Below are 243,793 nucleotides of genomic sequence, written 5' to 3'. Positions count from 1 at the left end.
CTGTATCTTTTGATTGCGTTGGCTTAGAAGTTTGATTTTTTCACAGCTTCAAGGGACAGTAGACCTGAGTAATTGATATAAATTTCAGCTTCATACCTCCACGCGTTCCTGAGAAAAAGGGTCTTGACAGACGGACGGACGGACAGACGGACAACAAAGTGATCCTATAAGGGTTCCGTTTTTTCCTTTTGAGGTACGGAACCCTAAAAAGCAGGAAAAGGATTATTAAGCTGCGCGTCCACTGCATCGGAATCGGAGCGTACGGAGCGTCGTCATTTACGAAATGCCGATGGGGTGCGTCCACTGCATTCGGATTCCGCATCGGCGATTTTGTTATTAATGTATATGTTACGCTCAAAGACCGAAATCGCTCAATGAGCGAAACCAGCGAAACCAGAAACCAGAAAAACAAGTCGGCTGCGACATAATATATTTAGTGCAGAGTCAAAGCGCATCGAAACAAAGTATCAAAACTGAACATAGCAAATCCAACCTTAACTCCAATGCGTTAACGCACACATTTCATATATATGTTACACTCAAAGACCGAAATCGCTCAATGAGCGAAAAAATGGCTCACAACGCGTTGTGGTCACAGTGAAACAGCCACGACGCGTTCTGGCAATCGCAAAAAAACCATAACGCGATTTTTGTGTCGTGGCTGAAATGCTATTCCTTTTTCTTGATTTGTTCTTGATTGATTAATTGTCCATAGGTATGGAAGATTATATTTGAATTACCACGCATACACACGCGTACACACGCGATTTAGTAAAAGAAAAAATATTTTGTAGTACGCGTGGTAATTTAAACATAATCTTCCATACCTATGGACGATTAATCAATCAAGAACAAATCAAGAAGAAAAACGAATAGCATATCAGCCACGACACGAATTTCGCGTGTTGGTCTTTTTTTGATTGCCAGAACGCGTCGTGGCCGTTTTCATTAGAGCCACGACGCGAATTTCGCGTCGTATTAAATTCACTGTGACCACAACGCGTTGTGAGCCTTTTTTTCGCTCATTGAGTGATTTCGGTCTTTGAGTGTAACATATATATGAAATGCGTGCGTTAACGCTTTGGAGTTAAGGTTGGATTTGCTATGTTCAGTTTTGATACTTTGTTTCGATGCGCTTTGACTCTGCACTAAATATATTATGTCGCAGCTGACTGGTTTAAATAGCCGTTCAACAAACAGCTAGCCCTTTGACTGAACAACGCCATTCAATCACACGTCTAGCTTTTATATTGAATATTTTAGTCGCTCAAAACGTTCAACACTACAGCTGATTAAAAAGCCGCCATCTAATTGAAGTAGTTCAGCGCGCACCGCTGCGGTGCTAGGTGCATTTTATTTACAATATGGCGTCAACTAGCAGGTGTTTGTCGGTGTTTGTGGTTGTTTTTCGGAAAAAAGTAGTTAATAAAAGTTACAAGTGTTATTAAAGAGACAAAAATTGTAGAGGCACATACGAGTGAATCAAAATTTCAACAAATATTCGAGGAGAAATTACGAGATTATGAAATGAATGGACGCAGCCCACCGGAAAGGGGGGTTCAGGGGGCACAGCCCCCCGTCAAAACAAAAACAAACACAATCCAGAAAATCCAAAAGTTGGTTAGGTTAGGTTAGAACTTAGACCACAACACAGAGAGAGCCGAGCGAGCGCAGCGAGCGTGCTGCGGCAGCAGCCAGCGACCATCATCAAACAAAAGGGGGGCTCGGGGGGCGCAGCCTCCCGCCAAAACAAAAACAAACACAATACATAAAGTCCAAAAGTAGGTTAGGTTAGGTTAGGTTACAAAACACGCCTCAGATTTTTTTATTTTTACTTATTGCATTAAACTTTTGGTCACCCCTTAAACTTAATCCGAGAATAATCTATCAATAAAATACAAAAAAAAATCCTATTCTCCCAAATTACAATATATTAAGCTAATTGTCGCCCTAGTTAATTTGCCATTAAACCAGTTGGCTAAGCGTCATCTAGCTGTAGTGTTGAACGTTGTAGTCAACAAGTCGGCTAAACGACGTATAGCCGTGTGATTGAATGGCGTTGTTCAGTCAAAGGACTAACGGCTATTTAAACCAGTCGGCTGCGACATATATAAATTGACCCATAGACGCGGCTGCGGATGACGTCATCGGCATAAATTCCGGTCTCAGGCGCAGAAATGCCGATCCATGCACGCAGTACCATACAATTTACAAATCAATACAAAGCAACAAATCCGTACGCTCCGATTCCGATCCAGTGCACGCGCAGCTTTAGGATTATTTTCATACGGGCCACAAACATGTCTTGGTCTTGGTGTCACGGGCCGCAACAAAAATGTTTTAAGCCCTTGTGGCGGTAGTCGGTACCCACAATTCGCTTATTCCACTTGTCCTATTTAGAAGTCCTAGCTAGAATCCTACATAGGAGACTAATTAGTTCGCTTCTTATTCCACTTGTGCTAATTTAGTGACTAAATCAGTTGTCATTTTGCTCAGACGTCTTCATAATGGCTCCAGTTCTATCAAAGCAACAAAAAATTAGTCTTCTCATAGGCTTAGCTGTTGGCTCAATGAAAATAAAAATAAATAAAAGGCGAAAAAGATGGTTGAAAGAATTTTTGCTCCACGTAAAATTATGAATTATGAACTTTCTGAACTACTTGGAACCAGCCGTGTACTTGGAATAAATATATAATATACTAACAATTTTCAATGAAAATTTTTAAGTTTTACCTTGCTACACTTTTAGGTCTTCATTTTAACTTTTAAGTAATTCATACTTAGTTACTTAGATTTAGCATAGGGCTAGCATATTATAATCATAATCTATAATATTCGCTCCAAGGATAGGATGTGGAACCTATATATTCATATATGTTTAAATATATGTTTTTTAATAATATTATACTTACTAAAACAGGAATAAATTAGAAATTGAGTACTTAATAAAAAAAAAACATCAGCAATATCTTTTAAATTTATTGACCTTAAGGGCCGCGCCACACTGTACGTCATAATTACGATTTTAAACTTTATTTTCATTATTGTAATACATAGTATCGCTTGAGAAATCGCGGCAGCGAGTGGCCACGAGCAGCCACGGGCGGCCGTAGACTTCTCAAGCAATACTATGTATTTCAATAATGAAGATAAAGTTTAAAATCATATGATACTGAAAGTGCTCGCCTCGCCGCTGCCATTCAGGTGTAGCGCGGCCCTAACAGTTACAAGTACAAATCTTTTAATTCAAATTAGTTATCATTAGATGCCATATGCCTTAATAAGTTGGTAATAAATTTATCCACTTTTCGCACGTCTTGTTGAACTTCTGTCTTGTACTGAAGACACTGAAAAACAGAATTTTAAAACATTTGAAGTGAGATTCTTACATGTATGCTGATTTGTGTGAAAATGTGTTGATTTATAATCAATAACAATAATCATTAATAAAATAATATTTAGATTGACGATAATAATTAATAATAATAATCAGGATGAGCAAAGCTCAAGCTCAAAAATCAGAGTCATGTATTTTAATTTTATCACTCTTTAACTTTTATTTTATTTATTTCTTTTATTTTTAACTTAAATTATGTTATTTTATGGGTCTATTACCTGAATTAAACATCTACTTATTTATTGTTATTTATTTAAAGCGAGCGCTAGTATATCCCACAACCTGTACATTTTGTGGTCCTCTCTATGGAAAAACTATCACACCTATTAATATAATTGATTTGTGATTTAACATAGTAATTTTTATTTTTATGTAGATGACGTGTTATCATCAGTCAATGAAGGTGTGACGACGTGAGTCCTCACAAAGATTGGCTTTTAGCTAGTAATAATAAATTCTTTGTCATTGACAATAATAAATATTAGGTAAATAAAAATAAGACTCTGATAGGAATTGTGTTAACATTCTGTCATAACAATCACTCAAGAATAATTTTATCAATTAAAATATATCTCTGAGTATGTACATACAGTAGACCTGCGCAGGACCCGATCTAGCCATTTAGCTGCTCCAGGCAATGATCATTTTTGCCGCCCTTTACATATACAATAAACATATTTGTTGGGGAAAAATGGGAGGAACATTTAAGTAAAATACTCAAATATTTCCACTAGCAAATTTAAGGTAGGTTAGCTGGTAAAATTCTCAAACTTTAGTGGTGGATGGCTAGATTGGAAGATAGGAATAAGTCAATTTCGCTGCCCCTCATTTTTGCCGCTCTGGGCAAATGCCCGGCTCGCCCCCCCTTAGATCGGGCCCTGGACCTGCGTTAATTCGACAAATGTTTTGCAAGGCCATGTCAGATTAATGAATTTGTCAGATTATAGAATACTTCATACAATTTTACACATAACAATACATTAAAATCATAATGTTAAGGTTTTATCTGAATTACTACAAATAATTTTCTAAAGCTAGGTATGTACTTAACAGCAAGCTGGAATCATAACCATTGCATGCATTGTAACAAAAAATGTACGCACCTAATTAAAGAATGGGCAAAATAATGTTTATGTACCTAAATTAACCAGTGAGAGGCATATCGGATTACAAGGGGCCCCGAATTAGCCGGCGGCCGGATTAGCGAGGGTCTACCGTACCATTACTTCTATGATTGGATAACAAAGTTATAGAATTAGAGACAAAGTAAAAGAAATATTTTTTCATAAATTAACAAACAAACAGATATAAAAGGAGGATTTAGTAACTGGTCTGAGGCTAAAAACCCGTTTTATGAACTTCCACTGGTGTACTAAAGTGTTGTTTTGTCTTAGATGAATACTCGGGATTGATACCTTTTTATTATCCGTAATTTTGACCAAAAATAATCCTTTGGAATGAGAGTACTTCACACTGTATCGAGTATTTATAGGATCTCTAAGATACAACATTTCTGCTGACTTTTCGAACTCTTCCCAATTAGGTATGAAAGTCATTATTAATATATTATTTCCTATGTGTGTCACCGAAATATCTTTTACGATTTGTAAAAAAGATATCTTTTCCGTTAGCAGTTTCAACAATAGGTACTTTTTGTAAATTTTGTAAATTCGTGTTTTCTAAAATTCTAACCTATTGTCAAACGTCAAACTTCTATGACATTTATGACAACTCAGCACTCAGCAGTTTTTTTTCTTTCTTATGGCACTTCGACTATATAACCATGGCCAGTGTCGAGTATAATAATAATAATTCTTTATTTGCACATTAAAAACAAATATGATAAAAATAAAGGATTTGCGCAAATTGGCGGTCTTACCGCTACTTAACTAGCGGTTTCTTCCAGAAGTAATAATAATAATAATAATATTATAATACTCCCCACACCGGTTTCGGTGACGGTGGCCGGTTTCATTGAAACCAGACCAGGTACGCAGGAGTAATTTTATAGTGCCCAAGTGTGTGCGCAGTACACAAGAGCACTCTCTATTCCTTTACTCTCATAACCCATAGTGGCATTTTAATTGAATTTTTCGGAACGAAAAAAGTTCGGAACGGCACCTTAGATTTATTTCCACAGTTTGTCCATACTTTCGCATTTCCGCTAGTCGCCGTGCTACCGCTACAGAAGTATAAAATATATGGCGGGAAAATAATATTCTCAGCATCGTTTTTCTATATTATTGTCAGGACTCAGGTCTAAAGTCTAGTCAAAGTCTAAGTAAAAGTCGAAACATACAGTCAAGAAGTCAAGTCAGTCGATTCAATAAAGTGGTAGACGCACTAGGTACAGTCTACAGTTCGACAAGGCCATAGATAAAGTATTATACGTGGGAGAGCCAGGCTTCGGCACGAATGGGCCGGCTCGACCTGAGAAATACCACATTCTCCGAGTGTTTCGCCGAATGAGTGAGTTTACCGGAGGCCCAATCCCCTACCCTATTCCCTTCCCTACCCTCCCCTATTCCCTTCCCTTCCCATCCCTACCCTCCCCTATTACCTTATTCCCTCTTAAAAGGCCGGCAACGCACCTGCAGCTCTTCTGATGCTGCGAGTGTCCATGGGCGACGGAGTTGCTTTCCATTAGGTGACCCGTTTGCTCGTTTGCCCCATTTCATAAAAATATATATCATAGTATAGATGTAGTCTTAGCCCGTCATCGCGTGGCCATTTTGTGCTTATTTTCATACAAGTAGTGTGCGTTTATTTTCTTGAATATTTCTATTTGTCGATTATTTCGAAGCACTTTATGATACAGGAAAGAAAGTCAATTAGTTCATGATATCGAATAACTATAGTTCAAGTTATGAGAATCCGTAAGGCGTAAACACACGTAAAAAGCTATGCAATTTTTATAGCCAAATTATTAATTGATGTGACACTTTTAGCACTATTGCCTTATATAGCACGAATAAGGGATTAATAAACTTATAAATTATCTTTTTAGCTTACAAAAATACCGATTGAAAAGCCCAAAAAACGTTGTTCAAAACTTACGTATTTAATGTTAAATCCACGTGTTTGAGGCATTATTTAACCATTGTTATGGTTTATTATTTAGCGGAACCACAAAACTTAACAACATCTAGCATTAAATGTTCACTAAAAACCTTTATTAACACTTTTATTACTTGAAATATGCAGACTGACTCCTTTGTTATGTCCTAGTAAGTAGGACATAACATTACACGCTTTTGACGCTTATACACCGATATAAGGCTCTCTCCAGACGTGGGTAACATTGACGGGAGCGCTGCTGGTAAAGGAGAAGTGTCAAACGCATGTCAAAAATGACGTTTTTGTATGATAGGAGCGTTTAGTTCCTTTTCTCGCCACGTTCAAATAAAAGCCGTGTTCGTTTCATTTTTTCGCAGCTTGGCAGCTGACTGTCAACTTCATAATTGAATAAAATACTAACAATTTCTGACAGATTTTAGAACATGACACTCACACTGACACTAATTTTTTACTTTGCGCATGCGCAATGTGCATTGAAAAACGAAACGAACACGACTAATGCCATAGATAAAGTATTATAGTATACTTAGATGTAGTCTTAGCCCGTCATCGCGTGGCCATTTTGTGCTTATTTTCATACAAGTAGTGTGCGTTTATTTTCTTGAATATTTATATTTGTCGATTATTTCGAAGCACATTAAGATACAGGAAAGAAAGTCAATTAGTTCATGATATCGATTACCTAACTATAGTTCAAGTGATGAGAATCCGTAAACACACGTAAAAAGCTATGCAATTTTTATAGCCAAATTATTAATTGATGTGACATTTTTGCTACTAATGCCTTATATAGCACGAATAAGAGATTAATAAACTTATAAATTATCTTTTTAGCTTACAAAAATACCGATTAAAAACGCCCAAAAAACGTTGTTCAAAACTTACGTATATAATGTTAAATCCACGTGTTTGAGGCATTCTTTGACCGTTCTTAGGGGGGTATTACATTATCATTTATATTGGATCATTTCTATGATCATATATAGGATCCAATATATATGATCATTTGATCATATCTGCGTATTACATTATCATATTTCATTGATCCTATTTTACGTCATATGTGGTTTCAATAGCCAATGGAGAGCGCTAACGCTGACAGGTATTGATGTCAGGGTTACTAGATCTCAGAGAATTCGATTTGTCAAAAGACATCGTCATTTTTAATATGGCTTGTTTTTTGTTATTTCAGCAAGATTATCCAAGTATATAATTAGAAAAATAATTACATTACATTATATGAAACGTATTAACGAACAAGAAATTAAAAACTCTTTTTTATATTAAATAACTGGCAACACCTATTTCTATGACGGTATTGGATCCAATCTCTCAGCAAATGTCAAAAATCTATGATCAAGGAAGAAATGAATCATAAGTCTATATTACATTATCCAATATCATTGACTCAATGATCTCGGATCCAATATATATGATAATCTAATATCCCCCTTATGGTTTATTATTTAGCGGAACCACAAAACTCAACAATATCATTAAATGTTCACTAAAAACCTTTATTAACACTTTTATTAAAAGGAATATGCAGACCGACTCCTTTGTTATGTCCTAGTAAGTAGGACATAACATTACACGCTTTTGACGCTTATACACCGATATAAGGCTCTCTCCAGTCTATAGTTCCTCAATGACTTGCCTTGTCGAGCTGTACGTAACAAGAGCGTAGCTAGCACGGGGTTTCCCAGTCGATTCTTCGGAAGAAAGTAATGGCAGTTTCTTTCCCATGTCTACATATCTTATTCCCGAGCATGACACCACCATAGACTTAATATATATTATAGGTTTGTGGGCACCACCCATCGACTTGAGTTTCAGTGGACAAAGACAAGAAACTCTTTCCATAGCAACCATTAAAGCAACGGCAATTATTTTTTTTTGACATTTAGTTTCTAGGTTCTTTTTTTTTAATTACGGCTATAAAACCATGGCTAGTGTCGAGTAAATGGCGGCAAATTCAAAAAATCGACGTGTAGTAACCTTGTCTATAGCCGGAATTATAGTTTTGATCTACGAAATAGGAATAATAAAAACTAAGGAACTTTATTATTCGTAGTTTGTAGATCAAAACTATGATTCCGGCTATAGACAGGGTTGCTATACATCGATTTTTTGAATTCGCCGCCATTTATTCGACACTGGCCATGGTTTTATAGCCAAGTGCCATAATAAAAATAAAAACAGAATCAAGAAACTAAATGTCAAAAGCGGATCGTCATGCTTGACATATAGATTTTCAAAAGCGAAAGATATCGAGATACGAAAGAAACTTTTACTCCAATGTTTTTCCGGTAAAACTGTCAAAATTTAGTTTCTTTCGTTTGTCTACGTGCTTGTGCTAGCTATGCTAGTCGGACTTAAAAGTAAAAAATTATCATTTTTTTTTTCATTGAAGCTTAAGTTAAAAAATTTAAGTGCAAAACCTTTCACTCTAAACATACCACAAATTTAAAAAATAAAAAAGAAATGAGCTCAAACAAATGTTTTATTTCAATAAAAATTATTGTACATAGCTAAATAAACACAAAACAATAAAACATATTTAATCCACAAGCTTTTGTTGATTTCTTTAATATTCAATATTATAATATTACAGTACAGTTTTATGTATTTTATTTATAAATATAATAGAATAGCTGTCTATGCTACACTACTTTATTGGCTTATACAGTAAACTTTATAAGCCAATCAAGTAGAGTAGCATAGACAGCTATTCTATTACACACAGTATTATTACTTTGTTTTGTTACACTCTGTATACGACAGCTGAAATCTATCGCGCGGGCTCAGGCCAGCTTCATACCACCTCACTTGATCAGAGGATTTTCCCTTGGTGGCCGTACCACTCATAAATCATAATCCCATACCCTGTTAAGGAGATTTTAGGAGGAGAAGCTCCTAAAATCTCCTTAACAGCTATTTGCCTGCAGACTAAAATGTTGCAAACTAGTGTAATATAGGGACCTAAAAATCTGAAATGAATGAAACATTTTTTATTTACTACATTTCCATACATAAATTATTAAGTATACTGTACTTATAAGTTATAGTTAATAACCTTATGTAGGTATAATATTATTAGGCATCCATTATACGAAATCCATCTACAGGGTGTAACAAAAACAAGTGATAATACTTTAGGGTGTGTACGTGTTCCTTATAGAGAATTCACTGGGAAAGTAGCAACGCTGAAAGACCAAATTTTTTTTTCACTTTTGTATGGGGAAACTCGTGACGCTCGGGCCCTTGCCCATACAAAAGTGAAAAATTTTTTTCGTCTTTCAGAGCTGCCACTTTCACAGTAAACTCTCTACAAGGAACACGTACACACCCTAAAATATTATCACTTATTATTGGTACACACTGTATACTAATATTATAATTTATACGAAACGCTGTGCTTTCGTATAAATTATAATATTAGTATACTATATAATAATATAGTAGTTAAAGTATCTCTGTCTGTCTGTCTTGCTTTCACGCCAAAACTACTAAACCGATTGTAATGAAATTTTGTACACAGATAGTCTAAAGCCTGAGAAAGGACATAGGCTACTTTTTAACTGGAACAAAGGGTTTTAAGGGTGTGAAAATGCGTAAATTTGTTCAAATTAAGTAAGTTCCAAAAACTCACAACAGATGGTGCCAAGAGTCACCTAGATCGCGCTATCGCTTGCACACAGATAGTCTAAAGCCTGAGAAAGGACATAGGCTACTTTTTACTGAAAAAAGGGGTTGTTAGGGCGTTTGTGCACTACACGGAATTTTACCGTCCGGCGTTCTAACTTTCACGTTTGCCATATATAAATAAGGTAGGAAATCGGGATGCCGCGCCGCGCCGGATGGTAAAATTCCGTGTAGTGCACAAACGCCCTAAGGGGGTGTTTCTGCGTAAAGTTCAAATTAAGTTAGTTCCAAAAACTCATAACAGATGGCGCCAAGAGTCGCCTAGATCGCGCTATCACTTGCTCATAATATGTATTTCTATAAGAGGTGGTACCATGTTGAGTTAAGATTTTTTATTCTTTCGATTGTTATACACGTTATTAAATAACTCACCTACCACAGTGTGTGTAACACTGGCAAAATTAGAGGAACATAGGTAAAAAGGGCCACAACTTGAACTCAAGTGGGTCGGGCTGCGTGAAATTCTTTTTTATAGTTACTAAGCTCATTTAAGAAATAAAATATTGAACATAACTGGCAAGTTGACAGGTTTTTATAGCAATTATTATGCCCTAATAAGTACAAATACAATTTTTTGTTTTTTTTGTATTTGTAATAAGTCTTTTTCGATGATTGACGTTGTAAGAGTTCCTGATAAGAATGGCGTTTTAGCGGGGTGCAAGGTATGCTTAGCTCATTTCATTGTTTGGTTTTTGGAAGAACACATTGCTTACATACAAAATTAGTGATTTCCCAGCATTTGCGACAGCTAGAGCTGTAACCACGATAGAAAAAGACCTCAGGCCTAGTCAGGCCTGAGGTCTTTTTCTATCGTGGTTACAGCTCTAGCTGTCGCAAATGTTACAGTGACCGAACGGTAGGTGTGACTACCGTTCGATCAGTCAGGCCTTAGGTGTATCGGCTTCCGTGGTCCATCGTAACTTTCAACACTACAGAGAGACTGGATCTTACGTTCGGAGACGAGAACAAGGCAGATATCGGGTGACAATGGTTCAGGATGACCATTTTGTAAGGAAACAAACCTTAAGAAATCGACCTCAAACTGCTATGCAGACACGAAACCTGTCGGAACAGGTCCGAGATGCACGTGTAAGTGATCGTACAGTACAGACTTAAAGAAGTTAAATTAAACTCAAAAGTACCTGTAAGGGCACCAAAACTTGCACCGAAGAGCCAGGCTAAGATTTGCGCGTGAACATCAAAATTATCTAAGTGAGTGAAATCTTGTGCTGTACAGTGATGGGACCAAATTCTGTGTACATTTGGTTGACAAGCGATAAAGAATGTGGATAAATCGTAAGGAATGCCATAGGCCATCAAACTTAACGGAAACAGTGGCCTATGATGCAGGCTTTGTAATGGTTTGGAGTGGCATATGATTTGGAACCTGAGCTGATGATTATTGATGATGGTACTTTGACAAAGCAGGGCTATAGCACAGATATCCTGGAACTGCATGGTGTGCCTTTTACACAGTTTTAGGTAGCAACTTCAATTTTATGCGTGTCCATAGAGTAAAAAAATCGGACATTATTACCTAAACAATGCTGGCGTAGCCCAGGTGGAGAGGCCAGCGCGGTCTACGGATGTGGACCCGATTGAAGACGTGTGGCACATCAATGGGTGAACGGTACGAGTTAAAACTCCGGTCCAAAATGTGTCCAGGAGCTCGAGTTGGCGCTACTGGAGGAGTAGGAGAATGTCCCACAGGAAATGATTGACAATCAAAATGCAAGCATGTAATGGCGTATCCAGGCCCTTTTGAGATCCATAGAAGGCATTACACACTTTTAACATGGCATTTCTTTAATAAAAATTGAGAATTTAACTTAAAAACTTACTACTGAAATTTCAAAGATTTTCTTAATTTTTAATTTTTGTCGATTTTTTTCTATTTTTCACGTTTTTATGCCCTAAATTTATATAAAATTTATTTTTTAATAATCAATTAGTAAGTAAATGAATAAATATATAAAAAACAGTGAACAATTTAAAAAAAAAATGAACATTTTGTTATGTTCCTCTAATTTTGCCGGTGTGTTTAGATATCAGAAACAACAGCTTACTGCCTACTAATAATAAATACTAAATAGTTTATGGGTAAAGCTTAAGTTATGTAATGCAGCTAAGTTGTGTAAAGCTAAATAATCTTAAAAATTTGGTATAAAAAAGTTTAATTTAAAAAAAAAAAAATTAATATTATATTATGTGCACACTACACGGCTGTTTTGGGTATTTTGAATTTTGTTGACACCACGCGCTATAAACTGAAGTCCACGCAGACGAAGTCGCGGGCAACAGCTAGTTATACCATCCTACTTCCTACTAATACTATAAAGGCGAAAGTTTGTTTGGATGTATGGATGTATGGATGTGTGGATGTATGGATGTTTGTTACTCTTTCACGCAAAAACTACTGAACGGATTTTAATGAAACTTTGCAATAATATAGCTTATACATCAGAATAACACATAGGCTACAATTTTAACCGACTTTCAAAATGAGGGAGGTGTTATGTTCGTTTTCTTATGTTCAACGATTACTCCGCCGTTTGTTAACCGATTTTCAAAATTTTTCTTTTGGTATATAGGGTATCATCCCAATTTGGTATTATATTCACAAAAGATTTCATGATCGTGTATATTTAAGTAAATAAGTATAGCTTTCGATACAGATTTTTCGCGGAAAAAGTCTGTGGAAATATTCTGAAATCCAAACTTAATAGTAATTTAGCTCATTACTTTTTATTGTGCTAAAAATATAAACAATTACCAAAAAAGTGCAGTGACTTATATGAGAATCATATGAGAAAAGCGGTCACGAGTTTCCGCCGTCAACCGACCCGCGGCGTTGCCGTAGCTTAGCAACGATATCCAAGAGGCCTATACATTATAATATTTTCTATGAAATAATAATCTATCTTTTTCATATTAATATAGTTTAAGTTGTAAATTATTGAACAAATATGCAAATAATACTACGACATACTTTGTATTAGAACATGGTATGACATAGTAATGTTTTGCTTCAATTTATCAATTTACGGTTATATTTACATATTTTCACAATGGCTTACCTTTTAGACTAGGACGAGTCGGCGCATGAGTACCGAAAACTATTCCACCTCAATTTTTTATGCGATCCTCTTCAAATTGCCCTCCTGATGATATAAATGCATGTTGCCAGGGCGCAACCCGGTGTCATATTGTTTAAACAAACATTGTTTAAACAATTGCAAGGAATTGTTATTTTTCAACCGAACAATTTTTTTTTATATTCTTTATTGAAATACCAATAAAAAAGGTTCTATGTTTTTTTACGATAAAGTTAATATTTTTATAGATATTAATTTTTAAAGGTTCGAAAAACCTCAAATTTGCGTACTTTCGACCTCTGTCTTCGAAATCTGTAAAAATGTCAAAAGTCTAGCTATAGCGGTTCTTGAGATACAGCCTGGAGACATAAAGACAAACAGGCAGACAGACAACGAAATCTTAGTAAACCCTATTATTAAGACTTCTGAAATTTTCATAGATTATGTATCTTTTGCCGCTATAATAACAAATACTAAAAATAAAATAAAGTATATTATTTAAGGGGGGCTCCCATACAAGAAACGTATTTTTTTTTGGCCTTTTTTGCTCGTAATCAATAAGGGTATGCGCGCACGGGCAACTTAGTTGCTCGGCGATTTATTTGTCTCTTGATGAAGTCTAGGAGCTTGTATGAAAGTGCGCGCACGTAGCGACGCAACTCTGAGCAACTTTTTCGATGTCCAGAGCCCGCGACGCAACTGTCTCCTTCCCTATTGGTTTCTATGCAAGTGCGCGCACGGGCAACAAAAAAGTTGCCGACCGGCCAGTTGTCACTCGACCGCCGCGCCGCTGCGTTAGTTTGTGTGTACTTGCAGCAATGAGTTTCTAAAATACTAGAGTAGCAATAGCAACGTCTTACAAAATATTCTCAGAAATGCGTAACCACTTGATAGCTCAAAAGACAATGTCAATTCATAATGTTATTGTGTCATTATGTAGGTCAGATATGTCTGCAGACATCTTCGAAGTGGCAACGCGTTGCTGCCGTAAACTGCCAATCTAGTAAGATTCTGCACAGTTCATCGAAACTTTCGACACTCATTCTAAAGTAACTAAAATTTTTTCTTGGGTATGCTCTCAATTTCATAAAACTAGTATAAAATTTCCCGAGAATCAGCCGATCGCTCCATAGTGGATGCACCCAATATTCTATTTTTCGACGCTTTCTTCGGTTTTTATAGCGAGTGCCACGACCACAGCCTTCTCGACCAAATCCATGTTGATCAATACTGTCAAGAAAAAAACTGAAAAAAGTCGGGTTGCTGTCGCTCTCGTGCGCGCACCCCGGCGACATGGCAATTATTTTTTCGAAAGAGACAAATAAATCGCCGAGCAACTAAGTTGCCCGTGCGCGCATGGTCTTATAGTAACAGTTAGGCACTTGAAATTTTCACAAAATCCTTAATTATATTTGTACTTTAATAATTAATAACAAAATTAAAATAAAGTAATTGTTTAAGGGGGGCTCCCATACAAAAACACAATTTTTTGTCTACTTTTGCTAAGATAAAAAAAAGATATAAACAATGAATTTTTTTGAAATCTCTATTAACAATATTATTAACTATTGTATATAGAATTTAAAAATATATATTACTTTGACATTATTATTTTTTTAAATATATTTTTCATTGGTTGAAAGTACCCAAATTTGAGGTTTTTCGAACCTTTAAAAATTCATATCTTTAAAAATAATAACTTTATCGTAAAAAGTCATAAAACCTTTTTTATTGGTATTTCAATAAAGAATATAAAAAAAATTTGTTCGGTTGAAAAATAACAATTCCTTGCAATTGTTTAAACAATGTTTGTTTAAACAATATGGCACCGGGTTGCGCCCTGGCAACATGCATTTATATCATCAGGAGGGCAATTTGAAGAGGATCGCATAAAAAAATTGAGGTGGAATAGTTTTCGGTACTCATGCGCCGACTCGTGCTAGTCTATTACGTTTTCCAATAATTAATCCACTTAATTTAGAATTTTTGTAGGAGTTGCTACAAAATAATGAGGCATTTTCATTTATATTTTTTAATTTTAACAATTTAAACTAGATGGCGTAAGGATAGACACTTCTAGATTTTCTAACCTGCACAAATTTAGCACCCCATCGAAGGATTTTTGAAATCAAAATGACCTTAATCGATAGGTCTACGTTAGGTCCGTATAGGTCTGTAGTGGGAACTGCTAAATCTGTATTAAAGTCAATTTATATTATTTTAATAAATATTTAAAAAAATATTTATTAAAAAACTATATAATAGGTGACCTAACAAAAATTATTGTGGACCTATACAGACCTAACGATATAGAATGCAATAATATAAAAAATAATAAGGGTTTAGATGAGATGCTAAGATGCAATTTTTTTTTACAAAATTTAAAAAATTATTCATTAAAAAACTATAGGCGACCTAACAAAAATTATTGTGGACCTATACAGACCTAACGATAAAGAATGCAAAAATATAAAAATTAATCAGTTTCGGCTGAGATGAGGTGCTAAGATACCATTTTTTTTTTGCAAAATTTAAAAAAAATATTTATTAAAAAACTATAGGGGACCTAACGAAAATTATGGTGGACCTATATGGACCTAAAGTAGACCTATCGATTAAGGTCATTTTGATTTCAAAAATCCTTTGTTGGGGTGCTAAATTTGTGCAGGTGATTTTCTACTGGTTCCTCACCGATCTGAAATTATCTCCAGGTTGGCATCACAGACTACATATGGGTCGTGTTTCCAAAAAATATCAGTGTACTGTCAAGTGTGACATAAATCAAAATATCTTAAACCTAGTTTTCGTTAGCATAATATTTAATATAAAACTGTATGTATTTATGCATTCCCATATATTACTATGTTTTTTTGCTTCGTCCCTCTAGTTTAAATTTCACGAAGAGCATACTCCTAAGCGTTCATTGGCCTAAGCGATTAGGCCAGTAAACCGGTAACGCTTTAGGAACACGCTAACATAATAATATAATACTTGTCAAACTGAAAACTGACAACCAAAGAGTTTTGGCGGGCATGTCACTTTCAAGCTTCTTCTACTTTTTATTGTTGGTGTGGTTTTTATTATTTTTTCCCAAATTGTGTTAATTGGGTTTTTGATGTTCATTATTGCCTATTGGTAAAATATTGGCCATTACAGTCTGTCAAGAAAATTAAGAAATTAAAAAGTGGCAACATCGTAGTTTCATCCCTTTTTCTTAGATTAATTTGAAAGGGATGACACGACGATGTTGCCACTTTTTAATTTCTTCAGTTTCTCGACAGACAATAAATATCCGTTATCTTGCACAAATGCAGGTAAGATGTATAATTCCTGTGACATTTGGTATGCATATCGGTAAATAGGGCTATTTCTTCCGTAAGATTTAGCTAAAACATCGTTATAAATAATAACTTTATTATCCTATTCATTGGAATATTATTGCGTCTTTTTCAAATTGAATTGTATCAAGTTTTACATTCTTTTGCCCAGTTTTGTAGTAATTATTGGCGCAGATTACACGCGTCAGTATTATTGATGATACGAGAATCACGCGATCCACGCGAATCACAAGTACTGAAGCGCCCTATTATACGGTCAATATTATCACCGTCAGTACACAGGTGAAATCGCTAGAGGAAGGTCGTCTCGTACGTTTTTTTTTTTATAAGAGAAAAGCAGTAAAAGCAATAATTACTCACATGCGCATTAGAAACTAAACGCATGCAAAACAAGACCGATTATTGTTTATTATTATTATCTATCTTATATTGTATTTAAACATGTTTCGGATTCCATGAAAATGGGTATGTTAATCTATAATAATAAAATATAATTACTCATGGGAGGACGGAGGTACATAGAAGCACAGATTAATATAGAAAAAGCAACACTGATCTCAATTTATACTAGTTATAATACAGGTAGAGAAGCAAGCATAGAACTTAGAAGTTAGAACGTGGTTAGAACTGACTACGGAGCTGAGCACCTCTTGCATTTCAAAATGTACATACCATAGATCATAGATCCATAGATAGTGATTATATTCTCTTTGGTATATACCATAATCTGTGGTGGAAGTCACGCCCCCCAGTATCGCGTGGACTTCAAGAATTTTTAAAATCTCTGTGATAATATTGATGATTCTGCGATTCGGCAGCTTACACCATCAATATTATCACGGAATCGTGATAATATTGATGCGTGGAATACCTGCCATTGATGGTATTCCCTGGTATTACCGATAATTGTCTACCCATACGCCATCTAGTTCCTAAAATGGAAACTGTTTGACAATCAAATTAAAAAATAGGAAAATGCCTCCATGGCATCTCCATGGGTTGTTTTCTTTTTTTTAATCTCCACTAGACGGCACGACGCACAGTGTTTTAGAAATTCCCAAAATCGGACATGACTAAGTTAATGCAATCAAAGTGTTAAAAAAATATCATGTGTTAACATATTGTGGACCATAAACCTATAATGATATATTTAGTCTATGATGTGGACAGCATTTTTGACGACCAAGGTGATGAAGAATAAAATATTTTATTATTTGACCGATTTATTATTTGACTGATAAATAATTGACTGATTATTTAAATTGTAAATGGTTTTATTTTTTGATTGATTATAAAAAAAAAAATGATGAAACTTTGCCCTTAAAATTTTTAAGGCGCGAATAAAAATTAGAAATTCGTAAATCTCTGGTATGAAACGCGATTCACAAAAAATAAAAATATTGTAGTGTAAAGACTATACCAAAGTATTTTTCAGTTTGGACAGAATGTGCGGAAATAATATAGGAAATCAGAAAAAAAATAAAGTCTAAATATTTTAAAACATTAAAATCTCAGGAACTACTTGAATTGTAGGAATGAAATAAAGTACAAAATTTGTGTCTCTAAATGATCAATCTAATCAACTGGGTAGCAAGTTTACAAACCCTCGTAATTAATTTAAATAAAATAATTTCGTTTTCAGGGAGTCAAAAAATTACTAATTTAAAAATTGATTTTCTCAAAAACGAAGTAAAATGCGCACATGGGAGTTCTACTCTTGCATTTGAAATATAAGACGCCATCGACTCATTGCATTAACTTAGTCATGTCCGATTTTGGGGATTTCTAAAACACTGTGCGACGATAGACACTTCTAGATTTTCTATTGGTTCCCCACCGATCTGAAATTATCTGCAGGTTGGCATTACTCACTACATAGGGGTTGTGTTTCTAAAAAATATCAGTGTACTGTCAAGTGTGATATTTAAAATCAAAATATCTTTAAGTACAGTTCGACAAGGCTTTATTCGAACGTGGCGAGAAAAGGAACTAAACGCTTTTATCATAGAAAAATGTCATTTTTGACATGTGTTTGACAGTTCTCCCTTATGGCGGCTCTCGACATAGGCGAACGCGTTGGCCAACGCGTCTGCAGACGCGTTGGCCCAATGTGTAGAACGGGCGTTCGCGCGTTGGCCAACGTCTAAATACCTACGGCCAACGCGCGAACGCCCGTTCTACACATTGGGCCAACGCGTCTGCAGACGCGTTGGCCAACGCGTTCGCCTATGTCGAGAGCCGCCATTACCAGTAGCCAGAGTAGACAGAATGATAGAGTATGCCGACTTAGAACTGATGTTGAAATTTTTAAATTTGACGTATTATGACGAAAATCGTCGCAAGGGTTGTTAACTTGTTACCTACGAATTTAAAAATATGACATATTCGATGGATGTGTTCCTCTTTGGTCGTATTGTTGTTTGTGTTTTGGCACATGTGATTAAAATTGTCAGAATCCAATTTTGAAATCTTTATTTTAAATATTTAAAAATAAATTATATCAGCCAGCGCGAGGCACATTCCGTTCATAAATCCTAGTGAAACCCGACGAATTTGACAGATATTGAAACCTGTCCGTTTCTTTGCAGTCGAACTACTGGTAGTTATGTCTATTGTGCTAGGGTTGTTAACTTGTCACTACGAATTTAAAAGTATGACATATTCGCTGGACGTGTTCCTCTTTGGTCGTATTGTTGTTTGTGTTTTGACTTTTGGCACATGCGATTAAAATTGTCAGAATCCAATTTTGAAATCTTTATTTTAAATATTTAAAAATAAATTATATAAGCCAGCGCGAGGCACATTCCATTCATAATCCTAGTGAAACCCGACGAATTTGACAGATATTGAAACCTGTCCGTTTCTTTGCAGTCGAACTACTGGTAGTTATGTCTATTGTGCAGCAGCGCTCCCGTCAATGTTACCCACGTTCAAATAAAGCGTCTCACAGACAGACGCGGCCCGCGGTGGCGCGGGCGGTGGCGCGGGCGGTCAGTTGGATGACTGAGTGTTCTAGGAACGACACAGACACACGCGGCCACGCGGCCAAGCCATCCGACTGACCGCCACCGCAGGCCGCGTCTGTCTGGGAGACACTTAAAGCCTTGTCGAACAGTACGGCCTATGCCATGGTCCCACTGATCTCCATTATACTTGTATAATGGAGGTCAGTGCATGGTCCATACAAAAAGGTTCGAACTCTTTTGACCGTGTAACCTACGTCTAAAACATTAATAACTAGGGTTGCTATAATTAAAAATAGAATACGGTATTTGAAAATACAAGCGAGCGCAAATCGCAAATCGCAATCCAATCGAGATCGAGTAGTCGAGTGTACGCAAAAAATCAATACACTGAAACACTGATGTTTCCATTCGTCTTTTTAAAATGAGAACGTGACAAAACATTTCGTTTAATTCATCGAAGAAACCATTTTATTTAAAAATAATTTGAAGCTTGATGCTCTTTTTTTATTTATTTACATAGTGATGCAAATTTTCATAGTTACGGCGTGGTAGAATATTCTGCGTTTGATTGAACATCTTAGCTGAAAATTATACAAAAGGTTAGTAAATTTCATTAATCACTTCGATTTATATGAAACGAACGTTTAAACTTACCTTTGAAAATTCAAAAAATAGACTATCGACCCTCGCCATTGTCTGCATCGAGCATGGTGCATTGCGTTTTTGTTAAACACGATTACCTACCTATAAGTACTTACCTCACTGTAGTTATGTAGGTATCTTCGGGACTTAAATATTGTATCACACTTTTTACAGCCTATAAAATGGTTTGTGCGCGATAAATACCTATAATTTTGCATCTGTCAATACTGTCTATGAGGTAGGTAATGCACAATTTGATTTCGAATAATTTTTACTCTTGATCATGCCTCCTTCTGTATATAACCCATATTGGGTTCAAGCTTTAAAAGTTACCAAAATCTTGAACCATTATCTATTTATTCTCTCCTACTGTTATGTAATGGGATGTTTATGAGTGCATACTAAGTGAAATGATAAAATGTTAAGAGCAGTCTTATGTTAATTACTTATGTACTTACTTGATTGAGCTTCTTTGAGAATAATTGGCAGATAATAATATCTAAACTAGCAATTAGAGGCATAGATTACAGGCATAGAATTGAAATGCAGCAGAAAGTTTAATTTGATCTTATCAGTAATTGCATGTTACAGCTTATGCCTAAGTATAGCTTAAACCTATGCTCTTTTTCAATCATATAACTTCCTTCCTAAAATCCAAAGTTTTATTTGTCCAAAAGTTCAATGACTATAATAAAACATGGGATCAAATATGATATTTTAAGGTTTCAACTTTATTGATCCCATTTTAATAATCGCTACGTTTTGGCTGCTCATGTGCTGCTCATATCATGAGTGATACTTGCGTAAACTTAAGAGGCCGGGTGTCATCGAAGTTCTCATACATACGTAATACCAAAATCATTTTCTCATACAAAAATATTTAACATATTTGAGTTATTTGCCAGCTTAAAATAGTAATTACCTAGGTTCCTGCGTAAAAATTTACTACAAAATATTTAAACACTAAAAAATATTTTTTAATACTTATTTAAATATTTTGTAGTAAATTTTTGTGCAGGAACCTAGGTAATTACTATTTTAAGCTGAAAAATAACTTAAACATGATAAATATTTTCATATGAGAAAATGATTTTGATAATAAGTATGTATGAGAATTTCGATGGCACCCGGCCACTTAAGAAATCATTATGGGATCACATAGTTGGGTATATTGTACTATAGTTAGTCTATATTTATAAGGTATATAATATAATAATATGGGACGAGATGCCTGATTTAAATAAATAAATAAATATCAGGTAGGTATGTGAGTACTCAAGATTTCCAAATAGATTTCCAAGTTATTAGAAAAAACTTGAAAATATATTTTGTTCTCATTACCTGCACATCTAGAAATAAAAATATCTTTATACCTAAAATATGTACATTATGATAACTCCATAGAAGAGGAAGTAGAATTCATTTAAATTTTTATATGAATTCAGTATTTACCCACAATCGTGGAAAAACGAGACAATAGAATTTCTATTGTGTCTCGGTCACCGGTGACCGTATGGGGCTCGATGAATTAAGGACTTAAAAGGCCCCAAGAAATCAGTTTGGACTTTGGAAATATTTTAATGTACAATAAATATGTATGGATTTTTGTTTGTTGTGGTGTTTCTAGTAACAAATGATGTTTCTAGGTAGTCAATGTAATGCCATACAAAACTTACACTTAGCATAATGATCTTTGATCTTATATTTAACTTTTTCTACTCATAATGGTTCAAATGTTTATCAATAAATAGTTCATCTGTTTTGCTTCATAAATAAATAGTTCATTGTTTTCCTATGTACAAAGATCTAAAGATGTTCTCGAGAGTTAACTGTAAATTATTGTATTGTTTCTTTATTTTGTTTTGGGGACCATTCATTAATCACGCAAGATGGTTTATGAAAATGCCAAAAAAAAAAACAAGGCAGAGGGGAAGGGACTTAGTTCAAAACGATAATGAGATATCAATTTTGCAATGAGTGTGAACTTTTTAAATATACCTACATAGTAGGGTGGTCCTTAATTTTCGACTTTCGATTCGATTATATAATACTTACCTCTAAATATGAAATATTTTTTTTGTTTTTTTTTTTGTAAGATTTAGAGGTCGCGACCAGCTATCAAAATTTTTAAAAAGCTGAAGGACAGCTTCAATTATGGTTTCATTCATGTTTAATTTGGTGTTTATTCACATCAGAGGTGCAAGTACAGCTTGTACAGACAATCGCTCCAAAGAAAACCTCCACAATCACAACCAATGATAACCAAAAGCAATATTTGCTTTTATTGGTAAAAGAGTGTAGGTGAAAGTACCCTAATACTAACAAGTCAACCCTTGGATCTTAAAAATAAATGACTCAATATCTGCATAATATCTTAATTCATATCAACAGCATTAATTTTGTAATATTTCTTATGTCCTTTCTATAAAAATAAAAAATCTAACAAATACAGATTTTGAGATTTCAAAACTTGGTCGCGACCCCTATACATAAAAATATAAAAATAATACTGAAATAGTTTCTTATGGTAAATATTCAAATTACGTAGTGCCCCGCGAAACTAAAGAAAAAAAAATCTTAGGAATAGGACCTTGAATACATAGTTACTTACTCAGTATTTGAAGACATGAGTGGATGAAGGGGGTAAATACTAAATAACAATTTGAAAATTGTCGTTTTGTGGCATAAAGGTACGCGCACAGTTTGTCGGCGCGTGCCGGGGCGTGTCGGGTCGGATCGGGGCTCAGCGCAGCGCAAAATGCGCTATAGCACACTATTGCGGGGTCGGGTCGCATCGCATTGACGGATTTTGAGTACTTTGGATAACTCCAGTGTGACCACTCTTAAATCACTCGTGACTCGATATATCAAAAACGTTGCTATATTCTACTAAAATCAACTAGACCGTGTTTTAGCTTCTACCGAAAATCTACCTCTATTAATCAATGTATTTCTACGTTGTTGAAAATAAAATAAAACTGAAATGTTTATATGGACTGTCTTCATTATCTATTTTAAATTTTTATATTATTTATTAGGTATATAATATCGATCTTCTATTAAAATTTACTAAAAATTTTGGACTACTAAATCGTCATTCATTTGACCGCAAATCTACTAAAAAGTGGAAATCTATGTGAAGTGTGGTCACACTGTTGCCGGGGCGCAGCGGGTTTGTCGGGCCTTGCCGGGCCTTGTCGCATTGACGGAAATCCGCTGCGCCCCGACACAGTGAGCGATACGCGCATCCGCTTCCATACAAATTGTATGGAGGCGGATTTTTGAGCCCCGGCACGGCCCGTCTCAATGTGCTCGCTCCTTAAATGGTATAGGACCAAGAAAATTATTTGAAATAAAAGAAATTGGATTTATACAAGATGTTAGTGTAAACACCGTTATGCTTGAAAACATGAAATGAGCCCGTTAAAATGAACAACTTTTTCTATCAGAACAATGCTGGGAACTCAAAAAGATCCGTCTTCATACTCATACAAATTGCCGATCCGGGCATCCGTATGGGTATGAAGACGGCATTTTTTTTTGAGTCCCCAGCATTGTTATCATAGAAAAAGTTGTTCATATTAACGGACTCATTTCATGGTTTCAAGTATAACGGTGTTTACAATATAGCCACTTGGCCAGATATAAATTAGCTTGATGATGAAGTAGGTAAGTTACAAGGTTTGTTCAAAGATTAAGGGGAAAAATAAAATTGTCCACCAAATGGCGGACCGCGGTACTCAACCGGACCGCCGACCCATTGTGTGCGGACCAAGCATGTTGTTCATGAACTTGTAGCAACAAAAATTTTCACTTTTCTCATTGATACAAATAAACACCTTTGTAATTTCCGTAATTACATTTGTTTAATAAATATTTTTTTTAATGTGTGGACCGCGAAGATCATTTTAATTCCGAGCGAAACTAATTGGTGACCCCGGTTATAAAATGTTACTTACCCAATTATTCATCTACTCATGTGTTCATTTATAAAAATACACAAACTTAGGAGGAAATGTGAAAAGACAAATAAAAAGTTGTTAAAAATGCTACATGATTAACCCGTCGATAGGGGAAAAACAAGACACAATAGAATTTCTATTGTGTCTCGGTCACCGGTGACTGTATAGGGCTTGATGAATTAATGGACCCTTTACTATTTTTCACATAGCATTTATTGTTTTTTATAATCTTTATATTAAGCAATTTCTTAAAATCTACACATTAAATTAAAACAAAAATAATTTTTTTTGCAGATATTCTATAGGAGTTTAAAAAGTACGAATATATTGCTGTAATTGTAAGGTAAAATGGAAGATTTAAATGGGGAACTTTATGGTGATGGCCTTCTCACTTTGGGAGATGAAGGTTCTTTAGAGTCTTCTGAAAATGGAAATCAGGATCAGAATTGTAAAATTTGCGAGTAAGTCTTAATTGATTGGTACAGCTAAGTAATATGTATTGCAAATTTCCTACAATTTAGTCATTTTTCCTATACGTTTTTGTGTTTTTAGCAATAAATTATGCAGTCCTCGAGTATTGTCATGCCTTCATGTTTTCTGTGAAGCGTGCATCGACAAATTAATGGTTAATGAGGCTGGTGATTCTCTTAAATATGATTTGGCTGTGGAATGTCCATTGTGCAAACAAGAAACTAAGGTATGTGAATGGTTATTTTACATTTAATAGTTAAAATCGACTGTTTTATTTATCTAACTATTAATTTACTATATTTTTTACTTTTAATACAGATACCTAATGGTGGAGCCTCTTCTCTGCCATCCGATTACGTCGTCACCAACATCTTGGACGTCTCATCTATGGATCAGTCTGTTGTTTGCACCTGCTGCAAAAGCAAGGAACCTGCCGTTGCTAGATGCACTGATTGTTCTCATTTCCTTTGCGCCAATTGTAACTCAGCCCATGAGTTCATGCGCTGCTTCGAAAACCATCGCGTTGTCCCTTTCGACGCTTTGAGGTCCTCTAAGGATAAGGCCGCCGTGCATAAACCGATATTTTGCGCTCGCCACGTGGGCGAAAGCCTCAAGTTTTATTGCTGCGAGTGCGAGGTTGGCGCGTGCACGGAATGTCTGACGGTCGACCACAAAGTCGGCGAACATCGCTGCGAGCGTATCGTGGACGCCGAACCGAATCTGCGAGCCGAGCTTCGTAATTTTATCAAGGAAGCAAACGCGAGGGCGGTCGCGGCCGGGAGCGCATCGGCCAAGCTCGACGATGCCCTCGGAGAGCTTCAGCGTCAACGCGACGACGCCGAAAACCTAATCAATGAAGCTTACCATTCTTACGTGGCCGCTCTCGGCCGACGCCGCGATAAGGCGCTCGAGGAGCTCGAACGTCTGCATAAAGAGAGGGAGCTCAAAGTGATGGACCTATTCGATCGCGTCGACAAAACTGTTCAGCGTATAGATTGCGCCTGTAATTTTGCTGCGAGACTTCTGCGCCGCGGCGACGGAACCGAGATCGTTATGCTGAAGAAAACGGTCGCATCCCAGTTCGCTCGAGTCATGGAGGGTGCACCCGAATTCGACGTAGACTACTCGGTGGAGTTCGTCACGAACGTGGACAAATTCGACGCCATCACCGAGGAGACGTTCGGAACGTTTCGCACCGAAACGACAAAAGCGGAGGAAAGAAAACGCGCAAGTGAAGCGTCTGCTATCGTATCTTTGGCTTCCAACTGTCATTCGCCGGCCGTATCCGTCACCAATGCTCCGGTTTTCGACGATTTTCCTCTAGGGATGAGGCGGGTGACCGGGGGAGTGGGAAACTTGGTCGGTGTTCCGAATGTCGGTAGTGTGCCACCGATGGGAGTGGGTAGCGTACCCGGAGTGGCCACCAACAACAGCGTTATATCGGGAGTCGTAAACAACGTCTCCGGAGTGGGCGCGGGGGTCGGTGGCGTGCCGGCTTTGCCGTCGATGGTCGAGTACAATCTACAACAGCTGGCCAGTATTGCCGAGAAGGAGGTGCCGCCTCCGCCCCACGCGTCCCCCGCTCCTACGTTCACCCTCGCCGAACTGCTCGCGGGAGACCTGAACTCACCACAAGCGTACAATAATTTGCAGGCCTTGGCCAAATTGGGATTGAACGCGGGTAAGTTTTGCAATAAGTATACTTATGTTGTGGTGGTACAGTGTACAGACACAAAGTTTCGTGAAACATAATCTATTAAGAGGGCGACTAAGCCAAATAATCAAACATCGTCCTCACTTCACAGTTCACACTCACGCTCGTCTTTCATATGCCAGATGGAAAAGGACGACGCGGAATCATAAGACAAAATTTTAAGATATCGTGTTTTCGCTTGGTCGGTCCCTTGGAAATATAATGTATCTGTTTAAAAAATTATACATTTCGGGGCTTACTTTCAATTTTAAAAATGAATTATAAAATCGTCAATTTTGCTTTAGTCGCCTTCATAATCTGACAAAAATAAATGTTTCGGTAAATCACAAACGCTAACAAACTTATGGTGTCGGTAATTTTCAGATGTGAATGGATTCGGTAGTGTTGGTAGTGTAGGCGGTATGGGGGGAGTGGGGCCTCGAGGGGTTTCCCCCGGGAGACCTCTGCTGACGGCTGTAGAGGAGGCAGCCCTGGTAGCCCCTCCGGCGCCGCTGGTTCGAGCGACGAAGGCCACGCCGATGCACATTAGATTCAAGTTCGGGCAACTTGGTGGTGGCAAGGGGCAATTCAACTCCCCCCATGGATTCTGTCTTGGCAACGATGAGGACATCATCGTAGCTGATACCAACAACCATCGTATTACGGTATGTTTGTAAAGTAGTGTTCATATATTTTTTTGTTGTGTATCCCACATAATTGTTAGTTGTACTACTTGTATGATTAACTGTTGTGTATCCCACATAATTGTTAGTTGTACTAGGTACTTGTATGATTAACCCTCTTGCTAATAAAATGTCTACTTTTTTATTCTGACATTGTTGTAAAATGTTTTGTTCTTGTCTAACATGTAACAAATGTGACCTTACAGACAATTACTTGTGTAAGTATATACAGTGCTTCTTTATAAGTATTAGAGGATAGAATTTAAATAACGGTGACTATTCCCAGAAGTTTTTTGACACAATTTTTGTTTTTGTAGGTATTCGATAAGTCTGGAAACCATAAGTTTAACTTTGGTGTCGCGGGAAAGGAGGAGGGTCAGCTGTGGTATCCACGCAAGGTGGCGGTGGTGCGCGCCACGGGCAAGTTCGTGGTTTGCGACAGGGGCAACGAGAGGTCCCGCATGCAAATATTCACCAAAAATGGACACTTCCTGAAGAAAATTGCTGTAAGTTAAATACAAATCTCTTATTATTTTTAGAAACAATACCGCTCTCATCTCGGTTTCGCTCCGAGCGAACACTTATCCAAAAACCTTGATAAAGAGTGTTTTAACCTGGTTAAAAAAATACCGTATCCGAGCCCTGATTATACTCACAATATATACACATAATACAATATCATACAGTAGTATTAAGCGGGTTATACGTCACGTCATCTAAAAACCCAGGCAACCCGCCACCCAGGGAAGCGAAGTGACCACTCTTCAAATACTGTGGTGCCTGGGACAAGATGTAAAATGCACGTTTGGTTGCTCAAGCACATACGGCATTCTCGCAATAAAGACACAATGGTACACGCCTTCGCTCGGGATCGAACTCGCAACCTCTCGAGTGCGTACCAAAGGTCTACACTAATCCCATACTATTAGCTTCGTATTTCTGTAAATAATATTCGTATCATGTATAATTTATGTTAATACTGGTGAAGTGGTGACAGAATTTAGGTGATCAACTGTTATCATTTTCCTACATAATATAACATACAGACCATTATTTACCTTCAGATATAAGGAAGGTAAATAATGGTCTGTATGTTAATTATATCTAACTAATTTATTTTATTTTATTCTTCTCATATTTTCACTATCGTTATGGCACGAGGGTCAGGTTCAAAATTATTTTAAATTTATATGAACTCATTTAATTTGTGGCTATGTTTTTAAAAATAATTAAGGGTTTTAATACTGAAGCGAGCAAGGTGGCAAAAGTGCGAGGCTAAAGGCTTGCCCGACTTTTGATTTGGAAGGTGCAGAGAAATAAATTATAAAATATGTCCACATTAATTTTAATTTATTATATCCTTTGTATTGTAGTGTATATAGCTGGACTTCTTTTTTTTAATTAAAATTTAATGTAATTTAATTTAAAGGTCAAGTCGAATTAATTTAATATGATGAGTGATGACACAATCTATCAAAAAGTAAACAAGTCAAAAACTCATAAACTAAGAGTAATTGTACATAATAATATAAAAAAATGGTTTTAAAACGAAGTCCAGCTATGTACACTACAATACAAAGGATATACTAAATTAAAAATAATAATATTAAAAAATAAATTAACAAATAATGTATATTAAAACATGAGCCAAAAACTTTGTATCCCTTTTGACGAAAAATGAGGAAACATAGGTGAATGAAATTTTGCACAGTTATAGTTTATATGGTGAAGGAGTGCATCGAGCTAATATTATTTTGAAATTATGCTTTTATGATACATTTTTTAACAAATAAAACATTACACACACTACAACACACACTTTTGAGTGACAAGCCTATAAATACGAATTATACTCTTTTATTTATGGTTGAAGTCTGTTGACAACAAGGTGACAAATTGAAAATGGATTAAGTGTAGTTTTTTTTTATTGAATCTTAGATACTATTAGACAATGCTTACACGGCCAGTCTTAGATCAGCTGAGTCTGTGAGACAAGAGTTAAAAAAAATATTATGATATTTTAGTTAATATTTTTTTACAAAATATAGGTAGTAGTCCTAATGTCGTTGAAACTAAGGTCGAATTTCGACCATTGGGCGATCTCTAGTTTATATGTATAATTCAATCTTCGTCGTGATCTGTCAGCAGGGTTTAACGTCGACACCACCTAATTACGTCCGCCATCTTGAATCAACTTCTCTGATAGCACTTTATTATTGTAGGTGCGCTTCATAGACATCGTAGCTGGCCTCGCTGTAACGGCGGAGGGGTTAATCGTCGCCGTGGACAGCGTGACTCCGACCGTGTTCATCCTGTCCGAAGACGGCGACCTGCTGAGCTGGTTCGACTGCAGCGAGTGCATGCGGGAACCCTCCGACATTGCTATCAGCGGTGAGACGAGTTTCTAACAAAAAGCCTGTCGAGTCCTCATGTGTATACAGGTATATTATGTAAAATATAATACGTGGGAGAGCCATGCTTCGGCACAAATAGGCAGGCTCGACCGGAGAAATACCACGTTCTCACAGAAAACCGGCGTGAAACAGCGCTTGCGCTGTGTTTCGCCGAGTGAGTGAGTTTACCGGAGGCCCAATTCCCTTCCCTTCCCTTCCCTATTACCCTATTTCCTCTTAAAAGGCCGGCAACGCACCTGCAGCTCTTCTGATGCTGCGAGTGTCCATGGGCGACGGAAGTTACTTTCCATCAGGTGACCCGTTTGCTCGTTTGCCCCCTTATTTCACTAAAAAATAATATATCTTTTACACGAGTGTTGGTGGCCCGTGTCACTGAAACCATGCCAGCTATAATGTAGCAGCTATTTTAATATTTTTATGGTGCTGAAGTGTCTCAGTTACTCTTATAACATTAAAACAGATAGGCCATGTAGACATGTATCCAGAGGATATGCAATAATTGTAAGCTATCTGAAACAGTTTGCGTATATAAACCGATGGATTCAGGCAGGTAACAGATTTGAAAGTCAACTAATTTTTGAAATTGAAATGTTAATGACTTCACCACCAGCAATGAATGGACCTACACTACACATTACACCAAATAGTATAAAACGAAAACACAATTACTACTGCTATTATTATTATACCGCTAGATGTCCCGCGCGGCTTCCCCCGCGTAACTTAGGGATTTCACAGAAACCGTACATTTTCGAATAAAAATGGCTATAAATACTCCTTTCACGTGGTCTACTCTATATAAGTGCCAAATATTGCTATAAAAATTGCTCCAGTAGTTCTTGGCCCATTATTATTATTGATGCATGTACAATCGCGCGTTCCAGGCAAGGAGTTCTACGTTTGCGACTTCAAGGGTCACTGCGTCGTTGTTTTCGACGAGGAGGGGCATTTCCTGCGGCGCATCGGATGCGAGAACGTCACGAACTTCCCCAACGGCATCGACGTGTCGGACGCCGGCGACGTGCTGATCGGCGACTCGCACGGCAACAAGTTCCACGTCGCCGTCTTTTCGCGAGACGGCGTGCTCGTCACTGAATTCGAATGCCCCTACGTGAAGGTACATACCACCGGAGAAACGGGGACGATGTATATTAAAATATATTCCAAAATGTTGTGACTACAACGTTAAAAGAACGTAAATAATGGTGTAATATTGATTGTACCGAAATGTACTTCAATCAATATTGATTTTGTTTTGCATAATTTCCTCTCATTTTCGTTTCAAATTGCCATGAATAATCTGTTTTAAATTATTATGTATTATTTACTTTAAATATTACATAATAATTTAGCAAGATTTTGTAATTGTACTTTTAATATAATATATTTTCAGGTGTCTCGCTGCTGCGGCTTGAAGATCACCTCCGAGGGCTACATCGTCACTCTGGCTAAGAATAACCACCACGTTCTAGTCCTCAACACCCTGTATATCGTCTGAGGAATGACTCGATGGCTGTAAGTCTGCATACTACAAGATCTCACATTTATTCCCTATATATTATATTTAATTGCTGTTTTTACAAAGCTAACCTTTTTTGCTAAACCAGTATTTGACTACTTATTGTTGTTTCGTGTTTAATTTCATGTAAGTCATTATATCCAATAGCAGTGGCTTCCATCCTAATTCGCTTGCTACTCTCTATCCTAGTTGAAATTTGGAATTTATCAAATTTATATGTAACATTTACTACTATACTGATTTCACTGCTTTTGGATATGAATATATTTTTCCCAAAGTACTAAAAACTTGCGTTTTTGGTTTGTTTCGTTTCTCATTTTTGTGGTTGCATTTAGTTGTAAACAGAAAATCCAAAGTTTAGGCTATAAATATACAATATTTTGTTTAATTAAGTTTAAAATCCAGTCGTTGAAGTGGTATATTATAAGACTCCTATAGATATTTCAAACTCTCACAGAACTTATCAAAAATGTTGTGTCCACCAAACTTTTTTGTCAAGTATTATTTATTTCGGCTAACGCGGTCTCAGTCGCTTAAGAGTGAATCAGTGGTATTGAAACATCGGTTTTGTGACGATTTACCGCGACCAGTGTGAAGTAAACTATATTGCGGAGTGGAGCACAGTTCTCTGCGACATAACACGGTCAGCGTCAATCGGCACACGGCCGCTGCTCCAACGACTGGGGTTATCGTTCATTTTCTAAATTGAGCAGCTGGTATGGTTCCTAGTTCGAGTGAAGTTAATAATACATGTCAATTAGGGGTTTGCGTGGAAGTGTCGCCTCAGTAGACGATGTTCGTTGCTCGACAATATAACTATCTTCTAGGGATGTGCTCGAGTCGAGTCGAATTCATATTTTATAAGTTTTTTAGCATTTTGAGTAGACGCGGTTTTGCGTTTGCGGCTTTTTATCGTAACCCATAGGTTCGCTTGTAACGAATTTGGCAGACGGATTCCTAGAGCTGAGAACGTAGTGTATGAACGCACAATTCTGTTATATGATACTTACCCAGTTTCCTATTGACCAAAGGGGCGACACTAAATTACGTGCCATCTAGTTTAGGTTAATCGCGTATACAATATTATATATTGTCCGTTGAATATATTTACCATTTACAGAATTCTTGTGTCTATACAAAATGTTTTTTCCATGTACTCTTGTTTTGAGAGCCTATTTAAAGTTTTTTCATGAGTAGGCTACTATGATAATGATATAATATTATAGTACGGTTTGGTTAATTTTAGAAAATTCTGATACAGAATTATATTGGGATGCCATTGTTATTTAACTAAAAGTAATGTTTACTCGTAATTAGAAGGGGTGGAAAATGTAACTGTTTCAAATGGCACCTTTATGTGGGAAAAATATTAAACGTTAGTTATTGTATAGATTGACAAAATTAATAATTACCCGATTTATATATTATATTATTATACTCTCATTCGATGTAGCGTAAAAGTGCCATTGCAAACATTTTATTTCTACAAAACTATTTGTTCGAAGTTCATATTATACACAGTGCGCCAAATTATATATTTATATGGTTATATTTATCCACACTATTCCAAATTGAAGTTCATGTTAGGTAGTCGGACGTTGAATGTTTAGAGTTTCTTATTGAGAATCCCTCGGCTTAATAACGCTGGCTGTAGAGTTATATCGAAATTAGCACGTGATAATAATATGGTTTATGTTCGAGACAATAATATTATGTTCAAGATTCTGCTTGCGTATTAAATTATCATCGACACTGTCGTCTTCCATACCAAAAGACCCTAATTTGCTAAATCAAAATTTTACTCTGTGACAGCGACTAGATTGTATATTATGACGGTAGGTGTTTTATATAGAATTTTCTCGAATTTAATACGCAAATATGTACTTAACCGAACCATCTGTCTTGTGATATTCAGTTCGCAACGTGAGTTTTGTCAGTGCTCTCTAGATGTTTCAAAAGCTGATCGCATTCGAAAATATATTGGAATATACCACCGCGTTCGACCGTTGGAGTTCCTTTCCTAGCTTAGAGATAAACTATTTTATGAAAATGTTTCATCAGTCGTTGTTTACTTTCGGAGCCATATTATTATCATCCAACGGTAAACAGTAATGTAGGTACTCATTAGCGATTGTATCTGAGGTATGTACTTAATTAGTAGTATTTTATTTGTTGTCGTCTCGGCCCGTACGGATGTGATACGAGCAGGAACGGAAATTAGAAGTCTCGGAACTGAGTGCGGCACGTCGCACGTCGCAGGCGCGCGGCGCGACACAGTAGCCAGTTTGAACCAGTAATTAGTCTTTTGACATTTTACTTCGTGAATCCTCTATTTATTAGTGATTAATATTTTGGGTTGATATTTCTTGTTTTTAAGTTATTTTGTTTCAGGATTTTTGTCCCGATAGGATTAGGGAATTTTATTTTAATTTTTTAATTATTAATTAGAATAAATTTCGTCTACACATTGTAGTTGTAGGTTCGAATAATACTCGGATTTTTAAATTGTTTTTTTTTTCTCTTTTGTTTTATTATTATATATTATGGCCTACGTCTAAATAGTATTTTGGCCGGCGGGGTGGGCCACTAGTGTTACGAATTTTACTGCCAAAATTATTTTCTTACGATGTTTGTGCATGCGCATAGTAATTATTATTTCATTGTAATTTGTATTATATTGTGTTACTAATTGTTGTCAATTTTATGTTTATTAATAATATTCAGGGTTTTATATCATTAACTGTTCATTTTTTTAATTTGTTATCTGATATCCAATTTTCGTGTGTTAGTGACGTAACGTACCGAAATAGAAGTTAATATGAGCCCCAAAGGGAGCGTTTGACGCTACTAATTAATATCGCTTTAGGGTTGCATAAAATTATTAAAAAAGTGGTGTGATAAGTTTTGGATAATTTTACAAATTATACTATTTTATGTGTGAATTCAATAACAATTCGAGGTTATTATAATATAATATTAATTATTGTAATGATTCAATTCGCGTCGGCTCCCTATTCGGCCGAACGCGTAAAGTATTATGATTCGTATGTTAATTTTATGTTAATTTAAATATTTAGTGATTCGTGTACGATGTTTCCTTTGCTCTTGCCATGTATCTAGTAGGGAAGTAGCAGTTTTGTAGGGACTAGTATTTTTCAATCGATTTACAAGCGACAGTATCAGGTTTCGCTCCGGTCACGTGGCGTCGCGGGGCGGTACGCTAGTGTGCGGGCGTCGCGACGCAGCGGTGGCGCGGGGCGGGGCTGTAGTGTGCGGGCGGCGGGTTTTCGCCGCGCCGCTCGGCTGTATATTCTTGCTGTAGCAAGTAAGCACTTAGTGAGGTTTTTGGCAGGTCGAATGGTATTTATTGTCCATTGACGTTACTCGATAATAATTGTATCATTAGAGTACATTACTGTAGCCTTTCTCGGGAATCTTAAAAGTTACCTATATACACTTTAAAGCAATTTTTGGTAAATATTATTATATTTCTCTCGAATCTATATTCCCTTATGTATGCAGCAATAAAAATTAATTCAGTAGACGTAGTTATCGCATTGCGTGGTGTTAAAACGAATCTGTGTCGTCACATTAATATTTTAGTGGTAAGGGTTTTCGGGGGGGGTCTGTACTGGGTAGCGGGTTTGCGTGTTTAATGCCAAGTGATGCGGTAAGGTAGGGGTTCGCAGCGCACAAGGTGAGCTCTAGTGTTACCCTCCCTATTGGAGGTGGGCGTATTGCCTATGTTACGGCACCGAGCACGGCTCGATGGTTCCACGTGGAGTCGACTGAGATGTGGCATTGCACCGCGGCCCGGCGACATCTCGACCGATTGCGGCGATGGCGACGAGTACACTCGACTTGTTCATTCATAACCAGACCACAGTTCTGTGGAGCACGGCGTATTTTATACGCGCGTATGAGCGCTTCAATCAGTATTGGAAAATGTTCAGTCGAAAAAACATACGGCGAACCACTTTCCCTGCACATTTAAAATACGGCGTGTGCTCTGCCCTTTTATTTACTCGCCCGCCGCCGTCTAGGGCACAAGTGGTCGAGAAGTTGCCGAGCTGCAACTATTATATCGAGAGTTTGGTCTTGCGGGATTCTTTTGCTGAGCGACCCGAAGCCGAGTTGCGTCTGAACTCTACGTTAAGTCATAAGAAGTTTCTCTTTGGTCAAAACTTTAGAGTTCAGGAGTGCGTGGCGCCGGAGCGAGCTGCACTTTTTTTGCAGCTCGCGAAGTTGGTAATTCGTAAGTCGTTCCGTGGGGGCGGATTCTCGGGGAGTCTGGAGGTGGGGTTCAGCCAATTTAATTTAGTCATGTGCGGCCTTCGTCCGTTAGGGCACAGTCAGCTGATCACCGGCTTGCCTGACGAGTAGTGATCGATTTGTTTCGTCGACCGACGCCACCCGAGCGTCGGCTGCTACTTTACTTTTGGACTGATCGACGTGTTATGTATCCTAGTATTCTCTAACTTCACCCACCTAACCACCGACGTCATTATTTCTCCACCGTTCGAAACCAACAAACGAGGTTGTGAGCTCTATTCCGGTCGGAATCTTAAGCCACAAGTGTGCTTGTGCAATAAATATCACAGTTTGGATCTAGGCTTTTAAATTATTATAGATTATATACATTGTTGAGCTGATTATAAAAATTTAATATATTATTATACCTTTTAATATTGTTAAAGAATTCTAATTGCATTCCACATCTAGAGTGAACGAATTTGAGATGACCATTTTCAATCTACATTATACAAGTTATTTTTTTTACAATCGTAGGATTATTAGCAGTTGCCAATGTTTTTCCTTTAGTCAGTAAAAGTACAAATATTTTAATATTATACAACTCTTGGTATTTACGTATCGTAGTCTATTATTTTTTAATTCGTTTGATTATATAACTTTTAAGCATAATTTTTTCCAAACAAGCGGCCATTTATTTACTCGAGAGTAGCAAATCGTTCAGTAAATTGCGAGACATATCATACTGAATCTTGTCGTCTCACACTACGCCATATTGTGTAGACTCTGTAGACTGTAGATTGCAACCGTTCCCGAATATGTATAACAAGAGAATAGAGATAATGATGCAGGAGGTCACAACGTCTCGTTCCGCGTACGGCCCGGTGCAGCGCAGCGGGCTAGTCTGGTGTCTCGCATCTGACGTAATGTGAGAATGGTTAGTGTTTATGCTACAGCTTTTTCCTCTCGGCTTAGTTTTACGTTAAAATGGCTTTCGTTTTTTCAAAATAGATTTAAGTATATTACACTAGTTTTACATTTTTTTAAGTTCTCGTCATTTTACGTTGATTGAACAAATTACTGTACGCGTTCGAGTGAAAGATGCATGCGAAGTGCAAATTTTAATTTTTAATCCAAAGATTTCTTTTGTTCTTATTAATTTTAAATAATAATTTTAATTGATTTACAATTTCAAAATGACATTTGTGGAGTGTGCATTGGTATTTGATATTAGGATTACGAGATTTTGTCGTAGAGGTTGCAGCCGAGCAAATGTCTATTATATTCTCATAAGAATATATTGCTCAATGATTTTATTCTGTTAAAGTATTTTTAACTTAGATGTAGTCCACGTGGGTTACGTAATTAGTGGACTCCGGACACGAAATTATATCTTACAGACAATACCCTCCGTGAAGATTTGAACATTGTAACGTTGATGTTTTATTAGATGTAGAGTTGTTTGCCTTGAGGGCGGCTTGCGACGAGGCAAGCTGTGCGGGGCGCCGCCCCCCGCCCGCCCGACCCGTCAGATTTTATTATATCTATTGACTGTTATCTGTATACAATTTTTATTATTTTTTATATTCAGTGATCGATCGTAGTGTTTCTTATGGTAGATATCCTAAATTTATATCTTAGTGACCTATTTTACATTCCAAAATTGCTAAGTCATATTATATCTATACAAAGATCGTACCAAAAATGAAAATGTATCCCACCAATATCTCAAGGTTACTACACGAATCTAGTCGCGCCTAACACGAGGAACGCTTAGTATTATTTTATAGTTAGTCCGTCGGACGGGATCGGTCGGGCGGAGTCGGCCGAGTGAGTTATGTTGCCCCACAGTCAACGAAATTATTGTTATCCATACAGGAGTCTCTGCTGCATTGTGCCTAGATCTTAGAAGTTAACGGTATCGAGGTAGATTTAATCTCAAATATTTTGGCTCTTTGAATATTCCATGATATTATTTTGTTTTCATGAAAGTGTATTTACATTATTATACATTCATACACGTAGCTATTATTATTGTATACATGAATAATATACATTGCATAGTTTGTAAATTGATTTTATTGTAAAAGAAGATATCAACTGGCTACTCGCCGCCGCGGCGTGCGCAGTGCGGGCAGCGGGCACGAGGCGGGCGCGCGCGCGACCTAGCCCCTAGCCAGTTGACATCTTCCTTGACCAAATTTATTCGCCGCAAATGTTACCTGAGAGTTTGGACAGTGTTAATCTCGTTATTTACGACGAGAACAAATTTTCACGTGACGTTGCGGCATTTTAATTATTAAGTTTTTGTCGTGAACTGTGGCCAGGATAACAACAGCACAGAGCAGTGTAATTCAGAGCCTGCCTAAAATATATTTTTGTCATGATTTTATTTAGGTATATACATGTTATTATTCACATATTACAGTTTTCTCAATATTAGCTTGTATTTTAATTAAGAAATAATCATATTTAACATTGCCAGGTGATCAGCAACCTGCACTTTAATATTTTTGGAAACTATTGAACTTAAATTGTACTGACTTTATAAATATATTTACTTCAATAAAGATTTTCCATGCCACTAGAAAATTCTTTTTTTTCAAGATCCCTTTATCCCTTATATTAAATGTTTTTAACCGATTCATTGCGGCACACATTTTTGGAAACTTTTAGTAGTACAATTTTATTGTGACATGTTAGCTGTGTCAAACGCCATAGAAGTTGTAAATATGTCTCGTTATAGATGTTGCAAACCTTTTGTAGGTTTCAAAGTTGGAAAAATGAGAGCCCCTATTTTTTTTATTCACAGAACATTCAGAAACGATTAACGAATCCTATAGGCTTGTTTTACGTTGAAAATTATGATGATTTTGTTTCAAATAATTTGCAGACAATAAAAGATAATATAATTGGTAAGTCACGCATTTATGCGTATAATAATATAGTTGCTTCAAGCATACAAAATTAGAAATATAAAAAAAAATCATATCACATTCTTATCACAATCATTCTTTTTTGTACACGCACTCTCCAGATATCCAGGTGGATAAAACTTGCAATGTCTCCGGATGGAGAATAACAAAATCAGCGTCGCAACCAAAGTTGAGGTTTCCTTTCCTGTTCTCGATACCCAGTGCTTTAGCAGGGTGCAAGGATGCAGTCTCAAGAGCATATTCCAGGGAACAGTCTGAAATTAATATTGTCACCAGCGTTAGTTCTCATAAAAGAATATCATCAAAGAATATCATTAAAAATATGTTTCTCAACTCAGAGCAGAAAACGTTTGGCGTTTACTAACGCCAAACGCGTTCACGATCGAACGTGAAACAAAAAACTCACACTCGGCACACAGATCACCTGTGATCTGTGAGACATTTATTTTCTTATTTTCCTGCCCTAGGTGCGTAATGTACTATTCACAATAATAAAAAAAAACAGAATAATCACCTGTAGATTCCTTGAAAACTTTCACACACTGGTCTAACCCTGAGGTGCTGCCGCAGAGTACTTTAGTACCAGAGACATATGCGCGGCCACCCTCTACAGTGACAGTTTGTGGGCCGATGTGGTAGCTGCCGTCAGCGAGTCCCTGGGCGGCTACGGCGTCACTAACGAGGACTAAACCTGGAAAAGCATTAAAAATAATGCTTACTTGTGTTTTGGATGGAGAGACCCGAGTTCAGGTAATGGCTACGTCAGTGGTTGGTAAAGTAAAGCAAAAAATCAAACATCATCATCATCAGGTGAAAAAGGACGACGCGGAATTATCGCCAAATTTGTTTTTTCTTAATAACTCGATAAATACAACATTTTAAAAATCCACCAGGTCAGGCCCTCGGTGATAGAATTTTATACAATGTCTTAGTTTACATAATGCACGGTTTTGGCAATAGGTACATAATATTATATGAAAAATCTTTGTGATTTTTTTCTATCGAGAAAATTTTAAGATATTGTTGTTTTAGTTAGGCCAGACCCTCGGAAATATAATGTAGTAATGTATCTATCTATGTTTTAAAATTAAACAATTAGGGGCTTATTTTCAAGTGTAAAAATGAATATAAATTTCCTTTCATAACCGGTAGAACTGGGTTTGCTTAACAAGATATTATGATAACTAAAATAAATATTATATGAAAAATCTTTGTGACTTTTTTCTATCGAGAAAATTTTAAGATATTGTTGTTTTAGTTAGGCCAGACCCTCGGAAATATAATGTAGTAATGTATCTATGTTTTAAAATTAAACAATTAGGGGCTTATTTTCAAGTGTAAAAATGAATATAAATTTCCTTTCATAACCGGTAGAACTGGGTTTGCTTAACAAGATATTATGATAACCAATAATTATGAGGACTAATGCAGCATAAAATAAATATATAACACTTTAGTGCAAAGCACTGATCTAAGTTCGCATTGCGTATAAGTTGGAAATATATTTTTATTTTTAATTACGTTGCATGTAAAAGTTTGGCGTCAAAATATGTCAATAACCTTTAACACCCCGAGCTAGAGGTCAGTGCCAAATATAAATACTCTTACAAATAAAAATATTAGTACTCTAACCATCTTATTCTGATACACTGTGAATTATATCAACAGTTGCTCAACTCACACTGGCGTAGAGTCAGTGTCACGTATTCACCTCTATTGTTCTATTATTTAAGTACAAACTGATCTGGAAATATGCGTGCGCGCGTCGGCAGAGATGTCGGATGTTCGTGAATATGAACCTTAGCGTAAGGATAATGTTGGACTGACCTTCCTTGTTAGTTCTGCACGCTATTCGCAGCGCCGCAGGGTGCGTGTGTATGCCGTCCGCTATGATGCCGTAGTACACTTGCTTATCAGTGGTAGACGCCAGTAGACCGACCAAACCTGGGTCTCGGTGGTGGAACTAAAATTAAGTAGATTAAGAATTTAGGTTCGATTTAGCAAAGTCAACACTCAGGACTCTATGGCCATCAAACTAGCCATTTTGTTTTAGCTCTATTAGTTTCAGATTACACTTATACAGGGTGCAATTAAACGTACCGGCCAATTTTTTTAAGGGATTAGGTGTCATTAGGTGAGTCCATTTAAGCCATAAAATAGGGTGTTAATTTTTTTACAATAACACATTTTATCCCACTTAAAATCGTTGCAGAACGGTCACTTCGCCGCGGTGGGTAGAGCGGGGATGACGCGGGGGGTGGCGCGGGGGGAGGCTCGGGAGCACGCACCGGCGGCGCGTAGTGTCCATCTGGTGTTTTTTTGGAAAACTTTCGGAAGCTATTTCTCAAGATTTTAGTACTGAGTGATTATAAAAGAAAAAATACGTGTATTTTTATTTTTAAAAGGATCAACATCGAAATCTGGCCGGAAGGTTTAATAGCACCCTGTATAGTGATTTTTAATTAAAGATTTTGCAAATAAATTCTTTGCAAATATAATATCTATAAAATCATAAAAAAATTAACACTTACTGGTAGCATAGCGTTAAATAGATGTGTTATCAAATTTGCGCCACATTTAATTGCTTCTTCCCCTTCAGCTAAGCTAGCAGCGGAGTGTCCAACAGCTACTCTGACACCCATTTTTGTGAGGCCCTTTATAGCATCTAGTGCGCCAGGCAATTCCGGTGCTAAAGTAACTATAATAACATTGTCAATTGCACCATATGTCTCCAATACAGTATCTAAGCCCTGAAACACAGTAAAGTTTGTTTTGCAATTTCAAAGTGGCATTTGAGTACTTTAAATATTATTGTGATGAAAACTATTTGCCTAAGTACTTGTTTAGGTAGGCATTAAACATGAGATAGTATTTACTTACAGTAAATGTCAACAGTCAACACTGATAACAAGTTCATTGGCCTAGTTAAATTCAGTCTGTGATAAGTATAACTGTATTTTTGATCTGTTTTTTTTATGAACAAGTATAATTTTTTTAATACGGCATGGATTTTGTGACTGGATGCTTTTTTTATGAAATAAGGGGGCAAACGAGCAAACGGGTCACCTGATGGAAAGCAACTTCCGTCGCCCATGGACACTCGCAGCATCAGAAGAGCTGTAGGTGCGTTGCCGGCCTTTTAAGAGGGAATAGGGTAATAGGGGGAGGGTAGGGAAGGGAAGGAAATAGGGGAGGGTAGGGAAGGGAAGGAAATAGGGGAGGGTAGGGAAGGGAAGGGAAGGGAATAGGGGAAGGTAGGGAAGGGAAGGAAATAGGGGAGGGTAGGGAAGGGAAGGGAATAGGGGAAGGTAGGGAAGGGAATAGGGTAGGGCATTGGGCCTCAGGTAAACTCACTCACTCAGTGAAACACAGCGCAAGCGCTGTTTCACGCCGGTTTTCTGTGAGAACGTGGTATTTCTCCGGTCGAGCCGGCCCATTCGTGCCGAAGCATGGCTCTCCCACGTATAAGTTATTGTAAATATTTTATTTGTGTTATATTAAAATAAAATTACCTTTTCAGGATTTTTTATAAAAACATCAGCGTGAGCACCCTTCTTTGTAGTATTGATAAAAGGTCCTTCCAAGTGAACTCCGAGCACCGTAGCACCATGTTTACCTCCCTGCTTCTTATGAATCCTTGGCAGTATTTTGGTATATTTTTCAGTGTCAGAAGTTACCATTGTGGGGCAAAAAGATGTGATACCATGAGCCAAGAGCTGCTTAGCTACTTTGTCTACCCCTTCTTCAACATTTTCCGAGTCAAACGAAAAATCCACTCCCCATCCACCTTAGATAATATAACAGAATAAACTTGGTAAAAAATACGAATAAGATAACATGTATATTTATTCCAGAGTTAACTTTAACCTAGAGAGGTACAAGTGTACAAAGTAACAAAATCATAGGCACCTTACCATTTATTTGAATATCAATAAAGCCTGGAGCTATGAGAAAATTCTCGGCATCAATTCTAACGTCTTCCTCCACTTGTTCTATATAGAATACTTGTTCAGGATTCACTATTTTCCCATCCCTTATCCACAAATCTTCTTTTATAATTTTACCATCGCGTAGGATCTGGCAGTTATGGAATCGGGTTAAACCTGATTTTGCTTTCATGGTGTACTAAATCTGAGAAGAGTAAAAACTTTTCAATACGAAATTAAATGTAACGTTTATAGGAATTTGTTTTTACGTACACTGATAAACACAAGAGTATTTCCAGTTATATATTACACGAAAGATACTTGTCGGTTAGCACTCACAGTAAAAATGAATATTTGACCTCAATAAAGAGAGCCGCTAGCCCGCTACTTTTCAACATAAACATGCAAATATTATCGCGATTCGCGAATAAAAAGTAAACAACCTCAGCTGTGAATTGAGAGCTGTCATTAGGTCAGTGACAGCATTTTTTTTTTGGCGCTACAGCTATAATTATAAGTACGCCATTGCCAGTGTCAAGTACAGGCGGAAAAACAATTTTTTTCATTTTATAAAAGTTTATAAAAATAAAAGCTCGACCAGGCTTTAAATGAACGTGGCAAGAAAAGGAGTTAACGCTGCTATCATACAAAAACGTCATTTTTGACAGTTCTCCACCAGCAGCGCCCCGTCCATGTTCATTTAAAGCCTTGGAGCACTTTATTTTCAAATCTTACTTCAAGTCAACTTTTGATGGAGATTTGGTGAAAATACAAAATAGCACGTTTAATAAAGTTATGTCATTTGCCTACGATAAAAAAAAAACTTGAGAAGTGTCAAGGGACACCCGGATGGAAAGAAGTTAAATATAAAAAAAAAAACAATAAAAAAATTCATAACTGACTTGCTTTCTATGAGGCGGGCGCCAGACATGTGATCAAATACGCAAATTCGCCAAGTGTGGCACTGACATTTGCCTATTTGTGCAAATTAATTGCTGGCATTTTCCAATTTGTGCAAAGTTTGCTCAAACTTTGAAGCCCATGCCTGGCGCCGGCTTGAGAGAGAGAAGGGAGAGGAAAACACACGCACGCCGTACGGCTTACAACTATAGCAATTATTTTTAACAAAAACTTAAAACTGACTTCCAAGGTCAAAGCAATAATAACATCCTTATAATATGAACTAAAAAGTATTAAATAATTTTTCCTATCTAATAGTGCCTTTTTCCGAATTCGGCTAAAACTCAACTATTTCTGTACTCAATCTTCATCATTTTGAAGTCGGTACCAGATATAGGTACTTAGCTGAATCTTCAGTCTGCCAGAATATTTGAAATTTTTTTAACTGGCACCGACTTCAAAATTATGAAGATTGAGTACAGAAATAGTTGAGTTTTAGCCGAATTCGGAAAAAGGCAATATTAGATAGGAAAAATTATTTAATACTTTTTAGTTTATATTATAAGGATGTTATTATTGTTTTGACCTTGGAAGTCGGTTGTAAGTTTTTGTTAAAAATAATAATTTCACTCTTTTTAGTTACCTAAGGTTCACTCGGCGTAACTGGGCGGTAGCGGTCATTGACTTTCTGTCAAAAACATGTCATTTTCTTTACAAAGCCGCGATTGACAACATCGGACACCTTATTGTCAATCGCGGTTTATATAGAAAATGACAAGCTTTTGACAGGGAGTCAGTGACCCCTACCGCCCAGTTACGCCGAGTGAACCTTAGTAAACTATATACGTAGAAAAATACACCTGTATATTATTCTACGTATCTTATTACAAGCTCACTGGTGAGCGAGACACAATAGAATAACAATAGATTTCCAAGAATCCGTGATCGAAGGATTAATAGGAGTAAGTATAATCATTAATCAGTAAAACCGTTTCGGAGGAATAAGGTAACTAAGGTTGTGACACGAGAATTTTAAACAATTTATGAAGATACAAAGATGTACTTATTTATTATATTAAATATTAATATTATAAGGCACATATTTAAAGGGGCAGTTGTAAATTGCAGTTTTGGTAAGTTAAAAATTATAAATGGCACGTTTAATAACTAGTTTAGCAGTTTAAACTAAGCAGTAAAGTAAACAAAAATGAGTTGTATAAAATAATGAAAGATCCATTTCATTATTTTATACAACTCATTTGAATCAATCAATTGAAAACATAATTGAACAGTAAAATAATTAAATGAGCGGTAAAAATTAATGAATGAGCGGTTACGTGTAACGAATCGGAATTTGTCAGTAAGAAATCTCATTCTAAGCAGTTCTTTAAACAATGAGGCGGTAAAATATAATAAAATCGGCCAAGTGCGAGTGGAACTCGCCCATGGAGGGTTCCGTACCATTATAAAGCGAAAGTAAGACGGTCGCCGGCTGCTGTCGCAGCACGCTCGCTTCGCTCGCTCGGCTCCCTCTGTGTTGTGGTCTAAGTTCTAGCCTAACCTAACATACTCTTGGACTTTCTGGATTGTGTTTGTTTTTGTTTTGGCGGGGGGCTGCGCCCTCCGAACCCCCCTTTCGGGGGGGCTGCGCCCCCGCGTCCCCCCGCTGCGTTATCCGTGTATAAGTAGGCCTTCTGTTAAGTCGTTATCGAACCGCTCATTCCATCATTTTTACCGCTTATTCATTTATCGAACCGCTCATTCCATCATTTTTGCCGCTCATTCAGTTATTGAACTGCTCAATTATTTTTTTATTACTGTCCATGTTTTACAGTCGCAATAATTAATCAACCGCCAAAAAAATAAATAACTGCTCAATATTTTTTTAAACTGATCATAATAAATTTTTGAGCAGTTATTTAAATCTCAAATATTTAAATAACTGCTCAAAAATTAGTTCCCATAATATAATAAACGTAATTATCCTACTTAAAACGTATTTATACTACATAATAGAACAAAAGTTCTGATAAATAGTCTAATGCCCTGTTTCTGAAGTTACCAGTTAAACTTTCATTAGCTATTGATACAATAAAGTTATGTATAGGATAAACGTTGGTTATCTGTCACTGCGTTTCTGAATACGCAATGAACCGTTCACTGACTATCAAACAGATAAGCAGTACTATAATATGCCGTTAGATGGGTCTTTTAAAATTTGCTATTTAAAATTAGGATTATTACTAGTTTTATTTACGAATACGAATATTTACGAATAAGCGAATACTACGAATATTTTATTTAGGAGTAAATAATTAAATAAGCATTGTTTAAGTTATAAATTAATAAAATTGGTTATTTAAATTCATGAGATGCACACTGAATAATTATTATTTTTAACAAAAAATTAACCGACTTCCAAGGTAAAGACAATAATAATATGAACTAAAAAGTATTAAATAACTCTTACTCTATAATAGTGCCTTTTTCAGAATTTGTCTAAATCTCAACTATTTCTGTACATACTACAGTCTTCATTACTTTGAAGTCGGTACCAGCTAATTTTTTATCGTGAGTTCAGTCAATGTCAGAATATCTGAAGCTTTTGGGACTGGTACCGACTTCAAAGTAATGAAGACTGTAGTATGTACAGAAATAGTTGAGATTTAGACAAATTCTGAAAAAGGCACTATTAAAGAGTAAGAGTTATTTAATACTTTTTAGTTCATATTATTATTGTCTTTACCTTGGAAGTCGGTTTTAATTTTTTGTTAAAAATAATAATTTCACTCTTTTTAGTTATCTACAAGATAAGGCTTTATGCGTAGATAACCACTACGAATGTTAACTATTCACATTATGTTACTGTAAGCGAAATTGTGGTAAATGCTTGCAGTTATCTAAGCGATGCTGCAATTTAAATCTTTAAAGGTTCAGGACTTCTGTTCAGTGCCTTTGGACCAAGAGACACCTTCGTATGAACTTTCTCTTATTCGTAACATATGTTTAAGTTACTAGAAACAACATTTTAACCACTATGAGTCTTTTGATAAATTTCAAGGATTTCCCTCGATTGCTCATAGATCCCATCATCAGCTCACCATTTTCGTAATTATTATACAAAATCAAGATTATATCCTATACAACAACACAAGAATTTTGAAAATCGGTCCTCAAAGAGCGAAATAATCACCAAAAACATCTGCTTCGATGCAAAATATCACGAAAAACATCAATAATTGGGTCATAATGTGATGACCCATGGCATAATTATCATTTTGATGATGATGATCAAATAAATTGATGTGTTGGCTTATGCTTTCAGTTCTTTAAACAACGCCGAAATCCCCGAACCCGTATCTATAAGGATTCAAAAGTTCTGTTGGGTACCTTCGGATCCAGGGTATAACCTGATGCGAAATCTTATTTTTTGGTAGCATTTACCTCGAATGCTTCAGAAAAAAATCACTATATGTTTCCTTGCCACAGCGTCTCCATCAGTGTCAGTGAAATAGACACAGGTGTTAGTGTGCCGGGATATAGCTACAACTGCATGAGGAACGCTGTCATGGATTGCCAGCTTTCGGGACTTGGTCTGTATGATGATCACCGAAGGACTCGTTAATCCCTGAGCTTCATGGATTGTGAGGACGCGAGAGTCCGTTCCCGATCCATAGCCTGTATTAGTGAGGGCTGCTTTCTCCTCTTGTGTGTGAACAAGATACAGGGTATTTAGATCGGTTTTAGGTATTCTCGCTCCTGTATACTTCATTAGCTTTAGGGACCGCACAATTTCCTTTGATGAATAGATGTTATTATAGACCATGCTTAAGGCGTATGCCACATCCATAGGGCTCCTGTGTGTGCAAGACAACTCCTGGGTGATGTTGGTTACCAGGTTTGGACGAGTGTAATTAAGTTTAAAGAGGTTTTCACGCTCTATAAACGGAAGTTGGTTAATATCTCCAATGAGGATGATATCGTTGGCGCTTGTTAACTGATTCGCCATGACGATTGAGCCGAAATGGTTCATGAGGGCCTCGTCAACTAACAACCTTTTGTAGGTTCTTTTTGTCCCATTTACCAGCAAAGAGGCCATGGTACGAACTTTATCTTTAACTTTGTTGCCAGTTCGTAGCGATAGCCTTTGCTTTAGATCCTCGGCTGCTTCGATTGTCATTGTTATTATAACGTCTGTTTCCTCATTGAAGTTACTAATGATCCAAGTTGTCTTCCCACATCCAGGAACCCCATTGACCCACGAGTAGTTGATAGGTTTCGCGAATATGTCCCAGTCCATGCTGGATTCGGGGTCCCCAGATAGGACTTCTGCCATTTCTAGTATCCTGTCTTCCAGCATTATTCTGGTACATTCCGCTATTACCACTATTGGATCCTCAGATTTTGTGATAAATTTGAGTGTTCCCGTGCGTTTTGTCTCATCCTCGTCCAGAACCACGAATCCGCAGTCGGCACTTAATGCCGCCATATACTGCCCTGTCATCGCCCCGGCAATTATTGTGGAGCAGGGCTGTAGCTAAAGTCAGATTTGAGGTAGGGCAGCATTGGTTACAGGTAGGGCGGAAGTAAAAAAAAAACATAATTGATTGATTTTCTTTGGTTTTGGTATTTTTAAGGTAGGGCATTATGATTTTAAGGTAGGGCATTGCCCCACAATGCCCCCCCCCTAGCTACGGCCGTGTTGTGGAGGTGACATTGTCGTATATGGCAGCTTTTGCATCCTCGAGTGTCACTTCTAACAGCTTTTGATTTTTCCGCTGATAGGCCTGCATGATCTTATTGCAGGTCAAAAGCTTTATGGTCTTATTTGCTTAAGAGCAATAATAAGTATCGCCTGGAACTCGAGGAAGGCATTTATTATATTATGATCTTCGGGGTTCTGGGCCAGTCTGAGTTTTGGCGGGAGCACTTGCCCGAGATCGGCCCTATATCTTTTGTTTTTATTTGCCGGTGTTTGTGTAGATGGTTCCCTCAAAAAAGCCTCCATTGCTAAGGCCTGCCGATTTGTTTGTGACGAAGCCTTGATCCGAGAAAGGGTGTTTTTATCCTCGATCATTCTTTCACGATGAAGTACTTTTTTGATGGAGCCTACAAACGCTTTTAATTTGGCCATTGAGTTTAGACACTTTTTAATTTCATTTTTCTCATCCTCTCTTTTGTTCTCCCGTGATGCTTGGAGTCGTTCACTTGCGGAGGATGAGTTCGCCTTATTGCTGGGTTGGGACGCTGCTGGCTGATCATCACGATTCTTTTTGAGGAAGCTTAGGACAACAGTAAGAGATGTTACGTGTGTGTGTGTGTGTGTGTGTGTGTGTGTGTGTGTGTGTGTGTGTGTGTGTGTGTGTGTGTGTGTGTGTGTGTGTGTGTGTGTGTGTGTGTGTGTGTGTGTGTGTGTGTGCGTGTGCGTGTGTGCGTGGTGTGTGTGTGTTGGTCATATTATGGTCCTAGATCCTACAGCGATCAGATATTTAAGTTTTTGTGAAGCTCTACGTGTGACACGGGCAGGTAACAGGTGAGAAAAGGTGAGAAAGCCGAAAGGTAACTAAAATTAGTCTTATTTAACTTAAATTCTATTATCAATTAGTGGTACCAACAAAATGCCGACGTGGTTGCGTTGTCGTCAGTACGAAAGTCAATGAAACGGAGGGGGGTCGTTGCATCGACGCAACGTTGTGGTTGCGATGTGGTCGGCCGTGGTTGCGATGTAATTGGTATCATACAAGTGGTCGACAACGACTGCAAAATGGTACGTGTGAATGGTCCAGTTCATTTACAATACGAAATATACGCCCGACCACGTGGTGTGGTTGTGGTTGTCGTGTGGTTGTGGTACGTGTGGGTTGGCCCTTATACTTAATATAATATACTTATTTTGTATTACATCATTTTGAACTGGTTTTATAAAGTGTCAGACTCTTTTGATGCAACAAAACTTTAAGATAACATTTTAAACTTTCGCGTTGCATTATAATTAAACTTTTTAATCGGGACTTAACGCGACTTATTTAAGTAGTAATGCTACTACGAGTACATACTTACTTACATACTTAAGTATGTACTCGTAGTAGCATTACTACTTAAATAAGTCGCGTTAAGTCCCGATTAAAAAGTTTAAGCAACAAAACTTTTGTCAGAAGCTAGAGCATCACAAGAAATTTTGTTGCTATTTTGTTTTGCAGAGTTTTTTTTTATTTTATAAAAATAATAACGCTTTTAAAATAATACCTATATACATATAAGTAGCTATAATTTATTTTTCGTGTATTTTATATCTATACTAATATTATAAATGCGAAAGTATCTCTGGCTGTCTGTCTCGCTTTCACGCCAAAACTACCGAACCGATTGTAATGAAATTTTGTATACAGATAGTCTAAAGCCCGAGAAAGGACATAGGCTACTTTTTTACAGGAAAAAAGGGTTGTTAGGGGGTGAAAATACGAAAATTTGTTCAAATTAAGTTAGTTCCAAAAATTCATACAAGATGGCGCCGTGCGTCTTCGGTTCGGTTTTGAACCCGCGCGCGCTACCTAAAAATGCCGCGCGGAGGCTTACTTTCAGCGTTAAATTTGAATTATAAATAATAGAGATAGAATTCCGGGAGTTAGGATTTTTTAATGGAAATTTCCTCCTCTTTAAGAATCTTTTTTTTAAACTTCTTAAATGTTAATAGTTTCGGAGTTTTTAATAAAAAACGTAATACTATTTTTTTGGCAACCTAATTTGCTTATAACTTTTGCAATTTTTTGTGTGCTCGCTTCCGATACATTTTTCTAGACGTCTTCCCGAATCTAATGAGCTATCGCACGTATTTTTATGACCCTTATCTCTATATTTCGCCATTCTCAACTTATCGCTTAGACTAAGGAGTGCATCGAACCAATATTATTTTAAAATTATGCTTTTATCATATATATTTTTTACAAATAAAACGTTACACACACTACGACACTACTATTAAAAAAAGATGCCAGATTTTTGAGTGACAAACCTATACATACGAATTATGCTCTTTTATATTTTATGGTTGAAGTCTGTTGACAACAAGTTGACAAATTGAAAATGGATTATTGTTTTTTTATTTAATTTTAGATACTTTTAAGTATTAGACAATGCTTAAAGGGCCAGTTTACAAAATATAGGTACTTAGTAGTCCTTAAATGTCGCTGCAAGTAAGGTCGAATTTCGACCACTGGGCGATCTCTAGTATTACTAAAAGTCCCCGAGGGAGGGACACGAGCCGGTGGTGGGGAAGAAGGGAAAAGGTTTCTTTTTAAGGTTTTTGCTTGTAACTCGAAAATTATTTAGAATATCTGTTTACTTAATTCTACATTAATTATCTACATTAAATTTCCTATAAATTACGTCTAAACATTTTTACTGTACGATTATTACTTTAGGAAGTACATAGTATTAAAGGTGTATTAAATGTATACATCCCGGGATGTAATGTACATTAATGTTTTTTTTTTTTTTATGAAATAAAGCGGCAAACGGGTCACCTGATGGAAAGCAACTTCCGTCGCCCATGGACACTCGCAGCATCAGAAGAGCTGCAGGTGCGTTGCCGGCCTTTTAAGAGGGAATATGGTAATAGGGGAGGGTAGGGATAGGAAGGGAAGGGAATCGAATAGGGGAGGGTAGGGAAGGGAATAGGGTAGGGGATTGGGCCTCCGGTAAACTCACTCACTCGGCCAAACACAGCGTAAGCGCTGTTTCACGCCGGTTTTCTGTGAGAACGTGGTATTTCTCCGGTCGAGCTGGCCCATTCGTGCCGAAGCATGGCTCTCCCACGTATATATGATATGTGACCGTGTTGTACTGTTATATGTTTTAAATTGTAATTTTCCATCTTTTTAGTAAAAGATGGCCCCGTGCGAGTTTCTTACGCCGGTTCTTCTCGCCGGGTTAGTTCCCGAACCGAGGGGTTAGTGTGAGTTTTATTCGATCATACACATCGAGCACGTTAACGCGAATTTATATGGAATGAAAGCAGCGCCATCTACTGGCTAACGTGGATACTGCTTTGATCCCATATAAATTCGCGTAAACGTGCTCGATGCGTATGATCGAATAAAACTCGCACTAACCCCTCAGGTGGTAGGCACCGTAGTATCGACGCTCGGTAAAGTTTTTGTAAAAAAATTACTCCGAATAAAAATATTTTTGATTTTGATTTTGGTGATAAAAACAAAAAGCTTTCGTTTTACAAAAATTCTAAATTATTAAGTATAGTTCACACAGAGCTAATAATCTCGGCGCCTGCAGAAGCCAGTACTGGCCTGGCCATTTTTTTTTAATGAAATAAGGGGGCAAACGAGCAAACGGGTCACCTGATGGAAAGCAACTTCCGTCGCCCATGGACACTCGCAGCATCAGAAGAGCTGCAGGTGCGTTGCCGGCCTTTTAAGAGGGAATAGGATAATAGGGGAGGGTAGGGATGGGAAGGGAAGGGAATAGGGGAAGGTAGGGAAGGGAATAGGGTAGGGGATTGGGCCTCCGGTGAACTCACTCACTCGGCGAAACACAGCGTAAGCGCTGTTCCACGCCGGTTTTTTGTGAGAACGTGGTATTTCTCCGGTCGAGCCGGCCTATTCGTGCCGAAGCATGGCTCTCTCACGTATAAAATCATAGATAAAGTATAATAGTATAGATGTAGTCTTAGCCCGTCATCGCGTGGCCATTTTGTGCTTTTTTTCATACAAGTAGTGTGCGTTTATTTTCTTGAATATTTCTATTTGTCGATTATTTCGAAGCCCATTATGATACAGGAAAGAAAGTCAATTAGTTCATGATATCGATTAACTATAGTTCAAGTGATGAGAATCCGTAAACACACGTAAAAAGCTATGCAATTTGTATAGCCACATTATTAATTGATTTGACATTTTTAGCACTAATGCCTTATATAGCACGAATAAGGGATTAATAAACTTATAAATTATCTTTTAGCTTACAAAAATACCGATTGAAAAGCCCAAAAAACATTGTTCAAAACTTACGTATTTATTGTTAAATCTGACTCTTTTGTTATGTCCTACTAAGTAGGACATAATATTACACGCTTTTGACGCTTATACACCGATATAATGGCTCTCTCCAGTCTATAGTACCTCAATGTATAAAATAAACCGCGATTGACAATGAAGTGTCAGATATTGTTTATCGTGGTTTTTTAAGGAAAATGACAAGTTTTTGACAGGAGACAATGACCGCTAGCGACAAGTTAGCCCGAGTGGAGTATAGTGCCGAAGCGCTCATATTTTATTTATTTTTAACCCCCGACAAAAAAGAGGGGTGTTATAAGTTTGACGTGTCTGTCTGTCTGTCTGTCTGTTTGTCTGTGTGTGTATGTGTCCGTGGCATCGTAGCATCCAAACGGGTGGACCGATTTTGATCTAGTTTTTTTTGTTTGAAAGCTGACATAATCGAGAGTGTTCTTAGCTATAATTCATCATCATCAGCCTGCTCAGTGCTGGACAATCAGGGTTTATCTGGTTCATGAAAAGCCGTTAGCAACTTGTAGTCGTTTGATGGGTTTTATATTTCATTCTAGTATATGACATTTGTGAATATACAATACGTAATATACATAACAATAGAAAGTTGACCTGGTGCTGCAGCATCACCTGGTAATCAATAGGATATCCAATTCCTCGCCAACTTAAAGCAGAGGTTTCGTGTTTAGGCTCATTTTAATTGCGATAACCAGTAAGAAGTAGATAAAGTATAAACAGTAAATATTTACATGCTGCTGCTGCAGCATCACCTGGATTCTATAGGAACCGAGCTTCGTATGAACCCAAAGTGGAGGTTTCATGTTTTGGCTCATATTAACGGCCTCATCGAAAAGGACATTAATAGATCATGAGAATATGATTCTGTTGATAGGAATTATTCTGCACTATAACCAACACAAGTTTAAAAAGTATGAAATAAAATTAAATTAAGAAATTAAAAAAAAACCCCCGCCAAAATAACTTTAAAAAGTAATGAAATAATATTTACTGCCCTTAAGTTCAAATAATTCCTAACTTGTGTAAAGTAATATTTTAGTCCATAATTGTTGTCAAGGTGTGTCGGGGGACCGCTAATGTAGGTGTTTGATTTCACATAACAAGTTTAAGGATCAATTCACAAATCACAGCGATCTGAATCGAGATACGTAATCAGTGACTTGGCGGTTGTAGGTTGCAGTTTACTTGGCGGTCCCCCGACGCACCGTGACAACAATTATGGACTAAAATATTACTTTACACAAGTTAGGAATTATTTGAACTTAAAGGCAGTAAATATTATTTCATTACTTTTTAAAGTTATTTTGGCGGGGGTTTTTTTTAATTTCTTAATTTAATTTTATTGTAATGAATCACAACACTTATCCCACAAGCATTCGAGCTCCCTATATAGTTATATTATAAATTTTAAAGTATCCTCTTCGTTGAATTTTCTCGGCATTTTGTCCTAGAAATTAAAAACACATGTGTATTGTGTACCGTACAGACGTTCGCCAGTGACTGGCGAGATGCGTCTACACAATAATATGTCTGCGCAGTTGGCGCGGGGTTCGAGGGGTCACTGGCTAGGAAAATAGATGGGCGCTCTATTTTCGCTAGTACTGGCAGCCAGCGTTGGCCTGGCTTGAAAAACTGTTCACACGTGGCATATACCAAGCCAATACTGGCTGCCAGTCTTATTGGCAGCCAGTATTGGCTGTGTATAAACTACGAGTATACTTTAAACTTGCACGAGTATGCCGACTTATCAATCAAATTGTGTTTCATCTTCGTCATCTTTATCATTAACATCGATGGGGCTCCATTAGTACAAGCTGATATTCATCATAAAGGTCATATTTTTTCATTTATTAGTAAATTTAGAAAAAAACGAACGTAGATGCATAGATTTAACAGATCCCAATATTGCATAAAAAATGATTTGTCTAGACGCATTGTCCAGGGAGTAAATTGGGGAATACGTTTGTATGGAAAAACATTGCGAACGTACCCTTTTAATACTCTGTATTTCCTAAAATAATTATCGTACATATTAAATATAGGGGATCTTTTCTTTTTACAAATTGCTATCATGGACAGCGGGATTTTTATGTGGCACAAATAATATTAATAACAGCATATTCTAACGTAAAGTACTTTTTACATAATTTAAATGTACCTACTGTTACTCATTTGGTAAGATGATATATTATGATATTATGCTAAGTACTCACATACGGTTTTGCTCGATAGTTTTACTCCAAATCGAGCAATAACCACCATGTGGACCGCAAAATTGACAGCTCGAAGGCTCGCTTCGAGCCGGCTCGATGGAATTAAATATGTCAAATATGTCATTTCCTTCGATTCGGAGTAAAACTATCGAGCAAAACCGTATGTGAGTACTTAGCATAATATTATGTTAATGTTTAATGACTAATATTATTTGCAAATACCTGGTAAATAGGTACAGAAGCAGCGTATATTTTTGACTATGATGAAGAACTTAAGAAACCTTACGCCACTGACAACTAGGGCAATGATGATGCAGCTTGCTTTTATGTATTTGTACAAGACGACATACCATCAAAGTGTGATGTCATAGTATGTCGTCTTCGGTCTTAAGTACCCCGCAAACGATCAAATTTGTTTGACAAACATGTTTAATGTAATTTACGTTTTCATCAAACTTTTTCTAAATAGCCTTATTAGAGCTTTAAGAGCAATACAAAACTTAGAGTTGGACTACTATTTTTCGCAGCAAGACGTTACATAACATATTTTGGGTTGACATGGCTTTAGGTTCACCGTTCACGTTATAAAATAATATCGATATTTAAAAATTAAACTCATATTTTTTATCTTTAGTAACAGACAATAATTGTTGAGATATATGCTACTCGTAAGAACCTGCATAATATAATAATAATATATTTTTATTAATATAATAATAAAATACAGTAATTTAAAAACGACAAATGTTAAAAACCTCCACACTTCGCGTTAGACTTGCTTGGCGGGGTTTTATTTTAATTTCTTAATTTAATTTTATCATTGAAATACAACATTTGAATGAATTTAATTTGAGAAACTACCATAATCTTACAAAAATTAAAGATGATAATTTCGTAAACTTTTTACTGTCAGCTTTTGGTACAGTTAGGGCATTAGTGAGATTGAGGAGTGGGATTAATTTACGCATGTACATGTCAGCGGTTACGTTGGACTTAATACAACTGAGACAAATGAACATCTAGTTTTGCGTCTGCGCGGACTCCCGTACTTCGCTCGTAGCAGAGCTACGCCAGTCGTAGCACGTCTGCCGCTACGCGCCTACGACGTAGCGACACTTTTGGTCGTACGTTGTTCGAACTTTTGCAGTATTTGCGACACTGTGCCAACTGTGGATTTTACAACCGTGTATATTTAAACTTAGGGTTTTACAACAGTGTATAATTAAACTTAGGGATTTTTGAAAGTGTGTATAGTTTTCTGAACATGTTTGTTTTTGTGTTAGAATGTTACGCGAATGTATCGAATTGCCGAGCACACTCATGGTAAGTTTAAGTTAACTTTGAATAACAATTTTAGTAGAGATTTTTTATATTTTTAACCAGGTAGTGGTTTTTTCATATTAATTGTTACCATCCGAAAAAAGTTTGCGGAAATCGAGTAGTAATCAAGTATTTCTTGTACATTTGACTTAATTTACTCTTGTTAAATGTCATGCTAAAGCAAAGTCTCAAATTCTTCGGGCTTATTTTTTATTACTGTGGCTTACCATAAAATTTTAGTATCCTGCTTCAGGACCATACTATTCATACTTCGAACATTTTTATTGCTTTAGCATTTATTTACTCTATAGATATTTAGAATATTTAGAAGCAATTTTATTAAATACGAGCTTTTGCCCGCGGCTTCGCTCGCGTTAAGAAGTATTATTATATACAAACTTTCATCCCCTTTTTTAACCCCTTGGGGTTAGAATTTATCAAAATCCTTTACAAGCGGATGCCTACGTCATAACATCTACCTGCATGCCAAATTTCAGCCCGATCGGTCCAGTGGTTTGGGCTGTGCGTTCATAGATCACCATGTCAGTCAGTCACCTTTGAGTTTTATATAGTATAGATGTATGTGTGTAACAAAGAAGGTTTTCCAATTGCCTAAGGTATTAAGTTTCTACGGTATTAATAGTAAATACTAAAATCCGGAAAATCTTTTCCTCAGGCACTCGGCAGGAAATATGTTATTCAAATATTGGTTCGCTCGTATTTGGCGACGAAAGTGCGCGACTCGAATGTTGAGTGCGCGGCTCTTGGCCCACGCTCAAGGAAGGTTTAAGTGTAAGAGGCTGTTGACCTTGCTATTGTCACAGGCACGTGTATTTTGAAGTCGCTAAATCCAGAGACGAGTAATAGACAAGGCAAAAAGTAAATCAATAATATAATCATACGTGGGAGAGCCATGCTTCGGCACGAATGGGCCATCTCGACCGGAGAAATACCACGTTCTCACAGAAAACCGCTTGCGCTGTGTTTCGCCGAGTGAGTGAGTTTACCGGAGGCCCAATCCCCTACCCTATTCCCTTCCCTTCCCATCCCTACCCTCCCCTATTACCCTATTCCCTCTTGAAAGGCCGGCAACGCACCTGCAGCTCTTCTGATGCTGCGAGTGTCCATGGGCGACGGAAGTTGCTTTCCATCAGGTGACCCGTTTGCCCCCTTATTTCATAAAAAAAAATATCTATGGACGCTTCACACCTCTTCAGCCTGGCCCCGTGATAAGTACCTGAAGGACTTGTGTTACGGGTATCAGGCAACGTAAATATATTTAAGATTTTTATTATATTATACACATATTTAATACACATCCATGACCCAGGAACCTTGAAAATTTTTTGTTCCGTCGGCGGGATTCGACCCCGTGACCCCTGGCTTGAGCTGCCAATAGCCCACCAACTGAGCCACAGAGGTCGTCAATGTGGGCTTGTTAATAAATAAATAATACCTTAGAATTTTTATAAATCTGTATGATCAAGTATAATATGTGATGAGATGTATTCGTTGTCTTCTATTAGTTGGGATATTAGGCTTTATAGGCATCAGATTATGATTGAAATAATCTCGATAAGATTTATTTTTGTTCCATTAACTTATTATAGATTAATCGAATGCCCTAAGAAACTGGCTGAATAAAAACTATCAATAATTATATTTAATGACATAATATGAAAAATCTTCAGACATAGTGCCAGAAAAAAGGTTGTAGTTTTTTCGGTCATCATTCGAGCAGTGGCTACAAAGGGAAAAAGTAAAAAATGATCGAAGAGGAAAAAACTGCTGAAAACCGAAGTTGTCCATCGTTTGTCTTTATTGCGTTAAGAAAAAGGCAATTGACAAATATAACTACTTTCCTCGTACTATTGTCACTGTACTAAGGAAGACGTTGAAACTTCCCTGAAATTTATCATCCGAGGGACATTTAGATAAGTATGTTAAAAAGGTTGAAGTAGGAACCGTAAATACGACCGGTACAAAAAGCCTGTAATTATAAAGATAAATACAGAATTTCGGCGCGACCTGTGCTGTTTTTATAATAGCTAGGTAATTACCGTTATCCTTCTCATTATTTTGTATACAATGTTAAAAATCCTCCATTAAAGTTCTGATTTGGAGTAAAAAAAAACGTTTTGTAAGAGCTTCTTTTAGTAGGATCGACGTGAGTGATGTAATATGTACTTATATATTATTAACGCCACTTTTTTTTTTCAATATAAAAAAACAATTATTATCGTTGGAACAGTTATTATAAACAAAAGGAAAATAAACCTCTGTATTTATGTATTTATTATTACAAAGAATACAGGGCCTACGTGACTTGATACTGTTGTCGGCTTTATGCTTAAAGTAAAACATGTTTTTTCAATGGCTTACGAACGAAATATTGTAAATAAATATAAAAACGTAAAAGCTCAGCGTGATCGTAATATTTTTAGTCAGTGAAACAGTACAAGTTTGAATTTCAAATAAACTGTGACAGTGACGGTGGTATTTCATATGATAACGCCTCCGTGGTCTAGTGAGCGCGGCTCTTGACTCGGAGATCGTGGGTTCGATTCCGATTGGAAACATGTTATTTCCAAGTTTGATTAGGACAATGCTGGCTGATCACCTGATTGTCTGACAAGTAAGATGATCCTTGCGTCGGATGGGCATGTAAAAAGTCGGTCCTGCGCCTGATCTCTCGCCGGTCGTGTCGGTCTTCCGTCCAACTGGGTTATGAGAGTAAAGGAATAGAGAGTGCTCTTGTGTACTGCGCACACACTTGGGCACTATACAATTACTCCTGCGTAGCTGGCCTGGTTTTAATGAAACGGGCCACCCTCAGTGTGGGAGCTATAAAAAAATATGATGGTCCATCCATCCGTCCATCATAAGACATAGATAAGGAAAACGTTCCTGCTATACCCTTGGTCTTTGATAAATATACGCTCATTACAATGGACACAGTTGGGGTATCATATAAATCAAGATGACCTTAGGACATTCCTTGCTAAGTGGCCGCTGAAAAATATCTACTTACGGTAAAGATCTTGTGGCCTGGCGAGTTTTAATGTTATGAACGTGCTCTTTAATCTGGATTTTTGGGGTAAAGGCATGATTTTTAATCTGTTTTAAGGTGAAGCAAGTCCAAATTACTTAAATAAATTATAATTTATTATTTAAGAATTATTTTATTATTGAATAAACTTGAAACAGATGATTTAGATATAGTCTAGATATATTGATGTCCATTGATATGTAAAACTTTATTTTATTTTGTTTTATTATGTACTAAGTGTAAGTAATACATTTTTTTAGATGATTGAACATGATTTTAACCCATCTTCTACTTTCAATTCAATTCGTTGTATCTATAAAGATAGGTGTTTGAGATTATAGTAATAAAATTACTTTTATGGATCTTCCTCTGGTTTATTTTATGGTATTAGAATCGCGACGTTTCAGTTTTCTGCCACCCGGGTCACGGGTTTTCTGATAAGAGCCGTAAAAATACTTTAATCACTTAAATGCGGTACTATCATAGCACTATTATAGTGAGATATTTTCCCATTGGCGCTCGGTTCGCAACCGTCTCATACAATATCTTATACTAAAATTGGTTTTTATAAACCGTGTTAAGATGGTTATATATAGACATTTGCATACTATTAGTTTAGTTGAGTGTTATGATTATGTATTTTATTATGAAGACCATCTAACTGTACATTTCACTCTGGCAAATAAATGATTATTATTATTATTATTATTATATATTTTATTAAGAACATGGCCGAGCATGGTCAGCAATGTTTTATGAGGATGTTTAATGCTTATATATTCGATGCAGTATCATAGTCCACATAAAGTCGTAATATATATCTATCAGAATCTGAACCAATTTCTTGTCAACTGAAAATCGTACAGAAGTCAGAACCCGTTACGAGGGCGACTAACCCTAAAAATCAAACATCGTCCTTCTCTCTTCACACTCACACCCGTCTTTCATATGCCAGGTGAAAAAGGACGACGCGGATTCATCGCCAAATTAGTTTTTTCTCAATAACTTGATAAATATACGACATATAAAAAATCGGCTAGGTTGGTTTCTCTATGATAGAATTTTATACAATGTGTTAAAATATTAACTTAGTTCAATACACGGTTATGGCAATAAATGAAAAAAACGTGAAAATTAGATGCATGCTTGTGATTTTTTCTATAGAGAAAATTTTAAGATATCGTGTTTTTGCTCAGATCGAATTCTTGGATATATAATGTATTATCTAAGTTCAGAAAATGAAACAATTCGGGGCTTATTTTTAAATATAAAAATGAATTATAAAATCGAAAATTTTGGGTTAGTCGCCCCCTTAAGTAAGATTTACGCTTGGTCGGTTTTGAGTTTCACGTGTTTCGCTCGGAGGTCAAATGCCGAGCATTGTGTAACTTTCACTTTATTATTTAAGTTAAATGCGTTTTTGTTGTTCTATCACACCTTTTTATACTGATAATGTTGTACTAAAAGTTGTACTATCTATCTATTCGAAAATTAGCTTTTATTTTTACTGCGTCGATTGAATGTTCTCATCTTCTAGGCTTCAGGAGCTTATAAAGTTCTTGATGGTTTAATATTATGTAGTTATAAATATTTCGAACTTTATTATATCCATATCATCTATTAACTATTTCTTCCCAGCCAAGTCAGTCTCTCGGGTATACTTAGCGAGCTCGTTAAATAGTTTAAAATTGATGTGTGTGTGGGATGTATTGAAGTAACATTAATTTAATCAGGATTGGTTCGCCTCATTACATAATTATAATAAATTAACAACTAAATATATTGGTTATGTCAAACTCAGCCAACAAAACACAGCAAACAAATTATTAAGACTTGTCATAAGTCATAACCCCAACATCACTAGGTTCGCCGTCTGCCTAGGAATCAATTTCTCTGATGGTACCAATTACCATAGAAGAAATTGATTCAAAGGCAGTTGACGAGCCTATGTCATTTGGTCAGAGCCAGTCCACTCGTTTATACGTGGGAGAGCCATGCTTCGGCACGAATGGGCCGGCTCGACCGGAGAAATACCACGTTCTCACAGAAAACCGGCGTGAAACAGCGCTAGCGCTGTGTTGCGTCGAGTGAGTGAGTTTACCGGAGGCCCAATCCTCTACCCTATTCCCTTCCCAACCCTATTCTCCCCTATTGCCCTATTCTCTCTTAAAAGGCCGGCAACGCACCTGCAGCTCTTCTGATGCTGCGAGTGTCCATGGGCGACGGAAGTTGCTATCCATCAGGTGACCCGTTTGCTCGTTTGCCTCCTTATTTAAAAAAAAAAAAAAACACGGCGCGTCGACGCGGCGCTGCCGTTGCGTTGTTTTACACACAAATAACCAAGGTGTTCACACGGCGCGCTGCGTGGTCGCAACACACACAACATGACAGCCCCCGAGACGAAGCGGGAGGGGATTAAGACTGCTTTGTCAAAATGTTTGCGTTGCGCTGACGCATCGCATTGCAATACGCCGTGTGGACTGGCTCTTTATAGTCGTGTTCTGATGGCTAGGTTTGAGGTAGAGCAACCAAATTACGTAGATCCGCTATCTGCCTATGAATCAACTACTCTGATATAGTACATCACTCAATCACTCGCTATCCTTTAATACTTAGCTTTATGAACTGGCAGTAAGCTCCTCATATTGATATGAACCAACGGCTGAAAGTCTGCAACAAAGAAAGTTGCAAAATGATGTAAAAGAAGATTAGTTGGAAATTGGAATTATTAAACGATATCATATCGTTGTAGAAAAACTATGTTACAATGTTATTATTTACATCAGATTATTGTCTTATATGCTAAGGTATATTAGTGATGTAACCTTATACCTAGGCTACTATTGAAGAAAAATATCACGTTGAAAATTATTAAATGTAAATCTGGTACTTTACAGCAAAGATTTAACTGTAAATGCAATTAGCTTCGAAAATTTAGTATGAAATGAGATTCACAGGGGAGATCGGGCCATTTATTCCGGTAGTGTTGCAGCGATGCTCACTAATGCTGTTTGGAATGAAGCGGTGCTCATTATGCGAGAAATCGGTGCAAAGGATTATTCGAAATTTAAATAAAACGAACGAATGTTGAGCTAGTGTTGTGCCGTATTTTGTAGATTGAAAGAATGTTATATTAAATTAAAGTTTGTAATATACACTATCGAGTTAAGTTAAATTAATTATTTAATTTGCCGGCTGATGTCAATGCACATATTTTGCACACGCATTCCTTTCATAGTGTGGGAATCCATCAAGATAATATTTTTTATAAAACTCGACCCCATTTAATAATAATCAATAGGGGTGTAGACAGTAAACGCAATACAATACAAATTATTGTTTTTTGGGGAGTTTGTATTCTAGGATGTTTACCGAAAATGACATATTTTTACTCATTAACTTTATAATATTTTTCATTTTAATTTAATAAAAATTAAATATTTAATCTGCAATATCAAGTGATCGCAAACAGCCATCATAGAGTGTGACGTCAGGATCTCCAAAACATTGTGTGTGACAGTGACATTTCGATGTCAAACCCATACAAAGATTTTTGTTGTTTGGAGGACCGTGACGTCATAGCGACACCATGATGAACTTTAGCGTTTTAGCGGGAAATTTCAAAACGAAATTTATTAAGTGTTTTTTTCAATTTAAATAAGAGTGTATTTATTTTTTATATATATTTTAGGTGTAACAAATGTACATCATCTATAAAAATTTTGTAAAAAATATCACCCCTATTCTAAATGTTGGGTTTTGGGAACCATTCGGCATTTAAATTGGGATTTCCTAGGAAATCCTAAATCTGTATTTCAAAATAATTGATGAATAACATTTTTGCTTCTTCTTACTAGAAGATGCAGATTTTTGTCGTCTAATCTAATATATAAAAATAAGTCGGGTTTTCCTTCCTGACGATATAACTCCGATGACGGTAGAACGCACGAACTGATTTCCATGGTTTTGCATTCGTTGGAAAGGTCTCGGGCTCCGTGAGGTCTATAGAAAAAAAATCAGAAAAAACTTCAAGAGAAAAGCAGGAAAACAGGGAAAATCATTTTATGGCAAAACAACGTTTACCGGGACAGCTAGTAGCTCTATAAAAGCTGAACATATTTTTACACGTTATTTTTTAACCCTCGACAAAAAAGAGGGGTGTTATAAGTTTGACGTGTCTGTCTGTCTGTTTGTCTGTGTGTGTATCTGTCCGTGGCATCGTAGCATCCAAACGGGTGGACCGATTTTGATCTAGTTTTTTTTTATACAGACATTTTGTTTAACTGTAAGAAAAATTAAGTATTTGTATTAGTCGCATCACTAATTTTATGCAGCGGCTGCAACTTAAGTATTGGCATGTAAAGGATTTAGAGAATCTTCAGCTTAGTGGAATTTCTTGTGTACTTTAGCGGTACGTGCCCGGCTTGTAAATACGGGAACATGAATGGGATTTCCTATAACTTTAAAAGAAATAGATACAAATAGAAATATCTGTTCCTATTATGGAATATCGAGTAATTGTCTTATTGCTCTTCTAGTGGTTACATCGAAATTTTATTTCTTTTCCTTATGCTCACTTAAATGATTTGAATGAAATTCATGGTGCAATCGTATTATAAAATAAACACGTAACCATATCCTGTTTAAGGCCTGTACAGTAGCATAGTTCATTACGGAACTGATGAATAATAATTATTTATACGTGGGAGAGCCATGCTTCGGCACGAATGGGCCGGCTCGACCGGAGAAATACCACGTTCTCACAGAAAACCGGCGTGAAACAGCGCTTGCGCTGTGTTTCGCCGAGTGAGTGAGTTTACCGGAGGCCCAATCCCCTACCCTATTCCCTTCCCTACCCTCCCCTATTTCCTTCCCTTTCCATTCCTACCCTCCCCTGTTCCCTCTTAAAAGGCTGGCAACGCACATGCAGCTCTTCTGATGCTGCGAGTGTCCATGGGTGACGGAAGTTGCTTTCCATCAGGTGACCCGTTTGCTCGTTTGCCTCCTTATTTCATAAAAAAAAATTTGACGATAACCAAGAGTAGTTTTGATTTTAGATTTTGATCCCCGCTCTACAGTACAATGTACCATCAAGGAAGTTGATTCCTATGCAATTGACAGACCAACGTTATTTGGTCGAATGTCAATTCAATGTTAATTGTGATCTGTCAGCTGGGTTTGACGTAACGCGACCAAACTACTTAGGTCCCCGATTTGCAAGGAATCAACTTCTCTGATAGTACAATGTACTTAATAACTGGCACCGATCACAATACGCTTCTCTACACTTCAGCATTAGCTCGCAATTGTCCATCATGACTGAAAAAGGAGAGTTCATGTTACATCATTTAAATTTTGCATTAACCGTAGTAATTATATTATGAATTACGATAATAATTAACAAATGTAAGGCAATTATAAAATTACCTAGCATTCTTTGCATATAATTACTTAAATAACGACAAAAGCTTAGAGGACAACCTCTATAAACCAGTCTTTCTTAAAATAATGCTACAAATACTTTTTTTTTTCATAATTCATAATTCTTTATTCACAAGAATGCAGTACAAAGATAGTATTAATACATGCATTTAAAAAGAAAAATAGAAAATACAATTATTTGAGTTGCTATTAAGTTCATATACAATGTCAATTTAATGTCAAATATAATAAAAAAGATGCCACAATAATTAATAAATAATAAATAAATTACACAATTTCATTTATACACATAAATCATAAATTAATAATAATAATAATTAGTCCAATCAATCCTATAAATTATATTAATCTTTTGTGCGCAAAATATTCATTCATATTATAAAAACGTTTTTCTATTAGCCATAATGTTAAATTTCTTTTAAATACTTTGAAAGGCAAGTTCTTAAATTCGTCTGGTAAAAAATTGTAAATTTTTATAATCTGTACAAATGCGTACTCCTTATATATATTTAAGTTACATAACGAAAAATGGATTTTAAATTTATGCCTTTCGTTTTTTCGTCCCAAATCCGATTTGAGTGGGAAATATTCAGGGTGTAACTTTACAAAAATACATGCTTCCTTTATATACATGCAAGTGAGGGGCAGTATCTTAAATTTTTTGAACAACGGCTTACAACTCTCTAGAAAACCTGCTCCAGCAATTGCTCTAACACATTTTTTTTGTAAACGGAACGATTTATCAATATCTGTAGAATTTCCCCACAATATAAGCCCATATGATAGTACCGATGACACATATCCATGGTAAGCACTCAGGGCTGCTTCTGTACTTAATCGCCGTAATCTTTTAAGGGCGTAAACGAACCTATCTAGCTTTGTGCATACATATTCTACTTGTTCTTTCCAGTTGCAGTATTTGTCCGACATAACGCCTAGAAATTTAGTAGAGTTAACTTCCTCAATTTTTATGTCCTTATAATAAATATTTATGTCAAATTTTCGTCTATTGTAATTTTGAAATTGTATTAGATGTGTCTTACTTATATTTATTTTCAAATTATTATTACTAAGCCATGTCAGTACTTTATCAAGATTTTCGTTAATATTATTTTCATAGTTTTCAATATCATCGCATTTTATGATAAGTTTTGTATCGTCAACAAATAAAATCTTCTTGTCTGTAGTTACATGTGGAAGATCATTAATGTACAGTAAAAAAAGATATGGGCCTAGAACACTGCCTTGTGGTACGCCACATTCGATAAGTTGAAAGTTCGACCGATTCGTAATCTTTTTGCCATTACGTATTTTACTAATTTCGACGCATTGAAACCGGTTAGATAAATAGCTCTTTATCCACCTTTTTACTATTCCTCTAATTCCGTACTTTTATAATTTGTAAAGAAGTAAATCGTGATTTACGTTATACGTTACTTTATTGTTATCTGAAAGGAAACAGATTTTAACGTCCTCGCTATTTCGTGTTAAAGGAAAAGAATAACTCAAGACAGTATTTTAAATATTTGCTGAAACCGCCTGAGCTATGGAATAAAATACAAAGCAAAACACTCGGAAGAAACACAATTACTTTTTAGTATTCCGCGAAAAGTGCAAGCACAAAGAATAAATGAAATACCAAAAAGAAACAAACACCCACAAACTAACCGACAGTAGCCCTCAAATATATAACAATGCCCGAAACAATATCTTACCCGTTTAACGAAGCAAAAAGGTCGTAAAGTATTTTAGTATTTTCATTTGTTTCTTCTCGCACTTATTTTTATACGTGTTATAAATAATACATTTTATTAAAGTAGGTTAATATAATATTTAAACTTTTAAGTTTTAAATTGTAAATTATTAAAATCTATTTCGAATTTACGAACTAAAACAAAGGTAGGTTTTATTTAAAAGCCGACACTTAATTGTTATTAAATACTTATATTAGAAACTATAACTAATGAAAATTAATACTGTGTATACTGTAATTAATTCAAGCAACTTCTAACGTATTGGACAAAGCATTATGTTTCTATATAGATCTTTTTATTAGTAAGGGGATGAATGGAAAGTGTATGTAATATAAAGTAGCATATATAGCTTCCCATTCGCGATTGGAGGCGAAAATCCAACACAAAAATGTGAAATACAATGGGACGTGGATGACGTATGCCACACACGGTTTCCCCACGACTTCCCGATTTATGCAATTCATTCCATTGAAACGTTGCCAGTAATTTATATTTTCGGCCATTTTATATTCTGGAGATTAAAATTAAAATGCCCAAGATATTTCCCCTTTTATTCTCCTGAGTCGTTTGAATAATAGCGTAATTAATTTTTATATTATGATACTTCGGCTCGGTCCGTAAATAAAGCGTTCTGTAGGCGAAGTTTTACATAAACTTGTTATAAAACCTATACTTTGAAACCCTTATTATACCCTCGAAAAGTATTCATTTTTTTAATGCTTGGCCAATGTTTTATTTAAATGTACTATTTGAAAGCTTTATAATATGTATGCAACACAACCCAACAACTCGGAAAGCTGGATAAATAAACAAAGCGTTATAATCCAAACTTATTCACTAATGACCTTGTTTTATGTTTCGATAGTGGCCACAGGTTTCGTTCACCTGGGTATATGAACACGACGCAAAATGACGTTACAATTTTGTAGAATCGCATTTTCATAAAACGCCTGTAGCGATCGTTTATCAGGTGTTGTATACCTTTGGGACAGAGCGTTTTACAAAACATTTATTTTATCTGCAGCGAGTATTTACGGATGTACGACAGGAATTAATCGAGTATGTATTATGTTCCCACGAGTAACGAACTATTTATTTAAGTAGGCAGTCAGCATCTATTCATTGATGTCTTTTTGTTAATTATAGTTTAAAATTATTTATCTATCAGAAGTCAGAACTTAAAAAGAATAATAATAATAATCATATTGAAATAAATTATTTAATGAATCCACATTATTACTTGACTGAAAATTGTATTGTTTATTTTATGAACAAGGACAAATTGACGATGTTACTAATGATATTATTAAGACGGATGATATTAAATTAGGAAAATAATAATTGAGGATAAGAAAATGAATTGTAGTGAATAATTATAACTCGCACGCTGCGTGAACGCCATCCAAAGGCAAAATAAGAGAAATGTTTACCCGACTAACATCATAATATTGTACCTTATTTTAGCAAATAAACGATTTCTATTGTATTCTAACTTTGTGGGACTCCGATTAGTTCTGATACAAAACATAATATTATTTATTTCCATCTCAATTGATAGCATAGAATAAAGCTACCCAAATATAATTTTAGATAGATAACAATATAGATATAAGATAACAAACAATTGCTAGATTACGACACGAGAACCCTTTGTTATTCTTTCTTTATTCTATCAATGGGGTTTGGGTTTATAATAGACACAAATATTGTGTGTGTTTTTATGCTGAATTTTATAAAATTAATTATCCTAAATATCTTTAGTATTATATTGTATTACTTATATCTGCTAATTATTTATTTAAGAATTAAGAGTAAATAGTTCTCAAGTATAATAATTACTGAAAAACACGTATCAAATTCACAGACCTCTTGGCTAACGAATGTAATTTTATTTAACAACGTAGATTTTTGGCGTAAGACACTAGTGAAAGGTGGAATTATTTAGGTGAAAATTTTAATTATTTAGGTGAAATTTTTAATTATTTAGGTGACATTTTAATAATTCAATTTCCTTGAAAATGTTTAGAACAAAACGGGACCATCCAGTTAACATTTTAACTAATTGCTTCTAACTCTACATGCACTTACATATGCTTGTAGTCTAGCTGAGTTCTCCGACTTTCTTGGAAAGTGTTTTCATTCCTTTTCTAAAGCGGGTGATCGACGGGTGAGTAGGACCGCGGTTTTATAGTTCGTCGGTAAAGCTCGCTGGTGTATCATTGCAAAACCGCGGTTTTAAATACCGCCGAGCCTGACACGTGGCTCGTCGTCGTGCTTTACTTTTTTCTCGGCTCGCGATGCAAAACCATGGAACAAGACATGTTTGCGACTGTTTTTCTCGAGTCGATCAACACCAACGAGCAGCGAGCCAGTAGGCCTACTGTTCATACATTTCAACTGTCCCGCTCTAATTTCATGAAAAATATCGCCATCTCACTCACACATGAAAAACTGATAAGCGTGGCCTACTAGATGTCATGACGTCATCCGCGACCAACTCGATTTTAAGGAAATTCTAGAAGGAAACAAGAGAACGCCGCGTGCGTGGAACACGAATAGAACACGCATCAAGACGCTTCATATGAAAACTATTCGACATCAATATTCGAACTAGACGACATGTATTTTTTCATTAATTGTAAAATTCGACAATAAACGTATACGGCTGTAATCTGTAGCATTTTTTATTTCGAGAAAACTCTTAACACCTACTACGAAACTGTTTTGATACTCAACTCAACTCTAACAAACGTGAAATGACCTTGTTAGAGCAGGACGCAGCATTCTCGTCCGATTGTTTGAGTCTCAAAACAGTTTCGTAGTTCCTAGGCAGGTTTGTCGATACATGTTTAAAACCGCAGTCTTGTCTTACTCGCCTTTCGATCGCCCGCTTTAGTTTCCATCTTATGCTTTGTTCAAACCTATCTGGCTACGCGTCAAGTTGCGTCAAGTTGTCAAATGTGTGTTTTGACTTTTGAACTAGACTTCTTTTTTAAAACCATTTGACAACTTGACGCTCCCGCTTCGCTGTCGCTTGGGCAACAAAGCATTATATGAAGGACGCGGCATTGTCGTCCGATTGTTTGAGTCTCAAAACGGTTTCGTAGTAGGCCTACAAGTTCGTCGGTACATGTTTAAAACCGCGGTCTTGTCTTACTCGCCTTTCGATCGCCCGCTTTAGTTTCCATCTATGTGTTCCCCGAATCGCAGATGGTTATCGCTAGCAATCGAGTTAAGTCGATATAATGACTCTCTTGATAACTCGAGATAAAATATACAACACTTAGTTGGAACTTATATATATATATATATATATAAGTTCCAACTAAGTGTTGTATATTTTATCTCATTCTATTTACGTACATTTTGTACATTTTATTCACACCTTCCCGATACCGGGAATGATGACATTTTATTGATGATATTTTATTCAATATTTATTTCTTATTTTTTCGAAATACATATAAATATATATATATATATATATATATATATATATATATATATATATATATATATATATATATATATATATATATATATATATATATATATATATATATATATATATATATATATATATATATATATATATATATATTTATATGTATTTCGAAAAAATAAGAAATAAATATTGAATAAAATGTCATCAATAAAATGTTATCAATAGAGCCTTTTCACACCTTCCCGGTATCGGGTAGCGGCGACAAATATTATGGTCATGTATAGGTGCTTCATACGTGTATCGTACCATATACGAGTAATTCATACATTCCGTGTCGAGTGGCCGGCGCCGCGCCGCCGCTACCCGCTAAACGGATGGTGTGAAAAATCTCTAGTAGTATTATCCCACTGATCGTGGAAAAACGAGACACAATAGAATTTCTATTGTGTCTCGGTCACCGGTGACCGTACGGGGCTTGATGAATAGTAGTATTCTAAGATCATAAATCTACACGAATGTTGAAAATTGCACTAATAGTGTGCTTTATAAGTACTGACTACTGCGACCACTTAGTTAAACATATAAGAGTTCTTCTTCATCAAAATTACCGCGAGTAACGTTAAGCGAAGCTTTACACTAAGCTGATAAAATACGCTCTAAGTTACTGGAAAAAACCTTTGAGTACTATTTACAGCTAGTCATCAATATTAATTTTAATGTAAAACGATGATAAAATAATGATTAAAGAGTTCATAATCCGAGTGCACGAGAGGCGAGCGCGAGCGACCGAGCGTGTTTGATGCATGGCCGTTTTTATAGCTATTTAACTATGAACTAAATTATCCCAGCGATGGGATAATAAGTGATCCCATTTCCTTTATCCTCATATAATAGTTTATTATGTGGACTACACAGCAATTTATGTTCATTTTGTTGTTATTTGCCAAAGACAACATTATAAAATAATTATTATAATGTTGTCTTTGCTAAATAACAACAAATAGTGTCTCTCGATGTAAGGTTGTAAGGTTTAAATATATTGTTTAAATAAAATTATAAGTTATTAAAATCTCAAAAAGGCTGATGACAAGGTTAAAATTTTAAAGATAAGCCTTGTTAGTAAATCTACAGGATTTAATCAGAATTCTACACTCCATCATTGTCAAGGCCTTGTCTATCAGGTTCCTTTTCTAACGTATCGAACTAGGTCAAATCCTCATAACGTCTGTTTGCATCGTGAAGGTCTTTATTAGTGACGATATGATACAATTTAAGATGTTCAAATTAAAACATGTTATAAAAAGATTCTTGATACTGCTTTTCTCGTGAGCTATTTTGCAAAGTTCCACTTTTAATTAATAACTCTGCTTTAGAGCGACTGAACTGGTGTCAGAATGAAAAGAACATTTCAAAATTAGTCCCAAGTAACGAAGTTGGGAAAAAAGATTCGTTTGTAGCGTAAGATTCAATGGAAAACAGGCGACCGGAACTAAATTCGCCCAGTCGTTCTAGAATATTCTTTACATCGAATGTAATAAAATGAATCTTTATCATAGAGTGCTACAGCTGGAGTATAAAATATGTGTACCACGACCACTATTTCCACGCTCTACTATTCTTGCTTAGTATGTTATAACTTATAACAATTATTGTATTCGTCAATTTTTGTTTGTTTCAATTTGTTGTGTCAAATTGTATTGTTAATTATAACTTTTATTTGCTCCGCGCCGTAGATTTACTGCAACGAAAGGATTCCAGTGCCACATAATAGGTTTCTGCAGATAATCACGTTTACGTTGCTAACTAGTTGGTTAATTACATACAGACCTCCTACTTCCTAGTACGCCACGACGTGACGTGAGACAATCAATATAGAGGTACACTGTTAATACTATTTGCCATTACATTATAAAGATTGGTCGTAATAGTTGATTAACCCAGGATATAATAAATACGTAGGGGCAAGCGCCCCGGCGTCACGTGTTTCCGCATACAAAAGTGAATAAAAAATTGTGTTTCAGCGCTACTACTTTCACAGCGAACTAACACTCTGCAAGAAACACGTACACACTCTAAAGTATTATCACTTGGTTTTTTACACCCTGTATATACTGACGCAGACGAAGTTGCGGGCAACAACTAGTAAATATAATAAAATATTTTATGTTTTTAATCGTTTATTGAATAATCATTATTTGATATACTTTAATGTTTCTGTTAGGTAAACGCTCAAATATTTACTAAACGTTTTTTACATTAGTAAGCACGAAATAGCTGGATTTCTTTTGATCGCAATAATATTAAATACGGTACGAAATTCAGGGAAATAGCGTGTCGGCATGTACACAATATAATGATATTAAAAAAGGTTCCATTATGTAGAGAATTCGAAAACGTTACATGTTTATATATTCATAACGCGAAATGCCGACGCACGGTGGATTATATACGCTTTAATTACAAGCCTACGTGGAGTCGAGCTGCCTACCTCGGGCCTCGAGCGCCAACTTTAAATAGGGTTAAACCTATTAAGTATACAAAGTACCGGAAGGTGTCCTTGTCTCTGTTCTGTTTTGAGATACATAATATACATATAGATGTGTCGAAGACGATCGGTATACGTAAATTATGCTTCATGCCTCTGTTTATACTATGTATAAACTAATTAGTATAGGGTATTATAGTAATTATATTCTTGACATGCGGACAAGATGCCACATGTCAGTGTGGCATCTTGTCCGCATGTGGCAAGCTATTTAAATAGTAAACGCTAACAAAATGTATGCGATTTGACATAAGTCATCGCTTCGCTAGCGAATACTAATGTCAAATCCCATACACATTGTGGCGTTGGCGTTGGCGTTTACGATAATCGCTTGCCGCTTGCCTAGCCCCTCAGGTGTCAACCAGAGTATAGTCTGTCAAAAAAGTGAAGAAATTAAAAAGTTGCAACATCGTAGTGTCATCCCTTTTTTTTGATTGATTTGAAAGGGATGACACTACGATGTTGCCACTTTTTAATTTCTTCACTTTTTTGACAGACTATAAACAGAACTATTGAGAAGGCCGACATACGTTTGACGTAGTATGTCCTATCGGACGGCGCGCCGGAGCTTTGTGAAACATGTCAAAAGTGGTACTCATTACTCACGCCTAACTTGCGTAGATTCGCCCGTTTGTTTGAAGTCGTTGTAGTTCACTTTCTTGTATCTGATCGTCTTTTGAAGCTTTTTCAATGTAAGCTTCGTGAAATTTGGGGCTTTGAGGATACCCACGATTCTGCGAAGCTCGCGCTAGGAATACAAGAGAGTAGATACCTATCACGCCCAAACAAATCCTTACGTAATTCCTATTAAACCTAACCTGTAAGAGGATTATGCTTTTAGTAGTAGTAGAATGTATACTGTATAGTATTGGCTATGTCGGTACTCTTAGCTTAGAAAATGCGCATGTATGTTGAATAACTCAAGTAAGTTGGTAACAAGAAATATTTAATACTGCGCAACACAGGACTTACTATGCAATTATACTTTCGCTATACAAGTTTACATAATAAGATGCGAGCTAAAACGTTATATGCAGATAACTTGGTAGTTCCAAAGTCCTTTCAACGACTGTACGAGTACGTGCTGGCTTTTATTTCGAGGGGTAGTGTTACTATTTAGTGTCCTACCTTAAGAGGGCGACCAACGCAAAAAATCAAACATCGTCCTTCTCTCTTCACATATTAGGTCCGTCTTTCATATGCCAGGTGAAAAAGGACGACGCGGAATCATCGCTAAGTTAGTTTTTTCTTAATCACTCTATAAATTTACAACATTTAAAAATCCGCCAGGTCAATGGCTCAGTGATATAATTTTATACAATGTGTTAAAATATTACTTAGTTTAATGCACGGTTATGGCAATATATGAAAAATTTTTTTCTATCGAGAAAATTTTAAGATATCATGTTTTCGCTCAGATCAAAGTCTTGGAAATATAATAAATGTAGTATCATGTTTAGAAAATGAAACAATTCAGGGCTTATTTTCAAGTATAAAAATGAATTATAAAATCGACAATTTTTGGTTAGTCGCTCCCTTAATTCTGTTATTTTATTCCAGCGGTTCTAAAACTTTTCTTATTTGAGAAACCCTTTTGAACAGCGAAATTTCAAAATAAAAAAAAAATATTTATGTGCATTCTTCAATTTATTGTTAAATTGATATTTACGAAGTTATTTAAATGCGAGTCATAAAAAAAACAGAATTGGGCCACGGATTGATAGCAGAGGTGTATTTTGCTCTTTCTCATTTTCATCTTGCGGAGCCCCTACAAAGGCTTTGCGGAACCCCATGAGTTCTTACTGGGGATTCTTTGGTGAAGCCCCAAAAATCATTAGACAAATACTATTTTGCTGTTTGATAAAATATGGACCAGCCCATCCATCAAACTTGCATTAATTTTGGCTTAAAAAGACTACCTCAATTCTGTTACACATTGCCGCCTTTCCAATTTACTATAATTCTCGTATTGCCGGATCCTGTCCGTAGTGGTCATTGACCCCTTATCAAAAAACTAGTCATATTATGCCATCGTTTTCTATACTAACCGCGATTGACAATGAAGTGACATAATAATATGTTTCTAGTCTAGGGCAATATTATATTTTGCATACTCAATGAGAGTATTACGACGCGCGACGCAGTCACTAATTCTAACCCTAAAAAATTGATATTATTATTCTAAGAGTTACCAAGAGGGTTCCCGACGAATCTATAATAGTAGCTGTGTCTTTAATAACTGTTCAAGTTTTTTCTGAAATTGACCGAATACGTACTGCATTGTGAGTATTTTTCATATAGCTCCTAGAGTCTAGACTAAAAAGGTAAATGACCGCTGAGGACACCTTACTTCATTTAGAGTATATCTACTAATACTACTAAATGGTATTTTCATTAAATCGTTCGATTGACGTTAATAAGTATAGTAAACGTAAATAATAAATAATCTTTTGTTATTTATTGCGAACTCGTTAGTCTTTCCTATCAATAGTAAATACGGAAAGCGATAAACCCACGAAACTGCATTATACTTCACAAAATATTAACTGAGCTCGAGAATCGGGAAAACAGAACTCTACGACTAACGATTGCTGAATACCAATCGGAGGTTAAGGAATTTCCATTAGCAAATCCATCAAAACTAAAAATCGAACTCTGCCAAATTTTTTGGTTCGGTAATGGTTTTAGAATTCGCGAGCGCGTCAGAAAAACTGAAAAATTGACAATAACAGCCGTTGTCGATTTGAGTTGATATTCTAAAAAGTTTATCCACCTTCCACGTTGCATCTACTCTATGAATATGATACGGTATCGTAACCTACCCGGATAATTTTATTTATTTTCTGGTAGATTTTTTTTGACTCAATGTACTTATTAAAGTAGGAATTTACCCAATTACAGATGAAAATTTCGTTTTCAGTTAGATTAAAATGAAACCAAATCTAGATGCGTTACTTGTACGTCAAATACGAAATCAAATTATGGTAGATGAATTCATGTATGTACCTTAAATTCGATGAAATATTATTAGGCATAAAAAAGACAAAAGAACAGTAGAGTATGTTAGCAAAAAATAGTCGTAATCTCTGTACTTTCATCTGAAAGTCCCTTAATAGCCATAGTGCAGCATTCTCCTGTTTTTTTTTTCAATTTTCTACAACAAAGAAGTTCTGTTTTCCTAAAATTGAATATTTTTTGTGAATTATTTTAGTTAAAAATGTCTCTACTGAAACATTTTTAATATTTTGTTTTGCTTGCTTCAAATCAAAATACAAAAGATTCTTTCATTCTTTGTAGTATGAGCAATGTAACTAAATTGACATTACGTAACTCAATATCTCTCTTTAGGCTCCAAATTTAATTCCTTTGTAAAACGGATCATAAAAATTTTGTTAAAAATATAAGCCTCTTTTGTTTCGTTTCACGATACTAGGAAAATAGCCACACAATCATTGAGATGCTTTATAAATGCAATTTTGTACGAAATTTAATTAGTTCCTGTGTTTGCTTTCGGGTCAAAATTTCAGACATGATCGTGGATGAACCGGCAAGTGGCAACGGGCAAACTAAGATTTTACCACACAAGGGCAATTACTCATTTTTTCCCTTATAATTTGATTTTAGAACTTAACTACTTCATAATATAACTAATAAAAATCCACTTTATCCTATATCCTAGCTACATAAAGAATCCATATTTCGAATCATTTCCCCGGTTGTATCTCTATATTTTATGCAAAAAAAACGACGGTTTTCTAATTGTTACCCGCTTCATCTACTCATGTCTTATATTCTTTAATTAATTACCTTTTTTTATGTACTTATTAAGTTTAATATAGTCCAGCTAAATTTGAAAAAAGATTAGATATATCTTTTTTCATTGCCTCACAGGTGTGCTAAAGGTGACTTTTTTGGTTACATTTTGACTAGAAGTTAGTGAAAGTCGGTTAAAAATTTTGACCTAAATAATACGGTTCAAAAGTAGTATAATAATGCTTAAAGTACCGCGTAGAGCGTCGTTAGTCATAGTTCGCTGGGGAGGGATTTGTCGAATGTATTTACTGCTCTCTAAATTGACTAACTTTGTACAAACTTACGCAATAACATTTTTAAACTAACAATAAAAAGATAGTTACTATTTTGCTTTTAGATAGTGTTGTTTTTGTTACAAAAATACTTTGGTACCTACTCGTAAGTATGTCTAATATATAAAATTCTCGTGTATGTGCGCGCACTCCTCCAAAACAGCTCAACCGATTTTAATGGAATTTTGTATGTCCATTTGTTAGGCCTGAGAAAAGGTTTTTATCTACTTTTTATATTGATACTAGAAATAATTTATATGGCAAAACAATTTTGCCGGGTCAGCTAGTTATTAGAAAATATTAGTAAAAATGCCTTTTGTGAGAACAGTTACGCCATAAACTGAAATGAGTTTTTTTTAACCCCCGACGAAAACTGGGGTGTTTGAATAAGTATGCCGTCTCTGTCTTCTTTTTTCTCTTTTTTTTGCGGTGGCCCCACATTTCCCGCGGATCTGTCAGTAGCGGCGCAGAAAGGAACACGGTCGGGTTTTAATGGGTAGAGCTGCGGCCCATCGGTCGCAGCGAGTCCCACATACCCCGGTTGTCCTCCCCAGCACTGCCGGGGATGCATAATGGCATTTCCCGACCCAAAAAAAAAAAAAGTTTATATACCTAGCGGATTAGAGAAATAGTCACTATAAGTAACACTACGAGGTAAAAAGAGACTTGTGATACATGGCAGCAGAACCAATTTTTTTCATCTGTTTGACGTCCAGTCGGCACTTATCGGCACGTTGACAATTTCTCTTAGAAAGATGCTTGTGTTGTGTGTAAGTGTATACGTAAACAAATATTTACATACAGACGTAAATCAATTTCGGTTTGGTTTGACAGCTCGAAATTGTTGCTTTATTCCCCTATACGAGTATTATCTTTATGATCGTACTATTGTAACTGGTGGGCCCATTTTGAATTTTTTGTTTGAAAGCTGTCATAATCTAGAGTGCACTTAGCAATAGTTCACATCATCAGCTCGTTTACTGATAGGAAATTCTTTTTTAAATAAGTTTATTTAATATTACAATAATATAAATAGTATAATAATTAATTTTAAAAAACTCACAGACAAATCTTTTTTTCTTTCATTGTTCGTTTCAATCTTTAATAATTGTTATCTTTTCTGTAAGTTGTAGAATGCTTAGATCGGTTTAACATCAGCCGCAAGTTAGCCTTTTTTTTTAAATTTAAAAACAGTTTGAGGTGAGGTGAGTATTTAATAACGTTAGTGCATTAATTTTAAATCCGGGCTTTGCCAGCGTTGTTAAAAGTTGACAGAGCGCGGTTGGCGGGTTTGAGTTGCGAGGTTTGTAAATGTTGAACTAATTAATTAACTTTCCTAAATTTTACAATAAAAATAAGCTTGAGTAAATATAAAATAGATTGACGTAGTGATGTTTCTAAACAAACTTGCAATGGTGCATCTATATAAACAAAAAAAAAAATGTACTGAAAATAAAATTATATTTTCTTCATCAGTTTGCGAATTCTTCATTAGTTTAATGTATAGATTTAGCTGACAAAAATACTACTCTAGGATACCGAACTTTGATAGAGTTCAGAGAGTTTGCTTAGATGAATGACTAAAATTGCACATTTCCCCAGAGATAGCCGAGAAACTATAATAAATAAATAAATCTTTACATCTTTACATATTACTAGCTGTCCCGGCAAATGTTGTTTTACAGTATAAAGTATTTCGCCCATATTATTTTATTGAAGTGACTAAAATATAAGTATGGCACAATGGACGTTCCATTGCTTTCCTGTCGCACAAACAATGGTCACTTCAAAAAATGCACTTATCAATATAAAAAGTAGCCAGTAGCCGATTGAGAATCGGCTACTGGCAACTTTTTATATAACTACTGAATATGCATATAAAATTTGGTAAAATTAGTAAAGCCGTTTCAGAGGAGTACGGTAACTAATATTGTGACATGAGAATTTTATATATAAGAAGATAATAAGACTGTAGAAATGAAAATTCTGTACATTTAAAAAGATATTCAAAAAATAATAAGATATCCTAAAAATAAAAGTCATCATCGCTCACTCTCTCACACTCACCAAATTTTTGGGTTCTATAGAACCCAAAAATTTGGTGAGTTGTTTTTGTCCGTCTGTCTGTATGTTTTTTACAGCATCACACGAAAACTACTGATCCGATTTGAATGCGGTTTTGCAGATAGATAATAATATATTTGTCTTCTTCCAACTTAACATTTGGTGTATATGTTACGCTCAAAGACCGAAATCGCTCAATTTAAGCTTTATTTTTTTAATGTAACTGGAAGAGCTGCAGGTGCGTTGCTGGCCTTTTAAGAGGGAATAGGGTAGTAGGGGAGGGTAGGGAAGGGAAGGGAATATGGGAGGGTAGGGAAGGGAAAGGGAAGGGATTGGGCCTCCGGTAAACTCACTCACTCGGCGAAACACAGCGCAAGCGCTGTTTCACGCCGGTTTTCTGTGAGAACGTGGTATTTCTCCGGTCGAGCCGACCCATTCGTGCCAAAGCATGGCTCTCCCACGCATAATTGTATCCCAATTGTACTAATTACAGAACAATACAATGTATGTAACATGTTCTCTTGTCTGTCACTATTATCTTCGAGTAGTTGATAAAGTTGGAGCAAAGTTCAGGTTTGCGTGCCCCACAATTACGACGCGAAGCTAAACTCGACGGGAACTTTTGGGACAATTTATACTCCGGATAATCGCATAACACAACACAATGTTTGTTTTATCTCGCAAAAGCTCTAATAGAAATTATACGCGAATCTTGTATTTAACCGCGACAAGAAGTATTTTAAATATATTTTTTAGGAAATGTAGTGGATCAACATAATTTTTTCGGACTACGTCAAGTGAATTTTGGTCGTAATCTATCTATCAGCTGGGCTTGAAATTATATCCCGGCTAAATAAAAAACGTAGCTCCGCCATATGGACCATGCCACACGATACGGTGCGGCGGCGCTGTCCTACATATAAAAACGGATGGTATAGCACACGGCGCGTCCGGTGCCGCTCCGGCGCTGCACCACACGCGCACCGGAATCGAATTGAGGCGGGGACGCGGGGAGCTCGAGTCCGTCGCTGCTACAGTACTGCAAAACGTTGCGGTGCCGCACCGCGTCGTGTGGCATGGCCGTATCCTTGTGTATCAATTTCTCTGATTTCCAAGAAATTACTAATTAAAGACTGGCAACAAAACAAGTATCTGATTGGCAATTAGAAGCGATATACTATTATGATAGACTTACAATTAATGAAGGGACTTAGTGGAAGGCTTACTAGCTTAAGCCAGTAGTTAAAGTTTATCGATTTTAAAAGCCCAATTTCACTAACATTGGTTACTGTTCATTATTGGTTAAAATATCGTGTCTTGCAATATAAGATCAGTATACGTGGTACAGCAGATCAATATACCTGGCCATTTAGCCAAGACTTTTTCGTTGTCGCTTCGTTACAGAATCGCTAATCAAAATATCATAAGCGTTCGTTAACATGACGTTGACGTTCGACTCTCCTTATCTCAATTCCATACATTTCGATCGGTGATTCTATAAAGAAGCGAAAAGAAAAGATCTTGACTCACCCCCTTGATGGACAATTATCTGATGTTAATAAACTTCAAGTTGATCAACTTCAACAGGCATTGGTGAGAGTTGCACTATCTCAACAGCTGTTATCGCTCTCGTTCTTCGTATTTATGAAAGAGAAGGCATGATATTTACACAGAATTAGCAGTAGCCCAGATTCGAGCAAGAGGTCCCGACTCAGTTATAATTTATTAGTAAAGCTAATGTAACATTAGAAACAGGGCCGCTACTATCATAAATTATCAAGTGGGCAAACCGCTGCGCCGAAACTTTGTGAAGTTACTAATCTCTGGCGCTCCTTAATTGTTCCCACACAACGTTGTACGGAGCGCCGTATGTTATAACTTACTATGATCTTGTAAGCTTTGTTTGCCGTTTGTATTAAATACAATTCAGTACCTAACCCCTAACCCTAGCTCACTGCCTACTGAGAACACTCAGCGCAGAAGAGTTTTCTGCAGCTACATATTTTACGGTGGTAACGGTGGCAATAGTATTTATAATAATATGCACAATATTGTAATAAAGAAGTAAGTACTAAAATATTTTGTGTCCTTTTTTTAAAAAAATGTTTCATTTCGAATATGTTTTATCGGCAAAACAAACTAGTTTTACGTTAGCCAATTAAAATACTATGCATGAAATATTTCAACGTCCATGAATATTAAAATTATACGCGGAATTGATTGATCGTTAAAGAAGTAAAATTTCCAAAATGTATACGAGTACTAAATCTTATCATAATCACTGAAATTCTTTTCGGTGATAAAATATTTGGTTCACTTACAAATTACGAGATCTCTGTATAATGCTGTCCAAAATAATCTTGCATTAACCTAATTGTATGATGCTATACATTACGACTGTTTTGATATTATAATTTTGATGTTCCCAGAGCCTACATTTGTATCTTTAAGCCTCTTGGAAGCGACTTAATCAGCGCCATGTTTAATTAAATGATTCCCTAGTTGTACATAAAATATAAACTTGTCTACAATGTCTACGTTACGGTTAGCTATCGTTTTAATTTGCTTTGTTGATTGTGTTGTTCTAAACATTCATCAAAACATTCTCACTGACCTACTTAGATCCGTACTTTCATACTAATATTCATATCACAACTAATATTATAAATACGAAAACGTTTCTGTCTGTCTGTCTATTAACCTCTTCACGCTCAAACCGCTGAACCGATTTTGCTGAAATTTGTTATGAAGATACATTAAGCTCTGGGAAAGTACATAACATACTTTTTATCCCGTAAAAGTGTACGGTTCCCGCACGATAAACGAAGTTTGGATGGAGATGCGGGCGTCATCTAGTAAGTGACATAATTTAATTTTCTCGTTCGGATGGTGTCTGTTTCTGACATTGTTTTAGTCGAGTTTCAGTTTTAGGTTTAATTATTATTAAAAGTAATTGTTCGTTTAAATTCTTTTGAAAAGTACTTTTTCCGGGAAAACATTGTCCTTTATCTGGAAATCTAACTAAGGAAATTATCTAAGGAAATCTAACTGATCTAACAGTGTCAGATCTTGTTTTTTGCTCTTTTCTTTTAATTATTTGCTCATTTCTTTTAATTTTCCTTCGTTAATAATTTTGTAAAATCAAAAGAAAGGGGTTTGGGTAATATTGGCGTCATTTCCAAATCTCGCGGCCACTCACCAAACCGGCATATTATGAAAGAACATATCAAGGGAAGTAAACTTTATTATGGGGGACATATAGCTAAACTATATTGGAGCCGAGATAATAGGCATTTTAAGTTCGTATTTTCAACTAAAAGTAAATCCAATCATAACATGAATACTCAGTAAAATACCAAAAAAACTGCATTATTTATTAGCTTAAAGATTTCCTCGATAAATGGGCTAAAAAAATATCCACAGCCGAACATAATATAACCTCCTCCTTTATGGAAGTCGGTTAAAAACCTATTATAGTCTATTAGTATTACACGTGGGAGAGCAATGCTTCGGCACGAATGGGCCGGCTCGACCGGAGAAATACCACGTTCTCACAGAAAACCGGCGTGAAACAGCGCTTGCGCTGTGTTTCGCCGAGTGAGTGAGATTACCGGAGGCCCAATCCCCTACCCTATTCCCTTCCCTCCCCTATTACCCTATTCCCTCTTAAGAGGCCGGCAACGCACCTGCCGCTCTTCTGATGCTGCGAGTGTCCATGGGCGACGGAAGTTGCTTTCCATCAGGTGACCCGTTTGCTCGTTTGCCCCTTATTTCGCATAAAAATTAGTAAATAGAACCTAAAACTAATATCACACTAAAAAATCACAATTTGGCTTGCATACTACACTTGTATTAAAGTGACTTATTGTGTACTAGCTGTTGCCCGCGATTTCGTCCGCGTAGACTTCAGTTTATAGCGCGCGAAGTCAACAAAATTGGTGTCAAAAGCTTTGATAAAAAAAAACCCTGGTACCCCTTAAATCAAAACAGCTGTGCAGTGTGCACATAATATTTCAATTTTTTAAATAAAACTTTATATTTTATGCCAAATTGTTAAGCTTATTTAGCCCCCCAATTTTACCCATAAACTATATTTTATCATTGATAGCTGGTTAGGTTTCGTCACTACATGGATAAAGTACTGATTTTTTAAATAACGTAAAATATAAACAACAATTGAAAAAAAAATCGAAAACCAAAAGTAAGATAATACCACCTCTTATAGAAAGACTTTTGGGCAAGCGTTAGCGCGATGTAGGGGACGCACGGCGCCATCTATTATGAATTTTTGGAACTTACTTAATTTGAACAAATTTACGCATTTTCACCCCCTTACAACGCTTTTTTCCAGTAAAAAAGTAGCCTATGTCCTTTCTCATGCTTTAGACTATCTGTATACAAAATTTCTTTACAATCGGTTCAGTAGTTTTGGCGTGAAAGCGAGACAGACAGACAGACAGAGATACTTTCACATTTATAATATTAGTATAGACGAACAATTTTGCATTAAATATGTTACATAAACATACAGGTGCTCCCTCACCGGGAGCATACGCTTGTAATGTAACGTTACAAAGTCGAGCATTACATCAGTGAGGGAGGAGAACCGAGCATTACAATGCACATCTTGTTATGATACGAAACCATATTGATAAAAACAATATTTCTAGCGGAATAGAGAAACAAAGGCCTGAGCAAGCGAGATGACTATCAGTAACACTGCGTGGTAAAAAGAGACGTGTGATATATGACCGCAGAACCAATTTTTTTCATCTGTTTGACGTCCAGTTGGCACTTATCGGTACGTTGACAATTTAATATCTTAGAACGATGCTTGTGTAAGTGTATACGTAAACAAATTTTTAACACAGACGTAAATCAATTTCGATTTCGTTTGACAGCTCGAGATTGTTGAGGCGGAGACCAAGGGCCAGATATGGTCACAACGTCCCGCCTTAGCGCCTTAGCCCCAAGCTCCCCGCGCGGGGCGTCGGCATGGGGCTGCCGTCGCCCATGACATCGAGTCCCGGGTAGGCCACGATGCGCTAGGTGTTCCAGTGCATCGTCGCGGAGTATGGTATGAAGTGTTTCCACGAGTGGAGTCCAAAGAGGCAGAGGTGGTGGGGCTGCGGTCGTGTATCACGCGTTTCCCGTAGTCCCACCTTCAGGAGCAGGAACACCGTTGGGGTTTTAGTGGGTAGTCCCGGGTGCGGATACTACGTCCGCCCCGGGGAGTCCCACATTCCTCGGTGGTCCTCCCCAGGCCCCGGGGATGCGTACATTCATTCCCCCAACGATAAAAAAAGGTATATCTTTAATGTGACTAGAAATATTCAAATTCATTTTCCACTCAAAGCAGGTGGGGTGTAATATAGAGCGTGTTTTATATCAGTTGTAATTGCGTGTCATATCTTTGAGTCTTCTATTGCGCTTCAGTAAAGCCAAGCTATATGTCTCCTGGAACAATATAAACTTGAATGAAACGACTCGAGATAATATCAGCCACAATATTTCTTAACAAGCTTGACAAAACTTGTTGATATAATACTATTAAATAATATTAAAAATGCAAAATTCGGTCTGTCCGTTTGTCCGTCCGTCCGTCTGTCGGTCTATTACCTATTCACTTTTAAACTGCTAAACCGATTATGCTGAAATTTAGTATGGAGAAACTTTGTGTCTCGGGAAAAGATAAAGGATACTTTTTATCCCGGAGCAATGTACGGTTCCCGCACGATAAACGAATGTTGCCGCAAAGCGGGCGTTATCAGTATTGATATAAAATATCGCTCGAATTTAAAAATAGTCTATTTGATTTTAATATTGAATGTACACGTTTCTTTAGTTATCTATATGTATACTAATATTATAATTTTGCAGAGTTTGTTAGTTTGTTTGTTTGAACGCGCTAATCTCAGGAACTACTGGTCTGATTTGAAAAATTCTTTCAGTGTTAGATAGCCCATTTATCGAGGAAGGCTATAGGCTATATTTTATCACGCTAATACTAAAAGGAGCGAAGAAATAGAGGAAAGTGTGGAAAAAACAGGAGAAATTATTTGAAAGGGCTTCTATCTCACGAACTACTGGTGCAATTTTTTTGTTATTTGGCACAGATGAGAAGTAGACCACAAGGATCATAGGCTATTTTCTGTGGACTAATTTGCCTGTGAAATATCTAATTTACGCGAGCGAAGCTGCGCGGAACCTTATATTTCGCGTGGTCACGACATCACGCGTAAACGGCTGGACCCATTTTGCTGAAATTTGGTATAAAGATACTTTAAATCCCGAAAAAGGAAAAGGAATACTAATTTTGTCCCGGGAAATGTACGGTTCCCGCACAATAAAGTTTTATGATTATCGCCTAAACTATTCAATCTATTTTGATGAAATTTGGTATGGCAATACTTTCAGTCTCGGGAAAGGACAAGGGATACTTTTTATCCCGGAAAATATACGGTTCCTGCACAATAAACTTTTTATGGTTCTAAAAAAACTAAGTCGCGGGCAACTGCTAGTTTTTAATAAATTCGCTTGATTTATTTAAATAATTTTCTAAACCACCATAATTTTGATAAACTCAAATATACCGTTAAACGATAAAAAGGGCCACAATTGATGATTTTTAAACCGCCTCCGCTATATTTTGTTCATCACAATCGCGTCCTTATTTATATTATACACTGCACAATAAGACGAATTGCTTTGATTTTTATTAAATCGTATATTTTTACGACGTTACAGAGCTTAATGTATAAGCCATCTTTTAAATAAATACTTTATTTTGCCGCGAGCGTGGGTTTCATCTTTCCTTACGATACAGATTGACTTGATGTTTATAATTTACGAGCTCTTGCCCGCGGCTTCACTCCCGTTAAGAAGTATTTTTATACACAAACTTTCATTCCCTATTTCAACCACTTGGGATTGGAATTTATCAAAATCCTTTCTTAGCGGATGCCTACGTCATAACATCTACCTGCATGCCAAATTTCAGCCCCATCCGTCCAGTGGTTTGGGCTGTGCGTTGATAGATCACTATGTCAATCAGTCAGTCAGTCACCTTTGAATTATATATATAGATTGTTGTTACATATTTATATAATGTAATCTGTAACGAAAATATATTGACCTTAATCGGAAAATTGTGTGAGAGTATCATTGAATTTTTTTTAGAAAATTATCATTAGGGGGCTTCCATTAATTGCGTGAGGCATTTTTGAGGATTTTTCGACCCGCCCTCGCCCTAAAATTAAATTTGGAAAGATTTTGCTAGACACCGCGTAAGATGTACGAATATGAACGAATGGTTTGGAGTAGACTAAGAGCTACTTCTACAATAGATTTTGCACTGAATTCGGCTTCCCTTACTCCTCTTCGTCATTCGAATCTCAATTTAGATCCGATTCAAATCAGAGGTGGTGCGAACCCACTCTATCTTATGATAATAAAGCTCTTTATAGGGTGCAGTCTGCACGTAGCTTAAGCGCTACGAGCTACGAATGGTGCGTAGCACGTAGCGGACGAACCGTAGCAGTGCTACGAACTACTGCTACGTCCAAGCTCTACGTAGGGACAATTCAGACTGCAACGCGACGAGGCGAGGTAGGACGCGGCGTGGCATAAATTTGTATGGATTTCAATTGCGTGAGACGTCTTGCGAATCTGTCAAATTCATATAAATTTAGAAATGCATCTACGCGTCGCGTTGCGGTCTGAATCAACCCTAAAGGCCTGGTCAATTGAAATCTGTCAAATCCATATAAATTTATGCCACACCGCGCCTCGCCTCGTCTCGCCTCGTCGCGTTGCCGTCTGAATTGACCCAAAGGGTCAATTCAGACGGATTTATAAAGTACTGAATTGACAGATTAGCATGTCGCCTCCCGCAATTGAAATCTGTTAAATCAATACAAAGTTATGCCGCACCGCGCCTCGCCTTGCCTCGTCACGTTGCGGTCTGAATTGACCCTGAAGGTACAAGTTGGTAGGCGGCCATATGAAGTTGCAGCAGACGACGTGTCGTCGCGACACTACTGGTTTCTATGTATTTCTATGAATAAGTGTCGCTAGCTTCGTGTCGCTAGCTGCGGAGGGTATTTCATAGAAATACATAAGAACCAGTAGTGTCGCGACGACACGTCGTCTGCGGTTGCTTCATGTCGCCCGCTGCCAACCGGTACCTTAATAATTATTATTCTACTCAGTACTCTCATAATATTATTAAAAATATTTTGTGATGGGTTCTCGTCATCTGTTATACAAAACTTTGTACACTTAGAGCCTGTTTCACCACTTCCTGATAAGGCTATCCACCACTTAACTTGACAGATGAAGTATAGAGAATCTGTCAGAAAAGTTGTAGATAACCTATTAGGCAATTTATCAGGAAGCGGTGAAACAGGCCCTTTGAGATGTAATTTTGTAGTATAATTAAGGGCTTTCGTGGTCTGTTGGCTGATGCCAATAAAGCTTGACTCTCGACTGGGGACTCCACGGCAATATCTACAAAAAAATCCACGTTTGGGGTTTGTACGGCTTGCAGTGCAGGCTGTGGACCTTCTACCCACACTATGTACCCTCACCGCTCGTAACAAGGCCCAACTGCAAAAAGTGCAGTGGGCCGTAGTGGTGAAGGTTATCAGAGAATACCGTACGGTCTCTTGGGTGACTGCCCTGGCCGGAGAACCACCGTAGGACCTGGTTGGGGTCTTTACCGAGTTGTTCCTCCTCATTTCAGAGAGAAGGTCACGAACGAAGGCCTCCAATGGGAGGAGCTCCGGTGGATGCGAAGACTTGGCGAGCAGTGGTTACTGAGTAGGTGGGATAAGAATTTGACGCAGGTACGGTCAACGTACTGCTCAGGCTCTGCGTCCTGTTCGTGCGGTGTGGATGCGCCCCCTCACCTTCTGTCTTACACAGATTCTCACCAGGTTTACACGTGGGAGAGCCATGCTTCGGCACGAATGGGTCAGCTCAACCGGAGAAATACCACGTTCTCACAGAAAACCGGAGTAAAACAGCGCTTGCGCTGTGTTTCGCCGAGTGAGTGAGTTTACTGGAGGCCCAATCCCCTACCCTATTCCCTTCCCTATCCTCCCCTATTCCCTTCCCTTCCCTCCCCTATTACCCTATTCCCTCTTAAAAGGCCGGCAACGGACGACGGAAGTTGCAATCCATCAGGTGATCCGTTTGCTCGTTTGCCCCCTTATTTCGTAAAAAAAAGGTACGGATGCTTCGGTGCATACCTGTGTAAAATTGGCAGGAGACAGCCTACGCCAGCCTGCAATGAACTGACTCTGAGCGGCACTGTTACAATGGCTCTGTTTTAATCAATCGGCCAACCACGCCGAAACGTTTTAACGTGGGAAAGCCATGCTTCTGCAGCAACGCACCTGCAGCTCTTCTGATGCTGCGATTGCTCGTTTGCCCCCTTATTACATAAAAAAAACCGCGGGGGAAGCTATGTTACTTCGTAATGTTGTTATTTGTGTACATTTTGCATAAATATAGGGAACCAAAGCTGACGGATAGAATGCTTAACGATTGAGTGGGTTGTTTACATTTGACGGAACGTGGTTTGCCCGACACTTTACATAGTTTGCGGGATGTTCTCATCGCGATTGACCTTTGCTTTGACAGGGCTTATCGCCCGTCTGCGCTTGCTGCCGCGCCCGCTTACCGCCCGTCGCTTGCCGCCCGCCCGCGCTTGCTGCCCGTTACCGCTTGCCGCCTGCCCCCGCTTGCCGCCTGCCTCTCGCCGCCCGCCGCCGTGATTGATGACACTCCGACGGGAACCAATTAAACTTGTCCACTACACTGAGCACCGTAAATTGGAGCACTATTTGTTATACGGCACCGAGATGTCGGGACTGATGAACTTGCGCCTATAAAATTAATCTTATTCGTGTCATAAATAAATCGATAAAAGCTTGTGCTCGCAACAGACGATGGAACTGTATGCAACTGTAAAAAATATTGTAAGATGTTTTATGCATTTTTATTATAGTACGTAATTGGTTTTGTTAATAAAAATTGTTATTATTATCAAGATAAAAGTTCATATTGTAAGCCAAAAATTTTAGTTTCTACTAAAATTCAATTTTATAATATAAAATAAATAATTTGATTTCATTTGAATTAACTGTAATTTCTACCAAACGATTCTGATATACCGGATCTTCATCACCATCATTAAAACATCATCATCATCATCAAAATCACAAGTTTTAAAAAAACTTTACAGTAGAGAGAAGTTAAACATTTGAGAATATGACAAACACAGGACTACATTCATTCTTCACACTAGAAGGGTCGAATCGGTGTACAATTCAGACAATAGTCTATGACATTTGTATCTTTTTCGTGACCAAATGATGCAGTATTGTCATTACGCGTGTAGCAAGACGGTAATATCAGCTGAGTTCGATCCAGTAGATATAATATTATTATGTATCACATCTTCGCCCGATCTTCTACTCAATAATGAGCAGTGGGGCTAAAATGGTCGCTTTGGAAAATCACATTGAAAGTCATATGTATCATTATATGATTTTTTTTTTAAATAGCATAATGGTCACTCTGCTTGCAATTCATGTCTAGTAATTTACGTACTAATTTGACATTCGTGAGTTTGACAGTTTTGACAATTCATTTGCTGAATTGATTGAGAGGAATTGGTCATATTTAGCAAAATGTGACCATTTTAGCCCCGCTGTTTTATCGTAAGGCTGTTTACACACGGCACCGCCGTGGTGGCGGTGCCGCTGCCGCTGCGGCCCGTGTGTAAACACCCTAACGTACATAGCTCTGCCTACCGACACCGACGATAACTGACAGTTCGATGACAGTAGATATAGTATGTGTTGCAGTAGGTGTTGCATCCTTAATTTCATCTGAATCGGTGGCGGCCAGAACTTCTGTGTCTGATTAGTACAGTTTAATCGGTATACGTGAAGTGTCACTATTACTATATTATTATTTGTTAATTTACCGACTACCATGTTATGTTCTTCGCGTAAAGTATTCACTAACGCGGGTACGGTTAAAGGGGAAAATCCCATGAATAATAAGAGTGTTTTGTTTGAGGTAGAGGTTCAAGGGTTTTGTATAATTGGGTACAGAGCAATCTGGACGTACTCGTAATAAACTACTTCAAAATATGTATGTGGTTAGTGGTACGAGTAGCTTATCCTAATACATTAGTTTATCCAATACTAGCGACCCGCCCCGGCGTCGCACGGGTATAAAATATATAGCCACTGAAATAATGATTAAAATCGATAGCCTATGATCCTTCACGTGGTCTACTTCTTATCTGTGCCAAATAACATAAAAATTGCTCCAGTAGTTCGCAAGATAAGCGCTTTCAAATAATTTCCCCCGTTTTTTCCACATTCTCCTATTAGTCTTAGCGTGATAAAATATAGTTTATAGCCTTCCTCAATAAATGGGCCATCTAAAACTGAAATAATTTTTCAAATCGGACCAGTAGTTCCTGAGGTTAGCGCGTTCAAGTTAGCCCTTTCAAATAATTTCCCCGGTTTTTTCCACATTTTCCTCTATTTCTTCGCTCCTATTAGTCTTAGCGTGATAAAATATAGCCTATAGCCTTCCTCGATAAATGGGCTATTTAACACTGAAAGAATCATCAAAATCCGTTGCGTAGTTTTAAAGATTAAAGGGAACAAAGGGACATGAGGGATAAAAAAGCGACTATGTTTTATAATATGTATAGATGTAGAAAATTAGGACGTAAAACACTTTTTTGTATCGCAAGAACAGAGCGCCTTTCAGCTAGATATCTTATATATTTAAACGAGCAATTCTTGTATATATATATATATATCTCTAGCTAGGAATCATTTTCAGAATTTGTCTTTTTATTCGTCTTTTATCGATAATCGATAAACTGAGAATATGACTCTTTCTGACATCTATTGGCGAATAATAATACTATTTGTGAGCAACTAATTGTTTTAACAACCAGCAGATGGCGTTATTAAGTAACACGAAGTCAATGAGTGTTTGCTATACTGAGCAAAGCTCGGTCATCTAGGTACTAGAGTAGTAAAATGTCACACAAGCAACTTATACATATATCACATGTGCATGAAGATAATATGACGTGTTTATATATTAAGAGCTATTCGCTTGTAATTCGTGAACATCGTTTAGTGTAAAAGCCCGCGCCACACAGCGTAATGGCGTCGCGCCGGGCGCTCGGGGACTCTCTATACGCCTCGCGTAATCATACTCTTGCAATTTTAACTTCTTTATCCACCCACATTATTCAAAGCGAAATTTACTTAAAATACGATGTGCGAAAACTGTTTATATTTATTAACTCCTACTATCGTTTAAATAGAGCTTTTTCAGCTCGAGTAAATAAAGCTACAAAAGTTTTATTTACTTGAAATAATAACCGGTCCCGTTTTGTTAAGACACCATCTTATAGCTTCAGAAAAGCTGTATTTTTACATTGAAATGTCTCGTCTTTGCACAATATAACACCTCGATATTTGGTTACAGGTCGTTCTCAATGACAAACGCTAGTATCAAGAGCAAACAATCTCAAATCTTTTGCTCTCAACTTTCGTGAGTGGGGAATGGGGATCCTTGAATATAATAATATAAACAATGTTCCAGAGGACATACTTCAACATATTCTTCAACTTCAAAAGAGATCTTAGCACTGGTGTTTGGTTTCTGCTTCTATCATTTTACTAGTGGGACCTCCAGACATATTAGGTTAAATATATCGCGTTATTCGTTTATTAGTGAAGACTATCAATTTTGTTTACTATAAGTACATTACAGTGCCTAAATATAATATTATTATATTCAAACTTCAAAGACTAGTAGTAACTAGTCTTTGGAGAAGTTGTCAGTTTAAAATCACTTGAGAAAATGCAAATCATCAGTATCAACTTGATATTATTTCTGTGTATTTAATCATAAAATAGTGTTAATTTATTGCATTGATAGACTGTCAGCAGGCTTCGGAAGTAATTATTCATATACTCTCCAAACAAGCTGCGTCGTCGTTGTCATTATTACCAAACCGCACAAAATCATTGCATAATGTATTGGGCTATGAAATGTGCCATCCAACCAATATGAAATTGTCGCGTATTTTTGCGACTCACAACGAACTGCGAGTTTTATTTTTTAAATTTAAACTCAGGCATCTTGACCCATATTATATATTATATTATATATATATATATATATACTTACATACCTTAAAGACTAGCATACATAATTATTATATTTATACTTAAAACTAACACTAACACGTATTGTCTGCGACGTGGAGCGCGACGTGTTCGGAAGTCGTCCTCGGAATCTCCTGTCAGACGACTCCAATCGGCCAGAACTCCTCCTTCTCGAAGGTGCGTCGGGACTCTCACCACAAAGGAACTAAAATTCACTTTGTAGCGGGCCTCTAAACGTTCGACCCTCAACTCTCAAGACGAAGCTTGGGTCTTGCTCCTGATGTTGTCCACGACCTGCTCGACCGACGAGGACCAGTGCAGTCTGGACACGTACAGCGGCGGCGCGGGAGTCTCACGCCGCAACAGCTGCTGGGGTCCTTCGGGTGCGGTGCCGTGATGGTTGCGACGACGGGTTTCTTCTTCTTCCTCTCGACTTTTATAAACCCGTTATCACCGCACCTCGAGAACAGGTGACGTTGGCGGCGTCAAGTGACCTACATATTGAATTATCACTCCTTAATTGTGATAATTCATTACGTAGATCGCTGATTGTGGACTCCAATGCCTGCAGTCTACCTCGAGCTTCGGTCAACTCTTCTTTCAGGAACCTGATGTCCTTTAGGAGAGTGACGACATCGACGTGGTCCAGTGTCACGGGCGGCAGTTTGTGCAGTTTTTCGTCACAAAAGCCGGCATCGCATCCGGATCCGTCTGCCTTCAGCATGCTTCTTTGTCCTATACGTCTGTCGCGATGGCATGTTCGCGCTCTGACCGAACGTTTCGTAAAGCAACTGCTTTTCCTTGTAAATCTCCTCGCTGGTGAAGGAGGACCTGCAGATCTGCAGTATGCTGATCTCGTCCATTGTGTCGATGGCGTGCTGGATGAACGCCAGCAACTCATTCGCCTCGAGCGCCATGGTGACGTGCAGCGGCAATTAGCTGCGCGATTTACAAGAATATTAATTAATAGTAATTAATATTTGCTGCGTGTGCATAATGTGAAACGGAACCGTCCGCCAGCTCGACACATTACAAACTCCGACGTAGTGGTATGTAAAAAATTGAATTTTTTAAACTGTTTTTTTTATGAAATAAGGGGGCAAACGAGCAAACGGGTCACCTGATGGAAAGCAACTTCCGTCGCCCATGGGCACTCGTAGCATCAGATGAGCTGCAGGTGCGTTGCCGGCCTTTTAAGAGGGAATAGGGTAGTAGGGGAGGGTAGGGAAGAGAAGGGAATAGGGGAGGGTAGGGAAGGGAATAGGGTAAGGGATCGGGCCTCCGGTAAACTCACTCACTCGGCGAAACACAGCGCAAGCGCTGTTTCACGCCGGTTTTCTGTGAGAACGTGGTATTTATCCGGTCGAGCCGGCTTATTCGTGCCGAAGCATGCTCATTTAAAATTCGGTAGCTAGCTCCGTAACTTGGGCCATACATTCTAGAGTACATTCTTACATTACATTCTAGAGTAGTTGATTACAAAAAGTTACTAATGTAAATTATTCAGATCGCTACATATCGACGGGTGCAAAGTAAAAAGAGTCATCTACAAAACAGCAACTTTTCAGGAGAGCGCATAATAGGAAAAAATGCTCCCATTTTGTCAATTTCCGATCAAATTTATTGAAATTTTCATCATTGTTTCATTATTTATTAATGAATCCACATGTATATTTAATTTCTTCTAATTATGTTTAATTTACGAGATATTGTAGTTGTCTGCATCTACATTGCGCTTGAAAATATGACAACTGAGTTAACTACCACTTGGTCGTTTCTACGTGGGAATTAAAAATTATATTTATTGAAGTATTTTTACCGATTACTAGTACGATTATCAGTAACTACGTAAAGTGTAACACTTTATATTATTAAAATTATTATTAAAAGTAAGTTATATTATTAAAATATGTAGTTAAACGTTTTACATCTTAAACACACCAAGTTCAGAACATAATTGCGTAGATATCTTTTTCTACGTTGTCGATTCGGTGCAAGGTACACGATTTAGAAGGAAGTTAAAATATGAAATACTAGCTTTTGCTCGCGGCTTCGCTCGCGTGGAATTTGAAAATCGCGTAAATTGCAAATATTCCCGTAAGCTCCCTTAGAAACATGATGTTTTTCCAAGACCAAAAGTAGCCTATGTTACTTTTCATCCTTTCAATTAAGTTTATGCCAAAAAACAATACGATTTGTTTCTTCGTTAGAGCGTGAAGGAAGGACAAACAAACAAATAAATAAATAAACATATTTTCCCATTTATAATATTAGTATGGATATACTTAGGAATCATTCATTTACTTTCGTAAAAATCGTATTTTCTCACAACAAAAATGAAATTCTGTGTCAATACTTTAATTATTTTAAACTAATTTAAAAATTATTCAGTATCATTATCAGTACAGGAACTATGTTGTAAATTATTAGGCAGAGGCTTATTAAGTCTTTGTACTTGGCACTTGTAAGCATGATGGGTTCATTATAACATCATAAGCATCGCCGGACGTTTTACACCATCGGAGGGGTGCATACGATTTTTCAGAACACAAAATGAAATTTTATTTCAACGATTTCTCAATTGCTTCTCGTGATCACAGAGATCCCAAAACCGGTCAAAGATAAGTTAATAGAAAAACTTCGCGAGAACTTGCAAATGCCGGGATATGATGTTACGCAGGTTGCAATTTACCATTTCTGGACTGATGTAATTGTTTACCTAAATTTTGTCGTAATTTACGTCTCGTATCAATACACGTGTCTTTATTTCTCAATCGCCTTTTCTTTAGATCAATATTTAACTGACGTCTTTTTCTACCGTTTAACGAGGAAGGCGTAGAACATTCACTTGATGCCTCCACTGCCGAAGAAGCATCAATGGTGTTGTCTATAGAAGATTTAAAGTTTGAGAGGGACAATATACTCGATGGCCTGCTTGAGTTAATAAACTCAAGCAGGTCATAGATTATATGAGATCAAAGTATCTGTTTAATAAAAAAGAATATATAATATTTTGATCTAATACTGATAATGGACGCGGCGGACTTGAAGTGATGAACTGTATTCTGAGGGTGTTGGCGTATTTGTTAATTTGCTGAGATCGACAAATTTTCAAAATCATTTTATATTTCAGACTGAGAGTGAACTGGTGTGACTGGCTTAGAGTATTCAGATCATGGGGACTTATCTTACAAAGTTAACTTATATTCATTTGTCTTCATCGGTGACACATCAAGGTTTTCTATAAGATGTTCAATAATTTCATCGGGCAACACAGTATTTTGCTCGATAAATCTATCACTTATGTTCTGGAAACTTTCAACTTCTTTAAAAAGTCGTTTTGGACTTTCTGAACATGAAAAAACAGTAAAAAATAACAGTAACAAATTAGAAGTCAATTAATATAGCTAACAATAAGAATTAACATAAATAGGTACTCATAAACATAATAAACAATACTAATTTGCAAAAGTAAATTGAGACATCTAAATCACAATCGCAACGTAGAAAAAGCTATATGGCAGATAGCCGCTTATGCCGCATAACATGACCCCCGCGCGTCCCGCGTATAGACGACCAGCGGTAGTTATCCGCATCTACATCGTGCAATTTCACAAAACAAGAGTAGATGTCTTCTTTTACGTGACAAAAGTACCAAAAATAAGGTGATATTTGAATTTTTGTTTTTGGTATGTTGTAGAACATGATATTTTAAGCTAGTTTCTACAAAAAAACGAAAAACTCAAAATTGCAGATGACTTTTTTTACTTTGCACCCGTCGATATGTATATTCAGCAGGTAACAAGTAGGTACTTTCTGTACGACGTGATCCACGCATTTATAAGTTAGGATGGGTACGGGGTTGACTTTTAATGAGTACTTACCGTACGCTTGTAATAAGGGGAAGTTTTAACTTAATTCGCGCTACGATCCGGTATGAATGAATGGCCATGACGGCTACAAAACGTCGCCCTAATGAGCGCCGCGGGGTCGCGCTTACAACTGTCGCGGCTGCGACTGTCGCTGGCCCATTTACTGTGCGGACAGGGAGGACATATTAATTACTTGCTAAGCTCATCGCTAACAAGAATTTATGTAGTTTTTTTTACTAGCTATGTTGCGTATCTACTGTACGTAGATAACAGATAGTATAAAACACTTGCTCCCACGCCGATCTCACGATATAGCGTTCTCTGGCGTACTCAGTTTATTTTTTTTATTAAAAAGGTAAATAATTGTTTCTAACTTAGAAACAATTTACACAAAAATGTAAAGTGCATGCTCGCCCTATAAACAGCAAAATTTTTAGCAGAAAACCAACAATGAAGTATGTAATAGTACTTCTAGATAATATCACGGCAAGTACAATATGTGTGTAGTTCCATCACATTATCATTTTTCTCCAGATGGTTCTTACATAATTTTTCATCCAGCAGGTACATTACATTATATACAAAATATGTGTTTGGTATTACTAGTATTTCGTCAAAATATTAAAAATATGGAACGAGTGGAATAACATCAATATTATATTTAGCCCACGATTAACTTACTAAACTGGCGAAAATGGTATTGAATGTTTCTTTAAATGGTACAGCTCTAATTTAAAATTTAACAATGAAATGCCGAATTAATTACAAGAATGCTTTAGGGCAAAAAATCTTCAAGTTGAGCCTTCGGCGGTTTGTTCGGCCGGACCGGAATTTGTCAGTAAGATATCTCATTCTAAGCAGTTCTTTAAACAATGAGGTGGTAAAATAAAATCGGCCAAGTGCGAGTCAAACTCGCCCATGGAGCTGAGGCATCCCATCTCGCTCCCTTTATCCGTACCGTTATAAAGTGAAAGTATGACGGTCGCCGGCTGCTGCCGCAGCACGCTCGCTGCGCTCGCTCGGCTCCCTCTGTGTTATGGTCTAAGTTCTAACCTAACCTAACCTACTTTTGGACTTTCTGGATAGTGTTTGTTTTTGTTTTAGCGGGGGGCTGCGCCCCCTGGGCCCCCCTTTCGTGGGCGCTGTGCCTCCCCGTCCCCCGCTGCGGTATCCGTGGTTAAGTAGGCCTTCTGTTAAGTCTTTTGATTAATAATGAAATGAAATAAAAATGAAATGTACCATCGAGGAAATTGATTCCTATGCAATTGACAGCCCAACGTTATTTGGTCGAATATGTCAATTCAATGGTAATTGTGATCTGTCAGCTGGGTTTGACGTAACGCGACCAAACTACTTAGGTCCCCGATTTGCATAGGAATCAACTTCTCTGATAGTACATAGAAATATTTATTTACACTTAATAATTATACAATTTTACTTAAAAAAAACACTCTCCCTTCCACCGCTCGCTATGATCTGCTGTGGATCTGCCGAACTATTTATATCGAACCGATTATTCCATAATTTTTACCGCTCATTCATTTATCGAACCGCTCATTCCATCAATTTTACCGTTCATTCAGTAATATTGGACTGCTCGATTATCTTTTTATTACTGTCCATGTTTTACTGTCGCAATAATTAATCAACCGCCATAAAATTAAATAACTGCTCAATATTTTTTTCAACTGATCATAATAACATCTTAAATATTTAAATAACTGCTCAGTCTTTTGATTAATAATGAAATGAAATAAAATTGAAATGTACCATCGAGGAAATTGATTCCTATGCAGTTGACAGACCAATGTCATTTGGTCGGATCATTTTAATTCAATGTTAATAACGCGACCAAACTACGTAGGTATCCCGTCTGCCTAGGAATCGACTTCTCTGTTAGTACGTTACAGCAACAATTTTGTAACTCATACTACAAGCAAAATAATTCCAAGGTGAAAAAAGTTGACGAACGAATTGAAACAAGGAAATTCTTCAAGCGACAGGGTTACATTATGTCCCGACTCTCGAGTCACAGACTATATTATGATTATATACAGGATGTAACAAAAATAAGTGATAATACTTTAGGGGGTGTACGTCGTGTTCCTTGTAGAGAGTTCACTGTGAAAGTAGCAGCGCTGAAAGACCAAATTTTTTTTTCACTTTTGTATGGGGAAACTCGTGACGCTCGGGCCCTTGCCCATACAAAAGTGAAAAAAAAATCGTCTTTCAGCGCTGCTACTTTCACAGTGAACTCTCTACAAGGAACACGTACACACTCTAAAGTCTTATCACTTATTTTTGTTACACACTGTATATAGTTTTACGTAATAAAAACTATGCTATGTTTTCTCTTCGTTAGTTTTAAATTTTAATGTAATAAGGTATACCGTATACCTTATTTTATTAAAATCTGTTCAGCGTTTTAAGCAGAGAGGTTACAGATAGACAGACACACTTTCACGTTTATAATAACTATTACAAAATTTAAATTTACTAATACGTATAGAATTCGAGTATTTTTAGCAGAGCTCAAGAGCAGAGCTATAAGTTGAAAACATAGTATTAAATTTTAATAAAAATTCAAATCTAATCCGACTTTACTTACTTATTTTTTAGTTAAGTCCTTGTTTTTCTTGCAGATATAATTATGAGAGTAATCCGAGCTTAAAATGTAAAGCGTTCCTATCTAGAGATTTCATAACTACTTCATAATTTAAACAAAATGAACAGCTTAGCCTTATTAAGTTTTTTTAAAAAAATAATTTGTAGACCAACCACTTCCTTAACATTTTATAATATTTTATTATTATTCAGTCTTCTTTAAATAAAGTCGGGAATACTGAGACCTATTGTAAACTTTCTTAGGACTCTTTGTTATCTTAACTTGTTTTTAGGGTTCCGTACCCAAAAGGTAAAAACGGGACCCTATTACTAAGACTTCGATGTCTGTCCGTCTGTCCGTCTGTCTCTCTCCAGGCTGTAACTCAAGAACGGTAATAGCTAGAAATTTGAAATTTTAACAGACATTTCTGTTGCTGCTATAACAACAAATACTAAAAACAAAATAAATTTAATATTTAAGGGGGCTCCCAAACAATAAACGTGAATTATTTAACATATTTTGCTCAGTATCAATAATGACAACAGGTAGCCACCTGAAATATTCACAAATTACTTAGTTCTATTTATAATTTCATTATTATTAATTAATAATAACATTTAAATAAAATTTATAATTAATCCCATACAAAAAACATATTTTTTTCCTATTTTTCAATTTTGCTCTAAAGTGGTACGGAACCCTTCGTGCGCGAGTCCAACTCGCACTTGGCCGATTTTTTTTTATTCAGAAGTAAGGATATAAAAGAAACCTTCAGTTTAATTTTGTAACAAAAAAAAAATAACCTTACTACTAAGTTTAATTTTTATAGCGGAAGGAAATCTACTATTACTAATCTACTCGACAGCTATTTCCAAACATGGTCAGTACAATGCTGACATGTTCTCATGTCATGATCTCATTTTTGCATCATGCAAGATAAAACCGCCCAGACTGAAACATAAGATACGTATGGTTCGTAGTTTTATTGGAATCGACTTGGACAAGATGCGTGCTGATGCACAAAGTCTGGATTGGTCACCGGTTACTTCAGCTGATAACATCGATGATAAGATAGAAACTTTTACATCCATGATTACTAAGCTATATGACATCCATGCACCACTTAAGCCAGTTAAATTAAAATATCTACCTGCCCCTTGGTTATCTAATGAAATTAAAGAATTAATAACTAGCAAACACCGTGCCATGGCTGCTTACAGACGACATAGAACTGACGAACATCACGAAAAATACATCAAAATACGCAACCGCTGTAACACTATATTGTGTCGAGATGCACAGAGGCGCTACGTTCATTCGTCGGTAGAAAGTGGTGGGACAGCTAAAACTTGGAATTTTTTAAAGTTATTCTCCTTTTTGTTTCAGTCCAGTTACTTTCAGTGAGGTTAATAAAAATATAATGTTGATTTCATCCAGTGCTGTTGGTAGCGATGAACTTGGTCGAAACATGATTGTGCCAATAGTAGACATAATTTGTCCCATTATAACAGATATACTTAATCACTCATTAATAACAGGTACTTTTCCAGAATCATGGAAAAGAGCTAAAATTATCCCTTTGCCCAAAAAATCTAACCCACAATCTTGTAAAGACTATCGACCAATCTCCATTTTGCCATTTTTATCAAAAGTACTGGAGCGTCTAGTCCATCAGCAGGTTGAAAACTTCTTAAACAGGTTGGAATTTTTTAACCCCCTGCAGTCTGGATTCCGTCCTGGCCATAGCACCTCAACAGCATTAATAAAGGTAACCGACGATATTCGTCGTGCCATGGACAACGGCGAATTAACAATTTTAACACTGTTGGACTTTACTAATGCTTTTAATACCGTTGATCATGATATTCTCCTGCAACTCCTGGTCTCTATGAATTTTTCCCCTACCGTAGTGGGATGGTTTCGGAGCTATTTGAATAACCGTAAACAGCGTGTTGTGGTCGAGGATGACGCCTCTGAGTGGTCAACAGTCAAGGATGGAGTCCCTCAGGGCGGTGTCTTATCACCTTTATTGTTTAGTATTTTTATTAATAACATAATAAAAATAATTACCTTCTCCTGCTCTCACATGTATGCTGATGATCTGCAAATTTATCTTCACGCACCTGTTAATGACTTGCCATCAGCTATTGCAAGAACTAATGAAGACCTTAAAAGTATCTGCGCTTGGTGTAAGTCTCGTGGACTGGTTATTAATCCTGTTAATTCTCAAACAATTATCATTGGCAGTCCAGGACTTCTGACAAGGGCTCAAGTTCATAACCTTTGTCCTGTAATGGTTGATGGTAAAATTATTCCATTCTCGCAAACCGTTAAAAACCTTGTTATTTATCTTGACTCAACGTTGTCTTGGAACGAGCACATTAGTGAGACCAGCAAAAGAGTTTTTGGTGCGTGGAGTGCCCTGAGGCGATTCCAGAATTTTTTGCCGATCCCGACTAAAATCCTGCTTGCAGAATCACTCATATTGCCCATACTCGATTACGCTGACATATGCTTCACAAATATTACAGAAGAGCAGCTAAAAAAACTTGAGCGTCTCCAAAACCTCTGCATTAGATTTATTTTCGGTTTGCGAAAGTATGATCACGTTTCTTAATTTCGTGTCAAAGTCAAGTGGCTGCCAATCCGACTTCGGCGGAATGCTCATATACTGTCGTGTTTATACAGTATTTTATATGACCCTAAGATACCACCCTACTTAAAAGAAAGGTTTACATTTTTAGATGACAATGTTAAAACATTTCGAAACACTAATTTGTCACTAATACCACCCACTCGTAATACAAAATTTTATAACTCTTCATTCACAGCTCGTGCTGTCAGTCTGTGGAACAAATTACCCACATCTTTAAGACGTGCTCAGTCCTTATACGTTTTTAAAAATGGCGTGAAGGAACATTTGTCACAATTAGTCCATATTAACTGATAATTACCTATATTGTATTATTTCTATTTATTTATTATTTGTATGTATGTATATATATTAGGGTGTCCCAAAAAAAATAAAGTTGTTTTTCTATAACGCATACCCTCTTATTTTGTTCGAATAATGTCAAAACTACCGTATATAAAATTTCATGCCATTTGAAACACGACAACCCGTGCCGACTTACATCGAAACATGTGGGTACTTGTTTACTAGGCGCGCGGCAGCGATCGTACCGATATTCAGGTTATTACTTGTTTGTTTAATCAGTGAACGCATTATTTTCGTACAATCAAGATGTCGGTCGAGTTACGCAGTTCAAAAAAGGATATTTTTTTAATAGGGAACGTAATACACCAAATTACTGGTTCAAAACTTCCCTCAAATGGACAAATACTCGCAGTTCTATTCTACAATATTCGTGAAGTGAATTTAAGTGTAAGTGAAAGTGCGAATCTGGCTATTCGCGAGTGCATTATTTATTGGGAAAAGGCACGAATTCCAACTAAATCTTTTCCTAACTGCGAAAGAAACTAGTAAATTTGTACCAAGTTTGGAGGGATTTGCAAAAGAATGCTAATAAGACGCAAAATGTATTTCAGCAGCGTAGACAGGAGTTTGTTACAAATTTAGACAACTTATTTGATATTGCACATGCCGATGCGCAGCAATTAATTAAGATTGATGAAGATAGGATCTTCTTACAACGACAGAGAGAACCAGGTCGGCCTGGTCACTTAGCTGGAGTAGACAAAAAACTGGCTGAAAAGGAAGAAAAGGCGCGCGTTAGAAGCATCGAAGAGCAAAAACGGCGTGCTAAACACTATTCAATTCTGGTGCCTTCAACTTCATCCTATTTTCCTCAAGAAGATTCATCATCTGATTCTGAAAAAAACAGTTCACAAGAAATTTTTCATGCACCCTTGAGCTCACGATCCGAGTCTAATATTTCTGTAAGGAAAAGTTTCATAACTACAAAACTGGTTTTAAGGAACTTTTATAAGGATTAAGGAACTGTTAGAGTTTTACCGGAGAGAATTAACTAAAGATATTGTTAGAGATGACTATCGCGAATTAATAGAGCTTTCAATAAAATTTCTTGACCGTGATACCGAAAATAAATTTAAAATCCGGCCTCCAGGCGCTATGCACCATGCTAGGTGGATAGCAAGAGCTATTTACTCTCTCAAAATATAATTTCTAAGCTAGCAATGCAGAATAGCAAAAAAGGAAAAAGAAGCCCTCCTCGACGTCTGTCTATTCATCGTCACATCTTATGTCAAACCTTGGTTGCAATGTATTTTGGCAGTGAAAGCTCCTTACCAAGACTTCTGCTTTTTAAAAGCCATGAAGGCCTACGAAGCAGTTGACAAAAGCATCTCAAAGGCAGCTTTACAGAATTTCTGTCAGCACCTGTGGTATTTGACCGATGAGGTGACTATTTTGTCTCTTTTTGATGATGATGTAGACCAAGAAACTAAAACTAAAATTGTTGCTAACTTATCCAACACAATTCCATCAGCTCATGGTAAGCGCTACATGCCATCAAAACAAGAACTCTGTGGCCCACTTTACGAGAAAAGCCTCGAAGACTTTATTTCTGTCAAGAGCAAATCTTTGTTTATTCGCCTAAAACTTGATGACAGCTTTCTTAACGAGTCTCCCTCTTTGTGGTCAAATAATTCTTCGTTTCAACAGGCTAAAATGAAAGTACAGACCTTAAGAGCAGTAAACGATACCGCCGAAAGAGCAGTCAAGTTAATGCAAGACTTTCATGGCTTGGTCACTGTCGAAGAGGAACAAAAGCAATTTCTACTACGTTGCGTACAAGAACACAGGCAAATGTATCCGGACTGTAAAAAGCAAACATTGAAAAGAAAATATGAAAAATAAAGCCCTGCTTATGTTTATTATGAGAATAATACAAGTTACTGATAAAAAATTGTTTTATTAACTGAATTAAAATTAAGTTCTTAAATTCTCCTATATTTCTCCATACTAACTTTCAGGTTCAAACTTTGGTGCTAAGTCGGCACGGGTTATCATCATCCGATTGGAATAATATTTCATATTTAAGCCTTAAGGGTCAAATCGAAAAAATATAGCGGGTATGCGTACCCAAATTCACAAAAAAAAATTTCGCCCTTATAGCTTGGGACACCCTAATATATATTATATATGTATGTATGTATTTGTAATATACTTATATATTTTAAAAAGTTTACTCTTAGCTGTCTATGTAGTCACCTACCATCTATTACTATTGTTACTTTATAGTTTTACAATAAGGGCTGTCTGGAAGAAATCGCTTGTAGCGATAAGGCCGCCTTTTGTACTTTTTACTCTTATAGTTATTAAGTATTGTATGTCATATTTGTTTTGGCGCAATAAAGTATTTTCATTCATTCATTCATTCATTCATTCATTTCATTCATTCATTCATTCGTTCAATCTATATTGATATCTATATATCTATACGTACTATAATATATAATATATATATTATATAAAAGTGATATATCAACGCACAGCCCAAACCACTGGACCGATCGGGCTGCAGGTATAGCAAATTGGGCATGCTGGTAGATATTATGACGTAGGCATCCGCTAAGAAAGGATTTTGGTCAATTCCACCTAGAAGGGGTCAAAATAGGGAATGAAAGAATAATACTTCTTAACGCGAGCGAAGCCGCGGGCAAAAGCTCGTTAGATATAAATGCGGAAGAGTGTTTGTTAGCAGTGGCGGCCATAGGGGGTGCCGAACAGGGCATTCACCCGGGAACTTGGGGCCTAGCGTTAAATAAAAAAAATGCAGATTTTTTAACTGTAATAATAATATAATTAATATTTATTTTTTATTTAAAACTTTTTTTTATTTTTAATTCTTAATTATTTATTAAGGTTATAACATGACGGTAAATTAAAATCTGGTTATTCATTCAAATCATCTATACTAATCTATACTATCTATACTTATATTATAAAGCGGAAGAGTTTGTTAGTTTGTTTGTTTGTTTGTTTGTTTGAACGCGCTAATCTCAAGAACTACTGGTCCGATTTAAAAAATTATTTCAGTGTTAGATAGCCCATTTATCGAGGAAGGTTATAGGTTATATTTTATCACGCTAATACTAATAAGAGCGAAGAAATAGAGGAAAGTGCGGAAAAAACGGGGGGAAATTATTTGAAAGGGCTTATTTGAACGCGCTAATCTCAGGAACTACTGGTCCGATTTGAAAAATTCTTTCAGTGTTAGATAGCACATTTATCGAGAAAGGCTATATTTTATCACGCTAAAACAGATAGCAATGAAGAAATAGAGGAAAACGTGGAAAAAACGGGGGAAATTATTTGAAAGGGCTTATCTCACGAACTACTGTAGCAATTTTGGAGATACTTTGAGTCTCGGGAAAGGACAAGGAATACTTATTTTGTCCCGGAAAATGTACGGTTCCCGCACAATAAACTTTTATGATTATCGCCTAAACTACTCAATCTATTTTGATGAATTAACTCGTCCCTAACGTAAAATAGCGGCCAAGTGCGAGTTGGAATCGTCCATCAAGGGTTCCGCAGCAGCAAATAGGAAACGTGTTTAGGAGATCAAAAATATTTTTTTATACATGTACCGCACCGATTTTAATCGGCGAGGTACATATAATATTATTGTCGAAATTGGACAAGTAAGATGGATAGTAATGGGGGGGGGGGGGCCGGACCCCCTGTAAAGTAATATCTAATTTATAGTCTTATTGAGGGGATATTAGAGCTTGATATTACCATGATTAGAGGTATTTTCAAATAAAAAATTGAAACCGACTTCCACAGTTAAAACAACATTATAATATTACTATGAATAGACTAAAAAGTGTAAAATTATTCTTATTCTATAAAGTACCTTTTTAGGATTGGCCTAAGCCTCAACTAAAATATCTGTACTCAATCTTTGAAAATGTTTCTAATATTATGTTAATGTTTATAGACAGTTTCGTACCTTGTTCAAGTGATTATTAAGACCTTGACTCGGATAGACAGGATTTCTAGTGTAGGCGTGATACCTTTTGTAAAGGGCGGCTCTTACTTCTAAATTGTCTGAAATAATATTACACTGCTACATTTATAAAGTAAAAGATCAAACTTTGATTTAATCAAAGTGTGCTTCTACACTTGAAATGAGGCGTCATCTTATAATATTTAGAATTTTGTTTTAATTTACTTTTATATTTTCATCACTTTATACTTTTTGGTACAAAATTATAATCTATGACTTTTTGTTGTAATAACGACCATGTCTACCCAGATATAGTGTGCTTAATCGCAAAAGATCATCCATCTATCTGCTCACAAACGGAACGCCAACAAAAACCGGATGAAATTGGAAGTCGGTTGAAACAAGTCGGTAATGTGATCAGAAATCTTGTGGTTGTTCAGAGGCTCTCCACGTACGCTATCGCAAAAGTTTGAAGTGGCAAGTGCTAACGAGGTCACCTGGCCGAGCCGCTGGAGGCAAACGATGTATTCTGTTGCCGCTACGACCTCCATACGACCACGCTCCGACCGATAGCTCAATCGATAATATCAACTGAGATTTCATTTTGGATTTGTTCCGTGAAAATATTTGTTCAAAGTATTTCTCGAATACATCTGACTTCGACTCGAATTGCATTGAATTTTAACAAATATTTATTTGTTCAACAAGTATATTTTGCTGCTAAAATATCGAGTAACAAGATACGTTACAAGTTTGAGCTATTTGAGCTCAAACTTGTAACGAAAAATCTTAAAGAAAATTTTATATTAAAGGTACGATTATTATCTACATTATACATAATTACATAGTTATGTAATAAGTGAGAAGGTTACATTTAGTTATGGGAACAAATTTTTTGGGCTGTTATTTAATTATTCGAGATGTTCGAGAAGCGGTTCGATAAATAGTTCGGCAGAATATCATAGCGAGCGGTGACACTTAACTCAAATTCAGGGTTGGATCTTATGCCGCGTTACATGAATTTGTTTATTTTATTCGTTTTATATTTACCCTATATTTTTAAAACCATTTGGTCATCAATCCACGCCAAAAATATACCATCCTAATCACCTTGAAGAGCGAACAATACTGCCAGTATTCCATCGCGTTTTTCACGTAAATTTCTGTCGCGCACTGTAAAACTCTGGAACGAATTATCACCAACAGTATTTCCGGACATAATATACGACCAGCCCCCCTAGACAAGTGGCAAAACGCTAACACTAATGGTACAAAATGTATGCGATTTGACATAAGTCATCGCTTCGCTAGCGAATACTAATGTCAAATCCATACATTTTGTAGCGTTAGCGTTAGCGTTTTTCCACATGTCTAGGGGGGCTGTAATCCTTCAAGAAGAGAGCGTATTCCATCTTAAAAGGTCGGCAACGAACCTGTAGCTCTTCTGATGTTGCGAGTGTCCATTGGCGATGGTAGTTGCTTTCCATCAGGTGACCCGCTTGCTCGTTTGCCCTCTTATTTTATATATAAAAACAGTATGCTAATATAATTATTTACCATACACCCAATACTAAATTAATTTCGTTAGCGCACGGAATTTCGTAAGGTCCGGCGCTTCCTTTAATTTGAGAGCATGAATAATAAAGTGCGGCGAATCACAAGATACTCGAGCTAGAAATTAGAATTTATTATAAGATACTCGGTTATTGCTTTCATTATTATTCTGCATCCAATTAAATTTTAATTTTTGAACATTCGAACTATTTATTCTTATCTTCGAATAGTTACATAGTATGAAGAATTAGACAGAAAATTAGTTGGAACGTTGTGTATTCAAGCATAGTATAAATAAATTATTTAAGTGTTAATAAAATAAAAAAAAATAGAAAAAAAGGAGGAAAAAAATGTGTTTAATTGTTTCCATTTTGGAATTAATATGTGTGATGGCCACAAAGGAAGATCTTCCGACCGAGCGAGGTGTTATGCCCGGTCAGGCCGAAGCCCATGTGATACATTTCAGCTGTCGTTTATATGTCGTAGGATGATTTGATAAATCGAACTATTGCGAAAATTCTAGGGATTATATAATTCTAGGAATATTTATATTATATATTATATATATATATATATATATATATATATATATATATATATATATATATATATATATATATATATATATATATATATATATGTTTATATTTTTCAAATTTTCTAAAAAAAGTTAGGTTTTTTGCGAAAACGCCAGTTGCCTTAGTAACATTGCACATTCTTAACGCTGATTGGCTTGATTTTTGCTTACTGGCCAACTCTTATTCTAATTGGTTACTATCTTTTTCTATAAATATGTATATTTGAGGTATTACACCATAGAATTATAAAGGGTAAGAAATGACAATGCCTCTTCATAGGAACTTTACTTTTTATTTAACCTTTTTTTATCTCAACCATAACCTCAGAATTATTTTCTGGATCTGTTGAACTTTCAGCACTAATTTCACGTCTTGTATCAGTAATTTTGTATTTACAGACACACTTTTAGATAACTTTTCGCACTATTTTTCAAGTCCAACTGCAATTTTAAACACATTAAAAATATCAAAAACTGCTAGCTTGCTTACAAAAACGACCACAAAAAACAAAACAACGCATGACAATGAATCGACATTTAAAACGTCAAGTCTTCAACCAATCAGAGAAGATGTTGTTATGGGGCGCTTAAGCCGACCAATCAGTGATTTTTTTCGATAATAACTAACGATTCGTTTCGCAATCTTACTAAGGCGACTCGCGTTTTCGCGAAAACACGACCTTTTGCCAGTAAAGTTGAAAAATGTAATTACCATTTTTCTAAATATCCGTGTTTTCGCAAAGTCCCTAGAATTCTAGGGACTTTGCGAATCGGATTCGGATCGGAAAATTTTCCGATCCGAATCCGATTTATCAAATCATCCTACGACATATATACCGACGCCCCCCCGAAGACCGGAGGTCGAATCTTGAAGTCTTGTTGCTTGAGTCGCCAGTGCCAGTGAGTTCCAGTGAGTCGGAACTGATGCAGTGAGTCCCACTGAGTCGGAACTGTAAGCTGCTGCACGGGATCCAGTGAGTCGGATAGCTGCCGTGCGGGGCCGATGCTACGTGCTGACCTGCTACTGAGGAGAGATGTGCTCTGTTTGCTGACCGGTCGGTGTAGTGAGAAAGCCCGATGATACCGATGCGGAGTCGCCCAGGCCGCGGTACATTGCGGCTAATGGACGATGTACCCGATGAGGCGATACTGGCTGGCGCGGTGCGGAGGGGCGGAGAGTGATGACGATGAAGGAGGCGTGTTCTGTCGAGGGTCACCAATGTGGGATATTGTGTGTGATGGCCACTAAGGAAGATCTTCCGACCGAGCGAGGTGTTATGCCCGGTCGGGCCGAAGCCCACGTGATACATTTCAGCTGTCGTATATATACCGACGCGCTCAAAAAACTTCGATAGCGCGATGCAGGAATGTTAGGCGAATTGTGGGTACCGCCACACCATCAAATGGGCTCCGAAACTACTCGACCGATATAAATTAACTTTAGCTCACATATAGATTATAGAGTAGAGAAACTTTATAAGCTACTTTTTTTCACAAAATTATGTACCTTCGGGTTCTGCGGAATATTGTTATTTATTTTGCGTGCACGAATTCGCAGATAACATCTAGTTCCATATAAAGTTACATTTTAATATTATGAAAAGGAAGGAAAACAAAGTTGTTCTACGTGGTGGCTGTCGTGTGTTCTGTATTCATAACATTAAACGTCAAATGCAAGATAAAATATAGGACACCTGCACATTCCTGCACGTAGGCCAGGAACGTGAAGGATTATCCTTCTATGCTATTATTATTATACCTAAATATGAATTTGATATTTTATGTCGCTCAAAACTATTGAACATATTTTGATAATAATTTGCTATTCATACCGAAAAATAGTATCCCCGTGAGGTCTCTATATTTGAAGCCGTGGAAAGCTACTACATTAAGAATCCTAGGAACTTTGAGTCAAAAAGTCGTGTTCTTAGCCACTAGATCAAAGTAATTGTCGCTTGAATATAGAGATAGTGCTTTAGAAGCCATATTATTTTTGTCCCGTTTTCCATGGACCGCTCTAATCAGTAACCTACCTATCAGTCATTTCATAGTTTACCACTCAGGTTTGCCACAAAAATAGTTTTTGTCGCTTCACGTGTAGGTAACAGGGGAACAATTAATAATATTACGGTTTTGTTAATATATTTTTATGTTCGCTAAAAACGTGTTAATACAATTAAGCAATGAGTTATCTTATAATATATAAAATTCTCGTGTCACAATGTTAGTTACCGTACTCCTCCGAAACGGCTTTACTGATTTTTACCAAATTTATAAATCGGCTACTGGCTACTTTTTAACCGACTTCCAAAAAACGAGGAGGTTATATATTCGGCGGTGGATATTTTTCTTTATATTTTTGTATGTTCGACTATTAAGAGAAGAGAAGTATTTTCGCCATACTAACGAGGGTCACATTTCGGCCTGTCATTCGACAGGGGTTGAATTTTGAGAAAAGTTTATCTGAGCTTTTTTGCTTCCCTTGGCGCCCCCTATAGATTAGTATAATAAAAAGGGGTGGTCATTGGGGGTTTATTTTTTTCGTCAAATTTTTTTAAAGTATTTTTCCCATAGTGCCCGTTTCCTTCAGGCCAACCGAACAAAAAAAAATACAATGTTGGCGTTGCGTTCTTTGACGCATTCAATTATTGAATGCGCCAATACGAAAGTTGAATGAAAGAAGATAACGAAAATTGAAGATGAAAGTGCACAGTGTGGACATACATAGCTAATCTACATCGTAGTAAGAATAAGAAACACAATCGCAATTAGTATAAAAAATACTTCGTTTATACGGTTTATATTTACACGATTTTGATACATATACAGATCGAATTCCTATGCAAGTTTATAGGTACAGGTCGGTGCCAGTTCCAAAAGTTTCAAATATTCTGTCAGAGAACTAAAGATTCAGCTATCTGGTACCGACTTCAAAATGATGAAGATTGAGTACATAAATAATTGAGGTTTAGCCGAATTCGGAAAAAGGCACTATTAGATAGGAAAAAATATTTAATACTTTTTAGCTCATATTATAAGGATGTTATTATTGTTTTTACCTTGGAAGTCGGTTTTAATTTTTTGTTAAAAATAATAATTATATTATTAAGTGCATTTGTTGAATAAATAATAGTTAATTATTACAACTCGAGACCGACGGCGACCATTGTTTGTGCGACGGGATAGCGGGATAACGTTGCCATGGTCACAGCCATGGTGCCATACTTATTTACTTCAATAAAACTAGCTGTCCCGGCAAAACAACTTTTGCCGGGACAGCTAGTTTAAACATAAAAAATAGTTTCACAATAAAAAGTAGCCCTTATTCAAACCAATTTTTTTTAGTTCTGTTAAAGCAAATCGATTAATGAAAAACATAAGTAAGAAAATGGAATCAGTTCAAATTAAGGAAAGTATTCCGCGACAGCAAACAATTAAATAACACAGAATAAAGTTCCATATGACGTTTTCGTCATTGTGTTGGTACTCGGTTGGTTGACAAAGAGCGGTTTATTTGGCGCATTGTACAATGTATACTTACTTAAAATCCGTGCAGCATGCAATATACTGATGAATATTTTTCATCAATTTATCGTATCGTTCATCATAATTGACACCCTGTTAAAGTCCAGGCCGTAATGAGGAATGCTATTATCACGTATGAATCCAATATTCATTAACTGCATAATGTGTCTGATTAAATGATTACGCACACGATGATTAATAAACAAAATTAAATTAAATTTAATTCTAATATATACAATATCATTTTCAAGTTAAACAAACGCGGTTATAGAGCTGGAATTCATAGATATGAAATATAGCGAACACTACGAATTATAAAGAGTGAACATACGTAATTTGCCGCTTTACGTCAATCTATATAATTAAAACTTTCTTTAATTGCTACTAAAAAGTGTCTGGTAAAGGTTTCATTTGAAAAAAAAGAATCTGAAGAAATAAAAGGAAGGTCGCGGGAGCGTCAGGTCACAGGTGTCACCGGGTGACCGGGATCAATAGACTACTTTAATAGAATTTCATCGTGCTAATATTTAATATAAACTCTCTATCTAGAGCAGGGGTGGCGAACCTTTTCGTAATCAACGTTTTCCCTTTTTTGAAGAAATATTTCTGAATTAGTCATAAACGTGCCATTCAATATTTTTTGTGATTCGGTGCGTATTTCAAAATTTGCCTAATTTGGTGCTCACTATGTAGAGGTGGATCTATAACCTTCATTGTTGGTAAAATAATTATTCCAATACTAGTTTTGTGTAGTACAGGTTCCATAGAACAATTTCTTAAATTTCTATCAAGCTAATTTTTAGTGAGTAGCTTCATTTTTATAAGATGAACAACAATTTCCTCTGCGAAAATTCTCGAAAGTGGTAGCTAACAGGGATAGAAAGGATTAAATATTTTGGTTTGATGGTCCTATAATATGGACTGGTTCCGGTTTAGGGTTCTGTAATCAACAAAGCTTGGATGATAACGGAACCCTTACCAGCTGATTTTTTTGTATTTTGATAGGTTAATAGTTACATAATTTAAGAGTAAAATTATTGTTCTATAAACAGAACAATCCATATTTTAGGACCATCAAATCAAAATAATATGAAATCCTTTCTATCTCTGATAGCTACCACTGTCGAGAATTTTCACAGAGGAAATTGTTGTTCGTCTTATTAAAAATGAAGCTACTCACGAAAAATTAGTTTGATAGTAATAAAAAAAAAATGTTCGAGGGAACCCTGACTAGTGAGCAGTAGCGTGCTCGAAGTTTTATGTCACGTGCCACTGGTTGCGTGCCATTAGCTCGCCATCCCTGATCCCTGATCTAGAGGGTAATAAGAAATATTGGACGTCCAAGTTACTTGAGTCTATCTTAAGATTATTTAGTTATCTTGAGGGTTTAAAATAATAAAAAATGTAAGTAAAGAGGACGATTCTCTGTACTTTAAAAAAATATTTTAGGACAAGTGGATTTTAGAGTTTGTACTCACTAAATTCTTCTATCACATGGATATATAAAGTAGGTCAAACTTTTAAAATATTTACTCAGTAAAATATTAACTCAGTATTAACAGCTTGTTATAAAACACTCATCCACTTAAATAGGTTTGTTTAATACACGCACGAAGGGGTTCCTGTTTTTAAATTTTAAAATAACCCTCCTGGCAGTCGGGTAAAAATCTCCAACAATTTAATATCTCTAACCGGTCTCCTAGACGATCAGTTTTATTGCGCATTATCATACACAACATATTTATTGAACAACTTATTGGATAATTAGATTGAAAAGCGGGAGCGTTCAATATCAACCCTAGACGGTCAATAATATATTGCACGATACGTGATATTGCATTACATAAAATTGATCGTTTAGGGGCCCGCTAAGAGAAACATTTTGTTTTTCATGTCCAATGTCTATGGAAACAAAAACAAACATTAGTATACACGAAGAATATTATAGGATATATTAAATGTCTTTATTAAAAAGAATATTAAGCCCGACCCTCATTCTTAGGCGCCGAGGTACAAGATAACGAGTCTTTTGGGTCGCAAATTGAGGTTGGACTCATTGTCGTGGTTGTTAGTAACCTATTACGGTACAATTTCTAAGCTAGTTAGTTGGGCACCCTCATTTATGCTAATCATCAGCAGCGCGTATGTATACGATGTAGCTACAGTGTCAGGTTGTTAACATCACAATAAGTATAACGGCTATCTAAGAACGTTACTGACTACTGTAAACCTTAATCCCACCAAAAACATGAAATATAAAAAAAAAAACATGAATTAATGTAAAAAGCAGCCTAGCAAAATATTGCATAGCTATGCAATATTTTTATCGTAAAAGTTTTCAGATCATATTTTTCAAGCCAAGTCTTCAACTTATTTTGTAATTTAAATCAACATTCAGTGAATGTATCAATAGTTTTCTTTATTTTATAATAATTATAGCGACTCGACAATGAGTACTACAGAAATACTAAACTCTCATAAACTCAAAAAAATATCATTCTATAGAGTTACCAAGAGATTGCGATCCGGCTTCATTTTCGATCCGGACCGAAACTAAAACGTCAATGACCGCTGGGGTCACCTTATTTTATTTTGACTATACTCACTAGCGCTTTTGATTAGCTTGCATCGTATCAATCAATCGAGACTGCCGGTGAATAGATAAACTTCTATATCCAGGTTCAGAGGCCAAAAATCCTCTGAACTCGGCTTCAGTGACATGAGGTTTTTTAACAGGAGTTTATCTTTTCACTAGCGTTGTTGATTGGTCAATTTTTGACGCTAGCCAATCAAAACCAATGTAAAAAGATATAGGAATAAGCACAAGATAGATATACCAATAACCAGGCTGAGCAAAGTAAACAAATCTTTCTTATACGCCTAACTTCCAAAATCTTTCAATCAATAAATTTAAAGAAGTTGTTAAATAACGTTTGTGTGCTAATGCTTATTAAAAGGTAACTGATTTTCTCAATGATAGCATACCTTGGGAAAAATAAGCTGACAGACAAAAGGCCGCTTCCATATAAATGTACCACATAATATTTACATACTTAATGTAAATTAGTTTAAGCTATTATTGTAATTTTCCACCTTTTTAGTAAAACCGGTGGTAGGCCTCATGTTGACGTTCTAAAAGTGTTAACTTTGTTAACCTATTTAAAAATTTTGATTTTTGATTTTTTGAAAAAACTCAGAAACTGGGTATTAGATACATACAACTTCTAAGTTTTATATGTCCAATTAATGGTTAATTATATTTTCGTTGATTTCAACTATTTCAACATAGCTAAAATCCATTCTAGATTAGTTTTCGAAGCAGTCATGCTAGTAACTAGTACCGTGTAGTGATCAATGATATTACTGCAGTACTACAATTAGTATCTGGCAAATTCACGGCGCAAATTCCGGCCGACGTGATCTGAGCTTGATTGCGCCTTATTGTTGCTAACTCAGCGTAAAAGCTTTTTATTACGACTACTTGATGTAGTCAACTGGGTTTACTATGTTAAATGTATTATTGTTTTTCAGTGTGATAGTTAGAATTCGTTTTCCGAATGTTTAATTAGAATATGTTGCTCGCATTTTATGTACATCAAAAATCTTTTATTACTCGGTAGCCGTGCTCCTTTCCCAGATAGAAAGTATTTCTATGCCTTTTATCGCGTGAAGCGTGAAGAGGCAGACCTTGAGGCAGACTGACACTTTGACATTTATAATTTTGGCGCGAATTCAAAAAATAAAAACTTAAAAAAATTGTTAACACATATCATGCAGAGATTTCTGAAATCTCTTTCGAAGATGCTAAATGTGCATTTACACACTTATAATATTTTGCACGGTCCAAAATAACATAATATGAGAATTTTCAAAAATCCTTCCATGGCCAACCACAGATAATACACAATTTTATTTACTAACTTTTTTCCAGGTTGGTGTAAGGTGTGAGATGGAAGTCTGCAGGTAAGGACGGAAGGCGGGCGTGCCGCCCCGTCCGCGCCCGCCCATGGCATCTGCTCTACATATAAGGTGAGTAACATTACCCAGGGCTACATCCTATCTTAATATCAGTTTTACTTTACTGGTAACTCCACTTATGTACTGGCAAATTAAAACTATATTATATGTTTAATCCATTGAGGGTTCTTGATATTCCGTTTGCCACTACGTAGCCTGAGGGTTTATCGTGTCAAATAGACATGTTTATATGACAGCTATATCGTGGCATATGACAGCTATATTGTGGTATATATGACATCGGCTTGAAATGATCTACTTAGCGGCACCTGGTAGAAATGGCATATCAAAAACCGTCATTAACATAAGACTCGACTTTATTTAATAGCAAATCCTGATACTACAATATAACTTTTTATCTCGATAAAAGGCAGCATATCTATTTACGCTGTGCAATAGATCCAATATTTTATCACTGTTCTTTGTATTTTTGGAACTTTTTCGTAATGCAAACAAACCAATGAATATTGTGTTTATTCGTTTGTTTGCATTGTATTATATTGTTACGGTACATGGTATACGGACACGTAGTGCCATCTAGCGACAAACCAGCAAAATTTACCGAGGGAACACAGGCAACATAAATCCCCTACTCAATACTAGATAGCGTTAGGTGCGCTAGTACATACTCGAATAGACTGTGCTCGAACTTTCTAGAAGTGTCTTGTTTACGTGTTTACCGGTTTATTTTGTTTACGTGTTTAGTTGTTTGTTTATTGTGGTACATGCTCGAGCCTCCTAGAAAGTTCCGACACTTGTTTACTTGTTTACGTGTATCGGGAACTTTCTGGAATTCGTCTCGCCATATAAAAAGCCGCAGGTAGACGGCGCGGCAGTTCAGTTCGTTTCGAGCTATCATCAAGGCGATTTCGGAGTGACAACAAGTGATCAATAGTGAGTGAAGCAGTGAAACCTGCGACTTGGCTACGACCTAGGACAGTGATAGTGCTTAGTGATTGGACCTAGTGATTAGTGCTTGGACTTAGTGAATAAAGTCTTCAGGAGAGAGTCACCAGGACTTTCTCTCCAAATCCTTGAACCTTAGCACGTAACAACTGGTGCCAGAAGTGGGATTTGGAGATGCCACTGACTCCGAGAGAGAACTTCAAGGGGAGTGTCAGGACAAGGGCGCAGCGAGCCGCTGCCATTGACTCCGAGAGAGGAGTTGCATGAGGCCACACCCACTGGGGACCAAGCTCCGCCCACTGAGGGACAGGCCCCGAAGGCAATGATGGAGGCCCAAGACCGCAACTACTTCTTGGAACGCTTATCGTCGGCAATTTCAGACTGTTGCTACCGCAAACGGATGGACGGAGGAGCAATGTCTGACCACTCTCACTGTTGCACTCAGAGGGCAAGCTTTGTCGGTCCTGGAGGCACTGCCACATACGGGAAATGGGTTCCAAGACCTGATAGAGGCACTGGAATCCAGATACGGGGAGCGACACTTGGAGCACGTGTTCCGTGCCCAACTGCGTGATAGAGTTCAGCGCTCAGAAGAAGGGCTTCAACAATGGGCGTTGGAAATTGAAAAACTCGTCCGGAAGGCATACCCAGGAGCTGACACCAAGATGGTCGACACGAATATTGTTCAAAGATTTGTCGACGGAATCAAAGACCTAGAGGTCAGAGCTGCAGTAAGGCTTGGTCATCATACCTCGCTGAAGGAAGCGTTGGCACACGCTTTGGAGGTCAAGGCTGTTCGCCATGACATACGGCAGCCCCATAAGATCCGTAAGGTCTTTGAGGAAGTCAAAGAAGCTAAGGCTCCCACAAGGAAAAGATTTGAAGTCATGTGCTATAAATGCGGTGAGAGGGGCCATCTTCAGCTTAACTGCCCGCAGAAGAAGACCCACATGGCAAGGATAGAAAGGGTCGAGGAACAAATAGAGGAGCTGAGGAAGTAAACAGTTTCGTCCCGTGCCTGGGATAAGGGGAAACGAATAGAATCCAGGACTAAAGGGCGAGTACTGGATGACGTGGAGAAAGCCCCGGTAACTGTTACCTCCCAGGCACGGAGCGGAGAAACAACGAGAACAAGTTCCTTTAGTCTCTTGAAGAATGATGCTTTGAGAAAGGCTCAAGAACGAGATGACGACCTTCGGCACATCATCACATGGAAGAAACGTGGTGACGTAAAGCCAATCTGGAGTGAGGTTGCACCCACTGGCGCTGTCACTAAGGCGTACTGGGAGCAATGGGACAGTCTGATATTTCAGGACGGAATTCTCTACCGGAAATGGCAGAAGGCTAACGGCAGAGAGTTCTATTTTCAGATGATTGTCCCAAGGACGAGAGTACCAGATGTTCTCCGCGAGATACATGAGGGCGTATCAGGGAGTCATCTAGGTGTCAAGAGGATGCTAAGGAAAGTGCGAGAACGATTCTTCTGGTTGCATTGTCGAGACGATGTACAGGATTGGTGCCGCAAATGCACTACTTGCGCTGCAGTGAAGGGACCACAGACCAAGAGCCGTGAGAACCTGCGGTTGTATAACGTTGGCGCATCGTGGGAACGAATAGCAGTTGACGTAGCTGGGCCATTTCCCGTGACGGAATCGGGAAACAAGTATTTTATGGTCGTCATGGATTACTTCACCAAATGGCCCGAAGTGTTCGCCATACCAAACCAAGAAGCTACAACAATCGCTTCTAAGTTAGTCGAAGAAGTGATATCTCGGTTTGCTGTGCCTCTGGAAATCCATTCTGATCAGGGCAGGAATTTTGAATCGCAGGTCTTCCAGGAAGTGTGCAGATTTTTGGGAATGCATAAGACGAGGACCACAGCGTACCATCCACAGTCTGATGGAATGGTTGAGAGATTTAACCAGACCCTTGAGAGGCATTTGGCGAAATTGGTAGATGACAAACAAAAGGATTGGGACAAGTACATACCACTTTTCCTTCTGTCGTACCGCCGAGCATGAGAGCATAAAAGCTACCCCGGCGTATGTCAATTACGGTAGAGAACTACGAGTACCAGTAGAGCTTTTGACAGGCGGATCACCGGAAGAACCAAAGACCGTACCAGATTATGTCTGCGATTTAAGGGAAAAGATGCGCTATTTACACGCCATGGTTCGGGAAAATGGGTTACAGTCAAGTGAGAACATGAAGACCAGATATAACCGGAAATCGAATACAAGCGGCTTCGAAGAAGGGACACTGGTGTGGCTGCATAACCCGACTCGCCGGAAAGGGAAATCTCCAAAGTTGCAGACCAAGTGGGACGGCCCATACAAGTGGTTACCCGATTGAATGATGTGACTTACAGAATTCAAAAGCAACCAAGAGGGACCTTCAAAGTGGTACACATAGACCGTCTGGCGCGTTAACATGGCAGTAACAATGATGCTCGGGACGAGCATCTCTAAGAGGGGAGTAGTGTTACGGTACATAGTATACGGACCATGTACCGTAACCTACCGTACCAGCGACAAACCAGCAAAACTTACCGAGGGAATACAGGCAACATAAATCCCCTACTCAATACTAGATGGCGTTAGGTGCGCTAGTATATACTCGAATAGACTGTGCTCGAACTTTCTAGAAGTGTCTTGTTTACGTGTTTACCGGTTTATTTTGTTTACGTGTTTAGTTGTGTGTTTATTGTGGTACATGCTCGAGCCTCCTAGAAAGTTCCGACACTTGTTTACTTGTTTACGTGTATCGGGAACTTTCTGGAATTCGTCTCGCCATATAAAAAGCCGCAGGTAGACGGCGCGGCAGTTCAGTTCGTTTCGAGCTATCATCAAGGCGATTTCGGAGTGACAACAAGTGATCAATAGTGAGTGAACCAGTGAAACCTGCGACTTGGCTACGACCTAGGACAGTGATAGTGCTTAGTGATTGGACCTAGTGATTAGTGCTTGGACTTAGTGCTAAGTGTTGTGACCTAGTGTGTGCTTGTGTGACCTGGACTTAGTGAATAAAGTCTTCAAGAGAGTCAGCAGGTCTTTCTCTCCAATTCCTTCGAACCCTAGCACGTAACAATATTTTTTGTTGCATTTACATAGTATCTGTTTCTAATTGTTTCCCACGATTTTTCAAGTAAGAAAATACAATATTTATCAAAGAATCGAGCTGCTGGGCTAAAATGCTCTCTTTGGAGAATCATATTATGAATCATAATATGATTCTTGTTTTAAATCGCAAAATATTCACTCTGCTTGCAATTCACGTCTAGTTTGACATTCGTCAGTTTGACAGTTTTGAAAATTCATTTTCTGAATTGATTTGAGAGGAATTGCAAAATGTGACCATTTTAGGTCCGCAGGTCTACATTTGAATAATTAAAATGTCCGAAAGGCTATTTAGGCCCAATTACGCCCAATGTATACCTGCTCAAGTCAAAGAAAGTAAGGTATAATCTACTAATAATAAATAGGTAGTTTTTATTATTCGTAGGGTATAATCTTTTTTCTCTAAATATCACAGCGGATTTTAAAAATAGTTACGGGTATTGTGTACATAAATTTAGTAGCCATTAGTATACGGCGACAACTTTCTAAAGATATATCATTGTGCCTAAAGTCTGACTGTAAATGGCGGGTAAATATTAAATATTTTATTAGATCGAATTGATTCGTCTCGTTTAATATTAAGCCCTGGCGAGGAGCCAAAGTCTCATCGAGAGGCAATTTGGGAAAGTACAGGCCTAACTGCAGCTTCATTTATGTAATGACAAAACTTAACATTTTTAAAAGTTCCATCAGTATCAATAACTTAAATCGCATTATTGAAAATCCGATATTCGAAGTCGTATCGAATCAGATATTCTTAAAGTTTCCTCCGTATATGGGTCCGATATGATACTTTCAGCTTTATTGACGCTATTCCATTTTCAACTTCAACTATCATACTAAGAAATGCTAGTAAGTTTTAATAACATGCGCTTTACACAGAAAACTAAAAGTTTTTAATAATATTATTTTTAAATCAAAAATTTCTCATCTTTATTGCGATGAGTTTCGTATAGTGAACGTGCAGGAACTATAAGGCAACAACTAGACATGACGCTAGTAAATAATATACTGCAAGGATTAATGGCACCATTTCGCAGAATCATCGTTGCTCACGTTTCATATAGACAAGACCACGAACATTAACTACCACACTCAGAGACTTAACCTTAAATTTAATTAAGAGTTTCACAGATAATGTATGATGATTAATTGATTATGTCAAAATTTTAAATACATGACATTTGAGTAACTCTGACTGATAATTTTGAAAGTTCAGAAATTTTGTGACTCTTCTCTCGGCTTAAACAATAATAGGCTGTATAATGCAGGTGGCTGGTGCGGTGTGTGGTCGCGTTCTCGGCGTGGACGGTCATCGGGCAGGCGAGGCCGCTGACCTCCAACCTCGTCCCGTCCTGTCCCACTGAGTGCATCTGCCTATCACAGTCGCAGGTAATTTTGCCAAATTCAAATTCTTTAGAATACACACACAAACAATAGCGCAAATCCGGCAGCATAAATCACGAAGCAGTATAATAATTATCGTCGTCTAATAGGCTACTTGACCTATTTTCTTTCTTCATGCTAATCGCTTCATAATTATCCATTTTCACCAAAAAATCGAATATTTTAAACAGTAGAAACCCATAAAAATCTTGATTGAAAAATATGCCTTTTAAATGGCGCCGAAAACTCTGACCACAACACTGTCCGCCATAGTGTGACGTCATATTTTTTGTATTTTATACTTTCTTTATTGAAATTTTTTTAATGTGCTAAATGTACGAGTCTAAAAGTGCCCAAAAAGTATAAAATAATTAAATAAGAAATTAGAAATCATTTGTAATGTTGAAAACTTTTGGAAAAAAGTTTTGGCCATTTCATTTCCCGTCTACAATAAATGGAGATAATATATAACTGATGTTTTATATGAATACAAATCATATTTTCATAAAATCAAATTTTCAAATCGACTTTATTTATCAATCACAAGCTTTTATTTGATGATAAGGGTGAAATACGGTTTCCAAGGCCAAGTTCTACTAGAAATATGCATTTGCTCAATGAAACTGTATATAGGTCAAGTAGCCTATTGTATTTATATTATAAAAATACCGTTCATGTATCAGTATTTGTGTCAAATTTTCACGTCCATATATTCAACATGTATATTATCGTTAATTGTAATATGCCTCTAATATAATATAAAGAACCATCTCGTCATACTCGGAGATTTCTTGGACTAATTGAGACGACTTAAAATTTATATGAAATGGTATTTACATGCGTAACTATACCTACTCGTAGTATCTGAGTATTAAGAAAAACAAAAAAGTCAACAACAGACTGTCACCTCAGTCCACCCGTGATCACGGCCGCTGTAAAGTAGCCGAAACGTCGGGATTAATAAAAGTGCCCGCGACAAAATCCGTAAGTGTTTAGACCTTGTAATATAATGAGTGATACTCGCGTAAACCTAAGAAATCATAAAAAGTAGAATATTTTAAATGAAAACATAAACATCTAATGTCGTAATAAAATTAATACTTATCTAAAATAACCATTTCGTCATACTTAAAGAATTTTTGAACTAATTGCGACGGCTTATTTATATGTAATGGAATTTACAAATGACTACTACAACCATACAGTAGCTGAGTATTAAGACAAACTAAAAAGCAGAATATTATTTTTTATGAGAACATTATTCTGGAAAATCTACTCTTACTTAGTGCTTAGTATGCTTTCGACGGAACATATAAATGCCAGGTTTTAATGTCCTATTGTTTTCTCTGGCAGCACAGTAAAACTGTAGAAGAAGGAAAACCACCAGAGATAATAGAATAAAGGGGAAACTACAATAAGTTGCTCATTGCAGTACACAAAACAAACGCAAACACAAAGAAGCTAAAATTGGAAACGCCAGTATACACGGCTGGAAAAAACTAGTAGGCAATAATATTTATAGACAGAAAGTATCATACAAACTTGTTATCAATGTTATGGCTAAAAAATCTTTATTCATAGATAAGTAAATGACGGACTAAAGTCCCCGGTGACTGTTTTAAAACAAAATGTCAGTAAATTTTTAAAAAGCTTTTTTTAGTTGATGTTTTGCCGAAACAAAATAAAATAGATTAATAAAACGAGCACGACCTATAAAAAAAGAAACGAGTATTTTTAAAGTACTGTTTATATCGCCACGAATATCACGAAAATCCAAGCTATAGATAAAAAATGAAGATTGTAAATATAGGGGTATCATTGTGAATAATTTATTCGGACCGTGTTCGGACTATCAAACGTCCAAACCGACGAAATCGGAAATAGGAAAGTCACTAAAATAGTTTTATGCTTTGTTAAAAATAACTTTTAATGCTCCAACTTTTTGTTTAGCTGTATTTGTTGCTCTCTTTACTTAATTTAAATAAATATGAAGAGGATATTTACTGAAACCATAACATAATATATCATGAAACATTAGTAATTAACTAAAAATACCCATGAAATATCAGATAAAGTTTTTATATTATCATCGACTGTTATTATACATACTTATATGATATAATTATTATATAACTTCGAGTGTTACCAAGCTTTCAACGTCGTCATAGATTAAAGTCATATTTTATAAGTGAGAATATAAAGCTTAAAAACAATTAGTCGGCAGAAATCTTTTCATTTTGTCGGATTCTGGACTTGTATTGATCCTACGAAGTCACATCTGCTTTGCAGAAATAAATTTATAAAGTATCAATTTCAAGTTAAATTGAACATTTTTATGTCCGAGTTTAATTCATTATTATAATAGCACAGTAATAGGTAATAGCACCGAGTAATGTTTTGGTTTATAAACATTTGTGTTGAAAATTACGGGTGCGTATTTTTTGTCTGGATATTTTCTAATAGATTGTGACTTTGAATATATTATTGGAATGGTAACCTTTAGACAGTCTTTTTTAATACTTATTAAATCAATTTAAAAATATCGCACATATTTTAATTTAATAAGTTCCACGTAGTTTCTCTTTGAAGAAGCTTAGGAGCTATTTTAAATTTTGTACGTTTGGATTCTATGCGTAACACGAATATCTTAACATAAAATAAATGTATGATGAGATCTAAAGTGATACGGAAGTTGATTCTCTTTAAGCTTCACTTTAGTTACACAAATATTATGGTTGGTTTTACTCACATTTTAACACTGTTCTGCTTTATCTACCAATTCACCGAAAGCGATAAACCGTCGCATTTACGATAACATACACAGAGTGATCAATTCGGTCGCGGCGGAATTGCGTTTATATTGTTTGATTTAGCAATAAATTTAATCTCCCACCTAAAATCCTATGGCGCGATGATACGCACGGACATATTTTGTTTGGATACGGATTAAGAATCCCAATAATAAATAATAATAACATTTGCTTTCAAAACAGAGAGTTTCAAATTCAATTTAACACATTCGTACCATGTAGAGACTAGAGGTCATGTAGGTGTACTACGTCATACATTTCTATAGCTTGCCAATTACTGTCGTGTACAATGTGCAAACATCTAGATGTGTATAAAAGAATTTATAATCACATTAATGAATATAAATTATACTTGTATACATATGGCTTAACCATTAATGTTTATTTTAGACCAACCCTGCAAAACATCTAATTTGCGAGTAAAACATTGACAAATGACATTCGCTACAAATTACAATTCACGTAATAAACGCTGCAACGATTGAATTAAATAAACAGGACCATTAATTTGATTTATAATGCGACACAGGTCGGGCACCGTGCAGGTGTGTAGTAGAGCGTTAATCGCTAATGGGCCGGTGATTGCAGGTGGTGTGCAACAGCGCAGCGCTGCGCGGCGTGCCGTCGGCGCTGGGGTCGAGCGTGATGCAGCTGTCGCTGTCGCGCGCGGACCTGCGCGTGCTGCGCTCCGACGCCTTCGCCCACCTGCGCCAGCTGCGCCGCCTCACGCTCGACGCCTGCAACCTCACCCGCATACGTCCCTTCGCCTTCCGCGGCCTGCCCCGCCTCGACGAGCTTTACATCCAGCACACTCCCCTCGCCACCGTCGACGCCTTCGCTTTCGCGGCCCTCCAGAACATCTCCTCCATCGTCCTCACGCACAATAAAATCGCCCAGATAGAGGGGTACGCGTTCGCCGGAACCAATTTTATTAAGCTGATTTCGCTGCGGAACAACCCCATAAAGAGGGTCTCGGCCCACGCATTTTCCGGGCTGAGCGAAGTCACTCAGATCGAGCTCCCCTCCGGAATTCGATCCATCGAGCCGCAGGCCTTCGCGGGACTGGAGGGCGTCGGGGTCCTGGAGCTCGCCTACATGGACCTGCCGGCCCTCCTGCCCGACACGTTCTTCGGGCTCCTGCGCGTCGGCCGCCTGTCGCTCCGGGAGTCTGACCTCGGGGTGGTGAAGGTGGGAGCTTTCGACGGGCTGCGGCGGGTGGAGACCCTCGAGATGTGCAACAACAAAATAGACGGCATCGAGGAGCTGGCGCTGGTGCAGAACAACAGCGTAGCCACGTTCAAGATGACCGGAAACCACATGCTCGAGAACCCCGAGCTGGTCGTGCTGGAGGTCGAAAATATCGTCATACGAGGCAACCACCTGCCGTGCGAGTGCGGACGAGACCCTCTAGCCAATCCGCTGGCGCTGACTCCGGATTTCGCGGAGGAGAATCAGTGCATATCGCCGCTGAAGGTTCGCGGTCGGAGCCTGGCGAGCGCGACGGCGGCGGTGTGTCGCGGGGAGGTGGGCGGCAGCGCCCGCGCGCGCGCTTCGGCCGGAGCCGCCCGCCGCGGTGCGCACCTCGCCCGCCGCCTACTTCTGGCGCTGGCGACGATCGCTTACCTCGTGACCGGCTGAGTGCTCAGTGTTCTATTGCTGTTCTTGTATGTGTCTGTAAATATTGTAATATAATGTATAAGTGTAAATGCGAAATTTTACATTGAATGGTTCCGTTCATTCAGTATACGCAGGACCATGAATAAAATTTGCCTTTTGAATATTTGTTTTATTTCCATTCCAATATATATAAATAACTATCATGATTAAAAATATTATCGTGTGTGATGAAAATACGTGAATTAAAGTTAAGTTTTTTTACAACAGTAACATTATTGAAAGTCACTTTGCTTACCAATCACTTTGAAATAGCTTAACAATTTTCTTAATAACAGCTATTCTATAGCTGTTATTAAGAAAATTGTTAAGCCATTTCTTCAGCGCAGAAACATAATACTAATAACAAAGGGACTTCATTGAGCTTGTTATTTTAACATTAATATTATAATAATATTGTAACTCTATAGAAACCTTTGTTTTACGGCAAGCGAAATCAATATTAGAAGAAAATATTAATGTGCGAAAGATAATTCACAGAATATTAGACGTAATAGACAAAAGTCTGTTAAAACAATATAAATTCAACATAATAATGCCTACAATTTGTCTACAGTGTGACGTCTGTATAATAAGTGCCTCATTACGATGTTTACCGAATGACCACTTTATATTATCATGTAGGAAAATATTTCACAGCAATTATTCAAGGATTTCATCCACTTGTACGATTTTATCAGATATGTTATGTACATCGGAACTTGTCATGTAGGACGTTAAAAGCAATTCTAAAATGAATATTAAGGTGGAATAAGTCTCTTGCTACATATTATACTTACTTATTAATTATTATCATAAGGCTCTTTAGTTTAATATAATATTTAAAAGTCGTATTTCAATTACCGATAGGTTTAAACTGCGATTTTATTCGCATTCTAAAATCGGAAAACGGCGGGATTTAAACTGGGATTACGGATAATAGGCGTAATCTTCACTTCTGGTCAATTAGCAAAGGAATCAGATAGGGGTGAGTAATGTCGCCGCGCCGGAACTGCGGCGGGCACACAGATATATCACCGGCCTTGTACTCACTGACTCGAAGAGAAATTGTTCATGAAATTAACTTCAAAGTGTTTTGATTATCACCGGCGTAAAGCGATTATGGTGATTTTGAGAATTCGTTTATTCAACTTATGTTTAATATCAATTATCAACATATGTAGAGTTTACAGTTTCTAAGACCACACAAAGCATCACATGTCTTATTAGGCATCAAATGATAAGTGTCCTTTATAAAATTGTCACTTTGTCGTTTCTTGGGTACCAGAAAACCATCAGTGGCGATGGTAAGTGTACAGGTAGGCAAAAAGCATCAATCGCAGTAAATTACAGTCAGCAGATGTGTGCGAAGCGTGAAACCAAGCGTGACGCAGCAGCTCATCACGCGCCACTCATTACTCATTAGTGTGATATCGATCTGCCTCTAGCCGATTCCACGTTTCGCTTCCGTCTCACCTTTTATTCAATTTCATGCTTTTAACCGATTCAATGCGGCGCACCTTTTTGAAGACTTTTAGTCGTGGCGGCATACAATTTTCCCGTGACACGTGAGCCGTGTCATACGCCATAGAAGTAGATGACACAGCTACCGTGTCATCGTAGAATGGATGGAATACGTGGAAAATTAAGATGATTTTGTTCAGTGTAGAACCTTCTAAAGTGTAATTTGAGGGAGATACAATCTTTTTTCAAATGACACGGCTCCCGTGTCATACGCCAGACGTTAAAAACGCGTATGACACGGCTCCCGTGTCATCCGCACTGAATCGGTTAATTATTTTCAAAAGAATCTTTGAGCGAGCCGTTAATGCTTTGTGACCGAATGAAAAGTTGTTTGGTGTCTTTTAAAAGAGTATAAAAAGCTCGTTCACAAAATCGTAAAACACATTTTCTACAACGACGCCCCTCGAATTAACGAAGGAAAACGTTACCATTTCATTCCCAACGAGTCCTTGCTCTTGTAATTTGACACGTTTTCGGGTGATTTTCTTATGCCAGCGACTTATTTGCTTAAAATGGTAAAAATAAAACTATACATTTCGTTCCAAGTTAAAAATAATACCGTGTGACTTCACACTACTATATTATTACACTATTATACGTGTACTTTAATATTTAATAACAACTATATGTATGACACTATTATATTATGTGTACTTTAATATTTAATAATAATATTAAAATAAAATAAAAATTTAAGGGGGCCTCCCATACAAAAATCACTGTGGTGGTACGGAACTCTTCGTGCGCGAGTCCGACTCGCACTTGGCCCATTATTTATTTGTATTTTTTTTACTAATTGGACTCGCTCATGAATACACATACCGTTTTAGAGCAAAATAGGCCAAAAATTGTGATTTTTGTATGGGAGCCACCCTTATTTTTTTATTTTAATATAATATTATTATTAATTATTAAAGTACACATATAATTAAGGCCTTGGTGAAAATTTCAAGAGCCTACCTGTTGCCGTTATTGAGATAGAGCAAAAAATCACGTTTATTGTATGGGGCCCGCGCGGCGGAATTGTGCTATGACGTCACACCGTTACCGGGCACCCGCGTCGTATAGTTGCAACTTCTTTTGCTTATAAATCGGAAACTAATTAACGTATCCAAGTAATGCTTTCACTAATATTCTTTATTTTTGACAGAGAATGTGGACTGCTAATAATAAAAATAAGGTAACATTCTCCATTATGTGCATTGACTGAGTACTTTTAATAAATGTTATTTGGCATTTTTGCATGTAATATCATAATTAAATTTATCATTATATTATGATAACTGGTAATTAATAACAACAAATGGCAATCCTTTGTCTGTGGCTCAGTTAGTTACAACTACAGTTTATAGGGTGGGTTGCACCACGTTGGAGGCGTTGTTATAGAGGTTAAGGTCATCGTCAAATATGGCGTCCATTATTGACTTTCACTAGAGATTTGACAGTTGATTTGACATTTTGTTATAGTTAAACTTAAAGTTATAGTTAATTCATCAAGCCCCATACGCTTACCGGTGAACGAGACACAATAGAATATCTATTGTGTCTCGTTTTCCCACGATCGACGGGTTAAAGTAAGTTGGTGCAACCCACCCTTAGTGTAATGCGCAATCAGCTTCTTGATCGTTTTATCCAAGAGTTTTATCAAACTGAAATATTAACAGTGAGCTTATAAAGCAGCCGGGCGAGCTAATAGAAAGTTGTAAGTGGGAGTAATAAGATGAGCCTGGCGTCTGACGGCCGCCATTATATTCGGAAGGGCAATCCTCCGATCCTTCGCGCATCAATGGATTAGCTAAAAGTATTTTATTTACGTTTATCCTTTTCCTTTATCGTATAAAAATATTTTTCGCTCGTGATATGATTTGCATCTGGCAAACGTTTTATACGTGTCGACGGTGGAAAGGCAAAAGTTACCAAGCGACACTAGGGGTCAAAATGAGTTTTTTATATATTCCGAATCAGCGAATTTTTCTCTATCGATTAGTATTAGACCTCTCAAATTCTCGACTTATCCCTTTTTGCTTCGAACCATTTGGAGAAAAAAATTTAGACATCTTTACTAGATTGAAAAATAAAACGTTTTTGTCGGTTGTTACCCGATTACCTAAATTTAGAAGCAGGTAACGGTTGTTACCTGCTTCTAAATTTAGGTAAATTGTAACCAAACGCCACTTATACGCAAAATATACAGAAATACCTTTTTTAAATAAACCAATTAATAAAGGCATTAAAATACTTTAAAAATCCGTTGGATTTTTCAAATATCTCTAATAGCTAATTTTCTACGATTTTTTAAAGAAAAAATGAATCTTAAAACGGCTCTGCTGTAATATAGCTATATGGCGCTTGGTAACTTTTGCTGCATAATGGTTGATTCTTGGAGCTGCTAGTATTTACATTTATCACAGGTATTTGTTAGCTTTACCTGGAAATTCTCGGCAAAATTAACAGTTTTATAGAATTTATTGTTCTATTTTGCTACCTGGCATTTCAGTTAAGAAAATCTGTATATATCTAGGTACAATAAACAACTTAGGAATTTTGTAGACTCAAACTTACCCAGACGCTCAAATGTAAATTAAGCTTATTATTAACAATAATTGTGTTAACCATATTGTGTAATGTGTACCCTAATAATTGTATTAGGGTACACAATATAGTTGGATGATTGGACTAATAGTAGGGGAGGTCGCGCTCATTTTAAAAAGTCATTTCATACCGAGCGAAAATCGTAACAATAATACTATTCTATTAATACATAAGAGTTTTGATCGTCGCCTACTGCAGTATGGGTGGAATAAAAATTGAGAGTATCTCAAAGTTGTTGTTGGAAATCGTATTGAATTGACATTAAAAAGATCCCAATTATTCGCACCCAATAAAGGTCATATTATCTAGATTATACACGTTTAGGTTTGGTAGGTGCTATTTTAGTTTTAGTATCTAACAACAGATGGCGCTTTTTAAATAAAATGTATATAATTCTTCTTGACAAATATTGACTATCGAATTAATTCCTTAAAATTGCTATGTGAGACAATTTTATGATTAATTCAAACGAAAATCGCCGTCAGCTGCATATTTGCAGGTGGAAATGTCGTCTACGCGACGCCCTAGGATACATTGAGCGCGAAGTAGGGCTATATTGGTTAAAGCTTATATCGCTGGCTGACGGGCTTTCCACCCGCATATTAACAACTGACGGTGGTCTTTATTATTAAAAAGGTATCAACATTCACCTGTATAAATTTTGTACGGTATGAAATGACTTTATATTTTAATTTTTTTAACATAGTTCAGTAACGCGACTGACGTTGAATCCCCCGTCTGCGATACGGCTGACGGTGCATTTTTGGTTAAGCATGACCTCAATAATCATCCATAAAATTTTCATTCGGTATAAAATCACTTTTCGCAATTATTTTTTTTACAACTTTGAAATACTCTCAGTTAACATCCCACCACGGGTGCGGCGACTGACGCTGATTATATTGATTGATAAATATTAAGCTACCGGTGGACAAAAATTTGGTCGGTATGAAATGACTTAGCAAACGATAGCTTTACCTCCCCTACTATATGTAACACCTTTCAAAATAGTTCATTTACACTTATAGGTCTCGGGTGATATTGGATTCACTCCCGTGCGAAGTATTACAGGAATTATCGAATGCTGACTTCGACTTTGTGGGAATATTGGAAGGTGAAATTCGAATTAAACACAGGCCTTGATACAGGTAGAAATAACTGTAGCATGATTCAGTCCTCTAAATTCGTACTTCAAAATTCGTACTGTAGATTTATCCTCCTGTATTTATCAGATAAGAAAGTGTTATTTTTGACTAAACTTGATGACGTCCGCAATTCCGTTGCGACAAAATTTGTTTATCGCGTGAGAGCCGTAGGTACATTTTTCTGGGATAAAAAGTATCCTATGTTCTTTCCCGGGACTTACAGTATATGTTCATACTCCACAAAATTAGTGTTTAATTGTTTTTATATGATGACAGCGTTATAAGTTCCTTTTTCGGCACTTTTTTTCATTTAAAGCGTATATTAGTGATCGAAGTTTAAAGCCTTGTTGAGCTCAAGATTATCGTTAAATATGGCGTCTATTATTAGCTTTAACCAAAGATTTGATATTTTGCATTGTAGTTATAGTTAAAGTTACTGTTAAAGTAAGTTGGTGCGACCCACCTTTAGGGTCGGTACCTTGTACAACAGATTGATCTTTATGAAGTTCGACGTTAGTTGCAATGAGGATTGCCAGGTCGCTTCACCAAAAAGCCGGACAAAGCAGCCAGTTTGGCCGGACATTTGTACAAAAAAGTCCTGCTATAGCAGAGTAGTTATGATATTTTGTAGTCATTATTTATTACCACTGTTTGTAAACTTTTTACATAACATTAGCTCTATCACATTTGTTTCATAGCAAGAAATAAAAGTTTAGGACTTTAGTTTTTTGCTTTCTGGGGAAAAACATTCATAATTATGTAACCGAGTTATTGCTCCTTGCTTATTTGTGACTACCTCTACCCTTTCCCTTGCCTACCCTCCCCTATTCCTTTCCCTACCCTCCCCTATTCCCTCTTAAAAGGCCGGCAACGCACCTGCAGATCTTCTGGTGCTGCGAGTGTCCATGGGCGACGGAAGTTGCTTTCCTTCAAGTTGCTTTATTTCATAAAAAAAAGATAACATCTTAAATTATTAAATTGTCAAAGTATATTGGTCAAATGTTTTGCTTTTTTTTTAAGTTTTGCTGATTGATGTAATGTGTTCGTGTTATATATTCTTTTTAGTTTTTTTAATACTAACTTGTTTGTGAATTGTGATATTTTGTGATGTTATTAATATTCAGTTCTCTTATTGGTTACTTTTTTACATAATAATAGCAGCTCGATAGTGTTCAAATTACTTAAAACAGTTGGCGGACTCTTAGTTTTGATAATCTGTAGTAAGTATATTAATATCTAATTTAACACCCATACTATTTTGGTAGATAATTATATTATTATTAACTTGGTAGTATTATATTGTAATATATTGTAATAATATATATTTATATGATAAGTATAGTTTATTACATATTTTATTAGTATAATTTATATAATATACATGATGTATGTTTTTTTCTTCTTGACTGGCACCTATGTCAATTTTGTTTCTGTATCGCCCAAAGGTTGACTGGTAGATAATGCCATAAGGCATTAAATCCACCGCTGTACTTGTATATGTGCATAAAGATTTAAATGAAATTAATAATAAATAAGTAAAAGCTGCTAATATAAGGTAAAAAAAATAATACGAAAGGTTAGTGGCAGCCCTGATACAAATTTTTAAAAATAATTTTCTCAAAATATAGGCCCAAGTTGAATGTGATATTTTTGTGGGTGATAAACCTTAGTGTGAGGAATCTTTTTGTGCTAGACAGAGGTTCTACTTCGTGCTGGAAAAATAATAATAAAATAAATACTGATTTCGACAAATTATTTTTTGTTCATGGCATTTTTCAACATTTTGAATTTAAAATATCTGCATAATATGTATCGAGAAAGGCTTCATAAAACTGCAATACAAATTTATTTACTTATTTATTTGTTCAGTTTTTATACATTTTTTTCAGTATTTTTACTGTAAAGGTCACGAAAATTTAAATATTTTTTTATAAATCAATTATTGAAAATTGACACATGGGAGTTCTCCTCTTGCATTTGGAATTATGTTTTTAGTATATATATTCAATAAAAGAAGGATGTCACTTTTTAGGGAGGAAAAAACACTGTGGGACGTCTGGCAACCCTATGACAGCAATGTACTGTACTCTACTGATATTTTATTACACCAAATACAACGATGTTATTTGTACAACGAGCAGATCGTTTAAATTCTAGTCGCATAACGTCATACTTTATTACTGAGTATATATCAAGTTTAATTAATACTTGTCATATAATATTGTTATGATGCATCACATTATTATGCGTATATTAAACGTTATAATATGAGTAGGTACTTCAAGGTACAGTGAGTAGCATTTTTTTAAAGAGCCCGGTACTTTCTTCGCTACGTGTAAAGTGAAATAAATTATTATTTTTTAACAAAAAATTTAATCCGACTTCCAAGGTAAAAACGTCATCTTAAAATGATCTAAAAAGTATTAAATAATTCTTATTCTTCATTAGTGCCTTTTTCAAAATTCGATTAAACCTCAACTTATTCTGTACTTACTCAATTTACTATTACTTTTTAGATCATTTTAAGAATATTATTTTTACCTTGGAAGTCGGGTTCAATTTTTTGTTAAAAAATAATAATTTTACTCTTGATTATGAATATGAATAGATATTAAAAATAATAATTTTGGTCTTGATAAATTACACCCCTAAAGGGATAAAATAGGGGATGAAAAATTGTACATAATAATACTGATCCTAATAAATGCGTTGTTGATTTACTGCCGCGGCACTCAGAGTGGAACATTAATTACTTAAATGTAATTAATTAAAAAAAAAATCATATGCCCAATGCATAATCTGTCAAACTCTTCATTAAATGTCTCTGAGTACGGTGGTATGCGTATTTAATTTTATTATTAATCTCGATTAAAACAACATATTGTCGCGGACGAAATTCCGGGTAACTTGATATACTTATTATTAGAATAATATTATGTATCATGATGTTGAAATTTAAACCCGATCTGTTTTGCGCTACTATATATAACGTGGTTTGGTGTAGAAAATCATTATCATTAGTTATCCACTTGTAATCTATACAACATCCGCAACGACTACAGACGCAACATGAACTTCTTGAAGATATTGTCCACTTTCGTCTTTGGTCTGATTGTGGCCGCTGGTGTCGTGCAAGCTGACCCCGAGCCCGTAAGTATTTTAAATAATAATCCATACACATATAAATAATTTCCGGCAAAAAATGCAATACAAAATAACTAAAGTTGTAAAAAGTATTAAATGTTGAAACATCAGTATTCAGTTTCTATTTCATTCTGTATTTCGAGTTTTATCTTGTCAAACTTATCATTAAATCAAAGTTAAGTAATCATCAATTAACGTCTCTTAGTAATACCGTAAGACGTTTCTAATAATTTTGTGTTGTTTCAGAGCAAAAACATGTACATGCCAAAAGGCCAGCTTGGGTCCGGTGGTATGAAAAATCTTGGACGCTAAATTATTATTATTTACTATAGATCACAAACGTTGATATTGGCTTATGTATTACTTTAAATACTTAATAAATATTAATATTGCCTAGATATTTTTCTTTAAAATAAAACTATTTTATACTAAAGAGGATTTATCTATATATTAATACGTGAGCAACAAACTTTCACCCCCTTTTGACGAAAAATGAGGAAACGTAGACTGCATGAAATTTCGCACAATTATAGTTTTTATGGAGAAGGAGTGCATCGACCCAATTTTGTTTTAAAATTATGCTTTTATCATACCTATTAAACATTACACACACTACAATGTGCACACTACGACATTTTGAATGACAAGCATTATTAACGTTACACTACGAATATTAACTATCCGTATTATATTTCTGTAAGCGAAAAAAAAAAAGTAAATGTTTGCAGTTATCTAAGCGATGCTGCAATTTCCAAACTTTTATCTTTAAAGGTTCAGGAGTTCTGTTCAGTGCCTTTGGACCAAGAGACACCTTCGTATGAAATTTCTCTTAGCACGCGTTCAGACGTGCGCGTTTTCTGCGCGTTTTTTGCTCGCGCGGATTCAGCACATGTGAAATTGCTATGAATGATGAATCCGCGCGAGTAGAAACGCGCAGAAAGCGCGCATGTCTGAACGCGCGCTTATTCGTAACATATTATGTTAAAGTTATTAGAAACAACATTTTAACCACTTTGAGTGTTTTGATAAATTTCAAGGATTTCCCTCGATTGCTCATAGATCTCATCATCAGCTCACCACTTTCGTAATTGTTATACAAAATTAAGATCATATCCTATACAACAATATAAGAATTAAAAAAAAACGGTTCACAAAAAGCGAAGTAATCATCAAAAACATCTGCTTCGATGCAAAATATCACGAAAAGTACCAATAATTGGGTTATAATGTGATTATACATATGATATACCATTACTAAGACTTCCTTGTCTGTCCGTCTGTCTGTCTGTCTGTCTCCAGGCTGTAACTCAAGAACGGTAATAGCTAGGGAGTTGAAATTTTCACAGATTATGTATATCTGTTGCCGGTATGATAAAAACAAAATAAAATTAATATTTAATGGGGGCTCCCATACAACAAACGTGATTTTTTTTGGCATTTTTTGCTCTATATCGATACTGGCAACAGGTAGGTACTTGAATTTTTCTCAAAGTCCTTAGTTATAAATAAATAAATAAAGCTTTATTGATTTCCATAAAAAAAACATTAAATAAATTTGATTAAAAAAAAAGAACATTTGATTTTTACAAGAATAATTCATATACATTAATTATTAATTGATAATTATTATATTATTAGATGAAATAAGCAGAACTTATAATTTACATAATAAATTAGTTTTAACATGCATTTGTTATGTATTGTTCGTAATTATAATTATTAATATTCTATTCTATTATTATCATTTTGTGCTTGTTATTTTTCTATGGACCCCCTGAGGGTAAAAGCCTCCTCCAAGGTAAACCAGTTGTCTCTTTCTTTAACGATGCTCGGCCAATCTCTACCAGCTGTTGCTACTATTTCGTCCGACCATCTAGCGAGCGGACGGCCTCTAGATCTTTTTCCTTTTGGGCCAGGCCATTCTGTCGACCTTTGAGTCCATCTGCTGTCATCATATCTTGCTATGTGTCCTGCCCACTTTTCATTTTCTTTGTAGCATGTATGTTAGAGCGTCGAACTTTGGTCTTTTTCCGGATGTCAGTATTTCTGACTCTATCTTTGAGTTTTAAGCCTAAGAAGCATCTTTCCATTCGTCTTTGGGTTGTCTGGATTTTATTTCTTGTTTTGGAGTCTAATACCCACGTTTGGCACCCGTAGCTTAGGCATGGTAGTAAAGCCGTGTCCATAACTATCTTTTTAGTAAATAGAGGTAGTTGCGATTTGAACATATCTTTATGAGCCCAGTATTTTTTCCAAGTAATTGCTACTCTCCGCTCTACTTCCTCTGCGTTTCGGCTTTTCTCGAACGATATTTGTTTGCCTAAGTATATATATTTTTGCACAAATTCTAGTGGTGTATTGTTGACCTTGATTGTTGTGTTAACATGATGATTTGTCATGACCTTTGTTTTTTCTAAATTCATCTCTAGTCCGACTTTTGTACTGGCTTGATTTAAATCAGCCGGCCGGTCCTTAGTTATATGTGTACTTTAATATTTAATAATAATATTAAAATAAAATAAAAAAATACCAAAAACTCGCCTCGCACTCCGCCTCGAACTTGGCCGATTTTTTGTATTTGTTGCTATAGCAGCAACAGAAATACACAGTCTGTGAAAATTTCAAAAGGCTAGCTATAGCCGTTCTTGAGATACAGCCTGGAGACAGACAGACAGACAGACATCGAAGTCTCAGTAATAGGGTACCGTTTTTACCCTTTGGGTACGGAACCTTAAAACACAATAATTATGGGTTCCGAAGAAGTCGAGATGAATTCTACTACACTTCTAACATACCCCTGACTCGTTTTTAGGGTTCCGTACCCAAAGGGTAAAAACGGGACCCTATTACTGAGACTTCGATGTCTGTCCTCTGTTCGTCCCTCCGTCTGTCTATCTTCAGGCTGTGTCTTAAAAACCACTATAGAGACTTCTGAAATTTTTAAAAGATTGTGTATTTCAGTTGCCGCTATAACAACAAATACTAAAAACAAAATAAAAATAATATACGATTTACCTCTACGATTTTATTACAAAGTGTAACGAAACTAAGTGATAATACTTAAGAGTGTGTACACATGTTCCTTATAGAGAAAAAGAAACATGTTCAGCGTGAAAGTAGCAGCGCTGAAAGACCGAATCTTTTTTTCACTTTTGTATGGGCAAGCGCCCCAGTGTCGCGAGTTACCGCATACAAAAGTGGAAATTTTTTTTTGTCTTTCAGCGCTGGTACGTTCACACTGAACTCTCTACAAGGAACACGTACACACCCTTAAGTATTTTCACATTGTTTTGTTACACTTTGTATATTGTATAGATGACAAATGAATTTTTTGGGGACGCATCATGATTCTTGAGTCTTGAAGACTCACAACTTACAACTAGACAAGTATAAAATAACTTGAAGTTCTTTGTGCATAATATACCTAATACTAATCCTGATTAATTTAGATTTTAGAGTATTCAATTTTATTAATCTCGATTATAACACACATTGTCGCGGACGAAATTGCGGCCAACAGCTAGTATTAATAATAATCAAGTACACTTGATATACATACTTAATCATAAAATTTTATGTTTCATGAGATTGAAATTCAAACCAGCTGTTTTGCGAAATGTGCACCTATATATACCGTAGTTTTGTGTAGTAAATCATTATCATTAGACCACTTGTTCTGTACAACATCCGCAACGACTACAGACGCAACATGAACTTCTTGAAGATCTTGTCCACGTTCATCTTTGGCCTGATTTTGGCCGCTGGTGTCGTGCAAGCTGACCCCAAGCCTGTAAGTATTTTAAATAATAATTCATACAGAAATAAATAATTTCTGGATTCCAAAACTTGCAAACGAAATATCAAATAACTAAAGTTCAGTTTTGAATCATTATGCTGAAAAATCAGTTCACATTAATTGAGTTTCTATTTCATTTATGTAGAATGTATTCCGAGTTTTTTATTTACTTTTCCTATCAAACTTATTCCACCAAAAACATAAATAATTATGTATAAAAGTAGAGCCAAGTTCAATACTTAAACATTATGCTTGTCTAAGGACTTCGCCGTAAAAAGAATGGAGATCTAAATGAGTGTCAAGTTGTATGGAAAATCTAAATATATTGTATATTTTATAGGTACCAAATAACATTATGGACAAAATATATAAAGTCTATTTCTTTGCTTTATTGATTATGTGTAACAATTGCTGTTATTTAAATAATATGAGATCTTAAAGCAGATTAGATTTAACTTGGCCAGTTTTCATTACATCAGTCATTTCATAATTTTTTTTAACAAAAAATTAAAACCTATTTCCAAGGTTAAAACAATAATAACATCCTTATAATATGAACTTAAAAGTATTTAATAATTTTTACTATCTAATTGTGCCTTTTTCCGGATTCGGCTAAACCTCAACTATTTCTGTACTCAATCATCATCATTTTTAAGTCGGTACCAGATAGCTGAATCTTCAGTTCTCTGACAGAATATTTGAAACTTTTGGAACTGGCAGCAATTATTGTTCTGCTATCGCCAAGATGAGCCAATATAGATATTCATTAAAGCAAAGAAATATACTTTATTATTTGTCCATGATGTTATTTGGTACCTATAAATACATATTTTGATTTTCCGTAGAACTTGGCACACATTTAGATCTCCATTCTTTTTACGGCGATTCTTAGACAAGCATAATGTTTGTATTGAACTTGGGTCTACTTTTTATGATTCCGTAGTCAACAAAGATCCCTTATAGTTTCTGTCTATCCGTCCGTCTTTCTGTCTGTCTGTTTATCCGCGGTTTTGCTAAGAGACTATAGGACCTACAAAGCTGTAATTCAGCATGAATATACATAATATGAATGGTGCCGACAAAATGGTATATAAAATCTTAAAAAATATTTTTTTTATGGGACCTCCACTACACGTCAAGCGGGGTGAATTTTTTTTTCACGCCCACCTCACCGTGTAGGGTGTGGTTGGATAGTTTTTTTTAAATATTATGAGTATTCAAAGATCATTTTCCGATTTAAGAATCCATTTGTGACATATTATGAAGTTTTAAAGTGGAATAAATTGTTCAGTCGGTGTGTGTGGAGTCCAGTGTCCCTTTTACTAGCTAAACGGTTACTTCTAGAAATGTGAAAAAATTCACGAGAGTAGGAAATATTATGCTGAATTAAAAGGAAAACTATCATGTCTAAGAAGACTTCATCATTTATTGAGTACCTAATAGTCGATGAACTAAAAAAATGTATTCGGCGAAGTATAAAGGAACGTTTTTATATTTATCTTTTTGGTGGGATCATATTAATCGTTTGAGCTGTGTTTATAAAAATTTAGACCATATATTTATCTTGCAGTTCTCAATATATTAACCAAATAATTTTGACGACCTCTGTGGCTCAATTGGTTGAGTATGCGGCAGCTCAAGCCGGGGTCGCGGGTTCGAATCCCGTCGACGGAACATAAAGTTTTCAATGTTCCCGGGTCTGGATGTGTATGATAATATTATAAAAATCTCAATTATATTGTATAGTATAAAATTATTAAATATATTTCCGTTGTCTGGTACCTGTAACACAAGTTCTTCAGGTACTTAGCACGGGGCCAAACTGACGTGGTGTGAAGCGTCCATAGATATTATATTATATTATATTAAATATTTTGACACGTTTAAGTTTAATAGTTTTTGAATTATGAGGGGGTCAAAAGTGGCTGCAAATGGTCCGTTTAATATTACACACGGTGCTGCTCGCCAGTTCTGTTATACTTGAACTTGGCTTGACACGCTACCGCGTGTCTAGATCATTAAATTAAAGTTAAGTATCGATTAATGTCTTTTAGAAATACCATAAGACCTTTCTAATAATATTGTGTTGTTTCAGGCCAAAGGCCAGATTGGCGGCGGTGGTTACAGAGATTTTGGACGCTAAATTATTGATCTCTCCTCACCTCAATGATCTTATATACAGATGTATCGGCTTATGTGTTACTTTAAATAATAAATATTAATACTTACATTTTTTTTATACTATATATAACTAGAGAGGATTCATTTATATAAAAACAATAGCGGACATGGCAAACATTGTTTTGCAATATATTATGCACATTATTTTGAGGTACAAAAATAGATGTTAGATTCTCAGACCTAACTGTTTACCTCTGCGTAGTTTAAGCGTATAGTCATTTAAACATGGTTGATGTTTCACCTGACCCTAACTTGACTACATACTTAAACCTAGATCTCAAAATCTGTAAAGTCTAGAAAACAGATTTTTTGACACAAGGTACTTCAGTTCATGAAGATTAAATGCTTTTTAATATCCAAAAAAGCATTGATAAAACCTAAATTTGCTCAAAACACTTTTTTCATAATCATTATAGTTCGTCTTTTATTCAAGTAAAACTAACTTGGTGATGATTCCGCGCCGTCCTTTTTCACCAGTAGCCCTAGCATGACCATTAATAGAAATGCGAAAGTATAGACAAACTGTGGAGATAAACTTAAGGTACCGTTCCGATCTTTTTTCGTTCCAAAAAATTCAATTATTAATGCCACTTTGTGACAGACTATAGTCCTCAAAATTAAAATAATATCCTACTTTATGACATAGACTATAGTCTGTCAAAAAGTGGCATTTTAATTGAATTTTTGTCGGTCGCGATTAGCCGCGGTGAAGATCGGAACGGTACCTTAAGTTTATGTCCACAGTTTGTCTATACTTTCGCATTTCTACTGGTTGCCATGCTAGGGCTACTGGCATATGAAAGACGGACGTGAGTGTGAAGAGAGAAGGACGATGTTTGATTTTTTGAGTCAGGAGCGCTCTTAAGACGCTCCCCTTACGGAGATGCCGTAATTTATCGTTTTAAGAGCCTTATTAACTCATAATTTGAAAGCTACAAGGTTATAATAAAAATACAGCAATAATCTATATATATAAGACTGATTGACATAGTGATCTATCAACGCACAGCCGAAACCACTGGATGGATCGGGCTGAAATTTGGCATTTTGGCATGCAGGTAGATGTTATAACGTAGGCATCCGCTAAGAAAGGATTTTGATAAATTCCAACCCCAACGGGTTCAAATAAGGGATGAAAGTTTGTATATAATAATACTTCTTAACGCGAGCGAAGCCGCTGGCAAAAGCTCGTCTTCAGTATATGAACGTTCCTTTCATAGTTTTGTTGTTGGTCAGTTGGTAAGTATTTCTGTACAATTTTTTTAAATTCAAGGGTAAAGAAAGTAACTTTCTTTGTTTATGATGTTCGCGTTTTTGTTGTCACGGTCAGAACGGCTTTTGTTCTGGAATGGTTTTCATTTATTTTTTCTTATGATTACAATTGTTTTGTTCAAACCCCAATAGCGCTATTAGGTCGAGTATATAAATGGTAAACAATAGAGCTGTACTGATTTATAGTTTCATTATTTTTAACCTCGCAACTCAGAGAGATTCATGTCATAATAAAATAAAACAAAAAATAACTGATTTTTATATCAATATAATATTATAAAGCTGGAGAGTTTGTTTGTTTGAACGCGCATATTATATAATGAAGTACCAGACCCATTTTTATGTAATTTAGCGAGGTCGAATTAATAAATTGCTATTTCAGCCAATAGGGATGATGACAAGGTCAGCTTGATAGTAAGTATTTGTATTTTTTTTGTTATGCTCCTTCAAAGTTGGATATTCAAGTCGAATTTTTTTTCAATTAAATTTCTTAATATTTGTAGACAATTTGATAATTTATGCAATTAAAAGCAACTTTTGTTATGAAACCACTTTCATAAACGCAATATTTAATATACCTGTCGAACAAAGGTGTCTCCCGATGCGTACGAACTACGAAAGACTGACGTCATACTTTCGTAGCACTTTGTATGGAGCGTTTCGGACAGGTCTTTTTTATGATATATTTGAATTGTCATATATTGGTGAATTTTTAAGCGATCAGAGTCATTCTTTCAACGATGTTTCTATTTTTTAAGTGTCTTTCAATTACCGATAAAAAATTGTCATCATGCCTATTGTAATCTTTTAATTTATTTCAATAACATAAGTACATTGGACAAGAACGAGTCGCGGGCTACAGCTAGTCTTTTTCATAAAACTCTCAGACTGTTGTCAAACTGTTGTTGTTTGTAGGAGACAAAACGGCTGGACCGATTGTGTTGACATTTTCTGTGCTTATCCTGTTGGTCTGAGAATCGGCTTACATCCTACCTACCTACCTATTTGTAATTCTCGAAATAACGTTGTAGCTCGTTATAGTGTACTACACGGTGCAAAGTCCTGAATCGCACATAATTATCGTCTATAGAATTTGCTGAGATTGACATGTGACATAATCCCCGCGTTCCACTTAGCGTTAAAAACGATAACGATAACAAAATAGCATTTTGGGCGTTTTTATCGTTTTTAACGCTAAGTGGAATGCGGGGAATATATAAAGTTTCCATGACATTGTCTGAAATGACGATAGCCCACTGTCGTCATCATAGTCCCAAAATAAAACAACTAGCCAGTGGCCATGCTGTAAAAGTAATAATCCCAATATAAAAATAAAGGTAGAACTAAAAGCTTTCAGTACATTCTATTTTGGGAAAAATACATTCGTGAATTAAATAAAATTTGTTCCGGGACGATAAACTAACTGCGGTCGCCATGACGTCACCTGCACAGCAGTGCACAGGGCACGCCCGGGGTTACGAGTACCTACTCGTGCCAGAGTCTAAAGTTCGCTAAAACAGTCGAAACTCGAAAGTAACGTACGTAACGTTCTTTAATGTTGACAGTTATACCTATAGTACATAATATGTCCCGACATCGATGTCCGATTTTAATTTCATAATATATGTATGGCATACTAGATGACACCCGCAACTCCGTTGCGCCAAAATTCGTTAGGTACCTATATAAAAACTAAAAAGTATCCTATGTCCTTTCCCGGGAATTAAAGTATCTTCATTAAGATGACGCCGCGTTAAAGTAAAAAACCGTATTGGATATGTTTTAGATTGCCTTGTTTTCTATGAGAGGCCGCGCCGGCCTTTCATAGAAAACAAGAAATGGAAAGGGCATAAGCTACAAAATGGTTTTGTCGCGTAATAATTTAAATACCATACATATATTTCATATAAGCTATGGGCAAAATAAAAGTGAATGCTTGAACCAATCTATGTACAAATTTTGCAAGCTTAAATCACTCTCCTCTGTTGGCAAAATTAGAATCCCTTTTTTAAGGTGCAGAGGTCTTTTTGATTGATTATTCTGTGTTACAAAAGTTGACCAATCGTGTTATGCCATGTATATAGCCGTGTGATTGAATGGCGTTGTTCAGTCAAAGGGCTAGCTGTTTGATTGAACGGCTATTTAAGCCAGTCGGCTGCGACATATATACCGACGCGCTTAGAAAACTTCGATAGCGCGATGCAGGAATTTGGCGCTAATTGTGGGTACTGCCACTCCCCCCCGAAGACCGGAAGTCAAATCTTGAAGTTCCAGTGAGTCGGAACTGTGAAGCTGCTGCACGGGACCCAGTGAGTCGGATAGCAGCCGTGCGTGGCCGATGCTACGTGCTGACCAGGAGAGATGTGCTCTGCTTGCTGACCGGCCGGTGTAGTGAGAAAGCCTGATGATGCCGATGCGGATTCGCCCAGGCCGCGGTACATTGCGATTTGCGGCTAGTGGACGCGGTACTTTATAGTGTGTGTGTGGGCGAAACACTTTGGCAAAACAACGTTAGGCGGGACAGCTAGCAAATACCTAAATTATTAAATACTAGATGTTCCTTGCGGCTTCGCCCGCGTAAATTAGGAATTTTACGGAAACCGTACATTTTCCTATAAAAAAATAGCTTTTATGTCCCTACTCCCTTCACTTGGTCTACACTATATCTGTGCCAAATATTGCCATTGCTCCAGTAGTTCGTAATTTCTAATATTTCCCCCGTTTTTCCCACATTTTCCTGAGTTTCTTCGGTCGAATTAGTCTTAGCGTGATAATATATAGCCTATAGTCTTACTCGATAAATTAGCTATCTAACACTGAAATAAGTTTTTAAAAAAGGACCAGTAGCTCCTGAGATTAGCGCGTTCAAGCAAACATACTCTTCAGGTTTATAATATTAAGTAGGTATAGATTTTTTTCAATTATCGCTTGACAAACTCGAGTCTCGATCTAAAAGACTATGAAAAGTACCAATAACAGGGTCATTATAGACTCATAAGTCATAACCATGGGGCGATGTATGGTATAATATGGTAGTGATGATGATGATGATGATGAATGTAATTTGCATAGTAGCATATGCTTTCCGTTCTTAAAACAACGCCGAAACTCCCAAACTTGTATCTATAAAGAATCAGGAGTTCTCTCAGCACCTTCCGAACCACGGTATACCAGGTATACCTCGGTGCAAAATCTTACTTGCTGGTAGCATATGCTTAGAATACTTCTCACTAAACCGAAGTCACCACATGTTTCCCTATACATTGGTGTAAGGTGGTGGTTCGGAGAAATGAAACCACTCGATGCTTAATTAAGACTGATTTTAATTAATACTGGACTATTTAGTCCAGCATAGTGCTGTCACATATTAGTGTTGTGCCACATTACATACATTATTTTACCTCTACAGAGGAGTTCCCTCGATTACTTATGAATCCTTCATCAGATCACCACTTTTGTGAATATAATACCAAATTGGGATGATACCCTATACTATACTAAAAGAAAAATTTTGAAAATCGGTTAACAAACGGCGGAGTAATCGTTGAATATAAGAAAACGAACATAAGACCTCCCCCATTTTGAAAGCCGGTTAAAATTGTAGCCTATGTGTTATTCTGATGTATAAGCTATATTATTGTAAAGTTTCATTAAAATCCGTTCAGTAGTTTTTGCGTGAAAGAGTCACAAACATCCATACATCCACACATCCATACATCCATACATCCAAACAAACTTTCGCCTTTATAATATTAGTAGGAAGGAGAGTATTTTGACTTTTGAGGCGTTGTATAATAAATAGATTCGCTAGCGGTGCGGTTTGTGTGAAACAAAGTTCCACAAGTGATACATCCTATGATTTATAATTATTCACGAGTCTGCCGAAATTGTTATTCAGCCTTGAGAACGATAAATTTATGTGTAAAGTTTCCAGAAAAATAAATGAGGAGTGATTTTCGGGTGAGGGAATAACTTTTATTTGTAATACCCTAGAGCAATTTTTACTTTGTTTACAAATCAACTTGCCTTTGAAGTCGAAAAGAAAAACCCTGCTTTGAAAGAGGATAGGTAAATCGATTTATGCAAAACAGATACCGCTTTTTGTATGTAAATTCTTGTTCATTTTACACAGATTGAAATGGTTGTATCGCGGAGTGAAAATATTTGAGTTGAAATATGAAACAATCCTACAATAACGATGTTTTATTTATAAACCAATGAATATTGGTAACTTAACATGGAAAATGTTTCGATTTAGTTCTTCGCATACTCTATAAATATTCCCCCTTACTAATAAACGTTGTATAAGCTTTGAATAGTTATACAACAGTGTAGCAATATTAGTCCCTATGTCGTATTGCTATACTGCGGTTATACAGTGTTTTGACATGACATTGACATTTTTAATTGGATTGAAGAAGACAAAACACTGTATAACTATTCAAAGCTTATACAGCGTTTATTAGTAAGGGGGATTGTAAATAGCATCGTTATAAATATACACGCATTGTAATAATTTTCAAAATGATTTTTTTTCTGTTTAGAGTTTTTGTTTTATTTGACAAACATGATATTGTTATAATTTTATTAATTAGACAGTAATTACATGCTCGATTATAATATTACAATATAGTTTTCTCAAAATAATGTTTCATTACTAAAATACGCTACCAAAAAAAACTCCCACACCGGTTTCGGTGACGGTGGCCGGTTTCATTGAAACCAGGCCAGATAGGCAGGAGTAATTTTATAGTGCGCAAGTGTGTGTGCAATACACAAGAGCACTCTCTATTCCTTTTACTCTCATAACCAAGTGGGACGGAAGACCGACACGACTGGCGAGAGGTCAGGCACAGGACCGACTTTTTACATGCCCATCCAACGCATGGATCCTCTTACTTGTCAGACAATCAGGTGATCAGCCTGCATTGTCCTAACCAAACTTGGAAATAACATGTTTCCAACGCGGGAATCGCACCCACGGCCTTCAAGTCAATGTTCTGAACCACTGGACCACGGAGGCGTTAATATAAAATAGGCTACCAAATAGATACCCACTGGCTGTTAATATTTGAAATAAATAACCTTTTTTATATCTAAACCTACTTAAAAGCGCACATAGAACGTCTTTTACTTGTACGGATATAATCTTATTTCCTGTTCAAAGCAACTGTTTCAAAGGTTTACCTGTAACACCTACTTATTGCAAAAATATCTTTAAGAGATTTATAATCAGAAGGCGCCAGAGAATACGAGACAAAGAGAGATAAATTTAGAATAACCAGATGCGAAGACCTAGGTATCTACTTAATCAATTCCAACGAAATTGTCGAGTGCCAGTAATACTAATAAGCGAATAAGAATACAAACGGTAATTTTAGCTTCAGCCCTAAAAAGTTGATGGCGCCGGGAAAATCACCCACGCAGGTTAATTCGACCATGACGCTTATTAACGCAGCGGGACAGATAACGTTTTGTGTACGGTACACTCGTAAAGAATAAACAACTCAATAAAGTATAAAATCGTGTGGCAAATCACATCGTCCGTTTTACGATAACCATCAAGTCGTACATAAACAATACATAACCGTTCTGTGTTTATAGCGCCGTGTTTGCTTTATAAATTTGTTTTTTATTTATCAAAACACCGAGCCAACGCCGGCGAGAACGCTCTCCTGATTTCCCATTTTCACGCTTTCCTGATTGAAAATGATATTTATTTCGTGATCATTTAATAGCTCGAGCTCATGAAATAGATGAAATTATCTGTACGGACAATCAATTATTATCTATGACAGTTAAATAGATTATGTATTACAATTAAATATATCCTATTTAGTTATGTGTTGAAATCAGTTGTTATGAACAATGACCAATCAGAAAACATTTATGATTGGTCTATAGCTCTTTTTATCTTATTAGTTATAATCTATGATTTATGGGCTTTTTGTTAAAATATAGTCTTATTAAATAAAAGTGGCTACTGACCTTTTTAAACTACTTAAATAAATTAGCTTATTAAAGTACCTATCTGTAAATAAACAAATTAATGTTGATTGATGTAATTTTCGTATTGAGCACCACGGGAAACGTCAAAACCAAAGAATGATACTAAATTAAGTTTGTAGTATAGGTATGTACCATTTATTTGCCCAATTTTCATATTTATTGTGCATTTTTAGTTTTACAATGCAGTAAGTATTTCAACAAATCATTCATTCTCAAATTCAGTAATACTGAATACAATATGGTCATGCTCCGTCAACCGCCGCCATCTTATATTATCGGACGCTGAATAATATAAGCCTTTCGTAGTAGTGAGTGATGATATTCGCACCGTATATTCGATTTGTAGCGAGGTGGATAGCATTAGTCATCTGTCAGTCGGAGTGTCGGGAAGAAAGTAGACGCTCCGGCGAGGGCGGGCGGGTGAAGGCGGGCGGCGCTTCGAAGCGCGACGATGCGATTTGTTCTCAGAATTGCATTGTTCGGCCGACACCTGGAATCCGGATTCGGTTAGTACTCCTTTCAGAGGATTTGTATTTTCGTCTAGAACCTAAAAAGAAAATGCTCGAAAGTAGGACGCGGATGTCTGATGAATTCAAATTTACATCTAGCTGCGTCGCTGGCGTATATAATTTTCAGCGACATCATGAGAATTGCGCTAAATGTGAATAAAATTTATTTTTACAGTATTTCAGGTTAGCAAAGCGTAGAGTTCGTCGGCGCTGGATATTTATTAATAAAAATACACACTGTACCTACAGACGATAGAGTTATACAATAATTTGTTGTCCTTATCTAATATGTGAGAAACGTCACTTAAATGGTAAGGACAAAACTTTGTGTATACAGACGACTAAGTCGTGACTATTTATGTTTCATAAATATGGAGTTTTTTATTTATTTATTTATTTATTGAACACACATATATCTATTATCACAGGATAACCTAGTACAATAGATAGGAACTAAAAAACTTAATACTGATATAACAATCAAAAACTTAAAACATCAAACATTAAAATTATGACAAAAAGCAAAATGCGGCTTTAGTAAATTCAGTCAGTGAACACGAGAACAGATCAACATGTAAATTTTTTGATACATGAATAAACAAAAATTGTTCCAATATAAAATCATATTAGGTTTTTAAAACTTGAAAAGGAAGCGATAATACACGTAGTTGCCGGAAAAGCCGTTTTCTTATTTTCCTAATTCGAAAATAGTAGGAAATGCGTTGTAGAGTAGTTTATGGGCGTCTGTAGCTTTATCGTTTTGAAACAAAGGCAGGTACGATTTATAGACCCCCGATTAGATAAACGTCTATTGACCAGCTAGCCGACGTAAAGGGCATTGTTTATGGAAATCCCGAGCTCCATCTAAATCCATCATGTAAGATAATTTTCATTGACAAGCTCAACTTTTTTAATATTATCGTTAGCTCGAATGGTTAATAACTTACGTTACTAAGGGCCTGTTTCACCACGTCCTGATAAGTGCCGGATAATTACTAAACCAATTACAGCAAACCAAAAAATAATTACTATACCAATTACAGCACAAATACAGATTTGTGCTGTAATTGGTATAGTAATTATTATATAAATATATATAAAAATGGATTTTCAAATGTGTTAGTCGCGCTAAAACTGGAAAAAGGCTGAACAGATTGAGCTGATTTTAGTCTTAACATATTCGTAGAAGTCCAGGGAAGGTTTTAAAGTGACACAAAGTTCATCGGGACAGCTAGTATAAATAAATAAATAGAAATTAATGTAATTCAAGGATCGTAAAATAAAACGTTTTATAAATTGAATTATGGTGCCGCGACTGCTACAAGTGAATGCAAATAATGCAAAAAGTCAGCTGAGAAGAGCAACGCCACTTCTATCTGTAGAGAAACGTTCTCATTCCTCCAGCTTATTTATTGTAACGTAATTGACGTTGTATTACGTCCCTTCTTTTACGTCTCGACGATTGCTTTTATATTTAATGAAATGCAACATATTGTCCTTTTAAATAATTAAGAAAATAAATTAGATAAGTATTTTACGCGGCTCATACGCGGTATTTTAACTCTAGACGTTGCTCGATTTTATTAGTAAAAAATATGTACAGTTTCGAATTCTGGTTATGACTGAAAGCTTTGAAATATTATGAGTTTATTTCTAGTTAGAAACATTTTCACCTCAAAGTTTTTTAATATCAAAATAATCGTCTTTCTATCGCAGACCCGTTAGAATAATAAAGTACTGTCTGAGTACCGATTAGGCTAGTTATTAATTAGTGTATAGCGAATATTAGCTCCATCGATTTTACATTAAACCCTCGAACAAAGTCTGGCGTAATCTAGCTCAGTGTTTTTCAAACTGTGAGTCGCGACCCCCTGGGGGGTCGCAAAGCTTGTGTAGGGGGGTCGCCAAAGGTTGAAAGGACTATTTTAGTAAGAAAACAATAAAGATTGAAAATGCTATTTAACAGAAGGAAATCTTCAAAAATAGACACATGATACATACATGATAAAAAGAGCCAATACAACAGGTCGTGAAATATTTTGTCATGTCAGGGGTCGCGTCATAAATAAGTTTGAAAAACACTGACCTAGCTAATCCTAATCATATGCTCGAAGTGATGACTTCCCAAGTACGTGCTCGACGTAGATAAGGGCGCATCGGGGTAATGTATAGGAATATTAAGCACAATTAGACGCCGTGATTAGCATAAGCAGAATGTATGTGAGATATCGATGAGTGTGACATTGAATACATTAAGGGCCTGTTTCACCACTTCCTGATAAGGCTATCCACCAATTAACTTGACAGATCAAGTATGGAGAATCTGTCAAAAAAGTTGTGAATAGCCTGTTTCATCACTTCATCATTTCACCACTTTCTGATAAAGTGGTGCTTTATCAGATAGTGGTGAAACAGGCCCTAAGGCTCGTCATGGTCGGTGAATTGATTGTGTCGCGACACTTTTATTCCAGGAAAATTTACGTTTCCCGAAACGAACTTCGGGCATCCATTAGTACTATGAGTATACAATATATATGAGAAGGATAACCCCTTATATTTGACGCTAATGTTTGGATCTGGGTACTAACTCTCTATTACTAATATATATACTATTAAAATATAATATTACCTATATAATAAAAATAAGAATAAGAATAATTTCTAGAATTAACTAGATGTCCCGGTGAACTTCGTGTCCCTTTAAAACCTTTCCTGGACTTCTACGAATATTTTAAAACTAAAATTAGCCCAATCCGTTCAGCCGTTTTCAAATTTTAGCGTTACTAACACAATTGAAAATCCATTTTTATATATATACTAGCTGTCCCGGTGAACTTCATGTCACTTTAAAACCTTTCCTGGACTTCTACGAATATTTTAAGACTAAAATCACCCCAATCCGTTCAGCCGTTTTTGAGTTTTAGCGCGACTAACACATTTGAAAATCCATATTTATATATAAGAAGATAGATTAGTTATTATATTTTAAATTAAATGACTATGAATGAATGAGCGGCCGTAAAACATGATTATCTTGAAGTTGAACTCTAATTGCAGATTTTGATTTGATATGAATGAGGCTTTTGATTATAAGGAATATAGATGAAACTGAATAGTGTTGTGTTATGCAAAAGTGCTATTTACACTGTTTTGGAAGGTCATTTTGATAAAGACAGTTGTTCCAATAACATAATATGTTATTGGAACAACTGTCTGTATGTATAGACAGGAAGTTACCAAAAGTAAAATAATTTCTCTAAAATTTACTAAATGCTAATATCGCACAGCAAAACTAACAGTTGTGAAATGAAAAAAGAGGTTCTCGTATAAAGTAACAAATTTGAGCAATTTTAAAAGGATTTTCCCAAATTGGCGATATTAAAAACAGCGAGTGACCGCAACACTTCCATTATAATTGGACGGAGGCAGCCGAAGAATTAAATAAAAAATATCCTTTTCTGAATTCTAATTATAGCTTTTATTGACTTACCTGATACTCCATCCATGATCCGTAAGTTTTTTGCTCAGTATTTCGTTAATCTTACTGGAATCAAACATTTTTCCACACGAAAAATCAGTCTTGGTATTTAACCGCAGCTAAATGTAAAAATCTCAAACGCTTTATAAGAAGAGAAGAATTATGAAGAACGCAGATGAAGCTGGCACACATACTTTCGTATTTCTAATATTACCATAGAAAATAGACAGAATTAGATCTCCACAAATAAATTATTTCGATTCTAGAGTTAAAATTTACCTGTTCAGTACTCACATTCAAAATGTAAAACAAAACTCGTTAGCATTGGACCTCAATATTTAATGAGCTCCTGTTAATCTCCTCTAATTAAAAACACGTAAGGATGGTTTGGGATAAAGCGCTTATAAATAATTCCGATCTTAATACTACCCTCCCGGTTCCCCGTACAAAAACCCGCCGAATATGAATAATCTTTCAAACGATATATATGTCGCAGCCGACTGGTTTAAATAGCCGTTCAATCAAACAGCTAGCCCTTTGACTGAACAACGTCATTCAATCACACGGCTTTACGTCGTTTAGTCGACTTGTTGACTGCAACGTTCAACACTACAGCTAGACGACGCTTAGCCAACTGGTTTAATGGCAAATTAACTAGGGTGACTATAAGTTTAATATGTAATTTAAGAAAATAGGAAAACCTTTTTTTATTTTTAAATTAAAGATTAATTTCGGATTAAGTTTAAGGGGTGACCAAAAGTTTAATGCAATACGTAAAAATAAAAAAAAATCTGAGGCGTGTTTTGTGACGGTCGCCGGCTGCTGCCGCAGCACTGTCACAGTTCTAACCTAACCTACTATTGGACTTTCTGGATTGTGTTTGTTTTTGTTTTGGCGGGGGGCTGCGCCCCCCGAGCCCCCCTTTTGTTTGGTGGCGGTCCCCGGCTGCTGCCGCAGCACGCTCAGTGCGCTCGCTCGGCTCCCTCTGTGTTGTGATCTAAGTTCTAACCTAACCTAACCAACTTTTGGACTTTCTGGATTGTGTTTGTTTTTGTTTTGGCGCGGAGCTGTGCCCCCCAAACCTTCTTTCGGGGGGGCTGAAAAAACTGTATTCTAACTAATTTTGAACATATTTAGCACATACAATAGTTATAGCTGATTTATTATTTATGGAATTTCAATAAATATATTGGTGACGTATTTCATAATCCCGTAATTTTTCCTCGAATATTTGTTGAAATTTTGATTCACTCGTATGTGCCTCCATAATTTTTGTCTCTTTAATAACACTTGTAACTTTTATTAACTACTTTCTTTCCGAAAAACAACCACAAACACCAACAAACACCTGCTAGTTGACGCCATATTGTAAATAAAACGCACCTAGCGCCGCAGCGGTGCGCGCTGAACTACTTCAATTAGACGGCGGCTTTTGAATCAGCTGCAGTGTTGAACGTTTCGAGCGACTAAAATATTCAATCTAAAAGCTAGACATGTGATTGAATGGCGTTGTTCAGTCAAAGGGCTAGCTGTTTGATTGAACGGCTATTTAAGCCAGTCGGCTGCGATACATTTTGAACGGCCAGCTTTCAGGTGACCCCAATTTTGCGCCCTGCTCAAATTTTAACACGTTATACATAAATTTGTAACGTTTTACACAATATTAGTTTTGTATGAAGTCAACTCTTGCACAATATTAAATTTTTAAAGAAACGACTCGCATAGATTTTAAAGTATATTTTCCGGGCTAAAACGTAATAATTCAAATTAGTTTAGTGGTTTTAGTGAAAAGTGGTTTCAGACTTTCACATATTATTATATTTTTATAATACTTATAATGTACGAAAAAAAAAAGATTTCTGTGGACGACAAAGGTTTTAAATTGATCTTACTAAACCTGCAAATATTGATTATTTCCCATTAGAAATTAAAATATATTTATTGTATCCGTAAGTTGTAAGTTGGAACCTACACGGTACACTTCCCGCTACACATTCTATAAACGTAAACAATGATACTTTTAGAAATGTTTAGTATCGGCTCGACCCTTGCGATAATTCAACCCTTATTTGATTTGCCCTATTGTTAGGCATGGTATCACCTCCGATATACGATGAAAGAAAGCCTTTGCGGCCCTAACCGTAAGCGAATTTTATGTTTCGCGTAACATGTTTTAGATTTGATGTTATTTCTTCATAATATCGTGGTTATTATGACTCGTTTCTTTTATACAGTGTGTAACAAAAGTAAGTGATAATACTTTAGGGTGTGTTCGTGTTCCTTGTAGAGAGTTCACTGTGAAAGTAGCAGCTCTGAAAGAGCGAGCGTCACGAGTTTCCCCATACAAAAGTAAAAAAAAAATTGGTCTTTCAGTGCTGCTACTTTTACAGTGAACTCTCTACAAGGAACACGTACACACCCTAAAGTATTATCACTTATTTTTGTTACACACTGTATAAAAGAAACGAGTTATAATAATCACGATATTACACCCTGTATACTTCATTTTTAGTTTTACGTCTCTGGTGCGCCGAGCGAGGCGCGAGGCGAGGCGAGAGTATGAAATGTGAATAGACGTCCACGGTGCGTACGCGACTCGTCTCAGTCACGCGCCAGCGTCAGAGCTTCGGAGAGTTTTTACAGAGTAAACAGAACTAACGAGTAGTCCGATTCAGAAGAGATTTGATGTAGTATGTCATATCCCGTAAATGTCGTATGTCGTGTGTAGTATGTCGTAACCCGTTTAGTTAAAGTCGAGGTACTCCTTAGTTCTTTCTACTCTGGTTTTCACGTGCCTCGTGCCGCGCGCGTGTGCCGAGTCACGAGGCAAGGCGCGAGGCATGCCGCGAGGCGAGTGTAAATCTGATATTTATATTCTACGCGCTGAAAGTTTACTAACAAAATAGTAGGTGCAGAATGAATACAGAGCAGTTTGATATAATGGAATAAATGTAATATTTTATTTATTTCTATGAACAAATTATATTCTATGAAAAACACATAGTGCAAGCAATACGGTGTCGTATTACTTGTTAAGCAAATAAATAATTACAGCGATACCCTCTAATTTCAATGAACATTATTTTTTAAATATTCGTAACATGATTTATGAAGACAATAATGGGTTAGGTTATAGGTAGATGGGCGTGACGTGCGGTGATCCATAATATTATTGGGGTAATTGATACTCAACAGAATTAATTATACCTGGTTATGTCGATGACAGTGAAAATGCTCATATAATGGATGTATAATATCGACTAATTGGTAGCCAGGTCACCGCAAAATCTACGAAATTAGGAATAAATACTATTTTATCTCTGCCAACATTATATCTAATCTCAGGATGGAAGTCCAAACTAAAAGGGAAAATTAAACACTCTTCTCTACACGAAGTAAGGTGGAAGTAATGTTATGAAAACTACCAACGAATATTTCGTTCAAACGTGACATTTTAAACTTATTCCAGATTTAAAAAAAGATCTTCGGAAAAGATAATACGAATTGCACTTAAAAACAAGTACAAAACGACAAGGTGGAAACATGAAAATCGGATCGAGCGTATTCACAGTCGAAAGTATTGAGGGAATTCATTCTTGTTTTATTTTATTTCGACTAAGGATTTCACGCTAGAGGGGAACCAGGTTCGTCGGTCAGATAAAGTGCTCTCAAATATAAAGTTTCAATTTCCCGCGCCCGAGCGCCGACGGGCGGCGAGAGACGACGTGCTACGCCCCCGACGAGCGACCACTTTAATGGTTTTCTTCGGTGACTGCCACGAACTCTAATACACTATATTTAATTGAACTTCCCTATTAAATGTAAAGCAACTTATAGAGTCAAAGGAGAATGCCCTTAAATGTGTGGACCAAAAACCAGGAATTGATAAAAAGGGGCGTGGGGCATAGTAGAGTAAGTATACTGTATCTCAAATACAATAGTAGCTGCAGACATGGGCGTGCCCAGGATTTTAGCTAGGGGAGGGCAGCATATACTGCCACGAACTCTAATACACTATATTTAATTGAACTTCCCTATTAAATGTAAAGCAACCCATAGAGTCAAAGGAGAATGCCCTTAAATGTGTGGACCAAAAACCAGGAATCGATAAAAAGGGGCGTGGGGCATAGTAGAGTAAGTATACTGTATCCCAAATACAATAGTAGCTCTGCAGACATGGACGTGCCCAGGATTTTAGCTAGGGGAGGGCAGCATACCTGTTTAGAGCAAAGAATTCTATTAAAAATAGAAGTTTTTGGTTTAGAGAAGATTGTCGGTCTGGTATATTGAAACATAGTGATTATATTCTCTTTGTATTGAAACAAAAAATCATATATGTATGACCATGACTGCAGAGTAGACAGAATTATAGACTTAAATTACTGCTGTTTAATTTTTACATTTGACGTATTATGATTTATGACAAAAGTCGTCGCTAGGGTTGTCACCTAAAAAAAAAAACCTATGACATATTGTAGGCATAGGGTTACCGAATCAAGAAATTCCGTTACGAAAAAACTTAACAAATGTGATAAGTGCAGTGTGTTAGGTGTCACTCAAAATCATGGGGTCTAAAAATCGAACTTTATGGAATTATTCAAATTTTATTTTAAGATCACAAATGTGACAATTTGAGATCATTTTTACGTATCAAATTATTATAAGCAGTGTCTTGGGGACATAATATTATATTATGTCTCTACCCCGTTATGCGTTAAGTAGGATATAAGCCGAAAATTCAATCTGCGAACAATGGAATCGTATTAGCATACAAAAGGTCTCACACATTTCACGGAAAGCCGATATTTTGACGTATATATCCTCGCACAAGTGAAAGGCATTATCGTTGACCCGCGAAACAAGAAATTTTACATTAAACATTATGTTCGTTGGAATCCCGTACTGAATCGCTTTTCACGTATTTGCTTAGCATTTCGTAACTCATTTCATAATCATTAAAATTTGTAGGATTCGTTATTACATTGTTATTTGTGTTACGCTCTTAACGTGAATTTTGAAATGAAATTTACGTAAATCATCAACATCGCACAGGTGATTGAATTTGTAATTAATTTGTACTTACCAGCTGACCTGGCAAATGTTGTTTTGGCGAATGCGTTGTGGGAATATTTTTGAGAGCCTAAAAGGAAGATTAAACGATTTGGTATGCTCGGTCAGGCTGAAGGCTCTAGGCCAGTGGTCCCCAACCTTTTCTTCGTGCGGGCCACAAACGTGGTTTGGTCTTGGTGTCGCGGATCGCAACAAATTTTTTAGGATTAAAAAATAAAGTTTTGCAAAATAACGGATTTAAAAGTAAAAAAAAAATCACGACTTTCACGAGGACTTTACATGTATTATTTTGCCGGTGGTCGTAAATTTCAAAATGGCTTAACATCACGCGGGCCACAAATAAAGTCCCGGCGGGCCGCGGGCATGGGATAGGTGCTCTAGGTCATTTCAGACGAAGACGTTCTCGGCCCAGACGAAGTAGACAGTGTCAGAGTCGCGTAGACCAGTGTTTTTCAACCTGTGAGCCGCAACCCCCTGGGGGGTCGCAAAGATTTTGTAGAGGGTCGTGAGAACGATTTCAGTGAAAGAAACAATAAAGACACGAAACAAGAGAAAAATTTTAGGTTATACATAACATGATAAAGAAGCAAATGGTTGGAGTCGCATCATAAAAAAGGTTAAAAAATACTGGCGTAGACTATCCTACTAATATTATAAACGGGAAAGCTTGTGTGGATGTATGGATGTTTGTTACTCTTTCACACAAAAACTATTGAATGGATATTGGATATGGATTTACAATAATATTTAAAAAAATATGCTGACCAATTCTCAAACCTACCCGATAAGCGCACACAACTTTATCAAAATAGGTCCAGGTGGGAAGCCTTTTCGTTCACCTTGAATTTACCTAATTTTTCTTGTATATAAATACCTCCTAGGGTCTTAGAGTGATACAGTTTCATTAAATCTATATTCTGTATCGATTATCATCTGTGAAGGACAAAGCCGATTGAAGCCGATTGACTGATGGATTAACGCACAGACCAAACCCTTTGAGCTATAATTTTGTAATGTCTCACACGTGATAATGAGTATATTCCCTTAGGTGTGTACCTAATGGTAAAAACATTCGTTATTAAAGATAACGAATGTTTTTACCATTAGGTACACACCTAAGGGGATTAAATGTGGTATTATTCTTTGTGGGAGTGTAGGTGGGAGTCATCTTTTTTTTTTTTCTTTTTTTTTCGAAAGGGTCTAAGCTACTGGTCTGGTTAAGATCATGGTAGTTTAATCGTGGCTGGGAGTCATCTAATTCATTAGAATAAAGGTACTAGTTAGAACCGAGCGACACGCGACAACTGCAGACGACGTGTCACGTGTCGTCGCGACACTACTGGTTTCTATGTATTTACCCTGTGCAGCTAGCGACACGAAGCTAGCGACATTTATTTATAGAAATACATAGTAACCTGTGTCGCGACGAGACGTCGTCTGCTGTCGCTTCATGTAGCGGGCTTCCAACTTTCAAATTTCACATTTTGGACGTGAAAAGGTAACAGACAGACATACATACTTTCGAATTAATAATATTATGGATTTGACAAAATATCTTTATTTTTTTAATAATTGTATCATGAAGATAAGCACAAAATCGTATGACCTAATTCAGGGGCTCCCAATCTTTTTCAGCCTGCGGCGCACTTACATGTCAATATTTTGTCACGGCGCCCTACTCTACCTAGCTATTACAAAAATATACATAAATAAACATTAAACACCTTTAATAATTATAGTTAGGTTAAGCAAATAAATAATAATAAACAAATATTTAGTCATCTGCCTGCTTTGTAGAATAATTCATATTATTAAGTACTTATAATTTTATTTAATAAATATTTGTGGTTATGGATAATGATGGAGAATCGACTCACGGCGCCCCTCTTGCCTTTCCACGGCGCACTAGGGCGCCGCGGCGCACAGTTTGGAAACCCCTGACCTAATTCATGTCCTCATAGTTTTAGAAAATATATCTATAATGACCGCATTTTTTGGCTTCCAGTATAATCTTCTAATCTTGCCCATATATCAATCAGATAATAAGTTGAATTGAAAAGGTAACATGGTGATCGTCTAAAATAAGGTTTCTATTAGGGCAAAGGGACCATTAAGCTATTCAATAGGGTGGGCATTTGTATGCTTTCCAATTCGACCTTCACTTATAAAACCTATTTCGATAAGAAAACCCTAACTGATATACAACTAACATATTAATGTTTTAATACGTTATATTGTTAAAAATCCAATACATCTAATAAAATCAGGATTCTAGTTTTTAATACGAGTAATATGTTTTTTAAACACCAGTATTGTATTCAATACTTAGGTAGTTATAGCAAATTAATAGTAGATTATAATATTCTATTCCCATCTCAGTTTTCAGTTTTTTTTAAATAAAGAGATTAATTATAATAATTATAAAATGTACTTAATGGAAAGACGTTCAGTGAAAATCTGCATAATAAGTTTTATTATACACTTGTAACTCAAACTAAGAATTCTTGATTTTTCAATAAGATTTCTAGTTCATCAGTTTGGAAGTTTGCCTTTTCAAACTTTCTACAACTTCTTAACAAGACTAAGATATTTACTAGGAGACATTATAACTTGAGGAGATAATATTGTTTGCGAAGCAAACTGTTGAAGCAGTAAAGCTACGATTTCTCACAGTCAAAGATGAATTTCGACTTAGTCTAATTTAAACTCTGAATAAGTATAAGGAAAACTTAAGCATTATTCTCATTCGACCTAGGAAGTAAGCTATATTAATTTATTTATAATTTACAGTGCACAAGAAACATCTACAACATTACAGTTTACCTACCTACGCCTACGTCACAAAGGATCTGTTTATTTCTAAAAAAGATATATCTTCCAGCAGCCCTACAGAGAAGCAAAACGGGAAGACATGTGCAAAAATGCGATTTTAGGGCCTGTACACAAAAGTGTACGCGAATTGTTGCGATGCGATTTCGTGCGGCATGGCGTCTCCCTTCCACGATAGTGACAACTCCTTCGACGACCGTCAACCGCACTGGACGTATTTTAAAAACTAGGTTGCGACATGGATCGCAAAAAGACGTGTGCACTTTTGTTAGTACTTAGGACAGGCAAAAGAAACGAAGAAGATTTTGGGTTCATCCATTTATTTCAATTAGGAACGCCAAAGAAAACTATTTTCATCGAAAATATGAAGCTCTGAAAAGCAATGAAAAAATTTTTTTTGATTATTTTAGAACGAAACGAACGATTCGAAGAGTTTTTTTAGTTCATTGTGACCACATCTTCTGAAACGATTGTACAAGGGGAGAGTTCCTATTATGCCTCTGGAAATGATTTACCTCACTATCCGGTAAGTAAAACAATAATTCTTTACATTAGTTTTTATTGAGAAAAGAGATTGTCTTAGAGCCGACTAAAATACTGCGGGGCTAAAATGGTCGCTTTGAAGAATCATGATTATGATTCATATCATAATGTGATTCATTTTTCTAAAATCACAAAATGCAATTCTGCTTGCAATTCATTTCTGTATTTTTTTACTGATTTGACATTTGTCAGTTTGACAGTTTTGACAACTCATTTGCTGAATTGATTGAGAGGAATTGCTAAATGTGACCATTTTAGCCCCGCTGTTGTGAACAAGTGTGACGTAACATCGCAGGAATGCGCAATGCGATCAATTCGTAAGTTCTTGCGAAGCGATTTGCGAGCTCGTACGTTCTTGCGATGCGACGTCGCATAGCGGTTTTGTGAACAAGCCCTTAGTACTTTGTATGTGAGAATTTTGTTTTTTGCACATCTTGTGCCGGAATGCTTTCGGCGTGCTCTACAATATACGCCGACATTCGATGGATTCGACGTCATTTGAATTTGAGTATGTACTACGAGCAGTTTTTTATAGATTTTATATACCATCCAAAAGGATTATGCAATGTAAGTAAAGAAATGTCAACTGAAATTAAACAGTTATAATTATTTATCTGTTAAAATGTTTCTTCTTCCTATTCCTACATGCACAATAAACAGAACTAATGTGACAGGCTACGAATATAGTTTTTATTATTCGTAGGTGACAGGTATCTTTCGTTTGTTAGGGTTCCGTAGCCAAATGGCAAGAAACGGAACCCATATAGATTCGTCATGTCTGTCTGTCTGTCTGTCCGTCCGTATGTCACAGCCACTTTTCTCCGAAACTATAAGAGCTATACTATTGAAACTTGGTAAGTAGATGTAGTATGTGAACCGCATTAAGATTTTGATACAAAAATGGAAAAATTATAAAAAATTTTAGGGGTCCCCATAGGTATCATTTAATTATTGTTTCCTCTGAAAATCTTGTTACGAAATATGGTCAACTTTCATCTCATTCTTTTTCTTACCATGATCTCTTATACTTGTCGTATAACTCAAAACCACCAAAATTGAAACCTAAGGTTGTTATGCAGCGTAATTTTAAAAGTATGGACACAGAAGCTTTAAAGGCTGACGCGAAAGACATTGACTGGTCCGATTTGTGCATGGCGTCTTCTGTGGATGCTAAAGCTGAAATACTGACGCGAAATCTAATTTCTTTCTATGACAAGCATGCACCTGTTAGACCCATTAAACTAAAACACCTTCCTAATGCTGGCTAACCGATGACATAAAGGCTATGATAAAAAAGAAGACTCGTGCAAAACTTAGGCTAAATTTCAATCCCTCCGCTGCAAACATTGAAAGATACAAGAATTTACGTAACCGGTGTAACAGATTATGTAGAGACGCACAAAGACGACATATTCATTCATCTGTCGAGAATGGGGACGCCAGTAAGGTATGGAAATTTTTGAATTCGATGGGAGTTGGTAAAAAACGAGAAAATTGTCCATTAAAGGCTAACGATGTTAATAATCTGATCACTCACTTTACCACCAATTCTTGCTACTATGATAATATCGTGAAGCTTAAATCTCTACAGAGCCTATCTCTAAACCTACCTACTCTCATAAACGAACAGTTTGTTTTCAGCGAATTTAAAGTCCATGATGTAAAGACCGCTGTGTTGTCCATTGCCTCAAATGCTGTCGGTGATGATTCTGTTAGCCGGAATATGATTCTTCCCATCCTTGAAATTATTCTTCCTATTATCACACATATTTTCAATCTTTCTATTTATAGCGAAGTATTTCCCCATACCACCCATATAGCACAGCTATATGGGTAATATGGGTGTGTGTATTTCAATAATGGCTACATTAGTCAAGTGTACTAACTGTAATATAGTAATTGACGAATTATTGGCATATATTCAAAATAAAATCTCGGTAATAGATGAAGAAAGTTTGGTTAGAATTTGTGCTTCGTCATTCAATAGCGAACAAATAAAACGGTCGAAGTCGTTGTTATTTGATTCGTTGCCATCAGATAGGCGTAAAATAGTAAGAAAAAGACAAGGCAAGGAAAATCGTGATTTAGAAGACATAATTTCCTTGCTGAAGAGGGAAGAATCGGAAATACTGCCGGTTTTTGTTGCCCGAGATTTGGACAAACTTCCACCGATAACATTCGACCATCTTGATGTTACTAAACTCCTTAAGGATTTACTTATTGTGAAATCGAAAGTTGATGAAATTGAATCAAAGTACGTTACTTTGGATCAGTTAGAAATAACGAAGAAGGAAATGGAAAAGAAAATACCTAGTTCGATGGACGCATTGAGAAATAGGTTCGGACCGGATATTTACGTCAATTTAAAACGAGGTGGGAATATCAACCTAGACAGTGGGCGGATGGGATTGTCTCATCTCGATGTAATTTCAACGAAAAATATCCCTGAAAACGAGCATTATACATTGTCCCCCGATGTCGACGAAAATATATTACCTACCGTGAAACAAATCGAACTGTCTACTGTGCATACGAGTGAAGAACGAGGAGGACAGAAGTTACGCCAATCAAGCGTCCTTGAAAATGAACACCCTATGCCTATTGCTAAACCATCTTTTGTTGAGGATCTGAAAAACAATGGAAATTGGCAAGTAGTCGAACGGAGGAGACCTAAAAATAACTATCGATTTAGTGGCAAAACAGGATCCTGTACAGCTAGTGAGAGTTGTGGTAAATTTAAAGCTGCAGTAACGAAAATTCCAATATTTACTACTCGAGTCCACTTGGATACAACAGAGCAGGATATAACGGAATATATATTCGAAAAAACCAACGAAAAGGTTGTATTGGAGAAATTTGTGTTAAAAAATGACAATAAAAATTATAAGGCCTACAAATTCTTTGTTTCGGACCAGAAACGGTCATTGTTCTTAGAAGAGAAAATATGGCCTCAGGGTATAATATTTCGCCGCTTCGTGACGTATAAAAAGCGCAGAGTTGATAACGATGTAAACAAATCTTTGAATGATGGACAACGAAACTAGTGTTATCAAAACATATTTTACAAGTTTTAACTGAAAGAGCGTAAAGCGTTCGATTGATAATATTAGAATGTTATGTAAACAATCAAGTATTATCGCACTTCAAGAAACTTGGTTGCTACCTAACAAGATATCGCTCCTGGGTACAATCGACAGCGACTTCGGTTTCACTGGCATCTCGGCGGTTGATACTACGGCCGGCATGCTGCAAGGTCGACCTTATGGAGGCGTCGCGCTGCTGTGGAAAAGGCTGGGTACAAACAAGTGTCGGTAATACAGTGTAATAACCCAAGAGTGTGTGCAATAAAAGTATTAACAGGTGAGAAATCAATATTAGTGTTCAGTGTGTACATGCCGACGGACGGGTTCGACAACCTATCTGAATTCACAGACTGCCTGAGCTTGGTGAGTGCTATAATCAGTAATGACAATATTGAATCCGTTTATATATTAGGTGATTATAATGCCCACGTGAATTCTGGTTTAATGGTTTAATTCATTAAAAAAACTCTATTTTATAATGAATTAAACCAGTTTTGTAATGATGTTGAATGGGTCTGCGCAGACGTAGAAAAATTAGGTATTGGATCAGACACTTATACATTTATAAGTGATGCCCATGGGTCACGGCGCTGGCTGGACCACTGTGTGGTCACGAAGGCCGCTATGAGATCAATATTAAATGTTTATGTTATGTATGACGTCATGTGGTCTGATCATTTTCCGTTAATAATTGAGTGTAACTTAAATTTATTAAATACGTCATTAAACTTAGAAAATAATAGTAATGAACAATCGAACAGTAACATCATTTGGGGTAGCAGAAAACCCGAACAAATTAAATTGTATAACAAGGAGTGCCATCGTAGATTAAAATTAGTAGATTTTCCTAAGAAACTTAAGTTTTGTAGTGATTACATGTGTAGTGTTTTAGAACATCGATGTGTTATTGATCGTTTGTATAATAGTATTATTGAATCACTTAGACGGGCTGCGTCTTTATCTTGTAATGTTAACAAAAAACGTCGTGATAGAAGGAAGGCAGTTCCTGGATGGAACCAACATGTAAAGGATGCTTACAGGGAGGCCCGGCTTCACTTTAAATCCTGACTGTCTCATGGCAAACCGATGGAAGGTTACACTTTTGACCAAATGAGAGAAAGTAGAAAAATGTTTAAAGCTCGCTTGAAATATTGTCAGAAACATAAAGAACAAATTATTATGGATAATTTAAGTACACATCATAAAAAACTCAATTTTAAAGACTTTTGGAAATCGACTAATAAATTAAATTGTAGGACTGGCCTCCCTGTCAGCATTGATAGTGTCTGTGAGCACTCTAAGATTACTAACTTATTTCAACAACACTTTGCCGTTAAATCACCTAAGGCACCGGTGCTGCAGGTGGTCGATGGGGGCCCTCCTGACCGGGAGACTTACTCGTATACAAAATTCTACGCCAAGGATATTCGGGAGACAATGTCAAGAGGTAAGTCTCCTGGTTATGACGGCCTCAGTATCGAGCACCTGCAGCATGCCGGTCCTCATTTGTCTAGGATACTTGCTGTATTTTTAAATCTTTGTATGGGACACTCCTACCTGCCGATTGAAATGATGAAAACGGTAGTTGTACCTATTGTTAAGAATAAAACAGGAGATATAAGCGGTAAGTGTAATTATAGACCCATCTCACTGGCGACGATATTGGCAAAAGTTCTTGATAGTTTGTTGAATAAACGTTTGGATAACTATATAAAAGTACACGACAACCAATTTGGTTTTCGTCCGGGTCTTTCCACGGAAGCTGCTGTTCTATCAGTTAAACAAACTATCAAGTACTACACAAGCCGCAAAACCCCGGTTTTTGGGTGTTTTCTGGATCTTTCCAAGGCTTTTGATCTTGTTCGCTATGAAAAGCTGTGGAAAAAGCTAGAATACAGTAAAGTACCTCCTGAAATTCCTGTATGTGGACTCCCTGATCGAGGAGCTGAGTAGCACCCATGTCGGCTGCCATATTGATGGAGTTAATGTTAATAATTTAAGTTACGCAGACGATATGGTGCTGCTCAGCGCCTCGATCTGCGGACTGAACAAACTGTTAAAAATATTGAAAAATTCGCCAGTGAGCATGGACTTTTATATAACATAGATAAAAGTGTATACATGGTATTTCAGGCCAAAGGGAGACGTCCGGATAAAGTTCCAAACATTTATTTGAACAATAAATGTCTTAAAAGAGTGGAACAATTTAAATATCTTGGACACTGACTAACTTTTGACCTGAAAGACAATGTAGACATAGAACGAGAGCGAAGAGCGTTGTCTGTGAGAGCAAATATGATCGCCCGCAGGTTCGCGTGCTGCACAACAGAAGTTAAATTAACTCTATTCAGGGCTTTCTGCACCAGCTTCTACACGTGTAGCCTGTGGGTTGATTATACGCAACGACAGTACAACGCTCTTCGCATACAGTATAATAACGCTTTTAGAGTGCTGCTGGCGCTGCCGCGGTACTGCAGCGCGTCGGGGATGAGTGCCGAAGCCCGCGTGGATTGTTTTTATACGACCATGCGGAAGCGGTGCACATCTCTGGCGCGCAGGGTGAGGGGCAGCGACAACACCATTCTAAAAGTGTTAGCAAATAGGTTTGACTTTGAGTATATGAATCATTGTTCGATGATTCATATGCGTAAAGTCACTACCTTGCGCATGTGAATCGTTGAGCGGTGGTTCTTATGCTCAAAGTCTACTTTTGATAATTCTATATTAATTTAATTCAATCTTAATATTATTTTAATTTGAAAATATAATACTTAATTGCCGTTAAAATTAAAATGAAACGAATGAAAATAAATAATAATTGCCTACTTAATAAATATCAATCTGGGTTTAGGAGAAGTCATAGCACAGTAACGGCACTAACTAAAATAACTGATGACATAAGACTGGCGATGGACAACAATAAAATTACTATTTTAGTTTTATTAGATTTTTCAAATGCCTTTAACTGTGTAGATTTTGATGTCCTACTTCAGCTACTGGCCGTTTTTCTAAATTTATCCCCATCTGTTTTAAACTGGTTATCCAGTTACCTTAAAGGACGTCGGCAAAGAATCAAAGTTGACGAACTACTTTCTGACTGGGCTTACACTTCTGCTGGCGTCCCCCAAGGCGGTGTGCTGTCCCCTCTACTTTTCTGTTTATTCATAAATACGATTAGCAAAAACATATCATCATTTTATCACATGTACGCTGATGATTTTCAAATTTATGTACACTCTTGCATTGAAAATTTGGCAACCGCGATTGCGCAATTAAATGAAGACCTGTCACACATTTGGGATTGGGCAAGTAATCACGGTCTACAGCTGAATCTTAATAAAACCCAAGCCATTATGATTGGTAGCCAGGGCATGTTACGTAGACTTGATCAATCTGATGTCCCTAATGTCGTGATGAATAACACAAAGACACGGTTAAGAATCTGGGTGTCTTTTTCGATAAAACTATGTCTTGATCATGTCAAATTGATACCGTTTGTAAAAAAGTTTTTGTGGCTTCTGCGTCCCTAAAACGTCTTAAGAATCTCCTACTTATACCAACTAAGGTTATGCTTGCTCAGACTTTATTGCTTTCAATTTTGGATTATGCTGACGTAAGTTACATAAATTTGACCGAAGACCAGCTAAATAGGCTGGAACGTATTCAAAACTTTTGCATACGTTTCATTTTTGGACTACGAAAATGTTCCCGATCCGTTACCGTAGGAATACTCATGTGCTGCACTTATTGTACAATGTACTTTTTGACCCTATGGCTCCACACTACCTAAAGGAGATATTTACATTCTCATCTGAGGACGAGAATACTCGTCTAGCTTACAAACTAGATGTACCCACTCAAAAGACCCAATACTATGGTAATTCTATTGCGTCCGTTGCCGTTCGACTATGGAACTCATTACTACTCAAAGAATTCTACCTGACCGACAATATCAGTCAACAATCTGTTTAAATTATTATTTTAAGCTTTGTTTACTTGTTTGTCCACCTTAATTGTTATTTTCTAGATGTGATGCTCTCTGAAACGTTTTGATGGTTGCCTGGAAGACATCGCTTTTAGCGATAAGGCTGCCAAAATTGTACTTATATGTAACTGATGTGTATGTTATAACTGTATATATTCGTGGTGTACAATAAAGATTATTATTATTATTATTATTACAACTGAATAAAAAAATGTATTTTCATCTAAGCTATGCGTGTGGGGTATATATGGATAGGTCCTAAAAAATCATATTGAGGTTTCTAATATCATTTTTTTATAACCTGAATAGTTTGCTAGAGAGACTCTTCCAAAGTGATAAAATGTGTGTCACCCCCCCCCCCCTCTCTAATTTCTAAAGTAGGGGCATGATAAGTCTAAAAAATGTATATGATGTACATTACTATAGAAACTACCAACGAAAATTGGTTTGAACGAGATCTATCTAGTAGTTTTTTATATACGTCATAAATGGTAAACCTTAAATTAACTTTCATTAAATCAACTGAGACATAAAAATAAATCAAAAACCTTTTAATTTCATAAAAAATAAACCTTATTGTTGCTAGCGTTTGAAATAAATCGAAATATTTTTATTTTATCACCAGACGTGAGACGTGTCTATCCCTCGTCAGAAATTATTAGACGGAACGATTTCAAATCTTACGATCTGAATGCGCTGAGAAAAATAGTAAATCTTATTTAAATCATACTAAAGTATTTAATATGAGAAGATATGTTCTTCACAAGATATATTCTCATATTACCTACACTTGCAACTTTATGAAATTAGAAAAAGGGGCTAAAACAAAACAGGCTCTAGCTAACACGTCCACTAAAAAAACTCTAATCTCTATCATTAGAGTTTTTGGCTATCATCCGTGTAATGTTTTGAATTTTGTTTGAAACCAAAATTATTCGACTGTATTGACATATAAATGGTTTAAATATAATGCAAATTTTCACTATATTTATAGTCAATATTTACTTGTTTTAGTGAACATTCTGAACGTTATATGAATAAGCTGGTATTTTGATTTAATGAATTCCCCCGAAAACTATCATGAATCGTTCTACGTACTGCTTTATTAATATATTATTTGTTACATTAAAATGAATCTGAATGCGATTTTGATGAAATTCGTAATAAAAATTTATAAAAATTTTAAGCGCTGGATGAATGAATGGAACGCAGGTTCTTGTGGAAAATAGACAGCAACCGTTATACGTCATAACTTCGATGTACGAATATCCGCGCGAATGAACTTGTGGACAAAATCCTCTAAATTCTTTGTTAAATCTCTAGTTAGGTTTTAATTGAGTTTCATTACGTATTGCGTTCACAAAAATATATAGCAATGATCTTATGAATTGTTTTATTTCTGGCAAGGTTGAACAGTTTTAATGCTAAAAGTAATGACGATATCAAAATGAATATTTGCTGGATCAATTGGGATTTAACGAACAATATAAACATGGCTAACGAGACAAGTTATATCGTGACTTAATTAATGCTCATGTCGATGGAATGGTTGATCGAATGATCGGTCAGAACGCGAACCTTGATTGAGACTGCTGAACGTAAAATTAAATTGCTGCTCAAAACGTTTACCGAGAGTACTCCACGTGAATTCTGATTGCTCGTGCATTTTACATAATTTATCAGCTTTATTATTGCTCTTGCTCATTTGGAAATATATTTAAGCTCATCCTGACGTAGTCTGCAGGCTGCAGCCCATGCAATGGAAATTATTGTGTTGAGATCTCCTTATATACTACAAAACCACACTATATTAATTATTATCGTATTCGAATATTGATTTCTCTGGACATGGCTGAATACACCAATTCCTTTGCAAACTATTGCGTAGTTTGAAAATTATGTATTTACTATTCTGTAAACGCACAATACAATGCACTAATCACTATGCATAATATCTAATATTATGTTAAAATTCACATTATTATGTAATATAATAATAATAACGTGTCCCACTGCTGGGCAAAGGCCTCCCCTCCAATATTATAATAATATAAATGTGAAAATGCGCTTTAGTCTCTTGGCGCATAGGTCCCTGATACTTTCACACCCCGGAAAATAATAGGTTGAGGAAAAAGTTTTTTCGCATTATAGTATGTATGAACTAATTGTCATAAAATCTCTTGGGCTATACCAATAATTGTATCTGGCTGATTTTGGTATCATTAAAAAGTTTTAATTTTACAGCAGACAGTTCCAAATTCAAATTAGGTAAATGTGAGATTTTCTTTTTTTTTCTAATAAGAAAAAAAAAGAATCACTCATCTTAACAATAGTTAAGATGAGTGATTCTAATGAAGAAATTAGATACATTTTAAAATTTTATTACAAAAAAAGGTAAAAATGCAACACAAGCCGCGAAAAAATTTTGTGATATTTATGGACCTAATAAATTTGGTTTAAGCGTTTTCAATCAGGAAATTTTTAAATCAAAGATGCACGTCGCTCAGGTGCCTTACTCCCGAAACTGATATCGATTTCGATTTGCGATTTCAACGGTTTTTTGACACTTCAGCCATCTAAAATATGTCTAAAAAATGTCAAAAAACCGTTGAAATCGAAAATCGAAGTCGATATCAGTTTCGGGAGTAAGGCACCTGGTCGCCCTGTTACGGACAAAACTGATGCCAGTTTTGAAAAAGTGGAGCAAGGTCGGCATATTAGTAGTTACGATGTAGCTGAAGAACTGGGGATTGACCACAAAACAGTTATGACCACAACATTTGAAAAAAACTGGGTAGGTACACAAAAAAGCTCGATATTTGGGTGCCTCATGAACTCACTGAAAGAAACCTAACGAACCATGTGTTTCTCATTTGTGATTCTTTATACGTGGTAACGTAATGAAACCGAACCATTTTTGAAGAAGCTGATAACTGGTGATGAAAAGTGGATTACGTACGACAAGAACGTGCGAAAAAAGTCGTGGTGAAAGGCCGGTCAAACCCGGGTTAACTCGCAACAAGGTGATGCTGTGTGTATGGTGGGCTTGGAAGGGCATTATTCATTATGAGCTGTTACCGCCAGGCAGGACCATCGATTCTGAGCTGTACTGCGAACAACTGATGAGATTAAAGCAAGAAGTTGAGAGAAAGCGGCCGGAATTAATCAACAGAAGGGGTGTTTTTTTTTCACCATGATTACACTAGACCTCACACATCTTTAGCCACTCAGCAAAAATTACGGGACTTTAGCTGGGAGGTGTTAATGCATCCGCCGTATAGTACTGATCTTGCACCTTCAGATTTACCTGTTTCAGTCGCTGCAGAATTCCTTAGGCAGTGTCAGGTTGACATCACAAGAGGACTGCCAAAACCACTTGTCGCAGTTTTTTCATCAGAAGCAAAATTTTTACAGCAATGGGATCATGTCCCTATAAACAAGTAACAACAAGGCCAAAAGTTATCGAACAAAATGACACCTATATACTTTAGTCAATTGTAAATAAACTTTATAAAAAAACCTGCGAATAATAAAAACTAAAAAAACCTTTTGAATTTTTATATAAAATGCGAAGAAACTTTTTAATAATTTATAATATACTACCTATCTACGAATAATAAAAACTAAGGAAAAGTAACTCCGTCAAAAATCATGCTCCACAATACTTGTCGAAAAAGCGTACTTAGGTACACATTTCAATACATTTGCAATATTTAGGTGACCTTGAGCGATACTAGGCTGACGTTACATGACAGATCAAAAGGAACCTATAGTATGGGAGTTACGATTCCTTATAGTATTGGATCCGACCGTAAAATCCTGCAGGAATCGTTTTTTTCGATCAAATATATTTTAAAATAATCTTTAGAACGTATAGAATGGATTAATGTTGGGTTGCCTTGTCAAAAGTAGCCGCAAGTACCTTTAATTAAGTTTAATGTTCATGAGATAAATGCATAAATTTGCATGTATCTTTTTTTTCAGATTTACTGAAAAAAAAAGATTTACATCATTTGAAAGAAAATGACGTGAAAAAATAAGGTATAATTGGTTGCCAGCTCTAAGTCAGCCGCAACCTAGGGTTGCCAGCCCGTAAACAGACATAGTTCTTCATCAAAATTGAAGCATCGATTTTTTTAATAATTTTGGTACAAAATTAAAGTTTTACTCATTTTGTACGTGAATATCCATGGTTGCCAGTTGCACGATAGCCGCAAACTGGGGTTGCCATCACTTTTGTATATGACAAATGTTCAGGCCTACAATTATTATGCCTAGCTGGATTTGAGGACGTCGAGAACCCGCAGGATTGCTATTTTTATTTAACAGGCGTTTTAATTTTATGTGTAGTGTCCTGTCATTCCTTAATGTCATTCCTTCTTAGTTCTTACTTTTCTATTGAATTTCATTTTGCTCAATTAGAGGTACTTGCGGCTACTTTTAACAAGGCAACCCAACATTGATCCATTCTATACGTTCTAAAGATTATTTTAAAATATATTTGATCGAAAAAAACGATTCATGCAGGATTTTACGGTCGGATCTTAGGATATTAGTTTTTATTATTGTTTTTGTCCTATAGTATGGGAGTTACGATTCCTTAGTTTTTATTATTCGTAGGCTACTATGGATTTTTTATATATATTTTTTGTATATTGTGTTCTCATATTTAGATTTGCTAAAATGACATTACTAGTAGCTTTTAATCTTATCTATAAAAACTATTCAATATTCTAATAAAACCATGCAACAGAAATAACCATTTGTCGGAGCTCTATTAAAATCATATTATGACGATGGTTATAACTTATATCACTATTTATTCAGATTAGATACGCTAGAAAAATTCTAGTATTAACCGGTGTTAAGCGTTAATAGCGTTATAGTATGATGCTATAAAACCGGTTAAAACATTGACGATCAACCGCGAAATGAGAAGCGCAGCTGCTGCAGTGGCCATTAGCTTAATGCGGTAAATATTCACAGCGTACATGTCGCCATATTACATTGTCATTGGGACTCAAACTGATCAATTACGTATTAAGACTTGATAATTCCTGTTTTTATACCACGAAAATAATACATATTATTATTAGAAAGTAAAGGGAATAGGTAAATTAAGTAGAGTTTGAGTCGCATGCTGTGCTTCTCATTTCGCCAATTCCGAAACGACTTTTTTCTGAGAATTTAATTTTCTATATAAAGTCTTTAAAAATACTCATAATTATTAACAAAAAAAACAACAAGTTTGCGTTTCTCTTCCACAAAAATTTGATCTTTGATAATTTTTTTGAGTCTTTAATTGACAAGCGTTTAGTTTCGATAACTTTAAAATATTGCGGTCACGCGTTTCTACTATGAACAGCCAGAGAAACTTTCAAGTGACATATTTATGTTCTATACACTTGCTTTATAACATACTTTTGTACTTCAACCAGTTTGAAATCGTTTATTTTAGTACTTATTTGGTCAAAATAATCCGTGCTCCTTAAGCTCGCTGCACACATTTTCCCAACGCATTGAGCCGGCGCATTGGCCCAACATGAGGTAGAGAATGGAATGTCAATCCATACTCTACACACCACCAACTCACAGCTAAGGAGGCCTTTTTTTATGAAATAAGGGGACAAACGAGCAAACGGGTCACATGATGGAAAGCAACTTCCATCGCCCATGGACACTCGCAGCGTCAGAAGAGCTGCGTTGCCGGCCTTTTAATAGGGAATAGGGTAATAGGGGAGGGTAGGGATGGGAAGCGAATAGGGGAGGGTAAGGAAGGGAATAGGGTAGGGGATTGGGCCTCCGGTAAACTCACTCACTCGGCGAAGCACAGCGCTAGCGCAGTTTCACGCCGGTTTTCTGTGAGAACGTGGTATTTCTCCGGTCAAGCCGGCCCATTCGTGCCGAAGCATGGCTGTCCCACGTATAAACTCTCTAGAGGCTCTACAGATTGTTGTTTAATGAGTTGGCCCAATCCGACTCGCGGTCTACGGTCATGGCGATCGATAGTTCCATCACTATCGATCGCCATGACCGTGGACCGCACAACGCAAACTTTGAAGACGTAATCTTCAAACTTTTGTAGCCTTTATAGCTGTGAGCTGGAAAGCCGTAGCGCAGAACAATTCTTTATTATGGACATTAATCATTTTGAAACGCTATAAATTATAAAGTATGAAGAATTGATTTGCTATTCCGGCGACGAGCCCTAAAATAAGATATCTGAAATACATTTCTATTATAAATTGGTCTTAAAGGCGTGGGCTAAATACCTATGTGGGCGATTACATAATAAGTTTTTATGTAGATGCCATTAATTCCACGCTAATCGTCTGCTATTGACTGCTTTTAGGTTTTTAGGGCAAACGTTCACTCTTCATCTTTTCTATGTTTAGTATTATATAAATAGTATAGTCTGTCAAGAAAGTCATGAAAGGCGGGAAAAATTTTAAATGAAAAAAAAAATAAGAGAACTTTATTAATTCGAGATAAAAATGTGCAAGGTGACAATGTTTAAAATGTAATAAGCGCTCCTTTGAAAATACAAAGAAAAAAATACACCTTTTAAGCGTGATTACGTTTAGAAAATTTTCCCGCCTGTCATGACTTTCTTGACGCACTATATTTCTTAAGACTGTTGTGTGACCTTATATCTGGTCACCTAAATGTCCACTTGACTTTATAATTTGTGCTTCTTCGGAACCCATAATTATTGTGTTTTTAAGGTTCCGTTCCCAAAGGATAAAAACGGGACCGTATTACTAAAGACTTGTTGTCTGTCCATCTGTCCATCTGTCCGTCTGTCTGTCTGTCTGCCTGTATGTCGCCAGGCTGTATCTCAAGAATGATTTTGTTTGCCTTTTTTGCTCGATATCAATAATGGCAACAGGTAGGCACTTGACATTTTTACAAAGGCCTTAGATATACGTGTACTTTAATGATAAATAATATTATTTAAATAAAATTCAAAGTTAAGGGAGGATCCCATACAAAAAACACATTTTTTTGCCTTTTTTTACTCTATAACGGTACGGAACCCTTCGTGCGCGTGCCCGACTCGCACTTAGCCGATTATTTATTATGTCATCGGTGCATATTGCAGACAAATTATTCTACGAAAATACTATTTGGAATAAAAAACCTCTTCTTGAATATAATAATCATTAATATAGCAACACACAACTAGTCTGAACAACTATGGATCGCTATCGGCAATGAGTGGACTTCATTAAGTACCAATCTAGTAAATTAATACTAATAAATTGTACACTAGATACGAGTACCCTGTTATAACTACCTACCCGGTAAGTGGTATAACTTAGATGGTAGCAGTACCTTCTCAGTTACATGTATATTGTATACCTTACTAGGTATACATGTAACTCAGAAGGTATACGGTACCTTTGACTTACCCTTGACTTACTTTTACCCTTGACTTACTAGTCAAGCCTTAATTTATAATTAACAACATGTTGTTAATTATAAATTAAACCCACGGGCAGTGGCGGAAATAGGGCGGTGCCACCGGTGCCCAGGCACAGGGCGTAAACTCCGGGGGTGCAAGAATGGCCAGACCAGACAGATCCTTATTTTTCGAATTGCTCCCGATAAGTTCCCGCTGCGCCTCAGAGATGTTTCCCAATGTAGTAAAAAAATATCCAAAGCCGAACATATAACCGCCTTTTTGGAAGTCGGTTAAAAACAAAGGTGCAGTTAAGTACTCGTATATAGAAGCTCAGGGCCAAAAAAGGCTATTTACGGCATTGCCCATGGGTCCTCCTTCCATAAACTCTTCTTATTTTCACACTTTACACTCTGTGAGTAGAAAATGGACTCCTTGCCTTTTTGCAAAGGGGTTACGCTTTTGATTACAAAAATGGAACTGTAACAATGGCTGCTTTCATTTTCAAAACACGCCCCCGTTCCGTTTAGAAAAATGACAACACAATATGGTCTCTGAAGTGTAAACCGAAAACAGACCTAAAAGCTTTCTGCCGGCGAATATTACCGGACCGCGAATGCTTAATTCAAAGTTGAGAGCGCTTGGAAATATTTTAGTTGCAATTACTAAATAGCAAAAATTTAATAAATTAAACGAAGCGTTGTTTTATTATTAAATCAGACTTTATTTAACGATTAGCACGAAATATATTAACAAAGGTAAGTTAAGAAGCATTAAACGCAAAATCAAAGCAAAAATAGGTGTGTCTTTTGCTACTTTTTCCGCTGAAACTGTTGTCAATGAAACTTGACATAAAGCTACATGAAAAAGTAAAAACAAGGGTAAAGGACATATTGTAATACTTAAGCTTACGAAAATTTGCGTACAGTTAATGAGCCACAAACAAACAGCGCAGCGGAGTCGCGGGCAACGTCTAGTCAATAAAAAGTTTAAATTGAGTCAACGCCTTAAATGTAAATAATACACCTTTATATTCAGTGTTTTAACGGGGGTAGAAGATGCAAATAAGTGTGACATGAGAAGGGTCCGGGGAACTCGCTAACTTAATTCATTACAGCGCCGTGTTTGAGTTCTGTGAGCAGGCGGCCCGGCCCCGCTCTAACGGGATCTAGGTACATTGACATTCAGCCGAACTAGAATACCCAGTTACTAACTTTGTATTGTTTAAGGGCAAGTGTGAGTACACAGTATAATCTGTCCCCAATTTGCTTGAATTATATATGAACACATCCAAGTCGAAGACCCAAAGTCGGTCATCGTATGTTTAGTTTAAAACCATCCACTGAATATTATAGTCAATAACTAATTATTTTTTAAAGAACTACAAGAATGTTTTGTAGAATACGGACGACACTGGTATGTAATTAATGTAAAACAGATGTAACAAAATGTTTATGGAATGGAGTAAACTTCAGCGATACTTGGAACGCAGCTTTACATTTGAATTAAACTACTAACTATAATATAAAGTTTAATAGAACCAAAGTGTTGTAGAATTGACATATTAATTTAACTGGTCACAATGACAAAGGAGGAGCGCCGTTTTCAGGAGAGCGAGATAGTGGCGCTTCACACTTTTACCGAGCAAAGTGAGCGCAAACTTTGCTTTACATAATATTTTATTATTATATTTATAACGAAGTTATAACCTACTTTATAGAAAATTTCAGTGGTGATAGATGGCTGTTTAATAATTTTCGCAGTCTTAATTGTTAGATTTTTGTTACAGCTGTTTAAAAAATATGAATAAATTTTGTATGGTTCACGTCTGGTTATTGATTGAATGTTTATCTTTATAAGCCTAGCACGAATATTTTATTTTCATTGGAGTTTAGAAACAATACTGACTGGTTCTGATTGTCTGACTTAATACAAAAAGTTTGTCCTGCGTGTAATCGCGCGATAGCCGCGTAGATCATCCGTTGAATGAACGATTTTTTGTTAGAAAAAACATAGAATGTACTCATTGCAAAACCACAATAGTGCAACACGTACGTCATAAGAAAAGGAAATGATACGATAACCTACGTCATAACGTGGGCGGGCATCTTAAATAAAAGTGAAGTATTGTGCTTCGAACGCCAACTTAAGTAGCAACGCGCAACGCAGAAATAATTTACGTACTTAGGTAGGTACCTAAGTACGTAAATTATTTCTGCGTTGCGCGTTGCTTGCCACAACGAAATCCGCTATCGTCAGCGAAACCGGTGTGGGATGCATATTATTATAGTGCAGTACCTGGTTATTATTAGTTTCCTAGAATTCATATTTCATAACTTGTTGACTATTTCTCGCAAGTCGCAAGCCCCTAAAGCCTTCTGAATTTTCAAACTTTTCTTGAAATATTACACTTTATTTATAAAACAACCTAGAATGTTGTTTAAACACGATTTCGTTAGAAAATATTTGTAGAGTAAAAAATGTTTGTAAACTAACTACTTAATTAAATCCTATATCAGAATCTTATATAAAGGTGCCATAATCCTAAAATAATCTATTTCTTGGGTATTCTCTAGAGTCTAGAATGAAATTTCATATATAATAATATTGTAAATTGTAATTCGATATTCCCCTTACTATCCGACACGATTAAAATATAATAATAACAGTAGTTGGGGAACTGGTTAGTTTATTCTATAAGCTCTTGCATGCGACTTCGTCGTCGAAATAAGTAATTAAAGAATTAATATTTGTCTTTGATAAGACGTTATCAGTGGAAGATCATACAAAATATACTAAGTATCTCCTTTTCTGACGTGTCTCCTCGACGCCGTTGAGTCGATCCGACGCGCGACCTTCCCTTGCGCTACTCGTGCAGTAAGGCTGGCTTATACAAAACATGAACCTCACTGTGTACCTACTGAATAAGTTTTTAAGCTATCGCATAGCTTTTATCGTGGGCTTTGAGCTTGGCGACCGAATCAAGAAATTCCGTAACGAAAATAAACCTAACACATCGTCTAACCGCGTTTAAGTTCGGCACGGTGTTTGTGTGCATGCGACTAGACGTATCCGTGTAGACTAGCTTGCTATGGAATAGCCGCGGCAGTCCCTGAGTATTGAGTATTTTTTAATTTGTTTTATCTAAAATATAAACAGTCCAATTATTAACCGTGCGATAGAACAACTGATAAGATAATACACTGTATGACTACATTAAAAACAAATTATACAGTGTGTAACAAAAATAAGTGATAATACTTTAGGGTGTGTACGTGTTCCTTGTAGAGAGTTCACTATGAAAGTAGCAGCGCTGAAAGACGAAATTTTTTTTACCCTTTTGTATGGGCAAAGTCCCGAGCGTCACGAGTTTCCCCATACAAAAGTGAAAAAAAATTTGGTCTTTCAGCGCTGCCACTTTCACAGTGAACTCTCTACAAGGAACACGTACACACCCTAAAGTATTATCACTTATTTTTGTTACACACTGTATATTTAAAATTTTTAAAACGCGACATATTTTACGTGCGACGAGTAGTGAACGAAGTGCATTGATATCTGGATGTTTGCCAGAACAGTTTCCCTGTTTCAGCGCAACACTGAACCTTCGGAAAACAGCGTCGCAGATTAAGCTGACAGTAATAACATTATATTGATTGAATTGCAGAAACAAGCTGATCCTTCAGACCTGACTAGTGGTCAGGACTTTCTCAAGTTTTTACTGAGCTTCCGTTGAATAGTGCTTGAATGAACGGGGTAGCTGTTGTATTACGAACAAAAATTTTTTTTTGATATCTTCATCTTCTTTTTATATATAAAAATGGATTTTTAAATGTGTTAGTCGCGCTAAAACTCGAAAACGGCTGAATGGATTGGGCTGATTTTAGTCTTAAAATATTCGTAGAAGTCCAGGAAAGGTTTTAAAGTGACACGAAGTTCACCGGGGCAGCTAGTCTATATATATAAAAAAATGGATTTTCAATTGTGTTAGTAACGCTGAAACTCGAAAATGGCTGAACGGATTGGGCTAATTTTAGTCTTAAAATATTCGTAGAAGTCCAGGAAAGGTTTTAAAGTGACACGAAGTTCACCGGGACAGCTAGTTTATTATAATTATATACTATGCACGTATTTTATGTCAGGTTTCCCAACTTTTACTGATTTAAAATATGAGTGATTCTTTACAAAGTAGTAACATAGAAATACTCTTTAAAAATATATTTTTCGCATATTTTTAAAATAGTTCACTTTATATCCAGCTGTATACGTAGAGGTAGTAAAAAGTAAAATTTGCATAGCAATTTCAGTCATCTAGATAGTGTTCAGAATGCTGGATGCAACGAAAGAGAGAAACTGGGTCATATCAGACGGTGTTTGCTTGTACGTGCCATAATAATAGAAGGTTTTTTTTCAATTCTAGCGTTGCATTAAATTATAATGCGGCACCATGCAATGTTATAACACGTTTTATTAATATAATAGACTGAGGGCCTGTCCACATCTCCACGTCACGACGTCGTCAACGTGGAACGGTGCGGTAACGTGGCACGGTACGTTGACGTGACGTGCAAATTTACGTAAAATGCACATCACGATATAGCAACATTGTACGTCGCCATGCCTTGTAAAACTGCTACATTCTTCACTAATCTAGGTGTGGACCGCACAATACGTATTCTGCCTTTGCTATTGTTAAAAACGGAGAAAGAGAAGAAAAAAGACGTGCATTTTACGTTACGTTGACGTAAATTTGCACGTCACCGCACCGTTCCACGTTGACGACGTCGCGACGTGGAGATGTGGACAGGCCCTTACTGGGCTACTTTTCCAATTAACACTAGTAACTAGTCACGTTTAAAAAAAATAGAATAGTAGTGTACACTATACAATATCGACAAAATTCCTGCTCAAACGTCATTGAATTTTGAAAGATGTAATTTAACTTGCCTTGATCAAGCCTACCGAGTGGAGTAGGCTTATGCTCAAGAGTATATTATGCAATAAATAAATTATAATTCTGAATACAAAGGAATAATTAGGATCCGATGTGATATTGCTCCACTTAGAACAATCGTCTGCAGCATAACGTGGCGACTGACGGCTACTGAATAAATTATTCGCTCCAAGTTCACGGCACGTCAATCGCAAAGAATCCGAGTAATGAAAACAGGAAGTTTCCGGCCGTCAGTAACGGCTCCAAGTGAAAACAAAACAAATTTTCAACTTAAATTAACTCCAAAACCAAAGAATGTTCAGTTTAAGCTAAATTACATTCGCGATTTGGAATCACTGGATTTAATTAATTTTAATATAAAATTTTGTAAAGTTTTATAACCGCCGTACTCAGAGACATTTAATTACGATTAACCTTCAATTTAATGTAGAGTTTGACAGATAATGTATGGGGCTTACGTCAAAATTTTGGCAGTAAGTCTTTTTTTTAATGATGTGTTATTTTGTTTATCTGCCCAATATAAAGATAAATTTCACTAATTATTAATATTAAGGGTAACTTTGCTTTTGAATTTCAATTCAGACATTTAGCTTTTGGCGGTGTTAAAGAACATCCAAACAGAGTTGACGTTGTTAAGTCTATTGTGATCCAAATTAGCTAATATGACACGACGCTCCTGACAATTATTAGGGTTATCCAAAAGTATAATATGACGAATTATTCTGCGAAATCGTTTAGCTTTAAAGCCTTATAAGATTCAACTGGTGCAGGAGTTGAAGCCGCCCGATTATTAAAATCGCCGTAGATTCGCTCAGTTCATTCAGAAACAACCAGCTGGGTTCAAACGAAGCCCATTTTCATTGTCAACAAGAAAAACTGCCCCATTTGGGCATCTTAAAATCTTAAAAGCAATAATTATTATTGAGAAGCCTTTGCATGTCACTGTGTGGCGTGATATGTGGTCTGGAGGCGTGATAAGGCCGTTTTTTTTTAATTTTAATGATAAAATCGACATCGTCAGTGTGGTCCTGGTGGACACTTGCCAGATATCATTTTCATTCATAAAATTGCCAAACTTTCTTCTTCATAATACAATAAAATTAATTCATTTTCCTCTATATTCTTTGTTTTATTAGGTTTAGAAAAACAAAGTTATAAAAATTATATATCAAATATAAAAAATATAAAATCACATTTCAAGTTGGACTGCAAAATGCGAGTCAAGTCTACGTATTTGACACTTATTGTAGGAAGCCTTTGCGGTGAAGCCTCCAGTGACCGAATCGCATTTCCATACAAATGAGAAACTGTAAAGCCAAAAAAATACTCTTGAAATGTATATTATGCATTCTCGGTTCCACTTAGCTTTACGATTGCCAATTATAGTAATTCTTTCAGTAACAATATTTTAACCAAAACATAGTTTGGGGATTAATTAATTTAAAACCACAGTTATGAAGATAATGATAATAATTACAATAATTAATTTACTTCAACTTATTTACTACAATATAATATTCTATACTTTATTGCAGGAATTGTATTTTAGCTTCCCGAGAAAGTAATTAGAAACTGGAAATTCTGCGGTATCTATGTATTAAAAACTCACAACTTAATTTTATTAAATAACACTAGCTATTTGACCGAGCTTTGCTCGGTATTCGATAAAACACGAATAAAATGACATTTTCTAAAAATGATTCCTAGCTAGATAGATTTATCGCCCCCGAAACCCCCTATATACTAAATTTCATAAAAATCGTTGAAGCCGATTCCGAGATTCCAATTATAATAATATATTTAAATAATATATAGGTACAAGAATTGCTCCTTTAAAGATGTAAGATTAAGAATAAGCAGCTGCCAATTGACATTTGAGAACCACTAGCGAATTCTTATATACTTAGTCTACTTTATTGTATGACAAATTCTTCCGCTTTATTCATAATTTTATCCTCGGAGGACATTCGGTTTAAACTACTTTAAACTCTACTTAGATTTTATCCCGGTCCTGACGGCGCTTTTGAAGATCTATGCCTCTGGGGTTTCACAGAGACGTATCGTTGATTTGAAGCCAAAACAAAACTTAGCATTATTAAGTTACGTTTGTTTCGCTAACTAAAATCTTTCCGTATTGCGAGATAAAGGTGAACTCTCCCGGGAAATTATTGCCGAAATCTCAAGCCTACACAGACAGTTGTTCAACTCTTGTGTGCTTTGAATCAATTCCCGTAACCTATCTACATATTTTATAATGCGATAGGAAGTGAGGCAGTATCGAGAGTTTGTTGCTCGAGTATTCTATCACATTAAGGCGCATATTCTGTTATGTAAATTGTAAATAACGTTAGAGTTTCGCGAGCAAATTAAGTTAGACAACCCACCTCTGTTACGCAATTAACTTCTTAGCATAAAATATTTCGGTTTTATACGCGTATTAGTTGAAGTGAGAACGAGGCACAGATAACTTGCAAAAAGCCGGCTTTTGCGAGGTCTCGCGTCGTCACACCTTGTCTGACTGATGATAACACATCTACATATAAATAAAAATTACTACGTTAAAGCACAAATCAATAGGCGAGATAGTTTTTCCGTAAAGTGTACAACAAAATGTTCAGGTATCTGCCAATATAAGTATCTCACTTATATGGCTCGCTTCGCTCGCCCTGATTATGTGGAGCTCTATAATACTAAGACCCAGTTTCATCAAGCAATGTTAAATAAATAATGGCTTGTTAAATCAGTTAACGGCCTGTTAGAGCTATCGAGCGTTCCACCATACGCTAATGTCATGTCAAATCGCCTAACACGGTGTTAAAGTTTAATTCCTGCTGGGGAGGTCCGTTAAATATATAACAGGCCGTTATAATAGTCAAAACAACAACTTTCAAAGACAATATTTAATATCAATAAAAGAATCTGTTTTGACTTTTGAGTGTTGCCGCCATGTTTTGCCACATCCTTACATATTATTTATTATTTTTCATGTTATGCATAATTATTTATTTTCATTTTGTCAAAAATTCAGCCCTCGGATTTTCCTTGACATTGCAAATACACTGACTTGTATCAAAATTACCACACCGAAAAAAGTAAATAAAAGTTTGTATCAAGATTCATGTTTTCAGCTTTGACAGATCATAATTATTAACCTGGTAAATTAAAAATAACTATTGTAGTGTAACAAATGTATGCGATCAGTGATATTTTAATTTGGTCGCATTATCTACCAGATGACGTATTATACGAATAAGGTGAAAATGACACATTGCAGCCAACATGTCGTATTAAACTTGTACATTGCAATTTCGTCGCCTTATAACAAAAACAAACGAATTTAATGTTATTCACTCGTTGTTCATTTAACACTGTGTTTACTAATCCGCTGTTAAATTTTTACTGTGGGACATAAGTATTTTAACAGTCTGTTTAATTTTCCAAGGTCCGTTAAGTAATGCCTTGTTAGGATTTAACAAACAAAGGTTGGTGAAATTGGGTCTTAATATGATAACAATCCAAGAATGTTAAGAGGATACACCAGGGGCTAGAGAAATGAAAAAAAAGTACGTGTAATATCTATAGCTGTCTCCCTTACCTCAAGCCTATACCTACCGCAGAAAATGATAGAGACAACTGCAGAAAATCAACGATTCGTTGTCCCCTGATTCCTTCTCCAAAACTTAACCGATTTAAGTACTTTTTTCACTAAAAATTAAAGAAAGGCTTGAGCTGTGTTCCTATGTTTTGCTTTTTTTTGCATAATCTAGCCAAATCTGTTTTCTGGACGTTTGAATACAGCGGAAAATCTGGTAATTTTTTGGGGTTTTTGAACGTTCATATCTTATTTAATAATTAAATTATGAAAAAAAGGAAAACATAGGGACATTGTGTTAGTGGCCGTAGATATTCAGGAAAAAATTATAACTTTACTAGCATTATCCAGGGAGGAAACAGGGGACAGCGTTTGTATGGAAAAAAGGGCGGCGTGGACTCCTCTTAAGAAATAAATCATCGCCAAAATATAATAAATCGCCAAATATTTTTTAAATAGTTACCACGTTCTACTGTAATAGGTATAATTATATAAAACTAGCTGTCCCGGCAAACGTTGTTTTGCTATATAACGTATTTCGCCCATATTATTTTATTGAAGTGATTATTAAGTCACTTCAATAAAATAATATGGTCGTTGCCATGGTGACATACTTATTAAGTATGTCACCATGGCAACGACCATCGCGGCTATCCCGTCGCACAAACAATGGTCGCCGTCAGTCTCGAGTTGTCATAATAGTTGTAATAATTTTCTATTATTTATTCAACAAATGCACTTATCAATATAAAAAGTATCCTGTAGCCGATTCTCAGACCTACTGAATATGCACATAAAATTTGGTAAAAATCAGTAAAGCCGTTTCGGAGGAGTACGGTGACTAACATTGTGACACGAGAATTTCATATATAAGATTACGGTGTTTACCAATAAGTATAATACGAAAAAGTTAACTTAACAATGGTTTTATCTATTAGCTGATGTAATGATACTTACTTACAATAAGCTTTTTGGTCTAAAAGTTAAAAACTAAAAAGACTATCTTAAGCATCTACTTAGTAAGAGCATTCGCTTTATGACTTTGTCTTATTTCTCAAAGACGTGTACTGAATGTAAATCTTTTATTGCTAGTTCTAGAAACAAAGTAAAGGTTCAGATAAAAGGAAGATATCGATTCAATAGTGAAGTTAGTCTCCTCAGCGGAATTGTGTCTCCAAGGTCTGAGGAGACCAACTTATAAATGCAGTATTATAAACAGAAGAAAAGAGTGTCGTAAGTTTTCAAATGAACTTGTTGATGACTGTAAGAAATCGTATATAGGTCACCAAAACTCAATTTCTTCTTTAATAAAGCAATTTTTTGCCCTTATTTTTTGATCTTCTTCATGATTTGTCAACTCATATACAACAAACAAATCGTATACAGTAAGCTTTTTATCAAAACAGAAATAAGAAACAGACTAAGGATGGCCACGTACTAAGAATCAAGTACATTTCGTTAGTTTTCTATGAAAAGTAGTGTTCGACGAGTTAGAACTAGATCACGAGAACAATCTAGAAAAGAAAATAGTCGGTACTCGCGGTGGTGTTTATAAAGCCTTCAGTAGCGGTAAGTCCTGGGGCGGAGTGCTGCGCGGAACTTTCGGGGGCAACTGGGGTCGAGACCGCAATAGGATTACCGACATACGTAGCCTCGCGCCGGCTAATTCAATTTTATTGTCAATACACAACTTTTTTAAACCTCTCAACTTTGCTTTTAACTGTTTTATTGTTCAATTTGTAACTTTGGTCGGCTAAATACAGTTGTTCAGAATACTATAAAATTCTTTCCACATCAGTCATTAGGTGATTCTCCTTCATCTCCACTCACGTCGACTTCATAATATCATGTTCCTGCAACTCGGTTTGCATAGAAAAATGTGTATGTAAAAGTTACAGTGAAAATGTTTTACAGGTTAAAACAAAAAGAGCACAGCCGAGCGTTAAATCCTTTCTGACTTCGGCGTACCTTTGAAATTGTCGGGGACGAGTAACTGGCGATTCGTTTCAGCCCTGACTACAGCCAATCAAAGGTTTTTCAATTTCAGACGGCCATCGAATGAAATGTGAAACAACAGGCGCAATGGAACGGTCTAGAGCGCCGCGCGTGGCCGTCGCAGCTCGGCCGAGAGTTTTATTTCACAAAAACACCCAAATGGAGCGCTATATCCCGCTTTTGATATGGCGACGGTAAATGCAGTTTTAAGAGATTTGCTTTTATGTTTTATTACTAGCGAAAATACAGTAATATGAATATTTAGATCACTAATTGAGGACTTTTTATAATAATCCCTAATGCTACAGTGAGAAAGGTTCTAGGTTACTTTTCAGACCCCTGAATATAGACTTTGTCGGTCGAATTCTGAAAACTTTAACTGTCTAACTTTCAAAGTCTATAAGATAGAGCTTTCAGCCTTGTGACAGGTAGCAAGAAGTTCACGCTTTTCGTACTGAACAGTAATCTAACTAACAAATAACAATAATCTAGACTACCTATTTTATATCCTTTAGAACAGATTCGTCGCAGATGACTGTTGGGTCCACAAGATAACCATCTTATTTTGTTATTTATACATTTCATTTGCATTCATGCCTGAAAATAGTAAATGAACTATTTGCATCAAATCGAAAGCCGATGAATCGTATATAATATTATGATTGGTTCACTCTGAGATTTTTTAATTCTCGTGCCTAATTCAACTGGAGGTAGATTTAAATGAAAGCAATTTTAAGGCTAGGAGTACTAATATTTTATATCGTTCTTGGGTGAATTCAACATCTCCATATCTTTTTTCATTTCGGTGAACTTTTTTGTTGCTATGTTTTTTTGAGTTTTTACCAAAGTTTCCTCTCAATTTTAATGTTTTATGACTACGAAACTAATGACATAAAAATTAAATACATGGTAAACAAACGTAGCACACACGTTTATATTATAGCTGTCACCGAGATCAAAAAAAAAATATCACCGAAATGTAAATGCATCGAAATAGTATGCAGCGTGATTGTAAAACAAGCCAAATAATGTATTTTATGGCAAATTTTTGCCACTGGGTTACACTTTTGCAATTTTCAAAAGGATATTGTTGTGTATGCGCATCAACAGTGTTACAATAATTGTCAATTACAATAAATCAGTTCACGCTCGACTCCCGTCTTTCATTGACGTGTCCCGAGACATAACAGATATAAGTAGCTAATATTTTTCAGAATAAAACATGACCTATATCCACTACAAAGGATGTAACTTTCCGTATTTGAAATCTGCTATTGCACAAATCTTATCGCGATTTTAGGCAATTCCTAAAGCCTATTATTTTTAAGCCTTTCAAATAACCTGTAACCTCCCGTAGGTTACGCTCACAAAAATATCATAGAGCGATGGTTACTCATTTTGTATGGGCAATTTTTTTAAATGAAATAAGGGGGAAAACGAGCAAACGGGTCACCTGATGGAAAGCAACTTCCGTCGCCCATGGACACTCGCAGCATCAGAAGAGCTGCAGGTGCGTTGCCGGCCTTTTAAGAGGGAATAGGGTAATAGGGGAGGGTAGGGAAGGGAATAGGGTAGGGGATTGGACCTCCGGTAAACTCACTCGCTCGGCGAAAAACAGCGCAAGCGCTGTTTCACGCCGGTTTTCTGTGAGAACGTGGTATTTCTCCGGTTGGGCCGGCCCATTCGTGCCGAAGCGTGGCTCTCCCACGTATAAATTTATTTATCACATAATATACATCTACAGTAAATGCCTGGGCAAGGGTATTTTCACTGTGAACTTTCACAGCGCTGAAAGAGTTTTTTTGTGGTTTGTACGAGTATAGGAATGGAAAGCGTCTTGAGACAGTACTGCTACTTTCACAGTGAAGTCAATCCAGGGAACTAACTCATGCACACCTTAAGAATGCACCTGACCCTAACTTGACTCAAAATTTCTAAGATCTAGAAAACTGTTTTTTTTACACAAGTAACTTCAGTTCATGAAGATTAAATGCTCAAGACGAAAACACGATTACTGAAAAAATGGTCAATAGTTTTTTTTTACAAAAAACCTAGTTTTAGACACATTTTTGCTTGGATCTTCGAAGTTTGCTGTCTTTTCTTTAATATTTTTTAATATCTAAAAAGGCATTAAACCTTTGCTAAAATTCTTTTTTCATAATCATTATTGTTCGTCTTTTATTCAGAGTAAAACTAACTTGGCAATGATTTCGCGTCGTCCTTTTTCACCTGGCATAATATGAAAGACGGGCGTGAGTGTGAACAGAGAAGGACGATGTTTGTTTTTTTGGTTTAGTAGCCCTCTTAAAGTAAGTATATAATATTATCACCATGTTTTGTTATACCCTGTAGAATAATAATTTTACGCCGGAAAAATGTACGACTATGCGACAGAGCAACGAAGTAGCGGGAAACATCTAGTATGTAGTATATAATATTTTTATCGCTTTTATGATTCAGAATAAAATTACGTTTATTAGATTCGATTAGTAGTTTTGTGGTTCGCACGTCGGGCGAATAGTTTTGGAGTTGGAATCGCTTAAGTTGGTCGGTCGGCCGGTTGCATCTAACTTCGATAATAGAAAGAATCCAATACTGAAACTTCCCTGATAAAGACGTTTACTTCGGAAACTTTATAGAGTTCTTCACTTATTTTGACCGACCAATATTCGAGGTTTTAAGCAGCTAATAGGTTTTTTAAGTGTTTTCTTGATATTTACTTTACTTTATCGACTAATACAACGTAATAACTATTCGCTACTTATAAACGAAAGGAATATTATTCATAAACTAAGTAAATAATCTCGTGTAGTCAACAATATTTTTTACTCTTTATTGTAATTTATTAGATTTTGTATTTACTTATGTCTGTTATTGTAACTTCAATTAAAGGATGTATATAACATTTATAAATTCAAATATTCTGACCTAAATTCGAAATGATATAGCAGAATAAACCTCTTGCATCGATTGACACCAAAAAATCAATACCTTACCGACAAGTTACGTGAAATAATTCATTTTAAAATTTCCATTTATCATAGCTGAATGCAAGGCAATGTTTGCCGGAAGTGTTACAATTTTTGAGAATTCGTCAGAATTGGCAACTTTGTATCAAAGATAAACAGCTAAGAAACTGCTTATTATTTTCTTTGTACGATTTGCGATTTTTTAAGCCCAAAAAAAAGTGGGTTCACCGGTAATTCTGAGGAAATATTTCAAATTGAAATTTATGAAAATTATCCTTCGAAGGGTGCGATAAGACTTTATATGAACTTGGGCGGGGGCGCTGCTGGTAAAGAAGAATTGTCAAATATGTCGTTTTTGTATGTGCTAGCGTTAGTTCCTTTTTTCGCCACCTGCATTTAAAGCTTTGCCGAGCTTTCTTGGCCGCCATTTGCGGTAGTCAAATTACAACAAAATTTTGTCCAATAATAATTAAATATTGAATAGTTCTTTAAAAATCTATTATAAAAAATCATTTTTGATAATAAGTGTCTGGGTGTCCAATTTTTTACAGATTTAGTACTTTCATAATTTAATTGGATGTAGTACGGAATTTGACCTTATTGTACCTTAACAGGAATTATTAAATGAACATTAGCATATTTTGTCTATTCAAAAACGATCATTAAATTATATTTTCTAATAAAAATTGTGTTCTTTTGGGATTACATACAGTAACTAATCTCGTGTCAGAAAAAAAGCCAACACAGCTGAACCCACATAAAAATAATAATAATTTTCCTACTTTTAACGCTGGCAACCCCATCCCACCACCCGATCGACTTAATTTTTTTTTGGCTACTTACACAGGAAGTACGGAGAAACTGTTTGGAAAAAAATTCAAGTCGCTGAACCTACATTTTTTATTTTTTCCCACCCCACTACACCCACACCCACCTCCTACGGCCTGCCAGCACGCAGATTATCAGAAAAGGTTGTTCAGGGAGTAGCTAACGGAGTTTTAATACAGCTGAAGATACACGACCGATTTGGTCGTCAGCTCTTAGTCGAACTTTTAATATTGAAATATATCACTATTTACAATTACTAGCTATTTGACCGAGCTTTGCTCGGTATTCGATAAAACACGAGTAAAATGACATTTTATAAAAATGATTCCTAGCTAGATCGATTTATCGCCCCTGAAACCCCCTAAATACTAAATTTCATGAAAATTGTTGGAGCCGATTCCGAGATTCCAATTATATTAAATATATACAAGAATTGCTCGTTTAAATATATAAGATAAGCTTAATACATAGGCCTATGTCCAGCAGTGGACGACTATAGGCTGATAATATGATGATGATGAAGCTTAATACACTACTATTTGCTAATAAAGTATTAAAATATTTTTTTAGTCCCCGCCCGTATAACACTACGAATAAATAATGTACAAAATGGTGTAAAATCCTTTCGCTATTGTTGTTAAAATAAAATGTATTTATGAAGGTCCAAACATTACATTTTATTGTATTACGGCGATAAACAATTAATAAAACACAAAACAACGGTTGACTTTGCAGCTTATTAACGTGTTTACTCTGTAATTGTTCACCCGGTTGAAAATATTGCCAGCCAAACAGAGTTATTTAAATGTTTAATAAGTTTCCCAACATTTTTATAAAATTCAAAAAACAAAATAAAAATATTTATTTCCAAATAGTTTAACAAAGTTAACACTTTTAGAACGTCGTGTCTACTCATAGGCCTACCACCCGTTCGGGAACTACCCCGCCGAGAAGAACCGGCGTAAGAAACTCGCACGGGGCCACCTTTTACCAAAAAGGTGGAAAATAACAATGATAGCTTAAACAATTTTTTTATTTGTTTCTTTTTTATTATGTATTTTTATAGTTTTAGCTGCAAATTAACGTTTATTTTATTCTGTTCCGTTCCGTTCCGTTCCGCCCCGTCCCATCCCATCCCATCCCGTCCCATCCCATCCCGTCCCGTCCCATCCCATCCCATCCCATCCCATCCCATCCCATCCCATCCCATCCCATCCCATCCCATCCCATCCCATCCCATCCCATCCCATCCCATCCCATCCCATCCCATCCCATCCCATCCCATCCCATCCCATCCCATCCCATCCCATCCCATCCCATCCCATCCCATCCCATCCACTCTCATCCCATCCCATCCCATCCCATCCCATCCCATCCCATCCCATCCCATCCCATCCCATCCCATCCCATCCCATCCCATCCCATCCCATCCCATCCCATCCCACCCCACCCCATCCCATACCATCCCATCCCACCCCATCCTATCCCATCCCATCCCATCCCATCCCATCCCATTCCATTCCATTCCATTCCATTCCATTTAATTCCATTCCATTCCATTCCATTCCATTTCATTCCATTCTATTCTATTCTCTATTCTAATTTACACTAAGTATGTATTGTATACATATTTTATAGTATACTTACATATTTTATATTAAAAAGCTTGCTGATCCGTTAAGCGTTGTTTTGTTGCGTTGTAGAAATACACTTCATAGCCTATCAAAGAAAGATATTCCGTCGGAGTGTGCAGACGTTGTAATGATAACTTGTTCAAGTTTCACAGAAAATTCGATGAGCGCGATTCGGGACTATTGCAGCTGTTTGGTGTGTTACAATGTTATTTCAAGAATACGAAAAGATCTCAGACTTACAGGGTAATCCAAAAAATCGACAAAGTAGATCCAGCCGTTTCGGAGAAGTTCGCTAACAAACATCAAGGTCCACGACACGAGAATTCAGATTACAATAATGTACTTTTTGCTCGATTGACTGATGATAACACAATTAAACAAATTAAATCAATAGGCGTGATAGTTTTTCCGTAAAGTGACCACAAAACGTTCAGTTTGTGGAATATACTAGCCTCGCTCGTCCTGATTAATCTGTACCTAACATAATAATTATTATCGTTTATTTATCTAGTACGTCCCTAATGATAATAAATAATCATTGTTAACAAAATATTTTCAAATAAAGCCGAGATAGAAAATGTGTACCAATTAACGGCTAAAGTCTAAACGAAAATATCTTTTAGCACGCGTGCGAATTTATACGAAATAATGAAAGCTGCAAAGCAAAATTTAAAAATTCTGTTCGCTTACTTTTTACAATGGAAAATAGAGCTTCGTTAGAACTTTAAATGATACCTAATTGCTACATTAAAAGCATTTAAAAGTTACGTGGATGCTTTATAGAACAGGGCTTGTTTGCACCTTGCTATTTAACGATGGAATCTAAACTATGTATCGCCGAAGTTGCTGATATGCCACGACCTCGACTATAAACTACCGTTAACTTAGCAAGTCTCGTACATAACTGTATTTTGTCAACTGATTTAAGTTCACTGCTTGAAGTAGAGGCAAAGGTGGTCCATTTCTACGCAGTGAGTCAGTGGACGAAAGCTGATCAAAATCTCCGCCTTTCCTGGGCCTCACTAATACTTCCTACTTTCTAAAGTGTTCGAAAACTGATAAAAAAAGTAGAGGCAAAGCTTTTGTGAAGTATATCTCTGTGGGGATGGCCGGTGTGGCCATAAAGACAGAAGAGATTGATACACATGAAATTGCCACGAGTACAAAAGATATGGCGAGAACACTACGTGGGAGAGCCATGCTTCGGCACGAATGGGCCGGCTCGACCGGAGAAATACCACGTTCTCACAGAAAACCGGCGTGGAACAGCGCTTGCGCTGTGTTTCGCCGAGTGAGTGAGTTTACCGGAGGCCCAATTCCCTTCCCTATCCTCCCCTATTCCCTTCTCTTCCCATCCCTACCCTCCCCCTATTACCCTCTTCCCTCTTAAAAGGCCGGCAACGCACCTGCAGCTCTTCTGACGCTGCAAGTGTCCATGGGCGACGGAAGTTGCTTTCCATCAGGTGACCCGTTTGCTCGCTTGCCACCTTATTTCATAAAAAAAATAGCACTGTCTTTTTATATTGTGACATAAAATAATCTGACTATAAACCCCCTTACTAACTAACGCTGTATAAGCTTTGAATAGTTATACAGTGTTTTGTCTTCTTCAATCCAATTAAAAATGTCACTTGTATGACAGGAACAAAACACTGTATAACTATTCAAAGCTTATACAACGTTTATTAGTAAGGGGGTTAGTGTATAAGATGAAAATATGTGTGTTGCGCTTGATATACTTTACCTTGGAGTCTCAGAAGTAGTCTAGTTCTTTTAAAAAATGTACAGTTCCAGTGGAAAGCAATTAAAGTACTGAAATCTCAACTAGTAATAAAATTATTAATGATAAGTAGTAGAAAGTAATGTGGTTATGGAATTCTTACTCATACATTGTCGGCGGTAAACATTGAGGCTCACTCAAATTCTGGAGTCGTTTTGCCGATAGTCAGGGTCAGTTCCGCTACGTGCATGATACTCATACAATTACACAAAGGAAATTTTCAAATAGATCCTTTACCTATTTTACCTATGCGAAATAAGCAAGGAATTTACATTGAATAAAATTATACATAAAAAATATGTACGCTATATTATTATAAGAGTGTCAGATAAACGTGAGTGCAATACACAATGAACTAACGGCATAACAGCGGGGCTAAAATGGTCACATTAAGCAATTCCTCTCAATCAATTCAGCACATTCGCTAAACAGTTTTGACAATTCATTAATTGTCAAAACTGTCAAACTGACGAATGTCAAATTAGTACGAATTACTAGACGTGAATTGCAAGCAGAGTTACCATTTTGCGATAAAAAAAATGAATCATATTATGATTCATAATATGATAAATAATTCTCCAAAGCCACCGTTTTAGCCCTGCAGTTCTTATACACAAAATGTTGTTGTAGGTACACATAACACAATACAATTTCAGCAGAAATATTCCGAAACAAACAGAATTGCCTGAACATATAAATATTAATTAGCAGCAACGCTCAGTGATTTCGGATCTTCTCTCGGTCTGACCCAATTATTGCCCAATGTTCAAAACGCCGACGATAAGCAATTAGCCACTTAAAAATATCTTGTGTTAATTAAGCCGCCTCCTAAATATTATTATTAACTGTAACCGAATTCGCTCCGATTTAACTTTACGTTGATAATAAGAAATTTGATTTGTAGGATTAAACAATTGCTCGTCGGTTTTGTGATTTAACAGTAACGGATTGTAATTTTATTAATTTATGTAAATCATTAAGAGTTACAGCGATTTCCTAGGATAATAATAAAAACAATTATTGAAAAACTACGCACTCGGAACTACGAGTACAACAAATAAATATACTAGTACCTGGATGACCGAGCTTTGCTCGGTATAGCAAACACTCATTGACTTCGTGTTACTTAATAACGCCATCTGCTGGGCGTTAAAACAATTAGTTGCTAACAAAATAGTATTATTATTCGCCAATAGATGTCAGGAAGAGTCATATTTTTCAGTTTAACGAGTATCGATAAAACACGAATAAAAAGACATTTTCTGAAAATGATTCCTATCTAGATCGATTTATTGCCCCCGAAACCCCCTATATACTAAATTTCATGAAAATCGATGGAGCCAATTCCGAGATTCCAATTATATAAACCAAAATTATATAAACCAAATATTTAAACCAGTCGGCTGCGACATATAATTGGAATCTCGGAATCGGCTCCAACGATTCTAACGGGCGATAAATCGATCTAGCTAGGAATCATTTTTAGAAAATGATTCCTAGCTAGATCGATTTTCATCGAATACCGAGCAAAGCTCGGTCAAACAGCTAGTATATATATATATATATAAAGCTCGTTTAAAGATATAAGATATTAATAAGGTAAGTAAGCAACAAAACCAAACGTTATTCAGTGAGCTAATCTGGATTATTCATTAAGACGTATCTAATATTCGAATATTATGTCCATTGTCCATCAGCAATAATCCGTGAGTGTGGAAATTAATCGCTACAGCATCAGTGCTGTTGGATTGCTAATCTAATCAGCGCCAACAGCACATTCCGGCTGAGTGATCCGGTATTGTCGGGCGGTGATCGATCGCCGGCCGCCGCCCGATGCGAATCCATAATGCGTCATACATCACCGATACATCTGGTGCAGATTAAAAATAATGAGCCCTAATTCCTATGAACAGCGGTGGAAGTTGGTACCAATATTGAGGCTGGTTTTAGTCCCACGCGTGCCGTCGGTACGGATATACCGATCTGTATAAAGCTTTTAGAGGAATGCGGACGGGTCCGTACGGACAGATCGGTCTATACTCTATAGTCTATACGGAACCATCCACGGTACGCGTGACACTAAAACAAGCCTAACTCGTTAAAGCATTGTTGCCCAGATTCTGAAACATGTTCAATTTTTACATGTATCAGAGAAATTGAAGTTGATGCCCGAATTCTGATGCATACAGATTGCGGGCCAACGTAATTTTGTTGCGTAAGTTAATCAGTCGACTAACATTAAAATAAGAAAGTGTTCATTTTGAAAAATCTGTGACTTAACACTAAAGATCGACGAATAAGGGTATGCCGAATGCGAAATATTTATACCAAACCTGTCGTGAAATGACTAAGATTGAAAAGTTCTTTGTCTCGCGATGCATTGTCCGTCCCGAGTTTAGTCTAAAAGAGCCATCACTTCAGGGACTGCATCGCGTTTTAACTTAGCATCTCCTTGAGATATACACGATCGGCAGATTTTTTCGCTGCGTGGAAAAACTCAATCTCATTCGACATTGGCGACAGATAACGGCATCGAATTGCCAATACCAGAGCACATAGCCAACACATTTTCTTTATCGCTTCTTTATAGAATCGACGATGAATAATGTATGGAATTGATATTTAAGCGTTCTAAAATATGTAGCCGAAATTCGACTGTTGTCTTCTCAATTCCATACATTTTGAATGCTGATAGTTTCCTATTCATTTTTGATTTCAGCAATTATTTATTTTCAATATAACATATTTTTTAATCCTATTTTAATCCTACTATAAACCTGACTCAAGTGCATTAGCATTTCCACTATTATTGACACGAGATAATAAAAGTCGAATACCGTAAATAAAATAGTAGGATTTATACGAGTTTCACCTTTAATTTACCTCTCTTTATTATTTTAATAAAAACAAAATCTAAAATTTTAAAGCTAACAAAACATTTTCCAAGAATACCAATGCAAGAATTCTTCCTCGACGGGTAACTTTGTGTGTTTTATTCTCCTCGGTCAAATTAAAAAAGTTTCTTTCGAGTCCTTCTTTAAATGTACAAGCCACATATTTACCTGGACAAGTTTTGTATGATTGAAGTAGGTCTGAGCCTTTGAAACCGAAAAAACTATGTCTTGAAAAGTTTTTGAAAAGGCTTCATTGGAGCACAATTATTATTTTCACCATTTTGCCTTTCTCCCGGGACGGCGACCGTTTTTGTTTTATTACTTCAATAAAAATATATATTCCAACTTATCATTGGGCATTATTATGTTAGTCACACTTATTGAGCTCTAGAGACTGGAATACTTCGTGGAAATGATAATATAATTTATACAAGTAGACGTCAGAAATGCCAGAAGAGCTAATTTATCATCATCATCTGCTGCTCTAACTGAAAAATTATATTCACAAAGTAATTATTTTTTCGTAAAAATTAATTCATAAATTTTTGTATATTATGTTTTTTAATGGATTAAATAGCAAAGTAAAGGTTCGTTGTACATGACAATAATTATTGTTACATACTCGTAGAATATTATATCACCATAGAGACTGTATAATATTATGAGCGAAAAACTTTGGATCCCTTTTGACGAAAAATGCGGAAACGTAGACGGTAGAATTATATTTTGCACAGTTATAGTTTATATAGTGAAGAAGTGCATCGAGCTAATATTATTTTGAAATTATGCTCATAACATACATTTTTTAACAAATAAAACATTACACACACTACAATGTGCACACTACCATATTTTTGAATGACAAGCCTATACGACAACATACGAATTATACTCTTTTGTTTATGGTTCAAGTCTGTTGTCAAATAAAAAATCGGCCAAGTGCGAGTCGGACTCGCGCACGAAGTGTTCCGTACCATTTTAGAGCAAAAATAGGCCAAAAATGTTTTTTTTTGTATGGGAGCCCCCCTCAATTTTTTATTTTATTTTAATATTATTATTAATTATTAAAGCACACATACAATCAAGGATTTTGTAAAAATATCAAGTGGCTACTTGTTACCATTATTGAAACCGAGCAAAAAAGGCCAAAAAAATCACTTTTGTTGTATGGGAGCCCCCTTAATTATTAATTTTACTTATTTTGTTTTTAGTATTTGCTGTTATAGCGGCAACAGTAATACACTAATTTCAGAAGTCTAGCTATAGTGGTGTTTGAGATTCAGCCTGGAGACAGACAGACGGACTGACAGACAACGAAGTGTTAGTATTATGGTCCCGTTTTTACCCTTTGGGTACGGAACCCTAAAAATGGATTGTTGTTTTTTATAAAATCTTAAATAGTCAATACTTTAAACGGGAAGCCAGAAGAAGAAGATAATTAAATTTAAGGTCGAATTTCGACCATTGGGCGATCTCTAGTAGGTATTAATTAAACCTCGATCATAAGGGTATTCCGCTTATTATTTTAAACAATGTCTGGTTTATAATAGGGGAAAAATTATTAATTACATTCATGAAATAAATGAAAATCAGAATTATATTGTAATAACAATTTTATTTATTACAGAAAAATGTAGTGACAAAAATATTTATTTACACAACTTAAAAAAATCACTTCTATTACCTAATAGGTCACGATTCTTATTTCTCTTGTATTGGGACATGGGAGAAAAGTTCACATGCTAAAAAACTAAATTTCACAGCATGAGAATCATGATTACCACCTTACTCGAACGTAAACCTGCCTGCCTAGCATACGCCAACGAGACATCTCACTCTCAAGATAATTAAAAGCTACTCGTCTCATAATGTCAAAATCTCGAAATTATCTCGACAAAACTCTATAAAATGTGTTATTTCGATGATATATCTACGCGAGAAAAAATGTTTGTCATGCTAGGGTCAATAGAGATGAAGAGACAAACCATCAAACATCGAGAAAACATGTAGAGTGAGATATCTCGTTGGCGTATGCTAGGCAGGCTGTAGAGTTTGTAGACAAAACAAGCACTAAAATTAATTAATAATTTATTTGTGCATAATGTTTAAATAGTCACACATTTTGGATGTAGGACAAGCGACAAGATTCAAGAGCCAAGTTTGTGTTGTTTCAAGTTGCTGAGCTCCAACTTACGACCGACAGAGTTTCCATCAAACACAGCCGCTCCGCCTCGCGCCCATTAAATAATCATAATAGTTTAATAATAAATTACTAATCGTTTAAAGCTTTACATAAATAATAAATATGACAGTTAAATACTGATTCAACAGGCTAAAGCGATCTATCAGCTGGAGAGCTCCTACTAAATTTAGAGCAGGTGCTTGAGGCTAGCTGATTGCAAATGCATACTATAGGATAGGATACTATGTTTTTTGACAAAGACGACGTCGCTAAGGGACGACAAATTAATTCCGAAAACGCTTGGCCTTAAATAAATAGTTAAATAATATTAATTTAATTTGATTAGATTTTTTTCAAACCTTAACAAACTTATTAATATTAAACAAAATCTGATAAAATTAAGATAATATAGACTCCACTTCAAAATTATATTATTAGGGTTTAATACGGAAAGGGGTACAAGATTTCAGCTCGCCTCAAATAGCTCTAAATTTGCGACTAGCTCCCGGGCTATATCAACTATCACAAAGGAGTTAATCCATATCCTGTACATACTAAGCTTAATTATATTTAGCGAATCCTTTTCCGTAGTTTCAAATGAACGCCGTTTTTGGACTCGGTGACGATGCGGTAGGCGAACTGGGGCTCCATTCCCGGGGAGCCGGGAAGGAACTCGTACCTCCGCAGTAGATGGGACAGTGTTGACTTCATCACCACCCACGCGTAGCGGAAACCTGAGTGATAAAAAAGAGTAAAGGACTGTTCAGCTGTCAACCTCACTCATTAGCCATTGACATCGGGTCAATAGTGGAAGTGTTACGATAAAACTAACATAAATACAGACACTTGCATTGACTACAATAATACCAGACCATAAAACACTTTTCAAATGCATTAAAAACATTTACCTAGTGATTATTAAACATTATTGAAGATAAGTATAATTCATAAAGTTTCTGTAAAAGTCTTTCTTAAGTAACAACTCAATCATTAATAAATAATCTGAGTTAATAAGAATGTATGATAACTTATTCAAAAGATTTGGTTAGTTTTCATGTTTTATAAATCGCATTGTTATCTAGACTATAGATCGCCCAATGGTCGAAATTCGACCTTAGTTTCAACAACATTAGGACTACTACCTATATTTTGTAAAAAAATATTGACTTTATCATATTTTTTCGACTCTTGTCTTTGGGACTCAGCTGATCTCAGGCTGGCCGTGTAAGCATTGTCTAATAGTATCTAAGATTCAATAAAAAAAAACTATAATCCATTTTGAATTTGTCACCTAGTTGTCAACAGACTTGAACCACAGCTTTAACCATAAATAAAAGAGTATAATTCGTATGTATAGGCTTTTCACTCAAAAATCTGTCATTTTTCCTAGTGTGTGTGTTGTAGTGTGTGTAATGTTTTATTTGTTAAAAAATGTATGATAAAAGCATAATTTCAAAATTATATTAGCTCGATGCACTCCTTCACCATATTATAAACTATAACTGTGCAAAATTTCATATTCTACGTTTCCCCATTTTTCGTCAAAAGGGATACAAAGTTTTTGACTCACGTATTAATAGATAGATAGATAGGATCAAATAAGCTCAATTACTTTAAATTGAAAATCAAACGGAATACAATAATTTTAATGGCTAGTACAAGCTTTAGATTCACTTGGTGTAAGTGGCTTCTCTACTGCAATCTTAATTAAATGCTTTCTCAGAAATAGCCAATAAAAGCGCTAGAAATCTAGATATGTGTTTTCATTCGTAGCCCTCGTGATTCATTTACTATTAATTCATTTTCTTATTACTCTGAACAGATTTATGTTCTAAAAAGCTTTTAATTTCAATTGTAATTTTAATTTCAGAAGCGTATGCACAGCATAATATATTATGATAGTAGAACATCGGAAAACAGGCCAAGATCGATTTAGATATATGATGATTTTGAAGAAGACCTACTATACTATATACTGTAGCTCAAGTAGGGTGTCATGACGAAATACTAGATAATATACGAAAGTTTTATATTGATGATAGAAAAATGACGAATTACCTATGCAGTTCCTGGGCCCCGCACTGAAGGGTACAAAGGCAAATGTATGCATGGCGCCCAAAAATCTTTCGGGGTCGTATTTTTCCGGTTCAGGGAATATTTTCGGGTCCGCATACATAGCTTCGTAGAAAACTATAACAGAGGTACCCGCGGGAGCGACTCGGCCGTCTGTAAAAATAATGTTGGGTTTATGTATTCACCTTTTAATACATAATATACAATGACATAGCTACCACTTGTACATAAAATATATTAACTTTCACTCTAAGGGAAAACTACACGATTTAAAAATATCGCTTTTCTTTTTTTACTTGAGAACTGTTATTGACCTACGAACTACCTACGAATAATAAAAACTAAGGAAAAAAAGTAACTCCGTCAAAAAACATGTAATGCTTGTCAAAAATGTGTAAGTACATAATTATTTTCAATACATTTGCAATATTTAGGTGGCCTTGAGCGGTATCAGGCTGGATGTTACATGACAGTTCGAAAAGAACCAAATTTTAAACAATAATAGTATGGCAGTTACGTTTCCTTAGCTTTTATTATTCGTAGTTATTAAGTCATAATTTTTTTCAGAATGTAGAGAAAATATTAATTCATAAATAGTTTATGATTAATTATTATTGAGTAGGTTTTGCATTTCAGAATACTAACACATACCTTTGAATTTCAGGTCTTGTTGCAGCTGTCTACCTATTTTTGTGACGGTTGGAATAACTCTTATGCTCTCCTTTATAACTGCCTCCAAATACTTCATTTGATTCAGTTCCTGGTTTGTTGGAATTCTGTTCAAATCGTTGTTTAAGATCTGTCTCTGTTCTTCTATGACTTTCTTTTGTATTTCTGGATACTTCGCTAAGCAGTAAAGTGTGTGTGCCATTGTCATCGTTGTCGTATAGTGTCCCTGGAAAATTATATTATGATTTTTACATACAAGAAGGTAAATTTATTTCAGATATTCGTAGAAGAATTTTATAATAGGTATCTAATTAAAGTTGTGAACTAAAAGGAAAAATGTATTTAAAAAGGCGATTCTTTCGCAAATAAGTGTTATACGCACGAGGGAATCACAATTTGTGATTATGTTGATAAGTAGCTGAGCAACGCCTTTTTGGGAGTAAAGTAGAGAAATAAGTCCTGGGTAGTCTGAATAAATATTTTTATATAAAAAGTTCTTTTTTTATTTAATATAAACTTACTAATAACTCTTTACTAATATAAATATTAACGCAGACGATATATAAATTACAAAGAAGTAATTGGCTGTAAGCGACTTTCAGACAAGAATTAATAATAATAATATTTTAAATTATTGCATTGTCATTGGATTTTAATAGGTAAGTATGCAAAGTTTCGAATTAATTAGACGACTGGCGATAAGTAAATTCCGTTACTTACATACTGCCCAAGCTTTTAAAAGCGTGTTAATAAAAGGCCGGCGATTGACATTAATATAAGCGTTAGTTAATATGACGACGTTTTGATCAGCGATTCTATAAAGAAGCGATAAAGAAAACATATCGGCTATAATAGGCCCCGTTTATAAGTTAAGTAGTACTCACAGTGTAGCAAACGAGAGTGACCTCATCCGAGATCACGTCGTCAGGGATGGGCTCGCCCTTCGAGTTCTTCCCGAGGAGGAACTTGTCTAACAAACACGCATTGTCATTGAGTTTCTTCTCAACGTGCTCCGACACGTCGCAGTCCAAGTTATTATTTATTAGGTCGTCTCTCATTTGATTGATCTTTGCTCTTCTTCGGTTGATGATCTGCAAAAATATTGTAAAATAACATGAATGACTTTAGAAAAAGTATTATGCACATTGATTACGTCACAACAATAATAAATCATTTGAGGATAACGCATAATCAGCAATAAAAACAAGAGCATTTAATGTATCTTTTGTCGGTGCTTCAAATACTGATTTAAAACACTAAAATTATTGTAATATTTCTGGTTTACATTAATTGTTATTATCGTTATTATCTGCAATTCCATTTAAGTATTTCTTTTTACGAATTTTGCTGTTTCATTTTCTTAATAGAAAGTAGTAGGTAGTTTTCCTCTATATCAGATTAAATAATTACTATATTTGAATTAGAATAATCATTGTAATAATCTTATATCTTTAAACGAGCAATTCTTGTATATATATATATATATATATATATATATATATATATATATATATATAATAGGAATCTCGGAATCGGCTCCAACGATTTTCATGAGATTTAATATATAGGGGGTTTCGAGGGCGACGAATCGATCTAGCTAGGAATCATTTTCAGAAAATGTCATTTTCATCGAATACCGAGCAAAGCTCGATCAAATAGCTAGTAATAATACTAAGCAGCATCACTCTACGAGCAAAAAATGGCAGATGATGTAAATAGCTCCACGGCCATCAAAATAATAATATTTTTCTAACTCATCCAATCTTTACTATTATTATAAACTAGCTGCTGTACGCGACTTCGTCCGCGTCAACATAGTATAATAACAAAGATGGGATAGTCCGCTAAGAAATATGAAAAAAGTAAAATATAACCTCCTCCTTTTTGGAAGTGGGTTAAAAAGTAGCCTAGCTGATATAGTAAGTTACACCTTACTACATCAGCTATCTACCAAAAAAGTCCCGGCAAAATAGCTCCAGCCGTTTCTGAGATAAGCCGGAACAAACAGACAGACAGACAGACATACAGACAAAAATTGTAAAAAATGTTGTTTTGGTGTATGTAGCTTATATAGATTCATATGCATGTAGAAAAAAACGGTTCTTTCAATATTACAAACAGACACTTCAATTTTATTTATATGTATAGATGCCAAAGGGTGTCTGTCTGTCTGTCTGTTATCTTTCACGCCCGAACCGCTGAACCGATTTTGTTGAAAAGTATCGAGATACTTTGGAGCCCCGGAAAAGGTCATAGGATACTTCTTATCTCGGAAAAATATGTGGTTCCCGTGCGATCAACGAATTTTGGCGCAACGGAGTTGCGGGCGTCATCTAGATTTATCATATTTTTTTGCAATTACTACGAAAAGTGTCAAATTTAGAGATAATAATTGCGTGGCTTAAACGATTAACGTTATCGTACTAGTTAATGAGGCGGAAATATCAAATCTGAGTAAGGATTTTAACCTCTGTGGATACAAAATTAATCGACCATTTTGTTATTCGGATTACCGAGACGTAACAAAATACCGTCGATAAGACTAAACAATAACAGATTAGATCTTAGATCAAGATCAATAAATTACCCTAGGTAAATAAAATTGTCTAAAATAAGAAAGTTATAGCTAGCCAATCTTAAAATCAGTACTCATATGAAAATTATTCCAATGTTCATAAATTAAATGAACTAATTACTGAACATGTTGTTATTTTAACACAAAAATTAAAATTGAGAAATTACAAGCAGAGGATTAAAACTTTTATCAATCAATCAAGCATGTTTTATCATCTTTGTCTTATCATCTACTGGTATTCCCAACAATCTAAATAAATCTACTAAGCAATTCATTGATGTTTGTTATTTTAGGCGCCCGATTCCGAGTCCTGTGTTTTACAGATCCAGGACTTCCAGCTCCGTATACGGCTGAAAGCAAACCGCAGGTGGTTTTAGTGGGTAAGTCCGGCGCCTCTCAAAGGAAGTCCCACATAACCCCGGGGTGCTTCAGCTTAACTGAGGCACACACCCAACCGGGCACTTTCCTTGTGCATAAAAAAAGGAGCCCAATTCCCGTGTCTCGATGGTCGCTTCGATCTCAGGCTTTCCTACTCGCGCGTTACTGTCTCACACGGCATATCTGCGATCGAAGCGATTCAAGGCGAGAGAATAGGTCCCAGATCGTATATTTTCCTACAACACGTCGCAAAAAGCGCTCCTGAGTATAAACAGTTCATTGTTATTCCGCATTGATACACCACTTCATTACGATGCAACTCGGCGGTAAATCAAGCGCTTAAAAGCGCTCCTGGGAGGCTGTAAACTATGAACGTTTATGAATTACTGCGTTTACGAGCAACGTACGTCGGAGCTGGTGGCTCTAATGCTTCTAATGGTGTCCATCATTTCGGTGTAAATGGGCGTCAGCACGAAAATGGGTCGGATGTTCCTCCAGTATGAAAAATAATTTTCTGTGACGATCCGGATCACTCTGGAATGAAATGGAACTGTTACCATTTTTTCTGAAGTATAAATGAGAGGCAAGGGACACCCCCGGATGGAATGGAGTTATTTCTTATGTACAAAAACCTGTATACAATGAAAAAAAAAAGTCGCTACACCACACTGTTCAATGCGAGAGCGAGAGAGAGAGAGAAACACACGACACACACTGTCATGTGTGTCGTGTCTTTTTTAGCAACGCGCGATAAGGAACTTAGTTCCAAAAATCTTTTTTATAGCCATCTTTTAATTTGGCATTTATATCACCAGCTTTAGAATCTAAGCACATTAATAATATATTTACAATTTTTGTTAATAATAATTTTGCTATATAACTTTTCTAGCAAGCTATATATTATGTAACTCACTTTGCACCCGCCTTTAAGTATGGATGATCCAAATTATTGAGGAAGTTTGATTCTACACCCATCAGTGATTCTAAAACAAGTGCATAATAATAATAATAAATTTACTATTATTAGGAATTAATTTAAGAATATTGCAATTGATCTCATTAATTATTATTACAGTCATATTAATAATAATAATAATAAATATTGGTTAACTATAACGTCTTATAACTAATAAGTAATGCAAAGTATTGCTAAATGATTTTATAGAACTGTCACAGATTATTTTAATTTTAGTGGCACTGCGATTACATTATTTCAATCATAATTCGCATAATTGTACAATAATTAAAACCCATCGATAATAATAATTAGGACCTAGACGTATATATATTTTACGTAAACCTATCGATATTAAATTAAGTATTTATGGTACTTAAAGACGTAATTTAAAGTACTACCGTGGTAGCAATGACGTCACGAATTGCACACCAGTGATACCACCCTCGCAAGCAGAAAATATTCTACCTAATCGAATTTGACACTCACCGCTCAAAATATCGAACATGTACGGCTTCAAATATTTGTAAATCTCCACATCGTCTTTGCCAACGAACTCGTCGAGATGGCGGAAGAGGTCCACGCAGTGCGTGTTGACGTCATCGACTCTCTTCTCCAGAGTGTTGAAGTGGAAACTCGGTGTCATGAGCTTCCTAGTAGTACGCCAACGGTCACCTGAAACAACAAACTTGACTGTAGAGAGAGACGTTTGCTCAACCTAATACCATTGTAAAGTTTCCCATTGTAAAATATGCTAATTGTATCTCATATATATAAAATTCTCTTGTCACGGGTTCCAGAGGAGTTCAATTACGCACACGTAATTGAACTCCTCTGGAACGGCTCGACCGATTATCGTAAATCTTAGCGAGCATGTCGGCTAGGGTTGAGAATCGGACAACATCTACTTTTTATATTGATAAGTGCATATTTTGTTGAATAAATTATAGTAAATTATTATAACTCGAGACTGACGGCGGCCATTGTTTGTGCGACGGGATAGCGATGGACGTTGCCATGGTGACGTACTTATTTAGTCACTTCAATAAACTAATATGGGCGAAATACTTTTTAAGGCAAAACAACGTTTGCGAGGACAGCTAGTTTTGTTATATACATTTGGATGATCAATCAACTACTTTGATTCATAGGCAAATGGCGGATCTACGTAATTTAGATGCGTTGGGTCAAACCCAGCCAACAGGCGGCCTACCACGACCTTTCCTAAAACTATCATGTTTCCAGAACACTTTGTTGTAAGATTACAATAACCTTACTTTGATTCGTACCATGAACTTTTTAAAGTGTATGAAAACAATCTTGTTTTATTCCTGCTAAGTGATGGGAAAGAACGAACGATATCAAATTATTTGTTTACATTTATCAATGGGTGGAAGCGAGATAAGCAACTATGAAGCGCTTTGTTCCTCTCACACGATTGTGTAAACAAATGAATTGTCATGGGTGGAAGCGAGATAGCAGCTATAAAGCGTTTTGTCCCTCTCACACGATTGTGTAAACAAATGAAGTGTCTAATTAGTCTAAACAAATGTCGAAAAAACTTATTAGTGACTGTAGAGAATTTAAATGGTACTACACCTAAATATTTCAATAAATTAAACCGATTCAGCGCTAAATTGTTAACAATAAAAATTAAATCAAATAGTGCAATTGTTGAAAAACCAATGCTGAAACCCAATTAAGACGTGAAGTGTTGTTGTGGTACGCTAAAACAAAAAAGTTTTAAGTGGTGTGTGAGTTGCGCGACTTTGAAGACTGTTTCGATATTTTCTAATATAAGGTAAATAGAAGGTACGTAAATATTTAATTCTTTGGTTATCTCAAAGCAAAAGCCGTTTTTTTATTTACATGGTTAACTTTAAATACAAATAAAGTTAAGAATTTTCTTGTTAATACATAATATGCGTAATTTAAAGTCGTACCGTACTCAATTTTCAAATATAATTTTACTAAAAAACATTAAAAAATGCAAAACAATCTTAAAAAAGTTGATATTTCACAGCGGATTTAAGATCGCTAGTTTGACATTAAAGTAATCTTGCTCATCTGTCAAACGGTGTCAAAATGGAGCTCGTGGTACGCTGAGAGCGAATGATATTGAGACATGACGTCACAAAACGTCTTGACGGAACAATCATAAAGTAATCTTACTTTTAAGAGGTGATGGTACGAAATCATAAAGTAAGATTAAAATAATACTGCTATAAGAGGTTGTAGTAGGCCCCCTGGCGGCCTACCACAACCTTTCCTAAAACTATCATGTTTCCAGAACACTTTGTTGTAAGATTACAATAACCTTACTTTGATTCGTACCATGAACTTTTTAAGGTGTATGAAAACAATCTTGTTTTATTCCTGCTAAGTGATGGGAAAGAACGAACGATATCAAATTATTTGTTTACATTTATCAATGGGTGGAAGCGAGATAGCAGCTACAAAGCGCTTTGTCTCTCTCACACGATTGTATAAACAAATGAATTGTCATGGGTGGAAGCGAGATAGCAGCTATAAAGCTTTTTGTCACTCTCACACGATTGTGTAAACAAATGAAGTGTCTAATTAGTCTAAACATATGTAGAAAAAACTTATTAGTGACTGTAGAGAATTTGAATGGTACTAAACCAAAATATTTCAATAAATTAAACCGATTCAGCGCTAAATTGTTAACAATAAGAATTAAATCAAATAGTGAAATTGTTGAAAAACCAATGCTGAAACACAAATAAGACGTGAAGTGTTGGTGTGGTACCTACGCTAAAACAAAAAAGTTTTAAGTGGTGTGTGAGTTGCGCGACTTTGAAGACTGTTTCGATATTTTCTATTATAAGGTAAATAGAAGGTACGTTTAGTAAATATTTAATACATTGGTTATCTCAAAACAAACGCCGTTTTTTATGTACATGGTTAACTTTAAATACAAATAAAGTTAAGAATTTAGTTGTTAATACATAATATGCGTAATTTAAAGTCGTACCGTACTCAATTTTCAAATATAATTTTACTAAAAAACAGTAAAAAATGCAAAACAATCTTAAAAAAGTTGATATTTCACAGCGGATTTAAGATCGCTAGTTTGACGTTAAAGTAATCTTGCTCATCTGTCAAACGGTGTCAAAATGGAGCTCATGGTACGCTGAGAGCGAATGAATCGGGACATGACGTCACAAAACGTCTTGACGGAACAATCATAAAGTAATCTTACTTTTAAGAGGTGATGGTACGAAATCATAAAGTAAGATTAAAATAATACTGCTATAAGAGGTTGTAGTAGGCCCCCTGATCGCGACTTATATTGAATTGACGTAACTGGACCAAATGACGTAGGTCCGTCAACTGCCTATGAATCTATTTCTTCGATGGTACATTTTTGTTAATGAGAATAATTTTCCTCTAAAAATATCAGAATCTTTTTCCTGACAAGAATCTAATTTAACGAGTACTTGACTGCTGTTCAAATCCTTCAGTCCGAAATCCGGAATAAAATCTTCGAAGACTGAACTTCAATCAAAATCATAATAATGATTTTGATTAAAGTTTCTAACATGTTTCACATCTCTAAAATGCCACCCATATAACATATTAGAGATGTGTTTAAACTTCATGCAACTCAACTCGACGTACAATATGCATCGCCACAATGTACACAGCTGTAAGAGCATTTCAAACCTATGAATGTTCACTTCTCACTAATTTGATTGCACCATAAGAGAAATTGATTCAGGCGGATAGTGAACCTACTAGGTAATTTGTCGGGTTATGTCAAGTCAATGTTAGTCGTGGCCTGTCGGCTGACGCTGATACAACCTGACCAAATAACGTAGGTTCGCCATCTACTACACGCCATATACAGCCTCATTAATTATAATACAGTCTCTATATTATTATTATTCTGTTATTAATTACTGCCGTAATCAGAGAAGAATGTTAATTACTTAACTATAATTAACTGAAGAATTTGACATAAGACATGTGTCAAAATCTTCATTTGATTATGAGTTAATTAATTAATATTCGTATTTGAGTGTGGCAAATAAAAACTAACATTTCTTCTAGAGATTTCCATCTGTGTATTACTAAACAACTACATAAAACTTAATAAATATCCAAACTAGTATGAAATTTTAGTGATTCGTAATGTAATTTAGTAGTTTTATCTATAGGTATACAAAAACAATAGCATTAAGTAGCAAGTTGTACTAATTTATGTCGTATGGTCAGTTAAACGGAGGCTTAATAGGTACATTAAGCAGGACTATAGAATTTAACGTCTGCCATAGTAATGGGAGTCGTAATGTAGATTATTGTTACGGCAAATGATAAAGACAAGACTAGATAAAGATAACAACAACAACAAGATGTTGGTGTGGCTCTAGTCTAAGGTCTCTTTACACACACACTTGGGCACTATAAGATCACTTCTGCGTAGCTGGTTTTAAATAAAGCGGCTACCCAGACTGAATAGGCAATTTAACATAAATATTTACTAAAATTAGCATAACATTATAGTAGCATTTATAAAAAATTGCACATTAAAATATTTGTATACTGTATAATTCTGCGCACAGTAGTTTTGATGCTAATCCCGTGCTTTGGTTGCGTAACATCTTAATATTTTTTTATCATCTTATACAGAATGCAGAGACCAGATTAAAATAAATTCCACAAAGCACCTATTTTGGATACTTTAATTAAAATTTTATTGCTAATTTATGCAGTAAGAAACTTAAACAAATTTTAATTATTAATATATTACGCTTAATTAAATGTTAATATAGATAGATTCAAATTACTGAAGAAGTGAAGAAAATAACATAATTTTCCTTAAATGGCACACCTGGCAGTTATTAAAAATATAAAAAGTGAAAACATATTTCTTGTTTTCAACAATATTGCTGTACTCCGGTCACAGAACATGTAAAAATCTGCTATTGACTAAAACTCAGACTCACAAATATGGTGACTGTGGTGAAAATTATTTTCAGGCAAATTAAAAAATGAGTTGCAAAAAAAATGATAATTTTCATTAGTAAAGTTTATAAACTTTCATTAAAAACCCAACATCATAACATGATAATAAACCGTCATGGCAGCTTTCGCTAATGAAAGGTTTTACCGCAGGCTAATGTTATAAAATAAGCGTTATTTGTCGGTGACAACGGCGGCCGGTAGGGCGGGCGGGCGGCGACCGCAAAACGCACATTGTTTTAGCGGCGACCACGGCTTACGTTAGATTTACCGTATTTGTGACGTTAAATCTAATAGTTTATTACTAAATGGAATTAAATTACCTAATATGTGCATTTTATTATAAAAGATATAATTAAATATTATTACGTTTCTTATCTGAAAGTTGCAAACGCCAGATCAAATTATTTTTTAAAATCTTGAGAATTTTTGCTTCGCTTTACGATTTCGACTATTTACAATAACTAAAACTAGGATTGGAAATTGGGCTGATAAAATATGTGGTATGTAATTAGGTGGTGAATTATTATCCTGAATTACTTTGCGTACAATAAGTTTCATTTCAGCTTTTTTACTGTGTTAAAATAATTCATTTTGATTTAAATATAAATGTAAGTAGATGGCTTTTGACCAACGCTTAATAGCAAATAATACAATGACACAATATATATCATTTGGTCGAGTTTCATTCTTTTGTTTACGTTTGGATTTAAATGGGTTGAAACGAAAGAGTTGGTCAATGTAGAAGTAAGTACGTGGGCAGCATTCTATGGTTTCTTGTTAGAAGTTCTTTATACTTTTATTGAGTAAAACTTAAATAAAATTACCTTCAGAGCTGGAGACGGAGTTGCCGAAGAAAGGCTTCATCGCGGTGTTTCTCTCCAACGGCTTCGTCAACTCGGACGTATGGTTCAAAATCGTCTGAAAACATCATTTTAAGAATTAGGGTACAAGTTAGAACCGAGTGACACGTCGCAACTGTAGACGACATGTCGTCGCGACACTACTGGTTTGTATGTATTTCTATGAAATACCCTCCGCAGCTAGCGACACTTAATCAGAAAAACATAGAAACCAGTAGTATCGCGACGACACGTCGTCTGCAGTTGCGACATGTCGCTCAGTTCCAACTTGTACCTTTAAAAATATACTTAACATTATTAGAGGTAGGAGCTACATTGTAGGTAGATAATTTCCTAATTAGTTACTCAATAACAATCTTTTTCCGACTGTCAGAGTTTTTTAAGCGTTTTATAGTAACATGTCCCTTAACCCATCAATCCCGAAGCGGCACCCGGCTGTCTGAAAATCTATTGTGTCTGCGATTCCCACGATCGAGGTATTAAAATTCTCTTAGGGAGAGTCCGTGGCCTAGTAGGAAGACCATTGGTTCACACTCGAAGGATGCAAGTTCGATTCCGGATGGAGGCACACTACCAATTACCAATGAGACATTTTCAGATCTTAAATACGTAAGACGGACGCTCGTACGGAAAAAAAATAAAACATCGTGAGGAAACCCATACATGATTGGTCCCAGACGTATTGACCTGCTCATTCTTTTGGACTAAGCCGACTATTTTGCGAAAAAGTGCTTGAGAAACTATATTATATGTATGATACATTTAAAGTCTTTTCCCAAACTTTTGAAGAGTGCAGGTTACTTCGCTCTGAAAACACTGTATAAATCGTACGCAATGGGGATGCAAAGACCTTTTTTTTAATTCTCATTTGCTACCGCTATGAATACGTTGTTATTATTTGTCTGTGCGTATACCTACGAAATTGTGTGAAACTTACTCCAACATCGTCTACGTTTGAGAGCAGAATCCAGTCTTCCGAACCGACACTCATGCGGAAATTCACTTTCCCGTGTTTCGCCCACAACGCCATCAGTTTGTGAGACGACTCTAGAAAGTAAACATATTTTATTATCTAGTTTAATACACAGTATAAACAGACGGGAAGCAAAGGCTTTTGCCTTCTCTTATTCTAACACACACACACACACAAGAAGAAACGTCTTATTGATTTAAGTAAGAAGTCGGTTAATTAATTAAAAAATTATTTCTTCTTAAGTATATGAAATAATGTTTCGTTCCTACTAATGATTGTTACTTATGTGATGATTTTGATTGTATTAATTGACGGGCGAGCATTGAAATAGAATACGTCATATGGAGCGGAAATTCTCGTACATGTAAAAGCTTAAGGTAAGTGTACTTTCTGATAAAGTGTCGAATAGGCTATTCACAACTTTTTTGACCGATTCTCCATACTTTACATGTCAAGTTAAGTAGTGGATAGCCTGTTCGGCACTTATCAGGAAGTAGTGAAACAGGCCCTAAATGTGTCTCCATTTTGAAGACCAACTGAAATTATACGTAAGTTCCTCGAAATGCAATGCTCGATGTGTGCAGGCTGTGGAACCATTAATTTTCTTCGATTCCGTTACTCTTCCGTAGTTTTTTAACCCCCGACCAAATAGAGGGGTGTTATAACTTATAAGTTTCATATTATTCGTAGTGGGCGAGTAAAGATAAACTCATTCATTTATAACAAGAAATAAATCTGACTATTACTGATGTTATCAGTATTGTCGGAAGTTCCTCCGAATATACGAGCAGGTAGATAAGAAATTAATTTGAAGAAGTTTTAGGGAAAACAAACAGCTACTAAGTAACAACAAGGTAATATTATCATTAATTACAATTATTTTAATTAATTAATCATTATTATATGTCTTAATATCATCAGTCGTTAATGTCATCAGATGGGTTACAGTAGACGGCCCTATCCTCTATTCAGAGTGTCATACAATTATGTGATAATAGTTTAGAAGTACAATAATAATAATAATACTCCCCACACCGGTTTCACGTTTCCTGCGTACGTGGCCGGTTTCATTGAAACCAGGCCAGGTACGCAGGAGTAATTTTATAGTGCCCAAGTGTGTGCGCAGTACACAAGAGCACTCTCTATTCCTTTTACTCTCATAACCCAGTGGGATGGAAGACCGACACGACTGGCGAGAGATCAGGCGCAGGACCGACTTTTTTACATGCCCATCCGACGCATGGATCATCTTACTTGTCAGACAATCAGGTGATCAGCCTGCATTGTCCTAACCAAACTTGGAAATAACATGTTTCCAACGCGGGATTCGAACCCACGACCTCCGGAGTCGAGAGCGACGCTCTAACCACTAGACCACGGAGGCGTTAGAAGAAGTACAATAATATTATTAATATAGTACAGTTCATTTTGAAAGTAGAGTTACTTTTTCTGAAAGATTATTACTCGTATAATACGTGCAAGCCCATGATGTTGGGGCACTTCTAATAAAACAAAACAAAATTCACAAGTAAGTCTTTCAGAACTACCACTTTCACAGTGAACTCTATTTAAGGGACATACACCCTCAAGTATTATGACTCATTTATTTTAGAACCTCTACAGAATAATATGTATTAGTATGTATACTTAGAAAACATACTTACCTCCCTAACATTGTATTACTATATACTATTTTGTGTAACAGAATACAGTTGTATTTACAACTTGAATTATAATTGCTGAACTTACTTTCTTTCTATGGTATTAAGAAAGTCCGTCTATTCGACCCCGAGTCTATTCGAGTCCGTCTATACTGAATTGATTTAAATTAAATTGGTATGAAGCATGTTAAAGTCCCTGGTAAGAGCAAATAATATATATATATATATATATATATATATGTATATAAAAATGGATTTCCAATTGTGTTAGTAACGCTATTATAACTCAATAACAGCTGAACCGATTAAGCTAATTTTAGTCTTAAAATAGTCCTTGAAGTCCAGGGAAGGTTTTAAAGTGACACGAAGTTCACCCGGGACAGCTAGTCCTGTTATATAAACTAATTTCTGTATAACCAAAGTTGCTGACATCGTCTAAATATTATTTGAGCTTATTATTTACCATCAGCATCGAAGCCCAGCTGCAGGGCATTTCCGACCAGGGGCAGCGGTCTGTCTCCCGGAAACTCGCTCAATTTCTTCCACCTGTAGCCGCACTTCCTTAGGAAGTCGTGGACCAACACCAAACACACGACCGTGAACAGAAGGATCAGAATCATTTTTGATTGCAATGATTTCGTTTGATAATTATATCAAATCTGCTCGCGACTTGCGACCGTCCAACGAGTACCGTCGTTTATATACAAATTCTTATCAGTACCCGAATAGCTCACAGTCGTGTCACGATTTATTTCGCAGTGGGAGTATTCTGCTAGCACGGGATCTTTATATAGTTAATGGGTATGATTGTTATGAAGGAAAACGTAAGTCTACAATTATCACATTACTCGTCGCTCGTTTTCCATCTCGATCGTGTTGGGTAATCCCCGGATTATTCGTCGTCAAAACTGTACGCTGGGTTACCTAGTTATCTAGTATGACGACATCAATGTGTTCAGTAATAAGCAGGAGTTCAAAATTATTTTATTTAAGTATTTCTAGACCTAGCCAAGTTAAAGTTGGATTGGGCTGGCCACATAAGCCGTATGCATCGATACATTTTACTCTGTCAATTTACTCTGTCGATATACACTTGCGTGCAAAAAAATCGACCCACCCCGCGCATTTCTATTCAAGTCGCTATACCTTAAAAAGTTATAGTTATTTATTATTTCTTTTTATTAATAATGCGAGTTAATATGATAGGGAATGTGTACGTTTACTCTACATTTACATTTCCAACATGCTTGACTACAAACGAAACAAATCACTAAGCACCCCCATCACTCAGTTTTTTAATCGTTAATTGAACGGTTTTGTTCTGTATGAAAAATCGGTCAAATCTTATTGTTTTTGTTTTGTCTCGATTTTTATTGATTTATTGTTCATTTAACTTCATTTTAAACGTAATTTCTTTGTGGCGAATGGATATTACTCCAAATAAAGCCTCTCAAGCAAGGGCTTTGCTAAGAGCTGAATTTAGACAACGAGTTGTGGCTAGAAGTCTTAATTTAAGTCGAACTTCGGTTACAAGAGTATACCGAAGTATTCTAGAGACTCTAAACTTTACCATGCGACCATGTTCAGGAAGACATTGGGCTACATTTGAACGTGATGACCGTTTTAAGGTGTCAACGTCCTTGCGGAATCGACATCTAATTTCAGTTTAAGTGCAACGACGGCCAAGAGAAGTCGGATGAGTTACAGTAATTGAGTAGACTGTACGACGAAGACTTGCAGGCAGCTGTTTGACTTCACAAAAACTCGCTAACGGTCCAAAATTAGCCCCAGCACACAGTCAAGCGCTGCTTAGTTTCGCACGTTCTCATGTTGATTTTTCATTGGAGCAATGGCGGGTCGTGCTCTTTTCTGATGAAAGCTAAATCAGTCTTTGTGGTAACGATGGTCGCAGAAAAGCAAAGCAAAAAGCAAAAAGTTGATAAGGAGAATGATTTGCGCAGGCGTGCATTGACGAAAGGCTTCCATTTGGTAGGTGTTCGGGGACTGTATGGGGCGAGATTTCTTTTGATGCATAAACCAATCTTGAGTTCGTAACCGGGCCACGCCTTGGCACTTTGAGTACCTATCGATACATTCAGGGCGTACTAGGACAACATGCGGTGCCATATGCTGGTTTTGTTGATGAAGGTTTCATATTGATGTAGAACAATGCTCGACCGCACGTTGCTGCGAAAGTTCGTCAATATCTCTCCGACGTCGAAATTTCGGGTTTGGACTGGCCAGCAAGGAGTCCTGACCTTAATCCTATTGAGCACCTATGGGGAGAACTCAAAAGGAGGGTCAGGGCCCGGACTCTTGCCGCAGATACCCTTCAGGACCTCCAGGTGGCTGTACAAGAAGATCGGCATGGTATCGCTCAGGAGTTCATCATAACTTTGATAAGGTCAAGGAAAACCCGGATGGAAACCTAAATTAGGGTAATGGGTGGCACTACGAGCTATTGAAATTAATTTGTTAGTGTTTTTTACAAGAAAGATGTCATTAATCGCCTACTGAAATGTTATGCCAAACTGACCGGTTTTTGTTTTAAGGCTGTAGAATTAGTAAACAATTTACAATTACAATAACTATAGCAATAATTAAATCCTTATTGTACTACCTTTAAAACGATTCCAACATTTATTTAATACTAATTATATTTCTTGAGTTATTACCGTTTGAATCATAAGGAGAGAGGTGGGTCGATTTTTTTGCACGCAAGTTTATTTGTGGGTACCCGAAGATGGACGACGCAACCGTGGCCGGCCAAGGAAAAAATGCCGCGTCGAGCTGGTGGCATATCAGCCGAGCTGGCCTACGGTGACCTAGGATCGAGAAAAAAAGGAAGACTTTAGGAGAAGTCTTTGCCCAGTATAGGCTAATAAAAAATCCAGCCGTTAATTGTATTTCTTTTCCGAATGACAAAGATTAGCTATTTTATCAGTGGGGAACGATTTTGATTTTAAGATAAAATTCTTATTTACTTTAAAAAAAAAAACAAAAAAAAGCTTATATGCTTTTTTTTTTGTTTTTTTTTTTTTGCTTGTATCACTAGGTTTCATAATTAACAGATTTTGTTGAAGTGGTATAGTCTATTGTAAACTATGGGCAAATAAATATACATTTTTTTGTCATGTTAGTTTTGGACTTTTAGTACCTAAAGGGTAAAAACGGGACTCTATTTCCATTACTAAGACTTCAATGTCTGTAGGCCTGTCTATCTCCAGGTTGTATCTTAAGAGGAGTCCACACCGCCGTTTTTCCATACAAACGCTGTCCCCTGTTTCCTCCCTGGATAATGCCGGTAGAGTTATGATTTTTGATGGTTTATTCAAATAAAATGTAAGTATAATTATCCTAATTAATACTTATATTTCGATGAAATAGATTTTTAGCGGAGGTGAGTTTGTAAATTAATTACAGCCAAAGTATTACGTTTTATTAAAATGTTAATGGTTTAAGGTATTTTAAATATTGTGCTTTATATCTCATATTTTTAACCCTTCGTTATTATATTGGAACTAGGTAAACCGGGAGTCACGGAATAACAAATTGGGGTTTATCCTCGCCTTAACAGCAAATACTAAAAACAAAATAATTAAAATGGGTAGGAAAAATGACAATGGCAGCTACAGTGAAATAGCATTTTAGGCATATGAAGCAGCTTTGTATCGAGTTTTGTTTAAAATGAAAATGGCAGTGATTGTTTGGTGTAGCAACTAATATTATTGCTAGGCCACAACTTGATGACGGATAAAATGTAGAAAATAGGCTTTTATAAAATACTAGATGTCCCGCGCGGCTTCGCCCGCATAAATTAGGAATTTTACGGAAATCGTACATTTTCCCATAATAAATAGCTTAAGTCCCTACTCCCTTCACTTGGATCTACTCTATATCTGTGCCAAATATTGCCATAAAATTTGCTCTAGTAGTTCGTAATTTCTAATATTTCCCCCGTTTTTCTCACATTTTCCTGAGTTTCTTCGGTCGTATTAGTCTTAGCGTGATAATCCTATAGCGTGATAGCGTGATAAGCCTATAGTCTTACTCGATAAATGGGTTAAATAAGTTTTTAAATCGGACCTGTAGTTCCTGAGATTAACGCGTTTAAGCAAGCATACTCTTCAGATTTATAATATTATGTAGGTATAGATTTTTTTAATTATCGCTTGATAACCATGGGACAATGCATGGTATAATATGGTAGTGATGATGATGATGAATGTAATTTGCATAGTAGCATATGATTTCCGTTCTTAAAACAACGCCGAAATTCCCAAACTTGTATCTATAAAGAATCAGGAGTTCTCTCAGCACCTTCCGAACCACGGTATACCTCAGTGCAAAATCTTACTTGTTGGTAGCATATGCTTAGAATACTTCTCACGAAACCGAAGTCACCACATGTTTCCCTATAAATTTTGAGGAGTTCCCTCGATTACTTATAGATCCTTCATCAGATCACCTCTTTTGTGAATATAATACCAAATTGGGATGATACCCTATATATCAAAAGAAAAATTTTGAAAATCGGTCAACAAACGGCGGAGTAATCGTTGAACATAAGAAAACGAACATAACACCTCCCCCATTTTGAAAGTCTTATAAAATTGTAGCCTATGTGCAAACATCCATACATCCATACATCCATACATCCAAACAATCCAAACAAACATACTACAAAAAAGTAGGAAATAAGATATACAATGAGATCATTTATAAAATTAAATGAGATGGGAAGAAAAAATACACAAAGTACCTAATAAAGAACATAATTACTATGTGCGACATTTTATAAGATCTAAGTAAAGCATATTGTGGCATGTAAAAAATATTAATCCTACTAATATTATAAAAGCGAAAGTTTGGATTTATGCATAGCTGGGCATTAACTCGTTAATCCGTTAATCGTTAATTAACGAAGTTAACATTTGGATTAACGGATTAACTTTCAAGTTAACTTTTAAAAATATTAACGGACTCGTTAACTTCCGTTAATATGCAGAAGTCCGTTAATCGTTAATCCAATGCCTACTATTTACCGCACGGCACCGCGGCACGGCGCGAAAACAGGTTCAGACAGTTAGTATGAAACGACGGCATGCAGAAGCGAGTGAAACAAAAACAATACTTGATACATTTTCAGGAGCGTGCAAGTGAGAAGAGATTTGTTTCGTTTTACCATTTCATTACTCAGCGCCGGTGCTTCTAGAGAGAGTGATTTCTTTATTGTTATTATAAATCATTTGCATGTTGATAAAGAAGAATGCACTATAATTGAGTTAGATTGAATACAATAATTATAGAAGTATTTTGTTTTGTCCCTAACATTTTAACTTCCAAAACCTTAAACCAACAGGTTTTGTATGTACACTAACGCAATGATATAAGTTGTTACAACAAGGCCATATTACATATTAATGGATTAACGATTAACGTTAACTTGCGTTAATTCGTCCGAAATGTAACGCTTTAACGTTTAACGAAGCTAAAAATTTTTTTAACGGATTAACGATTAAAGAAGTTAACTATTTCATTAACGGTGCCCAGCTATGGATTTATGTACATGGATTTACTCTTTCACACAAAAACAACTTGTGTTTATAAAAGTGGTGACCTGATGAAAAGATCCATAAGTAATCGAAGGACTCCTCAAAATTTATATGGAAAATAAGTAGTGACTTCGGTTTCGTGAGCTGCAGTACCTATTCTAAGCATATGCTACCAACAAGTAAGATTTTGCACCAAGGTATATATTACCGTGGTTCGGAAGGTGCTGAGAGAACTCCTGACTCTTTATAGATACAAGTTTGGGAGTTTCGAAGTTGTTTTAAGAACGGAAAGCATATTATGCTACTGTGCAAAAAGACAGCTTTAGCATGTCCCTCGGGCTCCCTGAGATCATATCAAAGGGTTTTCGTGGTTGGATGCCGCTGTCGATCCTGGCGACACAGAAGATACAGTGGTGGGAATGTATGGTGGGCCAAAGCCCGTTTAAAAAAAAATACTGTGCAAATTACAAGTATTTTGATATCGTTGAGTGAAACTGATTTTCCATGAAAAACTCATAACTTTTTCATCAAAAGCAAGCAACTCCGTGTATAGTATATTTACACTACACGGTAAATTAATTACAAAGCTATAAAATAATATAGTATTTTAATTAATATTTTACAGTTTTGAAATTAATTTACCGTGCCCTCTTTAACGATACACTCTGTATAATATGCCTATGAATAAAATATTTTTACACATTTGATAATGCAACAATATGGGTTTTTCAGACCTCTTCTCATGGGTTTACACCGTCGTAGTATTTATACTACTTACGTCATTCATAAACAATAGGTCTATTTTGAGGAAACTACAAAATGTAAACTCTGTATGTAAATCTGGATTACTGTAGAATCGTAGAATCCTTGTGGTGTTACGGAATTCCACGAAATTTGAGGACACTAGTATAGTATAGAGTACTACTAGGTTTCAAAGTAAAACATAAAAATGTATGGTTAAAACGAGTCACACTTATTATCGATAAGTACACAAAATTTCATGCCAGATTCATAGTTTCAACTATAATTTTATCAATCACTATTATGAAATGTTTTCGACCTGGTGCAAATTATAAGCCTGACCAGTGCCGTAAATAGGGCGGTGCCACCGGTGCCCAGGCACAGTGCGTAGACTCTGGGGGGCGCAAGAATGGCCAGACCAGACAGATCCTTATTTTTCGAATTGCTCCCGATAAGTTCCCGCTGCGCCCCAGAGATGTTTCCCAATGTAGTAAAAAAATATCCACAGCCGAACATATAACCTCCTCCTTTTTGGAAGTCGGTTAAAAAACTAAGGTGCAGTTATATAGAAGCTCGCACAGGGCGCAAAAAAGGCTATTTACGGCACTGAGTCTGACCTACACAATTGAATATAAACAAAGCGTCATTGTGTGTGTCGATGGGAAATATAAGTAGTTGAATTAAATGTGTCAGGTAGAGCATGTGCGCTCGCCGCCCTGTTGCACGTGTTGAGTTCTTGTGGTTTTCCTGTTGCCACGTGCCGACTGCCGCTCCGTTGCTAAGAGTATAAAAAACCCACAGTAAACTTAGTAAATAATTATTCCCGCATTAAAACTAGTATTTTTTCCTTTGAAGGCAAAAAAATGCAAAGACAATAACAAGAAATCGAAAATGCTCTTAAATAGTCTAAAAGCGATGGTCGAATTTTTAGTCGAAGCATGTGGTACAAACTGAGTAAGTCACAAAAAGAATTTTATAATACCTACCTTAACTTTGGTGGATCCGTCTAAATGACGAATTTAAGATTTTTTCGGAAATTGTCAAGATAATATTTTCTTTGTGTCGGTAAACGTAACCCGTACCCTGCAGATGGCAATATATGGTGAAGGAGTGCATCGAGCTAATATTATTTTAAAATAACGCTTTTGTCATTAATATTTTTAACAAATAAAACATTACACACACTACAATACACACACTAGGAGATTTTGATTGACAAGCCTATACACACGAATTGTACTCTCTTTATTTATGGTTGAAGTCTGTTGTCAAATTGAAAATAGATTAATAGTCTGTCAAAAAAGTGAAGAAATTAAAAACTGGCAACATCGTAGTGTCATCCCTTTTTCTTAGATTGATTTGAAAGGGATGACACTACGATGTTGCCACTTTTTAATTTCTTCACTTTTTTGACACTTAGTAGCATATGCTTTCAGTTCTTAAAATAGCGCCCCAACCCCCAAACTTGTATCTATAAGGAGTTCGGAGTTCTGTTCAGCACCTTCGAACCATGGTATATCTTGGTGCAAAATCTTACTTTTGGTCACATAATATGCCTAGAATGCTTCATACAAAAGCACAATCGGCATATGTTACCATTTAAATTTTGAGGAGTTCCTTCGATACTTATGGGTCCCATTACCAAATTTCTTCCCCTGACAACCATAACGCCAAGTAAGTACTAATTTTATAATATTTTAAAATAAAAAAAGTATTTTCACAAAATCACTCATCAAACGACAGTGTTTTGATCAAAGGCATCTGTCTCAACCTAAAAGACTATGAAAGGTACTAAATAGGATCAAAATATGGTGTGAGGGAAGTGATGATGATGACGAATAATCAAATATGCTTAGTAGCATATGCTTTCAGTACTTGAAACAACACCGAAACCCCCAAACATGTATCTTCAAGGAGATTGGAGTTCTGTTCACAACCTTCGAACCATGACATAACTTGGTGCAAAATCTAACTTTTTGGTAACATTTGCCCAAAATACTTCATATAAACCAAAATCACTATATATATTATGTTTCCGTTTAAATTTTGAGGATTTACCTCGATTACTCCTGGACCCCATCATCAGATCACTACTTTTATGAACATGGTACCAATCCACGATCATACCCTACGTATACAGCAAAACAAAAATTTTGAAAATCGGTCCCCGAACGGCGTAGGAGATCATTGACGATAGAACATACATAAAAAAAATTTAAAAAAATATCCACAGCTGAATATATAACCTCCTCCTTTTGGAAGTCGGTTAAAAATAGCTCTCACTTTGAATTTAAATAAAATTCCAAATCATATTTCAGGTTCTAAAAAAATTGAATAAAAACTTTTCGTGACAATGTTGTGATTTAGATCACGTTTATTTTCAATAAAACGGTGCCTTGAATTATTAAGGTACAACAATAATTTTATAAGGCGGAATTTCTTTGAAATAAGAACACGACGTAATCTTGTAATAAAGTTTTTCAAAATTTTACTTTTAAATGTCGTGTATTAAAAAAGCTGTTACGTAAAATATATTACTACTAGCGACCCGCACGGGTATAAAATGTAATATTATAATAGCCTACATCACTCACAGAAAAAATGATTAAAATCGATTCAGTAGTTTATTATATTCATAATGGCTATAGCCCGCATTGGTCGGTACCGCCGCAAAAGCTACGTCCCGCAATTTTTTAATCTCTAATATCTTGCTTTATAATTTTGCCTTAGTCGCCTTCTTAAGTTAACAGTCATCTATGATCTAGTCATTGATAAAACACTTTTATCACCGTTTTTGTTGCGTTAATCCCTATTTTGAAAATAGAATACTTAATATGCTACAAAATTGTAAGGGAAATAACGAATTCCTCGTAAGCGAAGCGTAATCCTGTTTCGTATTACTCCATGTCCGGGGGTGGTGCGGCAAATGCGCAAATTGTGTAATACGTGACAGTTAATATTCCATGCGGTAATGTACATAGCCGTACATGGCCCGGCGTGTGCACTGGCCCTTAATCACCTGAGGCTGCAGGTGAAATATAATATACTAGCTTTTTATAATTTCAGGAAAGAAAATAACTTTTTATACATTAAATATAGCCTGTCACTCAAGAACACACCAGCTTTCTATCGGTATGAAATTGTTTGCAATCGTCGTTATTGACAAGCACAAAAATAGAATTAGCGAAATCGGTGCAGCTGTTCCGGAGAATAGCGCTTAATAAACCATTCGATTATTAATTTATAATTTTTAAGCGACTTTCAAAAAGGAGGAGATTCTATATTTAGTTGTATATACTTTTATATTATCAGGGTGAGCGAAGCGAGCCCTAGTATTTCCCACAACTTGAGCACTTTTGTGGTACACATTACGGAAAAACTCACACATATTAATTTGTAACAATATGGTAATTTTTATTTATATTATGTAGATGTGCTGTCAAGGTTTGGTTAATATTAAAATTTAAAAAAAATCGACCAAGTGCGAGTCGGACTCTTGCACGAAGGGTTCCGTACCGTTAGGGCGAAGCCAAACGAGCGTAATGCATTCAGTTTCATACAAAAGTCCTGTTTGGTTCGCACGGCGACTCAAAATGAGTTGTCTGCCGGCTCACACGCATTAAATTCCACATATAATTAAGGATTTTGTGAAATGTGTCTAACTATTTCCATTACGAGCCAAAAAGGGCAAAAAAATCACATTTGTTGTATGGGAGCCCCCCTTAAATATTAACTTTATTTTGTTTTTAGTATTTGTTGCTATAGCAGCACCTGAAATGTACAACCTGTGAAAATATCAGAAGTCTAGATGTAGCGGTTCTTGAGATACAGCCTGGAGACAGACAGCAGACAGACATCGAAGTCTCAGTATAATAGGGTCCTATTTTTACCATTTGGGTACGGAACCCTTACCCAAATGGTAAAACACTTAAAATGCTCACAAAATCCTTAATTTTATTTGTAATTTAATAAATAATATAAAAAATAAAATAAATATTTAAGGGGCGCTCTATAACGGTACGGAACCCTTTGTGCGCGAGTCTGACTCGCACTTGGCCGATTATTTTTCTTAGGTTTTAAGACTGGAAAATAGTTTTGTCAGTCCTTAAGCCTCTATTTATGCAAAAAACGACAGTCACCAAATTGTTACTTACCCGATTTATCCACTCATGTCTTCAATAATTATTGCTAGGATAAAATTTGATAAGTTACGGAACTCTTAGGTTGGGTTGCACCAACTAACTTTAACTATAACTGAAACTTTAACTATAACTACAGTGCAAAATGTCAAATCTTTGGTTAAAGTTGAACATGGCGTCCAAGGACACCATATTTAACCTCCGCTCATACGTATATCTGAAAATTTACTATGTTTTACAGTGTTATATTTTTCCTGTCGATTTTTACGGATAATTCAATTTTTTATGCGTAGTGGTAGGCACCTTAGTATCGACGTTCAGAAATATTTTTGTAAAAAAATTACTCTGAATAAAAAATATTTTGATTTGATTTGATTTGATTTATACCCTCAGTCCCGTTACCGTTAGTCAATAAAAAAATAAACGCAACAGACATCTGTGAGGACGCCATATTTAACTATAACCATAATTTTAACTTTAACCACGCCTCTGGTGCAACCCAACCTAAGCAAATAAGTATGTATGGTTTTGTAATTTTTATGAGCTTTCGTATTTAAACACTATTTAGTAGCTTAATAGCTCTGTATGCTGATTAGCATCATGCTAATTGGCTAAATCGTCAGTCTGGATAACAGCGATTTTACTTAAAGTTGGTAATAAATTACTACCGTAGAAGTTATGCGGTAGTCGGTCGGGTCGCCAAGTCAACTGGCTACGAGTGTCGAGTAAGTTTCTTGCATACATCATTTTGGTCTTTAGTTGCTGTCAATACTTTTTTGTATTTTTGACATTAATGCAGTAAATTATGTAGTTACAGATGACCCGGTGAACTTAATTATCACTTCAAATCGACAAAAAATAATAATTCTTACTTAAAACCACAACATCTATAATTTTTGAAAGCTTTAAATTTAAAGAGCTTATATCTTTAAATTTAAAGTGGCAGTTAAAAAATTATAAATGGCACGTTTAATACTATTTCAGCAGTTAAAACTAGCAGTAAAGTAAACAAAAATGAGTAATGATGGATCAGTGAATATAAAATCTTTGTATACTTACCAGTTACCTAACGTAACACAGTACTTCTTTAGATTTTTCCAGACAATGAAAGGAGGCAAGATTTTCCTAATACGATAAGGAACACAAAACCTGCATGATTCATGAACATAATGTAGCGAGAGTAATTTCTTATTAATTGGCAGAGCGCAGGAAACTTACGGCCAGGAAGGGAGACTTCGAAGAAATAAATGAGAGTTCGGAGTTGTGGCGTGCTGTGTTCGACTCGATCGGCGTAAGTAATCCCCACAAGTTGCTGTAATTAATTATTTTCGCATATTCATGTCGCATTTAGTTCCCATCCACTTCGCCTGCAATCAAACGATGCATTTACATCTACAACCAACTAATTCGCTTTTCGGTATGACGCTTCCGACGACTTCGGGCTGCAAATTCTGTAAGACAGTTGTACTTTAAGAGTGTTCAAAAGTAAATCGCAGCTTAAGGACGTGTGGTTACTAATAGGATATATTCGACATGTTGCACACGTAATATTCTGATATTACGTGTGCAACATGTCGGATTTCGGTCAGATTATTTACTGTATGTACTAGTAGCGTCCTCTGCTCCGATTTTGCTAATATTCCTTATTAGTAGTTTTTGTTATTCGTAGTTGTTAGTGTAGTTACTTTATATTATTTTCTAATGATGACTCAAGTATATTAGAAAATAAGGAGGCTAAAATTGGCATAAAAATGACACGTAAGTAACTATTTTGATTATGTTCCTTAAACTGCGCCCCGTAGCGACTCATAGACTAGACAATTAAAAGCAACTAAGTGCCCCGATTGTTCTATTTTGATCCACAAGTAATACATATTATGCCCTAAAGCTAATTCAGAGAATCTGCTATTAGTAGCATTTAATAATATTCCCTTTTAATACTACAACATTAATGGATTTAATAATAATTTTACTGAGGCATCTGATTTCAGGTAAAAGTAGTTAAGTACTACGTTTTCCGAGAAACTTGTGGAATATTCTGTGTTATGATTTCTAAGTATCTGAGCAGATTAGATATCTTTTCTAGTAGAGAAATGTAGAGGAAGATTAGCAAGAGTGAATTTCACGTCAATCCACTTTTCTTCAGAATTTAATTTACTAGTTTGAATGAAACACAAAAAGTTAATATTAATATATCTCATAATGTAAGTAAATATTAAGATAATATCTCATTTCCATGATAGTTATGTTAATGATAATTTTAATATGATGAATTTATGCAATAATTTTTTTTGGGAAATTTAGACTATTCACATTTTTATGATCTTAATGATGAATGATGCGAAAGATCATGATGTTGTTTGTTTTCAAAAGTCTTTAATAACATGAAAATTATAAAATTACATTTAGTGTACGTAAATTATTTAAATAATGATGTTTAAATAGTATACGAGGATGAGGCAGAACGACATTATAATATTGTTACACATTTTTCCCGCTTTCTATTCTTCTTTTTAGGGTTCCGTACCCAAAGGGTAAAAACGGGACCCTGTTACTAAAACTTCGTTGTCTGTCCGTCTGTCCCTCTGTCTGTCTCCAGGCTATAACTAAAGAACGTTAATAGCTAGAGAGTTGAAATTTTCACATAATGTACTTATATCTGTTGCTGCTATAACAACAAATACTAAAAACAAATAAAATGAATATTTAAGGGGAGCTCCCACACAACAAACGTGATTTTTTTGCCATTTTTTGCTCTATATCAATAATGGCAACAGGTAGGTACTTGAATTTTTCACAAAGTCCTTAATAATTATAATATGTGTACTTTAATATTTAATAATAATATTAAAATAAATAATAAATTAAGGGGGTCTCCCAATCGCATACATAAAACACAATTTTTGGCCTAATTTTGTTCTATAATGGTACGGAACCCTTCGTGCGCGAGTCTAACTCGCACTTGGCCAATTTTTTTCTTTTACTCTACTCGTCTAAGGCTCGGTCTATTCTGTATGCAAGGTATAGAGCTCGAGAGAGTCGCAGGGCGCCATCACGTTCCAATTAAAACTAACTTCGTTGCTCATATACTGTAACGAGGACTTAGCTTGTAACCGCTGTACATATTATTATTTATTACAAAATACACAATGATAGAACCTTAAAATGGCAATAAAATATCAATCGCAACTGGTTAACTATCTTTGACCGAGTCTAGTTTTATATGGCGATACTCTAGCTCGACTTACGATAACGATACTATTTCTGTGAATATTAGCTTGATGGTCTGGTGCACTAGACGATGCAGAAAATAATAAAACAATAGAGATTGTTTAAAATGTGACAGAATGAAATAAAATGACAACGCTTGCAATGCGATAGTTCTAATTCCATACAATTGAACAATAATTCTAATATCGGACTTCTTTCAAAACTATCTAATCTCATACAATTTGAATATAATGTTATTTGATGTACTCTATCAGCTATTATTGGCATTTTCTAATATTATAGTGTGATAGCACAGCAATTTGGCACATCATTTAGTATTTACTATAACATGATGTGTTAGGTCACCTTCGACTTAATCACTAATAATTAATTAAATTAAAATTAGTAAAGCCAGATTAAAGTTTAATGAATCGCAAAATATGATATTATCTGCGTCAACATTGCATTGTAATCATAACAACGGCAACACTCAAAAACACTATTATAGTAAACTGGTTATTTCGCCGAAACTTTTACGTTTTCGCTTCGCGAGAAAGAGGAAGAAAAACTTGCAATTTGCCAGAGGAAAATGGATAGGAGCGTGTTATATATAAAACTAAGAGACAGAATAAGTAACAAGACAGTAAGAAAGAAAACCAAAGTTCAAGATATAACAGAAAGAATAAGGCTTTTCAAATGGAACTGGGCTGGTCACGTATGCAGAATGGAGGACAATCGATGGACGAAGAAAGTAATGGAGTGGCTCCCTAGAGAGAATAAGAGAAATAGAGGACGACAGAAAACACGATGGCGAGATATATTTACACAAAAAGTTGGAGAGGACTGGATGAGAGTAGCTAGAGATAGACAGAAGTGGAAGATATTGGGGGAGGCCTACGCCAAAGAGGCGACTATTACCTAAATAGATTATAAGTAGATTAAAACAAATAGAAAATGGCATGTTAGATTAAGTAATATTGTATACTTTGCATGCAAAATAACCATATTATGTCATTGTGTTGTTTGGTTGAGTGTTGCATTGATTTATTGATTATAATTTATAATTAATAAATTTAATGTAATATGAGATTAAATGGAACAGTGATATGAATATAACTATTGCAATAAATACTGAAATTAATTTGTTAAAAGTAACGGCAAGCATCTGAAATGTAATTTAAAACAAATGTTATACTTAGTTAAATTAAATATTTAGTAAATGATGCTTTAATTAATTTATAATGAAATGTTTTTAATGGAATCAAGTTATTATAAGTTAAACCGAATAGTATTCATAATAATAAATATGTATATGTATAACAATTGCTATAGTTAAATTAAATATTTAGTAAATGATGCTTTAATTAATTTATAATGAAATGTTTTTATAAAATATGTTAAAATACTTAGAAATCAAGTTATTATAAGTTAAACCGAATAGTATTAATAATAATAAATATTTATATGTAAAACAATTGCTATAGTTAAATTTAATAAATGATGCTTAAATTAATTTATAATGAAATATTTTTAATGAAATCAATTTAATGTAATTTAAACCGAATAGTATTTTAATAATAATAAAATTAAAAATTATGTTATCTTATGAAAATAATATCTTCACAATAAATTAAATTATTTTGAAAAATGCTATATATAGAAACAAATGATATATAGTTATTTTAATTAGGTACTTATAAAATTATTTTTTTTTTAAATATTTTATTTAAAATGAAATGTTTTTAATGTAACCAATAAATTGTAATGTAATATATTTTAATCCGAATAGTATCAATAATAACTAATGTATGCATGTAATCTTTGTAACAATTACTGGTAATAGAATAAAGGCTATTTTTATTTTTTATTTTATTTTATCAGCTATTATTGGCATTTTCTAAGATTATAGTGTGATAGCACAGCAATTTGGCACATCATTTAGTATTTACTATAACATGATGTGTTAGGTCACCTTCGACTTAATTACTAATAATTAATTAAATTAAAATTAGTAAAGACAGATTAAAGTTTAATGAATCGCAAAATATGATATTATCCGCGTCAACCTTGCATTGCAATCATAACAACGGCAACACTCAAAAACACTATTATAGTAAACTGGTTATTTCGCCGAAACTTTTACGTTTTCGCTTCGCTATAGAATCGCCGATCAAAATGTTTGGAATTGACATTAGACGAGTCGAACGTCAACGTCATATTAACGAACGCTTATGTCAATTCCATACATTTTCATCGGCGATTCTATAAGGAAGCGAAAACGAAAAGATTTTGGTTATTCGCAAACAAAATTTCCATTGCATAATTCTACAGCTACTGCAACAATTATAATATTTTGTTTTGACACAATATTGTGTTAAAGCTTATTCAAATCAGGTTGGAGTGGCTGTAACCTCACATCATGATCAAATGGACAAACGAGGTGTTTAGCTGAATCACCGAAATGGCACCACGGCTGATATAACAGATAATTGATAATAATTATTGTCATAATCCGCGGATTCCGATTATAACTCGCGTCACTGGGATTAAAGTTCTCGCTTCGTTAGGAATTAAGTCGCAATGCACATAGTTACATTATATTTTGCGATTGGCTTATTTTCTTTTTATTTATTTTTTAAATGAAATAAGGGGGCAAACGAGCAAACGGGTCACCTGATGGAAAGCAACTTCCGTCGCCCGTGAACACTCGCAGCATCAGAAGAGCTGCAGGTGCGTTGCCGGCCTTTTAAGAGGAAGTAGGGTAATAGGGGAGGGTAGGGATGGGAAGGAAAATGGGGGAGGGTAGGGAAGGGAATAGGGTAGGGGATTGGGCCTCCGGTAAACTCACTCACTAGGCGAAACACAGCGCTAGCGCTGTTTCACGCCGGTTTTCTCCGGTCGAGCCAGCCCATTCATGCCGAAGCATGCCTCTCCCACGTATAAAGTGTTTGGAGTTCATAATAACAAGGACCCATAAAATTATCATATGAAGGGTTTGTGGCGGTACCCACAATTCGCCTAACATTCCTGCATCGCGCTATCGAAGTTTCGGAGAACGGCAAGATATATACAACGTCTGAAATGACGTCAGTGGGCTTCAGCCTGACCGAGCATGCTATCTCGCTCGGTCGGAAGATCTTCCTTCTCGGCCGCCACTAACAACGTTAAATTGGTGACCACCGACAAGAACACGCATCCTTCTGGACATCAATCATCATCAACACTCCCCGCCCCTCCGCACCACGTCAGCAGACATCAAGCATAACCGGGTCGCCTCGACCATAAGCCGCGTTGGAGGTCCGCGCCGGTCGAACCCGCGTCTGGCTTGAACGGGGCAGCCATAGGCTACAACGACCGGTCAGCAAGCAGAGCACGGGGTCCCTCTCCTGGTCATTGCACTCGTAGCTTCGGTCCACACCTGACAACACAAGCGCATCGAAGAATACCACAGGTCTTCGGGGGGGAGTGATGTGGCGGTACCCACAATTCGCCTAACATTCCTGCATCGCGCTATCGAAGTTTCGGAGTAACGGCAAGATATATACAACGTCTGAAATGACGTCAGTGGGCTTCGGCCTGACCGAGCATGCTATCTCGCTCGGTCGGAAGATCTTCCTTCTCGGCCGCCACTAACAACGTTAAAGGTTCACAGTACGAATGTCCAAAAAGAAGTTAATGGGTCATCAACATTCTTTCCTTTGAAATAATACATAATTTACAAACTTAGTAATGTCGCTTGTAGTACTGCGATGCTATGTTTCAACTTTCAATATTTTGGCTACACGGCTAGAACGCTCAACGTCACAGCTCCCACAGGTGGATTTGCTTCAAAATCCTTAAGTCTGAGTTTTGTTACACCTTTCTAAATTAAAAACTTAATTATCTTAAGTATAACAAAAAGCTGAGGACATTCGTCACTATTGCATTGGACCCTTTATAACGTAGCTAGCGACTTAGAGGACTCTTCATACATTTGTGGGGAATATATTATTGTAGATATTATATTAAAATAGTAAAATTTCAGAATACTATGTTTATTTTTGTTCTTACAATACTTAGTATTATTAACAGGCGTACGTAAAAAGCAAAGGTAATGCGTATTAAATTTAAATGTTTTATTTTCTTTACTCATAATTTCGTGCGTCCTAAGAATAATAAAAAAGAAAACTTCAGGGGAATCAATAATATATTTAACGAGGTGTGTGTGTTTTATATTGTGATCTACTTATCTGTTCTAGATTTCATATAAAATCAATAGTATCACAATACTTTTCAATGAGTGCAAACATACCATGGTCCATGTACCTATTTCTTTAAGTTGCAAACTATAATAATAATATAATTATATATCTCTTGTATATGTATATACGTTTGTACTACTTACGATGATTTCAAGTAAAATGACTTGGATCTTGAGCGTTACCACTTACCATCAAAAACATTTACTCAATTCTAAACAAATACGTGGAGATCCTCAGTTAATTATAACGTAATAATTGTCCCTGGATACATACACATTCCGTTTAATTTGATTCACCGTCAAACTAAAGGCATAGCTACATTGTATATAATACATTAAATTATATTAGGTTGGGGAAAAAGTTTCTTCGCATTTTATATAAAAATTCAAAGGATTTTTTATTAAGTTTATTTACAATTGACCAAAGTATATAGGTGCCATTTTGTTCGATAACTTTTTGCCATCTTGTTGGTAGGGACCTGATCCCATTGCTATAAAAATTTTGGGGCTTCTGATGAAAAAACTGCGACAAGTGGTTTTGGCAGTCCTCTTGTGATTTCCAGCTTTTTTCAAATGCGCCAAAACCGTTTTGTGGCCAATCTCCAGTCCTTCAGCTGCATCGTAACTACTAATATGCCGATCTTGCTCCACTTTTTAAAAAATGGCATCAGTTTTGTCCGTAACAGGGCGACCAGTGAGACCTGCATCTTTGATATTAAAATTTTAGGATTAATTTGCGCTACTCTCACAGATAGCTGATACTGCACTAGGTCCATAAACATCACAAATTATGCACCTCAGTGAAGCAGCGCCTTAATACGTCACAGAGCCGTCAGCGGATTTCACTCAAATACCCAAATTAATATTAACATCTCCCGGATTATATCGACCTGAACAATATCGTTGTTAACATTTCATTGATGTGTAGGCCAAGGATACGTAAGGCTAATTAATTGATTATTATGCCATATTTATAGTAGGTATCCTGTGGCGGTAGCAGTATCTTATGACTACTTATATATTTTTTTGGGATACAAAATTTAAATTATTTCAGTTGGTTTTATTGAGTATTTTGCGAACATTTCAGGTGCCTACCTGTTGCTATCATTGATTTTGAGCAAAAAAATATCAAATCAAAATCACGCTCGTTGTAAGGGATTAACCCTTAATTATTCATTTTGTTTTGTTTTCAGTATTTGTTGTTATATCGGCAACAGAAATACAGAATTTATGAAAATTTCAGCTCCCTAGTTATTACCGTTCTTGAGTTATAACAGACAGACTGACGGACATCGAAGTCTTATTAATAGGGTCCCGTGCTTACTCTTTGGGTACGGAACCATAATATGTAACTATAATTAGAGTAAACATCTACAGTGCTAGCAAAGGGCATCCATCTTGTCACAAGCAATGAAGCACCTACCCAACTAACTTTTTTAAGTTGATCAACTTTATTTACCTCAATTTGAAGCGCCACGGTAGAGAGGATAGGGATGGATAATCGTTCATTAAGGATAACGTCTGGAGAAAGCTTTCAAGACGATCGATACCCAGAATTATTTAAAGCCGGGTACACACTTGTAGCGTCTGACAGCCACCACGTACAGCGCACTGTACCTCGGTAGGATTATCGTATTAGTTTGTATGTGTTTTGGTGTAAAAAAGTAACACAAGAACACAAACGAACCCTTCTGCTCTGTTTAATTTAATACACATAGACTTTACGAACTCAACGAAAAGAGTTTTGTATTTATTAATAATAATGATTTAATAAGTATAATAATATGTAGATATTATTATTTCTTCTACCAAGATCTTTTCTTTATACTCCTGCTAATACAACATTACAATAACTAATTCGAATATTCGATTGTATGTTTATTTGTAATCATGCAAAGCTTCAAAACTCCCTGACATACGATAGTTTATAGTATATTAGGCGGTAAATAATATAGAGCCTTCCCAGCCTATCCCAATTCCCAACCTACCTACGAGGAAAATATAATATTATTAATATTATTGTATAACATTATAATATTATAACTACACTATGTTTATAATTTTATAGTAACTCTCCTATCATAGAGGCATAATAATTATCCCTTAAGGGCTACTACTGTACTATACAATACTAGTATCTGCTATGTTCAATGTTCATGTTGGTTCTACAGTCTACTATAACGCGAACAAAATCGTGATCAAGATCTGCGATTTACACTTCTAGTATATAAAATCATCAGAAATTAATGAATTTAGTACCTACTTAAACTTAATTAATTGTAAGTTGACTTAAACTATAATATTACAAAAATTACAAATAAATACAAAATATAGTTTATTGACCATAAAACAGTTTACAAGCATAATATATTTTACAAGTAACGGTCCCCCAAACTAGGCGAGGCCTGTACTATCATGGGGGAGTTTAAAAGAGTACAAGTGTAAGAATTGCGGCTAACAACAACAGAAACAAAAATAAACAATTTACATAAAGAAAACAAATAAAATAACAAAAAAACCTTATTCTAAACACAATAATAAATATAAATGTTAAAATGTGTGTGTATGTGTTCATATTATTTATCTATTCCCTCATAAATATTTTTCACGTACATTTTCAATAACATAAACTATGAAATTCATTATTATTAATACTACGTCAAGTAACAACCAGTTGACGACCCTATAGTTACGGGGTGTAAAATAATAATAATTAATGTGTACCCAACTTAAACATAGGTTGACCTGTCAAATTACACTTTGTACTATGAAATATTGAGTCGTAAATTTTGATGAGTACTTAGCTAAACGCATTGAAACTCGGAAATGATTTTGAGCGTACATTGCTCACAAGTATTTCAGAAACAATATCTTTTGAGAAAACACTTTAAACCACTTTTTGTAACGCTCCTACTTATTTCGGCGGCAATGGTTTTTCCGGTCCATTTTTTTTATCTAAGCCTTTTTTTAACATGGGGAAATGCTTTACGCATCCCCGGCAAATTGGGGAATGGGGATATCGGCCGGGGTATGTGGGACTCCTGTAGTCTACCCACTAAAACCCCATGGTGCTCCACTCATCGCTTAAGGCAGAGTTGCGGGCACGATAGAGCCTACCGCCACTCTACCAGTTTTATCTAAGCCTAGCTGGTTTTAAACCAAGCTAGCCTAATGCCGCACTCAGAGACATTCAATTATGATTAACCTTCAAACCTTTTAAGGAATAGTTTGACAGATAATGTATGGGGTTTATGTCAAAATTTTAATTTAATAATTACATTTAAGGCGAGGATAAACCTCAATTTGTTATTCCGCGACTTCCGGTTTACCTACTCGTAGTTCCAATATAATAACGAAGTCTTAAAAAATATGAGATATAGAGCACAATATTTAAAATACCTTAAACCATAAACATTTTAATAAAACGTAATACTTTGGCTGTAATTAATTTACAAACTCACCTCCGAAAAAACTCTATTTCATCGAAATATAAGTATTAACTAGGATAATTATACATTTTATTTGAATAAATTGTTAGTAAATCTATATTAAAACTTCTTTAACCGAACTATTTTGTATCTTAATATTTATTTCCAAAGATATAAAAAAAAAACATGAAAAATAGAGAAAATCCGCCAGAGTTGTTACAGTTTCATGCTAAGCTAAAATTAATCTTATTGCGATGCGTATACGCTTGGTCTTTGGTTGTATGCAAGGTTATCGTTTTTGATTGAGATTAATCCCCGCCTTAAGAGGATACACCAGGGGCTAGAGAAATGAAAAAAAAGCACGTGTAATATCTATAGCTTACCTCAAGCCTATACCGCAGAACGCGATAGAGACAACTGCAGAAAATCCAGAAAATCAACGATTCGTTGTCCCCTGATTCCTTCTCCAAAACTTAACCGATTTAAGTACTTTTTTCATTAAAGATTAAAAAAAGGCTTGATGTGTGTTCCTATGTTTTGATTTTTTTTGTATAATCTAGCCAAATCTGTTTTCTGGACGTTTGAACACAGCGGAAAATCTGGCCATTTTTTTGGGTTTTTGAACGTTCATATCTTATTTAATAATTAAATTATGAAAAAAAAGAAAACATAGGGACATCATATTAGTGGCCGTAGATATTCAGGAAAAAAATTATAACTCTACTAGCATTATCCAGGGAGGAAACAGGGGACAACGTTTGTATGGAAAAAAGGGCGGTGTGGACTCCTCTTAAGTAATTAATGTTCGTCTCTGAGTACGGCGGTTAGTCTTTTTACATGGCTGTGACATGACATGTTCACATGATTTGAATATTGTGTTACATTCACACGTGAGAGCCATGTTTCGGCACGAATGGGCCGGCTCGACCGGAGAAATACCACGTTCTTACAGAAAACCGGCGTGAAACAGCGCTTGCACTGTGTTTCGCCGAGTGAGTGAGTTTACTGGAGGCCCAATCCCCTACCCTATTCCCTTCCCTACCCTACCCTATTCCCTTCCCTTCCCTTCCCTACCCTCCCCTATTACCCTATTCCCTCTTAAAAGGCCGGCAACGCACCGGCCGTGTCCATGGACGACGGAAGTTGCTTTCCATTAGGTGACCCGTTTGTTCGTTTGCCCCCTTTTTTCATTAAAAAAAAACATAGATGTACTGTTGCCTGTACAGTCTGTAATAATAATTGGTGATAGAGTAGACTGTAAGATTGCGGTTAGTTAAATATAGAAACTATTTTCTAAATAAAATTATAATAAACCATTTTATTAATTAGTTATGAAAATTATCATTAATAGTTGTTATTCGAGTTGCAGCTCAGACTCGTACGTGTATACATAGGCTGAAGTTTGCACCGGAGTTGAGTGCTGTAATTAAATGAGTTTTACTCTGGTTCGAGAAACCAGAGTAACAGTAATAAAACTATTATTATCAGTGCGGTTACTCGTAGAATTTACCTTTTACTCCGTATTTTATAAAAGTTAGCTTGACCGTTCTATCCCAGTATATGTAAAATATTTTAAATTTCTTTACACGTTTCATGACGACCTCTGTTGCTCAGTTGGTGGGCTGTTGGTAGCTCAAGCCGGGGGTCGCGGGTTCGAATCCCGCCGACGGAACAAAAAGTGTTCTATGTTCCCGGGTCTGGATGTGTATTAAATATGTGTATGATATAATAAAAATCTTAAATATATGTATAGTATAAAAGTATTAAATATATTTCCGTTGTCTGGTACCCGTAAGACAAGTCCTTCAGGTACTTACCACGGGGCCAGAACGAGGTGGTGTGAAGCGTCCATCTTAATATATATATTTCTTGTGTGCGTGTGTATGTGACTGAACTCCTCCTAAACGACTGGACCAATTTTGATGAAATTTTTTGTGTGTGTTCGTGGAGATTCGAGAATGGTTTAGATTTACAGTTTGGTCTACTGGAAAATGTTTTTTCAATTAATTTCTTATTTATAAGGAGTTGTTGATTTTGGAATGTTTTACATTAGATCCGGCGGACGGCGCTATCATCGCATTCAATATTATTCTATTTCAATTTTAGTTTGTCCTGACAGATGGTGCTACGATTAATTTGAAAAAAAATTTGTTATTCAATTCATGTGCTGATTAAAATATTAAATAAATAACACATAGGCTACAATTTTAGCCGACTTTCAAAATGGGGGAGGTGTTATGTTCGTTTTCTTATATTCAACGATTACTCCGCCGTTTGTTAACCGATTTTCAAAATTTTTCTTTTGGTATATAGGGTATCATCCCAATTTGGTATTATATTCAGAAAAGTGGTGATCTGATGAAGGATCCATAAGTAATCGAGGGAACTCCTCAAAACTTATAGGGAAACATATGGTGACTTCGGTTTCGTGAGAAGTATTCTAAGCATATGCTACCAACAAGTAAGATTTTGCACCGAGATATACCTGGTATACCGTGGTTCGGAAGGTGCTGAGAGAATTCCTGATTCTTTATAGATACAAGTTTGGGAGTTTCGGCGTTGTTTTAAGAACAGAAAGCATATGCTACTATGCAAATTACATTCTTCATCATCATCATCATCATCATCATCACTACCATATTATACCATTTCATAGTCTTTTAGATCGAGACTCGAGTTTGTCAAGCGATAATTAAAAAAAATCTATATCTACCTAATATTATAAACCTGAAGAGTATGTTTGCTTGAACGCGTCAATCTCAGAAACTACAGGTCCGATTTAAAAACTTATCTCAGTGTTAGATAGATCATTTATCGAGTAAGACTCATCATTTATCGAGAAGGTTATATTATATTATTACTCTAAGACTAATACGACAGAAGAAACTCAGGAAAATGTGGGAAAAACGGGGGAAATATTTTTTATGGGAAAATGTACCTACGGATTCTGTAAAATTTCTAATTTACGCGGGCGAAGCCGCGCGGGACATCTAGTATAATATATTATTATTTACAATGGAGTCTATATAATATGATCTCTTTTAAATATAGTAATCATTAATTCAATAGTTATTATGAATTTAGTTAAAGTGAATTAGTTACTTATCATATTATTATAGTAATAATTGATTGATTCTCCTCCAACCAAAATTTAAGTGAGATTTTAAAATTACAGAGACCTTAGTACACTGTGATAATACTGTGTTATGCTAAGTACTCACATACGGTTTCGCTCGATACTTTTACTCCGAATAGAAGGAAATGACATATATTTTGACATATTTAATTCCATCGAGCCGGTTCGAAGCGAGCCTTCGAGCTGTCAGTTTTGCGGTCCACACGGGGGTTATTGCTTGATTTGGAGTAAAACTATCGAGCAAAACCGTAGGTATGTGAGTAGGTATACCTAGCATAATACTTCGTTACCAATATGTCGTGCTGACGGAAAACTCTGTAAGATTAGAAAGATGAAATATGAATGAAAATCCTATCACGATATGAGTTTTAACATGACTTGATGCCTTCTAATAATGTTGATGAATCATAAACAATTGTAGTTTAAACAAACAGTTGCAATAATTTTCATCTTGTGTACCATCAATCATCATACTGTATTGTGTATTTTCATGATCCGACATTTTACAATTTACACCGAGATAAATATTAATTAAATTATAAAATATTTTTTTTATAATTACTAAAAACATGTATATGTGAACATTTAATTAAGTTCTTTTTTGGGAATATTAAAAAATAAAGTCTGATTAATACAGAAACATACCTCAGATACTATTATTTTCACTTTTAACTTATCATTATTAGGTTTTCTTGATTATTCTCTAAGACATTATTTAATTTGTCTCTTCCTGACCATTCATCTGTCCTTATTTGCTCACTTCTACAATTAATTATAATGTATTAATTTTATATTATATTTAAATGTTTTATAAGATAAACCAGTTCCATTCACTGGCCACCCTGGCCTGTAATCCGCATTCATTACCCAGTAACCACGCTGTGATGGCACTTAGCATCAATAAACTGATTATACGCGAGTATCGAGTCCAAAAGCCTTTTAATGATGTCGATAATTTTATATTACTTGACGGCGAAAATATGAAATACAATAAAAATAAAACCGCTGTCAAACGAAACTTGTTTATCTGTAAAAAGTACTTAATTATAAAAAGTCGACGAAATAACTTTTTTCATCTGCCAATCCGTTAATTTTTCGTAAGCCAAACCTGAATTTATGACCACATATACAGTGTGTAACAAAAATAAGTGATAATACTTAGGGTGTGTACGTGTTCCTTGTAGAGAGTTCACTGTAAAAGTAGCAGCGCTGAAAGACCAAAAATTTTTTTTCACTTTTGTGTGGGCAAGGGCCCGAGCGTCACGAGTTTCCCCATACAAAAGTGAAAAAAAATGTTGGTCTTTCAACGCTGCTACTTTCACAGTGAACTCTCTACAAGGAACACGTACACACCCTAAAGTATTATCACTTATTTTTGTTACACCCTGTATACGAAGCAACAAACACAGCACGAGCAACTAGTAATTAATGATTAGTGAGTAGGTATTGAGTGTATTATGTGTCGTTAAATCATCCAGCAGGTCCGCGGTGCGCTACCGACAAGCAGCCGGGAGCTTATTAAGTCCTAGCCTAGCTGTGACATAGACTCATACATTTTCAGCTCAAATTAGTTAAGCGTCGACTTCACAAACAAAGCGAGAGGGATGTTAATTTAATGTTCGTCGGTGTCACTCGACGCGGTCCTCTATTCAAAGGACCGGGCGGCCACAGATTCTCTATTATGTAAATTTTCGCGTAATTTTCTCGAGCGCTGCCCAGTCTTTGTAACCTGAACCTGAGCACTGCCTTCGCAAGCTCAGTCATTCTAATGTTTAGCCAAAATTTAGACCTTTGGACAATTTTGGGAAACTTAATAATAATATTATAATAATACTTTTAAATAGGAATATTATTAGTCAGGGAGCCCTAGATTTTTTTTTCTTACTACGAGTATCAAGCTAATTTTTTGTGAGTAGCTTCAATTTGATAAGACAAACAACATTTTTATCAGCGAAAAATCTTGAAAGTGGTGGCTAACAGAGATAGAAAGGAATTCATACTTTGATTTGATGGTCCTAAAATATGGATTGTTCTATTTATAGGACAATGTCACTCTTAAATTATATAACTATTAATCTACCAATATACAAAAAATCAGCTGGTTAGGTTTCCGTTTTAGGGTACAGGTAGGTAGGACCATCAAATCAAAGTATGAAATCCTTTCTATCTCTGTTAGCTACCACTTTCAAGATTTTTCGCAGTTAAAAATGTTATTTGTCTTATCAAAATGAAGCCACTCACAAAAAATTAGCTTGATAGTATTCAAAAAAAAAATTGTTCCAGGGCTCCCTGACTATACAGGGTGTAACAAAAATAAGTGATAATACTTTAGGGTGTGTATGTGTTCCTTGTAGAGAGTTCACTGTGAAAGTGGCAGCGCTGAAAGACCAAAATTTTTTTTCACTTTTGTATGGGGAAACTCGTGACGCTCGGGCCTTTGCCCATACAAAAGTGAAAAATTTTTTTCGTCTTTCAGAGCTGCTACTTTCACAGTGAACTCTCTACAAGGAACACGTACACACCCTAAAATATTATCACTTATTTTTGTTACACACTGTATACTTAATGGAATTAATAAACAATTGTATTTTGCAAACACCTGAACAATATTAAATTGTAGTTGTCAATGTATTTTGATTTTATGTACTTGGTTGCAAATAAAGTTTGAGTTTGAACTTACTGAATACAATTACATAATATTATGGAATAGACCGCAACAGTTTCACGCGTAACTTTGGACTACTAATACTAATGAACGAATCTATTGTTTATGTGTGCGTGCTGTGTAATTAAACCATAAAGTTAATATACCTAGCGGAATAGAGAAACAAAGGCCTGATCAAGAGAGATGTCACTATCAGTAACACTGCGTGGTAAAAAGAGACGTGTGATACATGACAGCAGCACTCTTTTTTTGACGTCCAGTCGGCACGTGCCGCACGTTGACAATTTATTGTCATAGAATTCATGTTCAATCATGCTTGTGTAAGTGTATACGTACACATATTTTTCACACAGATGAAAACCAACTTCGGTTTCGTTTGACAGCTCGAGATTATTACTCTATTCCGCTAGGTACCTATATTAACTTTATGGACTAAACGGGGCGCTGTGAAAACGATTTTAATCAAATTCGAGTGGCCACTATTTCGAAATTACATGTACCAGGTACCTACTTATAAAGAGAAAAAGAAAAACTATACACTTTTCATTAAAAGAGAGAAAAAGCCAAGTCAGTGCTAAGAATGCTAATGAGGACATTTGTAAGGAGTACCGAGGTCGACTTACGCGCAGTAACTTAATTTACTTTCCCGTATTTAATAAGTTGGCGGGCTTTCTAAATAGATATTTCTGTCGGTATCACCTACCAGGTATCAATTGCGTAGATCATTGACTATATTATCTATTAAAATATCGGGTTTTAAAAATTCTTTTGAAGAAATAAATACTTTAGAAGTAAATATATTATTAGGTAAGTAATATACCTACAATATGTACTCATTTTCTTTTATAGAATTATAGGTTTATGTTTTCAATTTATGTACTTAGTCTATTAGATTATTTTGTATTAAAAAACTGTTCGTTCCTGAATAAACAAATATAAAAAATATGTACCGATATATTTACAAACACAAAGAAGTAGACGAAAGCTTACTATTTAAGAAAACAGCAAAAAATAATAGTACGAATAGTGTCAACCCCGTTATAGTATCCTTATTATCTAATAGATTAACCCTTTCAGATTACTGACAAGCTTTTCCAATAAAAACTCGCATTCAGCTCGAGTGAGTCGGTAATCTCGGCTGTCAAAATATTCTCTAGAAAGTTCGTTTCGTAAAGTAGGGCACATAATACGGAAACCTAACGGGTACTAATCCTTGGATGAGCCGTACTTTCACAGCAACATCTGCGGCTGCACAACGGCAACGAAACAAAAACGAAATGAGAAAGGTTCGGAAAGTCGTATTGTGGTAAGTTGAGATGAAGCAGCGAGGTTTCGCTCCATTGTTTTCCCCAAATATTTCGGCCTACAAAATGCTGACTTCGGCTTTCAAAAGCCCCTTTCATCGTACGCAAACACAGGTCAATATCGTCACAACTATGCATTGAGACTGTAGTAGTTATAGCCTTGTTGTAACGTATTTTCTCGAAGGCTCTTTTGTCATAATTACTGAGAGATCAAAGAATTATTATTTTTAGACTTTTTTGACTCTCTCTTAATGATTCTTTGTCACTTGGATGACATTATCATGGCATCGCATGCATTAGTTCTGATATTACACGAGTTGTAAAATATTGCAATGTTGTAATTGTTAAAAGCGCTACGAATCATAAAAAACAAAAATGTCAGAAATTCAGGTCTTAGTTTTTTTTTTGTGTAACAGCCTTTTCTTTTATTAAGTCACAAACAAATAACTGTTATATTTAGAAAACAGATTAGTAACTTTTCTTTGAATATTTATTGCTTGGAGTATGTATTAATTTTCCCTGAAAATTTTGCTTACAAGCATGTTACAAAATTCACGTTGTTCTTGAGGCGTTGCATAATTTATAACCAATAAGGTTTAGTACTCTGTACTTAATGCCCGTATACTTGTACTTTGCATAAACTGTAAAACGGTTTACGAGGCTCGATAGACGTGACTTGTTTTAAAATCATTCATTGGCTTTTATGAAAACAATTTTAACTTGATACAGTCGTAATCGATCGTTATTCTTTTGTTCGTTCGCTTTATATAGAGATATCGGTTTGCCTACCACAGATTTATTACGTAATTCGTATGATATTGTGTTGTGCGATTCTATTCCTTCTTTATTCTCTCATACAATAAAATCCTACAACATTTCTCTCATTTTATAAAAAATACATATTACAATTGCAAAGTTGAAACGGAAAGAAAAAAAATTAATAGAATAATTTTAGTTTTGCAGTGACGATTTATAGACACACATAACAAGAAAACTTTAAAAGAGCTTACTAAAAAAATGACACGGTCTATTTTTTCAGAATTTGTAGATTCCAATTCACTTTAACCGCAGATGGGACTCACTTCGTCTGAATTAAAATTGTACAAAACTTTGACAGGCCATAAACAAAACAAAATAGGTGCTGAAATACCAGTCTATATCGCCTCTCGTATCTGTAAGTACCTCCGATATATCCAATCGCCTTTATTCTGTGCGATCCTATTATTTATTTTCATAAAATATTTTCCTACTCGATATCCTTTTATCGTATTTTCCGCCAATATAGGTATCATCACGTTCGATTCTACGGTAAAAAACAATAATATGCTTTTATTACGTGGCGCATGATGTCTATCAAGAAGATAAGTAAAATCAAACATTACTTTTTAGGGTTCCGTACCCAAAGGGTAAAAACCTTTGGGTACGGAATTATTACTGAGACTTCGATGTCTGTCCCTCCATCTGTCCGTCTGTCTGTCCGTCTGTCTATCCGTCTGTCTGTCTGTCTCCAGGCTTTATCTCAAGAACCACTATAGCTAGACATCTAAAATTTTCACAGATTGTGTATTTCTAGTGCCGCTATAACAACAAACACTAAAAACAAAATAAATTGTTAATATTTAAGGGTCCCTTTTCCGAGTCGTACTTGGCCGATTTTTTTATTTTACTTATTTAATCTCTCTAATGATGTCAATCAATAAGCTTTAATAAGAAAGAGTAAATTGCCTTATATTTTAACAATCGTAATATCGACCTAGGACTTTTGTAAATAATATTTATATGTTTTATTAAGAGGTGTGGTCAAAAAATTAGAAACTTGAATCAGTATTTACGACCTAACTAGAAAATTATGAGCTCCGAAAATGGACCACGTAATCACGAAAATTTATGTAGAATTTATAAATATATCTTATTTGTAGGCTTGCCCTTTGCGATTGGTGAGAAATGTATGAAAGCCGATTGAAAAAGCTTAGCCGCTCTCGGTAACAGCAAATGATAAAGGAAATCCCTTTTATTATTTCAATGGCAACCTTTTCCAAGTAAAAAAAAATCCTCTTTCAAGAGGATTTTCGTCGGCAGTTGACGCAGGTCATTGAAATCGGATACAAACCAAATGCTTTGTACGAGTTAGCATTGTTGTTACAATGAGAATAATATTATTATAATCAAATCTAAGACTATAGTTAGTCTTTCTAATAATTATTATTATCTTTTTAAAAGTAGGAAAGAATTATTTTTTCATTTTGCCCCTGACGACAATTTCGTAAGATAAACCAGTTCTTTATTTTCTATAATTAGATATAAGTATGTAACATTTTGCAAATATTCAAATGTTTTACTAATGAAAAACTAAAAAAAAAACGTGTTGCACTCAGGGACTGCCGTGATAAAGCTATTTGCATTATTAGCATTTTTTATCAATTTATGCAACTATAATTCGCATACGTCTAGTCGCACGCATATAAGAACCGTGCCGAATCTGGCATCGCCACACCGCGGCTGTGCCGGTCTGAGTGTTAGGTTTTTTTCGTGACGGAATTTCTTGATTCGGTCACCGTGCTCAAAGCCCGCGTTAAAAGCTATGCAATAGCTTAACATTTGTATGGCCTGTTTCACCACTTTCTGATAAAGTGCCAAATAGGCTATTCAAAACTTTTTTGACACATTCTCCATACTTCATCTCAAAATTATCAAAATCAAATCAAAATTGTTTTATTTCTGAATAAATTTAAAATAAATGTTTTCAGAATGTCCTACATGATGCCTACCACCGGTTCGGGTCTGTCAAGTTAAGTGGTGGATAGGCTATCAGGAAGTGGTGAAACAGGCCCTTAATCTAGAGAAGTTTATACATATTTTAACCCTTATGGGTCATATTGTCATTTAGCCCGGCCGCACATTTTCCGAATTTCTGATCAGAAAAATTCGGACACCCCGTTCCACTCATACAATTTGACACGTCAGAATTCTGAAAGTATGCGGGGTCTACAACAAAATGTATGAACAGAGTGCGTTCCGGCAGGCGTCCGAATTTTTCGGATCAGAAATTTCGGAAAATGTGCGGCCGGGCTTAAGGGAAAGAAATTCTCAGATGAATAATATATTATAATAAGGACTTGTTTCACCACTTCCTAATAAAGTGCTGAATAGGATATTCACAACTTTTTTGACAGATTCTCCATAATTGACCTGACAAGTTAATTGGTGGATAGCCTTATCAGAAAGTGGTGAAACAGGCCCTAAGTATTTAATTTTGTTTATAACCTTAAAACGGAGTACAGGTTTTCCAAAAGTTTTCTAAAGTTATTTTAAGAGCACTAGTTGAAGCAATTTGAAAAATGAAACCGGCCAGCATTTTGTTGTACCGTCAATATACACATTACGGAGAGAAAGAGAGAAAATTCAAAAAGAAATTTTTTTCGCCTGATGCGAAGCATCTATTCACAAGATATACAAGATTTCAAAACCAATATGCCAAGAATATATTTCGCAAAAAAATGTTAGAAAAGGTTTAGTTATGTCATACGTAAATTTAATATCAAAATGGCCTCAAAAACGTTGAAGTGGGTCAATTTGGTCACGTTTTTGCTTGTACACACTGTTCTATTATAGGTACGGTACCTCTTTAGCCTTATATCAATGGTTGAGGCACGTTTTATTTCTAAATATATAAAAGCGGAATAGGTATTCACAAGTCATAGTAATGACTTGCACATTGTACATGTGCTCTGTTGTTGCAATCAATCACGTTGCTTTCCAATAACTGAATAAAGGAAAACACGTTTATTTCCTGTGTTGAATTGTATTACCATTTTTATTTTATATTACATAGTTTTATAATATCAAAACAATTTTATAACAAAAGTTGCTATCCATAAAGTGCCTTTATTTTTAGTTTTACTGTAACTCTGAAAGCCAAAATGTATGTAAATATAATATGTAGGTAATATAAAAAATAAGGGAATTTATTTAAGTTGGTAACTTGATTCCCGTAATTGATTGAAATGTTTAGGATTTGCTAAAAACTAGAAAAATAATATATTTTTAGATTTTTGTAAGTACGATTAGAGAAATCATAATTCACTAATTCTGATTGCTAATATTGACCGTAAGGCGAATAATATTTTGATCTAAAAAAAAGTCCAACAAATTTAGAAAAGACGGTAACTGAAAACCGGATTATTAAATTCAATGCGCGTTCCGAACTCGCGATGGGACGTGATCGTCGCCCGGCGCGGTGCCCCCGGCGCGGTGCCCCCGCCTGTCCCCAGCAAAAAGTTCAAATAGAAGTGTCCAGTATGCGATAGAGGCTATTGTGCTCTGCTTGCACTTTGCCACTGCGAATCGTAAAACATCTCTAAGAGACGTAACGAGAAAAGTTGTCCTCCGTCTGAAAGTAGACGCCCGCAATTTTATCTTCAGAAAGAATTTGTTATTCAAATAATGATACCGTATGAATGCTGAGCAGCTCAATCAAATATTGAAAACATTAAAGTTCCGATAATTATTCCTAGATGCTTTTGCTCTTACTTCAAATGAGAAATAATTACTGATTTCATCTGCCGATAAATTTAAATGTATGAAATGTTACACGTTCCGCGCTGGGATTGATTTTTCTGTCTAATAGCTTTTGTTAGTTTGATTTTAAAATCTTTTTTAATTATATAATGGAAAATAATGTCGCGATTTAGTCACAATTCAGTCAAAATTGAGTCACAATTGTTAAGTAAAACGACTTCAGT

The 243,793-nt window shown here is 36.0% G+C and overlaps 5 protein-coding genes and 1 long non-coding RNA gene across 8 annotated transcripts; 3 read left to right on the top strand and 3 right to left on the bottom strand.

The window, feature by feature from the left end:
- Positions 1–3,178: 3,178 nt before the first annotated feature.
- On the bottom strand, positions 3,179–5,092 carry LOC121728757 (signal recognition particle 9 kDa protein). The gene is made up of 2 exons (XM_042117005.1): positions 4,813–5,092; positions 3,179–3,347 (listed from the first exon to the last, which is right to left on the bottom strand). The coding sequence occupies exons 1-2, from the start codon at positions 4,951–4,953 to the stop codon at positions 3,252–3,254; spliced, it is 237 nt and encodes a 78-aa protein (XP_041972939.1). The 5' UTR covers positions 4,954–5,092; the 3' UTR covers positions 3,179–3,251.
- Positions 5,093–19,939: 14,847 nt separating this feature from the next.
- Positions 19,940–37,171, top strand: LOC121728535 (brain tumor protein). The gene is made up of 9 exons (XM_042116687.1): positions 19,940–20,178; positions 24,478–24,644; positions 24,736–24,880; positions 24,973–26,335; positions 26,732–27,012; positions 27,348–27,536; positions 29,253–29,421; positions 30,329–30,561; positions 30,838–37,171. Exons 2-9 carry the CDS (start codon positions 24,532–24,534, stop codon positions 30,940–30,942), a joined length of 2,598 nt encoding a protein of 865 aa, XP_041972621.1. The 5' UTR covers positions 19,940–20,178; positions 24,478–24,531; the 3' UTR covers positions 30,943–37,171.
- Positions 37,172–38,106: 935 nt separating this feature from the next.
- LOC121728906 (N-acetylglucosamine-6-phosphate deacetylase) lies at positions 38,107–42,493 on the bottom strand. 3 transcript variants are annotated; one of them, XM_042117233.1, is made up of 7 exons: positions 42,398–42,493; positions 42,065–42,275; positions 41,663–41,937; positions 40,682–40,900; positions 39,978–40,113; positions 38,665–38,841; positions 38,107–38,404 (listed from the first exon to the last, which is right to left on the bottom strand). In XM_042117233.1, the coding sequence occupies exons 2-7, from the start codon at positions 42,267–42,269 to the stop codon at positions 38,223–38,225; spliced, it is 1,194 nt and encodes a 397-aa protein (XP_041973167.1). In that variant the 5' UTR covers positions 42,270–42,275; positions 42,398–42,493; the 3' UTR covers positions 38,107–38,222. The 3 variants fall into 3 exon arrangements, with proteins under 3 accessions (XP_041973167.1, XP_041973166.1, XP_041973168.1); XM_042117232.1 differs by having other exon boundaries at positions 42,065–42,281; positions 42,416–42,489; XM_042117234.1 differs by lacking the exon at positions 42,398–42,493 and adding an exon at positions 42,350–42,377 and having other exon boundaries at positions 42,065–42,281.
- Positions 42,494–55,313: 12,820 nt separating this feature from the next.
- On the top strand, positions 55,314–124,095 carry LOC121729058 (slit homolog 2 protein). Its single transcript, XM_042117446.1, has 4 exons — positions 55,314–55,550; positions 114,154–114,251; positions 119,533–119,653; positions 123,046–124,095. The coding sequence occupies exons 2-4, from the start codon at positions 114,229–114,231 to the stop codon at positions 124,093–124,095; spliced, it is 1,194 nt and encodes a 397-aa protein (XP_041973380.1). The 5' UTR covers positions 55,314–55,550; positions 114,154–114,228.
- An 8,279-nt stretch (positions 124,096–132,374) lies between these two features.
- On the top strand, positions 132,375–132,913 carry LOC121728972. Its single transcript, XR_006035902.1, has 2 exons — positions 132,375–132,521; positions 132,762–132,913. It is a non-coding gene; the product is annotated as an uncharacterized LOC121728972 (long non-coding RNA).
- Positions 132,914–195,941: 63,028 nt separating this feature from the next.
- Positions 195,942–211,363, bottom strand: LOC121728935 (cytochrome P450 4d2-like). The gene is made up of 10 exons (XM_042117275.1): positions 211,097–211,363; positions 208,937–209,046; positions 207,964–208,057; positions 202,640–202,825; positions 202,109–202,178; positions 201,603–201,729; positions 199,127–199,333; positions 198,225–198,468; positions 197,559–197,726; positions 195,942–196,234 (listed from the first exon to the last, which is right to left on the bottom strand). The coding sequence occupies exons 1-10, from the start codon at positions 211,251–211,253 to the stop codon at positions 196,071–196,073; spliced, it is 1,527 nt and encodes a 508-aa protein (XP_041973209.1). The 5' UTR covers positions 211,254–211,363; the 3' UTR covers positions 195,942–196,070.
- Between the last annotated feature and the right edge of the window lie 32,430 nt (positions 211,364–243,793).

This window comes from Aricia agestis, chromosome 7 (genome assembly GCF_905147365.1).
Source record: "Aricia agestis chromosome 7, ilAriAges1.1, whole genome shotgun sequence".
In the NCBI taxonomy this organism is placed as follows: Eukaryota; Metazoa; Arthropoda; class Insecta; order Lepidoptera; family Lycaenidae; genus Aricia; species Aricia agestis.
This window is presented reverse-complemented; position numbering and strand designations above follow the sequence as displayed.

Excerpts from the sequence above, each read along its gene's own strand:
- LOC121728757 (XM_042117005.1), bottom strand. The coding sequence starts at position 4,953 with ATGACTTTCATACCTAATTGGGAAGAGTTCGAAAAGTCAGCAGAAATG. Across the intron at positions 3,348-4,812 it reads AAATTACGGATAATAAAAAG|TGTCTTCAGTACAAGACAGA; the intron begins GTATCAATCCCG and ends TCTGTTTTTCAG.
- LOC121728535 (XM_042116687.1), top strand. The coding sequence starts at position 24,532 with ATGGAAGATTTAAATGGGGAACTTTATGGTGATGGCCTTCTCACTTTG. Across the intron at positions 29,422-30,328 it reads CTCCGACATTGCTATCAGCG|GCAAGGAGTTCTACGTTTGC; the intron begins GTGAGACGAGTT and ends CGCGCGTTCCAG. Across the intron at positions 30,562-30,837 it reads TCGAATGCCCCTACGTGAAG|GTGTCTCGCTGCTGCGGCTT; the intron begins GTACATACCACC and ends ATATATTTTCAG.
- LOC121728906 (XM_042117233.1), bottom strand. The coding sequence starts at position 42,269 with ATGAAAGCAAAATCAGGTTTAACCCGATTCCATAACTGCCAGATCCTA. Across the intron at positions 41,938-42,064 it reads TATTGATATTCAAATAAATG|GTGGATGGGGAGTGGATTTT; the intron begins GTAAGGTGCCTA and ends ATATTATCTAAG. Across the intron at positions 38,405-38,664 it reads AGTTTTCAAGGAATCTACAG|ACTGTTCCCTGGAATATGCT; the intron begins GTGATTATTCTG and ends TATTAATTTCAG.
- LOC121729058 (XM_042117446.1), top strand. The coding sequence starts at position 114,229 with ATGGCATCTGCTCTACATATAAG. Across the intron at positions 114,252-119,532 it reads GCATCTGCTCTACATATAAG|GTGGCTGGTGCGGTGTGTGG; the intron begins GTGAGTAACATT and ends TGTATAATGCAG. Across the intron at positions 119,654-123,045 it reads TCTGCCTATCACAGTCGCAG|GTGGTGTGCAACAGCGCAGC; the intron begins GTAATTTTGCCA and ends CGGTGATTGCAG.
- LOC121728935 (XM_042117275.1), bottom strand. The coding sequence starts at position 211,253 with ATGATTCTGATCCTTCTGTTCACGGTCGTGTGTTTGGTGTTGGTCCAC. Across the intron at positions 201,730-202,108 it reads TACTTAAAGGCGGGTGCAAA|AGTGATCCGGATCGTCACAG; the intron begins GTGAGTTACATA and ends ATTTCATTCCAG. Across the intron at positions 198,469-199,126 it reads TCACTCTCGTTTGCTACACT|GGACACTATACGACAACGAT; the intron begins GTGAGTACTACT and ends ATAATTTTCCAG.